Source organism: Mercenaria mercenaria, chromosome 1 (genome assembly GCF_021730395.1).
Source record: "Mercenaria mercenaria strain notata chromosome 1, MADL_Memer_1, whole genome shotgun sequence".
NCBI lineage: Eukaryota > Metazoa > Mollusca > Bivalvia > Venerida > Veneridae > Mercenaria > Mercenaria mercenaria.
In genome coordinates, this window is record NC_069361.1 from 51,882,662 (window position 1) to 52,171,019 (window position 288,358).

General features: G+C 34.2%; 14 protein-coding genes and 1 long non-coding RNA gene across 22 annotated transcripts in view; all 15 read right to left on the reverse strand.

The window, feature by feature from the left end:
- Nucleotides 1–8,330: 8,330 nt before the first annotated feature.
- LOC123545589 (D(2) dopamine receptor B-like) lies at nucleotides 8,331–11,603 on the reverse strand. The gene has a single exon (XM_045331916.2). The coding sequence runs from the start codon at nucleotides 11,043–11,045 to the stop codon at nucleotides 9,486–9,488; it is 1,560 nt and encodes a 519-aa protein (XP_045187851.2). The 5' UTR covers nucleotides 11,046–11,603; the 3' UTR covers nucleotides 8,331–9,485.
- Nucleotides 11,604–46,154: 34,551 nt separating this feature from the next.
- On the reverse strand, nucleotides 46,155–60,446 carry LOC123537956 (uncharacterized). 2 transcript variants are annotated; one of them, XM_053547537.1, is made up of 4 exons: nucleotides 60,035–60,446; nucleotides 59,525–59,633; nucleotides 48,523–48,668; nucleotides 46,155–47,820 (listed from the first exon to the last, which is right to left on the reverse strand). In XM_053547537.1, exons 1-4 carry the CDS (start codon nucleotides 60,081–60,083, stop codon nucleotides 47,342–47,344), a joined length of 783 nt encoding a protein of 260 aa, XP_053403512.1. In that variant the 5' UTR covers nucleotides 60,084–60,446; the 3' UTR covers nucleotides 46,155–47,341. The 2 variants fall into 2 exon arrangements, with proteins under 2 accessions (XP_053403512.1, XP_045177857.2); XM_045321922.2 differs by lacking the exons at nucleotides 59,525–59,633; nucleotides 60,035–60,446 and adding exons at nucleotides 50,401–50,509; nucleotides 50,889–51,160.
- A 3,188-nt stretch (nucleotides 60,447–63,634) lies between these two features.
- LOC123537929 (uncharacterized) lies at nucleotides 63,635–81,823 on the reverse strand. Of its 3 annotated transcripts, none has more exons than XM_053547517.1 (6): nucleotides 81,760–81,823; nucleotides 77,499–77,622; nucleotides 75,831–75,988; nucleotides 67,830–67,938; nucleotides 67,355–67,500; nucleotides 63,635–64,752 (listed from the first exon to the last, which is right to left on the reverse strand). In XM_053547517.1, exons 1-6 carry the CDS (start codon nucleotides 81,806–81,808, stop codon nucleotides 64,316–64,318), a joined length of 1,023 nt encoding a protein of 340 aa, XP_053403492.1. In that variant the 5' UTR covers nucleotides 81,809–81,823; the 3' UTR covers nucleotides 63,635–64,315. The 3 variants fall into 3 exon arrangements, with proteins under 3 accessions (XP_053403492.1, XP_053403496.1, XP_053403502.1); XM_053547521.1 differs by lacking the exon at nucleotides 81,760–81,823 and adding an exon at nucleotides 80,006–80,197; XM_053547527.1 differs by lacking the exons at nucleotides 77,499–77,622; nucleotides 81,760–81,823 and adding an exon at nucleotides 76,593–76,687.
- A 3,223-nt stretch (nucleotides 81,824–85,046) lies between these two features.
- LOC128558425 (uncharacterized) lies at nucleotides 85,047–93,703 on the reverse strand. The gene is made up of 4 exons (XM_053547550.1): nucleotides 93,544–93,703; nucleotides 88,491–88,614; nucleotides 86,490–86,641; nucleotides 85,047–86,038 (listed from the first exon to the last, which is right to left on the reverse strand). Exons 1-4 carry the CDS (start codon nucleotides 93,590–93,592, stop codon nucleotides 85,863–85,865), a joined length of 501 nt encoding a protein of 166 aa, XP_053403525.1. The 5' UTR covers nucleotides 93,593–93,703; the 3' UTR covers nucleotides 85,047–85,862.
- A 7,682-nt stretch (nucleotides 93,704–101,385) lies between these two features.
- Nucleotides 101,386–107,971, reverse strand: LOC123537913 (uncharacterized). Its single transcript, XM_045321829.2, has 4 exons — nucleotides 107,814–107,971; nucleotides 104,668–104,797; nucleotides 102,840–102,991; nucleotides 101,386–102,386 (listed from the first exon to the last, which is right to left on the reverse strand). The coding sequence occupies exons 1-4, from the start codon at nucleotides 107,860–107,862 to the stop codon at nucleotides 102,211–102,213; spliced, it is 507 nt and encodes a 168-aa protein (XP_045177764.2). The 5' UTR covers nucleotides 107,863–107,971; the 3' UTR covers nucleotides 101,386–102,210.
- A 3,337-nt stretch (nucleotides 107,972–111,308) lies between these two features.
- On the reverse strand, nucleotides 111,309–117,897 carry LOC123537922 (uncharacterized). The gene is made up of 4 exons (XM_053547557.1): nucleotides 117,743–117,897; nucleotides 114,372–114,504; nucleotides 113,374–113,525; nucleotides 111,309–112,233 (listed from the first exon to the last, which is right to left on the reverse strand). Exons 1-4 carry the CDS (start codon nucleotides 117,789–117,791, stop codon nucleotides 112,058–112,060), a joined length of 510 nt encoding a protein of 169 aa, XP_053403532.1. The 5' UTR covers nucleotides 117,792–117,897; the 3' UTR covers nucleotides 111,309–112,057.
- A 14,768-nt stretch (nucleotides 117,898–132,665) lies between these two features.
- Nucleotides 132,666–158,237, reverse strand: LOC123545587 (uncharacterized). The gene is made up of 4 exons (XM_053547559.1): nucleotides 158,097–158,237; nucleotides 138,492–138,639; nucleotides 134,930–135,089; nucleotides 132,666–133,618 (listed from the first exon to the last, which is right to left on the reverse strand). Exons 1-4 carry the CDS (start codon nucleotides 158,143–158,145, stop codon nucleotides 133,460–133,462), a joined length of 516 nt encoding a protein of 171 aa, XP_053403534.1. The 5' UTR covers nucleotides 158,146–158,237; the 3' UTR covers nucleotides 132,666–133,459.
- Nucleotides 152,343–154,478, reverse strand: LOC123539627 (uncharacterized). The gene is made up of 4 exons (XR_008371598.1): nucleotides 154,356–154,478; nucleotides 153,722–153,802; nucleotides 153,435–153,517; nucleotides 152,343–152,408 (listed from the first exon to the last, which is right to left on the reverse strand). It is a non-coding gene; the product is annotated as an uncharacterized LOC123539627 (long non-coding RNA).
- Nucleotides 158,238–161,318: 3,081 nt separating the features above from the next.
- Nucleotides 161,319–167,412, reverse strand: LOC123537882 (uncharacterized). Its single transcript, XM_045321786.2, has 4 exons — nucleotides 167,253–167,412; nucleotides 164,292–164,427; nucleotides 162,802–162,950; nucleotides 161,319–161,811 (listed from the first exon to the last, which is right to left on the reverse strand). The coding sequence occupies exons 1-4, from the start codon at nucleotides 167,299–167,301 to the stop codon at nucleotides 161,654–161,656; spliced, it is 492 nt and encodes a 163-aa protein (XP_045177721.1). The 5' UTR covers nucleotides 167,302–167,412; the 3' UTR covers nucleotides 161,319–161,653.
- Nucleotides 167,413–177,912: 10,500 nt separating this feature from the next.
- Nucleotides 177,913–188,889, reverse strand: LOC128545860 (uncharacterized). Its single transcript, XM_045321772.2, has 4 exons — nucleotides 187,809–188,889; nucleotides 184,641–184,764; nucleotides 182,976–183,124; nucleotides 177,913–179,719 (listed from the first exon to the last, which is right to left on the reverse strand). The coding sequence occupies exons 1-4, from the start codon at nucleotides 187,855–187,857 to the stop codon at nucleotides 179,658–179,660; spliced, it is 384 nt and encodes a 127-aa protein (XP_045177707.2). The 5' UTR covers nucleotides 187,858–188,889; the 3' UTR covers nucleotides 177,913–179,657.
- Nucleotides 188,890–191,679: 2,790 nt separating this feature from the next.
- Nucleotides 191,680–199,010, reverse strand: LOC123537903 (uncharacterized). Its single transcript, XM_045321818.2, has 4 exons — nucleotides 198,775–199,010; nucleotides 197,475–197,595; nucleotides 193,782–193,933; nucleotides 191,680–192,396 (listed from the first exon to the last, which is right to left on the reverse strand). Exons 1-4 carry the CDS (start codon nucleotides 198,818–198,820, stop codon nucleotides 192,230–192,232), a joined length of 486 nt encoding a protein of 161 aa, XP_045177753.2. The 5' UTR covers nucleotides 198,821–199,010; the 3' UTR covers nucleotides 191,680–192,229.
- A 9,612-nt stretch (nucleotides 199,011–208,622) lies between these two features.
- Nucleotides 208,623–216,039, reverse strand: LOC123537862 (uncharacterized). Of its 2 annotated transcripts, none has more exons than XM_045321747.2 (4): nucleotides 215,881–216,039; nucleotides 213,746–213,899; nucleotides 210,744–210,895; nucleotides 208,623–209,686 (listed from the first exon to the last, which is right to left on the reverse strand). In XM_045321747.2, exons 1-4 carry the CDS (start codon nucleotides 215,927–215,929, stop codon nucleotides 209,532–209,534), a joined length of 510 nt encoding a protein of 169 aa, XP_045177682.2. In that variant the 5' UTR covers nucleotides 215,930–216,039; the 3' UTR covers nucleotides 208,623–209,531. The 2 variants fall into 2 exon arrangements, with proteins under 2 accessions (XP_045177682.2, XP_045177689.2); XM_045321754.2 differs by having other exon boundaries at nucleotides 213,746–213,896; nucleotides 215,881–216,012.
- An 8,495-nt stretch (nucleotides 216,040–224,534) lies between these two features.
- On the reverse strand, nucleotides 224,535–229,404 carry LOC128545859 (uncharacterized). Its single transcript, XM_045321810.2, has 4 exons — nucleotides 229,248–229,404; nucleotides 227,696–227,825; nucleotides 226,427–226,578; nucleotides 224,535–225,594 (listed from the first exon to the last, which is right to left on the reverse strand). The coding sequence occupies exons 1-4, from the start codon at nucleotides 229,294–229,296 to the stop codon at nucleotides 225,437–225,439; spliced, it is 489 nt and encodes a 162-aa protein (XP_045177745.2). The 5' UTR covers nucleotides 229,297–229,404; the 3' UTR covers nucleotides 224,535–225,436.
- A 7,845-nt stretch (nucleotides 229,405–237,249) lies between these two features.
- The window catches only part of LOC123537855 (protein shisa-4-like), a 55,961-nt gene continuing 4,852 nt past the window's right edge, over nucleotides 237,250–288,358 (reverse strand). The window contains exons 1-4 of one of the 3 annotated variants that reach the window (XM_045321734.2): nucleotides 243,698–243,884; nucleotides 242,232–242,346; nucleotides 239,270–239,418; nucleotides 237,250–237,989 (exon numbers count right to left, since the gene is read on the reverse strand). In XM_045321734.2, the coding sequence (XP_045177669.2) occupies nucleotides 237,823–237,989; nucleotides 239,270–239,418; nucleotides 242,232–242,346; nucleotides 243,698–243,746 (480 nt within the window). In that variant the 5' untranslated portion in view covers nucleotides 243,747–243,884 and the 3' untranslated portion in view covers nucleotides 237,250–237,822. Of the gene's footprint in view, nucleotides 237,990–239,269; nucleotides 239,419–242,231; nucleotides 242,347–243,697; nucleotides 243,885–281,877; nucleotides 283,605–284,581; nucleotides 284,731–287,430; nucleotides 287,561–288,358 lie in introns of those variants that run through there. The other 2 variants (XM_053547629.1, XM_053547614.1) reach the window with 2 other exon arrangements.
- On the reverse strand, nucleotides 246,970–262,895 carry LOC123537830 (uncharacterized). Of its 2 annotated transcripts, XR_008371602.1 has the most exons (6): nucleotides 262,751–262,895; nucleotides 259,330–259,444; nucleotides 255,487–255,632; nucleotides 254,774–254,953; nucleotides 249,511–249,656; nucleotides 246,970–247,131 (listed from the first exon to the last, which is right to left on the reverse strand). XR_008371602.1 is itself a non-coding variant. In XM_045321712.2 (4 exons), the coding sequence occupies exons 1-4, from the start codon at nucleotides 262,797–262,799 to the stop codon at nucleotides 254,793–254,795; spliced, it is 471 nt and encodes a 156-aa protein (XP_045177647.2). In that variant the 5' UTR covers nucleotides 262,800–262,895; the 3' UTR covers nucleotides 254,283–254,792. The 2 variants fall into 2 exon arrangements, 1 of the variants encoding a protein (XP_045177647.2); XM_045321712.2 differs by lacking the exons at nucleotides 246,970–247,131; nucleotides 249,511–249,656 and having other exon boundaries at nucleotides 254,283–254,953.

Genomic DNA, 288,358 nt, shown 5'->3' on the forward strand with positions numbered 1-288,358 from the left:
CAGTGTTTTGATATTTTCTGGTCCTTTGGGATCATGGACTACACTCAATTATACTGTAATAGAATTCCGCTTAGGCCGGTGCTAGGGGGCGTGAGGGGTGTTGCATATTACATTACCTCTCATGAACAGACTCAGTCAAATCTGCTATCATTATTGCGCTTGGTTGCGTTCTGTGCTTCCAGAGGATCTTCTAACGGATTTTATTTGCTATAAATAGGTATAAGAAAATAAAAGAAATCCTCTCTTAAATCTACATATATGTTTTATCTAAGGTGGACATGTAAGAATCCATGTACCACAGATGATCCAACATTTTATACCAAACTTACATAAATAGAGATATTCGAAATTGGTACTCAAAACGTGAACGAGAAGTTTGAATTCATACGTATGATTCTGTATTAACCTATGCAAACAGCAAATCTAAATTCCTTGAAAATTGATCATTTTCGTTTTAATCTAAACATGAAATTTGAAATTCCCTAGATAGTGTCTACCATCAACGCGGTAAACTGTTTCCCGACATTAAGATATGTACATTAGAAAAAAATCTCTTTTGATTTGGAAATGATGGTAACCTATGGGAAATTACCACCATTCTCAAAGTAAGGGCACAGTTGATTTTCATGTCGTTACAGAATTAACTGTAAACATTTAGTTGTACACTAAGTACAGTGCTGTAATTACCAAATAAGTCCGGGGGGGGGGGGGGGGGGGGGGGTCAGTTTTCCTGTTGTCTTTCTCTTTTTTTTTATTCCGGAGAAAATAAATTTTACGGGTTCTGTCTGCTATGTTTTGTGCAAGATGAAAAGTTTGATTAGAATTGCTTTACATTATACGAAAAGGGATGCGTGAGGCGAGCTAGTAACTTCCATTCAGTCAAAGCAAGAGGCGAGTAATTGAGATCAAGTGCTGAAGTTGAATACAAGGCAGATGTCTCAAATGTATCACGTTACTTTTAAAAAGCGGAGAGCTTATTTTTCAATTTATAACTTTGCTTTCTAGAACTGTTTAAATTTAAAATATTTTGATTTTGTTGTCGCATCTAATGTATATGTAATGAACACCTCATTCCTGATAGTAAGTATAAGACGAGAAGTATGTTTCCCTTTAAATGCTTGTTACCACGCAAAAGAACAATTGATACCATTTTGCACTTGTTCCACGGGGCACAAAGCGGGTGCTTTACTTACAGGCTGTCAATGCAATCTAAAACATGAATATCTGTACCTTTATTTAGAGGTTTTGCTTTCAGATATTGTGACAGGAAAGGCCGGCGACAGTAACCGTCAAAACAAATCAACACCCTTTACAATATTTACAAATTTATTTACATAAGATGATTATTTACAATGAATAGATGATATGAAGAAAAAAAAACTGATTATAAGAAGAAAAAAAAGTTCAGTATCACCAGATACAAAGTTCGTATAGTTCCATTCTAATGTGACGTGGTACAGTTCTTTAATTTAATTGCGAACTTTAAGTAGCACAAACAATATCAAAACGTATCTTGAAATAGAGTCCCTTTAAACCGTGAATACGTTGATTCCGTATTGGCTCCCTATGGTGGTAGGTGATTGCATCCCTGAGCTGACTTCAGAGGATAACAAAAATCATCGTCTTTGCGGTTTACGGCACAACCATGGGACAAAAGCTCTGCGCTGGGAAAATCACATCCAGGCCAGTGAAGACAAGTTAACCTCTGGCATTGTACTTCCGGGTTATGGCATCACCAGGTAAAATCGTCTGGCGGAAGAAGCTAAAATATATAACATATGGTAAGCACCATAGCAAAACAAATAAGTCAGGGCATAAAACTGCTCCTTTGGGTACACCATACCTCTGTAGGCTCCCATAAATAATACGTGCTACTTATACGAATATATGTGCTACTAAGTTCAGACGTCACGTGATTAAAATACGTCACTTATTACTTCCATTATTACAAAGATTACTTACTTAAAAGACTAAAGTTAAAGTATGAAAAAGATATGAAACTTTTATGATGAAACATTATAGATACGGAAATGATAAACTGCAGCTATTATTTACAACTATAAATTAACAAAATTCAATATAAATCAAACGTTATATCATAGTTGGCATCCATATAATATCTAATGCCATACACTACAACGGACATTAATTAGATGTGCTATAGACTGGCACACAATTACAAATTACAATAATATATTACATACATGGCACTAGACTTGCCATATAGATTTATACATAACAATACAATGTAGTAATGGCGTTCCATAATTAACAAAATGTTTGACATAAGTTTTTGAAACAGTGCTTTACAATTATCACGATACAAATTTCAGTATAAATCTAACATCTTATATAAACGAAACGTTTAGACTCCTCTTTCTAAATAATTTACAAAAGTCTGAAAAATTTAATAAATTATCCTAACATACCGAAACTAGCTAAAATCATATGCGGAAAAGTAAATGTTACAGAATTCTGTAGTATGCACAAAAATTTACTAAATAAAAATCGTAATGCAAAAATCATACAAAAATCTAACAAATAAATTTCTTACCTCGATCGAGCATACATTTCTAGCAAGAAAATAATTCAGACATAGATTCGTCTATAATGTCGGAAGGTGGTGTGCGCAAGGCATATCTAGTACAGTCTATTTAAAGGGTAATGTCCCGCCAAATACTAAATTTCATGGGATTCACGGCTAAGCCGTGGACTCCGACTATTTCTATTTTCACGGGATTCACGATATAGCCGGGAAATCTGACTACTTTGGCTCGGATTTAAATTGACAATTTGAGGCCCATTATAGTGGTTTTGGGGATAAAAACATAAATTACTGAAGTTTATAAAATATCAACTTTCTTATTACTGAACAGAATTTAATGAAATTTACATGGAAATTTATGTTATGAAATACAGAAAAATATGAGAGGTATTTAATGCGTGAAATCTGACATTTACCTCAATAACTCAAAAATTTACAAAAAGATGATGCAATACCTGCATTTACACTACAGATAAAATAAGGCCCGTATGTCAATTTGTGACAGATATCCCCATATAATCATTATACATCACAAATATGTATGGCCTGAGGTGGTTCTACACTTTTGAGAAAACGTATGTATTTGCATAGCGTCATTTATCCGGAGAACGTAAAATAAAGCCTGGGCCCGGTACACGGAAATGAAAGTCGTCCAACCCGTGAAGTAATAAAGTAAAGTAACATCGTTACTTTATTTCCAAAAAACGTTTGACACGTTGAATTATTCAAATGAACATAAACTGTTCGGATCTCTTTTAATCATGATCCAATATCTTACAAATACGGACCTGTACACTTTTTTCGACGCATTATAGACTATTTTTTCTTTAATGACAGAAATTACATTAAAAAGTACTTCGTAGCAAAAATCTGTTCGCGAAAATGTATTCAAAATTATTATAATAAGCTTTTTTCGATAGATACAAATTATAAAAATTTGGCTAAAGTCCTAATTTTTCAAATAAGTCCAGCCGAAAACAACAACAACATGCACACGACCTATACATTTTATTTCATACTATACGAACTTTTATTTTATGACAGTTATATTAAAATATGCATTGTAGAAAAAAATCTATTCGCGAAAATGTATTCAAAATTGTGATTTTTTTCGATAGATACCAGTTATAAAAACTTGGCTGAAGTCCTAATTTTCAAATCAGTCTAGTAGCAACCCTACCCCCCCCCCCCCCCCCCCTCCCCAACACACACACACAACCACCACCTCCACCAAAACAACACAACCCTTTCTCTTTGCCAAATTGTCAAAGTACATTCTGATTATTTGAAAAAAATCAGGGATTCATCAAATGCAACATTGTGGAAACAATTTTGATCTAAACGTGCAGAACCACGTTAAAATAAATGTTCATGTATTGATCTCCACTCATTGCATTACAGTGTCGAAGTGTAGGTATTTCATATAAAATAACCAATTTTGTATAAAATCTTTCAAGTTTGAGTGACTTTAAAAGCAATATCTATCCTCTTTAAGCCCTTCATGTGCACAGCTGTTATGACAGTTTATTTTCTTTTCTACATTAAATTGTTTTTTCATTATCAGCAACATCAAAACGATCACCTTCGTTTATTGATCGTATAATAGTGAACATTATGCAAAACTATTTTATGTAACTTTTAAAGATAACGCTGTATCAAATATTAAAAACAATTATTATCTCATGTCGACCAAACCTAAATGGCCACATTTTCTGTTGTTATTAAGTAAACCCAAAACAACGACGTTGACCAATGTGGTATACTTACACATAAAATCTAGCAACTGAACTGAAAACAATAAAAAAATTGGGCGTAGTGCTAGTTGTTGTTAGTCTGGTATGATAATAAAATAATATTCGATTGTGCATACATACATGTTAAAAATACGCACATGATATTAAGTTATTTATATCACCTAATAAGCAACAGTTTAAAATTTATAACTGCGTAACAAATTTGGAGCCCTCAGATCTTGTTTTATCAATACATGCAGACTACAATGCATTCATTCAATATTTCCAAAGCTGTTTCTCAGAATGGATAGGATAGTTCAGTTATCATTTCATTACATTACAGATATTTCATACATTCTTCATTACATTTTCATGTCCTTTTTTGAACTTGTACTCAGTAGACAACAACGGAGCATTTGATCACATTTACGTGAAGTTAAAAGTTACTCAAATATAGAAATAGGCGCTTGCATATGTCTGTATTTAAAATATGCGTGTCATGCATCCATTTTCGCATTTTAAAACACAACAGAGTTCCAGTGAATCAAAGTGGTATTAAATAGGAAATGCCATTTCACATCCTATTGCGTATTGATTTGATCCACCTATTATTGATCATGTCACGAAACCTTCCATTCAATGAACTCATTTTGTAAATATTGTGTCTGTCAGCAAGTGCAAAATGGTTTTGTTTAATATTGCAGACAAAGCATGGGGCCTTGTAAGGTGATATAGTAATTAACTTGTCTGGCTGTTGTAAAACTGTTTTTAATTTTACTTCTTTTTGGAAGTTATCGTTATTCTTAAATGCTCATGTCAAAACAAAAAGTGTCTTAAGAGTTATCTTATTTCAGTGTATCATTATAATCACGCTGATAATGACTCTTTCTAAAATCTGATTTTAAATTAATCACCTTGCATATCAAGACAAATACCGTTTGTTCAGCGTTTGTAATTATATCAAAAAGGATTAATAAACATTTGCTAGTTAGATTATTGCATTGCATTTAATCATCTCTAATCCGTGCCAATTACGAGAACCGTTTTGATTTCAGTAGAAAAAAAAAACACACAAGGCTTAGATTATTTCAACGCTGTATAGCCTTACATTCCATACCTTGTACAACTTGACTTAAAAAATGTCTCGATTTCACTACAATTACTTTTTGTATACCAAAGACATTTTAATGAAATTGATACCATTCAACATATTTTTACGAAAGACTTTTTCCATTTAGTCTCTTTACAATTTGTTACCTGATAAAAGTTGTGACCAGTTAACACAACGTCCTTGGAGAAAAAAAAAACACAATTATTAAATGTTTTTAATCGTAACGCGATACTTTCCGTTTGTCTTCTGGCATTAATCAATGAAAACTACATTCCTTTCGATCATACAATACAGAACCAAGTTTGAGTGAATTATTAGCAGCCAGCAGAGACTGCAATAAACATAACATGAAATGCTATCTTGATAGATCTGTTGTTGTATCATTATCAATTTACATCTGGGCAAAATATTTTTTTGACATTTTCTGCAATTTGTTATTAGAATTGATCAATTTAGGACCAGAAGCCTATGGTGGGCAACAAGTTTGAAATCGTCAGCATCAATAATAATTTTGATTTTTAACTCACGATGTAACGCACGAAAGCGGTGTATTTTGCTTTAAAATTAAGAGCTTCCGTGTAGAGCGGATTCATAAATTCCATACTAGTGTAATACTTAAGCTTCGTTTAAACTTAAGGTATCATTTTTTATACAAATTGTATCAAGTTGCATATAGTCCTGTACAAAGCCTTAAAGCAGTTTTGAACATCTAATTATAGCCATAACTACATTCATATTTAACCCTAAGTCTGCTGCCGGCAAATGATTCTGCCTTTGCGGCCAGTGCAGACCAAGATCAGCCTGCACATCCGTGCAGTCTGATCATGGTCTGCACTGTTCGCTATTCAGTCAGTAAATTTGCAGTGAACACCCCTTAAAATAATAAATAGTATTGCCCAAATTGAATGATGGGCCAGTCCATTTTAGAAAATTAGCAGGGTAAAGGTTAAGGGAATAATCATATTCGGCTTATTTGAGTTTATTATTGTCGAAAGGAAATAACTAAGTGTATCAATTTCCTAACAAGTCCTTGCAAATCAGATAAAGCATATTTTGAATATGTGCCCCTTCATTATGTACACAACTTGTAGCATATATGAAGGAAAATATGTCTTCAAAAGAAAAAACAACAACTTTTAATGTCACAATGTACCATTAACATTCAAACTGTTATAACTAGACCACTCAGCATTTTAGGGAAACACAACAAAAGCTGATATTCCATCTGTAATGGCTTGAATATATATTTACAAAAAAGATCAGAAGACGTAAAAAATCAAAAGTATTCATCCCCCGGGTAATATACAGGAAAAAATGCTAAATAAATTGAGACTTAGATAACGCATTATGATAATATCATTATTATCCTCATTTGAATTACAATTAAATTATTATGTATGTGTTCGTACAGGTGATCAAACAGTCCATCCTTCATTTATACATTTAAAAGAAAGACAGCCGTATTGACACAAAACTTGACTGATGCCCCTTGGTCTGACAAACGCTTTTCGTTTTATAAATTAAAGGTATTTAGGATTTAGATTTCGTAAGATATAACTCAGTTTGCAGTTATAACTCGTAATAAATTTAAGCATAGCATTATCAGGATGCATGTTTCGCATAAGATAAATTTTGTTCAGAGTAGACAGTTTGCTATTTCGCAATTTCCGAATGTTTTACTCACTTTATAATATTTGATGTGCTTGTTATTAACACGTTGAATGGTGACTAAGCTAAAACTATTCTGCAATAAATAATGAATCTTTATTGCTCAAAAAACGTTCAGCAGACATGCAAACATGCACTTACATCGACAAAACGTATGATAAATAAACGTATGAAAGTGACATAGTGTTAAGTCTATGACTGCATTTAATTTTGGTTGCTAGGCAACTCTTGTAGTTTAAGTTACAAAGCCATTATTATTTCTAACGATTTCCAGAATAATTCTCTTAAAGTTTACCACAAATTTAATAACAGTAGTTGTCTTGTTGAAGCAATTACTTAACACTGTAAGTAATCAAGCCGGGAACAGAGATAATTTCTACATTGCAACTGTCAAACAGCATTTTTTTTTCACACTATACAATATGGTAATCTAACAAAACTAAATGTCAGGAAATAACGTTAAAATTCTAGTAACTAAAACACAGTACTGAAAAGAGTTCCTAATTGTAATGAATTAGACACACACACAGAGTGTAAGACAAGAAATCACAATGCTAATGAATAATACAACCTTAATTTCACTCTAAGAAAATACATGAGTTGAAAATACAGGATCAAAATTATATTGATATTTTAGAAATGGTTTATATATATATTTTTTGTCACAGCCTGCAGCCTATCAATTTCAGCGGAGATAAGGGTTTAGTTATCACTTGAGCGTTTTTCTCAACTATGATAAAATATAATACACTGAACTTATCTTGCTGATTATTTACAAGTCCATCCTCAGGAGGTATAAATTATTTAAAATCCGTGTTCGTTTCAAAGACAGAGTTTTTTACCAACATGACTTTATACCATAAGTAATATATCTAATAGCTGTTACAAGAACCATTGTACTCCAATAGCCACTGATACTGAGTAAATGTAGCAAACTGCAGCATTTTGTCCATATATTAAACAAATATTAAATGAAATCCTTCCTTTTAATTTATTTACAAATACAAGTAAGTGTAATATTTTTGGCAGGTAAGGATTATAATTGCACATGCAGTAGATCTAGAAGCTTAGACGGAGACTTGCCACACTCAGCATGTAGCAGTATTAGATGTGGGCAGTAGGCAGGAGTGACATCCTTAGTAGTTACGTTTGGTCGATAGAGTGGATACATTATTCAATTTGAAGTCTAAAACGAAGATAAATATAATCCACATATAAATGAAATTGACTCAAACATACAATATCAAAATTTGAGATGATCGCTTTCGTTAACTCTGTGTATTGCAGGTCATTTGACTGTACATATATTCATAAATTCAGCAGACGTTCAAACGACGGCCTATTCTTTCTTATTTCAAAATAAACAAATTCATATGTTAAATGCTACTGACCTAAAATGTATCGGAGAGAAGGAAAGATAAATAAACAGACGTTATCAAGACAAGACGTTTAATTTTCATCAAATTAATACAAATACTGTAAGCTAAATGATACAATACGTATAAAAATGAGCAGTTTACTTAAGAAACGATAGAAAAAAAATCAAAATCCAGCATCTGTCATTATATGAGCTGGCTGTCTATCGATACAAAAACACAGATGTTTGGTCCATAATTTATCACTGAGAGTAATATCCGAAAAAATAAAAATCAGATATTCACGTAACATCCGACCTGGAACTCCGCAGATCAATTTAATCGAACACGATTTCCAAAGATAGAAAATATCGATGTCTATCAAAAACTAGCATACGTTTCATGCAAGGGGGCTCCGAGCCGAGGCTGGGTGTTTTTTAATCACTCGCCCATTGTAACTGAGGGTTCAAAACCTCACTTCGGATGTCGAAATATTGCATAAGGTTCTTCCTGGGTGCCTGCCCTTGCCTGAATTTCTGAATGTTCGAGGAGCACCTTGGGTCCTCTAGCACCACAAAAATCTAGAGCTGCCTCATTGGCCTATAATTATATAGGATTTTGTACAAACGCCTATATACGTTCCGCAAGCTACTGCTAACCAAATATGTGGCTGACGAACGATATCAGCCAATAATTCTTCGAAATATCTCTCGGTAATCGATTTATAGGCACCTCGATCCAAAGGTCCACGCTTGCTCTCCCTAAAGAGCTAAGCGGGCGGGCTATATAGAAGTAAAACTGGTATCAGATTTTTGTAAAAAGAAACAAAACATTTCATATAAAATGTTGAATTTGTAAACAAAACAAAGAATAACTTCGACCAGTATAAACCAAAGGTTACTTCGCGAAGTGACTGTTAAATATGTTCAGAGCATATTACATTTCAACAACAAATTGTAAACGAGTGCATGAGATGCATAAAAATAGTAAAAAATAATAAAATATTCATTAAACAGCCAATATTTGGCTTTCCGCTTAATCGTGTTTTAAGCCAACTTTCGTAAAATCTTTACTTAATGTTTTCGCTTAAAATATCTTGAACGATTTTGAACACTGTGTTGTCTCCTTAGAAAAATTCTTGAAAATGTTTCCTTACAGTATTCTCTAAATTGAACATTACAAAATGAGTATATGAATGGATTCACAGCACTTGACAATAAGTATGACCTTAAAAATAAATGATAGGCTGCCAGTTCGGATTTCGACATCCCAGGCTCAAACTTTCTGTCTGATTGTCTGACAATAACAAGAATATAGAAAGGCAAGAAACTTACTACATAAGCAATTGTTATAAAAAACAACATTAAAGTAGATCGGCCAACTCTAATTGTTAAACAGTTTACACCTTTCGCTCGTCCGGACGCATTTAGTGTCGATGAGCCTCGCACTAGTAAATATCTCACTCGTTTTTTCTTTTTCTTTTCTTTAACCGTTTGTTTTGCACACTGAGTTGGAAGTGTTTTTGCCGCCGGTATCGGTATCTCGTCAACCTTTAAATCGTTAATAGAGTGTGCACTAGTCTCTCTTGTAACATCGGACAAATTCATATCAGAGCCATGGTACCCACCTTGTTGATACGGTACATTTAGAAGGCCACAACTAGTTCCATCGTCCTTACATGGCGACGGTAAACCTAGCTGATATGGTTTCAATTCATCCTCATTATTTTCGTTTTGAATCAGGGATTCCTCTTTGACAACTATCACAACATTTACATCGTTTACACATGGCTCTCTCTCGCAATCGTTTGCAGCATTGTTTGAAGATTTAGGCTTTTCGCCGTTGGATTTTTCTGATTTTACAGTAACTGACTTATCATCTACTACTTTTTCCACGTGTGTGCAGTTTTTAAGCTTAAACTTCCTATGTTTATATATTTGTAACCCTACGAGGTAATACAAAATGATCAATATCAAAAATGTTATTATAGTGTTGGTTATCATGAAACTGAAGTATGCCAGAGGATATGGTGACGTGTCATACCTGTTCTCAAGCAAACAGGCTGATCCTGTAACATTCCCATGATGAACTGTTCTCGTTCCGTACAGAATTAAAGATGGCCACGTTGTTGCCATGGAAAACAATATGGCAGCGATAGAAATATACCTTGACTGATCTTCGCTGAATGCTCGCTGATAAGGTCTGCATATACGTTTGAATCTGTCGGCAGCGATACCAACAAGAATTAAAGCTGAAGAGCAATTCATCACATACGTTGAATATCGAGAAAGTTTACATAACACAGGTTGATCAAGCTTGATAGGATTTCTCATGATGTAAATTTCCATCGGCAACGTTGTAGCACAGTTCATTGTATCAAGAGCCGCTAGAAACAAAATAAACATCCTGGAGGTACTTCTCCGCCATTTGCAGAAATAGATGTACAAGACAATAATATTGCCAGGAAGACCAAGAATCATCATGAAGGACGTGTACAAGATCGTTGGCAGGTTCGTGATAAATATTTCGTTGTTATACATTTCAAGTGTGTTAGTCTGTGTTTCGCAATCATTTTGTGTACAGTTACCAGGACTTACGCTTGTTACGTTGGTCTTGATATAACTAGCATTCATGGCTTAAAATCTCCTTATCACACCTTAAACAGAGTTGTTATTTCCTGGCGCTGATGCTCGCAAACGAACATAAATCACATTGAAAAACAGGTTCTCGATTTCAAATGTCTAAAAGCAGCATGCTACAGTAAATGTTTCCGGAGTTGGAAAAGAACAGAATTCGCATGAACTCTCATACGTAAAACAATATCTTCCCCAACATTAACATTCGATAATAGCATTGTAAAACAACATCTGGTGGGCACGGAAAACTGACACCTTTCATGCGTTATAAGTAATCCTTCGGGGAATTGAACTATCTGAATGTCATTACATTATCCTCAGTAAAATCTTTCTATTACTCCCATTTGTACAACACATCTTCCCTAAGTATATTCTCGTCAGTACCAATATGAAAACACGATCAAACGGGATTTGTCCATAAAAGTCTACACTTTCTAGGAGAAATTAAGTTTGACAAATAGATAAAACGAACTACATTATGCAAAGTAAATATTTCAATGTTGAAAATTTAAGTGTGATATACATTTTCCTGGTTCTTGATATCAAATTGCCTTTTTGGCGTGCAGTATTTAGACAGAATTACAAATGTATTTTTTTTATATCATGTCTCACATTTTTTTCTTACTAATAAAGGAGAAAAATCCAGTAGGTAAAGTGTGTACTAATAAATCTTTCTCACTGTCTGATTAGGGTAAACTAGCAGAACGGTAATATACAGTGTCTCTGCAGGTCTTCAAACATTAAGAGTATCCTGAAAAACTGCTATATTCGACATGTATCTTCTAAACAAATATCAACAGAACCACTTTGTCAAATTTGTGTACCTTTTCTAGATTTCGTAAAACGTTTTACAAATGGAAAACGCATTCATGTTCGTTTGCTTCGCTAAAAAACAAAACGTGTGTGATTTCAGGATAACTCAAATAAATCAACATTCCATACGCAATTCTTGAAATTTGAAACGCACATATACATTTGTCTATCTCGAGTACTTTACTCATGAAAATATTTAGTGGTCACATTGTTCCAGTTTACAGCATAGTAACATAATTATAATTATGCTGATACCTAAGGTCCCTTCGTATTCCATTACAGGCAATATTTGCCTGTTTATCGCCTTCCGTCAGTGTACACAAATACATTATACGTTTATTAAAGCGTTTGCAAACATATTGATATCAATGCTTCTTACGACTGATGCTGCGAACTGAGCTGCATGAATGTTTGATAAGGACACATAAGTTATATAGACAATCAAAACGGCTACATTCTGTGCAGTTACATTATAGTATTCACTTTCAGTCAATATACCATAATTGCAATATGTGTTCTGGTGTGAACCAATATTTTAAACGAACTCCATGAAGTATTTTTGTCCACAAATTGTATAAAATACATGATATATATTACAACATTTTATTACAATTAACACTATGCAATCAGTTTCCAGTAAATTTCGTTTCAAGCTGTAGGAAAGAAGTGATTGAATTTAAAATTCTCCTTCCTTTGATTAAACGAATCACATTGCTGCAGGTATTTTTAAATAATTTGTTACAAAAATTTTGTATTTCATCTGAAAAAAGTACATGTATGAATTACTTTAATAATACTATGTTAATCGAATATTAAAACAGCTATCTCGCGTGTATATATCGCACATGATTTAAACACGTTTCCAATATTCAATCAATTGCTCCATTTCATATTATATATTTCCCATTCCAGATATATTATCCACAATTCTTTAATGTTTATGCTTTCATTCGGTACAGACCTCATTTAGAAAACTATCTGAATGCTTCGCTTAAAAGCTAGCCTCGTGACTATATTATCCCTTGCAGCCGCTCGTTACTTAGCGACACGATCTGTTTTTCAGATATAGAGATATTACACGCGCTTTGTGCTGTACAATCAAATTATAGATTTACTTATATGAACAAAACGTACAATGTTTGTTAGAACAATGACATTTTTATCCTTCTGTGCCTTTTTTTCGTCAATTTGCCGTAACATCCAACTAATTCATTCATTCAATCATTCATTTACTTAACCTTGATCAATGATGGAGTTAGACATATATAATTACACGAATAATTTATGAATTTAGGGCTACCCTAGTTCTGCAGAAAGTAATTGCATGACGGCATTTATCTGGAGAACGTAGAATAAAGCCTGGACTCGGTATACGGAAATGAAAATCATTTTATGAATTAATGGCAACCCGTAAGTAAATGTATTAAGACATATCTTTCTAAAATAAATCAATTGATGTTTTAAAATCAGTTTGAAATGTGCGGATCTGTTTAATTATGTGTAAATCTTTCAAAAACAAGAACACCGTCTGGAACATACTATTTCGCCGTACTATAAAGTGTATGTTTATTTATAATCATGAGAACTTTCATTAAAAATGTACATAGTAGAAAAAATTATATTCCCGAAATGTCATCAAAACTTTGTTTTTTCCATAGACTCCTATAATTAAGAAATTGGTCAAAGCAATCTAGCTAGGTTTGAAGCACATTCATGCGCACAACCCCGTCTTTATTTTGTACCAAATTTTCTAAGCATATTTTGAATATTTTAAAAAGAAAAAAAAGGATTTAATCGGATTCTACATTGTAGCATGCAGAATCACCTTAATTAATATTCATTATCTTTTTCTTTATAATTACAAACAGATTTATCTGGCAATGACACACTGAAAAAATATCAAATACATATTTCACTAATATATGTAAAACAAAATTGAAACCATTGAAAAGACAAAGAATTAAAAAAATCTTTTCCTGTTACATGTATTACTAAGATCATTCGCGAACACCGGATCATAATTATGTCGCTCCTGAAAATACAGTGTGTTCACTTGGTGGTAACTATTTCAGTCTAGCATTGTAACAAACAAATATATTCTATGTAAAGATAGTATATAAAAAAGTATACAGAAGTAATTTAAACGCACTTCGATTGATATTTAGTCAGGTATTGAATTTAACATTTAACTTTAATTTTTTTACCACTTTGTAGTGTTTAGCGTCACAGCGACAATGTCTAGCTCTATCGCGACTCTTCTAGTTTTCAATGGTAGCGGAAGACCCTATGTGTTGTTCAGACCTTATTTCATCACGGATGAGCACCTGGGTAGAATCGCCGAACTTCCATACCTTCCATAAGCCAGCTAGATGGCTTAATCACATGACGAATTATATATCCAAGCGAGGCTTTTAATTTGAAGTCAGATACTTTAACCACTCGTCCACGGATGCCCCGATTTTAACATGTAAGGAATCACGTTGCCATTTCATATTTCAGCCTCGACTTTATATTTTGAATTAGACCTTTAAGTCTTAAACTCAGACTTTAGAATGCATTTTAAAAAATATTCATTTTTGATACAGAACATTTTTTTCATTAAAGAATTATGACATATTCGTTATAAACAAAAAACAAAACACGACCAAAGCATATTTTTAAAGATATAAACAGCATTTTCTTGCGTACCGGATACGTGTTTCTGGTGCTTGAAACACAAGAGAAACGCACTTTACATCATTTCTAATAATAACTCATCTACACAAGGTCACTATTTACAGATATTTTATTAGTCAATCTTTTTGATCCAATATAAATATTTTTGTTTTCAAGATCGTACGACAACAAACAAAAAGAAAAGGTTTGCTACATTTCCTAAGACTTTGAAATCTTAGTTACTGACAGATTATATATAAATGATTATGGAAACACGTAAGAATTAATTGGTTTTACTTATTTCCATTCAAACTTAAAAAAGCGTTTGTTACGGGGCCCCGGAGGCAAACTGTCGTAATTATAAAGACCATTTAATACTCCTATTTGTTGTATTGGTCAAGAACTCAAGAAAACTTTAATTACCGCCGTGGCCCGGATTTGATTCCCGACTCGTGCACCTTTTTCTTGATTTGGCATTTTTATTACCGTTAAGAAATAAAACTCATGTTATAATATTCATACTATAAATCAACTTCAGATTTAAAGAAAATCTGGAGGTCAATGCCTTCAATAGCAGGAATGATTAGTATTTGTTTGTAGATGACTCTTCCCATGTAAATTACGTATAATGCACTACGTATTTATTTTCAGTTCATGCAGTATTCTTTTTTATTTTTACGTAAACCTGATAAAGATCAAACACATGATGGTTCCTCTTTGTCCAATGTACAATATTTTTGTATACATAAAACGTTATTTTTCGAAAACCATATAACGTTACGCCGCAGATGATAACACAAATCCATACGGAACTCTGCGTGACTGCTTGCCTTTGTAACGTCATGATGTTTTTCCTGTTTACGGACGTAAATATTCCGCTTTTTGCTTTAACGTGCTACTGTAAGGGAATAGTGCTACATTTAATCAATCGTTTATGATCCATTATGTTCCATCCATGCACATTCATCATCAGGAGTTTCAAAAAGGCATTTGTTTGGTGGATTCTAACCTCGTTGTTTGAGATAAAAAAAAAAGTTAAAATCGAAATATAGCACTTTTATCGTGGACATTTTTTCTCTTTTTCCCCGAATAGAAAACTTGATTTACCTAAAGTTAATTTGGTCAAAGTTCCATCTTTGATATTACTATAGCATATTTTTGTCTGTTGCCATAAACAACGTATCAAAGAGGGTTTACAGTGACACATTAACCGTCATCTGTGGAATTTCGCGCCGACACGATTATGGGATTGCAAAATTAAAGATATAACTATGATTCCAAGTGGTCTGACATATGTCGATTTATAACAAGACAAACTTGGTAGTTTCTTTCTACTACACAGATTTTCTATTCTAAAGCTGCAAACTTTAAGGCGGCCTCCGTGGCCAAGTGGTTAAGCCCTCGGAATTGTTAACCCCTCACCGATGTGGGTTGAAGCCTTATTCGTTGCGTAGAATTCTTCATGTGAGGAAGCCATCCAACTGGCTAACTGAAGGTCGGTGGCTGTACATAGGTGTTCGTCCGTATGGTATACATGCGTCGGTGTGACGTGAAACCAAACAAAAACAGAAAAAGCTACAAAAATGCCCAGTATCAGCAATTGAGTCATTAGGTTACAGACGAGTGTAAAATTATGAGAAACCAACATAAAAGGGAAATGATCCTATTGAAAAGTATCAAAAAAAATTCCTATGTGACATTACGCACGAAAAGAAGATTTATAACATACTAATTAAGAACTACGGGGGCACAGAGGTGATATAAATGTTTTTTATATTAATACGTGCGCACGTAATTACTAATATTAGTCCAAAAAACAGCCCACGTACTAGTAAAAATATTTTTCTCACGTACATGTATAAACTGATATGTGCGCACGTAGTAACTAATACGTCCAGTAATTACGTGCGCACGTGTTAATTATTTTTTGCAAATTATGTCATATACATTATCATCTCCAATTTATAAAAAAATATCGTGATTTCTCCAATTATATGTATGTGAAATAAATAAAAACTGCAATTACTGCAATTTGCATTTTTACTTGTTATATACAAAGGAAGACACAACTACAACCTCAGTCTCAGGGTCAGATAGACATGTCTTACATGCAAAAGTGCTCAACGATTTTGACATAAAGCACAACATATTATCTATAAGTTTTTTATAACTTTGTTACTCTGGGTTTCCCATCATTTATTTTCTTTCTTTAAACAGCTAGCTGAACTTCCCTAAGCCAGAACTTAAGTATAATGCGAAAAGCTTCCGTGGTCAAGTGGCCGCTGCAATCGAATCACTTACGCTACACCGATGGGTTCTAACCTCGTTCGGGACGTTGAAATCTTCATGTAAGGAAGCCATGCAGCTGGCTTACGGAAGGTCGGTGGTTCTACCCAGGAGCCCGCCCTTGATGAAATAAAGCACAGAAGGGCACCTTGGTTCTTCCTCTACATTCCAAAGCTGAACATTCGCCACACGACCTATGATTCTGTCGTTGTAACTTTAACGCTCCCCACCCCACAAAAACAAAAAAAAAAAGAAGTACAATGATGAGAAATGCGCTTTTCGCGCAGTGATGCGCAATGCAAAATATCGTCTTTAATTGTCTGAATGACCGATTACGAAAAGAGTCAGGTAAAAAAAAAACATATAACTCAATGTACACTGATATTTAAATAACATTATAGAAAAATTACAGGTTTGTGCACTGTTAAAAATATTGGCTGAGGGGTTGTTTCTTCGGACACAAAATGCGAATTTATAAACAAAATTGTGATTGCTATACCTTCGAATGAGAACTAAGCTTTTGATATACATTGAATATTTCCTGTCGATAGAAGTTCTTTAACCATATATGAATTTACAATTTTAACAAAGCAAATTACCATGTAAAAACATAGAAATGAACACGCGTTACTTATCTATGATACCACTCATTCTTTCTGATTGCTAAACAACCCTTCGCATTTTAATCGCAAAAGCTTATGTTGAAAAATTATCCTAAACTATACATCAGTTTTATTAACAGTAACTAAAGACAATATGGAATTTTAGTCTTGGTAATGTTTAACCGATAACATGTCAAAAGTAAACGTTTCGATACAAATTTAGGTAAAAAAAAGTGTAAAGTGCAGCTATGCTTTTACACATAACATTAGTGTTAATCTGACAGACACAATATTGCAGATATTTTAAGTTACGATATATGTATCCAACAGGAGATCAACATCTTACTGGCATTTTTTTTGTTTGTTTCTTCTTAACTGAACTGTTTTAATTAAATTCAGAAAAAATGATGTTTTATTCTTCAATTGTGTTTTTGTATCCGGAATATTAACAGTTTAGTGTTTGAGTCTCAGAAAAAAAATTCAATTAATGCTTGAAAGACAATAAACTATGTATGAGACGTCTTCCACATTCGAATTCATTGAAAGCATTCAAAACACTGTGTACGAGTAAACATGTCATCTCATTATGCATGTTTTATATTTCGTTAATTCTTATAAACGGCTGTGACTAAATACAGAGCTGGTGCACCTGTGATATATCACAGACTCCGGTATATACCGGATTAACTAAATTTGAACGAAAATATCTTAAATGTATATATTTTGTAACCATGGTGATACTAACCCTAACCTTTAGTCAGTTTATTATGCATTTTATACATTGCGAACATGCAAAAAAATGAGTAATTTTGCCGTGTGCTCCAATGGATAATAATTCCGTTCATTCGCATAACGGCTGCACCAACTCTGCAATGAGACACATTCTTTATAAACTGTGTTCATGAATTCGCCGGTTTCATTTGCATTATTCCTTCCAAAGGATGTTCCTTTTGCTTTTAAACGGTTTTACACCGCCATACTTTATGTGCCGTGTGACGATTGTAAAATGCCTTTTCTAAGTGATACTCGTTTGTTTTCTTGTCTTTCGGATCGCAGATCAAGTTATTATAAATGAATCTGTATTAAAGAAAATCCATTTTTAAGCTGGTGTTAGGGAAATTGATGAGAGGTTGCACATTCCATTGCGTTTCATAAACAGCATATCGTATCTGCATTCATTATGTTCCCAATAGATCTTCCCGCAGAATGATAATTTTTATAAAACTTGATAATGTTTCAATCCTGAATGTGCTGCTCCTACTTTGAAATGAAAAAAATGAAGTCATATAAAAACTTGAAATTTCGAAGATAGCTTTAACTGCCGATATGATAAACTGTTTTCCTCAGGATCAAAATAAAATGAGACATGATATTTAAACATTTATTTCTGTTTTCATAAAAATGACAAGATATGAGAAAAACCTCATTTTAAAAGAGAATATAACAGGATTGGTTTGCATATGTTTTATTAGAAGTTCGCCGATGCCTTTCTTATAGCGAAACTACAAAATACCAACACCTCGTTTTCTTTGAATAAAGAACATTCATTTAGTGAATGCCCTTACGCAAGTGTTTAATAAAAAGGGAAAAAAGGGAAATGTTTCTAAATCTCTCAACGTCTTTGCCGAACAGCAAAACATGTTACATGTTACATATGATCAAACCCTTTGTCCTAAGTTCATATACTATATTTGATTGAAAGTGATCTAAAAGTACTATGTCTAGCGAATGAGGTACTTTTCTATATATTTTCAGGTAATATACAAATATGTTTTCAAATCATGCTGCGGAATATATTTCGAAAATGACTGTTCGACTGCATTCCTCTTCAAAATTTGTAACAAAAATATCTGCCAACACCTCTGACAAACATGACAAATAATGTGTTGTTTTAGTAACATTTAAGTATTAGACAGAGCAGATTTTCCAAAAGACATTGAATGCACAAACCTGACAGGAATGCACAGCGTGTTGCACCTAATTCCCTTCAACCAAAGTACTCTGTAAACTGAACATGGAGTTACCACTATGATATGTTCTGTACTTGATCTATTTATTGCATTCGTTACACAATTTTTATAACTCTTCGTTATCTTATGTCCTGTTTCAATTCAGGTTTAGCTATAATTGTGTTTATGCAAAGGAATCGCCCTTATAGAGGCATATATACGATAATTTAAGTCACACCAGTTTTGCATTACATCTTAAAGATATTATGCAGTGTTTCATACATTTACGCATCTACGCTGATCGGCACTTTCATTTGAATGAAAGATCTGTTCCATTGGCGTAAGGGCGATCTCAAAGTTGACAAGGCGAGCTAATTGGGGGACCGGCCAGCTAAACCTACCATTTTGGACTACAACAAAAATGTTCTTTCACTTATTGACAATGGACATCAAGTCCATACCAGTACAGCTCCATGCTCTCTTAAATTTTTATAGGGTGTTATTTAAACGAGTTGTTGATAAGCTTCAAGGGGGGTGTAGTGTACATTCAGTAAGAGTCAGCTATCGCCAGTATCTCAATGATATCATCTTTATACTCATATACAATACTTATAAAAAAGATAAATCTACAAATGTGCAAACACTGTTCTTGGAGTAGTACATAAAGTTTAATCATTGTATTTTATTTACATAGTTATTTTACACAAAAAAGTATTGTTTATTGGTTTATATGTATTTTTTCAATAACAGTTAGTCAGTATAGTTTTAACAGATTGCCAGAATTTCCATATGCAACGATGCAATTATGATATTACAATAGCATACGACACTGCAATAGTTAGAAAAAAATTACATTATTAAAACCATTATTTTCCAGTAAGAAATCAAAGTAATTTTCCCACTTATAAATTAATATACTGTTTGCATAAATAAATAGGTTTCAGTTTGATATTAGCAAAGTAACATTTAGTTTATTTTACTTCCATAAAGTTCAGTCTGATAACTGACAGCCGCTATGTAAATATTTTCAAACGCTTTAGGTCTATTAACGAAATGAGTTTATGCAATCAATGAATAAAAGTATCAGACAAATGTATAGAGAATGTAAAAGTTATAGGTCCCTCCCCACTGCGCTACCTCCCATAAAATATCAGATATCTGACTGTTTACATTTCTGTTTTAGCATAAAGACCAGAAGAGTACAGCGTCATTTCTTGTGACATAATTAAATCTTAATGATGCTACTGTATTCACATAAAATGGCCTTAAAAGACGTAAAATTACATTGAATTCTTTTCGTGTAATTTACAATTTGATTATTTTGTCAGTTTTTCTCCTAAAATGCAAATAAAATTGGATCCTAAACCCGACATCTGGCGATTTCACATTTAAATGTTATTGCCAATGTAATCTAAACTTCCCTTAAGATGAAGTGAAATTTTAATGAGATATGAAAAATTGCACAATTGTTTTTTTTATGACAAATGAGATTTAAATGAGATTAAATCCTTTTTCACACTACAAGTTAGTTTCTACTCAACACGATATAATCTCACAATTTCTTTAAAAAGACACACAAAATTGCGAAGACTGGAATGCATGTATTTGCAAGAAAGCAATGTGTTTAACTTGGTTATGTAGTCTTTCCGGAAGTATTGAAAACAAATCTGTTGAATATGAAGCATATTTGATGTTTTTCAGAAGAGAATATCTAATAGTATATTAAATTTTAATAGAACTATTTTTTAAGCAAAGTGTACTCATATTAATAAATTAAATGTTGTACTACGTCTTTTGATTTTCTCCTTAATGAGCGCAACGGAATCTCAAATTTTAACCATGACAAATGTTTTAGTTCTTAGTGTAATCTTTTAATGCACTGAAACAAATTGCCCACTCTACTAGCATTAGGCGTGCAATAATTTTGCTTTCTGATTTGTTTGCTGAATAAATCTCCCAGATATTTCTTAAACGCAAATGCTGGTAGTTTTGTGAGTTGATAAAACAGTGTTGAGTGTTCAAGAGAATTCTGTAAATAAATTAGCTTCATCATAGCTTTGTCATAGAAACCAATTGCAGTAACATAAGGATAACGTTCGTGCAGTTATAGTGGCTATATCTAAATTTAGCTTAATTGAAACATACTACTTTTGTGCACATGGTGTAATATCAATTAGTATGACTCCATGTTAAGGTGTATCTGGTCAATGAAAAAAGATTTAATTCAACAGTACTTTGCAAATCTATCTCCCAAAGATTAAAAACACTATCAATCAAGCGATCGAAAAAAAGGACGACATAACAGTAAGGAAGAATAACTATAAATAAGGTAATAACAGTTTACAGTAAATGAAGCATTATCACGCCTGGTAAACTACAGAGCTACCCCTTTAAGAGGTATACGGTAATCTGCTCTGTCGCAACTTCCGAGGTAGTGCACGTCGCAATAAAAGAACATCAACAAAGGTGAGTGTCATCATATTTTTTGAATTTTTACAAGCAATGTATCGAATATCAAAATTCGGGGAATGGTAGGCGATGTAGATATAATTTCACTTTACAGAGAGCTTTAAGTTTGCTAATTCATTCTTAATTTGTGGTCGTGATGATTTTTACCAACAAGCTGATTTAGCAGTAAATATGGCCATTCCGTCATGAAAGCACTTTCATTGTCAAATATTTACATTTTACCTCATATTAAGAAGCATACCGAGTAGGCATGAGCATGATGAGATAGCTGTAAAATATACAATGCTTTTGGAAATAAAATATGTACAGAAAATGGACCGGGAGTAAAAGTATTCACTTTTTATTGTGAGTTTGACCTGTCGTGAAGGAGATAGTCATGTCGCTAAGGAAATAGCTCTGTGTTGCATGAAAAGAGCTCTGTGTTCATAATTTAAACGTTTTAATATTTACTTTGGGTTGTCCTCACTTGAAATAATATAAAGTTACTGTTCCATTTCATATACATATGTATGAATTTTCAGTGTATTGTTTTTTATAAAGGTTTTTCTTGAGGTAATAATTGTAAATTTTTAATAGTTGTACATGTATATTCTGTTAACCTTTTTGCTCAGGTGATCGCTCGATGTCCGCCGTCAGTCGTCTGTCTGTCTCTCTGTCAATACTTAGATTGTGTATGCAATTGAGGCTGTATTTTTCAATTGATCTTCCTGAAATTTAGTCAAAATGGTTGTCTTGTTTAAATCTAGGTCAAGCACGAAAATTTATTATCTGGGGTCAAAAACTAGGTCACTATGTCAAATTAAAGAAATACCTTATCTATGCAATAGGAACTGCATTTTACACTCTGTCTTTAAGAAATTTGATGAGAATTTTATCTGGATAAAATCTAGGATAAATCTGAATATGGATAACTGGAAAAAAAACTAGGTCACCTGGTTAAATCAAAGGAAAACTTTGAATATGTGATAGAGGCTGAGGTTTTTCAATTGATTTTCATGAAATTTGGTCAGAACGATTGCCTTGATGAAATCTAGGTCAACGTTTGATATGGGTTATCTTAGATCAAAACTAGGCCGCTGGGAAAAATGAAAGAAAAAAATTGCTATGTCCCGATTTACAAATACATGTCATGCATTTATTTGATTAACACTGAAATTAGTATTTTAACGAATCAGTTGTTTATGATTACATTCATTTACAGGATAAATTGTAAAATATTTAGATTTATGTTCATTAATGAATGCAGTCCTTTTCTAACCAGGAAATTATGTTTTAACTGATTTGTTTTCACGTAAAATTAAAAGCACTTCATTGATTCAAAAGTGCTCTACAACTATCGTTAATGTCATGCCATCTCAATCTATATGTTATATGATGATATAACCTTTATAAATGGTAAATATATATATAATGTATCAAGTGTTCAATAGTAACATGATAGAAAAAATCCCAAACGAGGAATCGACGGCTTGCCCAGGTCACGTTGTTTTTTTTATCATACTGAATATGTCATATAATTAAGTAACGCAGACATAATAATACATTTTTCATGAACTGTGTTGACTGGAGACTATATATCTCCATTAAAGAGTCATAATGATATTTTAACAGCAGCATAGGGATTTCAAAATTGCGAGGTAAGTATTCTTCTGTTTGAAAAAAGAAACATCACTGAATAAATGATAACATCGCATATCAGCTCAGTGACATTATCACTGTGGGGAATCACATGATCAAAATAATCTCTAATCCAAAGTTATGTTTTAAAGAACATGAATAAATTTCCTACCATGATAAGATATGAACTTTAATCATAGCCTAACATATGACAACAAAAATTGTTAAATTATTATGTAGTTGGCAATAATGATACATATCCTGCAATTACAAACACTAAGGAAATTAAGAAGTCTCGTTTTCTTGAAGTGTTCCAGATAATCAGAATGTGATTGTGATTGAAATCTTTGTAGTTTTAGGATACACCTATGTTGTCATATGATAGGCTATATTTGAGATTTACAGTAAAAGTTGCTTCAATATTAGTCAATATTATTCATAAATTAATTTTGGTTTAGAGATTATTTTGATCATGTGATTCCCCACAGTGATTATTTACATGTACAAATATCGAAATGATGTCGGCAACTTGATTTGGGCCGCTTCAAAACAAAATATATCATGAAATCCTTAATATCCACACGAAAATATATTTACAATTTTTTATGTTTTAAAAGATACCTTATTAAAGAAAGGGTTGTTAAAAACAACAATAGTTAAATGTTCAGATATTGTTGATTAAGGTACTGTTGGTTCCATCTTGAACAGCAAAATATTATAGGTCTTACTTATCTGATTAATGGTTATCGCCTAAGACTTTTAAAAGAAAGCAATTTCAATTCATAGTTAATCGATCTAAAACACACGTAAGGATTTTGTTAAAACGTAAAATATTTTAATTTGATAAGCTTAAAATTAGAAATACCTTAATATTTTTCGCAAACAAGATTAAGTTGTTTCCCTTAGGACAAACTGGCATGTGAACTGGATCAGAAAAAAATGCAGACAAATCCCCTGATTTTATTAAAATGACAAGATATATAATTAAACCTCCATAGTCTGGATAAGCGTATTCTTTGTTCAAAATAAACGACAAATGCTACACGAAGGGTATTCTTTGTTCAAAATAAACGACAAATGCTACACGAAGGGTATTCTTTGTTAAAAAATAACGACAAATGCTACACGAAGGGTATTCTTTGTTCAAAATAAACGACAAATGCTACACGAAGGGTATTCTTTGTTCAAAAATAACGACAAATGCTACACGAAGGGTATTCTTTGTTCAAAATAAACGACGAAGGGTATTCTTTGTTCAAAAATAACGACAAATGCTACACGAAGGTTATTCTTTGTTCAAAAATAACGAAAAATGGTACATAAACGGAAAATGGATTACGCCATTATGTTAGGCAAAATCTATAAAAACAACCTCGTTTTTTTTCTAGTATGTCAGTGCTAGTCTTAATGATATATTTTTTAATTTCTCAAGGCTGCAGATGAAAGATGAAAAGCGTATTTCCGTTTAGGAACCATACATTTGTCGTCTGACTGAGGACTTACGTCATAAATATTTAGCTCTAAAATGGTAACAAAAAATAAAATGTAACACATTCATCCTTTAATGGCACAGATTTTGCAATGTTGAAAAAAGAATAATATTGTAACAGTTATTTTTTTTTTTTGCTTTTGCAGGATTGTTGAATTTTGTAATGGTTCAGTGCTGCTTATTGTAGGCCAATAGCAATAAATTGCACGTTCTGAGTGGGTCTATCATTCAGTGCAAGTCAATCTTTGTGTTTACATATTTTGAACTTTTGTGCATATATGTTAAGAAAGTAATATTTTCAATTAACATACCACAATTATAATAATAATTAAGGCACAAGTTATTACTGCAAAGGAGCTATCGAGTGAACACTGTTTCCATTTATATTCCCATCGTATTTATAAAGTTACGTCGATATGCATTTTGAGTCGTGCGTTCTCCGACTGATCAGGAAATACTTCCCTTTCAAATGTGCATGAACAATCAAAATTGCGAATATTCAGTATGACATGATTTCATTTTGTTGTGCTTTAAACTATTAGCATATAAATAAAGTAACATACATTTCTTAAAGTCATACTTCCTTCAAACCGATAAACAACTTTATGATGTGTCCTGAAAACTGAGGAAGTTTTGTGAATATATTGCTTTGCAACATGAAATGACATTAATAATCATGATAATAAGAACAAAGATTTTTTTTTAAAGAACATATTAAAGAGTTTCAATCAGGGGCGTATATATCTATCTGAAGAGCTAACAAACAGCAATTTGCGCAAACATTTTGACCATATTTGATTTGTATATTTAGTCTTGCAAAGGAGAACACAATCAGTCAAATCATTTCTGTTATTTTCCTAGTACATGTAGATGTAAATTCAATCTTATCGTGAATTCAACACTTGGCGATGTACCTCTAATTGCATTATTCCACTCCCGTCTTAGAAAATGGGCATACGTGGGGATCTTTCCATGTTTTACAGGTATCAATAAAGACAAAAATAATAATATTTAATCAAAGCTAAACAATTTCTGAAAACAAAGACATACATTTAATAGAATTAAACACTTTCCAAAAAATAGTGTCTTAAACGTTCGTGAAACGGTTGCGTAGTAGCCTAATATAAATTAAATAAATGTATGTGATTCCAAACGATTCAAATGTATGTTTTTTCTTGAATGATTTCAGTGGCGGTTACTCAATTCTGATTTCGTCAAATTCTTGTTGCATTGTACATGTTTCAAATGAACGTAATAATACACTAGTTGATATTTTGTCATTCCATTACAATTACTGACAGTACGTACATTTTAGATATTTCGAACACGTTTTTGAATACATATAAAAATCCCATTTATCTTGAAATTATATTTTTATGACTTCACTCCATTTTTGAAAAAGTTACACAAAATATGAAACTCTAAAATATAATAAAACAAGACACTTGCATGATAATGAAATTTAGAATAAAAAGAAAACAACAAAATTATACCTTTAAAGTGTTTTTGTCTGACTTTGACAATATTTGATTGGACAGTCGGTATCTTCAGATCAGCTGATACAATTTCCTCCATTTATGTATATTTCTTTAACTTTTTTAAAAATGGGTCGGTGTCGTAAAATGGATAAATATGATACCATTGCATGATTTCGTTGAAACTTTGATACGCTATTTGTTCCGATATATTGGTGTTGATTTAGAAGTTTTGTTGAGTGTAAAGGTTATGTATCTAACAGTAAGATAATCAAAAGTACCTGTTATAAGAACTAGCTTTGGTATATCCAATCTATAATATTACCTTGATTACATTTATTTTGTAATTAGTCTTTGGCAAATTGTAACACTGCGGGTACCGGTATGGCGGATATCATGAATAATTTCAAATAGGCTGTCATATTTCAATAGGTATAGCATTATAATATACTTTCAATCTCTATGTCAAATAAACCAGTGTTCCTTACCAAGCCACAAACAACTATTTCTGATTAGTAAATGCTTGCACTTTTAATGTTTTACAACATTCCAATTTAGTCATGACTCTACACACATGAAAATTATAACTTTCAAATGCACATACAATTGTATAAGTTTCAAATAATTTGTTTTATTCACCAAATTCGAAAGCTATTAAATGCGACTTTCTTTAGAAAGATTACATATGTATTTTATGCTACTCCAAGCTTCAGTAATTCCTCTAAGGCATAGTGTCACTTATTTGAACAAAATGTACTTATTACTTATGAGTTCCGTGGTGTAGAAATTATCCTTGATGCTTATTTACAATAAAAAGAAACATCTAAACTTATCAGAGGCGTTACACAGTTGTGCCACACGCACACAAATACAGTTACACTTATACATGTAGATTAATAATATCTGTCATGTGTTTACGAATCGGATAGAAATATCCGTCCCGAGGGCACTGCGCATTGGGCTGTAATGAGGCTAGCCGAAATACCGCCCATGCGCAGGTGGCCTAGGGACGGATATTTCTGTCCGATTCGTAAACACATGACTGATATTTTTTCTTGCATATCGTATACATGTTAGCATTTTATTCTAGCAGATTATTTTTCTTGCAAAATAACAGGTAGAAATACTTTCTTTGTAGCACTCTTTCTTAAAGTTGAGCGCGGGAAATTAACGTCCGTAAGCAGAAGTGACGTCATGATGATTTGCGTTACGCACAATAACAAAGTTCAACTTTAGTTTTATCGTTTGTAGCGTAACTTTGTGTTCTTATGGTAAACTAACGTATTTTGAATCGAGAAATATACTATAAGGAACGGAGAGAAACTATCAAGGTACCTGCTGTTTTCGTGTTTTTACATAAACAATATAGTATCAGTGCACGAACCACTAGTTACCATTAACAGCACGAGAGTCATCTGGCATGGCGGGGTGGGGGGGGGGTGCCAGATGGGTTTTGCCGGCATGGGTAAAATCACAGGAAACGCCAGTCCGGTGTGCAAGGAAAGCTTCATCAAATTATATTTAATAACTTTTTTTTCAGACTGAAATATTCAATATTGTTGATGTTATTGTCAAACATGTTTAACAGTCCTTTGATATCTCAGTTTATATTTAGATCATTTCTTTAAGCATTCATCAGATATTAACATTGCATAAAATGTGAGTAAAGTATCACATTCATATTTTTCTTATAATAGTTCATGTGATCAGCAAAACTAGTTATTAAGCTAATGTCTTGCCACTTTTAGGCCTTATTAGGGAAATTCTCTTAGTGATTATAGCAGTTATTTACAATTCAACGTATTAATGGGACAAAAGGTCTTTTAACCAAAACTGAATACAAGAAGAAAATATTGTACATGTAGATTGAAAGTGCCTTGGCTCCCTTGACCTCATATAATGCCAGGAAATAGTACGCCACCGCACCTAGAAGCTTTTAGTATTGTTTGAAATTCCTGGTCTATCAACTTAGAACAATATATTTTGACGATGAATTTGGAGAATGCTATGAAGAAATAAAGAAAAACTTAGTAATGTTAAACCGCAGCAAGTTATTTTTTTTTTGAATTTCGAGTTAGATTGGACATTTAATATTTAAATTATATTACACCCAAACTTCTGTTGAAAATAATAATTATATACTGTATGATGTAAGCAAACACAATGGAATACGTTGGTGTGTATTAACAAAGCAAGTTCTTGATGTGTCATAGAGTAGTCGCGCCTATCGCAGCAGTAGCATTACAAGCGGCCGACGCTTATCCACTAGGCCATCTCCCCCTTGCGTGTAAGCACAAATGACAGAATACCAGCCTCTGAATGCAACCTCGATATTTCGGCGGTTTGTTCTCAGAAGGAAGTAATCGCAGACTGAAAGTTTTAGTCATCTGCTCATAAATACACTCAGGAATCAAACAGCGTAGTATGACAAAACTATATTTTGCACAGATGTACGCAAAAGCGACATTTTTATAATGTTATGTTTATTGAACACATCAGTCTAGTATATTCATGAGATGCCGTACAATTATTATAATGGACAAGCCTCCCATGGCGACTATCAACTGGTAAATATAACGTTGGTGGTAGACCTGGTACTTGTTTGGATATAGTCTTTATTGATTCTTTGCAAATTACAATCGGATAGTAAATTGAATCATTCATAGATGTTATTCTCCAAGGACATAGTGCTAACTGATCTCTCCCTTTTATAAAAAAAGTTGTATAGAGGTAAATTGGGATCAAATGTTTAGTACAGACATGTTACTTGGTATTAATTACTTATAAAGTGTGAATTGCTATGTTTTGCCGGAATGTAGATGTTAGGTATAATGTTAATGTATAATACATGAACAAAACGTAGCACCAAACATTATTTTTGGTATTTTATCTAATAGATATTAAATAAGTGCCTAAAGATAACAAAAGAAATATGACATCTTTGATCACAGAAAACAGATAGGTCCTTTTGTCAATTGTACAAACACATTACACATCAATATCTGTCATTTGTGTGTGGTATTTACTTTGGACAACACCTTTTGCAAAAATGTGTTTACTGCAAACATGCGTGCCCGATAGAAATCATCTTTCGAATTAATGTTGAAAAAGTTAAAAGTCCGTTCTCAAATTAAATGACTATAAGATAAGATAAGATCAATCACATTTCTTATTGTGACAGATTCATTTATAAAGACTATAACATTCAGTTAACATATTTCCATTGCAGCCAGACCAGTAAAGCAGGGCCTCCATTGCCTATTCTTCAGGTCGCTGACTTCAAATCACTTGCCCTTAACCGATGTAGGTTCGAGCCTCGTTCAGAGTGATAGAGATAGGAATAGACAGAAAAATCTTCTGAGTTGAATGTGGGTTTTAATTTGGCCCCAACCATTCGGCCACGCAGGCCCTGAGTCATTGGTCTGGTTGCAATGGAAATATGTTAACTGTGTCAACCATTTCGTTCAATATTGTATTCGAAGAAAAACGTGCTTTTGATAAAGCTGCCAAATGTTTGAGTATCTTTACTCACTGGAAATTCAAGAGGTTTTATTGAATAATCATGGATCAGGATTTTGAATCACAAAATGACATTAACATTTTTTTCTAATACCATTTTAAACAGATTTTCTGTGGTGATGATCAAAACGGATGCACAACCCGCATGTTTACAAGTCACTGATGAAATATCAACACAAACACATGGATACGCATTTATCTATTTTGTACAATATTCTGATGGTAAATTGTATCACAAATGTGATTAGATATTGCATCATTTCCCCTTAGGATGATTTGACATTTGAATAAACGTTTAAATTTTCAAAACCATACGATGACAAAATACTAAAAATATGTAATCTAACAAAGATAAATGTTTTACTACACTACTATAATATTAATTGCAGTCAAATAATTGTGAAAGGGAAATCATAAAATATTACGTTCTTTTACGTGTATAAATTTGTCACTGTATCCGGAAGTGTCAATGTGCATTTTAATGAATTCCGTATATAAACATGTACCGTTCACATGCTTCTTCCATAACAACCGCAGCGCTGTTATTTCATATTGTTCTTTTTGTTCAGAATATTTTTTTTTCTAAAATCACGTTAGTGAAAATGTAGATAATCTATTCCATTTAAGAGCCATACTACAGTTAAAAAAATATAACCCATTTACTCAATGCTCTTTTTTAGCTTCCATGAGTAAATAGTAAGCATAGAATTTCGTGATATTATTTAGGCAGGTTCGTAAAATCCTGTCTTTATAGCTGGATATTGTTGCCTAAAAGCCAAAAAGCTATGAGTTGTAAGCTTGAAATGTGAGTATGTCATTAAGTGCAAGAGAATGTTTGTGTTTACTTATTTCGAATGATATGCAACAAGTATTTTTCAATTAACATACTGCACTTATAAGAATCAACGCAATAGCTATACGCGGAAGGAACTACTTGAATACAAAACAATTACAATTTACGCCGTTGTGTATAAGTCGGTTGTCTAAATGTACTGCCGATTGAGCCGTCAATCATTCCACCGTTCACCGAGTACTTCCTTTTCAACTCTCAAAATGCAATAAAACAAACAATCATTTGTTATACTTGCAACTTTTTAGTTTGAAATGATTGAATTGTGCCGTTATTTGTTCTGTGAGTATACTGGATAGAATCTGTTGTAGATATGCCTATGTTTTGTTTGTGTGTGTACGTTCATACGTTCGTATGTGCATATACGACGCAGCGATGTGCACTATGCCCAACTTCATAATCATTATACTGTCTCACTGAAATATCACGTCGTAGACACGTGACACTGTATCCTACCCAGTCGCAATATACTGACACCGGACCAACCAGTCCTATAACTATCCTCATAATGCTGACGCTGTAAGAACCAACTTTCACGTCTTTGATGCAAACCATGACCTCCCGCACTCGAAATGGGCGCTCTACCACTAAGCTACCGAGGCGGTGATATTGTGTCAGAGAGATGTAAAATGTAATATATGTTTATCTACCTGTTGCAGTAAAAACCGTTTCAACGTTAAATTAAGTTCTGTGACAATGTAGTTAAGCACGTATTTAAACAAAGTACGCAAAGAAATAAATCTGAGAGATGATCATTATCAAGCAAAATAATAGCAGACGACTGAGATTGAATCTGCCCGTGATAGATAACAAAATGTGCAACATTCATAAAATCCCACGCGAAAACGTTTTGATCAAGTTAACACACTTAACACATGTTTAATAGAAAAGAAAAACACTTTTCTCAGTAAAGTACTAGACTTCAAAATAAATTTGCGCACGTTTTTACTCATATTTCTATGAGTTATATTATATAAAATCTATGATCAATATAATTGACTGCTATCTTTTAATTTGTAAATCAATCATGACAGACATTGCCTGTTATATTTCCTGCGGTCAGATTATAAACTCATTAATATGACATTAAATATCTTAAAAAAGATTGCTTTGCCATAAGAAATAAACACATAACAGTATCGTACTTCTAATATCATTATAACAAAAACATGCCATTGTTATCTAATGATGCATAAAATGGTTCCATAAGAGACGTTTATACCCGAAGAGTTAACATTCTACAAGTTGAATATATAAATTTTGACCTTACTTTTTTTTTTTTAAATCTTGCAAAAAGACATGATGTTTTTACTTTTCTTTGATGTTGATTTCATCTGTTAATTTAACGTCTTGTACAATTAGCTTTCGATCAATGCAATATTAGCATCATTTGAAACAGAAGTAGTTTTGCCGACTTTTTTTGTGTGTGTGTGTTTTTTTTTTTTTTTTTTCGTTTTTTTTTTCGCCTGTTGATCTAGTAGTAACACGTTGACTGTAAATCAAGACGTCCGGGATTCGAATCCCTGACAAGGCACTGGCGATTTCTGAGTGTCTCTAACCAAGAGGCAAGTGCGGCAATTGAAAATAATGACACAAGAAGATTTTCGTAGTGTATAGACGTATATTGATTAAAAATAATACTAAAGTGGCATTTATTCCGTGCTCCACCAAACACGAATACCGTTTCTGTAGCTCATTTTCGGTTTTAATTTGGTATAGAGAGAATCGGTCTTCGCATAAAATTAAACATCCTGTTACCAGTGATTACACTGTTAAAAGATAAATTATTATCTTAATATTATAAATGAAATGGACCAGTATTTCAACTGATAAAAACAGATTGATTTAAAGTGACAAAGTATCAATACGAGTATAGATAACGTTGTCGGAGATTTAGACATTCGCCTGATGGTTTGAAATGACTTGGAACATTAAAACGGCAGCCAGTCTAGTATCATGTTGGCGACTCTCCCATGCCGTAGTTTAATCTTGTCGAATTTGAGCGTTTTTAACAACAGATTTTTTAGACGCACTTTTGACAAAAATAAAAGAACAGATCAATGGTTAATACAATAGATTTTAAAATTAAAAAGTAATAACAATTCATTAACCGCCAACAGCAGAGCGAATACAACTATAGGGCTCGAACCATGATCCCGACGCGGATGTCATAACCACCATTAGGCTCATTGTTTATGTATAGAAACAGAAACAAATATTTCATTGAAGTTGTATAATCATTATTGGTGTCGTTCGAATAGCCGATATAAAATCATAGCATAATGATAATTATAGTTATTAGTTTTGTATCGGGAAATATGCGCGAAGTCTGCAGCGGAAATATTGCACGACTTTACGAGAAAGAAAGAACGATCATTGCATATTTTCCGATGCAAAGAAAATGACCTTTTTATTACATTTACCAGGTCAACATGGGAATTGAAACAGGCCATAGATGTACTAGATTCCTTTCCGTTGACATACTGGTATTAACGGACAACATTTTGTCTGCAAAAGTGAATCCTGAGTCATGTGAAATATCGACGTAAACCTTTTTATTGCGACATGGGGTAACATAAGTTAAATAATGGTCGCTCATTCCTAGCGGGCCAATAATGACTTTCTACTACATTGTGACGAGTATTCAATTGTAAAACAGAAGTATGACGTCCTCACAGAAATTCATAAATTTAGTACTTTGTACTCTTCTAGAAAGAAGCAAGAATTTAAACATGTTAAAAGGCTAAAAATCTGAGGGAACATATAATATTACGGAAATCTTCTTGCTTCTAAGCCATACTTTAATGCATAAATGTCTTTTCAATGGATAATGTGCACAATTCTTTTTTATGTATAAGCTGATGCTTTATATATTTGTAAAAAACTTACAAATATATAAAGCATATTTGTAGAAGATTTTGCAAATGTTCAAAGTCTTAAAGTAAAGCCGATTTGCCAAAATATGTATTTAAAAATGATCCCTACTTCTATTCAATGAATACACTGTCGGACATAACAAAATCTAATATCACTCTATATCAGGATTTTTTTTACAATAAAAGGAATCGATATGATTATACCGGAATACGACAAGCTGTCTGGAGACTTTTACATAATTTAATATTCGTCCATTGTGTATTGTTATTAAGAGATAATTTGAATAGATACCTAAGCGAGATAATGCAACAAACTAATTATGCTTATTATCGTCAATTAGCTTTATTGTTCCCCGAACAGACAAGTTGATCTAACTTGAGATTATTTGCTTAAAGCTTCCTGGTAATGAAAGTATGGATTTTTTGGAATCGCTTTGACAGTGAGGTTTACCGTCGTTTAAAGCGCACAGTGACAAATGATCAATAATTACGTGACCTTGAGAAAAAAAACGCTGAAAAAACACGAAACGAACGACAATTCCATTTTTATTCTACTAAATGTTACATGTTAATGTAAGTATAAGTATTGAAAACTCAGAAATAATGATAAGATTTGCGTTGATGTATTTTTATGTTGTTGCTTTTTTGACGACCTCCAGTTGGTTTTCAGTTAACATTTGTTACCATTTTATAATATGGAACTAACAATAAGTAAAACAAATAAGCAAACTCCCCAAAGTTTTTCTGAAAACGATTTACTTGTTTTGTATACATTTATACAAAAAAAACATACAGCTGGAGATGCGTCAATTTTATTAAGTTATAACGTGACATCAATATCTATAGAATATATAGAACAGTCTGATAATGTTTGTCCATTTCTAAACACTCATATAAATATTCATAAATCTTCTTACTATGCCTTTGTGTTTGAATGTGATACTAACAGACAGTTGAGAAAAAGCTATATCTAGCATCAGTTTATACGAGTCGTGCTATAGTATGTTCCAGTTTATAAACTTGATGAAAAGTAGCAATAAGGTATTGTTAACATTATATTGACTGTTAAATTGTATTATTAACTTAAAGATATTTCATCTAAGTGATAGGCACATAAAAATTAATATTCCTGTATAAATGATGTTGTACCAATATGTTTATGTATATGTAGTATTATTGTAATTGCCAGTCATATTCTCTGCTTGCCATTTGTTAACATGTAGTGGAAACAGATGATAAGCTTTAATGCTTAAATCTTGAAAAAAAATTTTGCTCTATTCTGTCCAATTCAGTTCTGTTCTTTTCTGTTCTATGACTGACTATATTCTACTGAAGCAGCTTCATATTTCATTTAAACCACATTTTTTTGCTTTTAAATTAAAACACCAATAACAAATGTGATGTCTACGATTTATAAAGCTTTAAAAAATCTGAAAACTTTACCAGCTCCATATAATAATAAAGAACGCTTGCATTAGTTATTTTCTATTTTTAATTGAGAAAACTTTTGTAAAACTGTCAAAACTTTAGTAAATTCTTGGATAATCAACAAGATGTTTACCTTCGGAACGTGCATTAGCCAATTCCTGGACTTCTTATTGTTATAACACATAATTATAGTTACTTTGATTTGATTTTAACCCCTAGGAATATACCGAGATGCGACATAGATACAAAGGAAAATTAAAACTGCCTTCGGTTAGAGTGAATTGAGAAGAGGATATAAAATTATCATTGAAATTAAAGACACGATTCCTTTTCTTATTTTTTTAATATATATATTAATATATATTTTACCGCACTAACCATTCATACACCTTTGAATTTTTGGTTAATTGAAGTTTAAAGTAAAACTGACTCATGTCGCAAATCAAACTGTCGAAAGTGTAATTTTCATCATAAAAAATAATGTAAAATTTAGGTACTTGTCTGTTTCGGTTTGAACGTTCGACTGAAAAATGTGAAACATAGTAATTGAAACGATTTAAAGAAATGTTTCTCTGACATAAGATTCAGTGAAGGGGCGTAAACAGTCTAATGGTTAAGGTCGCGGACATTGAATCACTTGACAAACACACACACGCAATGTGTGTTCGAAACTTAAAGTGGCTCTGGGGATGTGTTCCTGATGCTCTGTGCTTCCGAGAAATCTACCCATACCTTTTATATTTTAGATATTTTTCTTTTCAGGAAGTCATCGAGCTGGTCAACGGAAGGAATGTACGAAGTAGTGGGTCTTCTACCACCCATCAAAATCTTGAAAGTCGCAATAACACCTATAAATGTGTCGGTTTTGCGTGAAGCCTTACACCATCAAACATAAACTAAATACATGAAGTCATTTATTTAGAAAACTAGCTTTTACTTGGAAATATGGCAAATAAGCTTTCAACTCTGGGACTATATTGCGATAATAAAATATTACATTCACATTACGTCTCATATGACGCGATGCTTTCATTGTTTTTTATTTGTGGTATGGAAAATAATAAAACGCCCAATTTGCGGCCATGTCCTATTTTGATACTTTTGATCCAGATTTATAGCATTTTGTTAATGTTATCTTTAAATTTGTAAGTTTTAGATGCAGAAATATCTTTTATTTTATTACTTATTTTTAGCAATGAATACTTGCTTTTTAAACATTACTACAACTGCTCAATGTTTTGACATTCGCAGTCACAATACCTCAATCAAAACTGTCGAGCTGATAAGGTGTCGGCCGCTTAATACAGGGGTCGTTGGTTCGAGCCCTGCTGGGGTCACGACCATGATTTTTCATATGACACCAGTAATGGTTTTTCCAGGAAGCGGATTCGAGCGTGATTCCAGCTTGAAGTTTTCATCACATTCTAGTATATTAAAAAAACTAAAACTAAAGACGGATTTGCTTTGCAATGAAAAGTTAGATCTGGTTATATATTGTCTGCATAATTAAATAAAACTGATTCAATAAGCTTGACGGGAAAATTAAATTCAAAAATAGAGTAATATAAAATCAAAATGGGGGATTTAAAGAAAATACGGCCAGATTTGAGAAAGGCGCACAAACATTGCATGCGATAACATATTAAAGCTTAGTATGCATATTACCGTCAATGCGTTTTAATGTTCCAAGTGAAGATAGTTAATTGATTTTGAAGATAATTTGCTCGCTCGCAGCGTCTTAGTAAAACGTATTTATGTGTTGATATGTCGATATTTGTTACCACTAAAATCGGTGCATATCGACAACTGTTACACAAAGAGAATTGCTAGCATATCGACTACTCTGAATGGAAGACAGTTAAGTTTGTTCATTTTAAACCAAACGAATAAAAGCAAATCCTTTGAAAAGTTTAACATAGAATGCAACCAAGCACTATAATAACAAACTCGGTAAAAGAAAGTGCAACACCCCTCACGCCCACTAGCACCGGCTTAAGCGCAATTCCATTACAGAGGTATTAAATAGACACAAAGATTAGAAAGGACCAGAAAAACACAGTAACAACACTGAAGCACACGCTAAAAAGTCCTTTTTGACATCCGTGATTCAAAAAAGATCTCAATGTAAGCGCCGCAAAGTCTCATTTTAACCGGGTTTACCTATATACTAACTGCGATCATAATTCTAGTGGCCCTAAATATAATCCTGAATCTCCGAATTCGCTTGCAATACGTGTACGAACAGTTTTACTGAAAAAAAGTAATTTCAAAATTTATCTATTAATCGACAAATATTTTTATAAACAGTCACCTTCACCCGAGAACCCGTCCTAGCTTCTCTCCCCTAGAAAGATTCAAAATTGTATATCATTCTAACTCGAGAATCACTGAGAGGAATTTTTTTCTTTTTGTTTTGATTTAAGTTATAATGACCTTGACCCCAGTGACCCCACATACATAAAAGCTTACAATACACCAACATTTGTGACAAAAGTCACTCTGAACTACTAATGTTTTTCACTGTAAACAGCGACCTAAATTTTCATCCCGGATGTCCTAAATACAATTCTAAACTAGATCTCCATATAAGATTTCGGTAAGAATTTTATAGATAAGGTGTAAATTTGTTCCAAGTAATAGTGACCTTCACCATTGTAGTCTTGAATATATTATCAACATATATTTCTCGTTTGCTACCTGCATATATTATATAATGATGTTAAACCTTTTTTCATTTAATGTACAGCTACACTCACTTGGCCTAAGCAGTTCCAATAAAACCATGGCTTGGGATATATACATGAGAGTGTATTAACGTAATGTTATTCACCGAAAACTCCCCGTTGAAGACAGTCTACACGACCGCCTCTTCAAAAAATCTAATGCGAGACCTCAAGAGAACCTAAAAGATAACAAAAAATGATCTCTTTCTACAGATTCCCTGCTTGTTAATGAATGCCTTTGAAAGAAAATCTTTTATTTACTCCTTGACAAATCAATTCTTAGTTTCTCTAAGAAACCATCTTAAAAGTCTTTTTTTTTTTTTAATTGCACGCGTTCATTCAAACCAAGCAGTGCAATTCGATCATGGATCCTTCATCAGAATTTTATAAGTTCATTATTTCATTGATTTGCGTGTGCCTTTCAGCTACAATGTCTTAAGTTTGGAAACATTGTACGGATTAAGAGTACAATTAATTGACTTTAATGCACACTGCTGCTCTTGCTACGGACTACACTTTTAAATGGTAGTGGTTGTCTAGACTTTGTGAGATCGCGTTCAATATATCAATAATAACGCCCCCACCCCCCACGGCGGCAACTGAATGATTGTTCAATTGCGTACAATAGCTTCGTGGTGATATAGGCCGCATATGAATAGAATGCTGATTGGGTTCGGCCAACTATTATCCATATACAATCAAATTCTAATTGGAGTCATTCAAAGATGTTTTCTCTCCACAGAGTTTTGTACGGATGTCTTTTTTCGCTGCAAATTGTACAAAACATTCGATTAAAAGTCTTGTAAATATTTGATTTTGGTTTTAAGTAACTCATAAAAATGTTAAAGACATGTTGGAATCGAGATAATCGAGAAAAAGGTGATGGGATTTCTTAAAAAATGTAATACTATTTGAAATCAGCCTTATTAACGTTTTTGTGAGACAAAAGAAGAGAAGGGAAGCCCGTTAACAGATTCACGATTACATGTAAATGTGTGTAAAGGAGAAAGATAATACCTCAGTATGCAAGTTATCTGACATATCTAGTGACTGCGTTACCATAACAACCACTACGTAAATATCGTTTAATATTGTACTAAAACAGCAGGTTCTAATATTTCAATGACAGAAACTGCATTAATACTAGACTTTATCGTAAATAATTGAAATTCTCTTTACGTTTAGACAGTCCTTTCAGACATATTTCTACATTATTGCGTGTCTTTTCCCAATTGTTTAGTGTTTAACAGTTTGATTCGAATTTAGTTATGCAATAACAAATTCAGTCTAGAAAAGAAAATGACATATACATTGTTACTAGACATTTTTCCAGCAGATACACGAAGACTGCGATGTCAGTCAGCTATGTTTTCGAATGTTTGACAGTAAATTATTAACATATGTTGCCAGTTAGGTGTTTTATGATACGCAACCTAAGAAGTTATAGCACAAAATGCGTAATACAGTCATGCTTTAGATAGTAGTCTTATGGACAATAAACTTAATATGTACATAAAAAGATAAGTGCAGATAAGCTTGCCTTATCAGTAACTTGTATAAAGGAGTCATTTGTATGAAGCAGACAGACAGCGAGCTTCCGGGATTAATCAGCCACCTGCTTTGAGCAAACTGAAATGTTGGCGCTCCCCTAGCTCGGTACTTAGGTAAGATTTGACTGTATACTCAATACGAGTAAAAGTGGCGTTCATTCTGTCACAGTTTTGCAGTGCAAATTCTCTTAAGCGGAGACTGCTGGAGACTATTATCTTTTCTTGTGCTGGAGTTGCTGCACAGCAGAGATTGTTATCTTAGTATATGACCAAATGAGAAAGACGACGTCTGCCTTTGCATAGGTATATCTTTTTAGTAGGTGTCGGTTACACTGATTATAATGTAAAAATATGTATCGCAAGATCTATACATCAACTCTAACTACATTTTTGGCTGGTTATTGCAAAATCGAAGTAGGGAAGATAGAATTCAGTCTGTACTTAAGAAATGATATGGAACAACTATCGCGGTCATTAGTCAGCTGTAAACGTTTGAAGTTTTATAGCTGTTTATGTAATTATTAATCACTATCCTGACATATCGAATTTAGACAGCATTGAGTCTGTCTGGCAAACTGCTGGAACTTAACGTAGTCTTAACAATTTATGTGCCATATTAAGTAACACACGTGAATGTTTAGTGCAGCAGCCGTATTCATAAAGTATATAAAATATCTGAAGTATAAGAAAATACTTATTTACTCAAGTATTAATAAGATAAGAAACAGAATCTTTTTTATTTTTAAGTAAATGTGTTATTCATAAAAGAACTTAACGAATTATAAGCAGTTTGTAAAAACTTACGTACAAAATTTTTTTAAGAGAATGTATTTTCTTTGGTATCATTGTCGTGTATATTAACAGTGTCGTAAAATGGCTCTTCCAAGTCTTAATAAAGTAACGGATGTCGTGGCAAATCTTTGCTGTACATCGATCATTTGCATTCAAGCAGAATTTTTATGTTTAAAAGAGGCAACATTTTGAGAATATGCAAGCCTGGGTTATGAAATCTGCTCTGCGAAATTGTCACTTTCGATGGGTTTGAAGGGTGCATGAATATTACCAAATAAAAGCTAGCCATGTAACTTGATGCCAAAGACTTCTGTTGCGTGAAGAATTCGGCACTGTAGTTTCTGAGAAACCTGCTTACATGTACGTGCAACCCGTATTTGTCTTATAGTGCGACCTTTGTAGTTTCCAATTTATTCTATGCTAACCAAACTGTCTAAGTTACAAAGGAGCAAAATTTTGATAAAAAGTAAAGTCAAGTTATATAACTTGTCCTATTAGGTCAGATTATAATGCCAAAGACACATGTGCATTTTTTAAAGCATTCAGCTCTGAGAAACCTGCTCATATGCAAATCTTTTGTGTCGTTTGAATACTCATGAAGTTATGAGACAAAAGATGTGTGGGAAAATGGTTCTATAATTACTCATGTTATTAAAAGTTAATTTAGAACAGATCATAGAGGAATTAATTAAAAAGACATTGTCCTTAATACGTACGTTTTAGTGCATATGTAGAAACGCTCAAGATTGACCTATTTTTATGTTGTCTGTAAGTTCCAATCACGTCTTTCATTAGTTTTCCCTATGTTTTAAACCTATTGTTGTTGATAAATGTAGCAATTTCTTAGGATACATTCTCAGCGGAGTATAGAATATTACTGATAATCCGGGCCAAATAGACGACTCGATGTCAAATGATGTTATTTGTTTCAAGATATTGACTAAGAGTAATTTAATGTATTTTCGTTGAAGGCGGCCATGATTTACAAAACAAATAACGATAACATCAATGCATGTTAATGCGAATTAACGCAGATTAAGTGACTGGTGTGAATAAGTGAAGGGTAAAAATAGTTCTCGCCGAGTGAAAGTTATACACGGGGTACTAACCTTGCATTATGTGTGGACCTGTGATACAAATGTGCAAGGATGTCAATGTTATGGATGAAGGACAAAATATGGTGATTTCTACCATGTAATGTATTCTGAGTAAAGATATTTGACTCTGTTAACAACTTCATATGGAATACAATGTAATTAACCTCTTTAGGTTATTTAAACGTAGTGGAATCAGTAACTGGTTTCTGAAGATCTCTTGTAATTAAATATCTTTATTAAGCTGACAAATGGGAAGATGTAAATTCGTAGTATTATTTTTAAGTATATTTATTCAAGGTAAGTAGGTATGTAGGTTGTCATGCAGAATTCCTTGGTAAGTGGATATATAAAGGCAGTTTTGGGAGTGTTTAAGTGACGCTTTTGATACTTGAGAGTAAGCGCGCGCACAAGGTCTTAACAAAACAATTTACCTTCCAGTTTTAAAGATGAGAGGTATTCTTTTAAGAAAACGTAGATGTCATTTAACCTTAACCTGTGACCTTTAACGCATAACCTTAAGCGTAAATATTCATAAACAAAATGCCAGTACCGTAAAATCTTACCATAAGGAAAAATACTGATCCTAACCAGATGCATGAAGTAATCCGGATATAGTTTTTTGCTTGAGTATTATTGAAAATAAGCTTATAATTAAAAGTATTTAATGAGCATTTTTCACTTAAATAATTCACATTTTGTTAATAACTTTATATATGTGGAAAATCATCAAATGAATTTCACGTGACTATATATATAAAAGAACTGTGTTTTATAGTTACAATTCACAGTTTCAAAAACGCCACAAAACAACTGTATTTGTTGTATTTCCATACTTGCAATGTACATGATTTGCATGACAACAATTGAGAAATGACAGTGATATATATTAGATCAAGAACATATATTTCATATCTCTATATTTTATTGAATGAATGTAGCAGTATGCACAGTAATTGATGTATTGAGCTTTGCCCATACTTTGTTTTTACAGGGTAAGATAGATATTTATCTTTGTTCTTAAAATTATACTGAAAAGATATTGACTGAATAAGTTAGCACATAAAATTGTGAAAATGCATTAATTCAAGGAGAGTCTAAATTGTCCACCTCTTGTAATACAGCTGTATTATACCAGTAGTATCAGAATTAACATGCGGGAGGAAATGGTAGGTAACTAGGCTGTGTGAATCTTTAAATGTCGTGTATACGAGTCATTTGTTAAACTTAACGTTTATAGTGGTAGTAAACACTTTTACTGTGATAAGCTATGCGTATGTTGGCCGTGCACTGCTAAACCTGAGACCTAGTACTGCTCGTACACACAAACATGTTACTTTGATATTTACAAATTTTCAGTTATGAATCTGAGACTGATATGTCAAATACCTGTCTACATTTCATCAAACAATAATAACTAGAGCGAGAGCTTTTCCCAATACGGCAATTGAATGCAATTAACTCTTGACAAAGGTTTGATCATATTTTAGACCGCATATGAATATAATACTAATTGCTTCCGCCAAATATAAGTGGTACATCATCATACTTTAATTACAGCCATTCAAACATGTTTTTTGTCGTTGAATGTTGTACTGATGTCAACTTATATGACAGAAAACAGGAATGCTCAAAATAATTTAAGGGTATTGTAAATTCTGATTGTGGCTTTAATATCTATAATAAATGCCATAGATGTGTTGGAATGGAGACAATAAAATGTCAACGGAAAAGAAAGAGCAAATAAACAGTACTGGAAAGTACTGGATACCAGTATATTACCGGTGTTGTTTGCAACAAACACGACAATAGAAATAGGATGAAAAAGGAAGACTGGCAACAACTACATGTCATCTTACAGCATCTTATACAACAAGAGCAATAATTTGTCAGGCAGTCTAGGACTCCTAAATCGATACTTCCAGACATAACCTAGTTGTAAAATAACAATAAATGGTCATTATTTATCTGCAGGCAGATTTGCAAGCTGATAATGGTTTCGTAAATAATTAAATATTTTAAGGAGTCTTAATTCAATTTCGCCTTTGTCCTTTATCAGCTAAAGAATAATGACACAACTGTTAAGGTCAAAGTCATGTTTTGTCTTTTATAACTGTTGTCTGTTCCCAAGTGGGAATAAAGATGTTTGTACCTTTCGTGCAAACATCTTTTTGGCATTAACACACTTTGGTCGAAGAAGTTGACGTCAAGCGAAAACATTACGCAGTTTGGTTGTAGATTAGTGTCACATTTGTCTATAAGTTTGTGTTTCTTTTGCCGTAAAATTTAATTTTGCTTTCATATGCAAATCGCTCTTCACTTCCAGACATTTTTATGCCTGCCTAGGTTGAAACCATTTCTATAAATGTCAAAATATAGATTTGTGTTTATTGTTATCAAGATGGCTACAACGATTGCCTGAAAAAACTTATTTTCTTCAAGAAGCGAACCAATGCATTCAGCTGTGTAATGTTTTCTTAATTAGAATGATGCCAGTTAAGGTGAGTTGTAGGGTGTATTATTTTAAAGTCACTTAGATGTAACGTAACGTAATGTAAAACTCACTGAAATATATTAAATTCAGTTTCACATTTGTCTTTTATCAGCCAAAGAATATTCACGCAAACTTAAAGGCCAAATTCATATTTGTCTTTCATAAATGTAGTCTTCGTCCCTGTATGTATAAAGATGCTTTAAGATACAATGCTTGCATCTTTCCGGCAAACATTTTCAGACATTAACATATTTCTGTCAGGGAAGTTGAAAATAAACTTTTGTAAGTACGATTGTAAATTCAGGTCATATGTGCGATAAGTTTGTCTTTCTATTGGCGTAAAATGTTGATGTTATAATGCAAAATGCTCTACCCTTTCAGACATCTGTACCCCTGCTAGGTTGAAAACCAATAGTTTACTAATGTCAAAATATACAAATTCTCTAGAGCGGCCCTCTCTTAAGCAAAAACCTCTCTATAACAACATCATCAAAATTTCCCTTAGCTGGAATATACTATCAAATTTACCTCTCCAGAACAACAACCTCTACATAACAGTCAATATTTGTATCTCACAAAGGGTGTTGCTCTACAGAGGTTGAACTGTTGGCTTGTAATTATGTAATAGAAAGAGCATTGAAACTCGAGGGTAAACGATTTGTACGAGGGGGCGTAGCCCCCGAGTATAAATTGTTTACCCGAGAGTTTTAATGTTCTTTCTGTTTTGTATCATAGCCATCCATATATGGAAGTTGTAGGCGTTTCACATTGCCATATACAGCAGTTCAGTGAGTACAAATGTGTAAAACCCAGGTAAAATAAACCAATGCTAGAGCAGAAAATCAATAAAATACACTTCGCTGTCTACTGTTTCAGACAAGCTGACATACTTTCTTATCCAACAGTGCGGTAACTAGCGTGCGGGTATTAAATACCTGCACACTTTTAGTTACCACACCCTGTACTCAGTGTATACGAATTACCTGCACCAAATTTGTTAAGAAAAATCACCGAGCTATGATACAATGTTATAAAGACGACTATGAAGTTTGTCTGAAAAAAAGGTCCTTCATTACTCATTGGTAATTATTTTCCAATAGTGGCGCGATAATACAGTTGTGTTATATTTTTCTGGGAATGCTGCAAGTTAAAGTCAGTGCTAGACTATATTAATTATTCGCTCGTTTGTAATATAATGTAAAAGAATTTAACAGTTAGTTATGTCATACTAACAATATTCAAATACTGATATAATACATCTGTCTATTTTAAGAATATTTTACGTTTAAAAGACAGACGTCACATGCATATTTGATTAAAAACCTCGTCTGCTGAACTTGTATATGTCCAAAAAATGAGTGCAATTAAATATCGCAAATATACTTCTCATTACTCCTGTTTGCCTTTGAATGATAAATTCATTGATTAAAGAGTTTTATTCTGCTTAATTTAAAAAAATTGAGCAATAACTTTTGACGTCGATCAAGAATTTATTTCTTTTAGGATAATGTTTTCTGGCAAATTAAAATCGCACTGTCAGTGTAATTCTGCAATCCATTAGGGGATTTTGGCATAAATGTTCACCATAATGAGATGACGTGTCATGCGCAAGACCCAAGGTCAAGGTCACACTTAGAGGTAAAAGGTTATCAGGGTCTGCTTCGTGTCAGGACCATAATTCTGCCATACTTGAAGGGATTTTTAAAACAACTTGGCATAAATGTTAATCATAATGTGACAATTTGTCACGCGCAAGACCCATGCTCCTAGTTCCAAGGTCAAGGCCACACTTAGAGGTCAAAGGTTAACAGGGTCTGTTTCGTGGCCGATTCATAACTCTGCCATATATCAAGGGATTTTGAAATTACATGATATTGGCATAAATGTTTCACATAATGAGACGATGTCATACGCAGAAAAAAATCGAGATCCCTAGCTCAAAGGTCAAAGTCATTCTTAGAGGTTAAAGGTTAACATGGTCTGATTCATGTCCAGTCCAAAACTCTACCATCGGTGAAGGGGTTTTAAAATTACTTGGCATAAATGTTTTCTATAATGAGATGACGTGTCATGCGCAGGACCCAGATCCCTAGATCCAAGGTCAAGGTAACACTTAGAAGTCAAAGGTTACCATGGTCTGTTTGTCTGGTAAATTACTCTTCCATTTATCAAGGGATTTGAAAATAATTTGACACAAATGATAACCATATTGAAAAGGCGTGTCGCGCTTATGACCCGAGTCTCTTTGGTCAAGGTCAAGGTCAAATAGTGATTCATACCTAAACTATTCTGACATGTTTTGTGCAAACAACTGTAGCATTCTTGGGCACGCTTCGGGGGCATTTCTCACTAATAGTGAAAGCTCTTGTTTCTCTTATATTTTTCAAATATATATATATATATTATTTCCAATGAATTACGTTACTTCAATATTAAATTTACTTATATCAAACGAAATAAATATCAAAACCAAAATATATCGATACGAAATGACGAATGACACGTCATATATTCATCTCAATGCAATGCAATAAACTGTCATAAAATATCATTGGACAATAAACATTATCAAACGATTTAACACTCTTACGTAGATGCATAAACTTCCAAATATTTTGTATCTTATATCACACACTGACACAGTGTTAAATTTGATTTGTGGAATAATAATCCAGTTCATTCCATACTTTTCTGGCTTCGTATGTAAAAGTTCTAACAGAGTAAATAAATACAGTATGGCACTATTACTCTTTAACTGTTTGATCTAGTTCATTCAATACTTTCCTGGCTACGTATGTAAATGTACTAACAGAGTTATAAATTAATACAGTATGGCACTAGTACCCTTTGACTGTTTGATCCAGTTCATTCAATACTTTTCTGGCTACGTATGTAAAAGTTCTAACAGAGTGATAAATTAATACAGTATGGCATTTAGTCTAGTACTCTTTAACTGTTTGATCCAGTTCATTTAATACTTTCCTGGCTACGTATGTAAAAGTTCTAACAGAGTGATAAATTACAGTATGATACTAGTACTCTTCAACTGTTTGAGACAGCTCATTTTATACTTTCCTGACTACGTATGTAGAAGTTCTAACAGAGTGATAAATTAATACAGTATGGCACTAGTACTCTTCAACTGCTTGATCCAGTTCATTTAATATTTTCCTTGCTACGTATGTAAAAGTTTTAACAGAGTGATTAATTACAGTATGGCACTAGTACTCTTCAACTGTTTGAGACAGTTCATTCAATACATTTCTGGCTACGTATGTACAAATTCTAACAGAATGATCAATTAATACAGTATGACACTAGTACTCTTTAACTGTTTGATCCAGTTCATTAAATACTTTCCTGGCTACGTATGTAAAAGTTCTAACAGAGTGATACATTAATACAGTATGGCACTAGTACTCTTTAACTGTTTGATCCATTTCATTTAATATTTTCCTTGCTACGTATGTAAAAGTTTTAACAGAGTGATAAATTACAGTATGGCACTAGTACTCTTCAACTGTTTGAGACAGTTCATTCAATAATTTTCTGGCTACGCATGTAAAATTTCTAACAGAGTGATTAATTAATACAGTAAGGTACTCTAAGACTTTAACTGTTTGATTTATACAAACTTTCATACGAAGGAGGTGGTTCGGCATATTTTTGTGCAGCAACTTGTGTTGAAGTTTGTCTTAGGGCAGAATAAGTGTTCAGATTTGTTTCACCAGTTGCACTTCTTGATTGCAAATTATTTCTACTATTACCAGAGCCAGTCTGCGTGTGAAAAGAAGTATTGGTTCTTATATTCGCAATACGCGAATGTCTATTACTCTCATTCGATGTATTTGAGTAAACAAGTGTAGTCCACACATGCGGTTGACGACCCGTGCGACTTTCAAACTGCCTATTTAAACTATTTCCACTGCTTAGTTGCCGTTCTGGATCTAACGAAGAATGAGCACCTAAAGTTCTGTTTAAACGATTTCCATTGTTCAGTTGCTGCGATGGATCTAAAGAAGAATATACACCTAGATATCTGTTTAAACTATCTCCAAGTTGTCGTGATAAATCTAACGACGCATTTGCACCTGGAAGAACAGAAGACGTAAGTCAAATTGATAGGTTTGAGTTCTCAAACATCGGTTTTCAGTTTTTTAAAACCTTATTTGTTTAGAATAATACCACCTATACTACGTTATTTTTGTTCACATGTTAGTAGCTATGAACACAAAGGTAATGAAGACCCTGTGGGTAATTGAATATGAACAGACAGAATAAATCAAGAAGAAAAAGGAAATGCCACATTAAAAGGTACAGCCATCCTTGCAGAGAATGTGTACAAATGAACATAGACTGTATGCACATAACTACATTTAAAATAAATAATGAAAGTTGTGATAGTAACACGTGCGTTAAATCATACAATAAGCAGTCTGTATTTATAAAGAGAATACAATTTAAATGAGTGATTCTTGTAATACACACTGAAAAAAATGATAGTGAAAAACAAGGACGAATATCCTGCAGATAATGCCACTTTCCAGAAACGCAGCCTACCTTTAGTAAATAAGGGAGACTAATAGGTTAACGCACTGACTCTTTAGTACACAAGTAATGCGCCTTTCTATACATATCATTTTTCAGATAAATGTGTTAGTAAACGGAGTATTTACACAAGACCATTAATATGAAGAAATATTAGTTCAAGACGTTCTAAAACACCTCACGTATTTCCATAGAGGCATCTTTACTTAGAAAAGTTGTTGGGAAAGAGGACAAAATTATATAACCTTGTCTTTGACCTCCGTTAGTTGAAATTATTTGGCCTTCGGAAACTTCCTTCTTGCGAAAACAGCAAACTATTCCAACTACACAAGACAGTACAAGCATTCCAGAACCCACACCTACAAGTGTCCAAAATACTGAGCCCATTGATCTGAAATTTAAATGATTTAATCCACAAAGTATTTAAAGATATATACCAAGACAAATCTTTACTTAAATAAATTATCTTTAGATATTTATGGTAAGTGTAGGAAGTCCTCATCACAGTTGATTTGACTAAATATAAAATATAGCTTGTATGTGGAACTACATTCACAGTTAAATTACATCTAGTTATCATCGTTTATTTAAACAACTGCCAGTCTTCAGTGGCAGTTCACATTTACACGTACGTCTAGGTTGTAATTGTTGATATACAAAAATATTGTTTAAACATTGTTAAAGTTCATATTTATTTTAAATATAAAATCTGTGACTAATTATGGTATATAATTTTCTGAGACAGAAATCAAAGTCTATAGAGAAATTGTCATGTTAAATAATGAATTCCGTTTAGCTATTGAAATAGGGAGAGCGCAGATGGATTGCGGTGTCGTGATGTCGGTCTTTGGGCGAGGCATATGTTCTCAGTGACGATTTGATAAAAAAAAATCATTGTGTCTGAACTCATTTGTCTACCACCTCTGATTCATGTGGGGAAGATGGCAGTTACTTGCGTAGAACAAATTTATACTAGAAAAGAAAACAGGAACACTGGTTACGCTGTATTAACTGAAATACTGTTGAAAAACGGCGTTAAACACAAATCAAACAATAAAAAAGTAAATGAACATTACTGATTTAATAATTTTAATACATTATGTAATTCAAGAATTCGGAGTAAATAACAACTAAATCCCTTATATTCCAAATCTCGTTTTACTGCCTCGGTAGCCTACTGGTAGGGTGTCCACTTCAAGTGCGACAGGTCGTATGTTCGATCCCTGACCGCGTCATAGCAAAGACGTAGAAATGGCACTGGTAGCTTCCTCGCTTGGCATTCAGCATTAAGAGGATAGTGCTAGGACTGGTCAGCTGGTCTTAGTATAATGTGACTGTGTTGTATATCATGTCAGGGGACTACGGCGTGATATTCCAGTGAGGCAGCACTATAATGTTGGACATTGTGCTCCCTGCTACAAAATGACACGGTGACCGTCGTTTATAAATATGACTGAAAATTGTTGAAAAAGACTTTAAAAGTCACAAACACACACCTCATTTCACTGCATGACTAAAGCTACATATAGCACTTAGCGTATTTCGCGCTTCTTGAGAAACAAATACAATCTAGAACACGGAACTATTTTTTCTTATTGTTTTAGGTACTGAACTAACAAACTGCGGACCATGCAACGTAGGAAGAAATGATATATATCCGAAGGCCCAGTAATTTCCTATCTCGAAGAGTGTTTTTATCATACCGTTCAGTCACATTACTATCGGTATATAAATTTCAAGTGAAGGGTTGGAACTACAGTGGTCGAACTTCAAAGGATGATTGCCTTCTGTCAGTAGATTATTTGGGGTCAGTATGTCAAAGCTCAATTACGTTTTGACACTGTCAGTGTCATTCTGACTTAGAGACTGAAAATGGTTTCCGATCGACAATTTGGTGGTTTGGTTATAAGTCTCCATATAATTACTGTGGTCAAAAGGTAATCAAAATGAAACAAAGACTTCTTTAAAAAAAACAAATACTAGTAATTGTGTTTTGACGTATATATTTTAGAATCAGCCAGATCTCGTGTGGGATTTCTAGCCATAAGCGATTAAGGATAAGCTTGCATAACAAATACGCCATAGGTTAAGCTTATTGTTATTGTGTTATTACATATACATACTCAGCCCATGTACAGCACTGAACGGGGTACTTGTCGAAGCAGCACCCATGTTCACACCAAGGATGGAGTTCCTTTTCTTCAGAATCGGAACAGTCCCATGCTAATGCCACTAAAAGAAGTAAGTAAGTGAGTACATTTTATAACATTGTGCTATGTACAATAAAAATACACATAAGATTACTTTTAACAACACCGGCCATATTCAGCCTGTTAGTCTCTTTAATTTTGAGAAGTTTTAAACACAATTAACTCCAGACTTTCTCCAGACTTTCTTCAAATATGTTTCAGATTTGATTTGAAAGTTTGACAACAGAAAATTCGTACCGTTTTGTTGTAACTGTAAATTAGCAATAATATAGATACGATATAAACATTATAATGTATTAGATTTAGTCAGCTGTTTAAGCAGTAAGCGTGACTATAATTGTACAGTAACTAGGTCAAGTATAGCTTGTATTAATAGTATATGACGAAATATAAAATCTTACCTGAAAATAACGCTAGAATATCAGTTCCTATCAATATTTTTCTTCCCATTTGACCTGATGTCTTTTATCCAAACTGAGTGAAAATTAAACTTAAGCATTTATATCGACTTATCCGGGGTTATTCTTAAGCATACGTGAGTAAAGATATAAACAAGTAAAACGGTATGTGACATTCGCAAGTTGTAAATTACCAAATAACAAATATTGTTGAAAGTGATAACAATCTTGACTATTGAACTATTTACAAGCAAAGTTTACCTCATAGTAAAACAAATATCCCGAAATGACAGTAATAAAAGGATGAAATTAAAAATATTATTTCATGTTTCATTATATTGGGATAAATCAGATATGCTTTTATTTTTATTTAAATGAACTAAAATGAATCTACTATGTCCTTTAGTTTGTGATAGAGACATTCCAACAGAGAATGAAGTTATGTACTTAAAGGAGGTGATATCAAGGTTTTAAGAATAAATATTATCTGATATTTTTTACATGTCATGGTAGATTTATCTTATCTCCAGTTGACCATATAGTTATTACTTATTTTTGGAGATATTAACCCAACTGCTGTATACATTTGATATATTTATGGTATCTTCGTATAGATTTTATCAATCAAGTGAAAACGGTTAATCTTTCTAAATGGGCCTATTCATTTCACTTTTGTGGCGTACACCGATTCGCCGCTGGCATCCGGCTTCTCGGCACTGCCCCGGGCTACTCGGCGTACGCAGACGTGCGGCGGTCTCACGCGATAGGCTTAGTGGCAAATAATATATTTTTGCTATGTAAATTCGGATAAACAATAATTTGGAAATTTTAGGTTAATACCAGAAAAGGTAGAAACATACCTCAAGAAATATTTTGCTTACTTATTTGATACAGGACACAATAGAAAATCATAACAAATTTGATATTTATTTAAGCTTTGTAGCCGGCATATACGTCAGAGCGTGTGTTGTCTAAAAAAACGGCGAGATTTTTTTCCTGCCGCGCAGGTGACTCGCGTATTCCAGATTTAGTGAAACGAATGGCCCAATATCACGTCTATCTCGCACCAGGTATAGCATATTTAGTCAATATTATAGGCATAAATAAAGTGTAAATAGTTCGTGACGTGTGCGAGATGAGCGTTAAATTTATCTTACATGAGTATTTTATCTCATAGCTCATAGATGTGAAAAAATGCTTGAAAACGATCACTATGTTAAGGATAGTATTAAAACGGTGTCTCCTATTTGGCATCAAACTGATCGTTTCGTGGAGAGTCGGTTTTATTCAAACGTTGCTAGCTTAAATAATGTTACATGCATATATTCATATTAGCTTGACTGTTATGTTTAGTTTAGTTCAGTTTATACTAATTTATTTTAGCTCGATTGTGATGAAAGCTTTAAGCTTATTTGAACCACTCTCGAGTCCGCTTCCTGGAATAACCAGAACTGGTGTCATATAAGAAGTCATGGTCCTGACCCCAGTGGGGCTCGAACCCACAACCATCAGGTTGAGCGGCCGACACCTTAACCACTAGACCACCGCTCCCCTGTTTGGACACCATACGTTTCAAAGACGCACAACAACATGGTCACGGCTTTGTTTTATCATTTGTAGCGTAACGTTGAATTTTCGTTAAAGTAACAATTTTTATCGGGAAATATAGTAAACGGGACAAAGAAGAACTATCATAGTATTTGATTTTTATCGCATTTTACAACAACAATATATAATCAGTCTTGGTCATTAACAGCACGAGAGTCATTATGACATAGGAGTACCTGGTGGGTTTTACTGGCATAGGTAAATTCACTGGAAACTGCCAGTTGATTTCTCGTTGATGGCAAAGCCATTATTTTAGATGGAGACAAAACAACGCTTTTCATGGAATGGCACTCATTGAATGCACCGCCGTATGAATACATCTGCGGGTGTCTCTAAATTATAACCTGGTACTTATAACATGCATTAATGTTGCAGTCTGCTCAACCCGGGGCTAGAGGGCGTGAACGGTAGCTTGCATTTCCACTACCTTCCATGAACAGGTTGAAGCAAACCGAGTCTGCAAAACTTTAGTTTATGTCGTGTTGGGCGGTCTGTGGTTTTCCACATATTCTATTTTTTTTCACATCGAGTCTGTTATCTTGATTGCTTTCTATTCTTCCAAACGATCGTCTTAAACATTTATCTTATATATATATAATAACCTTAAATATACAAAAATAGTATAAAATAAATAGAAAAATAACATGATACAAAATAAAATACGTTTGTTTGTTCCAGATGATGCTATTGTAGATTGCGTGAAATGATGTATAATTACTGCTGCGCGAAGGGAGCGTTACTATCAAGAGACAAGAAAGAATCCGATGCAAATTCATATATCAACAAATGCTTCTCAGATTCTGGATTAACCAGCTGCAGCTGCATGGCTTCGAGCGACGGAACGCATTCATTTTGTTACTTTAAATAAGGAATACAGAGCTCTGGACTGATTATAGAACTTTCGTGGTATATCTAGAATGTTTCTTGTTAACCCTTATCCTGCCGGACACGACTGTAACTGCCTTTGGGCCTAGTGCAGATCATGATCAGCCTGCACATCCATGCAGTCAGATCATGATCTGCACTGTCCGCCTTTCAGTCAGTATCTTTCTGGTATTCACCTCCTTTACCAGTAAATGGTTCTGTCCAAATTGAAAGATAGAAATGTTCATTATAAAAATTTAGCATTGTAAGGTTTAATTTATACTATAAAATGTAAAACCGTGACAAAATATATCTTCTGTTATAGAAAGAAGGTCAGTACTTCGGCCAAAAATGTGCTTCCGTGGTATGGTTAGTAAAACTATCCTTGCACTTATTCCAAATTTTGCGCGTTATGGTGTAGAGAAGATGCTTCTAATGTATCTATAGTCTGCATGGAATGTGATACTTTTTATGTTTGTATATAACTACTGCAAATTTGCGTCTTTTTGGGGGTAGCAGACAGTAACTATCTGAAATTTCACTAAAAACTCTTCAACCACCTATTTTCGTTCTATTTTGTCGTTTATAGAAAGTATTTGTAGTTAGTGATCTGTTGAATATGACGTTTTAAATGCAAAATAATCACGAAAGTTAAAAGTAAAATGTTTTGAATATTTTTGGATTGATGGACCTATTTCCTTTCATTTTCTGGAATGTCAGAAAATGTACAAAATGCTTCCTTTTGGCACTTGTTCATAACGGAATGGATCATATGTCACGATCCAAGTAAAATGTAATTAAAACATTTATACTGCAGAAAATTCGCAAACTTTAGCCCTGTGAGTATATAGGGGTTGGCATGAATGGAACGTCTATACGTGTGTTTTTGTAGAAATGTGAAAATTCCTGATGATAGAATAATACAATCTAACACATTTTGAAGTATTCCTCAGGTATTTGAGTTAAACAAACTTTCATACGAAGGCGGCGGTTCGGCATATTTTTGTGCATCAATTTGACGTGTAGAAGATTGTCGTTGAGCTGAATCAGAGTTTAAACTTGTTTCAACAGTTGCACTTCTTGTATGCAAATTATTTCGACTGTTTCCAGAGCTTGTCTGCATATGAAAAGAAGTACTGTTTCTTATATTCGCAACGCGCGGATCTCTATTACTGTGATTCGATGTATTTGTTCGAATATTTGTAGTCCGGGTATACCCCTGACGGTTCTGATGACTTTCAAAATTTCTATTTATATGATTTCCACTGTTAATTTGCCGTGATGAATCTATCGAAGAAGGCACACATGACATTGTGTTTAAACGATTTCCATTGTTGAGATGCCGTGATGGATCTAACGACGAATTCGCACCTGGAAGAACAAATATACATCAGTAATATTAGGCACTTCTAGTCTATTTCAATGAAGAGTTTTACATCGGATAAAGGACGTATTTACCTCTGTAAGGGGACATCTCTATATAGTTTTGTTTTTGGTTGGGCTTAACGTCGCATCAACATACTGTTAGGTCATATGGTGACTTTTCAGCTTATATTGTGGAGGAAGACTCCAGGTGTGCCTTTGTGCAATATTTCATCACGGGCGGGCACCTGGGTAAAACCACCGACCTTCTGAAAGTCCAGATGAGGCTCGAACCCCACCCTCAAAATATTCCAGTGATGTTATATTGTGTAAGAGTAACATTATTGCCACAACTTTATTCTTTTACTACACTACATATGAGACTTACAAATGTTCCATCAATATCAAAATCTTTGTACCATTTATCTCCTACCTCAATTAAAATTATCATTTCGTTCCGTAAGACGATGTTTGACGGTACGGCGTTGGGCGAAGCCATATTCGGCGGAGCGCCATAATGACGTTTGGGGGGATGACTTTTGTCGGGTTGACGTTCGGCGGGCAACATTTGTAGGGGCGACATTACGCGAGGCGACGTTTGGTGGGTGCGGTGCGAGATATCGGCGTTCAGACGGGCGAACATTTTTGGGGCAAAATTCATTTTTAAATCTGTATATTTCTATGTTTGTAAATCAAAACTTCTGGTAAGTTAGTTAACATTTCGAGGAAGTAAGGCACATTTTTTTTATTTTGTAAGTGCAAATTTCGGGTAAGTAGTTGAGAAACATCCGGCATACGACATCCAAGTCAGCATCGGGATAGGCTAGAAATGCCTGATGGTATGTCTAAGTTCTTAAACATCGGTTTTCATTTTCTTATTAATAAATATCTTATTCCAAACGTTTTCTATTTCTTGGTTTGTCGGTGACCATGAAAATGTGGTATTAGAAGCCCTATGGCTATTTGAATTTGAGCAAATGAAAAGAAAACACGAGAAAAGTCAAACAAAATGCCATACTGTGAAATCATTTAATTTCGTGGGCACGAAATTTCGTGGTTTTGGTCAGAACGGCAATTTCGTGGGGATATGAATTCGTGGATTTCAACTTTTGAACATAAGATGAATGGGGATTTTACTTGTTCGTTGGGATTAAATTTCGTGGATTGACTCAACCACGAAATCCACGAAAATTAGTCCCCCACGAATATTAATGATTTCACAGTATTTAAACAGCACAGCCATCCTTACTGCGTTCCAAATGAGACCATGTATACAATTATGCACATAAGGTTTACACATATCACAAATAAATAATGAAAATGATAACAAAAATATGTGCGAAAAATCATATATTAAGCAGATTATACCTAACAAGAGGGTCATGATGACCCTGGATCGCTCACCTAAGTAATATGAGCTACATGTTTCAAATGTCAAACTAATGCTAAAATATTAAGAAAGTAGTTTCGTAGATAACATTCATGGTCACTGAAAGTCAGTTTTAAGATCGGTATGCAAAACTGTACATGTCATCCAAATTTCAATGCTGTATCTTGAAAAACAATAAAGTAGGTCAGTAGGTCACATTCATGGTCACTGAAATTCAGTCTTAAGATCAGTCTGCAAAACTGTACATGCCATCCAAATTTCAAGGCTGTATCTTAAAAAAAACAAGAAAGTAGGTCAGTAGGTCACATTCCTCCTGACCCAGATTCGTACTTGACCTAAAGATCATCAAGGTTAACATTCTGGCCAAGTTTCATGCCAAGACAGTCATAAATATGCCTCTAGATTGTTAAGAAACTTTTTCTTTGATTTGACTTAGTGACCTAGTTTTTGACCCCACCTGTCCAAGATTTAAACTTGAACTACAGATAATCACGGTGAACATTCTGATAAAGTTTCATTAAGATATGGTCATAAATGTGGCCTTTATAGTGTCAAATAGCTTTTCATTTGATTTGACCTGGTGACTTAGTTTTTGATCCCACATAACCCAGATTCGAACTTATCCTAAAGATCATCAAGATTAACATTCTGACCAAGTTTCGTGAAGATACATCATAACTGTGGCCTCTAGAGTGTTAACAAATTTTTCCTTTGATTTGACCTGGTGACATAGTTTTCAACTCAACCTGATCCAGAATTAAACTGGATTTAAAATCATCAAGATTTACCTTCTGACTAAATTTCATAGAAAATTGTCATAAATGTGGCCTCTACAGTGTAAACAAGCTTTTCCTTTGATTTGACCCTATGACCTAGTTTTTGACTCTACCTAACCCAGATTTAAACGTAACCGAAAGATTATCAAGACTGACATTCTGACCAAGTTTCATTAAGATAAGGTCATAAATTTGGCCTCTAGAGTATTAACTAGCTTTTCCTTTGATTTGACCTGGTGACCTAGTTATTGACCCCACATGACCCAGAATCAAATTTTACCTTAAGATCATAAAGATTAACAAAGTTTGTGACAAAGTTTCATGAAAATACAGTCTTTACGGCGGCCTCTAGTGTGTTAACAAACTTTTCGTTTGATTTGACCTGGTGATCTAGTTTTTGACTCCACCTAATCCAAATTTGAACTTGACCTAAAGATTATTAAGATTAAAATTCTGACCAAGTTTCATAGAGAAATTATCATAGATGTGGCCTCTAGTGTGTTAACAAGCTTTTTCTGTGATTTGACCTGGTAACCTGGTGACTCCAGATGACCCAATATCAAATTCGTCCAAGATTTTATTGAGAGTAACATTTTGACCAAATTTTATTAAGATTAGCCAAATATTGTGACCTATAGTGTGTTAACAGTCAAAGTGTTCACGACGCACAACGGCGGACGACGGACACAGGGCGATCACAAAAGCTCACCTTGAGCACCTCGTGCTCAGGTATGCTAAAAGAGGATACAATTTAAATCAGTAACTTTTTAATACAAATTGAAAGAAAAAGATTTAACGCAGTCTCCCCAAACCTTATGTAAATATTTTCTGTTGGTTTTCTGTTGGGTTTAACTTCCCACCTGCACCGTTATAAGTCATACGGCGAGTTTCCAGCTCTGATGGTAGAGGAAGACCCCAGGTGCCCCTCGGAGCATATTATAAGGAGCGAGTACCTGGGTAGAACCACCGACCTTCCGTAAGAAAGCCGGATGGCTTACCCACATGAAGAATTCAACGCCTTGAGTGAGGCTTGAACCCACATCGGTGAGGAGCAAAAGATTTGAAGTCAGCAACCACTAATCCACGGAGGCCCCCTGATGTAAATATATCAAATTAGTAAATAAGAGAGAAATTAGAGGCTGATTGTTAGGCTAGCATGCGCCTTGCTACGCTTAGCATTTTTATTTAAATGTGTACGTTACTGAGGCAACTGGAGATTTAACACAGGACGCTTAATATTAAAACGTATTAGTGCAAACATTCTAAAAAAACTCTCGTTTTTCTAAAGATGAAGGTTTACTTGAAAATGTTGGTGGGAAAGAAGACAAAATGATATTACCTTGTCTTTGACCTCCATTAGTTGATATTATTTGGCCTTCAAAACCTCTCTTTCTGCGAATGCGGCATATCATGCCAACTACCAAAGACAGAACAAGTATTCCTGAACCAAATCCTGCAAATGTCCAAAACACCGAGCCCATAGATCTGAAATATAAATGATGTTTATGCACCAAGTCTTTAAAGATATATCCCAACCTAAATCTTTCACTTAAAATAATTACCTTAACGGTGTGTAGACATTCCTCATCAAATGCAGTTCATTTGACAAAATATACAAGGTATCTTTGTATATGGAGCTAAATTCAAAGTTAAATGACATCTAGTTACCGTCGTTTGTTTAAACAACTGTCAGTTTTTAATGGCAGTTCACATTTACACGTATGTGTACGTTTACACGTAGTATTATTCTTTGCTCATATTTATTTCCAAATATAAAATCTGATGTAAGAGACTAATTATGGTACATATTTTTTTTCTGAAACAGATAGCAAAGTCTATAAAGAAAGTATCTTGTTTAATTAATGATTAGTAATGCTTTAAAGGTACATGTATATTAGACCAAAAGTTCATATTTGAAAACACGAAAATTATTACGCAAAAGTTAAACTTTATGTAAACATAAAATCAACATGTTTATATGTATTAACAGTACCATGCATTAGGTTTAAAACAGTACACACTAAATAGATTTACATGTATAGCGAAACACAGTAAGAGTATAAGACTTAGTACTAAGTATGCAGTACCTCTCACAAACTAGGCGTTTTTTAACAATGGACTGTTACTGCGAGACATATCATAAATGTAGTTTTATATTTAGAACTAATTTTAAAAACATTTCATGAGAACTTTGTACATTTGAAGCAAATATGTAAAGATAAAATATCTTGTGAAAAATGGCCATTGGATATGTTTAATAATTTCAGAGTACAGAATAAATAACAAGTAAATCCCTCCTATTAACTGCATGACTAAAGCTTTGACTTCATATTACGCGCTTCACGAGCATTTTAGCATAATAAATAAATACAGACTACTTTTTTATTTTGCTCGGTACTGAATTAAACAAACGGCGAACCATGCAATTTATGGGAAAAAACGAATGAAGACGGTCCCATGATTTATTGAAATACAGTTTCTATCTCGAAGATTATTTGGTCATATCATGCATACCGTTCGGTCAATATATCTATCGGTAAAATAACTGCAAGTTAAGGATTGAAACTACAGTGGTCGAACTATAAAGGTTTTTTTAACATCATATTCGCTGTGTTATTTATACATTAAAAAGTACATACTCAGCCCATGTACAACACTCAACGGGGTGCTTGTCGATGCAGCACCCATGTTCACACCAAGGATGGAGTTTCTTTTCTTCATCATCAGAACAATTCCATGCTAATGTCACTAGAAAAAGTAAGTAAATGAGTAAGTAAGTGAGTGATTTTTATAACAGTGACATTGTATTCTGTACAATAAAAATACATCTTTTCACAACACAAGTCACATTTAGCCTATAAGTCACTTAACTTTTGAGAATTGTCAAACAAAATAAAATCAATGCTCCAGACTTTTCGTCAAAAATGTTTTAAGTTTGATTTGACACTTCGGTAACAGGCTAAAATTCGTACCGTTTTGTAGTAACTTTAAATCAGCAATACTATGAATACAAGGTAAATAAACCATCCAAAATAGTTAGCTATTTCAGTAGTAAGAGTGACTAATCGTACAATAACTAGTTCAAGTATAGCGCATAGCTTGTATCTTTCATACATTTGTACATATGTTGAGGAAATATTAAATCTTACCTGAAAATAACGCTAGTATATCAGTTCCTAGCAAAACTTTTCTTTCCATTTGACCTGAACTAAAACTTTCTTTTTCAAAATTGACTGAAATTCAAATTTAGATATTTACATCGCTGCTTTATCCGGTTTTTTTTTCTTAACCATGCGTGCGTAACGATATAAACAAGATGTGACACTTGCAAGTTGTAAATTACCAAATAACAAATATTTTGACCATTGAACTATTTGACAAGCAAAGTTCCATATAGTAACATGAGTATCCCGAAATGACAGTGGTAAAAGAATGAAATTTCAAGTTTTATTTTCTATCGAGATAAATCTGTAATTCATGTATTTTAATAAGCTAAAAAAATCAACTCCGTCCTTTGGTTTACGACCGAGATCGAGATTTTGTCCATAAAGGAGGTTATACATGTATCTAGGTTTTATGAGTAAAAATTATCCGATATTCTTTACATGTTATAATTTATGTTGTATGGTAGATTTATTTTATCACCATTTTACCATTTACTTTAACTCATTACTTACTATCGGAGATATTAATCCAAATGCTGTAGACATGTGATATATCTATGATAACAAGGGTCTTCGTATAGGTTTTATCAATCAAGTGAAAACGGCTGATCTTTTTAATGGGCCATTTGTTTCATTTTTGTGCTGTACGCCGATTCGCCGCTGGCAACCGGCTATGTGTTACTTTGGCGTCCTGGCACTGTCCTGGGCTACTCCGCCTATAGATACGTGCACCGGTTTTTTTAGATAGGCTAATTGTTTTGCGATATAAACTGGAATAAATATTGTTTTGGAAATTTCAGGATAATACAACAAAAGGTAGAAACATATGTATGATTCCTCATTAAATATTTTTCTTACTTCTTTAAAACAGAAAATCATAACAAAATTAATTGTTTTAATATCTTAAGCTCAAACGGCCGGAACGTCTTTCCTTTGTCCCAATATCACGGCTATCTGCCACAGTGACTAGGTATGACATAGTTAGTTAACATTATAGGCATAAATAAAGTGTAAAAAGATATAAAGAAAAAGTAAAATAGAAATGTTATTGACTTGGGCGAGATAAGCGATAACTTTATCTCACACGAGTATTTCATTCGAAATACACTACCACATAGCTCATAGGTGTGAAAGAAATATACAAGTCGAAAGATTTCCTGCGGCCAGAAGTTATACCAGGCTAAAAAGTTACTTATGAGTGAATATCGTACTTGTTCTTTTATCATACCATTACGCTTTACATAGGAAAAATAACTCCATTCTACATGTTGTACAAGTAGACCTATGAAATATATATTTCTTAATTCTGAAAGTTATTGTTCTGAGCAAAAATAACTATATTTCCCTTTCATGTATGGCATAACTTTTAGCTCAACAGGCCACATTCCTTGACTATTGAAATACTTTACTAGAACTATTACAAATGTGATTCATGCCTTCACTTGGACTTAATTGACATATAGAGCAAAAAAAAAAAAAACCCCCAAAAAATCCCCCCAAAAAACAAACAAACTCAAGACCATAATCCATGAAATTAAACAAAGAGGAATCTTAAAAATCCCTTATGCACAACTAGGTATCAATATTGATCACCAATGAAAGTTTTAATAAGTTATATGAAATAATAAATAAGGAATTCAGGTCACAAGACATTCTCTGTGTATATCATACAGAGTGTCAGCTTTATTGCAATAACGGCGTTCCATAAATGCGATAAGCCAATCGCAGATCGGTAAAATATCACGTGAAATCGCCCAGTCTCCATGTGTTTTACTACTTGTTGCATTCCAATATACCTGCGGCCTCCAGGCCGCAGGTAACAATGCTTGAAAACGATCACTATGTTAGTATTAAAACAGTTTCTCCTACCTGTTATCAAACTGACAGATCTACGTTTTGTTTGAGATTTTGAGTATGTAGTGTCTGTTTCATTCCAACGTTGTTAGCTAAAATTATGTACGGTGCATATATTCATATCAGACTGACTTATGTTTGGACACCATACGTTTGAAAAACGCACAACAACATAGTTACTGCTTGGTATTATCATTTGTAGCGTAATGTTATATTTTTCCGTAAATTAAAACTAACAGTTTTTATCCAGAAATATTGTAGACGTGATAAAGAGGAACTATCTTGGTATTTGACATTTATCGTATTTTACAAAAAAAAAAACAAACAATATATAATCAGTGCATAAATTGTTTTTATTAATAGCACGAGAGTCATATGTCATGGGAACACCCGATTGTTGACTCTAATTTAGTGCTGTCCATTGTTTTCTCGTTTAGGGCAAAGCCATTATTTTAGATGAGGACAATACGCCGCTTGTCATGGAATTGCACTCTGTATACCATTGAAGGTTCCATGTGCACCGCCGTATGAATACATCTGCGGGTGTCTTTAAATTATAAGCTGGTACTTATAAAATTAGACTAGCTCCTAGACTATGATATATCTTTTTTTACATTTTTATAATTAAATGTAGTGAACTGAGCCAGTCTATATCCTATGTCCAATATGATAATTTCAACATCATTCCTCTGTGAAAATCTCTAAAAAATCTGGCTTTTGTCTCTAAAAAAATTAAATTTGTCAAAAAAAAGAAAAATGTAGAAATATATTACTATCAGTCCAGTGGCTAGTCTATTATAAAATGTATAAATGTTGAGGAATGCTCAACCCGAGGCTAGAGGGCGTAAACGGTAGCTCGCATTTCCACAACATGGACAAGCTCAATCAAACCGAGCCAGCAAAATTTTAGTTTTATATCCATTTTTCTATTCTATTCTATCAAACCGAGTTTGTTATCTATTTGCTGATTTTTCTAATTGCATTCTATTCTTCCGAACAATTATCTTAAACATTTATCTTAACTTGAAATATATGAATATAGTAATATACAGTAGCTAGAAAAATAACATGAAACAAAATTTGTTTGTTCCAGATGATGCTATTGTAGATGACTAGATTACTACTATGCGAGAAAATCAAGAGACAAGAAGGAATCCGGTTCTGGATTAACCAGCTGCAGCTGCATGACTTCGAGCGACAGATAAAACACATTGATATTGTTACTATAAATAAGGCATATCGTGCTATTTTAATACGTAGTAACAAATGTGAAACCGTGATAAAATAGTGTAAACAGTAAACGCAATCTTCTGGTATAGGAAGAAGGACAGTACTTCGCTCAAAATGTGATTCCGTGGTATAATTAGTAAATAGATCCTTGTATTACTAATTATTCCACATTTTGCACATTTTCGTGTAGAAAGAATGCTTATAATGTATAAAACGTCTGCATGGAAGTGATGTTTTTCATGTTTGTACCAAAGAAGTCATATCTAAGTTTTGTAGATAGAAACTAAAAAGTAGAGGTTTATTGTGTGGACAACAGCAAATATGCGTCATTCTGGGCTAGCAGACATTAATATTTCACTAAGAACTCTTCAGGCCCTATTTTTTCTATTTTGTCGTTAATAGTAAGTATATGTTGTCAATGATCTATTGGATATGATATCATTTGACGTTTTCAATGCAAAATAATCACGAAAGTGGAAAATAAAATGTTTTTGACAAATGTTTTCTTTTTTTCGGACCGATCGGCCTATTTTATTCCTGGAATGTCAGAAAATATACAAAACGCTTCCATTTTGCATTTATTCATGACGGAATGAATCATATTTCACGATCCAAGTAAATGTAATTCAAAATATTTATACTGCAGAAAATCAGCTAAGTATAGCCCTGTAATCATGTATGGTTTGACATGAATAGAATGTCTGTATCTTTGTAGAAATTTGAAAGTTCTCGATGATAGATTAATTTAATATATTAGTTTATGGAACGCCGGGACTGTCTGATGTGATCAACTGTAGTTTTATTATGTTAACATACAATATTAACTTGTTAAACGCTGTGTTTTCGTGTTAGTTTGCTGTACTGTCTTGTCCACTGACCATATTATCTTGTCAAACGGACAATCAAGTCATGACATTATGTTTACATACAGTATTAACTTGTTTAAAACTGTGATATTTTGTCTGTTTGCTATACTGTCTTGTCTGGTTGTGTTTTGTCTATTGGCTATACTGTTTTATCTGTCGCTCGAAGTCATGCAAATGGACAAAACACAACTAGACAAGACAGTATAGCATACTAACAAGAAACACAGCTTTAAACAAGTAAATATTATATGTTAACATATTAATAAAAATGCAGTTGATCACATCAGACAGTCCTGGCGTTTCATACTAGTTATCATCACTTATTTAATTTAAACAAACTTTCATACGAAGGTGGTGGGTCGGCATATTTTTGTGCATCGGTTTGTGTAGAAGATTGTTGTTGAGCAGAATTAGTGTTTAAATTTGTTTCAACAGTTGCACTTCTTGTATGCAAATTATTTCGGTTGTTTCCAAAGTCTGTCTGCATATGAAAAGAAGTATCGTTTCTTATATTCACAACGCGCGGATGTCTATTACTATTATTTGGTGTATTTGTTCCAATTGCTGTAGTCCAGATATGCCCCTGACGGCCCTGATGACTTTCAGAAGTTCTGTTTATACGATTTCCGCTGTTATGTTGCCGTGGCACAAACAAAAAACTGTTTGAACGATGCTGTCGTGAAGGATCTAACGAAGAATGCGTACCAAAATTTCTGTTTAGTTGCCCTGACAGATTTAACGAAGAATTCGCACCTGAAAGAACAAAAATACATCAGTCATCTTAGGCATTTCTTGTCTATCCCAATGAAGAGTTGTACACAGGATAAAGGACGTATTTACCTCTGTAAAGGAAATCTCAAATTGTTTTTGTTTTTGGTTAAGTTTAACGTCGCACCGACACAATGTTAGATCATATATATGGCGACTTTTCAGCTTTGATGGTGGAGGAAAACTCTAAGTGACCCTCTGAACATTATTTCAACTGTTCAGTGCCCCAGGTGAGGCTAAAACCCGAATTAGTGAGGGACAAGTGATTCAAAATCACTGAGCTAAACCACTCGGCCACGAAGGTCCCCCTCAAAATATTCAAGTAATGTTACATGGTGTACGAGTAACATTAATGCCGCAACTAAATTCATTTATCTTACGCCAATCCGGTGGTTAATATCCTATTCTGGATATGTCACATCTTTGCTTTTAAACTTTTTAGATTGAATTTGTACACGTATTTGAAATTCCCTGAGCATCTGTAATGTTATATATATATACAGCATGCCATTTTTAAATTCAGACTAAAGTAACCTGATTTCCGACAAATCTAAAAGCAAACAAAAATCAAACATATATTTTATGGAGTATGTTACTCAAAATTTCGAGTTACGTACCTAACCAATTCTATCTTTAAGAGTTTGAGAAACCCTACTCGAAATTTCGTCTTACTAGCGCGACATTTCGAATTAAGTATCTTGAAAATTTGATTTATTAATATTAAATTATTTTTTAACTTAGCAAGTATTTAATATTCGGAAGCCATATAATGGCTGATCAACCGACAGTCCGTGTTATCATTTTTGGAAGTCACATAACCAGCCGACCGATTGACCGATATGAATCATGTTCAGTATTCATCGACCGTTTATATTTTCCGTAATCGTTACACCGTTTTAAAATATTCAAATGTAAATCTTCACATCTGAGGATAGTGGAGTGCTGTTCCACATATCACTGTATTCATTTATTCTCGACTATCATTATTTTTGTATGGTGACTTATTTCTGCCATTTCGTTATCTCGTTCTATTGCAGCGAGATAGCGCCAACGTCGTTATAGCGCGCATCAAACGTCACCCTGCCGAACGTCGTTATTGCGCCCCGCCAAATATCGCCTCGCCGTACGTGGCCCTGACGAACATCGACCCGCCGAACGTCGCACGTACAAACGTCGCTCCGTCGAATGTCACGCCGCCAATTGTGCCTCGCAGAATGTCGCCCTGCCTAATATCGCTCCACCAAACGTCGCCCAGCCGAATGCCGGCCCGCCAAACGTAACTCAGCCAAACGTACTTTTGCCGCCCCACCGAATGTCTCCCAGCTGAACGTTGCCCTATAAACTGTCACCCGTCTGAGTTTTAAGGTATGTCTTTTGCATGGCATTAACCGTATCATTACGAAAGTACAAACAGATTTCTCTACAAACGTTAAAATTACCGCTCGGATAACTTCTGCCTTGACCCTGGCCAAACCCCCTTACCTTACCCTAGTGTGGTTTTGACCTTTCAGATAGGGATCTGGTGTTTGTTTACAAGGCAATCCATTTCTCTAAGACAAGCATAAGGTGTTTTCCTATGTTCGACATTTTTATAATCTGAATAAAGATGAGACAATCGGGTGAACAGTCGGACGAACGCACGCACGCAACAACGTTACCACGCACGCATGCAATCACGCATTCACGCACATACGTACGCATGCTTATTGTCCTCCATCTACATTCCAAGAGAAAAAAAAATAGTGTAATTTAACGTCGTGGGTGGGGTGTGTAGGAAGGGGTAATGGGCATAATAGTGAACAGTATTTTCTGGTAACACTACATAGAGGGACTTACAAATATTCCATCAATATCAAAATCTTTATACCATTTATCTCCTTCTTAATTAAAACTACTATTTCATTCCGGAAGACGATGTTTGACAGTACGAAGTTGGGCGGAGCGACATTTGACGGAGCGCCGTAACGACGTTTGGCGGTTTCACGTTCGGCGGGATGACTTTTAATAACAAAAAGATGTGACTGTGTAAAATCATATATTAATAAGTTTATATTTAAAAAGAGGATACAATTTAAATAGGTGACTTTTAAATACAAATTAAAATTTAAAAAAAAACATTTGTGAAAAAAACGAGGATGAATATGCAACAGGTAATGCGTCACTTCAAAAACGCAGCTTCCCAAAACCTTACGAAGATATAACAAATTAGTAAATAAGAGAGAAATGTTAGAGTCTAACCATGAACAGAATGATTGATTAGCTAGCATGCGCTTTGCTACGCTTAGCATTTTTAGATAAAATGTGTAAGTTATCCAGGCAACCGGAGTATTTAATATAAACCCTTACCCTAATGGACTGGTCTGGGTGTTCATTGAAACTTTACAGACTGAATAGCGAACAGTGTACACATCCGTACATCCGTACAGGCTGATCATGGTCTGCACTGGTCGCAAAGACAATACCACTTGCCGCCAGCAGGCTAAAGGTTAAGATGTATCAGTGCAAACGTTCTAGAACAACTCTTGTTTTTCTATAGTTGAAAGTTTACTTGAAAATGTTGGTGGGAAAGAAGACAAAATGATTTTACCTTGCCTTTGACCTCCATTAGTTGAAATTATTTGACCTTCATAACCTCCCTTCTTGCGAAAGCAGCAAACTATACCAACTACACAAGACAGTACAAAAAATCCAGAACCCAATCCTACAAGTGTCCAAATCACCGTGCCCACAGATCTGAAATTTAATTGATGTTAATATTTAAAAGATTTAACCCATACCCTCCGTTCACTTAAATAATCTTAAGATATTGGAGGTATATGTAGAAAAATCCTCACAAAATTCAGTTGATTTGACTAATTATATAAGGTAGCTATGTATGTAGAGCTACATTCACAGTTAAATGATGTGTAGTTACCGTCGTTTGTTTAAAACAATTAATAATATTTTTATCATGTTTATGGTGGTACACATTTACAATTATCCTGATTTTGCTTTTAATAAATAAAATATGTAAACTACAATCCCCTTCACAACTTTGTTTATACATTTTAAAACGTACATACTCAACATATGTACAACACCGAACGGGGTTCTTGTCGAAGCAGCAACCATGTTCACACCAAGGATGGAGTTTCCTTTCTTCATAATCGGAACAATCCCAAGCTAAAGTCACTAGAACAAGTAAGTAAGTAAGAAAGAAAATGTTATGAGAGTGACATTGTGTTATATATAATAATAAAAAATAACAGTTACTTTTCACAATACCCTGTCAAATTGGGTTTATAAGTCACTTTAAATTTGATAAGTTTTGATCAAAGCAACCTCAATGCTCAAGGCTTTCTTCAACTATTTTTCAGTTTTGACTTGATATTATGAGGACCATTCTCGCATACCAGAGGTCTACCATGGTTCCCCGGGTGATTTTGACGAACCTCTGATGGATGGTAATGTATGGTAACAGGCTAAAATCCATACGGTTTTGACTTTAGATTAGCAATAATATTGGTACGATATCAACATAACTATATTGAAACTGCTTACATAAAAATTTAGCACCCACTTGTACAGTAATTGGGTCAAGTATATATTCATCTATCGTATATCTTTTTATATGTGTAAATCTGGCTTAACAAAAATATACAAATCTTACCTGAAAATATTGCTAGTATAGCAGTTCCTAACAGTATGTTTCTTCCCATTTGATCTGATGTAAAATCAATGTTTTAAAGTTTATTTAAATTTAAACTTTAACATTTATATTGCTGCCTTAACCGGGTTTTCCTAAAGCATGCGTGCGTGACGATGTAAACATGACATACGCAAGTTAACAAATATTATTGTTGAAAGCGACAAATAAAAATTGTCTGTTGAACTATTTCACAATCAGTACCATGCGCATCCCGAAATTAAAATAAAAAAGAAAAAGAATGAAAATGAAAGTATAATGTTTCATTTTTTATTTAGATAAATGAGTTACATTTTTTGTAATCTAATGAGATAATGAATCTACTGCTTAGTATTTAGATCCTTTAGTTTGAGATTGAGAAATGTCAACCAAGATTGAGAGTTTGTCCACAAACCAAATTATGTCTAGGGTTTTAGCATATTCCTTATTTTCCATAATTTAAGTTGCGTGGTGGATTTATCTCATCACCATTCGACCGTATAGTTTAACCCGTTACTTATTATCATATACCCATCTGCTGTAGAGATGTGATATATCTATGATAACAAGGATCTTCACAGATTTTATTACGATTGATACTTTTTAATATCACGGCTATCTGGCACTAGGTGTGACATATTTAGTTGCTTGTAAACGTTCACTACGTTAGGGATAATGTTTGTTCAAACTATTTGTCATCAAACTGCTAAGATATCGTTTGAGATTTTGAGTTTGTAGTCTGTTTTTTTTCGAACGTGGGTAGCTAAACTTACATATAAAAATTCATATTAGGTTTACTGTTATGATTTGGACACCATATTTTTCAAAGGCGCACAACTACATAGTTTCGGCTTAGTTTCATTATTTGTTGCGTTACGTTATGTGTTATGGAAAACTAACATTTTTAATTGAGAAATGTACTAAAAGGAAGAAAGAGGAACTATCATGGTATTTGATTTCGTATTTTACATAAACAATGCATAAACTGTTACTTGTCATTAACAGCAAGTTGGGTTGGGTTTTACTGGCATTAGTAAAATTACCGGAAATATGGTCAAGTGTGCAAGAAAGTATTCTGTATAAAGAATTCCACTAAATCTGGATGCTACTGGGGGTGGGGAGGAAGGGAGTGTAATGGCAGTTGCGCTTTCCGTGACCTCTCATAAACTTACTCTAAAATAAAAGCTGTAAAAAGACCCTGTAACCGAGTATGTTATCATTTTGCTTGTTTGTCTCTTCCAAACGATTTTCTTAAATAATCATCTGACATAAAATATACGAATATAGTATAAAATAACTAGAAAAAAAAATAATACGAAACAAAATAAAACACGTTCGTTTGGTCCAGATAATGCTATTCTAGATGCGTGAAATGATGTTTGCCAGAAGGAACCATTACTCCCAAGAGATTATAGTATTATTTCGATACAAATCATAATCTATCAACAAAATAGAATTAATATGCTTCTTAGATTCTGGATTAAACGGCTGCAGCGGCATGGCTTCGAGCCATAACATGTTTTGTGAACAAAAGTATAGGGAATAGAACTGAATTACAGGATATTCAAAACTCCGTACCGACTAAAGCGCTTACGTGATATTTTTTGCATGTTTCTTTTCACATAAGACTTTAATTCGAGCTTTTCTGTAATGGGAATAAGGTCAGTAATTCGGTCAAAAATTTGCTTCCATGGTGTGGTTGAAAGAAGTACGTAGTAATTAGTTCCTTGTAATTATTCAAATTTTGGCGCATTTTCGTATAGAATGTGTGCTTATAATGCATTCTGCATACATGTGATGCCGTTATGTTTTATTTCCAACTACAGCAGATTTTGTAGAAGGGGTTTATTTTGTGATTAAAAGCAAATATGCGTCTTTCTGGGGTAGCAGACAACTATTAACTGGAATTTCACCAAGAACTATTCAACCTCCTATTTTCTTTCTATTTGTTTTTTCGGTAGATTTATAAAAGAACTGCATGAAAAGTAAGTGTAGGAAAAAGTGTTTTCGATGAAGGTACGTATATCAGATCTGTAATGGTTGTTTTATATACAAAACAAAGAATAATGTAAGTTAGTGATCTTTAACTTGTAATAACGGAAATAAAAAGTTTTTGAAACACATCACAATTAGTAATAGTAGTCACTGATTTGTTGGATATGATATCAAATGACGTTTTCAATGCAAAATAATCAAGAAAAATTTGAAAAAAAAATGACCATGTTTCGGCTGTGTGTGTCTACTTTTCCGGCGGCTTCTGGGTAAAAAAAAAACAACAACAACAATTTCTGTCCCTTAAATGTCAAAAATTGTACAAAATGCTTCCAATTGGCTCTAATTCAGTATGAAACAAGGCAGTCTGAAAGACAGCTAAATCCCCCGCCACTGCTATAGATAGTGAAAGGGTAAACCTTTGATTTTAGCTGTGACCTTGACCTTGAACTGACATGGCTGACTCATGAATTCTGCACAACATCTTGATGAGGTGATCATTTGACCAAAGTTTCATGAAAATCCTTCAAGGGGTTTAGGAGATACAGAGCTGAAACCTTTGACCTTCAGTTGTGACCTTGACCTTGAGTTGACATGGCTGACTCATGAGTTCTTGATGAGGTGATCATTTGACCCAAGTTTGATGAAAATCCTTCAAGGGGTTAAGGAGATACAGAGTGGACACCAAATGGAAGGCTCAAACCTTCTACCCTTAGTTGTGACCTTGACCTTGAGCTGGCATGGTTGACTCATAATTTCTGCACATCGTTCTGATGAGGTAATCATTTGACCCAAGTTTTATAAAATTCCTTCAAGGGGTTTAGGAGATATAGAGCGGACACGAAATGGAAGGCTCAAACCTTTGACCTTCAGTTGTGACCTTGACCTTGAGCCGAAATGGCTGACTCATAAGTTCTGCACATCGCCTTGATGAGGTTATCGTTTGACCCAAGTTTGATAAAAATCCTTCAAGGGGTTTAGGAGATATAGAGCAGACACAAAATGGAAGGCTCAAACTTTTGACCCTAAGTTGTGACCTTGACCTTGAGCCGGCATGACTGACTCATGGGTTCTGCACATTGTCTTGATGAGGTGATCATTTGACCCAAGTTTTATAAAATTCCTTCAAGGGGTTTAAGAGATATAGAGCGGACACAAAATGGAAGGCTCAAACCTTTGACCTTGAGTTATGACCTTGACCTTGAGCCGGCATGGCTGACTCATGGGTTCTGCACATCGTCTTGATGAGTTGATTATTTGACCCAAGTTTTATAAAATTCCTTCAAGGGGTTTAGGAGATATAGAGCGGACACAAAATGGCAGACTCAAACCTTTGACCTTGAGTTGTGACCTTGACCTTGAACCGACAAGGCTGACTGATGGGTTCTGCACATCGTCTTGATGAGGTGATCATTTGACCCAAGTTTCATGAAAATCCTTCAAGGGGTTTAGGAGATATGGACCGGACACGATTTTGTTACGGACGGAAGGACGGACAGAAAGACGGACGGAAGGGCGGACGGACGGAAGGACGGACGCAGACCATTCCTATAATCCCTCCGCCACGGCGGGGGATTAATGAATCATATCTCACAATGCAAGTAAAATGTAATGAAAAATATTCATACTGCAGAAAATTACCACAGTATTTAGCCTTGCTTGTATATAGGTAGAGTGTGCTTTTCATTAAATGTCTATATATCTTTGTAGAAACTTGAAAGTTCTCGATGAAAACTAACAATGTATGTGGCATTTCAACTTTCTTGAAAAAAAAGAGCTGAAAAAATGCGAAATGAAATAGCCACAAAAAAGACGAACATATATTATTGGTAGCCCAAAATTGAGACGCTACTCGCTATAGTAAAAGATGTCGGGTTTATTTCAAAACTTTTATCAACTCTGTAGCATTTTGGAGAGGTACGGAAATCAAGTAAATAGGAACGCTATCTACGTGGTCAAATGTTTGTGTTTTCAGATTGCATCATAATGAAGTATACAAGGCAAAACAATTTTTTAAAAAAAGGCCGCAAATCCTTTTGCGAATTTCGCGGCCTCCATAAGCCAAAATCCTGGATCCGCCCCTGGTGTTCACGTATGTCACGTACATTATTCATTTACTAGTAGTTAATTTTCTTTATGTATGCGGTGAATAATATCAGCAATAATGTATGGGTATCACTTCATTTTGCTGATGATTTTGTTTGCATATGTAAAGCTGTATCCCCTCTTGTTGCACGAGTCAGTGGTGGATGATGGGATGTTTGTGTTTAAGATCTTACGGAGAACTGATTGCCAAAACGTGTTAAACGGTTGTGATGTAGACTTGTAAAGCAAGTATTCTGACATGGCCCGATTCATAGCACTATTAAACAAAAAAAGACTAAAACTGTCTGTTAATATGCAACACACACTTTGTACGTCACAAACCTCCCAAAACAGACAAATATTAGGTGGATATCTTAAAAGATGTAGATAATAACCCTATTTACGTGTTAAAATCGTAATAATATATTTCATTTATTGATTTGCTCTTGAATTAAATCACTTCCGTATTATTATTATCACTTGGGCTGCACCCTCGTGATATAATTCCTGAACTCCGAACAATGACGTTCAACGTCAAATCACTAAATTAAATATAATATTTCTTGAATTAAAAATATATTGAATACTTCCTGACACTCGTTTATTTTAACATATATAAGTACACATGTATATGTTTAAGAAACACGATAATGGACTGTATAAAAATGTTTTTAATCTTGATAATGGATGACAAACACAATACACGAACATGTATTAAGGTTTGCAAACAGCATAAAAATATAAATATAAACAAAGCATAATGTACAAAAAATGTACATTATAAAATGCAATGCAACATTTCATTATGTACACATTACAGTAGAGGCAACTGTCCTCTCAGGCTTAAAATAGATTTCATCACGTGTGAAGTAATTATATTATTCAAAACTTAATATCTCAAACCACTTCTTGACATACATGTGTAATAATATAAAAAGATCAAGTACATGAATGAACTTTAATTAATTTTTATGCGACGATTGTAATGTTCGAATTTAGCTTGAGGCTGCGGACATAAAATCTTTAAGCCATTCATACTATTCTATTTTAAGTAACATGTGGTTACATTTCCGTCATTTTAATTAAACATTAAAACGATTTGGTAAATCAATTTAAGGAATATTTTCATCTCGTTTTAAATGGAACGTATTTAAATTTTAATGTTGAATAACATGTGACCAGAAATCTGGCATATTGTCCCGACACAGGCAGCCTAAAGGAAATGCAACAGACGTGCCATTGTAAAAACACACGTTTATGGACAGGCTGGCATTTAGCTGCTATCATTTTAGTTTTCAAGTCTTTTGAATGGTAGAGAGATGTGTTAACAAAAAGAGTACATATGCTCATTCCATTGAAACGTTTAGGTGTAAAGGCTCTGTTAAGCATAACTAAACCAAAGGAAATGTCTACATCTGCATTGTAACAAGAAGAGAACATATGCTCATTCCACTGAAACGTTTAGGTGTAAAGGCTCTGTTAAGCATAACTAAAACAAAGGAAATGTCTACATCTGCATTGTAACAAGAAGAGTATATATGCTCATTCCATTGAAACGTCTAGGTGTAACGGCTCTGTTAAGCATAATTAAAACAAAGGAAATGTCTACATCTGCACTGTAACAAGAAGAGTATATATGCTCATTCCATTGAAACGTTTAGGTGTAAAGGCTCTGTTAAGCATAACTAAAACAAAGGAAATGTACATCTGCATTGTCACAAAAGAGTATATATGCTCATTCCATTGAAACGACTAGGTGTAACGGCTCTGTAAAGCATAACTAAAACAAAGGAAATGTCTACATTTGCACTGTAACAAGAAGAGTATATATGCTCATTCCATTGAAACGTCTCGGTGTAACGGCTCTGTTAAGCATAACTAAAAAAGAGGAAGTTTCTACATCTACAGCGTTGCATCATACTGTCAGGCTGGACAATTCTATGGTGGTGTACGCTTATCGACATGATATTCATTTAGTTTAGCATTACACGTTTATGAAGACTAGCGTTAACGCATGCATGTTTTTCTCCTGTTATAACATTTGCAGAATCCCTCGGGGACTTTGGTAGCCACGCCCTAACTCCGATTCCTGTGCTAGTGATGTACAATGTAATTTTGTATACTCCTCTTTCTAAATGGTTGTCTAGATTTGTATGATAAACAGCGTTCATGTCTTTTAAATGGACTGTTGATATGAAGTTCCATATTGTAAATTTTCGCTCCCTGAAGCCAGATAGTATTTTAGCAGATTTCGTTGGAAGCGTGCGTGCCATATAATAATGGTAATATAACGTCACTATTATTATTTACATGTACACTATATAATTCCATTTTGATGCGCTTTGATATCTGGAAATAGAAAGAAAAGAATTGTCATTAGTCATTTTAAATGATATATTTCAGTAAGTTCTAATAGTTATAACTCGCGTCATTATTCGTACTGGAAGGGTCCTGGAGCGTGAAGACACATACATTTATAAATTCTCGCAGATGACAAATTTGCTTCATGGATGTTAATCAAATGTTATCAATATCTGATCACTTACACATTTTGTATTCACAAAGCATTTAAAGCAGATAAGATTTTCATAAGTGATGTTATCAAACTTTCCATATCCCGGTTGCCTAACTAAGATAGAGTTACTTTAGCCGGTGAATAGAATGTTCTAAATATCAAGCTCTCTTGCATTATATATGTGTTAATATTCGGAATCCATAAAAAAATATATAAACATTACTTTGCTGAAATTCATTAGAAATGCATTTTTTAGAAAAAAAATTATTACCTCCCTATGCCCATCTGACAGACTTGAAGTACAATATAACTGAATTCAGACGCTAGATAAAGTTTGTTGAAATATCCCGATATCTGTTTTAGATAATTTCATGATAAAGCGAGGTCGATAATTACAAGCTTTAAAACGAATCAATAGGGCATATGTTTATCATTAGTACCAAACATTATGTAATGGGACTTTTTGTTCATTAAACGGGTCTCTAACAGACCATATGAAAAGTTAAAAATGCCATAAATTGTTGCTATAAGTGTGACTGACCCCCTTTAACAAGTGGCTGTTGAAAACATGTAGGATTCTGTTATGCGAGAAAGCCGTAACCAAGTACCAGTTCGTGCTAAATATAATTCAGGAAGCGGCACTTGTGGTCCCCTCCGCTGTCAAAAAAAGCTGAAATATCGACATATAGGACCTAACGGGTCTGTGCATTTATCCCCATCCCAACACCTCTCCCTCCTCCCCCACACCCCGACCCCCACGGCACTAAAACAAAAAAAAGGCATAAGGAAACGAAAATGAACACGTACCTGTGACAATTTCAGTGCCTACCGGTATGGTAGTTATCTCGTGACTCCTGGTCTTGCGATAATATGACCTGCAACAACATGCCGTGATGACTATTGCAAGTAACAGGAAAAATCCTCCCAATGCACCTAGGACACCCTCGACGATGGCAAATTCAGACCTGAAAAAAAGTAAGAATGAAATACAGCTAGAACAAATAGAAAACAGTACATGTGTATTATTTGAAGTGATGGGTTCCCTTCATCAATCTTGCTACCAGATTAAGAACTTCAAGATGATTTTAGCAAATTTGAAAGTTCTCAGAAAATAAACAAATAAATCATTTTCCTTACACACAAGACGTACGGACACAGTTCAGTCCATATAAAGAGAGTACAGTGTGTCTGATTTTTTGCTTAATGATACATAACACATTTTCTCCACATTATTTTTATATGTAAATAGTTTTGATGAGATTTAAAGTTTCTCGTGTTTAAAAAAAAATTGTACAAAATACAACAAAGGAATTTGTTCACTGTTGTGAGTCTTCCATTCTTTTCATACAGGTATAACCTGAAAAAAGGACATAGGCCCTATGAGAAATCTACCAATGTATTATTACATCCACAGTTTTCGAGCTGATTTTTGAAATACATTTTTATTACATCCACAGTTTTCGAGCTGATTTTTTGACATACATTATTATTACATCCACAATTTTCGAGCTGATTTTTTGACATACATTATTATCATATCCACAATTTTCGAGCTGATTTTTGACATACATTATTATTACATCCACAGTTTTCGAGCTGATTTTTTGACATACATTGCAGTTTTCCAAATGCCAGAATTTATTCAACATGTATTTAATCTCCGAACAAGCGCAGAATATCCTGACTTCCGCATCTCAAACTTAACATTTAACTTACTTTAAGGAATAATTGTACGAAAGATATGATAGCACGGAAATATAACATTTGTATTAACTGTCAGTCTTGCTGTATCAACGCCCAGGCCATTTCCATTTAATTCCGATTTAATATCAGGCTCGAATTTGCATTTCACCTGTCTCATGTAGAATGACGTCTTATGATATGTACGATATATGGATAAAGGCATATGGATAAAGGCACAAAGTTATTATAAAGCCCGCCCGCTTAGCTCAGTAGGAAGAGCGTTGGTCTACGGATCGCGGGGTCGCGAGCTCGATCGGGGCGTATGTTCTTCGTGACGATTTGATAAAAGACATTGTGTCTGAAATCATTCGTCCTCCACCTCTGATAAATCATGTGTGGAAGTTGGCAGCTACTTGCGGAGAACATGTTTGTACTGATACAGAATCCAGGAATACTGATAAGGTTAACTGCCCGCCGTTACTGTTGAAAAACGGCGTTAAACCCAAAACAAACAAAACAAAGTAAATGATATTAATAAATCACTTTAGTTTTGTACATAATTGAAGTATTCTCAAATATTATTCATTTTAATGGAATGTTGCATACACTTTATAGATTGTATTGCTCAAGTCTTTAGATATTCAACAGACAAGGAGCTTTCATACCAGAACGACTTTTCATAAACTTTCAAATGTCGGCATGAAAATGCAGTCAATCACGTATACTTATATAAAATGCTCAACAAATGTGAACTGTTAACAGTTCTAAAAGCAATATAGACGATAAACTTACTTAACGCTACAGCAATGGGTGTCGTTACGGGATCCGCAGCACCCCGTGTCACACCATATCTTCTCAGGAAGCGGTTCTAGGGAGTCCGGGTCGTATACTTCACACCAGTGCCGCGCGTACACCTCTGTGGAAACAACAAATTCAGTGGATTAGTGACAAAATCTTTTCTTCAATCAAGATTGTTTCTGTTGGGCCTAGAATCACACCGATACACCTTACTTTCCTAGCTTTTGATGGTGGAGGAAGGCCCCCAGGTGCCCCTCTTGGCATTATTTCAGGCACGGGGGAGAGGGGGGGTGGGGGTCACCTGGGTAGAACCACTGACTTTCCGTAAGCCAGCTAGATGGCTTCCAAATATGAAGGATTAGAAAGCAGTGACTTCAACCTATCGGCCCCGCAAGTCAAAGAGGAAGACTTGTTAAATGGTCATTTGTGACAGGAAAAATCATACTCTGACTTTCTTTCGGATATGTTACTTTGCCAGCATGAAAATTCAAGGGAGATAACCAAGCATTCGCTGCTTTTCTTCATAGAAATGTAAATAGATTTAAAACATGATCTAGATCCATGATAATGTGTAATATTTCACGGACAAAAATAAAACATTTATCAAACTGAAAATAGTATATTTCAATATCTAAAAGCGGTCTTTGCAATATCTATCATATGATAAATCCATAAACTGGAAATATTATCATTATAATTGAGCCGTGCCATGAGAAAACCAACATAGCATCCGCACAGTCTGGTCAGGATCCATGTTCTTCGCTTTCAAACCTTATTGCAATCGAAGAAACCATAATTTAGCGAACAGCATGGATCCTGACCAGACTGCGCGGATGCGCAGGCTGGTCTGGATCCATGCTGGTCGCAAAGCCACTATGTTGGTTTTCTCATGGCACGGCTCATATTACGTTGGTAGTAATAAGATAAAATTCGCATTGAGTTTTAAAGCAATTTTCTTTGTGCAAAATCATGAAAAGTAAGCATGCATGTCAGAGTTGTAAATATTTAAGTTGTAAGACATGTCGAACATTAGAAAAAAAGATGTTTATACGGAAACCAGGTTTGAAATTTCAATCAACCTCCTTAAAAGTATGGCAGTATTTGTATTTACAATATGAGATCGGAATGAGTGTTAACAGATGAGAGATAAGTATACATTCATATACTTGCATGACCATGATAATCATTTCCAAGTTAACATAAATCTAAAATATCTATCCTGATATTCCAATGTCGTCTTGTTACTTTTGCGCAATCCTCAGAAGACATCATGATTTAAAGGATACCCTAAATTTCAAATTTGTATTTGTTTTAAAAATGCTTGATTACAACAGGTTTTTTTTTTTGCTCTGTGCTTCCGGAAAAGTCTACCCTTACCTGATTGTATACCTAATTTATTTTAAAACGATGCGTCCGACAGTCCGACAACTTGATCGTAAAAGTCCGGCATTTTCCGATAGGTACGGAAATCCATTGACTTAAAACCGCCGAAGAATGCCAAAGTAACATTCGGAAAATACATAATCATACGGAAATGGCCGGTTGTCAATAAGGACCTATATATACTACAGTTCGTTTACTAGGTCATCCGTGTTTATATGTTTTCAAATCAAATTTTCTCTATTTACAGAATGACCTTTCTACTTTTTGAATATGTTTTGTTTTAGCTTAAGCTCACGTCTTTCTTATACAAGACACACTAAAAGATTGAACCCTGAGTTTAGGTTACAAAACGCAATATTTAATGTTTACAAACATCATGTTTACGAAAACGGACTGTACCTAGTTATTCAGTGATCATGGCAAATACAAACAGTCGGCGCCAGTGCAGCAGTACTCGTTCCGACACATTTTCGTTATCATAAAGTTCTTATACAAAACTATATAAAGAAAAGCTTGAACTTGTCATTTGCAACATTTATAACCATTAAAATTATGAATTTATTACACAAAGGTTAAACATCGCTACTGAAGGTCACCGTGTTGGTAGCGTCCGCTAAAATGCTGTTTTAACGTTTAAAACTGCGGAGCGTGAAAGGCTCATGCAATTACGAGAAACAATATTCTAAATCGTGGCACCATAGACGCTTAATAAAAATAAAACAAAACGAAATCCTACAACTATCAACAGTCCAACAATAAATAGCAACACCTCTATTAAACAGAGATACACAGGTGATAAACCTAAAACTTTCTAGTGGACGGACGGGTATTTCATAACGCATGCACACGGTCATCTAACTGATACGTGACTCATAATAAAATCTTGATATTTTGAGGTCTGTCTTGTACCGAAAATGATACCACAAGAATATTCGTACCTACTAGGATTCGGTCATGATTTTTCATACTATTCACGTACATATTCCCAAAGAATAGCAAGAAAGTAAAAGCGACTAAGTACAAATGATTTACATGTTATTGAAAATAACAATTAAATCTATTTGTATTCAACCCTTTGACATTGGAGTACGAAAGAAAAGTCATGCATCGTTTCTTACCTGTTATATATGGTAATATGATCAGCACACAACAAATTAAATCCATTCTCAGACGTACATTTGTAAATATTTATTCCCGTTTATTTACAACAAAAATACACCATAAAACTATGCATTATAGCTTGCTAATTAACAGAAACAATAAATATGTAGTTCACGGTCACTCTAACGTAACGTTCTCGTTTCGTTAACGTTAAGACAGACAACACCGTCGCCTACGTCATATCATTTACATTACGCTGTCAGATAAATAGACAGTCGCACATTTACACATAAACATTTTTGTTGAGTATTGTATGTTTTAAGCAATCTCTACATTTTTCGCATTAATTTCATTTTCGCCGAAATTAAGTCCTACGGCGGAAAAAATACGTTGATTTATATGGCTATTATTGTCAGTTAATGTACCAATTAAGCGTCTTGTAAATTAGTTTAATATTTGAAGAATGTTTCTTAGGTGATGCAGTTTGTCAGGTACGGAAAGTTTAAAGATAAAAGAAGATAAATGTATTACATTTTTCTTTAGTTGACCCTTTGCCTGCTGGCGGCAGTAATTCTGCCTTTGCGACCAGTGCAGACCAAGATCAGCCTGCACATCCCTGCAGTCTGATCATGGTCTGCACTGTTCGCTATTCAGTCAGTAAATTTTCAGTAAACACCCCTTCGAATAATAAATGGTATTGCCCAAATTGAATGATGGACCAGTCCATTATAGAAATTTAGCAGGCTAAGGGTTAAGTATGAATATTATTCCTAATATGTTGACAAATGTCTGAAAGATACAATTACGAGTTAAGGTCGTGGACGGCTATTAATGTGCGATTTCCTATTCTGTGGTGTCTTACTTTGGTATTCTTCGGCTCAAAATGTAGCTCATATGTGCACTGGTTTCCGTAACAACCGGACAATGCCGAAATCACAAACGAGGTAAAACACAATTGAACAGAAATTACCGATCTCTATTTCGGGTTCACTACCTTAAATTCTGTAACATGGACGATGAAAATACTAAATGAAAAAAATATATATTACATTATCAAGATATATTTCATTTACAGCTGCAAGCAATTTTACTGTTAAAAGCATAGTATTACATGTACCATTTATTTAATAAACTAAATGAGACATGATACATTTAGTGTGACGAGAAATCAAGCTTATCGTATGTGCGGACAATGTACAGTCTTTTATCCCGACGTAAGGTAAAATTGTTGATATCAATATATTTCAAAATATGTATATTGAAATGTTTTTATTTGAGCACATGTTTAAACACATTCAATGTGATAATGTTCAAAATATGCACATATCATTTTCAAGTGCGACTTTGTGGGAAAATTGATGAATGTGTATTTTTTAGTTAATTTTAATATATTAAAGGGACAAATACACGCATTTTAGACGGAAAAAAATTCTCACAAAAATTCATAAAAAGTTAATACATTGAAAGTGACTATTGGTAAAAACTTACTGACATAAAAATTTTGCAAAACAACAAATATAAAATTATTGTGCAGAAGGTAGTAAACTTTTGTAACACTTTTGAAACAGTGCAGAAAATTTACATTCTTCTTGCATTTTTACCAAGATCTCATTTTTACTTTCACCCACTTTACCATTGTCATATATACACTCTATGCCAAACGTTTTGGAAATGAATATGTTAAAATATTCACCCAAATTGTGGACGATTAGCTTTAAATAAAACTGCAAAAAAGAAGATTTGAAATTGAAGTAAAGGTTAAATATTTTACCTGTATAACTCACTGACACGAAAATAAAAAATAATATTTTATCCACCATATTTAGTAAACGTACAGTTTTCAACTTTCTGTTTGCAAAATATCTGAATAAATGTAGTGATACCCGCAGCTGATTTGAAATAAAGTTATTTGGATCTTGTCGTGCCATGCACGAGTTTACGTGAACATCTCAAACATATTATATTTAGATGTTATATTTAGATGTTAATCAGAATTGCTTATTTGATAAAGTATGAAAATATGAAAGTGCATCTATTTAAACGTTATAAGAAGTATGTGCTATAAAAACGATTTTAAAACCGAACAAGAATTACGTTATTTTTAAACAAATCAGAAGTCGGTTTTTTGTTTCAGCATCACATGCCCTGTCATTATAAACCATATGCCTTTGACACTCCGTAATCTTTAAAATTCCCACTAGGTTCTCAGAATCTTTCAGTCTTTCATATGTTGAACGTTAGCATTATATTCCGGCCGAAGACTAACTTTTACAAAAAGCAAACATCGTTATTCTTTTATGTCCCTTAATACCCTGGCCTTGAAAGTAAAGCTTATACATGGTTAGTACCAGGAAAGTACTTGAAATCGATGTTCATAAGTCCCGTACAACCCAAATTTACACTGCATGTTCGGGACAAAGAACATGTTTATATTTCCTCTTTTTAGACGCGTTTTTGCTCCGATTTCGTCTTATATTGTGTATAGTTCTTAACAAATACGGGCAGTAGTCTAGTGGTCATTATAAGTAAGAACATCGACCGTTACCCAAAATCTGAAATGTTTTAGAGCCATAGTCGGCATTGGCTTGAATATCTGAGACGATGAAATTAAATAATATCTTTGGTAAAATGCATCAGAGCCCATCATTTCGTATATGTATTTGAAAAATGTCCAAGGGGAGACCCGGACCCAACCTAACACATGCAGAGGGCCACTTCCGTACATGTCCCCTTTTGGCGCTTCGCCGATGACGCCTTCATTTTCAACTGATGTCCCCCACCACAATCAAATATTATTTTTTTTGAATCCTGGCCTGCGAATCAAGGAATATTGCATCTAGAAAGGAAGAAGCCGCTCATTTAGCTCAATAGGGAGAGCGCCGATCTACGGATCGTGGGGTCGTGAGTTCGATCTTCGGGCGGGTCATATGTTCTCCGTGACGATTTGATAAAAGACATTGTGTCAAAAATCATTCGTCCTCCGCCTCTGATTCATGTGGGGAAGTTGGCAGTTACTTACAGAGAACAGGTTTGTACTGGTACAGAACACTGGTTAGGTTAACAGCCCGCCATTACGTAACAGAAATACTGTTGAAACGGCGTTAAACCCAAAACAAACAAAACAAACAAAATATAGGAAGGAAGGTTACCGAATGCAAAAAGTAGTGAAATATTCTGTATGAATTTAACTTAGGCAGTATAACGTATGCTTGGTGAGGATTGGTATTTGATTGGTATTCAGAAAAAAAAACTTCCTTTGGCAGCATTTTAAATTATGCTTAATTATCAGTACTGGTTGGCGAAATAAACTCGCCACATTGATAACCTCACACCGTTTCGTTTTTAAATCGATTAAACATTCAATCCCTTGAAATTAAAGTTCAAGTGCCATCGGTCCAAAACATTTAACTACTGAAAATCTTGTCAAAATCGGCAAGTATTTAATATATCTACAATTACTAGGATTTTTTTTTACAAAAATAGCTGTCAAAATGACCGGGAGATTTCGCTTCCACTGCGCATGCACAAACTGCTGTCTTGTGAGGGCACCAGCGGGTATCTATGATATATGTGCTTCCAACTCGCCAACAAGACATCCAACGACAGTTACCTGACCGAGATGTAGTATGCCACTAAAGCTACACTGACCTTACGAGAAAATATAGTAAATTAAAGGGTTCAAATATGCATGAAACCACTGTTAACAACTTACCTTTACATGTTATCTTTATTTGAATAAAACAGACAATGGTGGTTCTGTCATTACTTATAGGTCTAACAATTGGGGACGGACTGATTTAAAAGCTATCGATAGCTGTAATTATCGATTTATATACTATTGTCTATGGGTTTTTTTATTATTAAATTCTTGTAAATATAGCTATTTATCTTTGATTAACTATTTGTTGTAAAACGCAAGGGACGTAATTGTTTAGTAATTTATTAATTAAATATAACCGGAGTCAATTAACTTGTCTGAATACAAAACATTCAGCAGTATACAAATGCGTATAACAGTACGAAAAAACTGAATAAGTTATTAAGGGTCACTAGTGCCAGAGGTCCAAGGGTCACTAGTGCCAGAGATCGAGGATGTAGGGAATGACGAACTATGCTATACTCTATCACTGTAACACTGTTGTAGAAGACACACGTATAAATTAAATAAATAGATATCAATGAACACGATTGTATCGCAAAACCTCATGAAAACTTTGCCTTCTAAACTAATTTAACTTTATTACTGTATTACGCAAGTAAATATAAAAGGGTTATTATAACAGTAGCTCGGTCTGGGATGCTGTATTCGACTCGAGTGGATTTTGCCATATCGGATCTCACGAGTGCGCTGAGTGTGATCTTTATGACAAATTTTAAGTCAATACCTTGAACGATTATTACGTTATGCCTTGGACACAAAATATGACATGCTGTGACCTTGACCTGTGACCTACTTATTAACAGTACTGCACAACATGTATTTGACATGTAGATTGTTGGTAAAGAAGTTGTTTGTTTATACTCTTTTGTTCGGTGATATACTGCTAAATCTTAAAGAAGGGGCCTCCGCGGCCGAGTGATTAAGGTCGCTGATCGCAAATCACTTGCCCCTCATCGATGTGGGTTCGAGCCTCACTCGGGGCGTTGAATTCTTCATGTGAGGAAGCCATCCAGCTGGCTTACGGAAGGTCGGTGGTTCTACCCAGGTACCAGCTCGTGATGAAAAAATGCACGAAGGGGCACCTGGGGTCTTCCTCTCCCATCAAAAGCTGGAAAGTCGCCATATGACCTATAATTGTGTCGGTGCGACGTTAAACCCAATCAAAAAAAATCTTAAAGAAGTCACAGGATCCGCATGTTGAGACTAGCAGATTGACGAACGGACGGGAAAAAATCAGAACTAAATATGAGATGGACCTGCATATTTCACAAATTATCATCTATCTATCAATCGGGTTTTGTAAAAGAAACTTTGCTTTATCGCAGAATCTACCTTTTGCAAAATAAATGTGTGACAGATATGTATATACTTTTCGCGTAATTATAACTAACAATGTGTTAATGTAACGACACAGCAATTTATTTTCAACAAATATTTACAATGAATGAAAAAATATACAATACTTATAAGTTTAGATCTATAGCTCTTTCCACAGTGTAAATAAAGTTTTCTTAGTAGTAACAATATTCATTTAAAAAATATTTCGTCATTTCGAATATTGCAAAATACGATTTTTATCCTTACAATATAACTAATAAAAGGTTTTAAAATGATTGTACTTCTTTAAATGTTGTTGTATGACACTGTCTTGCATAATACATTTCATTGATAATTATAAACGAAAAATTAACAACAATTAAATATAGCAAGAAATAAACGTAAACAAGAACTTTGTAAAATGGAAACGTTTATATGTATGTTTATTCGCGAATGTGAATATATATTTCAGATACATTATATAGTAAGGAAAACACATACTACACTCAAGTTTTCATCATCCATGGTTTCTCAAGTAACAACTGCGAAATAAAAAAATGATTTGTAACACAAAGCTTAGCAAAACAAGTTTAGTGAAGGGACAACAAAACTAGGACAAGATGCTACAGGAATGGTAACGTATCATCCAATATCTTTAAGATAAGGGAAAGATACGAACCAAGAGGCAAAGCTGTGTTTAAAACAACGCGTCTTTCTTTATTTATCCCGGCGGGATTATTATCTAAAGCTAGGTCTAAGCACCATTGTAACAATAACAAAAGTATATCTTCTGAAAGAACGAAAGTCTATCAATTTAAAAAGAATGAATGTCTAAATAAACGAAACTCTATCTGTCTTAAACAATGTTTCATTAACTCCTCGCCTATCACGGTAAATCAGTGGGTGTTCGACTGTTCTTTGTTCGGATAGACCTGATCATAGGGCGGCGGCTGCCATTGTTGTACTGTAGCAGGAGCCATGTTTGAAGTAGTAACAACTGGATAGTTAACTGCCCCATTATATCCCACTTGCCCATAAGCCATATTCGTTACCGGCATACCTTGCATTTGAACTAAAATTAGTAAAAATAATGTGTTAATACTTCATACAAATGATTAAAATTATCTTACATTTTTAATATATATATTATATATACCGGGTAGGATATTGCCAGTATAATTCATTTCTCTTTTTGTCGTCCTATAGTTTCAGATACTTTCGACATTCACGCAAACTGAGAAGCAGGAATAAGAAAGACTGAATAATAGATTATGGTGGATTGTTGTTGTTATGGAAAAGCAAGGAGGAATGTATTTTCATAAAAAAAGCTTTTGTACTAACTGGAAACAAATTATGTTTAAAAGTTATTTCCATGTAGATTACAAATTATTAAAAAGGAGATGAAAAACCTAAAACACTTGAGTAGCTTGCCAGTGAATTATACAAAACTATTTGCCTTCGTAACTCGAGCAAATAGTTTGATAACTAACCCGCAAATTGTTCAGTTACTGTTTACGGTATACCTGTAGTTGTCTGTGCTCCAGCAGGTTGACACACCTGTCCAGCACGCCCTCTAGACTTTCGGCAGCAACAGAATACTGCTACCAACACTGAAACAATTATTGCCACAAGAGCTATCGACCCTAGCACGATGCCAATTATCATGCCAACTTCCCTGAAATAGAAATTATAATTATATCAAAACTCAGTATCATCAAACTGTAGTATCATATCGGGCGAAAATAACTTCAATCATTTGATAAAGAAAGTAACGATTGTATTAAGACAGATCTGCATTTGCACGTTCTGATTAAAAATCTAGAATGTAGAACACTGATATTTTACCCCTCAAAAAAATATCAGAATTTGCTTTGAAAAATCGGCTAATAAAAAAGACAGGGTCGTGTGCTTGAGTTTTTGCAAGACTTTATTGAAAGTTTGGACCTCAAACAAGTTTTCATTGTGAGAATCTGTAGGAAAATCACAGTTTTGTTAACTTTTTCACGAATAGAAATGTTTCTTCAATGTAGATTGTAATAAATCTTCTCTTAGTCGTGAATAAGCATGATTTATATTGTGGTGAAATAAAATGTACAGGTCCGTTTGCTTGTTTCTGGCATGATATAGAAGATCTACACTTTTCAAACTGATTTCAAGACATTATCTTTATATCGTGATATTTAACTTGTCAAACTTTAATATATATGAGCCGTGCCATGAGAAAACCAACATAGTGTGTTTGCGACCAGCATGGATCCAGACCAGCCTGCGCATCCACGCAGTCTGGTCAGGATCCATGCTGTTCGCTTTAAAAGTCTATTGCAATTAGAGAAACTGTTAGCGAACAGCATGGATCCTGACCAGACTGCGCCGATGCGCAGGCTGGTCTGGATCCATGCTGGTCGCATACCCACTATGTTGGTTTTCTCATGGCACGGCTCATAGAAAGATAGCAACGTTGCCGTTTAAAAATCTGTACTGACGGGTTGCCATTAATTCAATAGAATTTCCGTATACCGAATCCAGGCTTCATTCTACATTATCTACAATACCAAACATTATCAAACGTATCCGGATATAACGTTTCGCCAGATGTGTTCGCAAGAATGCAGCTGTAATGATCTGGTGTTCGTTAGCAAAAGATAATCACCTATTTCATTAATACCTATATAAATTCTGTCAAAAATGTGGCATGTATTTCACACATTAATATGAACAGGCAGGAAAAAATCCGTATTCTACCTTTTGTATTGTATGTTGTCAGATTACTTTCATTTAACATGCAAGACCTGACACAGTTTTATAAATAACACACATAAATAAACATTGAAGATTTCATTCTGTAACAAAACAAAAAAAAAGGTGAAGGTATGTAATAAAAGGCTCATTATAACAATAGCCAGATCTGGGTTATTGTATTCGGCTCTCCCGGATTATGCAAGACCGGACCACACTCTGAGCTTCCGCGCCTGGTGAAATCCGTTCTGGCAAAATCCACTCGAGTCGAATACAGCATCCCAGATCGAGCTTCTGTTATAATAATCCTATTATATATTATGCACTAGACACAAGTTAACGATGCACGACAGTTTAAAGGGCTACTTTTGCATTGATATTTTAACTTTCTGAATACTTTCTATAACTTGTTCCGCGTTAACAAGTATGGTGGTTTGTACACACTATTATTGTTTGTGTCAACATATGTTTTGAAAATAATAGCAATATTTTTCTTTGACAAAATAACAATATTTTGATACACAGAACGAAATGGGGCGTTGCATATATAACCTCTTGTATCATTATAAAGCCCTTTATGTAGGTAGCGCGCCTTCTGGCAAATAACAAATGTTTCGAAATTTTTTAAAAGAATATACACTAACATTTCTTTTTGACGTTTGAATGAAAAGAAGTCCCTTCGTCTAATAACACCAACCATTAATCTTTTTAATAACACATACCTATGGACTGTTCTTTGACTAACATAAAATGTGTGCTTGTGTGAATCAGATTCTATATTTACTTACCCACTGATACAACAGTACTGGTCCCAGCTGTCGCCACAACAACCTTGCTCACACCAGATTCTGTTCGAATCGTCATCCCACCAATCACTGTCATATTCAATGCACCACTCCCCGGCAACTATACCTGCGGTACAGAAAATAAGCGTATATCAACCACACGTATTTCACGAAACTTTCAAAATTTTTGTTTGTTTGTTTGTTTGTTTTGGGTTTAACACCGTTTTTCAACAGTCTTTCAGTTATGTTACGGCGTGCAATTAACCTAACTAGTGTTCCTTGTTTCTGTACCAGTACAAACCTGTTCTCCGCAAGTAATTGCCGACTTCCCCACATGCATGAATCAGAGTTGGAGAACGAATGATTTCAGACATAACGTCTTTTATCAATCGTCAATATAGTACGTCGCGCCCGAGATCGAGATCGTGACCCCGCGATCTGCGCTCTCCCTATCTAACTTTTCATAAGGTGTCTTTGGACTATAAGTCGGGGGTCACGAGCAAATCCCCGCTACTCCAACTAAAATTACTAATATTCATTCAGATGAGAGTACCATGAAGATATGTTTAGACGTGTTTTACAAAAGAAAGGAGAAAGAGCCATGACAGTTTCAGGAACAATTGGATTTTCACTGTTCTCCCGCTCCCACACCAACTGAAACATCCCTTCGTAAAAGCCCTGTGTATTTGAGTTTCACAGGTTACGTCTTTGTTTGATTTGCTTTATAATCGTTTGTTCTTCCTATTGCACCACCTCAATAGCTCTATGGTAGTGTGCCCACTGCGAATGCGGAAAGTCGGGGTTCGATCCCTGGCCGCGTCCTATCGAAGACGTGAAAAAATGGTACTGGTAGCTTCCTTGCTAGGCACTAATTATCAGTATTAAAACAAAGACAAATATCAAACAGGGAATGCCATGCACCAAAAACGCAGCCTCCACAAAACGAAACCCACAGCACGCAGATGCGTGCACCACACACACACACAGCCAACACATTAGGACAAAACGAACAAACAAAGGAACACACACACACACACAAAGCCAACACATCAGGACAAAACGAACAAATAAAGGAACACAGTGGGGCACCGCCTTGGAACGGTCAGTGGCAAAAACACCACTGGGGAGCTTAAACCGGTTTAAGTTGCACCAGGAGGTTAAACAAGCCTAGGTTTGTTACTGCATACCAAGTTAGTGTATTGCACAAGAGATTTGTTACTCATGTAGTACATGTATATGATTTATATGTGACGTTAAATAAATCTTAAACTTAATTTAACACGTTATGATGAATAATACAGACTAACTTGTGATTCTATTATTACTTATAAGTCGAACTAACATTTGGGGATCGATAAAGTTAAAAGCTTCGGTTATTGATTAGTTTACAAATGTTCGCTACCGAATAGATAAATTAAATGATTTTTTTTTCATTTGTGTACGTAAAATATATTTATCTTTGATAAACTATCTGTTGTGAAACGCAAGTGACGGGAACTTTTAGTTATTTAATAAATTATAAGCAGAGTCATTCAACTTGTTTGAGTACAAAGCATACAGCTGTATACAAATGATATACCAGTACGAAAAGAAAAACATATTAAGTTAAGAAGTGTCACCAGTGTAAGAGATCGAGACAGGAGAGAATGACGAACTATGATATAGGGTATCACTGTAAGACACAGGTAGAAATTAAATAAATAGATACAACGAAAACGATTGTATTATAGTTGGTTTTCGTAAACATCATGTTTGTAAACATGAAAGATTGCGTTTTGTAACCTTTACTCAGGGTTCCATATTTTAGTGTGTCTTGTATAAGGAAAACGTGAGCTCAAGCTAAACCAAAACATAATCAAAAAGTAGAAAGGTCATTTTGCAAGTAGAGAAATTTTAGTTTGAAAACGTTTATACACGTATGACCTAGTAATCGAACTGTACATATCGTTAGCGACAATACATGGACAGTTTAAACTCACTTAACTTAATTCATGTATTACGCAAATACATGATGTAATATTTATAACATTTAGTTGTTCATTTCTGCTGTTATATCACCTGTTATGGTTCACGACTGAACACCAGGGGCCGTATTCATAAAGCATCTTAGGTATAAGTATAAGAAATTGATTATTTACTTAAGTATTACTTAGGCAAGAAATTTATTTTACTTAAGTATATTTGTTATTCATATAACAACTTAATAAGTAATTCTTAGCTTTTATTGTGGACGAAAACACTAAAAAAAACAACATTAATTTCAGACAGATACAACATGCACAATTATGTTTAAAGGGCTTTTATCTGAAAAACAACACTTTAATCGTACTCACGACGCTATTTTGTTTTCTGACATAAGTCATTTCTTACGTATCTTAAGTTTAAGCTGTTTTATGAATAGGACTTAAGTTTTTTACTTAGACTTAAGCTGAAATCACCACAGACTTAAGTAAAATCTTCAAATTAAGTCAAAACTTATACTTAAGATGCTTTATGAATACGGCCCCTGATGTAATATATTCACGAGTGACACAGCCGCCAGTGAAAATGTAAGATGTGGTGCTCTTGAGTGAAAAATATTTGATCTTACAGGTAAAAAATTCTTTTCATTTCATACTTTGACAAAATTTTACCACTTTTATAGTTTCATACAATTGAAAATATATTTTATCATTTTACAGTGTAAAAATACAGTTATATTTCTCTCTAATATTTCGATAATTCACTGAAAAACATGTTATAAAAATATATCTTAACACAAATGGTAGCACCAGGAGTGCCCAGAACTATTATTAGATGTTAGTAGATACGTGTAATGACCGTTTCGTGAATATAAAAAATATCTAATGTTAAGCGAAATTCAAAATACATGTACTGTAACAATGTATTAGAATGGGACGTGTTTAAGTAATTTTGTATGAGGTCAGGACGACAAAGAGGGATAAAGCTCAATAGTTAAGAAGCAGAATGGTTTCCGCTTGAATATGTTGCGTAGCGACACACTCCTAACTGTGTTGCGTTAGGGTTTAAGCCCACTTTTAACAAACATACCCGAACAATTCTTTGAACAAAACATGTTTTGTGTTTAAGTCAAGAAACAGTCCTTTGAAAATGAAGTGTTTCAAAAATTACTTGATCAAGATAAGCACTGAATATGATGCGCTGTGTTCTCAAAAACTGACAAAAGACTTTCCTCTGCCGAAAAGTGTTCGAATAAACTGCACACATTCTAAATGAACACATGTGCTAAGATCCGCGCGCATTTGCGCTCTATGCGCACCTATCGTTTTCATTCGAGTAGGTATATAACTATATAATAACGGGTAGAAATTTATCTAAATCATACTAACAAGCCCGGAAATGTATCATTTCGTCCACTGGTTCTGCGCAAGAGTTGTCACTTAAACAACGTTGCAATTGAGCTTAGTCCAGTGTGTTCATTATGATTTGTAAGTTTTCTTACTTCATTTATTTTATATATGACATACTGTAGACTACGTGCATGCTTCAACAATTGTTGAATTATTAAAAAGCTATGGCGGTAAAGTATATATAGATTGTAAATTATTCTGACTACACCTCTTGTGTTAATTCATTCTAGAAACGGGATATCATTTATTTAGTACATAAACGCAACTTTCAGTTTTAAGTACATGAGTACTAACTCTCGATGTCAAATAATGGGAACAGGTATCTACCTACAACACGTTGAATACAACTGCTATTTATAACTTTAAATGTGCGGAAAGTACCCATGCATATCAAATATTTTGTTGACTGTTTTCTGACATAGTTTAAGCTACAGTTCGATTACTAGGTCATGCGTGTTTACACGTTTTGAAACCAAAATTTCTCAACTTACTAAATGACCTTTATACTTCTTGATTATGTTTTGGTTTAGCTTGAGCTAACGTTTTTCTTATAGAAGACACACTAGAATATGGAACCCTGAGATTAAGTTACAAAACGTAATATTTAACGTTTACAAACAGGATGTTTACGAAAACGAACTGTAAACTGATAGTTTAAACTAAAAACTGTTTTGTTTAAGGTTCCTTTTACTTGACATGCACATACACATATTACTAGCGTGCACGACCAAATATTAATATAAAGTAACATTCCCATATAGATATTGTAAAATCGATTATTCTATTGCTCTCATAAGACGAATATAAACAGAATTTCATTACATGTTTACATTTAATATTTAAAGCCCTCATGTTAAGTAATAGTTAAATACTGAAAGATATTGCGGACCGATATCAGTGCATTATCGAAAATATCGTGGCGCTGTGAGTAATCAATGGTTTTCCTACGAAGATATTAAGAGATCTTTGTTGATTATCTCAACATCATTTAATACGAATTACGAAATAGCCATATTCAGAAATTTATCAACATATTTTTTTACAAATCTGTCTTCAGTTATATCTTTAAGACGAATCAGTCTGCATAATTGTTAATACAGTAAAAAGATATTTTGAGCTAGTTTGATTTAACGCACGGTTATAAGTTACTTTGGATACGAAAACTGAAAAACATTTTTTAAAAAGACTTTAAAATTTATGTAATGTTAAAAATATCAGTTAACATAATAACATGATCGTAAAAATAATAATGAATAAAAAAAAATCGTTTTGAGATTTGAAGATAGATGCCTGTCTGCCTTGAAAAAGATGAAATATGGTCGGTAGAAACTGTTTCAAACTACTCTTTTAATCAAACATCAAAGTATGTACTGCTTTGTTGAGTGAAATCCCCACAATCAAAACAAAAACACGTTTAATAGTAAGTGGTGCTTCAGATGATTTACATTCAAGTTGACCTTTCTTCAGAAGATCAGTCAAACGGGTATAAAATGGCCGCATAAGGCGTGTCACATGAAATAATATGAATTTTAAATCCTGTTACAGTACTACCATGATATCAAACGAATCTTTTTAAATACTATAACAATACTACATATGAAACAAATAATTCTTCAGTTACATTACATATATGTTTAAATAAAATGCTAGTATTATTCAAGTAAAGAAAATGTTTAATGTTTTACCTTTTAAAGTAAGAGACAATATAACGAGGAACAATATTTTGTCGTCCATTTTCTTTTTCTATATACCACAAGTTAAGACTACCCGTATATTATTATATCTATTTTTAGAGCTTCCGCTCTATAAATTCTAAGGAAAGAATTAATTCTCTCACGTTGAACGTACACACGCATTGAATGTACACTTAAACGTTAGCCTAACCTTTAGTCAGTATTACGTACACCCAATGCGTGCGAATTAATGTTTGCGTAAATGATACCCGTAAAGAATGTATTGTATTTTTGTCATGTGACAATGACGAGAGCTTATGTAAGTATTTCAAAATCTCATCTTTTTTCAATAGAACTGCAATGTTTCTGTATTTTGCAATGCAAAACTTGTATCTCTTCTAAAGTTTAAATAGAATGCTCTACTTTTAGCAATAAACAGACATAAGGGACAATATCATTCACTAGATATATCTTTATTTTAAAAAGGATTGTCTTTCCTTAGCCGTAAAGACGGTATTGTGGCAAGGTGTCGTTTAATCGTAATAATAATATGTTTCATTCATTTTTGATATCACCAAAATAAAGTTGTTATCCCTCTTTGAAATGTTTGTTCTATGTTGCTACCTATAACTGGAAAGAGTTTTGTTTAATATTCATTATTCGTAAGAACAAAATACAATAGTTTCGCGCTCTGCACTCGAGGTGTCAAACATCTCTTAAAGACCTGCTCCAGTCCTACCTTTTAACCTTAAATTGTCACTGAAAAAACACATGAAAATCCTGACTATGAACAGTGACGCCTGTCAAAATAGAGACTATTTAATATAAAATTCTATACAGAATACTTGTGGTTTTGCGTGCTTAGATGTGGCGCGTGGCCGTTAACTGTTACCTGTTGTAATCATGGGTTACATACACACAATAGAATTTGAATAGCCGCGGAGTAGGTCCTTAAAATCAGTATCATTTAGGATACTTATTGCTAAGTTTGTCGAAGTAAACAACCGTAGTTTAGACCTTTTTGGGAATCAAATAAATTATCAAATGTTTTTTCAGTGAAATATCGAAATATTGGGCTGACATATATTGAAAAAGGAAAGTTTGTTTGTTTCACATGTAAGATCAAAATATCTCACTCATGAACACCATATCATGGCTATGTCACTCGTGAAAATAATGCATCAGGTGTTCACTCGTGAATGATATTTTTAATCTTTACATAGAAACGAACAAATATCGCTAACGTCAAAAACTTTATCTAGTAACAACAGATTGCAATATTTGGCAATGAAGATATCCATTCACTTTTAAGTAGCTTTAGGCTAGTTAAAATGTATAAAAACAGTTTTAAAACAATAACTATTTACAATTTTGTTTTCAAAGAGAAAACTTTTAATTAGTCTACACAAAGTTTATACTTTTAACTTTTCTGGACGTAAAACATTATAATGAACTATACTTGCAGTAATTTTTTGACAAAATGCAGTCATTTGTACTTCGATAAAAGTTTTGATAAATTCAGTTTTGGATTGATACACAGGGTTGGCGTTCCTGGCCTCATTTTCATCTCTGAAGGGCTACTAGTATGTCCACGTCACAAACCGGACGGTTATAACACAAACGGCGTATGACGTCACGTAAAATACGTTGACAGAAATTAAAATAACGCGTTGTAACAGTAAGCGGCTAATCTTTAACTAGTTCTAGGATAGGGATAAATGTTTTAACCACACCAACATTTTTACAATGCCGACCTAGACGAAAATACACAGGATACAGAATGGTTTTCTCGTCATATGATGATAAAATATATATTTACTTAATCAGTGTCTAATTTATTAAGTGAGCATCTTATAAAATGTTTTAAGTATTTTGTTCAAGATAATGCAACACAATTAGACTTAGACATTTACAGCGATAAATGCTTCTGAAGAACAACTTCGTATTAATTTCGAACTACTGTTCATACATCTGTTTTTGCGTCCGTCCATTACATCTGCCCACCATCACATACACAAACAGTCGCACACCGTCCTATTTACAGCCCATCCGCCTAAAAAGAAATGTTTGTCTTAATTTTTTTTACAGTTCATGAAACTGCCCCTCTACTCCTACCCGACCAAATAAACCCCAAAAACTGTCGGTAGTTTGTTTTATTACCAAAACTGTGAACAAATATGTTATGAAAATAAAATACGTGTACTTCAAGTTTCACGGCCAATATTATACCTCTCCCATCATCCATCGGCATTCACCAACACGCAAAAAGGTTTGTTCAGCTTCTTGATATTGTCCTCCAATCTCTGCTACATAACCTCCGACACCACCCTTTGTTATACATGTTTAGTTTAATGTCTTTCTTTTAGACTTTGTTGTCTCTGTGCAAAGTTTGACATAATCTATACAAAAATCGGACCTGTTTTACAGCTGTAAAAAGTATGTAAAAACCTGTTTAATTTTAAAATTACAACTTTAAAGGACCTGTAAATAAGATATGACCAGAAATGCAGTTTACATTTACACATGTAAAAGGTAAAGGGCTCAAAAATAAAACTGCAAAATATCTCAGTTGAAGTTACATCTGTAAACTGGTCTCAAAATTACAGCTGTAACTTTTTTGGCGCCTCAGGGAAACATTTAGTGCTGTAATCCATCTTGAATGCATTTTGGCGGAATATAACTGAAGTTCACAGAGACATCACATCATCTTAAATATTTGAATACAAAGTAGTATTGAGTAAGTGCAAATGTTTAATTATCTAATATACTTATAAGGACATGTATAGGTACATACATTAACTGTTTACACTATATTTGATGCCAATAAGTATAAGAAATAATTACGAGATTGTCATAATTATGTTTTCATGACAAAGAAGGTTTTATAATCAAGATCAGATACATGTAGTAAGTTTCTATTTTGCATCCTACAGTTGAATTGTGCAATCTCTATACTGTAAACATATTACACATTTTTCTTTACTTACTAAACCATTTATTTTGCCATTGTTTTAGTAACTGCTACAGTTTATAGAGGCTTTCAATTCGTAAACATTTTGTACCACTGCTTAAGTCCCTTAAAATAATGCCTTCTTTCAACATCTATAATATTTCTACAGCTGTACGTTTTTTTTTATTTTTACAGCTGTAGGTTTATCTTTACAGCTGTATCTCGTTTGCATAAAAACAATAATTCGAACTGTTTACTGTTACAGGTGTAAATTGAAATCTACAGCTGTAAAATCAATTTTGTAAAATCTACATGTGTATATTTGAAATAATCTTGATTTTCATTTTGAACAAAAATACAGGTCTTCTACAGCTGTAATATTTCGTACAGGATACTATGTATCATAGATCCGTTAGGAAACGATTTCTGCATGAACATGCCTAAAATAATTTTAGTATTCAGGTGCGTAGCAACTCTTGGGTGCAAGTAAGAATAACTTTTTTTGGAAAGAGGTCAAAGAAAAATGAAAAACGTCTTTAGGTTTAAAAATATCTTTTAAAATCTGTATAAACTGCAAGAATTTAGGGCCACTTGTTTTCTTCAAAACGAGAGATAAAAACCTGTTAGATTTAAGGTGGTCAAATTTGAACGCTTGGCAATGCAGGACTTTGGAAACGAATAATATTCGGGTGTGTTTGAAAAATGTCTGCACATGCACTGGATCAAATCATTGATTCGCATGTAGAAACAAATGATAGACGCTGTTTTGATATCTTGAATAGGGCTTTAGCGTCGTCTCTGTCGTCAGATTAAATCAATGGAACGCTTGTCTGTACAGAGCTCTGGAACGAAAAAAAAATCCGGGGTTTATTTTTTAAAAATAGCGTCTTTCCTGTCGCTGGATAAAATCAATTGAACGCTTGTCGGTGCAGAGCTCTGGAAAAGGAGGTGCTATTTAAAAAGAATGTCTTCTCTGTCGCTTGTCAGTAGAAGGCGTTGGGAATGAATTAAATCATGGGGTTTTTTTTTCTTTTTCTTTTTTAGCGTCTTCCCTGCCCCTGGATCAAAATAATGGGACGCTTGTAAATACATGGCGTTAAGAACTAATAAAATTTGAAGGTTACTTCAAAAAGTTGCTGGTTCAAATCTCTTGAACGCTTGTCTGTACTGGGTTACAAAATTACGCCCCTTTTTCGACTTAAAGTTTTGGATAAGGTTTTGTATGTAAACTGGTATCTCAGTACCAATTAATGAGAATGGATTAAAACCTCACACACTTGTTCACTGTGATGATCTGACATGCATTGCACAGGTTCCATAACTCTACTTTTCATTTTTACAAAATCATGGCTTTTTTTTTCTAAGAAATTTTTGGTTAAGGTTTTGTATGTAAAAGCTGGTGTTTCAGTACCCGCTAATGGGAATGAATTGAAATTTCACACAATTGTCTATTGTCATGAGCTGATATGCAGGTTTCTTAACCTGTGTTGCAATTTTACAAAATTATGCCGCTTTTTGGACTTTAATATTCATTCAATTGACTAGACTGTTGAATAATCGAGCGTTGCTGTCCTCCGACAGCTCTTGTTTAAAGTGAGATTACTATTGAAAAATAATAATGGCAGTTGAAATTTAAGAAAATCTAGTCCCACATTTTATCAAATGTTACCATGGAAACAAAAATGTTGACATTCTGATGAAATATTGTAATGTTCATATTTTGTCATTTTTAAGCAATGAGTAGGTTTTTAAACGTGAGTCATAAAAGGAAAGAGTTGTTTTAAATCATGTAAAACATGTAACTGGATAAAGAGGCCACGCATTCGGAAAAATCAGTGCCTTTAAAAACTCGCAATTTAAAAGAACCGTCCTATATCTTCGTTTCGATGCATTTTCAATAGTATACAAGACTAGTGCTAAAATTTCATGTATCAAGGTTTGACGTAGTTCTCATGTATTGTTGATCGCGGCCGGCCGCGATCATATTGAATAGGTGAAGTATATGCGCGCTGGGGAAAATATTTCATGACGGACCTGTGAATTCTTTACATATGGGTGAAACAGGTCTCATAAGCGTAAATACGACTAGCTTCTACTGATTATAAAACATACCGTACGATTTGTTGTGAATTAACTGTAACAGTTGTTGTACTTTTAGTAGCTCAACAGCCACCCTTGTTTAAGAGCAACATTAAAAAAAAAACACGTTTTTTTTTTCATCCTCAATTAATAAGTAAGTAGACTCGCCCAGTTTAATCAATAACCCACAACTGACCGACCCCTCTGGTACAGTATCTAGACGCATAATCTAACTCTATACATAGAGCGCCTACTTCACCCGATTTACATTCGGAACATTTTCACGCGTTTCGGGCTTTATCGTATGTTTAACATGGGATTTTTTAACCGTCTAAAGATGTTGGAAATGTTTGTCTCATTGTTTTTTTGGGTTTTTTTAATAAAAATGTTACTGCTTTCATTGTCTATCACTTTTTTCCACCCTTGCCTGAAAAAACAGTAATGAGTTTGTACACTGTTCAGACAATTGTGCTCTGTTGAAATTTAACCAAACACAAGTTTACCTGCATAAACAGAAAGCTTGATATGTCACCATGCGCGGATCCAGAGGGTTGGCGGGAGGGGGGGGGTGGGGGACCGGGGGTCCGGACCCCCTTTGGAAAATCTTTAAAAAAGGAAAGAAGACAAGAAGAAAAGAAAATGTTTTTCGAAAAAGGCAACATTAGGACTGCATGTAAAGTATATGCGGCTGCTGCTACATACGACCCCGACATAATTCATATTATTTATCTAAAAGAAACTAAGAATTTTACCTTCAAGAAAGCTTGATTTTATCATTTTCCCAAATTTAACAGGTTAGTCCATAAAACTGTCCCAGAATGCAAAAAAATGAAGTGCTAAATTTCAAAATTTCCAGGGTGGGTGGGGCAGGGGATCGGACCCCCTCTGAGAAAATTGGCTGTGTCCGTGCATGGTCACTATACCTGTCCAGTACTGGACATTATGGAAAACGCTTCTTTCCTGCACAAATGACAATTTCGCAACTTCTGTCCGGTTTGTACAAATTTCTGGCCGCGATTAACCGTTTGACTTGTTAATTCTTTACGTTTGGCATTCTTTCAAAAAGCAGTGAAATATCCATTATGAGTTTAACCTAGGCATAACGTATGCTTGGTGAGTATTGGTATTTGAAACTGAACTTCAGAAAACAAACTTCATTTGGCAGCATTTTAAATTATGCTTATCAGTACTGGTTGGCGAAATAAACTCCTCGCCGTTTCGTTTTTGAATCGATTAAACATACAATCCTTTGAAATTAAAGTTCATGGACCATCGGTCCAAAACATTTATCTACTGAAAATCTTGTCAAAATCGGCAAGTATTTAATATATCTACAATTACTAGGAATTTATTACAAAAATAGCTGAAAAAAATGACTAAGATATACATGTATGTGCTTCCAACTCGTCAACAAGACATCCAACGACAGTTACTTGACCGAGATGTAGTATGCCACTAAGCTACACTGACCTTACGAGAAAATATAGTAAATTAAGGGGTTAAAATATGCATGAAACTACTGTTAACAATTTATCTTTACATGTTATCTTTATCTGAATAAAACAGACAATGGTGGTTCTGTCATTACTTATAGGTCTAACAATTGGGGACGGATTAATTTAAAAGCTATCGATAGCTGTAATTATCGATTTATTAACTATTGTCTATGTCTTCTATTAAATGTTTGTATTTCATATTTTACCTTTACATATCCACGGAAACATAGCTATTTATCTTTGATTAACTATTTGTTGTAAAACGCACATGTTATCTTTATCTGAATAAAACAGACAATGGTGGTTCTGTCATTACTTATAGGTCTAACAATTGGGGACGGATTAATCTAAAAGCTATCGATAGCTGTAACTATCGATTTATTAACTATTGTCTATGTTTTCTATTAAATTTTTGTATTTCATATTTTACCTTTACATATCCACGGAAGTATAGCTATTTATCTTTGATTAACTATTTGTTGTAAAACGCAAGGGACGTAATCTTTTAATAACCAGAGTCAATTAACTTGTCTGAATACAAAGCATTCAGCAGTATACAAATGCGTATAACAGTACGAATAAAACTGAATAAGTTATTAAGGGTCACTAGAGCCAGAGGTCTAAGGGTCACTAGTGCCAGAGATCGAGGAAGTAGGGAATGACGAACTATGCTATATATCACTGTAACACTATTGTAGAAGACACACGTATAAATTAAATAAATAGATATCAACGAACACGATTGTATTACAAAACTTCATGAAAACTTTGCCTTCTAAACTAATTTAACTTTATTCCTGTATTACGCAAGTAAATATAATAGGGTTATTATAACAGTAACTCGATCTGGGATCCTGTATTCGGCTCGAGTGGATTTTGCCATATCGGATCTCACGAGTGCGCTGAGTGTGACCTTTATGACAAATTTTAAGTCAATACCTTGAATGATTATTACGTTATGCCTTGGACGTAAAATATGACATGCTGTGACCTTGACCTGTGACCTTCTTATTAACAGTACTGCACAACATGTATTTGACACGCAGATTGATGGTAAAGAAGTTGTTTGTTTATACTTTGCGGTGTGGTATACTGCTAAATCTTAAAGAAGTCACAGGATCCGCATGTTGAGACTAGCAGACTGACGAACGGACGGGAAAAAAAATCAAAACTAAGTATGAGATGGACCTGCATATTTTACAAATTATCATCTATCTATCAATCGGGTTTCGTAAAAGAAACTTTGCTTTATCGCAGAATCCACCTTTTGCGAAATAAATGTGTGACAGATATGTATATACTTTTCGTGTAATTATAACTAACAATGTGTTAATGTAACGATACAGCAATTTATTTTCAACAAAAAATTACAAGGAATGAATTAATATATAATACTTATAAGTTTAGATCTATAGCTCTTTCCACAGTGTAAATAAAGTTTTCTTAGTACATGTAGTAACATTATTAATTTAAAAAATATTTCGTCATTTCGAATATTGCAAAATACGATTTTTATCCTTACAACATAACTAATAAAAGGTTTTAAAATGATTGTACTTCTTTAAATGTTGTTCTATCACACTGTCTTGCATAATACATTTCATTGATAATTATAAACGAAAAATTAACAACAATTAAATATAGTAAGAAATAAACGTAAACAAGAACTTTGTAAAATGGAAACGTTTATAATTATGTATGTTTATTCGTGAATATGTCAATATATATTTTAGATACATTATATAGTAAGGAAAACACATACTACACTCAAGTTTTCATCATCCATGGTTTCTCAAGTAATAACTGCGAAATAAAACAATGATTTGTAACACAAAGCTTAACAAAACAAGTTTAGTGAAAGGACAGCAAAACTAGGACAAGATGCTAAAGGAATGGTGACGTATCTTTCAATATCTTTAAGATAAGGGAAAGATACGAACCAAGAGGCAAAGCTGTGTTTAAAACAATACGTCTTTCTTTATTTATCCCGGCGGGATTATTATCTAAAGCTATGTCTAAGCACCACTGTAACAATAACAAACGTATATCTTCTGAAAGAACGAAAGTCTTTCAATTTAAAAAAGAATGAATGTCTAAATAAACGAAACTCTGTCTTAAACAATGTTTCATTAACTTCTCGCCTATCACGGTAAATCAGTAGGTGTTTGACTGTTCTTTGTTCGGATAGACCTGATCATAGGGTGGCGGCTGCCATTGTTGTACTGTAGCAGGAGCCATGTTTGAAGTAGTAACAACTGGATAGTTGACTGCACCATTATATCCCACTTGTCCATAAGCCATATTCGTCGCTGGCATACCTTGCATTTGAACTAAAATTAGTAAATACATTGAATTAAAAAATCATACAAATGGCTAAAAGTATCTTACTTTTTACAAGAAAAAAAAAATTATATACCGGGTAGGATATTGCCAGTATAATTCATTTCTCTTTTTGTCGTCCTATAGTTTCAGATACTTTCGACATTCACACAAACTGAGAAGAGCATGAATAAGAATGACTGAATAATAGATTATGGTGGATTGTTTTTGTTATGAAAAAACAGGGAGGAACGTATTTTCATATAAAAAGCTTTTGTACTAACTGGAAACAAATTCTGTTTAAAAGTTTCCAGGCAGAATACAAATTATTAAAAAGGAGATGAAAAACCCAAAAAGCTTGAGTAGTTGCCAGTCAATTATACATTATAAATGTATTATTCGTATCTCGAGCAAATACTTTGATTACTGACCCGCAAGTTATTCAATAAGTGTTTACTGGATACCTGTGGTTGTCTGTGCTCCAGCAGGCTGACACACCTGTCCAGCACGCCCTCTAGACTTCCGGCAGCAACAGAATACTGCTACCAACACTGAAACAATTATTGCTACAAGAGCTATCGACCCTATCACGATGCCAATTATCATGCCAGCTTCACTGAAATAGAACTAATATACTAAAATTCAGTATCATCAAACTACTTTATCATAACCGAAAGAAAATTACTTCAGCCATTTTATATGTCGTAATTACGATTCATTGTGTAAACATCAGATATTTTCAGGAGGAGCGTAGTTACGAATAAAGTGTAAAGATCTGGATGTTCAGAGTGTTTCGTTCGCTTACACATAGCCTGCACGTTTAAATCCATTCTTTGGCAAGGGAGTTGACTCTTTGGAGTTGAATCCTTTGTCGTAATAGGCACTTTCTATTCCAAAATGGCTTGCACGTCATCATAAATGATGACTTCTTTGAAGTGGGGAAGCGTTATGGTTGCTAACGCGCCAGGTAGTCGACTCTTTGGCTCAGTGGTTAGAGCATTGGACGAGCGACCTGTGTTTGAATCCCGCCACAGGCAGGCAATATGGATTTTTCGTCATGAAATGCTGCTCTTTCACTTGTTACGGCTAATTTGGATGATAACCTATTAAAATGTGCTTGTCACAAGGTATTAATGTACGACAATTTTAGGCGCTGTGTTTTCGCCTTGATATTTGTACTTTATTGATATCTGTCATAACTAGTTCTGCTCCAAGTCTGGTGAAGGTGTGTTAGTTTTTATACACTACTGTTTTGCGGCGTTCCATACATAAGCTCTATTATCATTACAGAGCCGTTTCCTCAGGAAGCACTCCTTCTGAATTATGTCAAATGTTTCGAAATCTAGGAAATTAATGTGTCAATATATTGACAGTATAATTTATGTAATTTAATCATATTATTTTATTGATTATCTTCATTGTTTACTGTATTGTTACACGTCTCCTTATATAAATTGCCGGTCTAAAGGTCAAACTATTTGACCGGTTTTTATTCAATACATTTTTACTAGGCTTACATTTCCTCAAATTTATTACTGACGTCATGTACATGACAACTGACCGGCAAGCCATTCAGTAAGTGTATGATATGGTGTACAAATGTCTGAAAAATTTAATTGTATGGGTGTTACATCATGGCAACTTCAGGAACAATTTTCCTAATCTAAAATTAATCATATTGACGGTTTTTTGTAGAAAAAAAGGAAATGAAGACTAAGTGAAAACGTATCAATGAAAAGCGAACAAATACTAAAAAAACGAAAAAAAAACCCTCACTGAAACAACAACAAAAACTACTACTGATGAAAGCATAAGCAGGTACTTCAGGAGGTCTATGTAGAATATGTTTCAGGAAAACACACAAATGATCATTGAGACTAAAAGTGATCTGTCCAACATGTAGAAAAATCGCAAACCTCTTTACTTACGCCTTAAAACATAACGCATATATCTTACTCATAAAGTATATTCTGTAATAAGACTGGTCCGTAATACTTAATACTTACTAAAATCTTTAGAGTAAAATTTTCATTTTGTTGTTGTTGCATGGTATTTTATGTTTGAATGGGTTTTGTTGTTGTTAGTCTTTGTTGTTTTGTCTATTTTTCTTGTTTTTTTTTTGTTGTTTTTTTTTGTTTTTGTTTCTGTTTTTTTCTTCTGAAACAAGTCCTTTTATATAACGACACGCATTAATCTCTTAATCTTTTTAATAACACATACATGTACCTTTGGGCCGTTCTATCAACAAAACATTATGATGACTATGTTAAGCAGCCCTCTACACTTACTTACCCACTGATACAACAGTGCTGGTCCCAGCTGTCGCCACAACAACCATTCTCACACCAGATTCTGTTGTAAGGGTCACTGTCAAACCAGTCATCACTATCATATTCCGTGCAGTACTGCCCGGCCGATATGCCTGTGGTACAGAGAATAAGCGTTATAAACTCTATAAATATATATAATTATCTTTACTAAAAATACAGACAATAGTGATTCTATAACTACTTATAAGTCTAACAACTATTCGGGGATCGATTAATTTAAAAGCTGCGATTATTGATTAATTTACAAATGTTGGTTACCGACTTGAAAATGTCTTCTTTTCATTTTATGTTCGTAAAATATATTAATCTTTGATTAACTGTCTGTTGTAAAACGCAAGGGACGTAAACATATAGTTATTTGATAAATTATAACTAGTGTCCTTTTAACTTGTCTAAATACAAAGCATTCAAAATACAAATACATATAGCAGTACAAAAATAAAACGCAAAAGTGTAAGAGATCGAGACAGTAAAGAATGACGAACTATGCTAGAAGCTATCAGTGTAACACTTTTGTAAAGACAAGTATAAATTTAAGAAATAGATATCATCGAAAACGATCTATATTACATATCGTTAACGACACTTCCTGAAATGTTTGCCAACTTAAATCTTGTATTACGCAAATATATGGTGTAATATCTATGGTTGTTTATTTCTGCTGTTATTTAAGAAATAATTTATAGCAAAAGAGTGCTTTAACACTATTTATACACGGTGGGTGGTTATACGTCGGGCGTAATGATTTCACGAGGGCGCAGCCCTCGTGAAAATATTTGAACGACGTATCACCACCCACCGTGCATAAATAGTGTTAAAATACGTTTATGCTATAAATTATTTCGATTCTAATATGAACTTAATCTAAAACAGTAGATAAAATATAGAAGCGCTCTTTCTTGGTAACAACAAAAACTTTGACGTCACCGCACGTTAATGTGACGTCATTTTAGCGCAGGAGTGTTTTAACAGAGGCAAGCATATTAGAATAGTGCATAATCTGTTAAGGTTCACGACTAAATACCAAATGCAATATTTAGTATCTTTTTATTTCTTATTTTGACTAAATTAAGCAATCTTATAGTTTCTTACCAGTGAAATTAAATTTGATATTTTGTACAATAAATCAATTATAAGCCTTGAAAACTGTTAAGCTTACTAAGAAAAAAGAAATATAAATAAAAAACGTTTGGTCCTAGTGCGACTAGGTCTTCTCGAAAAATTAGTCAAAGTACGTTTATGGTAGGAACTGAATACTCTTCAAAAGGAGGTTCACTATATTAGGTCTACTATCTTAACATAAATAATAATCCTAAGAGTATCCAGAACTATAATTAGGGTGATAATTAATGGTCGTTTCCTGAATATCAAGACATTTATCTAATGTAAAACGAAATAAAATTACGAATACAATAACATTAGAATGGAACTTGTATAGGGTCAGGACATCTTTTTCATGAGGATAAAAAATGCTCGATCGTTAAGAAGTAGAACGGTTTCCAATTTAGGCGTTGCATAACGACACAATTTCATAAATGCGATGGGATTGGTTTTCGGCCCATTTTTTTGCAGAAATATACGAACACGAATACTTTTATGAAAATATGCATGCTTTGTCTTTAAATTAAGAAGTAGCCCTTTGAATAGGAAGTGTTTAAATAGTTACTTGATTTAGATAAGCATTGTATATAATGCGATTTTCTCAATCACTGACAAAAATCTCCTTCCTCTGTCTGATTGTACAGTAGTGTTCATATGTCATTTCGTCCACTGCGTAAGAGTCACCACTCAAACAATGTTTGAACCATCTGATCTGATTAAGATTGTGCCAGTGTGTTAAATGTGCTTTGTAAGTTTTCTTACTTTGTTTATTTCATATATGACATACTTTAGACTACGTACATACTTCAACAATTGATGAATTATTAAAAGGCTATGGCGGTGAAGTATGTTATATATCATAAATTGTTCTGACTATTCCTGTTGTGTAAATTCATTTTAGAAACGGGATATTATTACATAAACATAACAGTTTTAATTACATGAAGACGAACACTCAGTGTCAAATAATACCTAAAACATGTTATTTATAACTTTAAATGCGCAAAAAGTACCCATGTTTATCAAATAATTTGTTGACTGTATCCGTCATAATTTAAGCTACTGATATCTTAAATTAAAACCTGTTTAACGTCCCTTTTATTTGGCATGCACGTACATAATATACTAGCGTGCACGACCAAATATAAATATCAAATAACATTCCCCTATAAATATTCTAAAATCGATTATTCTATAGCTATAAACATGATAAACGAATTTACATTTAATGTTTAAGTAATAGTTAAATACGGAAACTTATAACGGACCGATACGAGTATCATGGCGAGAGATCTTTGCTTATTATAACAATATTTTTGAATACGAATTACGAAAATCACCCTATTCAGAGTGTTTTCATGCACAATTATCGACACATAATTTTACAAAACTTTCATCAGTTATATCTTTAAGAAGAATAATATGATAATTTTTAGTGAATTGGATTGACACAAACGGTCATATATCCCCGAAAAGAAGTTATTTTGGATGCGAAAACTGAAAAACATTTCAAAAAAATATTTTTCATGTAATGTTAAAAAATATCAGTTAACATAAAAACATAATAAAAATAATAAAACATTTCTGTTTGAGATTTTAAGACAGATGCCTGTCTACTTTGAAAAAGATAAAATATGTTTGGTAGAAACCGTTTCAAACAACTCTTTTAATTAAAGATTGAACACCAAAGTATCTACTGCTTTTTTGTGTGAAGTCCCCACAATCAGTACTAAAACATGTTTAATAGTAAATGGTGCTTGAGATAATTTACATTCAAGTTGACCTTTCTTTAGAAGATTAGTGAAACGGGTATAAAATGGCCGCATAAAGCGTATCACATAAAATGATAAAAATTTTAAACCATGTAACAGCACTTCCGTATTAAACGAATATCTTTAAACACTCCAACAATACTACATATTAAACGAATAATGCTTCAGTTAAATACATGTATGTCTAGATAAAGTAATAGTTTTATTCAAGTAAAGAAAATGTTAAACATTTTACCTTTTAAAGTAATAGACAATATAAAGAGAAACAATATTTTGCCGTCCATTTTCTTTGCTATGTACCACAAGTTAAGACTACCCGTATATTATTATAATCTATTTTTAGAGATTCCGCTCTATAAATTATAAGGCAGGAATTAATTCTCCCATATTGAACGTACACACGCATTGAATGTACACCTAAACCTAAGCCTAAGCCTAACTTTAGTCAGTATAATGTACACCTAATGCGTGCGTACATCCCATGGGTGCGAATTAATTTTTGCGTAAATGATACCCGTAAAGAATGTATTGTACATGTATTGTATTTTTGTCATGTGACAATGACGAGAGCTTATGTAAGTATTTCAAAACCCCGTCTCCTCTCAATACACCTACAATGTATCGGTATTTTACAATGTAAAACTTGTATCTCTTGTAAAGACAAGGTAAAAGTGTCTGCACTGAAGTTTAGATAGATAAACAAACATAGGGGACCATATCATTCACTAGATATCTCTTTATTCTATATAGGGTTGTCTCTTCTTACCCGTAAAGACGGTACTGATTGTGGTTCATCGTAATAATAATGTTTATTTATTTATGATATCATCAAAATAAAGTTGTTATCCCTCTTTGAAATGTTTGTTAGATGTTGCTACCTATAACTGGGAAGAATTTTGTATAATATTCATTATTCGAACTTTAATTTTTGCCTTCTTTTAACACCTATAATATTTCTACAGCTGTAACTTTTTCATTTTTAAAGCTGTAGGTTTTTTTTACAGCTGTATCTCGTTTGCATAATAATTCGAACTGTTTACCAGTCGTTTTACAGGTGTAAATTGAAATCTACAGCAGCAGACTGCTGTAAAATCAATGCTGTTATGTAAAATCTACATAATCGAAATAATGTTGGTATTCAGGTGCGTTACAACTCTTGGGTGCGCGTTAGAAAAACTGCTTTTTTTGAGGGCCCGTGAGGGGGGGGGGGGGGGAGGAAAGGGGGGCGTTGGAAAGGGGTTTCATTTCGAAAAGTGAAAATATAAACTATTTAAATAATTTTATTGATCTGTTACTTTTATTTACTGAAATAAATGTTTTTCTAAAAAAATTGATTTGTAAGTTGTTTTACTATTAGATTATTTAAGGTGGCAAATTTGACGATCGTCGTACAAATAACATCAGGGGTTTTTGAAAATGTCGACAAGCACTGGATCAAATCAATAAACGCTTGCTGAGCAGGAGTTTAGAAAGAATAATAGACACTTGTTAATATCTAAAAAATCGTATTCTCTGTCGTTGGATCATATCAATGGAACGCTTGTCGGTACAGGGTTCTGGAACGGAAAAAAATCCGTATGTAATTTAAAATAAGGCGTCTTTTCTGTCGCTTGATAAAATCAATTGAACGCTTGTCGGTGCAGGGCTCTGGAAAGGAAAAATCCGGGGTGTTATTTAAAAAGCGTCTTCTCGTCGCAAAATCCAATGTGACCTTGTCAGCACAAGGCTTTGGGACGGATTAAATCCGGGTGTTATTTAAAAGCGTTTTTCTCTGCCCCTGGATCAAAACAATGGAACGCTTGTCAGTACATGGCGTTGGGGACGAATAAAATCCGAGTGTTATTTTTCAAAAGCGTCTTGTCGGCCTCAAATTGGATCAAATCGCTTGAACGCTTGTCTGTACTGGGTTTAGGCATACAGACACTAAAAATGGCGCGAAAAAAAATGGTAGTCGCATAATGGCGGATACAAATAGTCCTCGTTTTTTCTTCTGTAGAGCTATTTTCCTTATTTTCTTTGCAATTTTTTTTTGCTAAAATCACTGACAGAACTATGCTTGACATGTAGGTAGCATTTTCATAATGAAATAACAACATTACAAAATTTTTCATGGAAACGTAGATATACCCCCACCAGTATAATTTGGGGTCTCATTTTTTAGCTGATTTTGCAGTTGTGTGTTTGATGAAATATTTTCTTGCATCAAACATGACCCCACTTTTCTTTTGATTTTTAGTTAGTACGACAATATTCTTCAAGAAATGTAGGTTACAGAAATTTAAAATGGGTTTCCCGTGTGTGTGCGGTCATTGGAATTAGGTCAATTTTATACAGAATAAAGAACAACAACTATTTAGTGTGTTATAACCTTTAGGAAATGAATAACAGCCTGGGGCCTTTTCACAAAACTTCGTACGGTAGGTTTTCCTCATACAGGCTTTTTACGCATTTCATAGTATAACAAAAGCTCTTAGTTGCGAACTTAATTAAATATTTGAGAAGTTGAATTAGTTGTCGCACAGACTTCGTATACGTGGTAAAACATCAGTAGAATGCAGAACATTATTTGAAATATTTTCATTTTCCCATAAACACTTTAAATTAAAGAATTAAAATACTCCTATCATATATATCTGCAGATAGACTATTAGTAACTTCCCTTGAGAATCCCCCTAATGCACAAATCACATGTAGCTATGTCCAAAATTTAGCTGACAACAGTTTAATTAGATGTTTTATATGAAATACTTCCTTTACCCGTTCATGACGCGGAATTTTTTTTTCAAAGTAGGAATCGATTAATATTGAAAAAATAATAATATGGCAGTTGAAATTTAAGAAAATCTAGAACATTTAGTCCAACATTTAATTAAATGTTACCGTGGAAACAAAATTGTTGTCATTCTGATAAAATATTGAAATGTTCATATTTTGTTCATTTTTAGGCAATAAGAAGGTTTATGAACATGATCGAAAATCATCCACTTTCACTGATGGGACTACGCAAGACCATGTCTTGTGGCGAGCCTTTTCTACGAATCCTTGCAACTTCAGGTCGCAGCCGGTTATAATTTGTTGTAAGTTGTCTTATCTCTCTGTCTGGCCGGATGTTTAAAAATATTTAAACAACGTCTAATCATAGAATGAAAGAGTTGTTTTACATGAAAATTGAAGAGCATATAAAACATGTAACTGGATAAAGATGCCACACTTTAGGACAATTTAGTGCTTTTAAAAACTTTATTATATATCTTCGTTTTGATGCTTTTGCAATAATATCCAAGTGCCGAAATTCCACGTAACTAGGTAAACGTAGTTTTCGTAATTTGTTTTTCTTTACAATTGGCATTCTTTATGAAGGGTTGGTGAGGAAATTTTAGCAGATAATTTTAAGCATCTAGTCGCGCAAGACCAAACTGTGAAACATGTATTTGACAGGTAGATGTTTGGTAAAACGTTGTTTGTTTACCAATATGTCTGTGGTTCGGTGATAAACTGCTAAAGCTTAAAGAAGTCATAGGATGGGCATGTTGACACTAGCAGATGGAAGAACGGACGGGAAAAATTTATAAACTAAATATGAAATGGACCTGCATGTTCTACAAATTATCATCTATCTATCAATCGGGTTTCGTAAAAGAAACTGCTTTATTGCAGAATCCACGTTTTGTGAAAAGAATGTGTGACAGTATATATTTTCAGTGTAATTATAACTAACGATGTGCCAGTGTAATGATTGCAATTTATTTGCAACGAAAATGTACAATGAATGAAAATATAAACTACACATGCATGTTCAGATCTTGCTCCTTCCACAATATGGATATAGTTTCCATAGCAGTAATACTAACACTTTTAATAGATATCGTCGTTTCGAATATTGCAAAATACGATTTTCATCCTGTAAAATATAAGTAATAAATGGTTTTAAAAATAAACGTACTTCTTAAAAAGTTATTGTAAGATACTGTGTTGCATAACACATATTATGCATAATTATAAACAAAAAACTAACAACAATTAAATGTACATCCACACGTTTATAATTGAAAGTATGATACTTAAGATGCATTAATATATAAAAAGGTAGGCACATATGACACTCAGGTTTTCATCATACATGGTTTCTCAAGTAAAAACTGCGAAATAAAAAAATGATTTTTAACACAAACCTTAGCAAAGCACAACAAGAAACAAGAGAAGGACAAGATGCTGAAGGAGTTGTAGCTATCAATATCTTTCAGTTAGTATCTTGTGATAAGGGAAAGATACGAATCGAGAGGCGAAGCTGTGTTTAAAACAACACGTCTTTCGTTATTTACCATTGCGGGGATCATTCTCTTACGTAACTGTAACAGTGTAACTGGATCAAAAGAATATCTTTTGAAAGAACGAAAGTCTATCAATTTAAAAGAACGAAATGTAAAAAGTAACGAAACTTCATTTGCATGAAACAATGTTTCATTAACTCTTCGCCTCTCAATGGGTTAATGACTGTTCTTTGTTCGGATAGACCTGATCATAGGATGGCGGCTGCCATTGCTGTACTGTAGAAGGTGCCATGTTTGAAGTAGTAACAACTGGATAGTTGACTGCACCATTATATCCCACTTGCCCATAAGCCATATTCGTCGCTGACATACCTTGCATTTGAACTGAAAATGTAAATTTAATGAGTTTTTAATAATCATACAAATGGTTAGAGTCATTTTCTTATTTTTCTTTATAAAAAAGATTGAAACATAATATGCAGGGTAGGATTTTCTCAATAAGTTTTCTCTTTACGCAAGTTGCAAAGGATAAACAAGGATAACTGAATATAATGGACCCTAAAGTTCTATTGTATCCATATACCCTGATTTCTACAAACTAGGAACATTAACCTATTGTATGATTGATTATACAATTTCTCATGTATTAAAGTTATATAAGAAAGATATAGGGGTACATAAACAGAGCGCAACTGATAAATGTAAAGCCACTGATAATATTCTTGCTTTGCCAGAAGGAAACACATTTAATGTCTATGCGTTGAAGATCCCACTTACTTTCCATTAATTAGTGTTTCTTGGCATTCACTGGGATTTGATGTCAATTTGCAGGTGAAAAAAGTTAGAAATTAGTAATTGCATTGTTTTGTTTGTGAGGCTATTACAAAGTACCAATGAGCGAACAACCACTTTCATGTACAAGTTAAACATGTCTAAGCCAGCTGCTTTATAAAGTAACCACTGGCTTTAAGCAGTTAGTCAGCTGACTTCCCTAAGTGACCTTCTGTTCTAATTTCAGCTAGTCTTACACAGACACTTGCCTTATAGCACTATTAAGCTGCAAGCTTGTGTTGCAGCTCAGGCTGGTTTCTTGACACAGGTTTGACTGTAAACACACTTCATATCACTAAGGGTTAAGTTCAAGAATACGATTTTAACAAAGACAATATCTTTTTTGATGTAAAGTATTGTTTTGCTTGCAATTTTGATAATACAGTTCGCCTTTAAAATGTACTCATTTGACATTATATCATAGAAATTATCTATTATAGATTATTGTGCACTGTTGTTATGGACAAGCAGGGTGGAAATGTCTTTTCATAAAAGGTTTTAGTACTAATTAGAAAAAGAAATGTTTCAAGAATTATTTCCATGCAAAATACATATTACTTAAAATGAGAAAACAACCCAAAAAGCTTTAATATCCTGCAAGTCTATGTACAAAACCATTTACCTTCGTACCTCGAGCAAATAGTTTGATTACTGATCCGCGAATTGTTCAGTAAGTGTTTACTGTATACCTACCTGTGGTTGTCTGTGCTCCATTAGGCTGACACACCTGTCCAGCACGCCCTCTAGACTTCCGGCAGCAACAGAATACTGCTACCAACACTGAAACAATTATTGCTACAAGGGCTATCGACCCTATCACGATGCCAATTATCATGGCAGCTTCACTGAAACAGGAATAATGTGTTATAACTCAGTATCATCAAACTTCAGTATCATAACAGGAAGAGAAAAAAACTTTTATGAAGACAGTAATTGTGAAAAGGCATTCCTGCACGTTCTGTTAAAACTCTGCTATTTTTCAAAAAATAAAAGACAGAATCTACTAAGAAAACTCAGATGGCTGTGTGCTTGATTTTTGTTTTTGTCAGGCTTAAATGAAAAGACCTAACACAAGTTTTCGTATTGAGAATCTGTCGAAGGAATACAATTTTGTCATTTTTCGCCATTCGAAAGTTTTCTACGATATAGATTTTATAGATAATCACAGTCGTGAATGTACATATGATCTATAACATTGTGAAATAAAAGGTATTGACTCGTGCGTGAAAACAAAGCTGTATTGATCTTCTGTTAGTTTGTAAAAGATAAGCTCAGTTTTCAGGGTTACTTTCGCATTGATGTTTTTGCTTTTTATGTACATGTACTTATCATAACTTATTCCGCGTTGAAAAGTGTGGTGGTTTGTACTTCTACTATTACTTGTGCAATAAGTTTTTAAAAAAGTGAGGTATTTTTCACAAAAAAAAGAGAAAGAAATATCAAATGATATTACATGTGAATTAAACATTTCCTTTTCATTTCAAGTTTTGACATTCTATAGTATCTTACCAGGAAAAAATGTATTTCAAAATAGATTTCATATTTTTCTGCTGGGGATAAAGTGAGGAGGGAAAGGGGAAAACGTCCATTCATCTTATGATAACCAACATTTTTTAAATAAAATACATTTAGACGGCTCTAACGACAATAGTTTTTTTTTTTTGTGAGAAGCAACTCCTATATTTACTTACCCACTGATACAACAGTGCTGGTCCCAGCCATCGCCACAACAACCTTCCTCACACCAGATTGTGTTGGCATCATGGTCCCACCAATCACTGCTGTCAGTGTTGTAGTCAGTGCACCACTCCCCAGCAAATATACCTATGGTACAGAAAATAAACGTAATAAATTGTCAACAACACATAGTTTACGAAACTTTCTATATTATGGTCGGACAACGAAATCGGTGGTCACGAGCATATCCCCACCACTACAATTAAAGCTACTTACTTTCATTCAGATAGAGTTGATGTGTTTTATAAAAGTTCATTCAGATAGACGTGTTTTATAAAAGGAAGTTGGAAGTGCCAAGGATTCTTCAGGAATTGGAACGTTTTCCGTTTCTTGTTACAAGAGTCTCTAACATTCTTTGGGAAGTTGCTGGTCAATTATTGTAAAAGGCTATCCTACGAGACAAGGCGTCCCCAGATCTGAGATCTTTTGACTCTACCAACTGAAACATTGCTACATATAAGTCCCTAGAATATGCGTATCAAACGTTTCGCCTCTTACCGGTTTGTTTTATCGTTGGCCGGCCACCACTTCAAGAGATAAAAACAGAATTAGAATTAGAGTTTTATTTAAGATTGATTTTTTATTATTTAACGTCGCATCGACACAGGATAGGTCATATGGCGACTTTCCAGCTTTAATGGTGGAGGAAGACCCCAGGTGCCCCTCTGTGCATTATTTCATCACGAGCGGGCACCTGAGTAGAACCACCGGCCTTCCGTAAGCCAGCTGGATGGCTTCCTCACGTGAAGAATTCAACGCCCCGAGTGGGGCTCGAACCAACATTGATGAGGGGCAAGTGATTTGAAGTCAGCGACTTTAACCACTCGGCCACGGATACCCCGTATTAAGGTTTAGAATAATATCTTCAAAACATTTTTGATAAACAGACAATATCTTTACCAACAATCTACCTGCCCATTTATTGTTCTGTCGTACTGTCCCGTACGACTGATACTTAAAATATTCTCAAAATGTTGTTCCCTTTTAAAAAATTAAATACCATTTGTTAAGAAATAAAACTAACAATTGCTGAAATCTTATGTGAAATTTCAGCACACGGACATTATGCAAATGTATCAGACAAAGACATATAACAGTTCTGTTAAAATGGTGAGTTTTTGAAGGCACCTGACTGTCGAAAGTGTAACCTTTTTATGCAGCCCTTTTCTGGAATTCATTGTATATCAGTAAACTGACAGCTGTTTTGTAGAATGGTATACATCTATCTATGTATCTTCGTTCGCTGCTTTACTCCCCTTTCAGAGGATGCGCAGTCGGTGCAAGTGAAAGATCTTTACAGAAGTATATTGACAGTGAGATGTCAAAGTGAGAAAGTGAGACTGAAAACACTTAAAAAGTGTTAGATACTAGTATACAGACAAGAGTAGTAAAATCAGGTTATAAACGCACTTTGCTACAACTAGCTGTATGTATGTTGGTATTCTGCTTGAAAATTTCAGGCGTAGGCAGAAGAACAATTTCAGGTGAGAGTCTTAGACCAGAGCACTTGGAAAAAAAGGAAACTTTCTAATTATAGGAAACTGTAGGCCAGGGGATGTGTAGATATTACATTTTAAGAAACGAATTGTTCTGTTTGCTGTTGTGCAGATTTTATTAATATGAGTGTTTAAGGAGATGTATTTATCTAAAGTTTACACCAAGGTATATTGCATTTGTTACGGTTTCAAGGATTTGGCCATGAAATGTATAATCATGTTGCATCGTGTGTTTGTTTCGTGAGATGTTACGAACCTTTCTTTCCATGACTTGGTGTGGTTCGATTTCTTATTCTCAAAAAAGGAAGGCTAAGTCTTAAATGTGCTTTGTACGTTTTCTCACTTCATTTGTTTTATATATAATGACATGCTTTGGACTACGTACATGCTTCAACAATTGTTGAATAATTGAATTATTGAAAGGCTGTGGCGGTAAAGTATATATAGATCATAAATTATTCTGACTATACCTGTTGTGTTAACTCGACATTCTAGAAACGGGATCTTATTACATTCATGAACACAACAATTTTAGGTACACGGTAACGGACACTCAATGTCAAAAATGCTTAGGTATCTATGGTTTGATGTTGACGTTTCAAAGTTCAATTTACATACTCGGAATCAGCATACTTTACATTGTACGTATACCTTGCCTTATTTAGGTAGGAGCCAGTATAAAACTGAATCATGAAAAGTACAAAAACATCGCTGTCCTCGAAATCGAACTATACCTAAAACAGGTTGAATACAATTGTTATTTACAACTTTAAAGGCGCAAATATACCCATACGTATCAAATAATTTGTTGACTGTATCTGTCATAATTTATGCTACTGATATTCTAAATTTAGCAAATGTTCTGTTTAATGTTCTATTTATTCAATTAATGTCTGATATTTATTGCCAAATATTTATATCAAGATAACATTCCCATAAACGATTATTGTATGGATATTGTATGTATTAACGTAATTTCATTAATATTTACATTTAATAAAATTTAAATACAGAAGATAGTAAATAGCGTTGTATGCAATCAAAGGTTTTCCTGTGAAGATATTAACCGAGATCTTTGACGATTATATCAATTTTCTTACAATTGTATCTGTCGCTTTATCTATTTCTAATAAATACGAATTACGAAATCGTCCTATTCAGAATGTGTTCACGCAGTTTATTCAATAATATCTTTAAGAAGAATATGTATGTCTGTCAGTTTCGCATGATAATTAAATAATATTTTGAGTGAGTAGGATTTAACGGCGAAGTTCATATATCCTAGAGAAGAAGTTATTTCAGAAAGCAAAACTGAAAATCATTCTTAAAACATTTATGTAAAACATGTACGTAGTGTCAAAAATACCAGTTAACACTATACCATCGGAGTAGATGTGAATAAGAATTATTCATGATTACATTTTATGACAGATGCCTGTCTGCTGTAAAAATATCAAATATTGTTGATCAAACCCCGTTTTAAACAACTGTTTTATTCAAGACTGAATGTCAAAGTATGCAGAGCTCCGTGGAGTGAAGTCTCCGCAATCAAAACTAATATTATGTTTAATAATAAGTGGTGCTTGATACATTCATTTAATGACGAACTGTTAATGTTCAAAATAGACCTAGATAAAATGTATGTTCTGGTTCTGTTCCGATCTTTCTTTAGCAGAGGAGTAAAACAGGTATTAAATAGTCGCATAGAGTTTCATACTATAAGCACTGTAACAATACTACATATTCAACGAATAGTTCTTCAATTAAATACATAAACGTTTAAATAAAATACCTGTCTTATACAAGGAAGAAAACGTTTAAAGTTTTACCTGTAAAACTAATACACAAGATAATGCCAAACAATAATCTTCCCTCCATTTTGTTCGCTAAGTACCACACTAAAAGACTACCCGTATATTATTACATCTATTTTTAGAAAATTATACCCGTAAAGAATGGATTGTATAAAGGCCATGTATGACAATGACGAGAGCTTATGTAAGTATTTCAAAATACCGTCTGCTTTCAGTATAAAATGTGTATGTATTGTGAAGTATGCACTGAAGTTTAAATAAAAAGAGTGTATTGTCCGTAAGTATTGACCTGGCATTCGTGAAAAATTCCGTGTATTTCCGTAAATAATATAGCGATAATTATTGCATATATAATTCTTTATTGACATAGCGATAATGTCGCATGCACAGGTAGCTGTTTAGACAAAACGTTTAGCTGTCAATCTCAGGGTTGTGGGTTCGAGTCCTATATCTGACTTTATTTTTAGTTTTTCCATTTTTATATGTAAACTTACAACATATCATGTTATCTGATCAAACGTATCGTGATTTTATGGTTCATTTATTGAAAGTTATCATATTTAACGATAGTAGAAAAATTGGGGGAAAAAAAGTTTTAAAATTATTTTAGATACAAAGACAAATTACTTGTCACCAGCATTTCTAGAAAATAAAAACTACATGAGAAACAATAAAAATTCATAAAATATGATACATAAAATAGTATAACAATAAAACAGTTATCGATAACATTACATTAAAAATTATCTAAGCTGATTTCAAATCCGCGGTAACGTCATCATTCCACTACGCCACCATGTCATCGGTTAACTGTATATGTTACTTTAAATTAGTAATACAGTACAACTTCTACAGAGCGGCCCTCTCTTGAGCAAAAACCTCTCTATATCAACATCATCAAAATTTCCCTAAGCTGAAATATTCCATCAAATTTACCTCTCTAGAACAATAACCTGTACATAACAGTTAATATTTGTATCTCCTAAAGGGTGTTGCTCTACAGAGGTTGCGCTGTATAGATATTTTCAGGATACAAATATTGCACAAATTAACGAAAACGTGCCGGGTCAATACTTACGGACAACGTTGGAAGAACTGAATATAAACAAACACAGGGAACAATACCATTCTCTAGATATCTCTTTTTTCCAGATAGGGTTGTCTCCCCTTGCCCCTTAAGTAGACTTAAACTTATGAACGGACATAGACAAGTACTGTAACTATAAAACGGACATAGATGAATACTGAAACTAAAAGAAATTAAAGTTGTGAACGGAACGAGCCATATACAACATATAAGGCGTGCCATGAGAAAACCAACATAGTGGGTTTGCGACCAGCATGGATCCAGACCAGCTTGTGGCGTTCTGTGAACCGTGTCTGAATTTGCCTTGTTCCTCTAAGCAGAGGGTTTGGGTACATTTACAAAGTTCATATGAGCCGCGCCATGAGAAAACCAACATAGTGGCTTTGCGATCAGCATCCGCGCAGTCTGGTCAGGATCCATGCTGTTCGCCTTCGAAACCTATAGCAATTACAAAAATCGTTAGCGAACAGCATGGATCCTGACCAGACTGCTGATCGCAAAGCCACTATGTTGGTTTTCTCATGGCGCGGCTCATATGAACTTTGTAAATGTACCCAAACCCTCTGCTTAGAGGAACAAGGCAAATTCAGACACGGTTCACAGAACGCCACAGAACCCGTGAGGTCCTACTGTCCAGTGTTCACGTAGCCGGTGTTGCTATCAGCACTATCTGGCATACGTGGCTCGAGCTCAGGTTGTTGCAGTGGCCGGTGCACCTCTAGCAGGTAGCCCGTGGAAGTTCGAGGAATATCACGTGAGGGAGCATTGTCGTTACTCTCGTTATGGCACATATAACCCCGTTCTCCCCTACATTCATACGGGCGGTGATAAATTTTTGACACATTTAGTACAGATCATATTACAGGATTTGGATATTCAGGTGCGTAGCAGCTTTTGGATGCTCGTTAGAATAATACTTGCGACAAAGAGAAATTCAAAAGAAAAATTAATAATGTACTTTTATAAAACATTTCTAAAACCTGTGAACTTAAATTAGAAGGGTTATTTCTATGATAATTACAATGTGGGTTGTGAAATATTTTCAAGACAATATACAAATAACAGAGGCCAGTGAGCATCCGGGGTGTTATCAAACAATGCCTTTGTTATCACTGGATCAAATCAATGGAATGCTTGTTGGTACCAGGCTTCGAAAACAAAATTTTATAAAAACCGGAATAAACGTCTTCTTAGTCATTGGATCAAATCAATAGAACGCTTGTATTTAGCGTGTTCTAAGTCGCTGGATCAAATCATTAGAACGCTTGTAAAGCGTCTTCTTAGTCGCTGGATCAAATCATTAGAACGCTTGTAAGGCGTCTTCTTAGTCGCTGGATCAAATCAGTAGAACGCTTGTATTACGCGTCTTCTAAGTCGCTGGATTAAATCATTAGAACGCTTGTAAAGCGTCTTCTTAGTCGCTGGATTAAATCATTAGAATGTTTGTCTGAACGGGGCGTTGGAAACGAATAAGTTCAATGGAAAAAACAAATCATTTCCCATTGGCCCACATTGTAGTTTTCTGTGTTATGGGCCTTTCCTAACATTTTTGAAAACCTTTGATATCTTCTTCTCTGGATTGAAGAACTATCCAAGGCCTATCATAAAACTGCAACAATCTCGATATCGACATTATGGATAAAATCCCGTTTTCCGGTATAAACCACTAATAAACGCCCGTTCCCGTTTTCACGGTGAGGTGGGTATCGGCCATTACGCTACATGGCGGTAGTGTTTAGATTATCCTTTTTTAAAGTTTTAAACAAAGAAAATGAATAAAAAAAAGTATTGCAGATTATCATTAAACATTGTTGTAATTAAGATATAGCAAAAATATCTTCAAAGTTTACTTTATTTTTGAAATTTTATCTTTTATTCTACACTGCCGCTTCCGTGGCTCGATACCGAAGGTGTGAACTTATTTGTATTTTTCAAGATAAACAGATTATTTTTGCAAAAAAAATTGTACACGGTCTTTATATCGGTTAATCTCGCCGACCCCGCTGACCCTATGTACGGAAATACCGGAAAATGGGATTTATCAATAATGTCGATATGGTCAATACATGTTGACCATCACTTTTAGGCACTTTTATCTCTTTGAACTCTGATACCCTAGTCCGGCAGTGATGTATTTTTTTTTTTTTTTTTGGTTTCTTTTTTCACAAACATGCTCCACCGGTAAAACATGCATAACTATCACCCAAAATGCATCATTCCAACTAATTTTAGCCAGAAATCATGAATTAGAATTTCAAGTGACGAATTATTTCGGATACGTGCCTTCTACCAAGTCGTCAAACCCTAGCCGGGAATCGAACTCACGATTTATAGACCTGCGCTCAGCGGATGAAGTAAAAGACAGAAAGAAAACAGCGGTTGTGACTGAAACTCGCTGTAATTCAACAGCGGTTGAATGTTAAACATGTTTAGTTCTATGTTGCAACTATCTGTTTGTGTGATTCAAGAATCGTAACTTTGTACGGAGGACCGGCGGCTCAAACTTGCAACCTCTGCTTTCGTATTTACGAAATATAAGGATTTGTACGAGTACGTGCATATTGTGTAAGGGTTCACTTTTCATTTTGATAACCGTCTGTGGCGTCAAGTTCTGAAGTTAACAATTTCAAAACAATTTACCAGTACACTCATCGGAAGTTTATAAGGATACGCTAACGCGTATATGTAACTTTGGGATAGTATCTCTTATATCATGGTCACGGAAATTATAGAAGTTATGCTTTATTTCAAATAGCGGCTGCGGTATAAACTTTCAAAATAATGAAAAGTTAACCGAATCCGCCGTCAGTAAAGGTGAACATTTGCATGGAGCGAATAATTATCCGGACAAGCCAATGGAAACTAATCCCATTGTCATACTTTACTAGGATGGATAAGTAAGAAACGAAATAGTAAAAATGGATTACCTTGTGATGAGCGTGCGTGCATGCATGCGTGCTTAGGGAGTGTTAGGGATAAAAACAAGAAAAACAAGATTCAAACAACATTTACTTTCATGGCGGCGGTCATACATCTGAAATCACAAACTTTTAAATATTTGAACTTGTTATATAAATTAAATATTGAACTATGATATTTTACAATAATGATGTTTCAAGTGTGAAAACTCTGAACTACACATACAGTTGCATATGCATAAATTCTTCATTTTAGCTGCGTATTACAACGGAAAACTTGTCCATTGGTACTTTGAATAAGAGAAAGATGAAAAAATAATCATTAATATATAGAAAATATATTCAAAGAGATTTTCAAAAATAACCTGATCAGTATTTTACGCAAACTTGTCGCACTAGTGCATGTAAAACGTTCGGCATACTGAAATCGCCAGTTTAACAGTTAAAAAAACTTCTTTCTCACGTACCATGATTCGTTTCACGTCTGTGGTGAGCCTCTGATGAATGCGAGTGTAAAATAGAGATATATCATAAAAACACGAAAAGTAAACTATGTTGTGATTTGCGGGTAGGGATAGCGTTATGTAATGTTCGGTGACCCCATAATTTTATTCCACCAATAGACAGAAAATAAAATTTTCATCATCATGTTAGTATTTTCTCAAATTCTATCGTTTGGGTTTTATATGAGACAAGATTAAGGCAAACTTTATATTCAAAACTCAATGTCATATTTGTCGCTTTGACTTCACTTTAATGTAAATATCGACTTTAACGTTAAAATGATCTCCACAGATTACTCGTACTATGGTGGCATACATAATGTTTTTCTGCCAACCACATCCACTTATTTATCTCGAAATGTTTCGTAAAAATGTCACTTATTCAGTTATTATATGACAAGTGGCAAAACTGAGTGTTATCCACATAAGTATCTTAACAGGACAAACCTGCTGTTGGTGGCCTTTACTGCCATCCACATATTCACTTACGTTAACTAGGTATCTCGATTTTTTGTCACTTAGTTATGATTAGCAATATCCCGTAATTACGGAATGAATGAAAATACATAAAGGGACATACACGCATTCATTCCGTATACCGTACAGGGGACGAAAAGTCTAACTGTTAATCTCCAAGTTGGGTATGAATATTAACTGGATATCAAGACAACTTTCACAATAACCACTTATTTATGTGAATATGTGTGTGGCAGAAGTGGGCACTAATTGACAGGCAGTTTTGTCCTGTTAACATAATTATCTGATTAACACGCAATTTTGCCACTTGCCAGATAATAACTGGATATGTGTCATTTTTAGAGAAAACTGTTTACATAAATAAGTGGATATGTGGTTGGCAGAAATATGCCACCATAGTATACACCAGTTTAAAGACATTTTAAAATAAAAATATGACGAGTAACAAGCTAATCGATATTTGTTTAATGAATAAAGCGATTTACGAAAACAGTCCAACGTGTAATCATGGTTGTTCAAAAATGGACGTCAGTGGTCGTGTTTGAAGAGAAAAAAGTTTCAGACATATCAAAAAAGTGAAATACGCATTATATGAGGAATATGCTGAATTTTAATGTTTAACAAAATGTTGAAACGGGACCCAATAACTTCAAATTAGGCGCAATCCACCTCAAGGGCCACTAGAGCTAAAAGAACGTCTTCTCATGAACCACTTGTTTGAAATTCATCCAACTTTTTAACATCATTATAAGGCCCTTTCATAGTTTTGTTCTAATATGGGCGCTTGCCAACTTTTTAAGGGGCCAATGGAGCTAACAATTGAAACACCTTTAAACGACTTCTTCCCGTAAGCCGCTTGGTTTATCTTATCAAACTTATTCTTAAATGTCACTATAAGGTCCTCTGCCAAGTTTTCATTTTTCAATTTTGTGGTGCTTTGTCCCTTTAATGGGACACTCGAGCTAAAATATCTTTAAATTTCTTCTTCTCATGAACTGCATGATGGGTCCTTATCAAGTTTTGTTTGTAGCATCATGGTAAGTCCACTCCCAAATTTGCCCAAAAGCGTGCGCTAGGTCCCTTATAAGAGCAGCTAGAGCTTATAAGAGGAATACCTTTAAATGACATTTTTCATGAACTTTTTATGGAGCTTCATCAAACTTTGTACCATTTGTACACATTTTGTTGTATATGTCCTCTTGCAATGTTGCTCAAATGGTGACGCTTAGCCCTTTAGGTGCCACCTGATCTAAATTAGAAATATCTTTCAACAACTTATTCTCACGAAAGACCTTATGCATCTTCACTGTCTCCAGAGCATAACTCAAAAACCATTGAATTGGTCTTGCGGAAACGTTAGCTATTCAGATGTAGTGCAATGTTCATGAAAACTTTATCTACTTTCCTTTTTTTTTTTTTTTTTTTTGAAAAGTCATAATTATAGTGAATTACATGAAAGTTTTGAATGGAATTTAAACAAACTTTTCCGGCATGGTAAAGCACAGTTAAGAAACTGCCATTTGTATTTATCAACCGTAACCGTTGTATACATATTGAATAAAGTAATTATTGAAAACACTCTTTTCCTCTTGAACTAATAGACCTGGATCCAGAAATATTTGAATGGGCGGGGCTGGGCCGATAAGGAATCTAATATATTTGCCATACGGAATCTATGCAAATAATCTACTATTACTTTTAATGGAGTCAGTAAATGGCATATGTGCATAGAAAACAACGATATTTACCAGAATTCATGAAGAGGGATTTTTTCTTTGCATGCGACGGTCTTAGAAGATTCACCGAAGGACAGCTCTAGTCATAAAACGATATTCAAACTATCGCTTAAAACTGGTCAAACTCCAGTGGATGGAAGAGTGCAGTCCCTTCGATCCAGTATACTAGGAAGGCCAAAACTCCGAGGCTAGCACCTATAGGACTGTGAAATGATGTAACATATTCTAGCTTTCAACAACAGCACGTCCTAATTTGACAGAAATGGTCTCTTCAGTTTCATAACCAATATTGTTTCAGTTCAGAGCTTATCTGTGAAACAAAACTTATCACTTTTACACATGAGGTCTTCGAGAATCTAGAGAATGGCCAGCAAACTGACAATTATGGTAATGCACTTTGCAAGCGCTTCCAAAAAGGTTGGCCACCATAAAATAATACATAAACTCCACTGGGAGTCCATCCATTAGCATCAGACAGCACAAAGTCATTACTAAAAGACAGATCCCAAAGTGTCGTTGTTTACGGCTGTCCCACATGCACTCTACCTGTTGTCGCTGCAGTTCCGCAGGGTTAAGCAAAAGGCCCCTGTCTCTTCCTGATTTACCTTAACAGTTTACCGACTTCATTACAAGTAACAGTAGATTATTTGCACAAAACACCATTGTGTGTTTTAATATGCGGAAATCCTAACTTGTTACACAAATTCTGCAAAATGATCTCCGTTCCCTAGAAGCATAGGAAAAGGACTGGTCAGTGAAGGTTAACCCAGATAAATATTGGGTACCAGAGGCTATTTGAAAGTAAACAAAACAGGTATTTACAATTACACGATTACGACATGACAATATAAAGCAAATGTCTCAGTGGGCACCTACATTTTACGTGTTAAATTAAATCCTTGATTGTATCATAATGATGCACGAACGGGGTTCTCCTGGGCCTTGTTTTCGGCAGAAATATAATAGAAAGGTATCATACTGTAGCTTGGCACATGTACTTTTCACGGATACTAAGATGTTTGAAATGACGCATTGAATCGGTGAGCAGCAGTACGCTAAATATAGTACAAAAATGTATATTTCTTATACGTAATCATAAGCATAAATGCGTAGAAAAGAACGGTTTTTACCCGAATTCGGGACATGGAATTTTTCTTTGCAGTCAACACTGGGATGGTCCTAGAAGACCAACTACTTACTAACATAACGATAAAACAATATTAAGCCCCAACCACGGTGCTCTCCTTTCAGATATCACTTTTTATTGGTTAACTTTAATCTTCTGTACAACGAAGTGCGTAATCCCAGTTTAAGAAACATAGTATGAAATTGCATGGGTAAGTTATTGAAGGGGTGACTCCTAATAAAATCTCTGCGATACTACACAAGGAGATTCACCGAAGGACAGCTCTAGTCATAAAAAGATATTCAAACTATCGCCTAAACCTGGTCATACCCCAGTGGATGGAAGAATGCAGTCGCTTCGATCCAGTATACTAGGAAGGCCAATATTCCGAGGCTAGCATCTGTGAAATGATGTAACATATTCTAGATTTCAACAGCACGTTCTAATTTGACAGAAATTGTCTCTTCAGTCTCATAACCAATATTGTTCCAGTTCAGAGTTTATCTGTGAAACAAAACTTTTCACTTTTACACATGAGGTCTTCGAGAATCTAGAGAATGGCCAGCATACTGACAATTATGGTAATGCACCTTGCCAGCGCTTCCAAAAAGGTTGGCCAGCATAAAATAATACATAAACTCCACTGGGAGTCCATCCATTAGCATCAGATCCAGAAATCCCAAAGTGTCATTGTTTACGGCTGTCCCACATGCACTCTACCTGTTGTCGCTGCAGTTCCTCGGGTTAAGCTATAAGCCCCTGTCTCTTTCTGATATACCTAAACAATTTACCGACTCCATTAAAAGTAACAGTAGATTATTTGCACATAACACCATTGTGTGTTATAATATGCGGAAATCCTAACTTGTTACACAAATTCTGCAAAATGATCTCCGTTCCCTAGAAGCATAGGAAAAGGATTGGTCAGTGAAGGTTAACCCAGATAAATATGGGGTACTAGAGGCTAATTGAAAGTAAACAAATCAAGTATACCGGGTACACCAATTACCGGGAATCTTATTTGTTATCAGGCTCGCGATATATACCAAGGTAATGAATAACATAGAATAATGTTTTATCATAACATTGCAACACTTCTATTTAAATTAAGTGCAAACATTTCAAAATGTATTCTAAAACTTGACAACTACCGAGTCAACAAAAAGTCCATGTGGGCCGCCATCTTTGTTTAGTCAATATACATTTGTACCTATTACCGTGAAACTGAATATTAGCCAATCAGAAGACAGAAAAATCTAGTGCAGGGCAGAATTCAATACTACTGTACAAAACTTCTGACCTTTAACGTCAAAATAAGGTAAATTATTACATTTCATTTTTTCAACTTTTATAATTACAGTTTTCTTTTGCACTTCTGTCCAATATTTGAAGCTATTTTCTTGCATTTAAGGTTTCATGTCACATAATGGACAAATGAATGTGACACCACGCCTCAAAACTCTAACTGGTGTACAATATTTTAGGTGTACCCATCCTGAGCAAGAGTCACATCTGCCCTACTTGATTATTTCAGTAGTGTAAGCACATGTGAAGGCATCTGGTGAGCTCTTTTTGCATACAACACAATTGTCTGTTTCATCATCCTCAACATAACTGTCACTGTCTGAGTCGATGTCCACTGGTATGCTACTTGTGGTTTTCAGGTTCAGGCCAGATGTTCCAGGCAGTGGAGATTTGTTTTTCAACAGGTTTAGAGGACTTTACAGTTTCTTTGAACTGGATTTGTTTTCATTTTCAGGTTTAATTTGAAGACTGCTTTCAGACGGCCTTTTCAGTTTTGAAGACTTGGTTGGTGACATGAGGTTACCGTGGACGGCTGGTGGAACTTTCCTTTTCTTTTGGGCTTGCAGTACCTTTGTTATTTTTCTTTGATCTAGGAAACTTAGTTCTTTTTCATTTTCAGTACCAGTTGTGTTTTCTTCAGTTGTGTCTACTTCATTGACCGCTTCCTGATAGATTACAGAAGGGGCAGTTTGTGATGGAGTTAATTGGTCCCTATTTATGGGATACATTCCTGACTTTTTGAAGGCTGCAATAAGATTGGCCGGAGTGACAGCATTGTTATATGCCTTGCCAGATAGTTCAGCGATATTCAGCTAATTGATCTGCATACCAGGTGTTCTCCTCATGTATGCCTGGCACTCGCTGTGGTATGCACTTTTCATAGGCCCAAAACAGCCCACGTTCAGAGGCTGAGTAATGTGCGATGTATGTGGAGTAATAACTAAGAACACTACATTTCTTGATTCCCCCCATTCTTTCAAGGTCATATTTACATGGGACTTATGTCCATCGAACAGGAGTAACACTGGTTCATTACTGTTGGGTACATATTTGCTGAATTGCATTTTTAAATAGTCCAGAAAGATCAAAGAATTTGACCATCCAGAGTCAGGCATTGTTCCTGCAGATCCAGGGCAAGCACCATCAAGGAAGTCAGATTTCCATCTTTTGCCTGGGAGTTATAGTAAGGGGGCACCCTGTTGCCAACAGCACTCCCAGCAGCAATTATGGTAACTCTTTGTCACCTGCTACTGGTAACAGCTTGCGATACAGAACCTTTTCCACAAAGGACATTAGTAGACCTATGCTCCATGAGAAGACCAGACTCGTCAACTTTCCATATATTTTCAGGTTTGTCCATCAGGCCATGATTTTTTAATAACTGAGTCAAGCTCCTTGAAATATGCATCCAGGACAGCTTCTGAGATAGCCCGGGCACGAACTAAAGACAGCTTCTGGGGTTTTGCCAAGGTCAGATCTGCATGTCTGGTAATGAATATGACTCTTAATATGCGGAAATCCTACTTTGTTACACAAATTCTGCAAAATGATCTCCGTTCCCTAGAAGCATAGGAAAAGGACTGGTCAGTGAAGGTTAACCTAGATAAACATGGTGTACTAGAAACTTTTTGAAAGTAAACAAAACAAGTATTTACAATTACACAATTACGACATGACACTATGAAGCCAATATCTCGGAGTTCTCCTGGGCCTTGTTATCGGCAGAAATATAATAGAAAGGCATCATACTCTAGCTTAGTACATGTACTTTGCACGGATACTAAGACTTGTGAAATGACACATTGAATCGGAGAGCAGCAGTTCTCTAAATATAGTGCTAAAACGGACATTTCTTATACGTAATTATATGCATATGTGCCTAGAAAATAATGGTATTTACCCGAATTCGGGACATGGAATTTTTCTTTGAAGTCAACACTGGGATGTTCCTAGAGGACCAACTACTTAGTTACATAACGATATAACAATATTAAGCCCCAACCAAGGGTCCCCTCCCTTCAGATATCATTTTTCGTTGGTTGACTTTCATCTTACGTACAACGAAGTGCATAATCCCAATTCAAAGAAAGTAGTATGAAATAGCATGTTTAAGTCATGGAAGGGGTGAAATCCTAATAAAGCTTCTGCGAGACTACTCAAGGAGATTCACCAAAGGAAAGCTCTAGTCATAACAAGTTATACAAGTTAACAAACTCTCTAGAGCAACACCCTTTGGGAGATACAAATATTCACTGTTATGCAAAGGCTCTTGTTCTGGAAAGGTAAATTTTATAGTATATTTCCACTTAGGGAATTTTAATGACGTTGTTGTAGAGAGGTATTTGCTAAAGAGAGAGCCGCCCTGGAGAGGTTGTACTGTATATTTATATTATCGCTTACAACTGGTCAAGCCCCAGCAGATGGAAGAACGCAGTCGCCTTTATCCAGTATTCAAGGAAGGCCAAAGGTCCGAGGCTAGAAACTATAGGCCTATATCCTAACGTGTACTGCCTGTGTAATGATGGAACATATTCTAGCTTTCAACATCACGTACTGCTTTAATAGAAATGATCTCTTCAGTCCCAAACCAATACTGTTTGGCTTCAGAGCTTATCTGTGAAACAAAACTTATCCTTTTACCAAAGAGGACTTCAAGAATCTAGAGAATGGCCAGCAAACAGACAATTATGGTAATGCACTTTGCTAGCGCTTTCAAACATGTTGGCCACCATAAAATAGTACATATACTCCACTTGGAGTTCATCCATTAGCACCAGAGAGCACATAGTCATTACTCAAAGACAGATCCCAAAGTGTCGTTGTTTACGGTTTTCCCACATGCACTCTACCTGTTGTCGCAGCAGTTCCTCAGGTTAAGCAATAGGCCCCCGTCTTTTCTTGATTTACCTTAACAATGTACCACTTCATTACAAGTAACAGTAGATTATTTGCACATAACGCCATTGTGTGTTTTAATATGCGTAAGTCCTCACTTGTTACAAAACGTCTGCAAAATGATCTCCGTTCCCTAGAAGCATAGGAAAAAGACTGGTCAGTGAAGGTTAACCCAGATAAATATGGGGTACTAGAAACTATTTGAAAGTAAACAAAACAAGTATTTACAATTACACAATTACAATACGAAGTTATCGGCAGAAATATAATAGAAAGGTATCATATTGTAGCTTGGGAAATGCATTTTGCATGCATACTAAGACTTTTGAAATGACATATTGAATCGAAAACCAGCAGTACGCTAAATATAGTGCCAAAACGGACATTTCTTATACGTAATTATTTCCATATATGCATATAAAATAATGGGTTTTAACCGGACATGGAATTTTTCTTTGCAGTCAACACTGGGATGGTCACAGACGACCAACTACTTACCACGCTTACTTACATTACGATATAACAGTATTAAGCCCCAACCACGGGTCCTCTCCTTTCAGATATCATTTTTCTTTAGTTAACTGTCATCTTATGTACAACGAAGTGCGTTATCCTAATTCAAAGAACATGGTATAAAATAGCATGGTTAAGTCATTGAAGGGGTGAAATCCTAATAAAGCCTCTGCGAGACTACCCAAGAAGATTTACCTAAAACAGCTCTAGTGATAACAAGATATATTCAAATTATCGCTTAAAACTGGTCAAGGCCCAGTAGATGGAAGAATGCAGTCGCTTCGATCCAGTATACAAGGAAGGCCGAAAGTCCGAGGCTTGAAACTATAGGCCTATATCCTTAACATGCATTGCCTATGAAATGTTAGAACATATTCTACCTTTCAACATCACGTCCTGCTTTGAAAGAAATGATCTCTTCAGTCCCAAAGCAATATTGTTTGGTTTCAGAGCTTATCTGTGAAACAAAACTGATCCTTTTACATAAGGGGACTTCGAAAATGTAGAGAATGGCCAGCAAACTGACAATTGTGGTAATGCACTTTGCAGTGCTTTAAAAAAGGTTGGCCAGCATAAAATAATACATAAACTCCATATTTAAAATGGCATATCATGTTATTCTTGATACAACAATTATATAATAAATAGATCGTATGTAACAGATATGACCTGTCACTATTTACGACTGCGAAAAGGCGTAAAAGAATTCGTTTAAATATTGTCAGCAGTATAAGACAACCAGTACTTTCAGTTTTTTAAAGCTTCAGTGAGGTTACAATATGAATCAGATTAGTACCGGTAAGAAATCTGTGAAAGAAAATATATTGTTCTTTTCAGTTTTCTCAAAAAGTAATGTTTTTCATTGACGACCTTTCTGGGACATCGACCTATGTGTGCATATTTTGTTGTAACATTTATACATTGAACCTACAAGTATGTGATAGAGCGAAGAAACTCCGTCTGAATCATGCATTCAATATAATTCAAGACAAAATTCAGTAAGAACAATTTTGTAGTACCTTAGTTCCTAAATTTTCATCCTTTGGGTCAAAGACATTCTTATGTCAGGCAATTTCAGACTGTAATGCTCTGCCAAGCAGCCTAAAAGGTATAAAAAGTAAATCAAATTTTAAATCTACTTTAAAAGCACATCTTTTTAAAGAAAGTGCATCACTAGAGGAAAGCGAAACCATACGATATTAATATGTAGCTTTTCAATTCAGTTGTTGTTTCAGAAATAATAATTCCCAAACGTGGTTTATTGTAGAATAACCCGAGTTCTAAGTTCTTATGCGTAGAATATATCACGAAGGTCGTAGGCCTGAGTGATATATTGTTTCTCATAAGAACGAAAATGCAAGGTGCATCTGTTCAACACTGCACAAATTACTAAGCAAAGAGCATTTAATACCTGGGGTTGTATAAGAAATGGTGCAATTAGACATTGGAAAAAAAAACACTTTTAATACTGGTCAGGTTGAGCTCTACTTATGCGGACGTAATGGGCATAGGCAATTGTGCTACGCATGAAAAGGTGACAATGACAGTGAGAAACAAGATCGTTAACCGTGACAACTTTGGGGCAATATTTACTTCTTTGGCCGGAGTTTCATTTTAAGGCAGAACTGATATTTGAATAGTCACTTTAAGTTCTATATGAAAATACTTTAAGAATGTTTTGGCCATGTTTTAAACAACAAAAACAGGCTTAAAAGCTTTCAATAATAGATCATGTAGATATCGCTATAATATTATATGTTCCAATCAGGCATCTAGGCACTCAACTAAATGGACGTTGGACTATCTTTGGTCTTACAACTAGGAAACAAATCGCTTAACACCCGCGTATTTAATACTTAAATCATTAACCTATTGTTTATCTGGAATCTTGCCAAGACGGCAAGCGTTCCATAGATTAACAAAATCATTTAAACTTGATCTTAAAGTTCAGGAATACCTGACAATAAGTTTATTTTATACGAAAGCCGTTCATACCCTGAAGGCATTTTTGAATAAAATCACTATTAAAATTGTATTGCAATTGGAAATTTAAGAAATCCTAGACACTCTAGTCCGCCATTTAAAAATGTTACTATGAAAACAAAATTGTTGTCATTTTGATCAAAAATTGAAATGTCAATTTTTTATTATTAAACCAATTTTGATCTTTTTGGCTGTCTTTAAACATTAAAGAAATCATAATAGTCAAAGTTAATAAAAACATCGCTGCCTTTCTTTTTAAAGGCAAATGGAAGAAACTGGGAAAACTTATAAATACATGTACCACTTTTCTGTATTGATCTAATTGTTGCAAAAATATCCATACTGTGCAGGATATCAAAACTAGCATTTGTTAAAACAGAAAACAGATCACTGAGCATGGTGAATATATATTATCGCACATATCCATTTTCGTCTTTTAAGACAATTACTTCCGTTCTAGGATGTACTATTTATTATCACTTCTGAGTTTCGAGAAAAAAGCAGAATAAAACATAGATTTTAAAATTTCAAGCTACAATAATAAACCAGTTGAATAACATCCACAACATGAATATTTCTATTTCGTGTACAATGTTGTTAAAGTCAAATAGTTCTCGTAGTAAATGAGCTTAATGCAATGAAATACCTTGATAAATATGCCAAAAAGGTTTACTACAAATAAAGACATTAATTTTGTTTTAAATTATCTATATACAGAATAATAACAAACGAATTGTCTCTTAAATTTTAAAGTTAATTATTATAGCTTTGTCGAATGTTTTCTTTATGTACTCTAAGTGGTGAATGTAATTAAGTTAGATTTGTCAATATTAAAAAATGTTGCTATATTTGATGCAAAATACAATTATATCATCACTTTGGTTTTTTTTACCAAAAGTACCTACTAATATGTCTGACACACAATTACAAGTACATATATAACATAATTTGACAGAAGAAAGACTTGAAAAAGTAGTTATAGTATTTTTCAGAGTATGAGCAACCGTAGTATTTTAGTACATAATAATTCATAAAACAAAATAGATATTTCAATTATGCCTGTTTGGTATCATTTGGTACACATATTTTTAAGCGCAATGCACAATCTGCAAAGTTTAAAGTTCACAAAACGGAAGGTAATACAGCAAATAACATTAACATTATTGTTGCGCCGTATGAATCAACGGATCTAGATATTGTTTGTGGTTGTGTATTGCGGCGGAGGTTCTTGCCATTTCTGCGCTATACCAGGAGCCATATTTGCTGTCTGTATTTGCAGTGGATATGCACCATTGATGAATCCAGATTGTCCAAAGCTTGTCGGTGGTATTGTCTGCATGCCATGAACTGAAACATGATATCAACTTTTCAAAATATTTGTCAGGATCTGTAATTTCGTGTTCAGCCATAGTGATTGCCGCTCTTTTTAAAGGCTCATTATGCTGTTTATTCTGTTGTTTTAAATTCCCTTCCTGATAAGATAAGGGAGGCTGATACGCTGGCTGCTTTCAAAAGCCGGTTAAAACCCTATTTTCGGGAGGGGGTGGGGGGGTGTAGGGCGAGGTTGCAACCTTTCCCCAAACTGACCAATACATTTTTTTTCTTTAAATGTTACAGCGTAGAACAGTGTTGTTTTCCTTCTTTTGAATATGTGTATATGTCATGTTGTGTTTTATTTATATGTTTTACATTCATATCTTTTTTTTTGTTAAAGTAAATAAAATATATTTTTTGTTTGTGTTGAATTTGTCAGGTTGTATTTTTGCAATGTATTCTAAAAGCTCTTTTGAACGTGTATATGTGCATGAAAAGAATGCTATGTAAATTCGGCATAATAATAATAACGATAATAATAATGACTTAAAGGCTGCATTTTTCACTCTTTTGCTGTTTTTTGTAAGAATTATAATTACTTTAAGAATGTTATTATATAAGTATTACGGTTAAAAGCGTATTTTAACTTGAACTCGTCACCAAACCATAATAAACATTACAAAAAGAATACAAAATAAACTTAAGAACTTATAGTCCATTTTAATCGACCTGTCGGGACGTGGTTTCGCGACGGTTCACTGCGTTATAGTGCATGATATGTAGTATATTCGGCAACCTGATTTCTTATTCACTGGCCGTCTACCTTACATTGTAACCACTGTAGCTCTACCTACTTTGCTCGTTTTTTTTGTGATTTCCAATATTTGCATAAGCCAAAGATTAACTCCGCCCCGCCAAGTCAAATAAAATGCACTACAGTCCACATTTACCCGCTTGTTTCAAAATTTGAATTTATGTAATATTCATTTAGATGAAGAATTATATATGAAGTATTAATTGTCTTGGATTTAACGCCGTTTATCAACATCATTACTGTTATATAACACCGGGCAATTACCTTAACTAGTGGTCCTGGATTTTATATCAAAATAAGTCGCAGGTTACTGCCAGCTTCCCCCAATGAATCAGGGGTGGAGAAAGAATGACTTCAGACACAATTTATCTTGTTGCATCATAATGGAGAACATACGCCCCGTACGGGGTTCGAACTCACGACCCGCGATCCTTGGATATTTCCCTATTGGGCTAAGCGGACGGGCTACATATTACGTTGAATTGTTTATTGTTCAAAGTATACCAGAATATAAAAGATACTCTTACCTGTTGTTGTTGTTGTTACACTTGCTGGTTGAAACACCTGCCCTTGCTGTCCACGAGACTTCTTACAACAACAACAACAACAACAAATAACAACAAACACTGTAACAACAGTAACGACTAGAAGAATTGATCCAATAGTTATGCCAATAATAAGTCCAACGTTACTGCAAAATAGAAATAAAATATAATAAGTTACCAGCTGTGGGTTCAAAAGTTCTTTAAAAAACATGTCCCAAATTTCAGGGATAAAAGAGTTGAACAGTCTTACATTTTCAGTAAAGGGAAAAAAGAAGAAACTTGTCCGTTAGATGAACGAAAGAAAAAAAATCGATATGCCACACAAAAATTTACAGAATAATAGATTATTTGAAAATTTCTCTATCTTAAACATGGTCCTCGTGGAAAGTTGAGACATTGTGATGTTTAAGGCAAGGCAAAGACAATTCATTGATTTATATCTCTTTAATCCGCTAATGCAGGTTGGAGGGAGGTAAAATTTAATTACATAAATATTTATTGCAATTTCAAGCTTTTTTAAACATTGATGATACTCAATGCTGTTTCCAGAAACGTTTAAATATGTCTGGTTTTGTTGTAGTGAATAGTTTCAAGCACCATTGCAATGTTAAAATTCAACTTTGACGTATGGTATTAACATCAATAGTTTCTTATGTTTCGTCGGTGCAGAGTCTTCAGTTTTATCATGATGGGTCCGGGTGAAGACATGCTGAAACGTATGTATATATATATATATATATATATATATATTTCAAGTTTAATCAAGCAATTAAACAGACACGATCGCACCTTGAAATGGCCCTTTTCTCTCAGACCGTTAGTATTTAGAAACAAAATTTATTTTTGCTTTTAAAGTTTTGTTTAAAATTCTAAATATGGTGTGTGTATTTTTATTTTTACTTCTTAAAGAACAAAATGAAATATGTGCAGTGTTCTAAGGTTCTCTATGGGTAAAAATGAAGTTTTTGAATTTGAAAACCCCGTTTTATATTATTGTTATGATAACTATATCATAAGAAAATGTATTTTAAAAATAAAAATACCGTGAAAATTGCAAAATCATGTTTTATTTCAAAATAAACACAAAACTGCTACAAAAGACATAAACGTTTTCTTTACATTTCACTTTGAAGAGGGCTGTTAAAAAATCACGCAGACTTTTGCTGTCAAATATCGCATAAAGGGTAAAAAGCAATATTAAATACATCGTTGTAATTCGCAATCTTTCTATAACTTGGTCATACTTTTTGTAACATTTTTGCTGGTAAGCAAAGCGCGTTGAACGTTTTAATGACCATAGCTACACATACAAATTCACACACTGCGTATTTATTTGTCGTGATTTTAATTCGATAGCTAATGTTCGCACTAATACTAACACTTGTTTGCCGGAAAATACGCCAGTGCAGCAACACGTCATGGTGACATGCACCTGGAGTATGGCGTCATTCCGACGTTCGAGGCGGAAGAAAACAACGTTTGAACTAAGTGAGTATAAATGTGTATAATGCATGTAATGTCGTCATCGACTCGCATAGTTAATAAGACAGTTGCTAGTTATGGAGCAATTTTAGCGAACAGTAACTACAATTCATAAACAAACAAAGCAGACGCCACAACAATGCTCAGTCATCTGTGTCTTTATCTTCAAGTTGTACAAACGATTCTCAAATGGTCCAGAATTGCTTAAAGACAGCGAAGATGGAGGGAAAATCTGCAAATGGACGTTAACGCCGATGAATGACGCCGTAGATAAAGATCAAGTACTCAAGTTGAGTACTCTGTCTGCGATACGTAGCATAAGTGTTTATACATTTTAGTATTCTAACCAAACAGCTTGTAATGACTTAAGTATTGCTCATGAAAAGTTGTAAAAGAATTTTACATAATGAATTAATGCAAATTTAATGAAAGCATCGCAATTAAGGCACGACGTTTATAACGTCGTTGAAATATGATCGTCGTGCGCCGTGACTGCAATTTAAAATGCATCTCATCCTTGGAACTTGGAAGACAAGACCAGCGATACAACGGTCAAAGAGATTCAACCGTTAAAAAAAACTTTTTATCACGACTTAGTTGCGAGATCTTTAACTGTTATCTTTTCTCGTTTTTGACGATTAAATATCTAAAGACTTGTTTTCAAAAGAAAATAGTGTTATTACAAGAAAACCATATCATAACAATAAGGTTATTACGGCCAAACTTTCTCGTGATAAAACCGAAACGTGAAAACATTTAGGGACTTTGTCTTCATTTTTACTTTGTAGTTACTGTCGAAATATGATATTGCATATTTCTGCGGGTGTAAGTTCGGGAAAGATATCAATAGCTGTCTGTTAGGCGTAACAGCTTTAATCAATTTCTTAAGGACACTAGACGAGAAAGATACGTCTACAGCATCAGAAATAAAGGAAAATATTATGTTTTCTAATTATACATTACGTAGCGTATTTTAAGCTACTTTCGGAAACTATTTGTGTGACATTTTTCTCAGGTGGTGTAAGGGTATACAACAACGAAACATTTTACTTCTTTCTGAAATGGAAGTTCGAGATGTCCTTTATCAATCAATTCATTGATATGTATGTGTAAACCTTTAACCCACCAAAGTTTCGTTGTTTTATTTCTATTTATATATAATATTAAGTATAGGTTAATGAATGGGAGAGTGGTGCCTTTGAGTGATAATGGTCCTGGCAAGGTGATAATAGCTCGAGGGCTATTATCTTCTTTCAGGGCCATTATCACTCAAAGGCTACGCTCTCCCATGTATTTACCTATTTATTACATGTTTACCTATAATATAGAAAGAAATGTTTTGTGTGTCATGTTTATCACTCAAAGGCTACGCTCTCCCATGTATTTACCTATTTATTACATGTTTACCTATAAATCTAGAAAGAAATGTTTAGTGTGTCATTTTTATAGGTACTAGCATGTAGGCTCTACATGTATAATAATTCAGCTTTTCAGTTTCTATATTATATGTATAAGAGGTTATAAACCGTATAAAATCAAATGCCTTAATAGTATAGTTGTATTTTCATGCTTATTGCATAGTTTAAAGATATAAGTTATTTCACGAAGAATACACGACGTTACTCTTAAGATGATATTATTATTAAACTAAAACTGAAATATTCGCTGATTTACCTCCATGAAACACCATGACGTCATTTCTGTTTATGGACGTTAGTTTCCCGCGCTAACGTCAGGGCCATTATCGATAATGGCCACGGCGCCAATTATGATAATGTGATAATGTATGAGGCAATACGATAACAGAAGCATTTTCAGCACACGATTGTTACTATTTATTGGTACTCATGTACTAAACAGCTATAATAATACCTCACAAAAAATATGTTGTTGGTTTTTATTTCAACCAAATTAGACTGTATATGAAATATAAATAGTATTGTTTCAAATTTTTGTGGCCGTCAAAGGTTTAAATCTGAAAGTTCGTTTAAGCCGTAGCTGCCACAACTTTTAATATTTTTCTGTCAGAAGGTCATTTTGATAAGGATTGTTACTGGCATCAATACCTGTTAATGTCACAACAAACTCTGTTTTGCATATCACCGCAACAGCTGCTGTCACAATACTTATACTTCGTAACCTTGCTGTACGTCCATTCATAGTCGTAAGTGTATTCAGAGTCGTAATACGAACATCTGATCCCATTCACCGCTTCTGAAAAGACATCAGTGTGGACTACACATAAAATGTAAAATATAACATAATACTTATATCTTTTTAGTCTTATAATCACTTTATATTGTCAAAATATTCTTTCACATTAACAAATCAACAAGTGACAGATCTTAACTTAGTAGCATAGTAATATCTGAAAAAAAGCTATAAGGAAAGTATCAGATTTACCTGTACGAATTTATGATACTACATAATATGGTGCATTGGACCTTTTTACTGACATGTCAATATTTAAACCTACATTTATATTAGTAAATTAAATATGCTAAATATTTTGTAGCGCATATATATATGAAGATTTTTTTCTGTAAGTCAGCCATAAGCAAGCTTTTGATAATAATTTTCTAATAAACTTGTCATTTTCATATATTCTGTCTGCATTTCCTTAGGATGTAAATCTGGGAGAAAAAAATACTGATTATCTGAATATTCAAAAAATGAATAACTTTCGCTAATACCCCGAAAGCCAAGGCAAGTTTAACGGCTTTATCTTATATAAATAAAGTAGAAATTAATTTGTAAGTATTACACTAGGTTTTTATTTATAACTAATGCTTTCACGAAAGTTAAATATTGTAGAAACTCTTCTGTTCACATGTTTGACGTCGTAGGAATGAATTAAAGCCACAACATCAGTTTGGTATTACACAGAAGATGTTTGTTTGTTTCTAGTATATCCTCACCAATTAGGCAGAAAATTTAATATTTGCATGGATTTACTTGAGCTAGGTAGGAAATATTCTTCTAGGAGCTGCATAGCATAACGAAATTTGACGCGAAAACGAGACAGACAAAACTGTCAACGCCAACGAAAACAAATAGGCCCTGTTTTCATAACTTCATCTGCAAACTTATTCAGTTATCCTCTTTTCAGTATAGTTTTATAATCATAAAATAACAAATATCTTACACTGTAGAAACAAAATGTGGTCTGAACACCCCTTAATACATAAAGTACTGTACATACTATTACATTACCTTTTAAAATTATTTAGACATTAAAACACATTATCTTGGCCTTATATATTTTACTGTCAATCTTTAATGAGATACTTGTTATTTCTCATTTCTTCATGCAAAGCATGTATAATTACCATCATGGAAATACAAAAGAATACAGTTAATTTGTGACGCGTCTTTAAAGACCTGCTCCAGTCCCACCGTTTAACCTTAAATTGTCACTGAAAAAGCATGAAACAATGACGCCTGTCAAAATAGAGTTTATGTATAGGATATCGACCGAGTACGAGGACTTTCTCTGTAGTAAAGACCTTTATCTTTATCATCACCGACATACAAATGTATCGTTTATTCGTAGAAGTTAATGCGTCATAATTGTTCTCGTACTTTAGTTTATATAGGAAGGTATATTACCCCATCAAATATTACCTGAAAGGTTTATGCAGAATAATAATCGCCAGCCTAACAGAACAATATGTATTACAAGTTAGTTGAATATTCGGTATCAACGAATGTAACTATATAGTGATTTTTGAAACATAGTTTCGTATTATTGCACTCGGATCTCTGAAATGCTATAATTGTACGACGCACAATTTTGAATGCGTGACAATTTAATGCACCGCGGTGAAAAATGTCTTATTTGATATTATACATGTATATTCTGAACTATTTTAAACCCTACAAATGCATTTTTATACGGTACTGAATACATTCAGTTTTCCCGGTCACGTTATCAGGATATAAAAGATGGCTACATTGTACATTATTAAACCAATATATACTGTGAGTTTTCATGAGTTTAAATCTTTGTCCAAGTTCCCCAAAGCCGAGTATCTACACATACCATATGTATGCATGTGTTCGAATAGGTACTCGACTAAAAAGGTTTTGTCAATAATGATAAAGGCTAGTATTGACTACTAAGCTGGTTGTATCAAATGACCACATAGAATTGTTCAAATGGTGTCAAAAATATAATTTCGTTGACAATTCTATGCATGAACTGGCCATAAAACATTTTTGAATATGATCTGAATTTGACCTTGGACGCGTCCTATGCCTAATGTTCACAAAACAATTTTCGGTCTCCGCTTGGATTTAGATCGACATTTTGACAGCCAGTTTTAATAGTACTTAAAGATTAAATTCCTGTTGAAACTGATAATCCATACTGAGTAGTCACTTTAAGATAGTAAATTTAAAACAATTTTTAACCTGCAATTCTGATATCAGATTATGAAAATATGAAGAAGCTATTTCCTTTGTTTATTTTCAAACATGCTGATACAGAACTAAGTCAGAATGTTTTAGCTAAAATATGGTAATGGATTGGGTCTCGTTTCGACGGGGTTGAAAGATACATGTATGAGAACTTTCTGTATATTTAGACAAAGTGTTGAACGAAATCATTCAAGATATTTCAGTAAAATTTCTTTTTTATCGAACATTAGATACAATTATCAAAAGTAATGAAAAACAATTGCCTTTTTCGTACAGAAGTCTACGAGAACACGGTATTTAATACTGTGCAACCAAAATTAAACGGACTTTCATTTCATTCAGAAAGATTTTTTGTTTTCACAATAATATTTTGTACCGCATTTTTTCTTATTTTGTTGCTAGGAAAAACTAGTCTAGGAACTGTATTGACGGACACATATTAAAACCAGGAATCGCCGTTATCTTCAAATCCATGTTTCAAGTTATATTTTGAATGCATGAACATATTAAGGTAAGGTATTATAGTACAGTGGGTTCGAAACTTCACATGACTGTCATGTCGTTCGATTCACGCGGAGGTTAAGTAACGCCAGAAATGTCTCAAAATATAAAAACAAAATCTTAAAGCATACGGATAATTGAAGATCCTGCTTAACGCAAGTAAAATTCGATAGAGTATTTAGATGACATCTGAATATTGCGATTACGTGTTTTAAATGTAGACTGTTCACTATCCAGGTATTTTCAAACGTAGGTATTGCATAATAGCAGATAATTATATCACAATACACTAATTTGTAGTGAAGGCAAAAGTTACTACATATATAGGTAAAAGAATCATATATACTCTAAGTATGTTTTCTTTTCTGCGAATCTTTAAATACTTTGAGAAAACCCCTACTGTAAGTACGCAGTCCGCTGTCCACAGTCCGCGTCAAAGTAAGTTGTAAACCTCTATTCAAATGTCATGAGGTACTGAAAATGTATGCTAATAGTTTGTTCACGGTCTGTTAGAATGAACAGCGTTTTTATTTTCGTAAAGCGCTTAATTGTCTACATGTCCGAGCAAGAAGGTTTTAGAAAGTTTGTCCGGTACTGATTCGAAAATGGTCTCCCTACTTTGAAAGAAGTGATGTTTTGAAGAACCTGACTCTAAGTTTTATAATGTATCCTCTTAGTATAAAAGATCGTCCTGAGTATAACTAGGAAACTATATAAATGGTTGACTTGATACTTCACACATTTAAAGCAATAAATTTAAATAGATTTTTTTAAACATAGAAATATTCATATATATTTAGAAATTGTATGGATCAATACTTGCGCAGTATAAGAAATGCTCGTAATTATAAAGAGTACAAACTGCAACAATCCTTTGCCTTTATGATTAAAATATGTCTTGCTTAGTATTCAGTTTTTCTGAAAATATTGTTATGAGTGGAATATATTGGAAAATGGTGAATTATAAAACTTTTTTTGTCTGCCTCGGTGATATTCTTTATTTTCACTAATTATTTTGATTTCACATACATATTTATTCCTCTCATTTTTGCGGCTTTATGTGGAAATTATATTTTCTTTTCTTATTTTAATCATGCATACGTGTAAGAAGAAATGTTAATAAAATCATGTACTTTTTCTTGAAAATCCGATTTTTTACCACTGACTATTTTATTAGGTAATCATGATCAGTCATAATACAATCACCATAAAAACATGTTATTGAAACATATTTATGCGTTAAGGTTCATTCTATTGGAAAAAGGGTGGGTCTAAATAATTTAGATTTGCGGGTTTGTTACTGAACAAAAGTTATAAAAAGTATATACCAATGAATTCGTCTTGGAACGAAGTTTACGATCAGATAGTCAAACTACGACTACGACTCTTTCATAAGTCGTACGATAAAGAATTTGATAACAAAATTGGTCATGTTTTTTCAAAATCAAGGGCTGCTTCAAAATACGTGCGGAGTCCGTTTTAAATGTATTTACAGACAGACAAGACATGTATCTAGTTCCTGCCACCCTTTAAATTACCCTAATTGTTTTCAAAAGGCTGACGATTTACGTTTAAAAATACACTTTAGAATGCTTCAAACGATTGTTTTCATCGTCCTTTGTTGACATGACGGACTACTTTTTAGTTGCTATAAATATGAAAATTGCACGGAGAAATCGTGTTCGATTCCCGCCAAATATAATAAAGGATAGTTCTTCACGTTATTTACCTTAAGGGATAGTTCTTTATGGATAATAATTCTCGACAAGTGTGAAAGATCCAATAACACTATTCAAATAGTACAGTCAAATAATATTTCAAGAATAATTAACAGGTTTTTTTTTTTGTTTTTTTTTTTTTGTCAAAATATTCTACAACCTCAAATCAAATCTAAATCATCTGCTTCATTGAACTATTTTACTTTTTTCAAACGGTCTTTTTTTAATTTAATAAAAGCGTTATCGTTCCAAGCTTTGTAAAATTTCTTACTTTCAAGACCATTACGTCTTTTGAATAATACGACTACCAGACAAGTCATTTAAACCTTCAGTCTGTACGCAGAAATACATATCGCAGCCATTTAAACTATTCAAACCTGATGGAGCTCTATTATATCAAATAAAAGTAATTATGTCAATAAAGGTCTTCATTTAGGGGTTTTAGCACGCCTGCATCTTAAGCCTGACAACATATTGACTTTATGATCTCCGCTGACTTCGTTGATAAGCTAAAATGTTGTAAAACTTTGCTAGATCCCTCGTCCGAGTTATATGAAGGAGTGCCTGTCTGAACATTTTGTGTACAGTTTAGTGCACCTTACGATTTCCAGGAGTCTGTTGGATAGCTTCTTCACAGGAAATATATTCTACATTGCAAATAGCGTTTCCGACACTTGAGGTTAGGAGAATCAATTCGGACACTAGACAGTGACCTAAAAGGCCTTAGTCATGCCTAAGGGCAGGTCCGGATCCAGAAATATCTTTATTTGGTGGGGTTAGGCTCTAGTTTAGAACGAATGTGCAACCAGCGAGACGCATAGTTCCGATCGGGAGTAGGTTTCAGGGTGTTCTCACCCGGCAAAAGTTTGAAAATAGATATGTAATGGTGGCCTCTGGTCTAAATTTTGAGAAAATATTATTGCCAAAATAGCTGGGTGCAACTTTGATGAATATAGGACACTCCGCTGTTAAAACATATGCATTCCTTTGGACGATTTTTTAAGGCCTTCGGGTTTATCTCAGAAGTTTTTGAAAAACATATCACTGACAGAATAAGTTTGGGGAACCAATATCATTAATAATTATTGTTTAGCTGTTCCTCTACATAAACAAGTACTGCCGAGAAGCCACGAAATCGCAACATTTACAAACTACCGACAACTGAAACTGAAAGCACATTTTGCCTGACTGCCTAGCTGTGTTCCTCGTTGTGAACTTGTAATACTTTGGATCTGTTTGTTTTGAGTTTAATGACGTTTTCAGTATTTCAGTCATGTAACGGCAAGCAGTTAACCTAACCAGTGTTCCTTGATTCTGTACCAGTACAAACCTGTTCTCCGCAAGTGACTGTCAACCTCCCCACATGAATTATCAGAGGTGGAGGACGAATGATTTCAGACTCAATGTCTTTAATCGAACCGTCACAAAGAACATACGCCTCGCGATCCGTAGACCAAAGCTCTCCCTATTGAGTTAAGCGGACGGCCTTGCATTTCTTTACAAGACTGATGATAGACACTCGGATGTAGGATTTCTTTTTACACAATGTCTTGGAAACAAGATTACCTTTTTTATAATTAGGTAGAACATATTCACAAACGAAATGTTTTAGTACACAGCATCTTCTGTTAATGCCTGTGCTATTAATGATAAAAAGAATGAAAGGGACAACAAGTTAAGTAATTTATGACAACATTTTTATTTTGCAGCATAACAAATTCATGCATGTCCACATAACTAAAAGTATATATTATCAATACACAATTATGCATAGAAAGTTGTGCTACAAAAGGAACTGAACTCCAAAACAGTGTTACTTCCCCTTATCTGTACAGTTTGACAATATTCCTTCATGGAGGTTGCAAAAGGAACTAGAATGGTGTTGATAGAAAATATTTCATTCAATAATGTAGTATATACCGACGGCTCAATAATGTTATTCAGCTAAAACAACTGAACACAAAACAAATGCACATGTTTACATAATGTCCATGATGCTTAACAAGTTTCAATTGAAATGAACAGAAATGTAGGAAACTACAATGTAGTTGTCATTAGTCGTCAAAGAAGGGCCATAACTCCAGACAAAATAATCGATCATAAAAGTCAGGACAACATGTACATATCCAGTTCATGCCGTTGATGTATACCAAGTTTCAATTCAGTTGGATGGAAACTGTAGGACTTAGGTTTACAATGTGATGGAATTATTTCGAGGTCCAAAAGGGCAACAACTCCAGAAAAAATAATTAGGCATAGAAGTCCCGATGCATTCATGTTGATGATGTAAACAGATTTTATATGAATTTGATGGCAACTGTATGAGTTAAGTTCTTTGACACCGGAGACATAAAAAAAGTTTATTATATATCTTGGAATAAGTATGCTTTAAAAGATTTCATAACGTAGTAAGCTGATTTCATTTTAACCTTGTTTAAAACGAGCTTCTATATATAACACTAACCTAGAGCTAGAAGTCTGAGTCATGAATTTTACATACATGTCATCTTGTTATGATGAATATTTGCCCAAGTTATGTGAGCTTCAACACATTCATACCAAGAGGGCCCTGAAGGCCCTGTATCACTAACCTGAAGAAAGTAGGTTAGTAGGTAACATTCATGGTAACCGAAGTCGGTTTTAAGATCGGTGTGCAAAACTGAACATGTCATCCAAATTTCAAGGCTGTATCTTAAAAAAAAGTAGGTCAGTAGGTCACATTCCACATGACCCAGATTCAAACTTGACCTAAAGTTCATCAAGATTAACATTCTGACCAAGTTTCATGAAGATACAGTGGTCTCTAGGGTGTTAACAAGCTTTTCCTTTGATTTGACCTGGTGACCCAGTTTTTGACCCCACCTGACCCAGATTTGACTTTGACCTAAAGGTCATCAAGATTAACATTCTGACCAAGTTTCATTATAGTCTGATCATAAATGTGGCTTCTTGACTGTTAACTAGGTTTTCCTTTTATTTGACCTGGTGACCTTGCTTTTGACCCCACCTGGCCCAGATTGACCTAAAGATCGTCACGGTTAACAGTCTGACTAAGGTATAGTAATAAATGTGGCCTCTAGAGTGTAACAAGCTTATCCTTGATTTGACCTGGTGACCTAGTTTATGACAACTTGACCTAAATTTAAACATGACCTAAAGATAATCAAGGTTAACATTCTGACCAAGTTTCATGAAGATACAGTCATAGATGTGGCTTCCAGAGTGTTAACAAGCTTTTCCTTTGATTTGACCTGGTGACCTAGTTTTTGACCCCACCTGACCCAGATTTAACCTTGGCCTAAAGATCGTCAAGGTTAACATTCTGACCAAGGTATAGTCGTAAATGTGGCCTCTTAGAATGTAACAAGCTTACCCTTGATTTGACCTGGTAACCTAGTTTCTGACTCCTTTTGACCTAAATTTAAACTTGACTTCAACATAATCAAGGTTAACATTCTGACCAACTTTCATGAAGGTAAGTCATAAATGTGGCCTTTAGAGCATTAACAAGCTTTTCCTTTGATTTGACCCGGCGACCTAGTTTTTGACCTCATCTAACCCAGATTCATAATTAACCTAAAGATCATCAAGATTTACATTCTGACAAAGTTGCATGAAGATATAGTCATAAATGTGGCCTCTAGATTGCTAACAAGCTTTTCCTTTGATTTGACCTGGTGACCTAGTTTTTGACCCCAGATGACCAAATATCAAATTCGTTTCATTAAGATTGGGCCAAAATTGTGACCTCGAGAGTGGTAACAGTCAAATTGTTGACGACGGACGGACGACGGACACAGGGGGATCACAAAAGCTCACCTTTGAGCACTTTGTGCTCAGGTCAGCAAAAAAGTTACAGACAGAAAAAGTTTAGTTATTGACTACTTAATTGTGACCTTGACTATCATTTTAATCTAGCATGTGTCACATCGAAATATAACATTTAATAACCCTGCCAAGTAATTTGACAAGAGGGCCATGATGGCCCTATATATTGCTCACCAGAGCCAACTGACCTAGTTTTTGACCCCACATGACCAAGAGATGAACTTGACCTAAAGATCATCAAGACAAACATTCTGATTAAATTTCATAAGGATTTGGTTACAACTGTCGCCTCTAGAGTGTTCACAAGCTTTTCCCTTGATTTGACCGGGTGACCTAGTTTTTGACCACACATGACCCAGATTCGAACTTAGCCTAGAAATCATCGAGCCAAACTTTTTGACTAAGTTTCATAAATATTTGGACACAACTGTGGCCTCTAGATTGTTCACAAGCTTTTCCTTTGATTTGACCAGGTGACCTAGTTTTTTATCTAACATGACCCAGTTTCACACTTGTCTTATAGATCATCAAGATTAACATTCCAACCAAGTTTCATAAAGATTGGGTCAAAAATGTGGTCTCTTGATTGTACACAAGCTTTTTCTTTGATCTGACCTACTCACTTAGGTTTTGACTCCACATAACCCAGTTTCACATTTGACCTAGAGATCATCAAGACTAACATGCTGACTAAGTTTCATAAAAATTGGGTCAAAAATGTGGTCTCTAGAGTGTTCACAAGCTTTCCCTTTGATCTGACCTACTGACCTAGTTTTTGACCCCACAATACCCAGTTTCGAAACTGACCTTAAGATCACCAAGACTAACATTCTGACCAAGTTTCATAAAGATTGGACCTAGAGATCATCAAGACTAACATTCATTGGGTTACAAATGTGGCCTCTAGTAGAGGGATCACAAGGCAAATGTTGACGGACGCCGGACAATGACCAGTCACAATAGCTCACCTTGAGCAATTTGTGCTCTGGTGAGCTAAAAATCCACCCAATAATGGAAAAAATACTGACAATGCGAAAAACATTATTTGAATCTCACTTTCCACACCACAAAAAAAAAAAGCAATAGCACATTTACATTGAAAAATCATGAAACGTTTTCTATAAAACAAGTATGAAAGACTTATACTTTTTCAAAGACTACATTATTAAGTTACATTGTTTATGTAGAACTAGGCTCAGTGAATTGAAAAAAATATTGTGCCAGTATAGGATTTATCAAAATGCCCGTTTGTAATCTTCAATATGTATAATGTCATTAACGGTTTTGAGGCTTCAAAGCATTTTGTAAATTAATATAAAGCCGGTTCTTCATGCATGACAGATATTTCTTTTTCCCTAATTCTTGATATTTCTTCTCTGATTCTCCCAATTTGTGTCTGGAAATATGATTACATGTTTTGTATTATTCATGTAACCATGTTACAATTTTTATGTACAATAAACAAAATGTTGTTGCAGTACTGTCTAGACACATATTTTCCAGAGGAGTACACCATTCTTAACTTCCATTAGCAATTGTGAGATTTCAATGTATTTTGCAAATTAATCTAAGGCAGGTTCTTCATGCATGATGCTTATTTTCCTATCTCCCTAACACTTGACACTTATATTTCTCTGATTCTTGAAATCTGATTGTACATTCTGTATTATCCATCAAATACAGTCTTAGGAATTATGCCAAGATATCCAAAATCTTCTGTTCCTCTGCTCTCAGCATGCTATCTATTTTCAGGCAATTAATGTAATTGATAATGTCATGGCCCCTACACTGGTCAGTAATTTATAGCACATATCAATTACAGACCTGTTGCAGATTTTCTCCTTAGATAAGGACAACCATGTATCACATGTCCAGGATTTTTTTCAAAATACATATTCCACATGTATAATGTAATATCTTGACTTGATTTGTTTACTCGGACTGTTTTCATTGTTGTTTGTGAGGAAAGAATGTTCCACATCATACAGAGATGATAAGTTTCTGCAAGTTTATCTCATTAAATTTTAATAATTCCATAATTTTCATTTTCCCCATGATTGCTTTCTCTTCAAACCATATGCAATGGTATATTTCAACAAGTGTCAAATTTTATGTTAGAACTTTAAAGCGGCATGCCTCCAGATTGTTCGACAAAAAAAAATATTTTTAAGATATCTTGAAATAAATGCTGCATTTCTGAAGAAGGCTTTAAAACTTAATTACTGACAAACTTTATGTTATGGAAACACATGAGAATTTGCTGTTTTTACTACTTTTTACGATGAAAATCAAAAAGCGTTTGTCACGCTATTACTCCTGGTAAACTGTCTCGATTATAAATATCTATATTTTGCAGTCATTAGTCACTACTTTAGCTATAGCGTTACTGGTTACGAAGACGGGAAAATGTTTTTATTGTCGCAGCAGTCCACGGTCATCTTTTTTTCTTGATTTTGAATTTTTCAAATATTTTAGAAAATAAATTTCATATTCTAATGTTCAAGGTATGACCAAACATCATGATGATCAATTTGAAAGAAAGATTATTTTTAGCCAAATCTGGAGACCAGTGCCTTTAACAGTATGTCATTCAGTCACACACTTATTTTTATGATTAAATAATTACATTCGAGATACAGTTGAAAAATGTAAGAATAAAAGATGTAGAATATCTACGGTGTGGGGAATTCCTTAATTATGAAACCAGTACAGTTAGTTTCCGGCTCGGCCTATCACCTCCAGTGCGGCAGAAATGTATTGAATCGTTATATCAAGCAAATGGCAAATCGAGCTCTTGACTTCTAATGTTCAAGTTGCAATTTCGAACTTTTTTAAGAATCATTTCAAGCATGCAATATTTTTAGTGAGTGCTTAAGCAATATGCGGTACTCTTGGATTATAAGTCAAAGTTAAAACTGAGATATTACATCTATTGTTTGGATGATAAGTCGATCTCTCAAGATGATAAGTCGAACATTCAAGATAATGTGACGTATTCTCTCTGATATTATTTAAGAAATAATTAACAGCAAAAGAGTGTTATAACACTATCTATGCATGATGGGCGGTTATGCGTCGGGTGTAATTACTTCACGAGAGCTGTACGACGTATACGTATTCAATTCAATTCAATTCAATAGTTTATTTACGTCTTATCGTATGTATGTCACAATAAAACATAATAAAATCTTATTAAAATACATATGCCATTCTTAACAGAACTACAAGAGACGGGTAAGCATAGCTTACTTTAATTAATATTTCTGTTATTTATACTATACATGTCATTTTATTTCTAAAACATTTTTAAAAACAACAGCTGTCAGTTGACAGCACGCTCGACTATTCTCAGTGCTTGGTAGTACAATATAAGCTATTAGTAAACTTTTAACAATCCAATAAACATATTCTAAGACGAAAAGGGGCCATAATTCCGTCAAAATGCTTGATAGAGTTGTCTGCTCCTGTTTACAGACTGAGGTCATGATTGTAAACAACTATGCAAAATATGAAAGCAATATCCCAATGGACTTGGAAAATATTTGGGGTGGTACGCAAACTTTAACATTCCAATAAGCATATTCTAAGTCGAAAAGGGGTCATAATTCAGTCAAAATGCTTGATAGAGTTGTCTGCTCCTATTTACAGACTGGGGTCATGATGGTAAACAAGTACACAAAATATGAAAGCAATATCTCAAAGGACTTTGAAAATATTTGGGGTGGTACGCAAACATAAACATTACAATAAGCATATTCTAAGTTGAAAAGGCCTAGGGGTCATAATTCAGTCAAAATGCTTGATAGAGTTGTCTGCTCCTGTTTACAGAATGGGGTAAACAAGTATGCAAAATATGAAAGCAATATCTCAATGAACTTTGAAAATATTTGGGGTGGTTCGCAAACTTTAACCTTTGTGTGACGCTCATACTAACGCCGACACCGGGGCGAGTAGGATAGCTCCCATATTCTTCGACTAGTCGAGCTAAAAATAAAATACAATAAAAAAGATGTTGTGAACCGATCTATTTCTTGACAACTGGAAAGAGGTAATTATAAACCGAGATCCGAGAGGCGTTACCTTGGCTTTGCTTTTATAAGACAAAGGTCAACCGCCTCTTGTAGATTTCATTTATTTCCTCCTGTGATCGGACAAGCTAAAACAACTAAAATAGTACTTCTAAAATGATTTAAAAGAAATTCATCCTGTCAAATCAAATTTGATATAAGATGTCAAATTCACAACATCCTTTTACTACCATGTACATATAAAATATGATAGTCCTACTATAAAATATACATATTATCTACAGTAGACTAAACTTCTTCCATGTTTTAAAATGTTAAAGCAGGCTTTGGCTGTAAACTTAGCAATACAATGGTTTGCAAATAAAGTATTTAATTTCTCGTCATCAGATAAATTTTCAAAATTACTAACAATAGTTCTGATAGATGTATACAACTCTTCCCTAGATTGCATGTAGAGTGGACAGTGTAAAAAGACATGTTTTTCATCTTCAACAAGATCAGTACAGTTAAAACAGGTTCTTTTTTGTATAGGTATGTTTTCATACCTCCCAGTTTCTAGTCGAATTGGTGCTACACCACACCTAAATAAAGCCATTGCTCTACGATAATGGAATGGTAGACGCTGTTTTACATAATTTTCAGTCTCAAAGACGGACTTAAAGTTTCTAAAGTTCTCTACGTATTACCGCCCAAATGTATAAATAGTGTTAAATTACTCTTTTGCAATAGATTGTTTCGATTCTAATATGCCCTTAATCTAAAACAGTAGATAAGATATATAAATTTATGTTTTAGAAATTTGTTTAATAAAATTCACTTACTCAAAACAGTCAGATTAGTAATCGTTTCGTAATGCTTTTGTTAATCTTTAATTTGTCAGTTTGTAACAACACTTTTTATTCTGTGAAGATCCTGTTATTATTTTCACCCATTTCTCTTTTTACAGTATCACAAGTATACATGTACTGTCTTAAATTCAATTTCAATTTTGACTGTAACTGAAAACATCTCTTAGAGAATAGATGTTTTGGGTCGTTTAAGCATTTGTTACATTAAATACTGATAAATATAGTTTATAACAAAACCAGTGATCAGAGACTCTGCAATTGAAATTTAACCTGTGTAAATTTGATTCTGTGTTTTATTGAAAAAAAAAATTCTGAAGTTTCTCTGAATAAATATACATGCTTAAAAAATTAATTGTGACTGATTATTTCACTGAAGACTAAATTTTCTACATACTACAATGAAATCTCACATGCACCAGCATAAAACATCTGGAGCAGTTTATCAAGTAGTATTATCTTTCACCAGCAGTGGTCAGCAATTAGTTATGGCTAATTCATGCTGAGAATATAACAGTACTTAGGAGATAGCAGAGAGCACAAAATTGTGCTCTATTCTGGCAAAATTCCTAAGACTGAATAGTTCAGTTGCTTTTTTGTTGTTGACCAATGCTTCAAACACTTGTGGTCCTTTAGATGAGCATCTGAAATGAAAAAAAAAAGTTATTTTTACACTTAGTATAAATCCTACATGTTTCATTTGTTCATAACAACTATAAATTTTAGAATACAAAATCTAAAATGTTATCTCTTAGAATTATAACAATATAAGTCTGACAGATATTATTAAGAAAATGTCATGACTTTATTAAGAAGTGGTAAAACAGTACCCTGTACAAGTAATGAAGACTAAAACCTATGAATTTTATTGATATATATTTGTCTATAATTATGTCTTCATACGCGTTCATTTTCAACTAACACTATGCACATGATCACTTCAAGCTGATAATATAACTATTTCTTTTGAATTGTTTGAAACTATGAGTAGGCCTACACAATGTACAAGTGTATTTGTGATATTTTAAAGTAAAGGACATAATTCAAGAGAAAGTAACCTGAAATTGAAGTCTGGCAATATGTGCATGCCTACTTCATGTTGATAATTTCATTTCAACTTACATTTACATTGTGACACAGTATGAAAACTGTAGGAGGAGAGGAGTACATTAAATACAAAAATAAATGTTATATTTTAAGGGAGGGGGGGGGGGGGGGGGGGCATAACATCCCTGAAATAGATAAAGGCCCTGACATTTATGGTAAATATGTATAACAAGTTACAAGGGTATTGGAAAAGTGGGGGAGGAGCTGAGTATATACTGTAGTATGTATTTAATTCAAAGTCCAAAAAGGGCCATAAGTTTAGAAATGGGTCACCAGATGTAAAGTTCACTATAGTATGTGTATGTCTGCTGCCTGGCCATGAAGTATACCATGATCTATTTGAATCTGACTGAATTTGCAGAAGGAGCTTTAATACACAAGGTATCAAGGTAGCTGTGATATAATAATTTAAAAATAAACAAATGGCATATTAACTGAAGGAACAAATAATCAAATTTGATAGCCCTGTCCACTTCATGCTGATGTTGTGTACCATGTTTCAAATGAACTGATAATTAGTATATACATGAAAGAATTTAATAAAAGCAGCAACTATCCTGTACCTTTTTTATGTCTACTGTTCATGGTCTAGCAAAAGCTCCACAAGGCTGCATTGAGGGTATTTATTCACCATATCATACTTCAACTGCAATAAAAGACCAAAATGCACATTTATATATACATAAATTTTACTTTCACAATTAAATGTGCTTTCTCTTTAAAATTCAATTGCTGACACTTTATATAAAAACAATTTTGAGAAATACATAAATCTAAAATCAATTATTATAGTTAGTTTAATAAATGCTTTAGTAAATGTCACATTTATTTTCAAAACACTCGCACCTACCTGTATAAAAATGCAGTCTTCTTCTTGGTAATTATAGCATATATTTTCCCATTGTTTACTTGGATCAATTTACATCTTCATCTGAAATAAGTACAGTATAACAAAACTATGAGTATAAGGAAATTAATATTATATGGAATCTTGACAAGTGTGAATTTATGTATTTTGAAACTAATGGTGTAGCTTCACTTCTTTAATTAGGCATACATCACAGTTGATGTACAAATTTTAATGTAGTTGTACAATTTATACATGCCATACGAAAAATAATTATCAGAAATTAACATTACATGGAATCTTGACAAGTGTGAATTCATGTATTTTGAAACTACTCATGTAGATCTAGCTTCACTTCTTTAATTAGACCTACAGCACAGTTGATGTAGTTGAAAAATTCATGCATGCATGTCATGAAAAATAATTATTATTCTACTTATTAATCTGGTGTAATCTATGTAATTGTCAGTCAACTTGTATCAATTTGTTAATATTTAAGTCATGACCATGCTTCATTCAGAACCTTGACCTTTTCAGCTTGGCAGAGGTATCCTTTCGTTTGCTTACTTACAGACATCGTTTCTTTTTCATACAAGAATATTGTAGACTCTACTGTATATAGAAAATTGACATTCACCTTTCTGTACTGTTGGTGTCCATCATACATTCCTGTTGAATAGGAAATGTGTGAGCTGAACACAGGTTCCACGACAGTTTAAAAAATAAGATCTATACTATTTCCATGGTGCAGGTATTCATCTGAAACAAACACAAGACGAATGAAATTCACGGTTTTAACGTCATAGCTAACCGTATGATTCAGCCTCACGTCCAATCATACACGTATTAATTTATGCAAAGGGTTTCTGGCCATCTTCTTACTAACTTTAAATACTAAGTTTCAAATTATGTCAATTTGAATGCAACAAGTGCATAAACATTTCATGTGCTATGACAATGACCCATTCTGATCGATTTACTATCTACGAGTATAGCTAAAACAATGGGCCAATGCGTTAATTCTGCATCTAATGATTTATCTAAACTGGTGACAGTAGGCTGCATGCAAATATATATATACCCATATGATACCGGTATGCTATGTTCTCCACCCATTTAAATGACTGGGAAAATCGTTTCCAGGTCTTGAAATACAGACGACTGATTATCAACCTTGTTTTGTACTCGTTGCAAATTAATTAATTTGTAAACTTACCTTATCGTCGTTCCTGCAAGAGCAACTCGACCTGTCAAAATATGTAAACACATGGGAGGCCTTTTGACAGCACAGTCATGTAAACACCCGAAGGAAATAGTCCAAATTTATTCCAGTTACTTCCATATGCGATACTATCGTGAACTATATTCATATGCATAATGTATCGCATGTACATTTAAGCATAAATTGAATGTTTGTGAATCATGTCCTTAAACTGTTTTTACGTTAAGCGCCGAAAATTATGTAATCCATAAGGCCATGTGCTCAGCCTGATCACATTTCTACGCACAAACACATTTTTGTGTGAAAAAATATGCTGAAATTTACATTTTATTCTGTCAATTACTTTGTGACCGCAACCGTTTCTAAAAATAAAATTGACACATCTGACATTTATGTGTATTGCCCTTGTAACGATATTATGGATTTTTATCATAAATACACATGTTTATTTCAAATCAATAGTGAAATGATGATGTGTGTATGAAAAAAAGAGAAACTAAAAATTATCTGAAATGATCGGCTCTAACAGGCCTTTTCATCAAATTTATTTAAAAAATGATTGCTCGCAGGAAGTAGATCTTTCATTTAGGTAGGTTTTGGTCACAATTTTAAACAGAATACTGCTTGCGTGTAGTAGCTGTCGATTTTGAAAAAACATGACCTCCTAAAAAATACTTTTTCTGTCTTCTGTCTGGATTTTCAGGTAAAAGTTGGCATTTATTGTTCAAGATATATACTTCAAAAGAGAGCTTAATCAATTTCAAAAGGCATTTCATTCATCAAATTGTGTTATTCTTCAGTAAAACCTCGCAAAATGGTAGTAAAGAAAAGCACTAAAATGTCAATATTTTGGCTATAGAATGTACCTTAAATAGATGCTTTTTCATCATTTTTTCACTTTTCACGTGCCCAGGTCTGGGTCAGAACAGCTAGAACTTTGCACGAGAATTCTTTTGTTCAAACAGGTCTTTCAGAAAAATATATACATCTGTCTAACAAAAGAAGAGGTATGTAATGTATATATAATTCTATATAAAATACCTGTGGTTTTGCGTGGTAAAATGTGGCGCGTGGTCGTTAACTGTTACCCATGGGTTGCATACACACAATATAATTTGAATACCTGTGGCTTTAAGGTAATACTAGCCGATCCACAAATAATCAAGTTATATATTACATTGCTATAAAACATATTGATAGCTGGTAAGCTCATATGATTTTGGTATCATTTGAAAGTGTATAGTCTACTGAAAAGGAACATATAAATTACATTACAGAAATATTTTACAGAAATTTTACTTTAACTTTTTACTTTATAGTTTTCGATGATACTTCAACAGAAATCCAGTTATAATAATTATATTAACTGAGGTGGTCCGGTGGTCTAGTGGTAACACGCTTGACTGTCAATCCAGAGGTCCGGGGTTCGTATTCCAGTCCAGGCACTGGAAATTTCTAAGATGCTCTTGAGTGTCTCCCACCTAACTAGAGGCCTGTACTGGTTCTTCCTAGGAAAGACGGCTTCGCGTGTTTCGGTGCTATACACCGGGCACGTTAAAGAACAAGACTGTTTATTCGAAAAAAACTAGGCTACGTTAGCCGGACACGTCTGTATCTGAAAAATTCTCTCTGTCTGTTCCGGGGGCTTTATCACTCTGTCCCTCTGGTCAGATCGCTCTGTGTCTGTACTAGTAGAGGATGAGTTCGCGCTCTGTGTGGCTGCAGTGCTGTAAAGCGCCTTTGTACGTGTTTATCATGAAAAGGGCGCTGTACAAATCTGGTATAATAATTATAATAATCACAGTGTAATACTTATCATTAAGCAGTCAAAACATTGCTGTAGTGTTTCGTGCATATTATATATCCTCATTTTATTTGCTAATTCTTGGTCAGCAGACATGGCTTTTTCAAATGATACTAATAAAACACACATGGGGCCACCTGGCATCTAAATTTTACGTGTTTGCGGATCGGATACTTTAAATTTTAGGATAGCCATGCGGTCATCAGTATTTCAAACGGCAACAAAGGGAAATAATTATGGATTTTTTCCAGGGGAGATAATTTTTGTTCTGAGGAAAAAGAAGTTTGGCACTGTGACTGAGATAGGGAAATATCTCACCTATAATTTTCGTGTTTTTTTATTTTTTTTGTTTGTTTTATTTTTACAAGTAAGCATAGAATACCTAGTGTAAAAAAGCTTTGACGTTGGCGCTGTTTTATATATGGGAGACGTTTATCGAATTGGCTTGATCTGTTATAAGTAAAAACCGCTCGTGATGAAATACTGCACGGAAGGGCACCTGGCGTCTTCCTCCACCATTAAAAGCTGGAAAGTCGCCATATGATCTATCATGTCTCGATGCGACGTGAAATCCAACAAAAAAGATACAAGAAAAACTTTTAAGTGACAATAAGAATATAACATTTGTACCCAGCAGAACCTCGCGTTTTAATATTTTCTTCAACCTTGTGATAAAATTTTAGTTCAGTGTGCTTGACACTCATATAATATTCTCTATTTATCTTAGATAAAAAGTTTTATCAGTCTATCAACGTTTACCACGTTTTACTACATCTTTCATTGTTTACTTAGAGATACACTAATGTTAGTATGGTTAGACACCTATTCATGCATGTATCATGAGATATGGGCTAGCTTGTATCTCGTGTTAATATAGGAGGTCGCGATACTACTATCTCAACCTGAAACTTTTTCTCTTAGACTAGTAAAATCAAACTACAGCAGTATACAGTAAACACAGTGTTACGAGTGCATTTTAGTTATATCAAATTTTCTTGTTTTCATTTGAAATAAAGCCTCGAACTCATTTTTTTAAATTGTTAAACATACACATAAATATCTATAGCTATAGAGCCGTAGACGATATATCGTTGACGATTTTATATGATACTTCCTAACCGTGTCTTGGCTTCTGCAAGGAATAAAATCTTTCTTTTCAAAACAATATTTTAAATCTATTTTTTAAATTAACTACATTATTTAAGATGCCCGCTACGAGGAGAGTTTAACTTAATACTTACTTAATATGTCTTTTTACAAGATGATTTTTTTTTATTTGGCAATGATTTAAACAGTCAATTTGCCTGTCCAATTATGTGTACACTTTAATTAAATATAAACATGATAAATACCTGTGAAACACAAGATCGTAAGAACTCCAAACAAAAGTTTGTAAGCCATTTTTATGTACACTACACGTTTAGACTATAACATAAAATGAAGTCTTATCATTGATACTTGCTAAAAGTTATTTTGTGTTATCGCATTTGTCCGTTCCAAGTTAAATACACATAATGTCAAGATTCTTCTTTCTTCCTGTTTCATGTTCAGCACTGATAAACGAATGGTAATAAACAGTGTATCCAAAAGCTTGCTTCTTGACCTATATCAAGAATAGGAAGCATTTTGTCGTCCGCAGAGATGCAGCATCATTTCTTCTTGCAATGATACGGTCAACACATACACCATCTTTCATCATGCACTTAGTATTTTTTCGGTTACAGTAAAGATATTTTTGAAACATGTGCTAATTCTGTCTGCACGTTTGGGTTGTTAAACATTTCGACAAAAGCGACGGTGGTAGGAACGAAATATTTTATTTGTTAAATTTGGACCTTACAATGATGCTACAGACCAAGTTAAGCAGTTCATGAGAAGAGGTTGTTAACGGTATTTTATTTTTAGCTCGGATAGCCTTTAAAAGGGACAAAGCGCCACCATTTGAACAGTAAGGAGAGTTCTTCCAATGAATGCTAAAGACCAGATTTGATGAAGATCAATCGAACGGTTGATAAGAGGAAGTCGTTTAAATGTACCTCTATTTTTAGTCCTAGTGACCCCAACAATTCTGAAAAGTCGTTTGGAACTGAGAAAGGTTTGCGCTAGGTGGGTACCTCATTTGCTCACTGAGGAGCAAAAGAAACATTGCCTTATATGTGTCAGGGAACCTGTGAAAACATACAAAGACTTACTAGATGGGCTATTTCTAACTAGCTAACAGGTGAATAAACCTGGGTGCACATGTTTTTTCCACATGAAAGTGCTGATAATAAGCAATGGAAGCAAAAACATTTTGTATTGCCAAGAGAACCATAACTTCGAAAAGGATGTTGTACGCAATTGTTTTCAATTTTGTGGACCAGTCGTTCAAGTGCCTAGTCTATCTGGTCATACAGTCAGGTACTGGACGACACTACAAGAACTCTGTACTGAAGAAAGTGAAAAAGTTTTACAATAAGAAACGTCCAAGCAAAGGATGGTCAGGAATCCATTCACATCACATACAAGTGCGAGGTTGTTAAGTCTTTTTTTTTTTTTTGTTTCTGAAAAGGTGGACGTTGTAAATCATCTGCCTTTTACACCTGACCTAAGTCTCTGTGGCGTTTTTATTTCTAAGACTTAAGCAAATGCTTTCTGGAAAGAAATATAAGTTCAGAAGTTCTCTTGGAAGCATTAATAATCAGTGGACCAAGCAGATACTAAAAGAAGACGATTTATCTGCTTTTTTGTGATTGGATAAAAAGGTTACAAAACTGTGTTTAGGTAAATGGGGAATACTATAAAGGTTTGAAATAAAGATAATTTTGATAAAACGTATCACGTAAGAAATCCAAACCCAACGACAAAACTTTTCCAGGACCCTCGTACTAAAACGTTAATAATAAATATAACAGCTGTATATTAGGATAATATGTTTTCTATATTAAATAAAATTTCCTATATGCATGTTGCATGTTACGGTTCTTTGAAATAAGAGCCCAAACCAAGCGGATTCTTCTCGTCTGGTAACTTCAGTTTAAAATTATATTATTGCTTACATATTTATATACACATGCATTTATAGTACAAAGAAAACAACATTTAAAAATGGCTTTTTACAAGTTCTTTGACACTCCCCAGTCTTTGATGACAGGTAATGAAATGCGTTATACCACTTGCGCCCCGTAGCTTGGCTTGAGCGGAACATTTTACGCCGATCATATGAAATATAAAGTGTAACTGCAGTGACAGTAGATTATGGACCGTACAAGTGTTTTTCGCGTACATTTTGCAAACATAGTGGTTATTACATGTGCACCGGATACGACTTAAAAAGTGAACAAAGGACTTTGTCTAATTCATGAAATGAATGAATGACAGTTAATCTTAGTCATAATACTGATTGACAGTAAATGCTAATGACTTCGTGTGGTGTAAAAATGTATTGTTTGTAACAGTAATTTCCTACCGATTGAAATCCTCTCGAAGCTCCTAAAGTTAATGCTTACATTAAATTTTGGACAACTCTCGCACTCTCTGCCGTTCTCCTGCTGCTAAAAGGGCAAATATAAAATATTCGGTGCAAGTTAAAGGAATTGGGTCAGTTAAGGGGAGCGGTGGTCTAGTGGATAAGGTGTCAGCCGCTAAATCTAGGGGTCGTGGGTTCGAGTCCAACTGGGATCACGACCATGACTTATCATATGACAGCAGTACTGACTTTTCCAGGAAGTGGACCCGAGAGTCGTTACAATAAGCGTGAAGCTTTCATCACAGTCGAGCTAAAACAAATTAGTATCAACTAAACTAAACTAACTAATTCGGGTAGTTTTGGCCGATTAAAATGTTGACAAAATTACGTTATATTTTGGTGTAACACAAAACTTGCCGTTAGGTAACAAGGTCAATACGCCGATGTTCTGGAGTACACCAAACATGTTATTGTCACAAATTGTCCCAGTTTACGTAATGTAGTCTGGTAGAGAATAGGGGTGCACCTAAATAGCCTAGCTATAGCTACTGCTGTTATAGGGAAGTGGTAGAGTGTCTGCCTTAAGTGTGAGTGGTCCTTGGTTCCAGTTCCGGTCAGGGCTTAAATATTTGCATTCTGTTACATGTATTTGCAGGTTGTCAGATTGTGTTTTTTTGCGACCAGTATCATGGATCATTATTTAGCAACCCTCTGCCGAATGTTAAAATGAAATAACCCAAAATACGAACTACCCAATATATTATTTCCCTTTGATGTTTCTGCTCTAAATGTTCAAGAAGTGTTACATTAAGAATATACCAAGCGAATTTTATTGTTTAAACATTTCTATAAGGAATCTAATACATTTAAATCAAATTGTTCTCGTAGTTAAAGAGATTAACGCAATGAAATACCTGGATAAATACGCAGGAAAGGTTGACTACAAATAAAGACATTTTTGACCTATATACAGAGTAATAACAAACAAATTGTTTCATAACGATTATTATAGCTCCGTCCAATATTTTCTCAGGCAGGTACACTCAGTGGTTAATGTAATTTAGCCAGCATTGTCAAAATTACAAAATGTTTCTATGTTGCAACATGCGTTCAAGCAAGATACAAATACATGTATATCATCACTTTATTTGGTAATATCAGAAGTACCTACTAGTATGTCTGACACACAATAACAAGTACATGCATAGCATAATATATGGCAGAAAAAAAGACTCTATATTTGTACAAAAGAGTATAAGCAACCGTAGTATTTCACTACACAATGACTCGTAAAACAATATATATATTTCAATTCTGCGTTTCCGGTATGATTTGATACGCATATGTTTAAGCGCAGTGGACACAATCTACAAAGTATAAAATTCCTAAAACGAAAGGTAATAAATCACATAACATTAATGTAACCACGGCATTACTGTTGCGCCATATGAATTAATGGTTCTAGATATTGTTTATAGTGGTGTATTCCGATGGAGGCTCTTGCCATTTCTGCGCTGTTCCAGGATCCATATTTGCTGTCTGTATTTGCTGTGGGTATGCACCATTGTTGTATCCAGTTTGTCCAAAGGTTGTCATTGGTATTGTCTGCAGACCATGAACTGAAACATAGACCTTTCAAAATATTTGTCAAGATTAGTTATTTCGTGTTCAGCCATTGACGCTCTTTTTAACGGCTCACAATGCTGTTGTTTTAAATTTCCATTCTGTTATTATTAAGGAAGCTGACATGCTGGCCGCTTCCAAAAGTCTGCTAAAAAGAACGTCTTTGTTCAACATTTCTCAAACTGACCAATATTTTTTCTTTTCTTTTTTTTCCTATGGTCTCTTGAATTCTTTTAAATATGTTTATATGTTTGTTATATCTATATGTTTTACATTTATGTTTTATTTTGTTTATGAAAAATATATATATTTGGTTGTGTTGAATTTGTCAGATTGTATTTTGGCAACGTATTCTGTAAAGCTCTTCTGAACGTATATATGGGCATGAAAGGAGTGTTACATAAATTTGGAATAATAATAATAATAATTCTAATTTAGCTGTATATTTTCTTTCACTTACTGTGTTTGGTAAGAATCCTATTTACTTTCAGAATATAAATTATTACGGTTATAAGCGCATTTGAACTTCAACTATGTGCTGTGTAAATGGATGAAAATGATATGCTATGCTTGAGTTCGTCATCATACGATAATACAAAGTAAACTTTAGAACTTAGTCCATATTTCTCCACCCTTTTCAACATTTAGATTAATATATTCATTTGCACATAATAAGGAATTACATAATTAATATCATTAATTTTTTTGGTTTTTTCAACAAGATTTCGGTTATGTAGCGACGGGCAGTTAACCTAACCAGTGTTCCCGGATTCTATATCAGAGCAAGTCGCAAGTAACTACCAACTTCCCCACATGAATCAGAGGTGGAGGAAGAATGATTTCAGACACAGTTTATTTCATTAAATCGTATTTGAGAAAACCTCACGATCCCGCGATCCAAATATCTTGACTCTCCCTATTGGGTAAATATTATTAAGTTAAATCGTTTGCTCATAGAATACAAAGATATAAGTGATATAGCCTACCTGTTGTTGTTACGCCTGCTGGTTGAAACACCTGTACTGGCTGTCCACGAGACCTCTTATAACAACAAAAAATAACAACAAACACAGTAACAACAGCAGCGACTAGAACAATTGATCCAATACTTGTGCCAATAATAAGTCCAACGTTACTGCAAAATAGAAATAATAAAGTATCACAACTCATAAAAGTTGGTTCCAGAGTTCTTTAAAAGCACGTCCAAAATAACAGGGATAAAAGTATTGCACAGTTTTACGTTTCAAAAGAAGACGCTTTTTCATTACAAATCAATACGCAACGCAAATGTTTACATAATAGAAAATGACTTAGAATATGGTCCTCGTGATGTACAACTGCGGAGTTATTTTAAAAATCTAACATTTGCGATACTCAATGCTGTTTTCAAAAACGTTTAAATTAGATATCTTATATTTTATATCTTATGATTTGCGAATCAATATTTACCTATTTTAGTCTTTCTTGAGTCTGCAGTTTTATACAGGTATTTTAAACACAGTGATGAATCTATTTTAAGACATACTCATAAATGTGACTATTAAGTTTTACATTTTTTATTTATTTTTATTTTTTTGTTCTTCTTTTTTTCAAATTTGATCAAACAATGAAACAGGCGTGCTGAGAAAAGGCAGTTTTCCATAATGTTTGCTTTAAAAGTATTAAGTGATAAAAATAGAATTTAATAAAATTTTATTTCTGCTTTTGATATTCCGATTTATTCAGCGGTTGAATAAAGAAACCTTTCCACTTGATTTTAAAATTCTGTCCCATGTTTTTTTCCTTTCTTTTTTCTTCTTTATTAATAACATACAATACGTATCATTGTAAAGCTCTCCATGGGTAAATGAATGAAGTTTTGAGCTTTGAAGACTTTATTATAGTTAAATCATAACCAAATGTTTTTTTGAAATCTCGTAAAAATTGCAAACTTATGTTTTACAAAACGAAAAGAACAAGAAAAGAAACAAATGTTTTATTTTTTCAGTTTTAAAAGAAACAAATATTTTACTTGAACGTACATTTAACTTTTATGGCTGAAATATGTATCAGAATATCCAACATCAAACGTAACAAAAATTTCAATTTGAAATGCATCTTGGTCTTGGACATTGACGACAATTTCAGAAATACAACGGTCAAAGAGATTTATTTTTTAAATCAGTTCGTTGTCACTTAGTTGCGAGATCTTTTACAATTACCCGTACCACGGGTATTACTGCAATATTTTTCTCGTTTTGACAATTTATTATCTCGTTTTTAGAGAATATATTTCGATATAACAATAAATAATCTCAACTACGTTTTGGTAATCTATACACTTTGATCTTTCTATCTATCTATCTATCTATCTATCTATCTATCCACCCACCAGCCCATCCACGCAAAATCCATCCACCCGCCCATCCATCCACGCACCCATCCATCCATCCATCCAGAAGGTCATTTTGTTAAGGTTTGTAAATGCCATCAGTACCTGTAAACGTCACAGCAATATCTATTGTTCATATCACCGCAACAGCCTCTGTCACAATACTTATACTTTGTAACCTTGCTGTATGTCCAGTCATAATCATAGTCGTAATACGAACACTTTATCCCATTCACCGCTTCTGAAAAAAAATCAGCGTGGACTGCACACAAATGTAGAATATATAACATAATACATTTATATTTTTTAGTCTTATAATCACTTTATATTGTCAAAATAATCTCCCAGAAAAACAAATCAATAAGTGGCCGATCTTAACTTAATTATCATATTAGTGTCTTAATAATACATAGATAGTATCAGATTTTGGGAAATACTGATTATCTGAATATTAAAAAATGAGTAAATTTCGCGCACTCAAACAAGGCACAAGATACAGCCAAGGCACGTTTAACAGATTTTTCTATATAAGTTAAAGCATTTTCAACGGAAATTAACGTAAACGTTGTAAGTATTGAACTTCTGAAAATTATTAGATTTTAATTTACAACTAACGCTTTCAAATAATTCATTGCATTAACACGTAAATGAAAACTTGTGAAAAGTCTTCTGATCACAGGTTTGACATCGTAGGAGTGAAATAAAGCCATAACACAAACTTTGTATTACATAGAGGATATTTTTTGTTTTCAGTGTACCGTCACCGACAAGGGAGACAATTCAATATTTTCATGGATTTATTAGTCTAAAAGAGGGCTAGGAAATATATTTCATGGAGCTGCATAGTGTAACGAAAAATGACACAAAAACGGGATAGACACAACTGACAACGCCGACAAAGACAAACCTGTTTCTGGCTGGAAACGACTTCGGCGAAAATGCTGGCATAATACATAAGGATGAGTTGTTGTCCTGTGACAATTAACTAAGACAACAACCAACTAAATGTGCTGTCACCATGATAAGGTTCACAACGACAGTACACAACAGAAAAGTATAAAAAAAAAACAAGCAACGAAGGTAACATTTCTAGAGCATGATTACTTTTGCTTTGAAGGTAAAGCTTAGCTGTGTTCTATACAGGATTGTCTAGCTGTACATGACTCGCGTAGGATGGCCGTAGGGTGGTCAGTATTTACAAATGCAACAAAGGAATGTTATCATGGAATTTTTTGCAGGGAAGATTTTTTTTCTGAAAACAATTGCGGCAATGTGAGCGACATAGGGAAATATCTCATTAATTATTTTCAGTATTTCATAAGTTAGCATAAAATAAATTATGGTAATAAAGCTTTGAAACTGACGCCGTTTTATATGTGGTCAAATTTACTTGGTCTGTTATAGGTATAACATAGGAAATGTTGATGTTCTGACAGGAAAAGTATACAGTCATGTGCTTGAAAGAATATTACATTTGTGCCTTTCCTCATTAAATTTATTAAACCCGTTGAATAAAACTGGTAAAATGCTCAGCAGAGCCTCGCATTTTATTGTTTTATTCAATTGTTTGATACATTCAGTATGAAAAGACACTCATATAATATCTCTATTTATCTTAGATGAAAAGAATTATCTATCAGTGTTTACCATGTTTACAGCTTTGATTGTTTACTTAGAGATACAAAAATGTGACACACCGATTCATGCATGTATCATGAAATATGGGATAGCTTGTATCTCGTGTTAATATAGGATGTAATTACAATACTTTCTCGATCTGTAATTTATTTTTCGAGTAAAATCAAACTACAATAGACTACCGTATTTAAAACAAAGTTTTGCAAAATCATTTCAATTATATCAACTATGCTGGTTTTCATTTAAAGTAAAGCCTCGAACTCAAGCAGACAAATAAATATTAAACTTTAGAGCCGTAGATGACATTCCGTTGGCGTATTATATCACATTTCCTAACCATGTCTTGGCTCTTGCCAGGAATAGTATCTTTCTTTTCAAAACAATATTTCAAATCTACTTTAACTAATATCCGCGAGAGAGAGTTTAACTTAGTACATACTTATGTCAATATCAATAGTTTTACTTTACATTGATTTAATTAGTTTCTTTGCCTTTCAAATAACATGACTTTATACTTAAACTAGAGTTATCACTGAAGGTGATGAGTGTACCCCTGCATGCACTGACAATGTACATTGCAATTTTACGCATACAAGATTGTATAATTGTGTGGACTGTATGTATATAATGTATATAGTATAGTAACAAAAATCAAAGTCCCATAACTCTGCAAAGTATTTTTCTGAAAGAACATAATATGCAATTTGCACAAGTAAGGTTGATACTGATCACTTGTGTGAAGTTTCATTAAATTGTGTTCAATGGTTCAGGAGATTAGGCGCTCACAAGATTCCATATGCAGACTCTAAGTATATAGTATTGTAACAAAAACAAAGTCTCATAACTCTGCAGAATATGTATCTACAAGAAAATAACATACACCATGCACAACTAGGGTTGATCACTTGTGTGAAGTTTCATTAAATTGTGTGCAAGGGTTCAGGAGATTAGGCGCGCACAAGACTGCATATGCAGACCGTATGTATATAGTATAGTAACAAAAAACAAAGTCCCAAAACTGGCCAGATTTTTTTTCTGAAAAAAAAAAACCAACATGCACCATGCACAACTAGGGTTACTACTGATCACTTGTGTGAAGTTTTATTAAATTGTGTGCATAGGGTCAGGAGATTTAGCGCGCACAAAATTGCATATAATTGCAGATTCTATGTATAGAGTAAAGTAACAAAAAACAAAGTCCCGAAACTCAGCAATTTTGTTTCTGAAAGAACCTAACATGCACCATGCACAACTACTGTTGTTACTGATCACTTGTATGAAATTTCATTAAATTGTGTCGAGGGGATGTGGAGAGATGGTGCGCACAAGATTTTGTCTACAGACTGACGGACAGACAGACAACCTGAAACCAGTATACCCCCTTACAACTTCGTTGTTCGGGGGATACAATAAATGAAATACAAATACCTGTGCAACAAAAGACAGTAAGAATTCCAAACAAAAGTTTGTACGCCATTTTGTTTTATGAATACTGCCCGTTTAAGATATCACACAAGATGAAGTTTTATCATACATGTATTTATCTTCGCATTATCGCTTTTAGCCTTTCCAACTTAATTACACGTAATGTTAATTATCTTCTTTCTTCCTGTTTCATTTTAATTACTGATAATGGTGATAAACAGTATTTCCAAAAACTTGCTTGTTGACCTAAATCGAAAATATTTTGTCCAAATGTTAAACATTTGATTATAAGACAGCAATATGCCTGCTTTATTCATGTCGTCTGCAGGAATTCAACGGTTTTTCTTCTTGAAATGATACGGCCAAACATAATGGAAATATATTTTGTTTTAATTTCTGAAATATTTTTGTTTATTAACATAATTGTTGCGTAATTAGCCTGACTCCCTGGCTGCATGATTATTTTTATTTATCACATGTTTGACGTCGCGGAAGCCATTACATATAAATGATAATACACTAGTGTAATAAAGCTTTGACGTCGACGTCGTTTAAAGTATATTCTAATATGCTTTTCTCTTCCAAAACACTCTTACGCTAGAATGACGTCACGTTAACGTGCAGTGGCGTCAATGCTTTTGTTGCGACCAGGAAAGAGCGCTACTGTATTTTTATCTACTGTTTTAGATCAAGAGCATATTAGATCGAAATAATTTATAGCAAAACCGTGTTTTAACACTATTTATCATGTTTATACACTCGAGCGGAAATATGTCGTACAAATAATTTCACTCGGGTTGCGCCCTCGTTATATTATTGAGCCCGACGTTTAACCGCCCATCGTGCATAAATAGTGTTAAAACACTCTTTTGCTATAAATTATTTCTTAAGGAGACGTTGGTCAAATTGACTTGTTTATATTAGTAAAAGAAAGTAGTTTTTATGTTTCGACAGGAAAAGCTAACATATGATAAAAAACATATTACATTTGTGACTTTCCACATTGAAGTTATTAAACTGATAAATGCTCGGCAGATTCTCGCATTTTATTATTTCATTAAACTCGTTTAATAAATACAATATGAAAAGACACTCATATAATATCCTCTATATAAATACTGCAAACATTTTATAAGAAAAATTTAAGCCTCTAAAATAGCCTATTTTATCTGATGGCTGAACCATACATGTTCGGAGACACTTCCCTCTCAATGAATACAACTTATATATATATGACAATAAGAACAAATATAGGGACGGGAGCCAGGTTATGGTGTAATGAGCATTAATTCCAATCGGCCACGATGGCCCTGGGTCGCTCACATGAGTTTTTGAGCTTGAACAGGCTAGAGAGCTAGCAACTTTGGAAAAGGAACATAATATGCTCCAGGTGTCGAAAGTTTAAGTATATGTTGATTAGTATTTAAATTAGTGTGTCAGATGACAATTAGTTCAAACATAATATGCTTCCTAGACTTTTAAAACTGGGTGAAAGAAATGCACACAGTAAAGACTTACACTAAGCTCGTTTTGCACAAGGGAAACAGTCTGTTTTTATAGTGAAATTGTTGAGTGATTCTAATCCTGTCCATGTTATATCAGTACAATGGAAAAGTAATCTATCGATGTTAAAAGCTATGGAGGATGAAACAGTCATGCATCTAACGGTCCTGAAATTGATTTGCTTAACTTTCTCATATTTCTAGGTATTTTCCAATACTTTGACGCAAATCTATGAAAAGAAGAGATTGTTTTCTTTCCAACAGTAGCCAGTTTAACATATTTTACCTTGTGAAATTGTGTGGGTTGTGACTTTTTTTTTTAAAAAAAGTATGTTTGTTGACAAATTTGACCATAGAGAGAAGCTATGTCAAGGCTTAGCGCATTTTATGACGGCATATGGGAGGGACGGATGCCGGATATCAGAATTTAGTTAGAAGCTGTCAATCATCAAACTGGATTAAACCAGTTCTCACAAGCCTTTTCCGCGTGGGCGCTCAGTAAACACAGAAAGGATTTCGATTTTTATGGAATGACCATAAATCACAACAGTATTTCATGTCTTGCTTTCTCCCATAAGTGTCATAAAGAGAAGCTATGTCCAGGCATAGCGCATTTTATGACGGCATATGGGAGGGATGGATACCGGATGTCAGAATTTAGTTAGAAGCTGTCAATCATCAAACTGGATTAAACCAGTTCTGACCAGTCCTTTTTCGCGTGGGCGCTCTGTAAACAAAGAACATTTCGATTTTCCCACCTCCATCCCCTACACCACACTTTGAACATGTCACTATTCCCATTTAATATATTGTTTTAAGGTAGCTACAACCGAATTGAAAGTTCCTACCCTCTTTATTTACTGTTCTATGATTTTCATACATCTTTGTATACTTCTAGTCAAGTGGTAACACACTTCGTACCATTTATCAGGAAATCACATGTTCTTTATTTCGTTAATCTCGAACATTTACATCTGATAATGGTTTATATATTTATACTTTCATACATATAAATCGTACGTTACTTTTTCGACAAATAAACAAGGGCATTTACATGACCATTATATGACCAGGAATTTAGTGATTTCTTTATTGAAAAAGTTAAAGGCATTCGGAACGAAATAACATCACAAATTTAATCAAATTCAAACACAGCCGATATAGAAACGGAAACGCAATCGAACACTGATATTAGTCGCTTAACGAGTTTCAGTCCAGCATCATAAGAAGAAGTCAAAAAGCTTATTAACAGTTCACCGAATAAATCATGCGAGCTCGACCCAATTCCTACTTGGCTTTTAAAATCATGCACAGACGAACTTTCACCAATGTAACAAAAGTAGTGAACTTACTTATCATTGGAAACTTAAACCGTACCAAAATCTTTCAAAAGCTCTCGTATACGACCTCTCTTGAAGACACAAAATCCTGATGAAAATATCTTGAAGAACTACAGACCAGTGTCAAATTTACCATATGTTTCCAAAATTGTAGAAAAAGTGGTCAATTCTCGTATTGAAGAACATTTAACACAAACTAATCTGCACGAAGATCAACAGTCAGAATACAGTAAATTCCATTCAACCGAGACGGCCTTAGTGAAAGTACAAAATGATATCCTCGAATCCCTGGACCAAGGCGAGGTCTCAGTATTAGTGCTACTTGATTTGTCAGCAGTTTTTGATACAATAGACCACGCAGCATTGTTACACCGTCTTGAACATCACTTCGGAATTGCTGATAAACCTCTCTCTTGGATGAAATCATATCTCACTGATCGTTATCAAACGGTGTGTGTATAGACTGGAAACTATCAAAACCAGTCCACATGCGTTTCAGTGTTCCCAAGGGTTCAGTACTACGATCCAAATTTTACACCATGTACATGAAGCCTGTTGGACTTAAACATCACTTTTATGCTGAGGATTCGCAATTATACCGATCGTTCAGACCAACAAATAAGCAATCTCAAACAGACACAATATATCGTGTTGAAGCGTGTCTTCAGGAAATTGTGTCATGGATGCACAGCAACATGATCAAGCTAAATACAGATAAGACGGAAGTGATAGTTTTCGCATCAAACAAAACTGCTCATCTTGTTGAAACCGTCACAATTACTGTTGGCGACTCTGAAATAAAACCATCGCCCTGTGTAAGGAACCTTGTGGCAATGCTTGACGCGAGATTAGACATGGAACAGCACATAAACTCGGTATCCAGATCGTGTTATGATCAGATCAGACAAATTGGTCACATAAGAAAATATCTAACAACTGACTCAACAAAATCTCTAGTAAACTCCCTGGTAACATCACGGATGGACTATTGTAACGTGCTGCTGCATGAAATACCAAAAAATTCTGCTTGCTCGATTTTACTAGTGAAATACAAGCCGTATTGTGATAGAATTTATAAAGGTATGCAATAAATGGTTTTTATATTTTGGTTAGAAATTTCTGCTGATTTACATCACGCATTCGCATATAATTTAGCGGATAAATATCGAGATAAATTTGTCTAATGTTCAGCAAAAATAAAAAAAAAAAATATAAGGAAAATGTGCAGTACATTAGAATGGCTGGATAAATATAATTGTATAGAATGTGCATCGGCTATTTTGGTTAGGTCAAGCTTTTTTTTATAAAGAATATGATAACAAATTTTTTTTCCGCTTGAACGCGCTGCGTAGCGACTCATCGGTGTTCGTCTATATTATTCAGAAACAAACACTAAAAGATCTTTGAAAGTACGTATGTTTTGTTAATAGTTCTTTGAATATGTATTATTACATATTTGATCCCGATAAGCTCTGTATTTTATGCGCTATTGGCAAGGTTACAACACACTAAATAGCTGTTATTCTTTATTCTATTTAAATTTGACATTTTCCAATAGCCACAGTTAAACATTGTAACAGTATTTCATATTAAACGGATAGCTCTTCAATTAAATGCATGTTTAAACAAAATGACTGTCTTATACAAGGAAAGAACATGCTTAACGTTGTACGTGTAAAACTAATACGCAATATATTGACAAATAATATTTTGTCCTCCATTTTGTTTACTAGGTTAGTATACTATGAACCGCATTATAAAACTACCCTTATATTATTATACCTATTTTTAGAGAATTATACCAGTACATAATGTGCTGTATTTGGTCATGTTACAATGACGAAAACTTAATATGTAAGTATTTAAAAATTACGTCTGCTCTCAATATATAATGTATATATATATATTGTAAAGTCTGCACTGAAGTTTAAATATGAGGGTTTACTGTGCGCATTATGTTTTATAATAAGCAAAACAAGGAAGAACTGAATATTGACAAACACAGGGGACACTACTATTCACTGGATATATCTTTATTCTAGATAGGGTTGTCTCCCACTACCTCTTAAGTCTGTATTAATTGCCATTTAATTATCAAAATAGTGTTTATTCATTTATGATGCAATCAAAATAAAGTTATTACCCCTCTTTAAAATGTGTGTTCGATGTTGCTAACTATAACTGGGAAAACATTTGGCGAATGTATAATATTAATTATACATACTTATATTTTCCCAAATATTTTCCCATTTTGACATATTGTTTTGCCAAGACGTATAGAAAAAATCTATTTGATAAATTATTGCGGTTAAAGATTTATTCTGAAGTCGAACAATGTCAAGAATATGTTTAAAGTGTCCACTTCATTTGCAGAAAAGTAAGACCGCCTATGGTGGAGACAAATATGTATAGACACCATACAAATACTATATTGTTGTGCCTGACAAGTAACAATTTTTAAAAAAAAAATGTAGAAAGTTATCAAAGAAACATTCTGCCAAATAACTTTGTTTGAAATTGCTTGTTGGATTTAAAAATAGTTACAATCAATATTGTTCTTTGTGTGTTATCTATTGCATGTTGAGCGCATCGGCATTCTTTAATTCTCGAGCATACGAAATCTTATTTCGAGCGCATTACATATTATCTTGGATTCACCACGCATTATGTCGAGCGTTCGAGATAATTATATGTAAGAAAACATGTGTACATAAACATACAACCGTGGTCACGCATGAAAAAGAAGAAATAATTGTCTCATAAAATATCATTTTAATAATATATTGATTTACGACTGTATTTTACATACAAATACAGATGTTTCTTTAAAAATGATACGCACATTTGTGGAAACACGCTTTTTTTGCCATATTTATGATGATTTTCTGAGATAGAAAACCTTTTGTGGCTTTCCCTTGAAAATATCTTAAAGAAAACGTAATATAAGGACCCAAGTGTACGACGTTTTTCTTTGAATTTCGAATGTAGCAACAGACGTTAAAATGATTTTTTAGTTACAAGTATTATGAATTCGGGAGGATTGTGTCTTTTTTATATTCATTGAAGTTTTATAAAATTTCTTCAGTTTGATTTTTCATTAATATGAACAGTATATACCTCTATATATCTACAGTGGCCAAAATGTATAAAGTATCTGTCCCGCAAGCCGAATGTTCGAGACCTTCTGAGGGCAGGTTTGATTAGGCAACAGCTAATAAAAAAGAAACGACTGATAAAGTAAGTAAGCTATGAAATACTGTGTCAATAACAAACATTAGATGTGTTTCTATTGAAAGCGATTGCACATTTTATTTCATAATAATATAAAGTTAAATGTTGTAAGTAAACAAGGAAATACTGGATAGAATTTGAAACTTGTAACCATGGCAGACACTAAATGGGTTTCCATTGAAAGCGTCTCTACATTTTCTTTCATATACAAAGTTAAATTTTATATACATGACTGTGCAAAAACAAAAATCCGCATATCTGTTAGAATGCACATCCGCAAAAGAATTTCTGCTACGTAAGGACTCAAAAAATCTTATAACATTTACCTATACATTCTGAAAAAAAAGTTATGTTTCGAGCGAATGTTCAAATTAAGATTTTATAAATAGATTCTTTTTATCTACAATTATACAATCCAAGTTGATACTTCATTAAATTAAATATGAAATACATTTCTATCAGTACAGAGAAAGAAAGGCATGATCACTCTTTGTAAGAAATGATTCGTACGAAATAATCTTACCAACATTCGCACTGACTTCGTACGCTAGTTTTGTGAACGAGACCTACGAACTCCTAAAAATTTTCCGTACATTTTTCGTACGAAAAATCTTGCGAACTTCGTACTCAAAAAGTTTTGTAAAACTGGCCTCTGGATATTTCTTAAAAAAAATGTCTTTCCAGTCGCTGGATCAAATCATTGGAACGCTTAGTTGTATGGGTTTTTTGAAACGATTAACACACGATGCGTTATGCAAAAAAAATGGTCATCTCAGTCCCTCAATCAAATCATTGCAACGCTTGTCTGTACGGGCTTTGGAAAGGAATAACAGCTCGGATGTTATATTAAAAAGGGTCATCTCTTCTGAGTAACTGGAACAAATTGGAACGTTTGCACAACATATTGTTTTAAATAAATATCAATGCTACGCTAATTCTATACCAATAATACACTAATCAGTATAGAACAACAATGTTTGAACAGACTCTATCAAACCGAGTATGCAAATAGTATTATTTTTCTAGGTTGCATTCTGTGCTTCCAAAGGATTTTTTACAAATTTCATTAAAACTATGTTTTTCTATACTATGCAATATCGGAAGACACTATCATGCATTTTGCTACGAAAAAAAAAAGCATTTGGTGTATTTAAATAATACAAAAAATAGCAGCATACACAGTTTTTGTGTCAACTAGCTATTTTCCTACGACATGAACTACATGTAAGCTAGCATCTATATGTTAAGTTGAAATTCGATTTCAGGCCTAAAACAAAGCGTTAAAATTCAGCCGTTATACTTTTTGCATCTAATTTGATTGACAGTTCAAGTTCAAGGTCTTTCATGTCTGTAACTAAGGATACACAGTTTATTTCATTGAATACACACAATGACGAATTTACCAGTTTTTTATTTAAAACTCAATATTATCCTTTGTGATTTCGTTTTCTTTGAAAAAAAAAAAGGATTTCCGCTATCGTCCTTTCTAATAAATAAAATGCTATACCTGTGAAACACAAGAATCAAAATCATCAAAGCGTTTTGTTAGCCAGTCGTTGCATGATGATCAAGTATAGCTAGTCGCAGAAAAGCATTCGTTTCGTCCAGACAAGAAGCCTGATAAAACTCTATAACGGCAATATTTTCAATTTAACACTGCCTATTTAAGTTTATTTCAAGTGGCTAAGTATGTTATAGAAATACTATTATCTTTGTATCTCGCTCATACGTGGAATGAATGTCAACCAAGAAAAACACATACAGCCGCACATGCATCACCCCACATGAAAATAGGGAACACAGAGCTTAAAAACTAAAACATTAAGCATTAATAAAGACAATAATAAACCTGATTTCTTTGTTTTTCGTTTGCATAAATGCAATATCCTTTCTTAATCAATACCTAATATCTCGTACTAGCTGTTAAGTTTATCCTAACTTAAAAACATCCACATTTTTCAGTACCTGCAGGTCAGACCACGGATTTCAGATCTAAAATGTCAGCCATGTTATGAGTTTCTCATGGAACTATGTTTCTTTTTTCTAAAATAAGAATGTATAGTTACAGGAAAATGCTACTTCATATGTTCAACACTGCACAATTAACATATAAAGAGCAGGTTCCTGGGGGTTGTATAAGAAATTGAACGATTTTAATTTGAAAACAACTTCATTTCTGATGAGGCTGTGTACTACAATATATGGAAAGTATGGGTATAGGCCGTTGTGGTACGTTAACTATTGAGAAACAGAAGGTCGTTAGGCGTGATTCTGTTGCTGCAATGTTTATTTTCTTGGCTGGAATTCCATTTTAAGGCACCACTGAGATAGAATTGTCAAAGAAAGAACTAGAATTAAAAGTATATTTTATACAGAAAAATGTTTTAAGCAATTCTAGACAAGTTGTGAACAAAAATATGCTTATTATAAAATAGAAATCGCTATCATGGTATTAGGTATTCCATCCAACGAATCTAGTCATACATCTAAACGTGCATTCTTACAACTAGGGAAGTCAGCCACTTACCTACCGAGTAATGGAAATGCAAACCATTATGCATTAGCTTAATGTATATTTAGAATCTTGGCAAGATGACAGAATCATTCCTTAATTTCATAAAATCACTTAAACTTTATCTTATAGGGTAAAAAATTCCTTACAATAAGATGTTCTATATGAAAGTCTTCCTCAAGCCGTTCAAACGCTGAAGGAATTTTTAAAATAGGATTACTATAATAGAAGAAATAGTCATTTGGCAGTTGAAATTTAAGAAAATCTAGAAAATTTAGTCCAACATTTTATCAATTGTTACCATGGAAACAAAATGGTTGCCATTTTGATCAAATATTGAAATGTTCATTTGTTTTTCATTTTAAGCCGATTTTGATTGTTTTACTGTCTTTAAAGATCAAAGAAATCCTAACAGTCAAAGTTAATAAAAACGATGTAATCTTTCTCTTTAAGGATGTACGATCGAATTTTTTCTAACGTTAAGAATTTTTTCATACTCTGTGAGCTTGAAGAACATTAGTTTTTAAAGACAAACAAGAAAAGAAAAAACATAGGTCACCGAACTCGTTTTAATTTTATAGGGCATTTTGTACACCCACTGTTTAAGCATTTCTGAAATTTTGTAAAATTGAAAAAATGGTTGTACTTTATAAAACATAAAATATCCCATTTAATGTTATAGGGATTTCATGTCTTACAGGTTAATATGAATACAAGGTGATGTCAGTATTATATAAGCATAAATGTCACAAACAAATCTCTTTCATTTTTACATGTTGACATAATTACCCCACCCACTTTATTTTCAATGGAAAAAATGTATTTAGATCTACAAAAAAATTTCTGACGATAAGATTTTAAAAATATTTTGCAGCTTTAATGACGCACACAAATGCTTTAAAATGGAAAGAAAAAAGTAGGGGTCACCGTGCATCTAAGAGATTTATTAAGAAAAAACTGTCAAAAACTGGTGAATTTTGATATATTGTGTTCTTTTTTATTTAATTTATATTTTCCAGATAAAATAAAGAGATATCTTGAAAATTTTTATTTCAATTATAGCTTATCATTATATGTATCAGTCAGGAAAATATCAAAACGAAACCTGATCTAATTTCATAGATATTAGAAATTACCTACCCCTACCCCGTTGTAAAACTTACGTCAATTTTAGACAAAGGCCAGCCAAAAATAAGGGTGACATTTTTTTTTTTCGCAAAAAGCAGAATCTATTTGCTTAAATGGTACTTTATTGGCCATATTTTAATGATTTAGCATTAATTTTCGGCAAAACTTTTGTTGGAAGGCAATATTTGAAGAAACATTTTTTCAAAATGGCGGGTATCCTGAAAAAAAAAAAAACGCTCGTACTTCCTTAAGGCCAGAAACTGGAAGAAACTGGACCAAAAACTAATTGTTGCAAAAATATCTTTTTCTGTGTTAAAACCGAACACAGATCAATGAACGTAGTGAACATATATTTATTTATATTTATCTTTTTAACAAAGCAGCACATATCACTTACAATAACTTTCGTTCTAGGATGTACTATTTATTGAGAGTTCTGAGCTTCGGGAAGAAAGCAGAATAAAACATATTTTTTTTAATCTTAAACTATATTACAAACCAAATAAAAAACAGGTACTGTACAACAGGAATGATTTTATTTCGTGTACATTGTAGTTAAGGTTCTCGTATTAGATACTTAATAGTGTACTTCCTTTTGAAGAGTATTCAATTCCTACAATAATTAAATTTTTCAAGTGGCATAGGTTCAAGCCCCACTGGAACCACATTTCTTTTCCTTATATTCCTTTTTTTAGTAAGTTTTACTTTTTTCAAAACTTATTTTTGATTTATTTGTACAAAATTGGATATTTTTGATTTGATAAGTGATTAATTCTGTTCAAAGTGAATTAAAATTGAAGAGAAAAAATCTAAACAGTCCTCAGGACTCTAACTTAATTTTTCAATGTTGAAGTTACATATAACATTCTGTCTTATTAAAGCCTTTTACTCGAGGCACCCTAGAAAAAAATACGCTAGAAAAAAATGATACTTTATTTTGTGTTTTATAATTGTTTACCAATAGTTTGACGTTTCTTTCATCAACATTTATGGTTTAATGAATTCCCTGCAAACAATTTTGACAATGAGTGTCTCTACTTGAGCTTGAGGAAATATCATAAATTATACAAAATTTACAAAAAGGGCACGGTAAAAGTTGCAACACAGTGCAAAACAAGGTCAACTTTAAGAATATACCAAGCGAATGCCATTTTTTAGACATTTCTATTAGGTACCCAAATACTTCTCGCAGTAAAAGAGCTTAATAGGATGAAATACATGGATAAATATGCAAGAAAGGTTTACTACAAATAAAGACATTCATTTTATCTATACAAAAATTCTAACTCCACACCTACAATTTTGGAGATATCTCGCTAACCTTTGGACATATTTCAACAAAAGTTGGACACTACATAGATCAAATGTTTAATAAAGGTAATTCATGAAACAATTGCGTAAAATGGCAAATTCTATGAAGCCTGAACAATTTGAACAGTACAATCCTCAAAATGAAAAGTCACACAATCCGAGATCTTAGTATCTCGTGTGACCTCTGACAGCATTAATAACGGCTGTACACCTGGAACGCATGAATCGAATGAACAGTCGGATACGCACCTGTGGAATAGCATTCCATGTTCTTACAACAGCATTTTGTAGTTCATGGAGATTGCGAGGAACAGGTCTCAGACTCCTGACTCTTCGCCCAAGTTCATCCCACCGGTGTTCAATGGGGTTCAAGTCAGCAGACTTTGAACACCACGGTAGCATACGAATGTTATTTTCGTTCGAACTAGTTTTCGAATATTATTTCATATAAAACATGTTGTTTAAGCGTGTACCTCTCGGTTTGATATGCCACTCTGGAACATACCTACGGCGCACCCTTTCTCATCTAACGTCATCCGGCATATACTTGTAAAAACTGGAAACTTTTATGTTTTTCAATGTGGACTAATCACACAGATTTCATATATACATATTTTGGACCGTGTAGAGAGACCGGTAGATATATAAACATGAAAAGCACGTAATGCACGTGCACGGTGGAAATCAGTGAAGATGGGGCTATTTGTTTGAAATAATATCGGTTATCTGTAGGACGATATGTACGACAAATAGATATATTACCGGCTATAGCAAGAAAAAAAACCATATTTCAAAAGTGTGGAGTTAGAACTTTAGCTGAGTGTATATACAGAATAATAACAAACAAACTGTTTCTTAAAAAATTATTATAGCTCTGTCGAATGTTTTCTTTAGGAACTCTCAGTGGTGAATATAATTAAGCTTGATTTGTCAAAATTACAAAATGCTGCTATGTTTCAAGTAAGATACAAATATATCATCACTGTTTTTCACCAAAAGTACCTAATAATATGTCTGACGCACAATTGCACAATTACAATTACAAGTACATGTATAACATATTTTTGAAGAATAAAACATGAAAAAAAAGTATAATTATTCTATTTCTCTACAAAAGAGTATGAGCAACCGTAGTACACAATGGCTCATGAAAGAAAAATTATATTTCAATTCTGCGTGTCCGGTATGATTTGATACGCATATTTTTAGCTCAGTTTACAAACTACAAAGTAAAAATTCCTAAGACGGAAGGTAATAAACGTATCCGCGGCACTATTGTTGCGCCGTATGAATTAATGGTTCTAGATATTGTTTGTGGTAGTGGTTACCGACGGAGGCTCTTGCCATGTCTGCGCTGTTCCAGGAACCATATTTGCTGTCTGTATTAGCTGTGGGTATGCACCATTGATGAATCCAAAGTCGGTGGTATTGTCTGCATACCATGAACTGAAACATAGACCTTTCAAAATATTTGTCAGGATCAGTAATTTCGTGTTCAGCCGTTGGCGGTCTTTTAAAGGCTCATATTTCTGTTGTTTTAAATTTCCTTCACTTAACGATTAGGGAAGCTGATGCGCTGGCTGCTTACAAGAGCCTGCTAAAAATACCTTCTTTTTCAACATTTCTCAAACTGACCAATACATTTTTTCTTTTCATGGTACAGCGTAGACCTGTATTTTCTTTGGGTCACTTGAATTCTTTTAAATATGTATATATGTTTGTTTTATTTTGTTTTATCTATATGTTTTACATTCATATTTTTTGTTAATGTAAAATAATATATTTTTGTTTGTGTTGAATTTGTCAGTTTGTAGTTTTGGCAACGTATTCTGTAAAGTTTTTTTGAACGTGTACATGTGCATGAAAAGAGTGGTACATAAATTTGGCATAATAACAATAATAATGATAACAATAATTTAAAGGACTTCGGACACTTTCTATATGAATTTGCCGACTCCAAGAGTGAAAAATAAACCACTAAGAAATAAGTATTTAATTACATATACCATCAAAATACACATTTGAGATTATTTCTTAAAGTCAAATTTTTCAATATTTTTTCATAAAATGGTAATTTTTGCTCTAAATAGAATTACGTACCCTGTTATATACATATAAAAGCTATTTTGCTTCAAAGAACATTGTTCCCCCCCGTGCATCAAAACCATATTTGACCAGCATATGTAGATATTAATTATACACATTTTCTGTGACTATTGTGTTGATGCAAGGGGTGGAACAGTACTTTTAAACAAAAAATATAACTACAGGGTGTTCCCAAATGTAAAGTAACCAATACTTTTTATATTCATTTTTAATAATTTGATAGTCACATATTTTTACATCTGTTTGTAACTAAAATACTATACAAATGTTTGAATGGGCACATATAGGCATGTTATACATGTAGAGTAGTGAGAGAAGCAAATACTGTTAATTCATTATTATTCATTGGGTTAAATTTTCATCCGCATATCCTGTTTGTTTGTTGTAGTAGATTGGCAAATGTGTGCTGTAAAATACTAGCAACACACCAGGTAATCTTCTGCATTCCCTCCTCGCGACGCGCATACCAGGATGTAATTTGTTTTCCATTTTGTTTTTATTATTATTTTTTTTTTTTTTTTTTTTTGTATTTTTTATATTTTTTTCATTTCTTTATTTCTTCATCTTTTTCTGTGCATTTATATTTATTTCTTTTAGACACATACTACATGTGACACGCATTCATCACTTCATGTTCTTCCTTCAGTAAAAACTGAATTGAAGATTTTCTTTGCGGCGGACTAGGCCTAAACACAACAAAAAAGGGGCAATATGTGCACAGCATTTTATCTGATCCTGACTATAGTCTATCCAACAGAAATAAAGCTTGGCATTGATATGCCTGTGATGCATAGGTCAAGAACAGTAGTTTCTTGGCAGGTCATATCAGTGACGGTTTCACATTCAGTGTGATGCCACGAAAGTGATGTGTCAAGTCACTTTCCATGCAGATGGCATATACAAATACGGCTAGACGCGAACACGAACTAAACGGTCCAGCCGAGTTTCAGGTGGAACTTTTAAGCAGCGACCTGCTTCAACTTTTCGAATATGTTTTGCCCACAACTTCAGCCCTGAATAGACAACATTATCTATAGATGGGTTGTTGTCAGACTTATCCGGATTTAACTTTTTCCGATCCAGCTTCCTTAGGCAAGCCTCAGATAGAACTGTCATTTCGGATACATTTTTATTACATGTTTAAGCTAAATGAGCCGTGCTATGAGAAAACCAACATAGTGGCTTTGCGACCAGCATGGATCCAGACCAGCCTGAGCATCTGCGTAGTCTGGTCAGGATCCATGCTGTTTGCTTTCAAAGTCTATTGGAATAAGACAAACTGTTAGCGAACAGCATTGATCCTGACTAGACTGCGCAGATATGCAGGCTGATCAGGATCGATCAATGCTGGTGGCAATTGCACTATGTTGGTTTTCTCATGGCGCGGCTCAAATATTATGTGTGCCACTGGTACTTATCCTAAAAAAATCCCACCCTACGGCCTTGATAAGATTACTGACTTTTCTTATTATTAATGTTATACATCACACAAATAGCTGCCATCACTTATAACAGAGCTATACAGACATGTACATGTACTTAAATAACTACCTGAACCACTGTAATAAAACTGACCGGTCACTTATACATGTATACCTATTCACACAATGTAATGCGTCAATAACTTTACATTATGAACAGTGTATAGATAAATCAAGTACAGGTTGTTTGGAAAAATATCGTTCCCTTTTTTATTTATTTATAGGATTTTAATCTTAAAATGTTATTTTTTCCTTAAATAAACAGATTTTGTCACTTTTTTCGACTGGAATTAAAATATTTAAAACTTCCGTAAAGTGATGACATTATATTTTCACGGAAATTTAAACATTTTATTTTTTCAAGAAAATATACCCTGGCCCAGATAAAATAAGAAAAACATCTTGATAGGAACAGATACAAATCAGTTTCTGCTGTAATAAATTAACTAATACATTGGTTTATCACTGACTCGAGACGCTTTGGGTATTGTTTAAATACTTAAGGAGAAATTTGCATTTGAAATGTAGGCTAGAAGCATATGATAGTGTCCGAAGTCCTTTGGCTGTATTTCTTCTCTCACTTACTGTGTTTGGTACGAATTGTGATTACTTTCAGAATGTAAAGTATAATGGCTATAAGCGTATTTGAACTTTAACCATATGCTGAATAAATGGATAAAAATGATATGCTTGAATTCGTCATCATACGATAATATACATAACACAAAAATAATACAAAGTAACCTTTAGAACTAAGTCCACATTTCTTCACTTGTTAATATATTCATTTGCACATAATAAGGAATTACATAATTTTTATTAAAATCATTTGTTTTTCAACAAGATTACAGTCATGTAACGACGGGCAGTTAACCTAAATAGTGTTCCTGGATTCTATATCAGAACAAGTCGCAAGTAACTGCCAAAATCCTAAAATGAATCAGAGCTGGAGGAAGAATGATTTCAGATACAATTTATTTTATTAAATCGTATCTGAGAACATGATCGAACTCACGACCCCGCGATCCGAAGGTCTGCACTCTCCATATTGGCTACATATCATTAAGATAAACCGATTGCTCACAGAATACAAAGATATGAGGAATGCTGCTTACCTGTTGTTGTTACACTTGCTGGTTGAAACACCTGTCCTGGCTGTCCACGAGACTTCTTACAACAACAACAAATTACAACAAACACTGTAACAACAGTAACGACTAGCAGAATTGATCCAATACTTATGCCAATAATAAGTCCAACGTTACTGCAAAATAGAAATAAAAAACGTAGCAACTCACCAGAGTTGGTTCAAAAGTTCTTTAAAACACGTTCAAATTAACAGGGATAAAATAATGGCATAGTTATTACGTTTTGGGTAAAGGGACATAAGAAGAAACTTTCCCGTTACAAATAGATATGCAACGCAAAAGTTTACATATTAGATTGTTTGAAAATTTCCTCTGACTTAGAACATGGTCCTCACGAAACAGTCAAAACATTCGTGTTGTAAAATTGTGGAGTTATTTCCCTTTTTGAGGCAAAGACAATTCATTGATTTGTGACTCTGTACTTCACTAAAACAAGTCGGACGGAGATAAAACTAAATTGCATGAACATTTGTTGAAATTAAAAAGAATTATATAGTTGCTCATGTTTCGTCTTTACTGAGTTTGCAGTTTATACATGTCAAGTATTTTAAACACAAGGATGAGTCTATTTTTAAATTAAGACATGCTCATAAATGTGTTAAACTTTACATTTTTTCTTTTGGTGTCAAATTTGATCAATCAATGAAACAAGCGTGCTCAGAAAAAGTCTTTGTACCTTAATGTTTTTTCTCTATTAGATGGATGCAAAAGGAATTCAATTCAATTTTATTTCTGCTTTTGATATTCCTGTTGAAATCAACGGTTGAAGAGAGAAACCTCACCGCTTGATTTAAAAGTTCTGTCACATGTTTTTCTTTTCCATAAATAACATAATAATATGCATCATTGCAAAGCTCTCCATGTGTGAAGGAATGGAGTTTTCGAGCTTTGAAGACCTCATTATCAAATGTATGTTTTTGAAAATTGCAAACGTATGTTGAACAAACCCAAAAAGAAAAAGAAAGGAAACAAATTTTTTGCTTTTTCAGTTTTAAAAGAAACATATATTTTACTTGAACGTACATTTCACTTCTATGGCTAAAATCTGCAAAAACTGTGCGAATATCCAATATCAAACGTAACAAAAATAGAATTTAATATGCATCACGTGCAACGGTCAAAGACTTTCATCTGTTAAAAATTAGCTCGTTGTCACTTAGTTGCGAGATCTTTCACAATTGCCCTTAGCACGGGTATAGCTGCAATACGTTTTTTCGTTTTGACGAGTTAATATCTCGTTTTAAGAGGAGATATTTCGATGTAACAATAAATAATCTCGTTAACTATTATTTGGTAAACTATACTCTTTGATTTTCATTTTTCTGATAATATTGGGGCCAGTTTTGGTCAAAGTCAGATCTACCCCTAAAATCTATACGGCTACATTTCCAGAAAAGTATTTCCAAGAAGCTTGCGTATCACTTTTTTATGCTTTGTTTCGTTAACGGATTTCAAAATTTAAAAAATGACAAATGTTCAACAGAAAATGTCACATTCAAACAAGTCAGCTGTCAATATAGCACTATCTATCGATCGATTGATCGATCGATCGGTCAATCCATCCGTCCGTCCATCCATCCACCCATCCATCCAGAAGATCATTTTGATAAGGATTGTAACTGCAATTAGTACCTGTAACAACAATATCTATTGTTCATATCACCGCAACAGCCGCTGTCGCAATACTTATACTTTGTAACCTTGCTGTAAGCCCTGTCATAGTCGTAATACGAACACCTTATCCCATTCACCACTTCTGAAAAGAAATCAGCGTGGACTGCACACAAATGTAGTATATATAACATAATACATATATATGTTTAGTCTTATAATCACTTTATATTGTCAAAATATTCTCCCACAAGAAAAATGCAACAAGTGACCTATCTTAACTTAATAGCATAGTAATATCTTTAAAAAAATACAAACTTAAGACAGTATCAGATTGTCTTTACATGTATGAATTTATGATTTTATGGTGCATCGGACGTTTGTACTAACATGCCAATATTGTTCACATTCATATTAGTAATATGCTAAATTTTTTAGTGCACAAAACAATATGAAATGCTTATATCTGTAATCAGCCAAAAGGAAGCTTTTGATCGAATTTTCTAATAAACTTGTCATTGTCTACATTTCTTTAGAATGTAAATCTGGGAGAAAAAATATTGATTATCAGAATATTCAAAAATGAATAAATTTTCGCGCACCCCAACAAGGCACAAGATACAGCCAATGCACTTTGAACAGCTTTATCTAGTATATAAGTTTAAAGAAGTTTAAGCGGAAGTTAGCGTAAACGTTTTAGGTATTAAACTTTTGAAAATTTCTTTTAATTGATTTATTACTTTAACACGTAACTGAAACCTTGTGACAAATGGTTATGACTAAATACAGAGTTGGTGCGCCCGTGATATATTACAGACTCCGGTATATACCGGATTAACTAAATTTGAACAAAAATACCTTAAATGTATATATTTTGTAACCATGGTGATTCTAACCCTAACCTTTAGTCAATATATTATGCACATTATACACTAAATGCATGCGGACACGCAAAAAAATGAGTATTTTTGCCGTGCGTTCCATTTGATAATAATTCCGCGCATGCGCCGAACGGCTGCACCAACTCTGCAATGAGAAACATTCGTGACAAATAATCTGATCGCAGGTTTGACGTCGTAATAGTGAAATAAAGCCATAACATAAATTTGTTATTACATAGAGGATATTTGTTTGTTTCCAGTATATCGTCACCGATAAGGGAGACAATTCAATATTTTCATGGATAGCTAGGAAATATTACTCTAGGAGCTGCAAAGTGTAACACAAAATTACGGGAAAACGGGATAGACACAACTGCCAACGCCAATGAAGACAAAACTTTCCTGGCTGGAAAACGATTTCGGCGAAAATGCTGACATATCACGTAAAGCTGAGTTGTTGTCTTGACAATTAACTAAGACAACAACCAACAAATGTGCTGTCGCAAAGATAATGTTCAAAACGACAGTACACAGCTGAAAAGTATACAAAACAAGCAACGAAGGTATCATTCCTAGAGCATTACTACTTTTGCTTTGTAAGTATAGCTAAGCTGTTCTATACATGATTGACCAGCTGTACATGACTCGTGTAGGATAGGCATAGGGTGGTCAGTATTCACAGAGGCAACAAAGGGAGGTAATTGTGTATTTTTATTGCAGGGAAGATAACTTTTTCTGAAAGAGAGAGATAAGAAGATATCTCACTGATAATTTTCAATTTTTTTATGCGTTAGCTATAATCAACTAGTGTAATAAAGCTTTGTCATTGACGCCGTTTTATGTGTGGTCGAATTTAATTGGTCTGTAATATTTAAAAAAATACGGAATTTTGATGTGTCAACAGGAAATGCTTACATGTGATAAAACGAATATTACATTTGTGTCTTTCCACATAAAATTTATTAAACTCATTGAATAAAACTGGTAAAATGCTCAGCAGAGCCTCGCATTTTATTATTATATTCAATTGTTTGAAAAATTCAGTATGAAAGACACTCATATAATATCCTCTATTTAACTTAGATGAAAAGTGTTATCTATCACTGTTTACCATGTTTACAACTTTCACTGTTTACTTAGAGATACAACAATGTGAGACACCGATTAATGCATGTATCATGCAATATGGGATTGCCTCTATCTCGTTAGCTCGTTTGATTTTGTGGGGAAAAAGTATGAATTATTGTCATCACTTGATCGGCGTCGGCGTCGGCGTCGGCTGGTTAAGTTTTATGTTTAGGTCAGCTTTTCTCCTAAACTATCAAAGCTATTGCTTTAAAACTTGCAACTCTTGTTTACCATCCATAGTTGACTCTGTACAGCAAGAATCTTCATTTTTGCAAGAATTATTACCATTTTTGAACTTTAGTTACAAAATATCAGATTTCATGGTTAAGTTTTGCATTTAGATCAACTTTTCTCTTTAACGGTCATGGCTATTGCTTTAAAACTTGGAAGAGTTATTTGCCATTATAAGCTGACTCTGCACAGCAAGTACCGTAACTCTATATTGCAATTTGCAAGAATTCTTGCCCCTTTTGGACTTAAAAATCAGATTTTTGGGTTAAGTTTTGTGTTTAGGTCAGCTTTTCTCCTAAACTATCAAAGTTATTGCTTTAAATCTTGCAACACTTCACCATCAAAAGCTGACTCTATACAGCAAGAAACATAACTCCATCCTGCTTTTTGCAAGAATCATGGCCCCTTTTTGACTTTAAAAATATCATAAAAACGCACGGGTAAGACAATATTTCTATTATATAGGGACAAAAAGAATCAGATGAGCGTCTGCACCCGCAAGGCGGTGCATTTGTTTTAAAATAGAAAGTCACGACAATACTTTCTTAACCTGTAATTTGTTTTCGAGTAAAATCAAACTACAATAGCATACCGTATTTAAGACAAAATTTTACAAATACATTTCAATTTTATCAACTATGTTTGTTTTCAATTGAAATAAATCCTCGAACTTCTTTATAAATTGCCAAAGAGACAAATTAATAACAAACTATAGAGCTGTAGGCGATATTCCGTTGACGTGTTATATGACATTTCCTAACCGTGTTTTAGCTTCTGCCAGGAATAATATCTGTCTTTTTAAAACAATATCAAATCTACTTTAAATAAAATGCCAGCGACGACGAGAGTTTAACTAAGTTCATACTTTTGTCCTTTACAAGATTGACATTGATTTAACCAGTCACTTTGCCTGTCCAATTAAGTGTTTACTTCAATTAAATACAAATACCTGTGAAACATAAGACCGTAAGAACTCCAAAGAAAAGTTTGTACACCATTTTGTTTTATGTTCACTACCCGTTTCGAATATCACACAAAATGATGTTTTATCATTGATATCTTCCTGTTATCGCATTAATTATGTCTTTTCAAAATTCAATACACGTAATGTCCAGTATCTTCATGTTAAGCATTGACAAACGAATGGTGATAAAGCAGTGTTTCCAAAAACTTGCATGTTGACCTACATCGTAAGCATTAAACATTTTGTCCAAATGTTAAACATTTGATTAAGACAACAATAAGTCTGCTTTCTTCATGTCGTCTGCATAAATGCAACACTATTTCGCCATAAAAGGATACGACCAACACATAATACACCTTCTTTCATCATGCACATAGTATTATTTCGGTTGAAGAAAAGACATTCTTGAAACAGGTGCTAGCTAATTCTGTGTGCTCGTTTGGTTGTAAAACTTTTCGACGAAAGCGGCGGTGGTAGGAACCAAATGCTTTTAAATTCAGCAACAGTGCGAATGGGTATATCATCAACGGCTGTTATAATCATCTTACTCTACCCATCGACAATTAAAGCCTCCGCATACATGTATAGTTCTATAGTTTCAATTATTAACATTATAATATTGACAAACAGTTTTTATTGGTACAGACATTAGGCATCAGGTGTATTCAAAAAGCAACTGTTGATGACAATGTCAGCGCACAATGGGCAATCACAATTTAGCTCTTCTTCAGTTCTCTGTGCTCACGTGCATGCACTTAAACAGCTAGGAGCAAATGTTTGAGGGATTGCATCACAAGTAGCTTCTCCCATCTCCAATCAAGCGTACTGGTCACACCTTCTTATTCTGTCATATTTTCATATGAAATGAGAAAATAAATGGATATTGTATTGTATTGTGTTATACTGAGAAGGGTTTACAGGTACCAGTTTAAAAGATCAAGTGACCATGTGGGTAGTTTTAACAAGTCAACATTATAATATTGACAAACATACTGAGTTTTTATTGGTACAGACATTAGGCATCAGGGGTATTCAAAAATCAATTGTTGATGACAATGTCAGCGCACAATGGGCAATCACAATTTAGCTCTACTTCAGTACTTTGTGCTCAGGTGCATGCACTTTAACAGCTAAGAGCAAATGTTTGAGGGATTGCATCACAAGTAGCTTCCCTCCTCCCCAATCAAGCGTACCACAATCTTTGATTCATTGAAATGAAGAAGCGATTGATCTGCCCATGCCCCAAATGAATTTAAATCAGACTGTAAATCTTCACAATTATGTGTACTGTTCACTTCTCTAAAAACCTTAGTTTCTACTCAAGGATTGGAAAATTTGAAAATCTAAACTAGTCTGAACACATTTTATAATGTAAATTCCTTACCCCACCCATTTTCTTATACAAATGCTGATTATTTGGACAAGAAAAACAAAGAACAGAAAAAGTGGCATGCATCAATACGTATTTACCCTTACCAAAATATTGTAGATTGATGTAATCAAATAAATTAATACGTTTTCATCCGACTTTCATTGAAATAAATCCGATTTTTGTAGGAACACAATTTGGCAAACATTTGAAAAATAATGGCGTAACTGCATCAAGGGGAAATAACTTTAATGCAACTAAATATAACATCATGATATATTATAGACGATGTGTGCGTAGTATGTATTTATTGTGATTAAAGTCCATTTTAGAACAATATGAGACTGGAATTATAAGCATTCAATAGGAGGGCAAGCCAAAAACCAAAAAGAGAATATATACGAATCACAATTTACAGAATGTCGGATTAAATGGGCATTACATTGCTTTTAAGGGCCATTAAGTTTACTCTTAAAATGAAATCGTACACAACCTGAACATTTAATGGGCATTAAATAAAATTTAAGGGCCATGAATAATCCTGTTAAATTCAAAATATACAGAATTTCACTATTTTTTCAAAGCCATTAACTATTTTAGCTACCAAACTAAATTTTTAATGGCATGATTCATGGTCAAAAATGGGTGTTTTAATGGTATTTTAACATGTAACCCATTAATATTGTGAAACCTGTTAAATAAAGTGATGCAAGAATTAATGGGGTTAATTAACGGTTTTTCCTATTTTAATGGATATTTTACAGGGTTTTAAACCATGTTTAATGGTATGTGCATTCAGTAGTGAATGTTCACTAGATTTATCACAATTTAACAAAAAAGATCCATAAAATCATACAGTCTGGAATGTTGCTGTGTAGTGGGAAAACGCAGATCTCAGGGTTTTTATTTTGATCCCGAGGAGAGGCATGTTTTCCTCTATGTGACGTTGTGTCTGAAGTTACACAACTGAAATACTGTTGAAAAACGCACTACCATTCCCCCGTCACAATAAAAAAATATACTGGCAGGATACTAAAATATCACGTATGTGTAGTTTGTAGTTTAAGGAGTGTTCCGCCTTTGTCCGTCCGTCTGTAAGTCGATTTACTGGTTTCCGATTAATAACTAGAGAATGCTTGGTTTCGCAATATAGGTCAGTAGATATAACCTATTTTTATTTATTTATTTTTTTTTTGGTGGGGGGAGGATTTAGTATGTAAAGATCACAATGACTATTACATTGCAAACGGATTCCTTCCTATAACTAAATAACGTCTCGGTTTACAGACGATGAATGCCTGTGGTCGTCAGAAGATGGCCTCTATTGATTTTGGTGTCAAAGTCGAAGGTCACAGTGACGTCGAGACTTAAAATGTATCCAGCTTAATAACTAAATAACGCTTTGTCTTTAAATTGTGAAAATTCATACTGGGTCCAGTAGGGCAAAAGCTTTGTAGCAGTTTACTTATGATTTGAACAATTATGACACCCCGAATTCTTTGAGAGCGCAATGTTTACTAGATTTATCATAATTTTACAGAAAAGGTCGATTCAATGTAGACAGCATTGTCAAGAAGTATAAAACCATATCCATAGTCTAGGGAAATGACTACACTTTTTACAGGCAAGTGGTCAATGGTAGTTAATTTTAGCTGATTCTATACACTCAATCTGTAAATCTATACATCAAAAATATGTCAATTTATCAGTCTTTTGCGGACAATCTGTCCACTTTAATAGATTTTTTCCTACGCAGTGGTCTTATTTGGAAATGTCCTATTAAGATAGTCGGCGTCAGATAAAAAATGATAGGAAAATATCCTCCTCGCTCAATCGAAAAATCTCAAAAGAAAAACTGGAAAAAAAGTTGAAATAAAAATGCACTCGCTCGCTCCACTTTGTTTTTCTTTCTTTTTTTTTTGGACATTTTCCGAATTCTTCAAATTGGAAAAGCCTTTGTAAACATTTATCATAAACAACATAACATGAGTGTACAGAAAACTGAAGAATCCTTAGAAAAGAGTCATTAGGAACGTTTCCGTTAAAAATGAGTCTGAACAATGAGAAATATAAAACCTTAACATGATATACTTTTACTTACATTTTTTGCAAAATTGCTATACTTACAACTGATATGATTTGATACTATGTACATGTCTTCACATATTAAATGAAATTTGATTCGATGAACGTTTTCAATCTAACCTTTTCTCGGCGATATATGACCTTTTTGTGTCAATTCGCCGTACAATCCAACTCGTTCATTTAAAAATTTTGGTTTGGGGATAATATATATGCAACCTTTTAAACTTCCTGTAAGAGAAACGGTAGATTAAAAAGTGTTTCAGGTATATCAGATTCTGAAGTAAACGACTGAACTGTTGTTGGATGTAAAGTTCATCAAAACTTTGTTAGTGTGTTGTATAGAAATTATCTTCAGGAGATAAGTAAACTATCAATAAAGAATAACGACAGAAGGGTCAAAAATAGTTTGGAGTAAAACATTTATTTAAAAGCTAAAATTAATAGTAAAAAAATAAGATAACACATGAAAATGCATGAGAAACGAAAATTATTAATTGATTATTATATATCCTCCTATTGCAGCGTGATCAATTTAAAAAGGAATAGAAATCTACACAAACAAAATAAACTAAATTAAATGATATCATCAGCCGTCATCACAACCTCACTTATAATCAAGTTTTGTTAAGTTCGCAGAAAAATAATTGAACCAATACAAATAAAAAGCTGTGCTTTTAGCTCGACTATTGGAAGAAAGTTGGGGACCTCCATAGCCAAGTAAATAGGTAGTGCCTATTTGAAGTTTGCATTTTTAGTTCCACTGCCCAAATACAAGACGACGAATATACGTATGTCAAGTATGAAGATAAATTTTGAAAATTCTGATGACCACTGTTATGTACAATAGTTTAATCTTTGACGCATGCACGACTGACTTTTAGCCGAATTTGATATCGTCTATAAATGAAGTCAATGAAATTATTATTATGACCATTTTTCCCACATATGAGATTTAACTTGTGACGACAGTATTGTATGAAGGTGGGGGTTGTTGCCATTTCTGGGAATTAACTGCTGAACCAGGCATGTTTGTTGTTTGTATTTGTTGCGGAAACGCAGCATTTGTATATCCAGCTTGTCCATAACCTACAGCGGTAGTCTGCACACCATACACCGGTACTGAAATAGATACATTTTTTTTCGATTGAAACGTATTTGCATACATTTTTAAGGAAGTGAAAAATTATCAACACGTACACTCTTTAAAGCTACTAGTATATAGGAACTGGGGGCAGGGAGGTTGTCCGGCGATGGGGATGGAATACTAAGGCACATTAAAGTTGAACTCATTTATATATATTTTGTTTTTGGTAGGGGGGATGCGCTGAAGGGGTAGGTGGTTAATGAAAGGGTATGGCGTTCTTTTACTTAGAACGTTGCAGTCTTTAATTCATTTCATTGCCACCCACCAATATTCACATATTAAAGTCATTCATTGAATAGCTTTAGAGTTGTGTTAAGGAAAAATCGATGGACAGAATTGACATTTGAACTAAATGTGGACATTGACTTTTGATCTACTGGCCTAGTTTGACTCATATAAACTGCACCATCTACCTGATGCCAAATATTAAGTCAATACCTTGAACAGTTATATAGTTGCACTCCGAACACGAAATATGACAGACAAACAGACGAACAGATGAACATGATAAGTCCGTTCTTGTCGAGCCCGTAAGGGAGCGAAGACATAGTTGTCCAAATGGCTGTTCGGTGTATGTGCGGGCGTGCATGCGTCAATGCGTCCGTCCGGATTTCTTTGTATGGACCATTCGTTTGTCACTGATTGTGGGATTTTAAAATAACTTGGCACAATCGTTTACCACCATGAGACGGCGTGTCGCGTGCAACACCCGTGTCAATATCTTAAAGGTCAAGCTCACACTTTGAGTTTTAAGGTCAAATATGGCTATAATTGACCTTGTCCAGACAATAACTTCGTCATTGAATGTAGGATTATAAAATAACTTAGAACAATTGTTTACATCCATGAGATGGTGTGTTGCGTGCAACACCGGCGTCAATATCTTAAAGGTCACACTTGGAGTTTAAAGTTCAAATATGGCTATAATTGACCTTGTCCGGACAATAACTTCGTCATTCAATGTGGGATTATAAAATAACCTGGCACGACTGTTTTATTTGGCACAATTGTTTGTCTCAGTGAGACAGAGTTTCGTGTGCAACTCCCAGTCTTTTCGACAGCTGGTGGGCTCGACATGTTGCCCTTGGGCATCTAATTTTCAAAACGGACGTATACAATTGGGCGATAATTAGGAAATTACTGAAGACAGAGCTAAAATATTATATCATTGCTGCCGGATGACCCTAGTAAAATATCCCTTCAAGACTTGAAATAAAAAACCCAGACATATGGCAAGTTACATGTAATATCTTATCTTCCGCTTGCTTTGGAAAGGATACAGTACTAAAAGTAGCTGTAATTTGACTGGACTCCTCTTTCGTTTAAAACATCAAAAGAGATAAGGAAAAATTAAAGTAACCTGTTGTTGTAACACCTGCTGGTTGACACACTTGTCCGGTCTGTCCTCTGGTTTTTCGACAGCAACAGAATACAGCAACCAACACTGACACTATCACTGCTACAAGTCCAATTACACCAAGCACAATTCCTACGATGACTCCACCTGTATTTCTGTAAAACCAACAAAAACAGATATACATTCTGCCAATATCTTGATTATTACTAAGATTTTATTTAACCAAGACAAAATGAGGATGTTTTAGTTGCTTTTAATTAGGTTGATATTTGCAGTCATATTACTTGATCAAGGACGATGTTTTGGTTGCTTTTATTTAGGTGGAAGTCAAGTATGATATTACTTAAGGACGATGTTTTGGTTGTATTTATTCAGGTATGACGGCAAATTGTTTGTTATGGCTAAGAAAGTGTTTAATCAAGAATTCTAACACGACCAGTAAATATCTTATATACACATAGGAGAAAATCAATCAACAGTAATTTTGCGATAACCCATGCGCGTGCAAAGTAGTAACGTCATCCTCTATGTATAGAATGGTCTAGGTGCGTAGCACGAAGTGTAGTTCATGTCTTAAAAAGTAGTAACCACATTTTCCAACACTGTTGATACTAGCATGTCGTCTTAGAATCGGAATAATAATTTCCCAAGTGTGATTTATCGTAGAATAACGCGAGTGTTTCGTTCTTATGCGAAACAATATATCATTCAGGCATACGGCCTTCGTGATATATTCTTACGCATAAGAACTCAAAACACGCGTTATTCTACGATAAACCACGCTTGGGAACTTATTATTTCTTAAACAATGACAATGTTTTAAGTTGTTTTACTTAGGAATGAGGTACATTAGCATGCGTGTGGTCATATGTACTTTTAACGTGTTTTCATACCAGAAATATATATATATTCATACACCTGTCCATTTTTATATTTCGTTCTTATTATTTGTTTCTTTGGTGGAATATCGATGTATATAACGTTTGCATTTAAAAGTATCTTGAACGATCTGCTATTAATGGCATATATTGGGGCAGCAGGCGTTCTAACGTCTTGTGGTACCGTGTTTTTATAGGCAGTGTCTGATAAGATACTTGCCCGCCCGCTCATTAGCCAAGGAAGAACTCAGATCGCTCGGTTTTATTTCCATCTCGGTGCGAGGCGTGTTTTCCTCTGTGGCGACTGTGTCCGAAGTTACACAATTGAAATACTGTTATCACAAGCGCTACCATTCCCCCGTCATAAAAAAAAAACAAACAAAAACCGGTAGGATGCAAATATATCACATGATTGTGTGACGTATGATAACACATTTGACAACAGAGTGTTATGATTTCATGAGTTTTCCGGCTTTGTGATCAATAAAATAGTAACAAGAAAAGAAATCGGTATCTGTATATCTATATCCCCCTGAATATTGCTTTGCCCAGTGTTGGTCGGTCCGTCCGTATTTAAGTCGACTATTTTGTTTCCAGTCAAAAGGTATCACAATATTCAAACGTCATAGGGTGATCGCCTACGGTCAGTAGATATCCCCTATTTTTTTTATCACAATGACCTTTACATTGAACACGGATTCCCTTTTATAACTAAAGAACGTCTCGGCCTACAGTCGATGGTCAACTAAAAGTGTTCATTGACAAGCAAGTAGTTTTACTCAGGTGAGCGATCTAGGGCCGTTATGACCTTCTTGTTGAGTTTGTCAAAGAATAAAGTAACATTATACAAAAATCAAATACCATCTTGCGTCCGGCAGGCCATCATAGGGGTTATATAAGTTTGACATACAGCTCTTGTTTACGAACGAACATTTTTTTATAAAACAGTATGAGCTCATTTAAGTTAACCACATAATAATAGCATGATATTTGACAATTGTATTTTCTTACCGTCAAAATACACTGAACTTGATAACTACAATGTAGTTTTTTTTTTAAACTTCCCGTTTTAAAAAGACTTTTAAACTTAGTTATTAATAAATTATATCCTTATGTAAACACATTATTTGTAGTGTATTCAACATTGCACCGAAAGCCGGAGGTAAACTGCCTGAATTATAAAGATTTATGTAAACAGTCGTCAAGTACGACTTCATCTTTTGTATATTAGTCACAATGGTAGGGAAGTTTTAGTGCATAGACAACCCCACAGATACTTGGGGCTTGGACCAGGTACGACCCTGCCTCGGTCTGAAATAAGGCCAAATGCAACAAGGACTATCGTAGCTCGTCCAAACCCACTATGTGTGGGCAACACGGGTTCGATTCCCGACTCAGACATATTTTTTCATTCATAAAGCATTTTTTAAAATAGTTCAGTAACTGAAACTGATGTCCATAATATGATCATCTCAGTTTTAAAGAAAGATCCATTTTAATCATCAATCTGGATTCCAGTCCCTTTAAACATTATTTTGTGTCTTTCATCAGTTAAAGCATACAATAATGTGTTGCACAAGTAGCTCCTCTACCTTTCAATTATTAATCTTAATCTTACTATGCATTTACTGTATCTAATATACTTAGGCCTAAAAGAATTCTTTGTTTCCGGTAACATGCTAAAAAAATAGGGTAGGTAGGTCGGAATTTTTTATTATTATTTTTTTTTTATTAAGGGAGACTTTTCGAAAATTACTTTTGTGTGAAAACGAATACAAATAAGGTGGTTATGCTTTTAGAGCATCAGTAAGTTGATTTCTAACATCACTGGCCATGTTTAAAGCATAAAAAGTGCAGTTTTTCAACTGTTTGTTCAAAAAATATATTCTCCAAGGCCACAAAAACATTTAGGGTCGGGTCAAAAATTTAGGGTAGGTCGGGATACCGAAACAAACAATTTTTTACGCCTTATCAAGCTTTTAAATTAGTACATGAATGAGTCGCACTTCTATTAAATTAAAATTTCGCTATGCATTTAAAATTACTTACTGTACTTAAGTACTTGAAAATCACTATATGACATACCGGTATTAAATGAAATTTGACATGGGAATGTGTAAACAGATAATCATACAGCGTGAACATTACATGAGCCGTGCCATGAGAAAACCAACACAGCGCCTTTGCGACCAGCATGGATCCAGACCAGCCTGCGCATCCGCGCAGTCTGGTCAGGATTAATGCTGTTCGCTTTTAAAGCCTATTGGAATTGGAGAAACTGTTAGCAAACAGCATGGATCCTGACCAGACTGCGCGGATGCGCAGGCTGGTCTGGATCCATGCTGGTCGCAAACCCACTATGTTGATTTCTCATGGCACGGCTCACAGCATCAGGATAAAATTTAAATGCAGACGTTCAGATTAAATAGCAGATGTACGATTGAAAATCGGAGATAGATAATAATTTAACTTTAAAGACCTTCTATAATAATAACATTCAAAATTTAACGTCTAACGCACCATAATATCATCTTTTTTCATAGACAAACCTGAACGTTTGCCTTTAAGGACGATTTTTTTTATTTAAAATCCTTTACATAGCTGTGATGGCTATTTTCATGATAAACCTCCAGCGAAAGACCCAAGATGTATCTTGAACTCTATAGACACCTACTAGGGAGGTCAAAAAAAACTTTATGTACTAAATCATTAAAGAAATAAATCCTTATCCGGGCAACAAAATCACGACTTTTCAATTAATTAATGATATCTACTTAGCTATCAAGCCGAACGACCAATTGCAATGGCACCTGTTTACCTGTCACTGTGACAGCAGTATCTGTTATATCTATCTCCACAACAAGCTGTTGAGCAGTACACTGATCTGTCAAAGATTGACCCATGCGTTTTCTTTATACAATATTGCCCAGCATGTACAACTGAAATTTAAATCTTTTTACGGAAGTTACAGCCATATAAAATCTAGTCTATTTACACAAAAGTTATACAGATACGCTATATTCATTAACTTCCGTACAGCGAGATTATCGACTTAACAGATCTACATAATTATCCTTTAAATAGTAAAAAACAAAAACACACCTTGGATGTATTATAGATCAAGAGTTACAGACAGTACCGTACTTTTATGTTGAAATACATGCAAATGTTTATTCATTTCTCATTACTTAACGTCGCTTTGACAGTCACAACAGTTAAGAAAATAAACCAATTTTTCAGGAATATGTCTATTGAAATCCTTAAATTCCTTTCCGGCTTGAATTTGAACTTTACTGTGTTGCTGTAACTTCGTGTATATTGACGCAGAATATGTTATTAATGTCACAGCATCTAAACCTAGTTTTGACATTGAATTCCAAAACGAAGTACAAAATCTTTCATACGAGCTTGGCAACTTTCCTTTTTTCCTTTGCTGTTATTATAATACATATTTGAGGCTTTATTTAACAGTCTGCCGAGAACATTTGACTGGTTCGTAAAATTAGTTGTTTTGTTCTTCATTTTTATTCGATTCGTCCTGTTCATATCAATATGTTTTACTTTTTAAAAATTGTTGAGTATATGAAATACACAGCAATGCATGCATACCTCTCGGGTTACGGTTCGAGAAGCTGTGTTTTCGGAACACTGCTCTTTCGACTGGATATTCTACACTTGTCTTTTTTACAGTCTTGGGTTTAATAGTATAGCTTAGTTTGACCTTAAAGGTCCAATACTAAGGAAAGTGAACATTTTAATTTCTTTTAAAAAGCACAGAAACTATTTCATTTTATTGGAAAATGAAAGTTGGTATATAGAAATTCGAAATAAATCGCAGTATATGTACAATTATTTTTCTATGAAGTATGAAGAAAGTTAAAAAGACCTGGGGGGTCATTCTGTCGATTCATTGAAATTTCAACATAATACACATACATTTCTTTGAGTTCCAAAGACCTTCTGTAAATTTTGACCTGCCAGTCTTCATTATTTAGTGTCTTGCAGAAGTCTATGCACTGGCTATGAAAAAAATTGCCAACTCACTTTCCCTTAGTAATGGACCTTTAAGGGCCACAATAAAGATTAATATGTATAAGGAAAACGAAGTAAATATTTACCTGTGACACAAACGAACAAAACCACAAGGGAAAACATTTTATCCATCACTTTGTATTGCTATATCTTAGCTTACAAACTGTTGTAAATCTTGTTTGAATAAATATTAATTTATTGTTCTTCCGGTTAGGTAAAGGAGTAGATGATGCGTGTCAAGATGGTAAATACCACAGTTAACCATTTGAATCACATCTACACATCCTTAAACGTTGTTTACGTAGTTTCTTAAATAAGTGACTTAGACTCAACATGCAGTCATATGATTCAGAATATAAAATGAGCCGCGTCATGAGAAAACCAACATAGTGGTTTTGCGACCAGCATGGATCCAAACTAGCCTGCGCATCCGCGCAGTCTGGTCAGGATCCATGCTGTTCGCTAACAGTTTCTCTAATTGCAATGGGTTTTGAAAGCGAACAGTATGGATCCTGACCAGACTGCGCGGATGCGCAGGCTGGTCTAGATCCATGCTGGTCGCAAAGCCACTATGTTGGTTTTCTCATGGCGCGGCTCAAATAGTGTTTCGTAAATTATATATTTAATTTCTGCGAAATAAGGCGTACCTGGGCATACGCCAATACGCCTGTGCGTACAATTCGAATTCCGGGCACCGTAAATGCTAAATACGCCATCAAATGTAAAGCCTACGGAGGTTAAGTGGCTATTGAAAGTCCTTCATTTGAACAAATATCATCTTAATGAAATTATCAAATTCGTTTTTGAAATATTAAACTGATTTGTGTTTTTTAATAATCGTGAATATAGAAAATCATAAAAGGTAAGTGTAGATTTCATGGAAGTATAGAGCTCAGCAAACACAGCCAGAGGCACAGATCGCCAAATAGGTCTGCCACAAATAGAAACACGCTAGCACGCACCAGTACACAAACTGACAACGAGCTAAAAAAATACTAACAGCACTGCCCAGGAAGGACCAGTGTCAACACATTCGAACGATACATCTATTTATATATTTCTTCCTTCTAAATCATATACTGCTTACACGCAAACAATTTTACAAATGAAAACTGGTCCTACTGACAGTGTTTTTATCTGTATATCATATTTGCAGTTTGCAGTTCTCATGATCATCAATTTTCATCTATGGAATTTTGTAACCAATAGCGCAAAAGTGAACAAACCTACGGACATAACAACTGGTGTCGATAATATCATATTAATTGCATATATCGTATATCTTTAATTGAACTTGTGAAGGTTTTCACAATCCTGTCATATGATCTTAATTACACATGGGTATATTGTGTATCCCTTGGTTAAAGATTTTTCTATAGAAGAAATTTTGCGTAGATATGTCTTCAATAACCAAAATGCCCAAATGGCAAACTTAAGTAGAAACATTCGAATAATGAATGTAAAGCAAGTGTATTAATGCCATGGAAAATATACAGGTAAACCCTGAAATGTTTAGCACGTTTAGTATAAGATGATCAATTAAACTTGCAACATTTTACAAGTTCGTGTTTGTGTCTCAAAAGAACTAACCAGCTTTTAATTGTGTTTTATGTTAGGAGGAAACAACGGGTGCCTTCTTCGGACATAACTTAAGCCATGAACTGGTACCTGGATAGAGCCATGAATTGTTCCCGAAGCCAGTTTGATTGCTTACCGCTATAAAAAAAATAGACACCTTGTGCGGGGTTTCGAAAGATACGAGCGGATACAAGCTACAGTCCGTATCTCAAAGGTATACTAGATCCGAATTTTACATTCTGAAAATATGAACTATTACCATATATCATAACATAGAATTAACAGTACTGTGCAATAGGTTTAACATAAGACAAAATACATGTAAAGCTAAACACAGTATAAATATTTATCACTGGTACGAAAAGTCTAATCAATGATTTATATTTAATGTACATGTATACTAATTGGATGTAGCAATTTACGAAGTTTGAACTTGCGTTTGCCAATATTAGATGTTGTTTACATTAACTAGAAAAAAGTTACGTTTCGCGTGAGAAAACTTGAAATATTTGCAATGTGTATGTAAATGTATTAAATTTTGTCAAAATACCGTCAAATTGCGGATGCAGAAGTCATGCGTGAAATTAAATATTGACGAAGATTTCAAAAACGATAACAACAAAAAAACTAGTGTGTCCTTTAATATGTGATTATTGCCTATGCAATATTCAGATTGTAGAGGATATTAAATAAACCAAAATTAATGAATAAATAAATAGATAAATAATGATAAAAACAGTTTTGCACACGGTTCGAATATGTGATGTGTTCACATGTGTAGCAGTTGGGATTAGGTAGAGTTTAGATGCAGTTACCCTAACAGAAACATTGTTCCTTTGGCGATACACATTATGCATGCGCGGGTCTTGGCAGTTGCACAATAAATTATATCATAGAACGCAAATATTTTGAAACATGGCCATATATCTACTGTTACTGTTGATTTAAAGTTGTTGTGTCCTTGAGTGTATTGTATAGAGCAATTCACAGAACTATGCTTTTTCAACCTTCCAAGTCTGGCATAATTTTTTTGTTATTTATCGCTGTATCGAAGTAATTCAAGAAAAATCTGCGAAATAGATATAAAACATTTTACGATCTTAGATAAGATTATTAATGAATACTAATATGGCCAAGTATCGTGCCAGAGAGATCGAGCTATTGAAGCACACACTTTCCAGAGTAAAGTTCATAGGACTCTATACGAAAAATGGTTATATTCCTCAAAATATCCGGGGCTGCTCCAGTTGCAATTTTTGACACTGTCACAATCCCTGCCATTAAAAGCATGAGCGGTGTGATAAACTGTTAATTTAAATGATTATCTTTGTAATATGTACTAAATATAAATGTGACAAGCAAAATACATTAAAGCTGGAATATAGCAAGAGAACGCATCTCTTGCCGAGAAATGTTCAACATTTTCAAGGGGAGGCCAAAAAAACCCAAATCGCCGAGAGATGGAGATCCTGTCCCTCACCTACCCCACACTCGCAACATCTCTGCTTGGTTGGTAGCTATTTTGCTCATATCTGGCGTACAGTTCAAATCATCCAGGTACGCCTGTGATTAATTAAGGTTTCACAAAATTTGCATTTTATAATAAATATCCTTGATAAAAATATAGAGATAAAGCCGGAACAAAACAATAAAATAATTTTGTTAAAGGTATTTCAGAATGACCACAGATATAGAAAATAGTTCGCCATGTCCTGTTTAAACGCTTTACATCAGGCTGTCTGCTTCTTAAAGATTCCCATCGTCACACAATATTTACTGTCAATCATTCTTGAAAAACTTGAAAGAAAAGACATTTTATGATAGATCTCGAGAGCTTATTATAAAAGATTTCAGTAGATGATAGTTCGTGGATTTTATTTTGTGTGTGTGTGTGTGTTTTCTATTTTGTATGTTTTATGGTAAAAATAATATATATGTATAATTATAATTTTTAACGGTTTCGTGGTAGTTTTCCTTTAGATTAGACAACAATGTAATAAACAAAGTAAATTTGTGAACTGTCATAAACTTTTAAAATTATCGAAGATTCGTTGCCATTCTTTCACGAAAATCCCTCGTATCAGTTTTATTACATGTTGTATTACCCCCCTTGACACAGTAAAACATTTCCCCCTTGATTTGGTAAAAAAATGAAAATACTTTTAATCTATAACAGCAAAGCCACTTGTTTTCTTCGGAACAAGATATAAAACAGGACTCACTGAAACGTTGGGCGATACAGGACTTTGGAAAAGAATAACAGACGGTGTATTATTGAAAAATGTCTGCTCAGTCGCTGAACGCTTGTCGATACAGGGCTCCGGAAACTAATAAAATCCGGGTGTTATTTGAAAAAGCGTCTTTTTTGTCGATTGATCAACTCAATAGAACGTTTGTCGGTACAGGGCTCCGGAAACTAATAAAATCCGGGGTGTTATTTGAATAAGCGTCTTTTTTGTCATTTGATCGAATCAATTTAATAAAACATGTAAAAAGATCCTTTGGAAGCATAGAATGCACCCAAGCAGATTAATAGCAGACTTGGTTTGATTGAGTCTGTTCGTGAGAAGTAATGAAATGTGCAACACCTCTCACGCCCCCCAGCACCGGACTAAGCGGGACTCTATTACACATATTGAATGGACTCCATGATCCCAAAGGAACAGAAAATATAATAACACTGAATCTAAGTACGGAAAGACCTTTTACAGCCGCCACACGGCGCTTAAAGATTGCGGTTGTGATAGTTAATAAAATATGTAAAAAGATCCTTTAGAAGCATAGAATGTAACCAAGCAGAATAATAGCAGACTCGGTTTGATTGAGTCTGTTCATGAGAGGTAATGAAATTTGCAACGCCCCCCCCCCCCCCCCCACCCCACCCTCTAGCACAAGCTTAAGCGGAACTTATTACACATATAAAAGCTACATGTACTGAATGGACTCCATGATCCCAAAGGACCAGAAAATATAATAACACTGAATCCAAAACTTGCATCTTCGCTGGATCAAGTCATCCAAACGCTTGTCTGTAGGATGGGACATATTTCACAAAACTTCGTACGATAGGTTTTCATCGTATGAACTTCTTACGCATTTTGTACGATTACAAAAGTTCTTACATTTGAGACCATCGTATGAAGTTGCGAAGTAAATACTTGCAAAGTTGATATAGCTGTCGCACATACTTCGTATATGCAGCATATGTTTTATTGTACTATTTCATCATTCCAAAACACTTTAAACTAAAAAATGAAAATACCCCTATCACATTTATCCGTAGATACACTATAATATTACTAATAAAGTCATACGAAAACCCCACTAATGGAGCTGTGTCCAAAATTCGGTTAGCAACAGTCGGAGGTGTGTATAGAGGTAAGTTTAGGACACACACTTATTTATTCAAAATTAAATTTTCCCGAGCTCTCGAAATAAGAAGTACATTCAAAATAAAATGTCGTATGCTCGAGATAAGATGTCGTGCGATCGAGATAAGATATCGAAATTGAAAAGTGTGAACAGTCTTAGCTAAATGTTCACATGACATATTGTTTTGCCAAGACATATAGAAAACAAACTATTTGATAAGGTATTGCGGTTAATGATTTATTCTGAAGTCGAACAAGCTATTTAGACATTGTCAAGAAGATGTTCAAAGTGCCTGTCCACTTCATATATGTAGAAAAAATAAGACCGCCTGTGGTGGAGAAGACGACTTAAAAAGTTGTAGAAAGTCATCAAAGAAACATTCTGCCAAATAACTTTGAAACAGCTTGTTCGATTTTAGAATAATTACAATCAAAACTGTTCTTCGTATGTTGTTTATTGCATGTCTGAAATGACCGACATCTTATCTCAAGCATATGAAATCTTATTTCGAGCACATTACATCTTATCTTGAACTTACGACGCATTATGCCGGGCTTTCGAGATAATTTTATGTAAATAAATAAGTGTGTTTCCCAAATACACCATCGTAGTCACGCATGAAAAAAGAAGGAATAAATGTCTCATAAAATATCATTATATTAATTTATGACTGCATTTTTAATTTCACTTACAAATAAAGATTTTGTTTTAAAAAATGTTACGCCCTTTTGTGGAAGCACGCTCGTTTTATGCCTTATTAATGATGATTGTCTGAGCTAGAAAACCTTTTGTTTCATTGAAGTTGATAAAACTTCTTCAGTTTGATTATGCATTAATATGAACAATATTTACCTCTATTTATCTAATGGCCAAAATGGATAAAACGCCTGTCCCGCAATCCGAAGGTTCGAGGCCTTTTAGGGCAGGTCCTGTTACTGAAGAGAGACCGTTTGATTAGCCAACGGCTAATAAGAAACGAATGATAAAGTAAGAATACAAGGAAATACTGTGTCCATAACAAACATTAGATGCGTTCCTATTGAACGCGATTTTACATTTCATTTCATATTTATATAAAGTTAAATGTTGCAAGTAAACAAGGAAATACTGGATGGAATTTGAAACGTGTATCCATAACAGGCACTAATTGTGTTTCCATTGAAAGAGACTGGACATTTTCTTTCATATACACACTTTAAGTTAAATTTTGTATACATGACAAAAACCTCACATATATGTTAGTATGCGCATCCGCAAATCTTATCACATATACCTACACATGTAAACGCAGTTGTTTTTTTTTTCTGAAAAAAAACAACTTTGTTTCGAGGGAATGTCCAATTTAAGATTTCAAAAATAGAATTTTAGAGGTGTTAAAAAGAATTTCTACAATGATATCATCCAAGTTGATATTTCATCAATATGAAATGCATTTCTATCATTTAATTTACAGAAAAAAGGCCTGATCACTCTCTGTAAAAAAAGTTCGTACGAAACAATTTTACCAACATTCTCATTGACTTTGTACGAAAGTTTTGTGAAACAGATCTACGAAGTTCAACGCTTTTCGTACGAAAAATACTTGCGAACTTCGTACGCAAATAAGTTTTGTGTAACAGGACCCTAGATGTTACTCTAAAAAGGTCGTTTCAGTCGCTGGATCAAGGCATTGGAACGCTTGGCTGTCTGGGGTTTTTGAAACGATTAACAGACGGTGCGTTATTCAAAAAATGCTCATCTCAGTCTCTCGATCAAATCATTGCACGGGGCTTTGGAAGAGAATAATAGCTCGGGTGTTATTTTAAAAAGAATCATCTCTTCTGAGTCTCTGGGTCAAATTGGAACGCTTCTTGTATGGGCACAACAGAAAATATATCTTTATTAAATAAATACCAATTCTACGCTAATTCTATACCAATAATATACTTATCAGTATACACATGGTATAGAACAAAAATGTTTGAAACTATGTTTTTCTATACTATGCAATTTTGGAAGACACATACCATGCATTTTGTTGCGAAAATAAACATTTGCTGTATCTAAATAAAAATAACAGCATACAGTTTTGAGAAAAGCTATTTTCTTATGCCAAAAACTTTGCAAGCATCTAATCTGTTTATTTGAAATTCGATTTCAGGCCTTAAACAAAGCGTTAAAAACCAACGGTTATACTTTTTGCAGTTAATTTGGTTGACATTTTAAGGAGTATCATGTCTATACTAAGGATACACGGTCTATTTCATGAAATACACACAATTACGAAACCAGTCCTTTACTTAGACCCAGCATTATCCTTTGTGATTTCGTGTTCTTAAAAAATGGATTCCGCTATCTTCCTTTCTAACATTAGAAACACAAGAATAAAAGAAATCCATAATATCGTTAAAGCGTTTTTTTAGCCAGTTCGTTGTATACTGATCAAGAATAGCTAGCTGGTCGTTTGGTTCAGACAAAAAGCCTGACAAAACTCTATAATGGCAGTTGTTTTCAATTTTACCCTGCCTAAAGAACAAATTTATATCGAGTAGCGAAGTACCGGTAGAAAGTTTGTTGTAAAAATAGTGTTATATTTGCATCTCGCTTATTCGTTGAATAAAAGTCAACCAAGAAAAACACAAACAGTCGCACATACATCGCTCCACATGGAAATAGGAAACACAGGCCTATATCCATACAGAGCTTATAAACTATAAAAAAAATTAAGCACTGATAAAGACATTAATAAACCTGATTTCTTTGTTTTTCGCATACTAGTAAATGCAATATCGTTTTTTCGTCAATACTTATCTCGTATTACCTACTTAAAATCATCCACATTTATCAACACCTGCAGGCTGGTATACTTGGCCTCTTTGTCTCGTTATTATAATATCATCTCACACAGAACAGCAAGTTGGAGTAGTTTGACAAATTGTCCAACAACCTTAGTTAAATACTTCAGACCATATATACTGCTGCTAGTGAGGAAGTTTTTTTAATTTGGAACAAATTTGACTGGTAGTAACAGAGGTGAAGTGAAAATGCTTTATCTTTTAATTGAAAATCTGAACATGAACGACGAAACCGCCTTGGTAGCCTAGTGGTAGAGCGCCTGCATACACAAAATACACTCAGAAACAAAATAATTTAAAGATATGCTATTGTGTAGAAGTCACACCCTACCCCTGTTTTTGGTCATGCAAAGGATTTCAGGTCTCAGATGTCAGCCATATTAGGAGTTTCTGATGGAACTATGTTTTATTTCTAAAGCAAGGATGTAATGTTACAGGAAAATGCATGTTCCTCCGTTCAACACCGCACAATTATCAGATAAAGGGCAGGTTTCTGGGGGTTGTATAAGAAATTGTGCGATTGGATTTGGAACACACTTCATTATTTCTGATGAGGCTGTGTAGTACAATATGTGGAAAGTATGGGTATAGGCCGTTGTACTACGTAAACTATTGAGAAACAGAAGGTGTTAAGCGTGATTTTGTTGCTGCAAAATGTTTATTTTCTTGGCTGGAATTTCATTTTAAGGCATCACTGAGATATGATATCTCACTTTTCTCTGATTTTTCTTTCACAAGCACATAGATTGTAAAACAAAACTAATTAAAAAGTACATTTTATATTCTATAAAGAAATATTTTATGCATTTTTGGACAAGTTGTGGACAAAAATATGCTAACAGGTTTTCTGTAATAGATATCGCTATGGTACAATAGTACTAAATTGGTAATGAAAAAAAATCAAGCAACACTTCCGGGCTAGTCGGATGATGGCGGAAAGAAAGAATCCTCCATTTTTCCCAGTTAAAGTGGCATTTTCATGTTTAGTGTAAGCCAGGTCCTTTTTTTATTTCATTGTGGACCTATACCTGACATTTTGGTAGCATTTTCAAGGAGATGTGTTGCATTTAAAGAAATGTAAACAAACCTAATTACACATGTGTTCATACCCACATTTTAGCTGTCAGTTTGGAAGATATTCCATAGTTTTGACCTGTTAGACAAAAAATATCTCTTACAAGATACATGACCCCTACTTTTCTTGGTGTTCTTTTGTGGTTTACAGGTCATTTAAGGACATAAGGCTAGTAATCGTTTTTAAATGGGCCTGGCTATGTGTTACAGCTCTCAGAAGTTTGCTAATTGTATGTAGAACATAATACATGTATACCCTAAGGTATTTGGTGTTCCATCCAGTAAATCTAGCCATAAATCTAAACGGACATTGGACTATCTTCGATCTGACAACTAGGGAAGTCAGTCGCTTAACTGCCGAGTAATTGAAATGCAAACCATTATATATTAGTTTAAAGTATATTTAGAATCTTGGCAAGATAACAGAATCGCTCCTTAATTTCGTAAAATCACTTAAAATTGATTTTAAAAGGTAAAGAATTTCTTACAATAAGACGTTCTATATGAAGACTTCCTCAAGCCGTACATAACGCTGAATGAATTTCTAAAATAGGATTACTATTGAAAAATGCTCATTATGGCAGTTGAATTTTAAGAAAATCTAGAAAATTTAGTGCAATATTTTATCAAATGTTACTATTGAAACAAAATGGTTACCATCTTGATCAAATATTGAAATGTTCATTTTTTTCATTTTTTTCATTTTTAAGCCCATTTTGATTTTTTTTCAGTCTTTAAAGATCAAAGAAATCCTAACAGACAAAGTTAATAAAAACAACGTTGCCTTTCTCTTTAAGGACAGAAACTGGAAGAAACTGAACCAAAAACTTATAATACGAATTTTTCGCATTAATCATATTGTTGCAAAAATATCTTTTTCTGTATAGATTATCAAATCAAACATTTGTTAAATCAGATCGAACATCAATGAACACAGTGGACATACATCAAAGCAGCCCATATCACTTACAATAACTTCCTTTTTAGGATGTACTATTTATTGAGTTTCGGGAAGAAAGCAGAATAAAACATTTTTTTTAAATCTTAAGCTATAATACAAACCAATGAATAACAGGTACAACATGAATGATTTTATTTCATATACATTGTTGTTAAAGTCAAATAGTTCTCGTAGTAAAAGAGCTTAATGCGATGAAATACCTGGATAAATATGCAAGAAAAGTTTACTACAAATAAAGACATTTATTTTATCTATATACAGAATAATAGCAAACAAATTGTTTCTTAAAGTTCCATAAGGCTTTAACTTTTTCAACACTACTTTCATTACTGCACATGAATTTATTCCGTTAGAACCATAAAGGGAGGTAATAAGAAACAATGAGTTTAATAAAACTTCCTATTATGTTAAACAATATTCGAACCTATAACAAATATTAGAGAAACCAATTATTGAAAACAGGATTAACAAGAAATCAGTATTAACTTCTGTTCATAACAACATAGACAAAGGCATTATGAGCCTCTAATGATTATTATAGCTCTGTCGAATATCTTTTCTAGGTACTCTCAGTGGTGAATGTAATTAAGCTAGATTTGTTAAAATTACAAAATGCTGCTATATTTCAAGCAAGATACATATATATCATCACTTTAATTTACAAAATGCTGCTATATTTCAAGCAAGATACAAATATATCATCACTTTGTTTTTTACCAAAAGTACCTACTAGTATGTCTGACACACAATTACAAGTACAAATAAAACATAATTTATGACAGATTAAGACTTAAAAAAGGTAATTCTATTTTTCTACAAATCAGAGTATGAGCAACCGTAGTATTTCAGTACACAATGACTCCTAAAACAAAATTGATATTTCAATTCTGCGTGTCCTGTATGATTTGGTACGCATATTGTTAAGCGCAATGTACAGTCTACAAAGTATAACATTCACAAAACGGAAGGTAACGAAGCAAATAACATTATCGTAAGCAGGGCATTACTGTATGCATCAATTGTTCTAGATATTGTTTGTTGTGTATTCCGGCGGAGGCTCTTGCCATTTCTGCGCTGTTCCAGGAACCATATTTGCTGTCTGTATTTGCAGTGGGTATGCACCATTGATGTATCCAGTTTGTCCATAGCTTGTCGATGGTACTGACTGCATGCCATGAACTGAAACATGATATCGACCTTTCAAAATATTTGTCAGGATCAGTAATTTCGTGTTCAGCCATTTCCGCTCTTCTTAAAGGCTCATAATTCGGTTGTTATAAATCCCTTCCCTTTAAGATTATGAAACTGACATGCTGGCTGCTTCCAAAAGCCTGCTAGAAACCCACTTATTTCTTCAACATTTCGCAAACTGACCAATACATTTTTTCTTTTCATGGTACAGCTTAGACCAGTATTTTTCCTAGGGTCACTTGAATTCTTTTGAATATATATATTGTTTTATTTTGTTTTATCTATATGTTTTACATTCATGTTTATTGTTATGTAATAATATATATGTTTTGTTTTTGTTGAATTTGTCAGATTGTATTTTGACAACGTATTCTGTAAAGCTCTTTTGATCGTGTACATGTGCATGAAAAGACTGCTACATATATTTGGCATAATAAATTATAAAAATAATGTTTTGAATTTGGCTACATTTTTCTCTCACTGTTTTAGTAAGAATTATAATAACTTTCAGAATGTAAAGTATTTAATAAATGTATTACGGTTATAAGCGTACTTGCACTTCAACTTTTGCTGTAATGGATGAAAATGATATGCTTGAATTCGTCATCATATGATAATTTACATAAAACCATAAAATACAAAGTAAACTTAAGTCCACATTTATCCGCTTGCTTCAACATTTGGATTAATATATCCATTTGCACATCATTACGAATGACATATTAAGTATTATTTGCTTTGGGTTCAACAGCATTACAGATATATAACGACGAACAGTTAACCTAACCAGTGTTCCTGGATGCAAAACAAGTCACAAGTAACTTCCAACTTCCCCACCTGAATCAGAGGTGGAGGAGGAATGCTTTCAGACACAAGTTATTTTATTAAATCTTAACGGAGAACATACGCCCCACCCGGGGATCGAACTCACGACCCCGCGATCCGAAGATCTGCGCTCTCCCTATTGAGCTAAGCCGGTGGGTTACATATCAGTTTGAATTGTTTATTGTTAACATAAGACAAGACTATAAGGAATACTGCTTACCAGTTGTTGTTGTTACACTTGCTGGTTGAACCACCTGTCCTGTCTGCCCCCGAGACTTGTTACAACAACAACAAATAACAACAAACACTGTAACAACAGTAACGACTAGAAGAATTGATCCAATACTTATGCCAACAATAAGTCCAACGTTACTGCAAAATAGAAATAAAGTATAACAACTGACCAGAGTCTGTCGGTTCAAAAGTTCTTTAAAAACACTTCACAAATAACAGGGATAAAAGAGTTGCACAGTCTTACATTTTAAGTAAAGGGACAAAAGAAGGAAGCTGTCCGTTAGGTGAACGAAAGGACAAATCTATACGCCACGCAACAGTTTACATAATATATTGTTTGAAAATTTTCTCTGACTTAAACATGGTGCTCGCGAGAAGTCGAGACATTGTGATGTTATACAACTGACGAGTTGTTTTCCTCTTTAAGGCAGATACAATTCATTGAATTGTATCTCTGTAATTCACTAATACAGGTCGGAAGGAGCTAAAATTTAATTGCATAAACATTTATTGCTGTTAAAAGCTTTTTTAACACTGACGATACTCAATGCTGTTTTTAAAACGTTTAAAATATATTTGATTTTGTTATAGTTGAATAGTTTCAAGCGCCATTACAAGGTTAACATGTAACTTTGACTTACGAGGCGCATTTAAAAAATAATGCAGCAACTGATTATCGTGCCGCCTTGCTTTGCACGGGATTCACATAAAAAGCGTACCGGTATAACGAGAAATCCATTCTCTACACACAGATGCTAAATTTACATGTGTACATGCTGTATTATCGCTAATACTTTATCAAAAGCAACAGATAGTCATTGACATTATAGTAAAAATGGTAGGCAAGAAAAGTGTAAAGGCAGCTGAAATTCGAGGTTATATAAAGACTCGGTGTAAGCTTGGCGTATCTGCGAAGGAGATTTTTAAGGACTTATGCGATGTTTATGGGCAGAATGAAGTGTCGTTTGTCACAGTCACGAGATGGGTTAAGAAGTTTAAAAGCGGCTTTGACTCCAATAATGATGCACCAAAACCTGGACGTCCTTGTAATGCCACTTCTAACAATATGTTCGAAAAAGTATGCGATGTAGTTAAGTCTGACGCAAGACTAACTGTTTAACAGATGGTATCTCAGCCGCAAATGTATTCCGCATACTAAAACGTAATTGAAAATAAAAATTTGAATACAGCTAGATGGATCCCTCATTTATTGTCGGATAAGCAAAAACGTGTCCGACTTAAAACAGCCAGAAATCTGCTTAAAATGTTTTCAATTTGAAAATACCATAGAAAGCAGTTTTCTGACATTATTAGCTGGTAGACATGTTAGGTCCCGACAGGCCCTGGGAACCGCTGTTTATCAGTGTATGATGGGTATGAGTATGAAAATGTCTTTAAAAATTGGATTAAACGTTTGCAACTTTGTGTACGTAGCAAGGATGATTGATTTGACGGTATGACGCGTAATTAAATTAAAATTTATCAAACGCGCGCTTTTTATTACCCCAGTTGCATTACTTTTGAAATGCCCCTCGTATGATTTGTACATCAATAGTTGCTCATGTTTCGTCGGTGCTGAGTCTTCAGTTTTGTCATGATGGGTCCAGGTGAAGACATGCTAATACGTATGTATATATGTTTCAAATTTAATCAAGCAATTAAACAGACACGATCATACCTTGAAATTGCCTGTTTCTCTCAGAGTGTTAGTATTTAGTAACAAAAATTTATCTCAAATTTATTTTATTTTATTTAAAAGTTTTGTTTAAATGTTGAAGAGGGGAACCTTATTGTTTGATCTTAAAATTCTGTTACATGCTGTTTGTATTTTTATTTTTACTTCTTTAAGCACAAAATGAAACATATGCAGTGTTCCAATTCCTTTTTGAAGCTCTCTATGGGTAAAACAATGAAGTTTTTGAAATTGAAGACACCTTTTTATATTATTATTATTATAACTATATCATAAGAAAATGTACTTTAGAAAGGAAATCTCGTGAAAATTGCAAAATAATGTTTTTTTCAAAACCCAAAACAACAACTGTTACAAAAGAAACAAACGTTTTACTTTACATTTCACTTTTATGGCTGAAATCTGTATGAGAACATCCAGCATCAAAAGTAACGAAAATTTGCAATTATAATTTGCATCTCGTGCTTGGAACTTGAAAGTCAAGCCCAGAGACACAACGGTCAAAGAGATTTAATCGTTAAAAGTGAACTTCTTATCACGACTAAGTTGCGAGATCTTTTATCATTATCTTTTCTCGTTTTGATGATTAAATATCTCGTTTTTAACAGAAAATAGCGTTATTACATAATAATGAGATAATTACGGCCAAACGTGAAGTAAAAATTTAGGGAATTTGTCTTCTTTTTTACTTTGTAGTAGAAAGGTGATATTGTACATTTTTGCGGGTTTAAGTTTGGGTGGGATATCAATAACTGTCTGTTAGGGTAACAGCTTTAACCAATTTCACACGGACACTAGACGAGAAAGATACGTCTACAGCATTGAAAATAAAAGAAACTTATGTTTTTAATTGTATATAAAGTAGCCTATTTTAAGCTACTTTCGGCCGAAACTATTTCTGTGTCATTGTTCTCAGGTGATGTAGGGGTATACAAAAAAGAAACATTTTACTACTTTCTGAAATTAAAGTTCGAGATGTCCTTTATCAATTAATGTTTATTCATCGATACGTACATGTATGTCTAAATCTTTAACCCACTAAAGTTTCTATTTGTATGTCCATTTATATTTGATATTAAACAGCTATAATAATACCTTACAAAAGATTTTAATTTCAACTCAGACTGTATATATATGAAATACAAATAGTACTGCTTCAATATTTTGTGGCCGTCAAAGGTTTAAATCTGAAAGTTCGTATTAGCCTTTCTAGACTTAACCAGCTGACACAACTTTTAAATCAAACTATTCTATCAGAAGGTCATTTTGATAAGGATTGTAACTGTCATCAATACCTGTTAATTTCACTAATTTCACTAATTTTACAACAATATCTATTGTCCATATCACCACAACAGCTGCTGGCACAATACTTATACTTTGTAACCTTGCTGTAAGTCCAGCCATATTTATAGTCGTAATACGAACACCTTATCCCATTCACCGCTTCTGAAAAGAAATCAGCGTGGACTGCAAACAAATATAAAATATATCGCATGAAACTTTTATTTTTTTAGTCTTACAATCACTTTATATTGTCAAAATATTATCCCACAAGGACAAATCAACAAGTGGACGATCTTAATTTAGTAGCATAGTAATATCTTAAAACGTACAAAGATAGTATCAGATTTTCTTTACATATATGAATTTATGATATTACGTAATATGGTGCGTACGTTTGTACTGACATGTCAATATTATTCACATTCATATTAGTAATATGCTAAATATGTTTAGCGCTAAAAAACAATATGAAATGCTTCTTTCTGTAAATCAGCCAAAAGGAAGATTTTGATGGAATTTTCTAATAAACTTGTCATTGTCTACAAGTCGTAAGAATGTAAATCTGGGAGAAAAAAAAATAATGATTATCTGCATATTAAAAAAATGAATAAATTTCGCGCACCCCAACAAGGCACAAGATACAGCCAGTGCACGTTTAACAGCTTTATCTATATAAGTTTAAAGCATTTTAATCGGAAATTAACGTAAAAGTTGCAAGTATTAAACTTTTGAAAATTATTAGATTTTAATTTACAACTTAGTCTTACGCTTTCAATTAATTTATTTCTTTAACACGTAAATGAAACCTTGTGAAAAATCTTCTGATCACACGTTCCACGTCGTAGGAGTGAAATAAAGCCATAACAAATATTTGGTATTATAATTATAGAGGATATTTGTTAGTTTCCAGTGTATCGTCACTGATAAGGGAGACAATTCAATATTTTCATGGTTTTATTAGTCTAAGAGATAGCTAGGAAATATTCTTCAAGGAGCTGCATAGTGTAACGAAAATTGACTCGAAAACGGGATAGACACAACTGAAAACGCCAACGAAGACAAACCAAACCTGTTCCTGGCTGGAAAACGACTTCGGCGAAAATGCTGGCATATTACTTAAGGCTGATCGAGTTGTTGTCTTGTGACAATTAACTAAGTAACCAACTAAATGTGCTGTCGCCAAGATAAGGTTCAAAACGACAGTACGCAGCTGAAAAGTATAAAAAAAGCAAGCAACGAAGGTAACATTTCTAGAGCGTGACAACTTTTGCTTTGAAAGTATATCTAAGCTGTTCTATACAGGATTGTCTAGCTGTACATGACTCCTGTATGATAGCCGTAGGGTGGTCAGTATTTACAAAGCAACAAAGGGAGGTAATTATGGAATTTTTTGTGGGGAAGATAACTTTTTTCTGGAAAAAATGCGGCACTTTGAGTGAGATAGGGAAATAATCTTTGATAATTTTCAGTATTTCAGAAGTTAACATAAAATAAACTAGTGTAATAAAGCTTTGACATTGACGCCGTTTCATGTGTGGTCGAATTTACTTTATCTTCTAATGTCTTAGATGAAAAGTGTTCTCTATCATTGTTTACCATGTTTGCAGTTTTCATTGTTTACTTAGAGATACAACAATGTAAGACACCGATTCATGCATGTATCATGCAATATGGGATTGCCTCTATCTCGTTTTAAAATAGGAAGTCACGACAATAATTTTTCAGCCTTTAATTTTTTTTCGAGTAAAATCAAACTACAATAGCATACCATTTTTAAGACAAAGTTTTAGAAATACATTTCAATTATATCAACTATGCTGGTTTTCATTTGAAATAAAGCCTCGAACTTCTTTAAAAATTGCCAAAGAGACAAATTAATAACAAACCATAGAGCTGTAATACAATATTCCGTTGACGATTTATATGACATTTCCTAACCGTGTCTTGGCTTCTGCCAGGAATAATATCTTTCTTTTCAAAACAATATTTCAAATCTACTTTAACTAAATGCCCGCGACGACGAGAGTTTAACTTAGTACATACTTATGTCAATATCAATTGTTTTTACTTTACATTGATTTAAACAGTTTCTTTGCCTTTCAAATAACGTGACTTTATACTTAAATAAATGAAATACAAATACCTGTGAAACATAAGACCGTAAGAATTCCAAGCAAAAGGTTGTACGCCATTTTGTATTATGTACACTACCTGTTTAAAATATCACACAAAATGAAGTTTTATCATATTTATCTTCGCGTTATCGCATTTAGCCTTTCCAAATTCAATACACGGGATTTTAAGTATCTTTTTTCTTCCTGTTTCGTGTTAATCACTGATAAATGAATGGCGATAAACAGTGTTTCCCAAAACTTGCTTGTTGACCTATATCGAAAGCATTTTGTCCAAATGATAAATGTTTGATTATAAGACAACAATAGGCCTGCTCTGCAGAAATTCAACGTTATTTCTTCTTGAAGTGATACGGTCAAACATATTGGAAATAATTTTTTTTTTTAATTTTGAAATGTGTTTGTTTATTAAGACAATTATGGCGCCATTAGCCTGACTCCCTGGCTGCATGCTTATTTTTTATATAAATATTGCAAACATTTTATAAGAAAAGTTTAAGTCTCTAAAATAGCCTATTTTATCTGATGGCTGAACCATACATGTTCTGAGTCAGGGGCAATAAAAATGTCAATGTAGAAACAACTTGCTGTAGTTACTTCACTCTTAATGAATAAAACTTATATATATGTAAATAAGAACAAACATAGGGACGGGGGCCAGTCTTTGGTGTCATGAGCATTAATTAAAATGGGCCATGATGGCCATGAGTCGCTCACCTGAGTTTCAGAGCTTGAACAGGCTAGAGGAACAATTTATGCTCCAGGTGTCGAAAGTTTAAGTATATGTTGATTACTTAAATAAGTGTGATAGATGACAATTAGTTCAAACATAATATGCTAGGCCTTTAAAACTGGGTGAATGAAATGCACACAGTAGAGACTTACACTAAGCTCTTTTTACATGTACACAAGGGAAGCAATCTGTTTATATAATGAAACTGTTGAGTGAACACCGTTTATCAATTCTAATCCTGTCCATGTTATATCAGTACAATGGAAAAGTAACCTATCGATGTTAAATGCTATGCAGGATAACACAGTCATGCATCTAACAGTCCTGAAACTGACTTCCTTAATTTTCTCATATTTCGAAATATTTTCCCATACTTTGACGCATATATATGAGTAGTAGAGATTGTTCTCTTTCCAGCAGTAGCCTTTTCAACATATTTTACCTTGTGAAATTCTATGGGTTTTGACTTTTTCAAAAACATCGTCTGTTTGTTGACAAATTTCACCACAGAAAATGTCACACTTTTCCCAGTGCATTCACTGATTTGATCTTTAAATAGTTTTCTATTCAGATTGCTAATCCGTGTAGTAATTATGCATGTTTATTTTCTTGCCTAGAGGTAAAATGTGCATGGTTTGCATGAGGTACTCGGTCAATAGTCACCTAAGCCTATCTTAAAGTCTTAGCGGAGTTGTCTCCATTTCGTTCCAAATATTTTACCCGGGATCATTTTTGTAAGGTCTCTCAGCAATCTGCATCCAACGGTTCATTAGAAGTTGTTAACAGGTATAATGATTTCTATAATTATTTAGCTCAAGTTGCCGCTAAAAGGAATTTTAAGAAGTTTGAAAGAGGGCCTTACAACGATGCATTAGACGTTTTGAAGATCTAAAAAATTTGAACCAGAACTTACACAGATGCTACAGACCAAGTAAAAAGTTTATCAGAAAAGGTTTCTTTTCAGATATTTTATATTTTTAGCTCTGGTGGCCTTTATAAGGGACCAAGCGACACCATTTGAAGAAATTTCGGTGAGTTACTTTTAGTGATGCTAAAGACCAAATTTGATGAAGGTCCATCGAGCGGTTGATGAGAAGATGTCGTTTACAGGACTTATATTTTGGGGCATAGTGGCTCCTAAGAGAGGCAGAGCTCCCATATTTTACAGATTTTGAAGAGGACGTGATAACGTTGCTACATATCAAGTTAGATGTAGTTCTTTCAAACGATTCTTTAGAAGTTGTTAAAAGGTTTTCATAGTTATTGTTCTCTGACTTCTGTTCATTTTGAAGCTTTGCGATTTTGATAATATGTCAATATTGGTGATAGCAATAACTTAGTTATATAATTAGGTAATATTCCTTCATCTTTTTCTATACTTCCATTTTAACCCTGTCTTACCCGTTAGCGCATAGTCCTTTTGAATTAAAGTACATTTTGTATAAAATATAAATTTCATTATAGCTATTTTGTAACATATATTATAAAATATTTCTGTATTTAGTTTTTACTTTTATCAAGAGTATTGAGTATTCTAGAATCTGTTGCAATAAATACAAATTATTTGAATGTTTTGTTTTCCTTCGTTAGAAATAAGCGTATTACAGAACAGAACAGAACAGAACAGATATTTTATTTGACTTGTACCACAGGCACATCATCATAAAACAAATTTACAAATAAAATACATATACAATGTAGATTATAATTATAATAATATTCCTCTAAACTTCTGAGAGGATGGGCTGTTATATATGTGTAACAAATGTTCTCAAAGACAGAGCGTGTTTAACATATTTTGATAAAATTTCTTTCTTGTCAGTTCTTTATAATTCAATTTTAAACATGCTTGGTCTAATATAGTTATATTTTTAATATACAATTTTCTCAAATCAGAGTAACATGGGCAAATCAAAATAAAATGATATTCGTCCTCAATGTCATGCTTATCACAATATATACAATAACGCTGATTTCTCTCGCTTCTCATTGTACCATACCGGCCTGTTTGAATTCTCAGAAAGTGGTTTTGGTTAAATAACTTCTTAGATTACTAGGTAAGATGTCCAAGTATTTTTCATACTCAAAACGCATTTAATATTAATTTATTGTATAATTCTAAAACAGAACTATTTTGCTTGCCAACATACCAGCCTTGGACACAGCAATCAATCACACGTTGTTTAAAATATAAAACAAATTTCTTATCACATACAGTATCGGGTGATTCCCAAACATACGTAAAACCATAATCCGATAATAGTTTTTTCACCTTTGACAACCAGTTAATCTTACCAACTAGTCATCATATGCAATTCTATATGCATGCTGCAATATTATGTTATCAGTTTTTACTAATTTAAACACATATTTAATAATCTTTACATATCTCATAACATAAAGGGGATATCATGCAAGTTCCCAAGCATTTGTACATGTAGTTGTCTTAACCTTTAATAGGGAATCGATTCTACCGATTTTCGTCGCTACGGTAACATGCGATATATATCGAATGAGATATACTATCGAATTAAAAAAATTTATGTGGTCTTCCGGCACGTGCACAGAGCGTCTGACTTCGGATTTTTTTGGAAGAATACGCTTTTTCCTTGTGCGTAATAAGCGTCCACATAACTTGTCCGAACCGCATCGTCTTGTACATCAGTACAACTATGGGCAGTATTGTTTTTTATTCCAAAATCTACCTGTAAATTGATACAAACGAATATTTCTGGGCAAGCTGATGGACTGTAACGATTCCCGATTGAGGCATTGCCTTATTTCATATTATCTTTTTACAGAATTTTAAACTCAATAATTTTAAATATTACAAAGCTTCGGAACTTTGTTTTCAGTTCCGTATCAAGTCCAAATATTGTCAATTATTGAGAACTAAGCATACAGAGGCAAACACATTCAGGGTCAAAGTAAAGTAAGGCATAAAATGTGTAATTTTTAAGCTTTAATATACTTCAGAAGGTATATAGCAAACTATAATATTCATGTTTTAACTTGTTAACAACAGTTTCAACGATTTATCTTGTGTAAGGGATTGTTTAAATTTTCAAAATCCAAATGATATTTTAGCAACTAGACAGTTAACGAAAACAAAACAACGGCAATTGCTGAATGTACATTACTACTGTTTATATTTCTGCACTTCCCCAGCACACATTTAAGCCCCTTTCATCAGAGCGGGTTAATCTGGCGTGATACACTTTTTAGACGGTATCAATATGTAGTCCCTGAAACGTTGAAATAGATAAATGCATTAATTACAAAAGTAAATAATACATGTAGCATGTGATTACAAATGATTTTGCGCTTTCAACTAATACTAATAGGATGCGTCGTCTTTGGTACGGAGATATAGTGCAAATATTCGTGTCCTTGGTAATCACAGAAAATAGCTTGTCAGTTAGGCCATTCCAGTCAGCCAATTTTCAAGCTTTTTAACATTTTAACAAGTTTTGATTGATGCATTTAATTTTGTCTTTATTTTCTTCTTCAATATACTGTGAAATCATTTAATTTCGTGGGCATGAAATTTCGTGGTTTTGGTCAAAACGGCAATTTCATGGGGATATGAATTCGTGGATTTCAACTTTTGAACATAAAATGAATGGGAAATTTACTTGTTCGTTGGGATTAAATTTCGTGGATTGACTCAACCACGAAATCCACGAAAATTAGTCCCCCACGAATATTAATGATTTCACAGTAGTACCTAAATATCAAATATAAGGGAATGAAGAGAATATATTATATATTATACATTTGCGTGTTTATAATAACAAAACATGTGCTTTGTTTCAATAATTCTAAAAATGTTCTAATAAGTTTACGGACCATCTTGCTCTAGTTCTGGTGCAGTCGGTTATTCCTCGATAGCGTGATCACATTTATGCCTCGGACACAAAACCGTACGATGTCCGTTACGAGTCCACCAATTTTAGAATCCTTACGGTCTTTGTAAAATCGTAGCGTCTGGTCGCAGTACCTATGGGTCCCGCACGATCTTTAGAGGATGTAATCGTAGGATATCCGTACGGACATCGCAGACAAGTCGTACGGAGCCCGTTGGCTTGTACGGCGCTCGTACGTTGTCCCTGCGACAAAAATAAACCAGCAAGTGCATCAGTCTGAGACGATGTGTCTCCATTCTGTACCACGCCTCGACAATACTTGGAGAACTTAAAATATATTCACGTTTTTATACCACCTTGAATCACCAAGGAAGTCGTACGGAGCCCGTACGGCGATCGTAACGCCCTGCGAGCCAAGGCGGACATCGCACGTTCTCCGCACGGTGTCCTTAATATCGTACGGACATCGTACGTTGAGAATGCGAGTCCCCTGCGATAGTAGTGCGAGCATCGGCAAGCCTCGCAGTTTTCCAAATCCACACGGACATTGTGCGATACCCGTACGATCTCTTCCAGGGCCCGTGACGTTCCCGTACAGGGCTCTTGCGAGCTGCTATCGACTTTGAAAATCTCTAAGAGCTCATAGAGAACTCGGGAGCTCGGTGAAACATTTTCATTTTCTGACGAGACCCTTGCTAAAAACTGTGAGAAAAACCTCAAGAAGCATAGAACGCCACCAAGCAAAATGATAGTATACCCTATTTGATTGCGTTATTTTAACTCTTCTTACGCCCCCGCAGCACGTTGTTTGAAATGCAAGAAAATCGGCAAATTACGTAAATAAAGTCTTTCAACCCTTGATCACCATGTTCGTCTTAGTGAATAGGGTATTATTATCCTGCGTCGAAAGCGGAGGGATATTGGTTTGATGTTGTCCGTCCAGCTGTTCGCCCGTCCGTCCGAAATATTGAAAATGCCTATTATTAAAAAAGTATTTAAGCTAGAATCATCAAACCTTAAATGATTATTAATTAGCATATGCCCTTTGCTCAAACTTAGTTATATCCTCTTGACCCAGTAAAAGTAGAGTTTTCACCTTGACGTGCTTGAAAAAAAATGAAAATTCTTATAATTCAAAAACAATTTCAGATAGAATCACCAAAATCAAATATTTATTAATTAGCACGTAGCCTTTGCTCACACATAGTATTGTCCACTTTGACCGCGTTTAGGCAGAGTTTACCCTTAGTTTCCTCTTGATTTGTTTGACCAAAAAAAATGAAAATGCTTAAAACTCAAAAAGTATTTCAGCTAGAATCACCAAACTTCACACAATGATTAACTAGCATATCTTTGCTCACATATTGTATTATCCCCATTGACTCAGTAAAAACATAGTTTCCCCCCTTGATTTGGTACAAAGAATGAACATACTTTTAATCTATAGCATCAAAGCCAACTTGTTTTCTTCGAAACAAGACATAATACATGAAAAGGGAGGAATCGTTAGATTTAAGTTGGATTCACTGAAACGTTTGGCGATACAGGACTTTGGAAAAGAATAACAGACGGTGTGTTATTGAAAAATGTCTGCTCAGTCGCTGAACGCTTGTCGGTACAGGGCTCCGGAAACTAATAAAATCCGGGATGTTATTTGAAAAATCGTTTTTTTTGTCGATTGATCAAATCAATGGAACGCTTGTCGGTACAGAGCTTTGGCAACAAATAAAATCCGGGGTTGTATTTAATGAAATCTGTAAAACGATCCTATGGAAGCATAGAATGCAACCAAGCAAATAATAGCAGACTGTGTTTGATTTAGTTTGTTCATGAGAGGTAATGAAATGTGCAACACCTCTCACGCCCCCTAGCACCGGACTTAGCGGAACTCTATTACACATATATTGAATGGAATCCATAATCCAAAAGGAACAGAAAATATATTTACACTGAATCCAAGTACGGGGACACTTTTTACAGCCGTTACACGGCACTTAAAGATTGCTGTTATGATAGTATAATTAAATCGGTAAAAAGAGCCTTTGGAAGCATAGAATGCAACCAACCAAGCAGAATAATACAGACTCGGTTTGATTGAGTCTGTTCATGAGAGGTAATGAAATATACAACACCTTTCACGTCCCCTAGCACCGGCATAAGCGGAACTCTATCACATATCTATTGAATAGACTCTATGATCCCAAAGGACCAGAAAATATAATAACACTGAATCCAAAACTTGCGTCTTCTCAGTCGCTGGATCAAATCACCCAAACGCGTGTCTGTATGACATATTGGATATATTTCATAAAAATGAACAGCCTCAATCAAACCGAGCCTGCAACATTTTCGTTTTTGTTGTGTTCAGCGACCTGTTGAGTTTCCACTTTTTCTATTTTCTTATGCATTTTGTACGGTTACAAAAGTTCTTACATTTGAGACCATTGTACAAGGTTGCGATTATAAGTAAATATTTGCGAAGTTAATATAGCTGTCGCACAGACTTCGTATATCGAGTGAACCATCAGTAAAATGCAGCATATGTTTTGTTGTATTATTTCATCATTCCAAAACACCTTAAACTAAAAAAAAATGAAAATATCTCTATCCATTTATCCGTAGATAGACTATAATATTACTAATAACTTCATGCGACGAGAACCCCACTAATGCAGCTGTGTCCAAAATTCGGTTAAAAACAGTTGGAGGTGTGTATAGAGGTACGTTTAGGACGCACACTTATTTTTATTCAAAATTAAATAATCCCGAGAGCTCGAAATAAGAAGTACATTCAAAATAAAATGTCGTATGGTCGAGATAAGATGTCGTGCGATCGAGATAAGATGTCGAAGTCAAAAGTGTGAACAGTCTTAGCTAAATATTCACATGCAATATAGAAAAAATATACGATAAGGTATTGCGGTTAATGATTTATTCTGAAGTCGAACAAGCTATTTAGACATTGTAAAGAAGATGTTCAAAGTGGCAACATCATATATGAAGAAATAAGACCCCATATGGGGGAGACAAATATGTATAGACGATTTTAAAAAATTGTAGAAAGTCACCAAACAAACATTCTGCCAAATGAGCATAGAAGGAAAAATTGTCTCACAAGATATCATGATATTGATTTATGACTGCATTTTACATAAAAATTAAGATGTTTCTTAAAACAAATGGTACGCCCATTTGTGGAACCACGCTCATTTTATGCCATATTAATGATGATTTTCTGAGCTAGAAACCTTTTGTGGCTTTCCCTTTAAGCTTCCTTAATGCAACCGTTATATAAAGACCCAAGTTTACAACGTTTTCCTAAAATTTTCGAATGTTGTAACTGACGTTAAATGCTTTAGTTACGAGTATTAAGAATTCGTGGGGTCTGTGTCTTATTTTTATATTCCAACTTCTTCAGTTTGATTCTGCATTAATATGAACAAAATATACCTCTATATATCTACAGTGGCCAAAATAGATAAGCGTCTCTCCCGCAAGCCGAAGGTTCGACTCCTAAGGGCAGGTCGTGTAACTGAAGAGAGACCGTTTGGTTAGCCGACAGCTAATAAGAAACGAATGATAAAGAGGTAAACAATGAAATACGGAAGAAATACGGAATGAAATTTGAAACGTGGGTCCATAACAAATATTAAAATAAAACGTTTCTATTGAAAGGAGGTGTACATTTTATGGGAATACTGGTTGGAATTTAAATTTCTATTGAAAGCGACTGTATATTTCCTTTTATATAGAAAGTTAAATTTTATATATACGACCGTGCAATAAAATCCGCATATCTGTTAGTATGCGGATCCGCAGAAGAATTTCTGCTACGCATGGACTCAGTCCATGTGACTTTTTTTCTCTTCCCTGAAGTCAAGAAGCGGCTGTCTGGGCGACGTTACGCATCACGCAGCGCGCTGGGAAGTGCGCTATATCAGTGCCTTTTGGGTATCACTAAGGGGGACTACTCTGACGCTTTCCGGAGGTGGATCGATCGACTTCAGAAGTGTATTCGTGTTCGTGGAAACTATTTTGAGGGATTAAAATAGAATTGAATTTCATATCTTTTGTTGTTTTTATTCTATTGCTACAGTCTCAAAACTTTTTGAACACCCCTCGTATTATCTTTTTAACAAAGCAGCACATATGACTTACAATAACTTCCGTTCTAGGATGTACTATTTATTGACAGTAGAAAGCAGAATAAAACATTTTTCTTAATCTTAAGCTATTAAATACAAACCAAATTAATAACAACTACAACATAAATCATTTTATTTCATGTAGTACATTGACAGATCTCGTAGTAAAACAAAAGCCTGTTGCAATAAATTAATTGGATAAATATGCAAAACAAATTAACTACAAATACAGACTTTATCTATATAGTATGATTTAATACAGAATAATAGCAAACTAATTGTTTTATAACGATTATTATAGATCTGGTATAATAATAATAATAGATCTAATATAATAATTATAATAATTATAGTTGAGTCGAATATTTTTTCTAGGTACTCCCATGGTGAAAGTGTTACAAAACATGTAATGAAGCTAAAACTGTCAGAAATAAAAAAAAAATGATGCTATATTTCAAGCAAGATAATAATGTATCCTTTCGGTTTTTTACTCCAAGTACCTACTACTAGATAAGTATGTCGGACACACAATTACAAGTATAATATACTTTGTGATAAAGCAAGTTTGAAAAAAGATGTTCTATTTCCTCTACAAAACAAAGTACGAACTGTCGTTGTATTTCACTACACAATCAATAGTAAAACTGTATTGTAATTTCAATCTAGAAAGTCTTTCTTATGTGTCCTGTACCAGTATGTGTATGCATAATTATTTTGAAATGTAATGGTCTACAATGTTTGGAATTCGCATGAGGGAAGGTAATAAAGCAAATAACATGAAAGTAGGCACAATATTACTGTTGCGCCATATGCATCGATAGCTCTAGATATTGTTTGTGGCGGTGTATTCCGGCGGAGGCTCTTGCCATTTCTGCGCTGTACCAGGAACCATATTTGCTGTCTGTATTTGTTGTGGGTATGCACCATTGATGTATCCAGTTTGTCCAAAGCCAGTTGACGGAACTGTTTGCATACCGTGAACTGAAACGTAAAATCAACCTTTCATTGTATTTGCCTGAATCAGTATCAGATGGTTATTTTGTGTTCAGACTAAGCCGTTCTTTTTAAACACTATAATAAATCCGCCATTTAAACTGATACTGCATTTTCCCTTACCTATGATTTTTGGTAATAATCATTTCAGATATTTTTAATTACTTTGAGAATGTTGACATCTTCTGTGTGTGTTTACCTCCCTTTAAAACCACCAAAGACGTAAAAAATGGTACTAGCAGCTTCCTCGCTTGGCGCTCAGCATTAAGGGGATAGTGCTAGGACTGGTCAGCCCGGTATCAGTATAATGTGACTGGGTGGGGTATCATGCCACGTGTCTACGGCATGATATTCCAGTGAGGCAGCACTATAAAGTTGGGCATTGTGCTCACTGCTACAAGTAGACACCGTCGTTTATATGACTGAAAAATTGTTGAAAAAGACGTTAAACCCGAACACACAAACACCCTTTAAAACCCTTAAAACCTAACTGTGGCAGTTCATGCATCATAGTACGAGTAGTAGTGTTTGAAATATGCAATTTTGTATCATCATGGTTTTGCAAGAACTGCTTTATCTCCATTTAAAGATACAATTATAAGCAAACTTAAATCTTAGATATTTGATTTCATTTATCATTACATAATGATTTATATAAAACAGAAGAATATAAAGCAAATTTTAGAACTGAGTCCACATTTTTCCGCATGCTTCAGCATTTTGATATTATATAATTATTTAGCATATGACGAGAATAACATATCAAGTTAATTGATAACTATTGTCTATATTATACAAAAAAAAACATGTATATGCATACTTGTTGTTGTTGTTACACTTGCTGGTTGAAACACCTGTCCTGGCTGTCCCCGAGACCTCTTACAGCAACAACAAATAACAACAAACACTGTAACAACAGTAGCGACTAGAAGAATTGATCCAATACTTATGCCAATAATAAGTCCAACGTTACTGCAAAGTAGACATAAAGTATCACAACTTATCAGCGTGTGTCGATTCAAAAGCTTCAAATATAACAGGGCTCAAGGTGTTGGACAATTAAAGGAGAAAAACATAAAAGTGTTAATGATTTGGAAGAACTGACATTTCGATGGACAGAACGATTTTGCATAAACTTTTTAAAGTTTTTGAGAATTTTCCCTAACTGAAAATAGTCCTCGGGAAAAAGTAAAAACATTCGTGAGGAGTTATTGTCCTCTTTAAGTCATTTTATTGTTTGTTGTATATCTGTAACCATTTAAAACAAATCGTATGGGGTTAACATTAAATTGCATGTACATTTACTGCGGTTAATGGCTTTTTTAACATTGACGATACTCCATTCTGTTATCAGAAACGATCTGATTAAATGCTATATTTGAATGGTTTCAAGCCATTACATGACTGAGATTTAACGTGGACTTACGACATGTACGACATCAATAGTAGCTCATGTTTCATCGTTGCTGAGTCTGCAGTTTTATCATTATGGGTCTAGTAGGTGAAGTCATGTTAATATTATATTCTTTAATGATTTGTTTCAAACCTCACGTATCATTCTTTAAAGATTTGTTAATTGATAAAACCGTCAAAAACTTTGAAAAAAAAAAGTTTAAAAAATGACAAAAGTCCAACAAGAAAAGCAACATTGAAACAATGCAGCCGCCCATACAGAGCTCGACAAAATAACCTTATACATGTATATATATATTATATATTTAGAGAGAAGTCATACGAACTAACCATCACAACAACATTTGCATGTATACTCAAATCTCTGTTATCATGTCTCATTATAAAGTATTATCTAGTGCTGGACAAAATGACCTTATATAATATTATATATATAATTAGACAGAAGTCATACGAACAAATCTCAGTTATCATGTCTCTTTATAAAGTACCGGTAATATATAAGTAGAGAGAATATATACGAACTAATCACCACCACAATATACCAGACCAATTACGGCAAAGCGCCTAGCAGTACAAACGAGCGTGTACATTCTACAGCAAGTCCACTAACCCAATAAGATAAGTATATATCGTAGAAGGTCATTTTGATTAGGATTTTATCTATCATCAATACCTAAAATCGCAGCAATATCTGTTGTACATATCACCGCAACAGCTGCTGTCACAATATATATATTTCGTAGTCTGGTCAGACCAGTAACTGCCAGACTCGTAATACGAACACTTTATCCCATTCGCCGCTTCTGAAAAATAAATCAGCGCTGACTGCAAAAAAAAGTATAATATAAAATATAATTATTATTCTTTTCCATTAATATCAGCGACTTGAATAAGTACGGCAGAAATATATGTTTATGCATCTTTGTATTCAATGCAGTAATTGCCATGCTGAACTGTTGGGCATATGTGTTCGAATTATGATGCTACGTCTCAGTGCATAGAACAAAAATTAATGCAAATTGTAAAGCCATAGTACCACTTTTTACTGAATTATCAAAATATTCTCACATATGATTATGATATGCATCGCCTTGTGGTCGATCTTAACTTCTTTCTTGGAAAAATAAACATTGTGAAAATACCTTAAGCAGAGAACCACACTGAAAGATATGCCGATTGGTGAAGTTTATAAAAGTGTGATGCTACGTAATTTGCCCTATAGATGGAGCATTGGACGTTTGTACTGGCATGTCAATCTCATTTACTTTTATAAAATTATTAAGTAATATGCGCACAGAACAGTATGAAAGCCTTTTTTCTGTTAATAAACCAAAAACAAGATTTTGATGAAATTTTCTAATGCCATATCTTTCACTTTTGTCTGCATTTCTTTAGAATGTATAATACCGATTATCTGAGTATTCAAAATAAAAAAAATTGGTGCACCTAATATAGCAAAATATAATCAAGACACGCATAACAACTGTATTTGAATGTATAGTCACACCCATCTTCTCATTTTTTAGTGTCATATATACATTCTTTGCCAAAACTGGTTTAAATGAACATGTTGAGAGATTTCACCCACACTGTGGGCGAGTAGTTTTTATCGTTTTGAAAATAATTAGATTTCGCTTTCATTTCAGGTAAATAAAACCAGGGGATAAGTATTCATTTATTAGATTATAGCTATCATCGTTTTATCATTGTTTACTTGGAGATACAAAAATGTAAGACACCGATTCATGCATTTATAATGCAATACGGGATTGCCACTATCTCCTTGTAAAATAGGAAGTTACGACAATAATTTCTCAACCTGTCATTTGTTTTTCAAGTAAAGTCAAAACTACAATAGCATGGTACAAAATTTTAAAATTACATTTCAGATACATCAACTACGCTGGTTTTCATTTGAAATAAAGCCTCGAACTTCTCTTTAAATTGTCAAACTGATAAAATACTGGACTATAGAGCCGTAGACGATACTCCGTTGACGATTTATATGACATTTCCAAACCGTGTCTTGGCTTCTGCCAGGAATAATATCTTTTTTTTTCAAAACAATATTTTGAATCTACTTTAACTAAATGCCCGCGACGACGAGAGTTTAACTTAATACATGTTTTTGTCCTTTACAAGCCATGATCATTTTTTTACGTTGATTTTTAAACAGTCTCTTTGCCTTACAAGTGACGTGTATACTTTGATTAAATACAAAATACCTGTGAAACATAAGATCGTAAGAATTCCAAACAAAAGTTTGTACGCCATTTTCTTTTATGTACACTACTCGTTTAAAATATCACTAAATGAAGCTCTATCTTTGTGTATTTTCGCGTTATCGCATTTGTCTTTTCCAAATTAAAACACGTAACGTTATCTATCTTTTATCTTCCTGTTTTATGTTAACCACTGATAAACGAATGTTGGTAAAATATGTTTTTCTAAAAACTTGCTCATTGACCTATATCAAAAGCATTTTGTCCAAATGTTAAATATTTTGATTAAGGCAACAATAAACCTGCTTTCTTCATGTCATCTTAATAAATGCAACATTGTTTCTTCATAAAATGATACGGCCCTTTTTCATCATGCCCAATGTATTATTTTGGTTACAGTAAAGACATCCATACATTTCAATTTTTGAAACATGTGCTAATTATATCTGCACCTTTGGGTTGTCAACTGTTCGACAAAGGCGAATGTCACGGTGATAGGAACAAAATACTTCATTTACTTATTGCAACTTATCAAATTTTATAAGAAAAATGTATGTATTATTTGTTAGGAGTTCTGTTGATCTTTTTGTAGTAGGTGCTCTTATACAGTAGCGGTGTCTATGGTAATTCATTAGATGTTTTTACAATTTACAAAGCTTAATACTGAGCACCCAATGTATAATGGAAAGGAAGGATTCCTTTTTAATTTCTGAAATATGTTTGTTCATTAAAAACAATTGTGGCGTTATGAGCATTAATACAAATAAAAAAGATAAGTCTGCAGACGTTTGAAAAGGTTTATCTTTCCACCCAAATTGAAGATATTGAATGATGTTTAATCATCTTTGTACTTTTGTTGCCGAATCCCTCAAATGTAAATCCTTTCGAACAACATTTGTTTTGCAATTTATTCTGGTAACAGTCTCTGATAATAATCAGATCATAACTTTCGTCAAATCCAAAGGTTCGTTTTGCTCCTGTTATAATCGTACAGTAGACGGAAACTTTTTGATACTCATATACAAAAACATGAATTGAAAATAGTCATTTACATTTTATTACATCATTTACAAAAGTACTTCCCATTCTTACATGATCATTCTTCAACAAATGTATAAAACAATAAATTGTGTACTTTTTTATTTAACATCCATATTTACGAGATTTAACACATTTCGCTGTATAGAAGTAAACTATGTTTACATCACTTTCTGGTGAAATATAGACTGCTTGGCAAGAAATAATACTATTGTCGTACCTGCGAAACTTTACTGAGAAGCTTTGGTAAGTTTAAACGGATGTAAAGCTTCTTACTCGTCAATTCTATACATACATTGAGCCAGTAGACATTTTTATATGAGTTAAACATGTAGTACTTATAAGGTATTTGAAACAAGTAATAGTTTTCAGTAAACTAACACAGTCAACATTAAAGTTTGATGTACATTAGCAGTTGTTTGACATCATGAATTCATACTTATAAAAGTATGACACCACATATCTCTGCATATACATATTGACGCATTTCAATAACGTGTTGTTTCAATTGATATTTTGGTACTGGAAGTTGCTGCGAGTTACTGCGTTCGTCATACGATTTATTACAAATGCAAACAGGGTTCAACAGAAAATCTAAGTGTTGGAAATTTAACTGTTCAAGAGCTAAGAAACGCCGAGAATGTATGGTTATATACATGTCAAAATAAGCCATTACAGCGACATCATCAAAAATATAAACGAAAAGGGAAAAAAGGCTTCCATACTGCGGCAGATAAGATTGTTTTTGGATAAAACGGTATAATTCGCTGCGTTGGGAGAACACACAACGTTCAGCTCCATGATACTTTCTACCTGCTACACATGCGATAGACTACTTTTCCTTGACGCCCACTACCTACAATCCCTTGCCGGCGTGAATCAAACTGTGACATACCTGCGTCAGAAGTACTGGATTACAGCCATACGCCAATGTGTTTCTGCATTCATGTGTAATTTGCCGTAAATATCTGGGAATCCTTATCGCACACCCGTATCTCCGTCACTTCCGGCTGTACGTGTGAAAGATGTACCTCCATTTACAGTTACCGGCGCTGACTTTACTGGAACCTTGGCAGTCAAAGAGAGAATTGGCGAAACGAGAAAAGTGTACATCTGTCTTTTTACATGTGCTAGCACCCGAGCTGTACACTTAGAAATTGTACCCGACCTTTCAGAGGAATCGTTTATGTTAGCATTCAGACGTGTTTTACCAGACGACTAGTACCAAACCTTATTATATCAGACAATGCCATTACCTTCCACGCCGCCGCTATCCACATTAGACGTCCATTTTCATCAGTATGTTTGCAAACTACCCTTAGTGAGAGAGGAACCGAATGGCAGAGTTCCTTGGTATGGCGGATGGTGGGAGGGAAAGATAAGGGGTTACCAAGACAACAATGACGAAAGTTCTTAGGCGAGCTTGCGTAGACACGATAACACTACAATCTGTGATCACGGAGGTAGAAGGAATAATCAATAATCGTCCATTGACGTACGTATCCTCGTCGACGACCCAGTACCACTTAACCCACCATATCTACTTCATGGCCGGCGTCTTACTTCATTGCCATTCAACGACACCAACATTGAAGTGAAAAAATCACGCGCCGAGCTAAACGACACACGCAGATTATTGAAAACTACAGTTACCGATGGAAATACGAAAACTTGACGGCCCTGAGGGAGTATCACCGGATTAGCGGACCTAACTTACAGACGGTACGTGTTGCAGATCTTGTCCAAGTTCGCCATGATTTTAAAACACATCTAATGTGGAACCTAGCTATAGTTAACGAACTTATTACCGGAACCGATGGACTGAAGAGAGCGGCACGGGTTAGGATTGGTGATGGAATTTCTTCACTTCCTATTGTAAGACTGTACCCACTGGAGATAATTCAAACCGAGTGACAATACAGGTGAAATGACTGTTTACTAGTGTGTTTGTAGTACGTGTACCTTTTCACTTACTCATCGGGCTGTTATGATTATTCTCGTGCATATTATATTTTTGAATTTATTTACTTTTGAATTAGCATTTGGCGGCCCGAAGAATGTCGTGAATTTACCGCGACGTCGAATCACGTCGTCTGGCGTCTAGTGTTTTCTGCAAATATATATGTGACATTGACGTCACATCCTGTTTATACGTCATTGAAAAGTCGAACCTGGAACAACGTTGTTGTATACTCATTATACGAATTACCCCTACGACAGGGTTTTTAAATTTAACTAAAATTGTTACGAAACTACAGTGACTTTCATACCTACAGTGACTGTGGTTAGTCACCGAAATCGTGAACCTGCTATCTTTTGTAAAATGCTTGAAAGTTTATAATGAATATGGTCATGTGCTTTAGAATATCGTGTCCTTAGTTTAAATTTCATTTTCAAATTCATTAGAAAACCGAGGTTATCAGTGTTTGACTTAGAACTTTTTGTACAACTAGAAATACTTCTACTGGCATGTGCCCACAGAGCACTATAACAAAAAAAATAGTTTGAAATTTATGTCGGAGTAACAAAGCTTTAACATGATATCAAAATCATACGTGGTTTGTTAAAAACATACAAAGCACAATTACTTGGAAGATCTTCAAAGTACTTGATAATCAGTTATCATCAACCTCGACGTACAGTGTATACAACCCTGGTCATTAGGTCCCAGGTGAAGATCAATATAACATTTGGTTGTCAAAGGTGAAGAGTTCACTTTGTGTCGCTCCGATTATCAAACTCTCAGCTTGTTCATAAAATATCTGATTGTGACCTCATACTATGTCTGTGTAGAATACCAACAAAGTCACAGGTCCAAGTTTAAGGTCACGTTTGGGAGCAACATTTCAAATTTTCAACTCTTATCGCCTCAAATATCTAACCACTAGAAGATATCTAAAACTAGATCATTTTGATAAAATATGGTTCTTTATTGTACTTGGAAAATTTGAGTTTCTTGGTAAATTTTTTTTGTCACATTTTCTCAAAAACTATAACAGCTACAACTTTGAAACTTTGCACACTTTTATCATCATTAGGGACTAGGTAGTTCAAAAACCATGACTCTAACCTGCATTTTATCAGAATTACGGCCATTTTGTACTTAGAAAATCTGAACTGTAACTCTTTTCTTACATATTGTCCAGCACTTGACGGCACCCATAGACAGGGCTCTTGTGTTGCAAAGAAAACACCCTGCCTCATTGAATCCTTTTTTGTTTTTCACTTAGATTTACTTTACATGTATCACACTTTTTTGTAATCTCTTGGATGTGTTGCTACATAATGCACATGATATTTCTTGACTTTTCTGTTGTTCAGTTTCTATCATTGTCGATCCTATTAGAAAAATTGCATTCAACAAGTGCAGAACCGATCTTTGCTCTTCAAAAATAATTTTAAACAACTGTATAAATATTCATAATTTGTGTCATAAACTGAACCATAATACTGGCCTGTTTTATTATTAACATGATTAACATCTTCTACTTTTTATAAGTTTTTACTATATCGAAACCAGCTATTTGGGTGTATATCCTTGTCAAACGGACATGTTCTGAATGCAAATCTACTGCACAAAATGATGTTTCAACTGATGCATTAACTTTGTTACCAGCTTAAACTGACCATGTTTCTTTTACTATTTGTTCATTGTCAAAGGCTACTATACAGTCAGACAGGAGAATTTGCAATTGCTAAGTTCCCTGTGATGTCAGTCACTTCATTCATGTAGGATAGTAACAAGATTGATAACAAGAGCTGTCCATAAGACAGCACGCTCAGCTTTTCTCATTGCTTGACTTTGTAGTAGGGCTTTGCCAGTACAAATTTTAACAAAAAACAATCGTTAAAAAGGGGCATAATTTAGTCAAAATTCAAATCAGGGTTATGGGGATTGTTTTTCCTTGTGAAGACTTTGATAGTAAATAATTATTTTAAGTTTCAAGTCAAAATCTTTGATAGTAACAGAAATATTTGACTTTATCAAAAACTTGAACCAAACAATTCTAAATAAAAAGGGGTAACTCTGTCAAAATGTAAATCAGTGTTACGGGGATTGTTTTATCCTGGTGTAGACTTTGATAGTAAATAATTGTTTTAATTTTCAAATCAAAAGCTTTGATAGTAACAGAGAAATTTGATTTCATCATTAAATTAAACAAAAAGATCAAAGCTAAAAGGGGGCATAACTCTGTCAAAAGTCAAATTAGAGTTATGTGGATTGGTGTAGAATTTGATAATAAATAACAATTTTAAGATTGAAACAATAGATTTGATAGTAACAGAGATATTTGACTTTATAAAAAAACTTTAATCAATGGTGACACCATCGCCAGTTTTACTTTGTCTAAAACTAAAAAACTGAAACCTATATTGACAGACAATTTACCTTGTGCTGCTTGATATTGTAAAATATTTATCATAAAGAAAACTGGAGACTGTGAGACTTTGCAGCACATGCTCTTACTGTATTTGGGGTTTTCACTGTGTCAGATGTGATACCTTCAAGAAAAGATGTAACTACTTTGTTTCTTTCACTTTTATATTTATCAAAATCCAAGTTAATCAAAGATTTTATGTCTCTATTAATAGCTGATACAGCATTACAATCGCTTAATATGTCTTCTTTTTCTGCACGCCCAAGTACAAAGGCAACAGATAATCTCCCAGACTGTGTTGAACCGAACAAGAAAAGTAAACAAAAATATGAAAATTATATATTCCAAAACAATATATACTTTGAAACCAAACAATGAGCTTATAGGGACTTGTCACTGCTATCTTTCTATGTCATTATAAGTAAACCCATTTTATACTTCTTGTTGTGTTTTGTAATACTGTTATATTAACATGTATAATAAGTTACCTAAAGAACTGACTTTAATTTAATGATATTTTTGGTTCTATTGTATGACAGTATCTGTCAAATTGTTTCCCTGTCAGTTGTCTTATAGCTACTCGTTCGAATTTCGAAAGTTTGTTAAAAAAATTTGTTTTGACAAATACATTTGGTATCACCTTGACAACTAATTGTTTTTGTAATATATTCATGCGAAGAATAAAAACAATCTGGAAAAGCGTTAAGTATCCCCCATGAACAAAATCAGCGCTTTACATTAATTGATAAACATCTAGCATCAAACATCATTCTGTTTTTAGTATTTCTAAATACCACTTTGTATCATACTAGATACTGTGAACTTCTAACTGAAAGAAAGATTTGGTATCAATTAAGGTAAAAGCTGTACCTATACACTTGTGTTCAATAGTATCGGTCTGTGTTGCTTGATGTACTTTCATTGCATTCTGTACAAAAGTTTTCAATGTAGGAGTGCAATATGACACTAATTTTGTAATTTTCATATTTCTATAGTTTATCAAGTTTTATTTGAGTGTTACTTCTGGCCCCGTGTTCACAAAACAATTTCAGTCTCAGCTGAGTTTGATAATGAAACTTTATTTGTCATTTATATCTAAATAGCATGTTTAAAACGAAATTTTAAGTTAATAACTTTATTCAAGTGACTATTCAGTATTGATAGTCAGTCTCAGTTGGAATTTAACCTTGAAGTTTTAGTAAAATTGATATCAAAATTTCAAACTCAAACTCAGCTGAGACCAAAAAATGGTTTGTGAACACGGGGCCTGGTTCTTATGACTTTGGCTTGATATTCCATTTAGTATGATAAAATATGTACCACTCGTTTTCACAAATAAGAAGAATTTCCAGATCAAGAAGTTAGGTTGCCAAATTAGGAAACCCTGTTTTTTGTTTTTTTGGGGTTTTTTTTGTTTTTTGTTTTGTTTTGTTTTTTGCAGTTCATTAAGAAAAAGGGCAATGGGAAATTACAAAAATACTAAGACATTAAAAACATCTGAATGGTAGAAATCTAGATATGTCTTTTAAGTTCAATATGACATACTAGTATTCAATTTGGAGATCTCATGTATAGTCTTATGCACAGGGCATTTTTAATAAACCTACACACAATATAGTGGTTTTACTTCCCGAACTGGAAACATGTTACTATAATAAGTAACAAGCTTCCTGTTCGGGAAGTAGGGAAAAACCCATAAATAATTTCCCGAACGGGAAGTTTCCCCTACTGCGTATGGAGTTCAATGATCTTATCTTCTAAACTGCATAGATGATTTTCGTAAACGACAGAAAATTACCTTTTTTTTTTAATTCCGCATTCATCAATTTTGAGCATAACAGGTGTAGAATAAAACTGGTGTATCCAGTCATTAGGAACGTAAATCGAAACAGTGAGGAATATATTATAAACTCTTAACATGACTACTTTTGCTTAAGGTTATTGCGAAATTATTATATTTACAATTGATATAGTTTGATTTTAAATACATGTCTGTCCGTAAATTATATTCAACGTTTTATTTCGATGTACGTTAAAAACTTTTTAATTATATATATGACCTCCTCGATTCGCCGTATAATCCAATTCATTCATTTAAAGAAGTAGGTTTGTGGGTAAAACATTTTAAACTTCCTGTAAGAGAAACGATAAACTAAAGGAGGAGTTTCAGTTATATCGAAAGTAAATGACTGAATTTCTTGTTAGATGTAAACTTCATTAGAAATTGTTTTTAGGGGCCTCCACGGCCGGGTGGCGCTAAGGTCGCTGACTTTTAACAACTTGCCCCTCACTGATGTAGGCTCGAGCCTCACACGGAACGCTGAATTCTTCGTGTGAGGAAGCCATCATGCTGGCTTGCGGAAGGGCCGTGGTTCAACCCAGGTACCCACCAAAAGCACAGAAGGGCCCCTGGGGGTCTTCCTCAGCCATCAAAGCTGGAAAGTTGCCATATGACCTATGAACCCAACCTTGTATTTGTGTATGTGCATATAGAAATTATAAGTAAATAAGTAAAGATATATGTAAACTATAAAATCAATGGCACGGTTTTTAAAATTAATTAAGAATAACGACAGAAAGGGGGAAAATTGTGTGGAGTAAAACATTTATTTAGAGGCAAATTTAATAAATAGCAAACAAAATAACGTAACACTTGAAAGTGTGTGAGAAACAAAAATATTAGTTGATTGATTAGAATATAGCCAATGAACGCCTCCTCACCACATCCTATTGCAACGCGATCAGTTTAAAATGAATAAACACTATAAACTAAATAAAATGCAATTATCAGCCGTCATCACCTTGTCTATAATCAATACAGGCTTTATGAATTTAAGCAGAAAAATAATTAAACCAAAACCTACAAAAAGCTGTATTTTAGCTCAACTATTTGAAGAATATTTGGGGCTTCCGTTGCCATATGGTTATCGAAAATAATTATGTAGTGCCTACTTGAAGATTTTATTTTAGTTCCACAGCGTAATGTTGGATGACGAGTAGAAGCAGTATGAATGTAAATGAAGAAAAGTCTCATATCCGATGTTAAGTAGAATAATTCAATATTTGTATATATACTTCTTAAGACTGACTTTTATGATATCGTCTTTAAATGATTGTCAATAAAATTATCATTATTATGACCATTTTTCCATGTATTAGAGTTAGCTTGTGACGGCAGTATTGTATGGAGGTGGGGGCTGTTGCCATTTCTGGGAATTATCTGCTGGACCAGGCATGTTTGTTGTCTGCACTTGTTGCGGAAATGCGACATTTGTATATCCAACTTGTCCATACCCTACAGCGGTTGTCTGCACGCCATACACCGGTACTGAAATATATACATTGTTTGACTGAATTTGTTTGCATACTTTTTGAAGATATGAGAAATAACTACACGTACGAAGCAGTATAGTCTCCCTCAAAAGCTGGTGATACTCTGAATGAACATATCTTATAATTATGTATTTTAGTAATACAATAGCTGAACCGCCCCGGTAGCCTAGTGGTAGAGCGTCCGCTTCGAGTGCGGGAGGTCGTGTGTTCGTTCCCCGACTGCGTCATATCAAAGACGTAAAAAATGGTACTAGCAGCTTCCTCGCTTGGTGCTCGGGGATAGTGCTAGGACTGGTCAGCCCAGTGTCAGTTTAATGTGACTGGGTCGGGTATCATGCAACGTCTCTACGGCATGATATTCCAGTGAGGCAGCACTATAAAGTTGGGCATTGTGCTCACTGCTACAAGCAGACACCGTCGTTTATATGACTGAAAAATTGTTGAAAAAGGCGTTAAACCCGAACATACACACACATACAATAGCTGAAAAGGGAGAGCAGCACAGATTTACGGATCGCGGGATTGTGGGTTCGATCCCTGGGCAAGGCGTATTTCTACGTGACGATTTGATAAAAGACGTGTCCGAAATCATTTGGCCGGGAAGTTGGCAGTTACCTGCGGAGAACAGGTTTGTACTGGTTTAAAATCAAGAAACACTGGTTAAGTTAACTGACAGCCGTTACATAACTGAAATACTGTTGAAAAAGTGGCGTAAAACCCGAAACAAACAAACAATAGTTCGAAAACAACTCAGTCCTCCGACACTTATCTTAATCTTACGACAAACAAGAGTTCTGCAAAGCAAAGAAATAAACGCCCTATGATTTAAGTCAGATGGGGAAGAATTAGGTGCATGTGAAGGAGGGGTAATTTTAATGCGTCGGTGGGTGGGAGTTTTGGGTTTTTGTAGTGATGACGCAATGCTTAGGCACAAGAAACTTAAAGTGAGTCTTTTTCTTTTTTTTTTTTTTTTGGGGGGGGGGGGGGGGGGGGTACCATATTACATAATCACATCACATAATACATCCATTCTATTTAAACGGGCATATAAAATTTGGATATAAATTGAAAATTACTAAAGCTGTATTTCATTGCCGACAGCCATTAGTGTCATAAGTTTCAAGAGTTGAAATGAGTGCAAATCAGACAAACGAACAGACAAGTAGTCAAAAAAGAAACAGACATACACATACAATTTTAATGCTAATATTAACAGTAAATTGGTTGTTCCTATCTCCTTAAGAACAGTTCAGCGTAGGAAAGAAATGGTGTTACCTGTAGTTGCTACGCCTACTGGTTGACACACCTGACCCGTCTGTCCTCTGGTTTTTCGACAGCAACAGAATACAGCCACCAACACTGACACTATCACTGCAACAAGACCAATTACACCCAGCACAATGCCTACGACGAGTCCTGTATTGCTGTAAAAACAACGTCATAGATACAATTTGGCCAAAAAGTTGATTATAGATAAGATAACGACATTTTAAATGCTTTTATACAGGTATGAATTACATTGGCTTGTATTTGTTCTCAGGTACGTTTAACAATAAAAAGTTTCATATTAGAATGAAAACACATTCACACACCTGTTCATTTCTTATATTTGCTCTTATTTGCACGGCTTTATTGATCAATTGGTGTATAACCTCTGCATTATAAATCTCATGGACGACATTTGAGGTCACTATAATATTCATGGGAAACGAAATCCGTAACCGTATATTATAGTGGCTTATTTGTGCCATCATTTTTACGGCGTGATAATCAAGTGTGGCAGCACTATCAAGTTGGGCATTGCGCTTACTGTTATTTGTGATGGCATTTTCAAAACTGCCTTAACCAAAATTGTACCAGTTTACAAAAACAGCAAGGTTAAACAAAAACAAGCCGTAACATTGGTTAGGAGATTCTAAGTTCAGTATAGGGAAAACCATTTTTTGCGTTGGATTGCCTTACGGATGGTAACTTTGTAGGGAGAAAAGCCCTGTTTTAAGATGGCTGCCTGCTGTTTTGTTTTTAAAATGAGAACATTTTAACAATCCAGGAACAAGAACGATATACAGTCCCTTTGTCTTACCAACGACGTAGACTGCAATAACTAAGTAAAATATAACTTTTATTTTTGACATTATCCGTCATTAAACTTTATTTTGCGTCTTTCATTTTTCATCAAACCTGTCAGAAGTAATCAGTTAGATTTTTAGGCTTGTAACTTCAATTATTATTATTATAACCAGTGATTCGTCATCTATATAAGCGTTTACTGTATATAGTATTATACTATAATAAGCATGCACTTGAATCACTCCTTTAATTAGGTGCATGTTTAAATTGCTTTAAGTTATCCCATTAAAACTTTATTGTTCTAACGTATCTGACAATCGCTACATGACAATATGTAAACACTTATAAATATACAGAGTAAACAGTAGGTTTAAGTATCAAAACCTCGAGCAAACAACAGATGCACTATTGAAAATCGGAGATAAATAATGATTTAAGGACCTCTGTAATATTAACATGGAAAGCTTTCTGCTGTACTCCAAATGTCAGTTTCATACTTGATTTATTAATTCTCCCGCCACAAGTGGTGGGGTCATAGGAATGGTATCCGTCCATCCTTCCGTCCGTCTGTCCGTAACACTTTCGTGTCTGCTCCATATTTCCTAAACCCCTTGAAGGATTTTCATGAAACTTGGGTCAAATGATTACCTCATCAAGACAATGTGCAGAACCCATAAGTCAGCCATGTCGACTCAAGGTCAAGGACACAACTCAAGGTCAAATGTTTGAGCCTTCCATTTTGTGTCCGCTCTATATCTCCTAAACCCCTTTCAAGGACGTTTATAAAACTTCGGTCAAATAACCACCTCATCAAGACCATGTGCAGAAGCCATGAGTCAGCCATGCCGGCTCAAGGTCAAGGCCCGACTTAGGGTGAAAGGTTTGAGCCTTCCATTTTGTGTCCGCTCTATATATCCTAAACCCCTTGAAGGAATTTTATAAAATTTGGGTCAAATGATCACCTCATCAAGACGATGTGCAGAACCCATGAGTCAACCATGCCGGCTCAAGGTCAAGGTCAAAACTGAGGGTGAAAGGTTTGAGCCTTCCATTTTGTGTCCACTCAATATCTCCTTAACCCCTTGAAGGATTTTCATCAAACTTGGGTCAAATGATCACCTCATCAAGGCAATGTGCAAAACGTATGAGTCAGCCATGCCGGCCCAAGGTCAAGGTCACAACTGAAGGTCAAAGGTTTGAGCCTTCCATTTTGTGTCTGCTCTGTATCTCCTAATTCCCTTGAAGGATTCATATGAATCTTGGGTCAAATGATCACCTCATCAAAACAATGTGCAGAACTTATAAGTCAGCCATGCCGGCTCAAGGTCAAGGTCACAACTTAGAGTCAAAGGTTTTAGCCTTTCATTTTGTGTCCACTTTGTATCTCCTTAACCCCTTGAAGGATTTTCATCAAACTTGGAACAAATGATCACCTCAACAAGAACTCATGAGCCAGCCATATCAACTAAAAGTCAAGATCACAACTCAAGGTCAAAGGTTTGATCTCTGTATCTCCTAAATCCCTTGAAGGATTTTCATGAAACTTGGATCAAATGATCACCTCATCAAGAAGTTGTGCAGAATTCATGAGTCAGCCATGTCAGTTAAATGTCTAGGTCACAGCTAAAGATCAAAGGTTTACCCTTTCACTATCCTTAGCAGTGGCGGGGGATTTAGCTGTCTTTCAGACTGCCTTGATGCATTAAAAGTCCCAGTCAAACAGTTAGTTTTAGCCTGCCTGCTTAGTTCAATAGGGACAGAGCGGATCAACGGATCGCGAGATTGTGAGTTGGATCCCAGGGCGTCTGTTCTCGGTGACAATTTGATATAAGACATTGTGTCTTAAATCATTCTTCCTCCAACTCTGATTAATGCGGGTAAGTTGGCAGTAACTTGCGAAGAACATATTTGTACTGATACAGAATCTAGGAGAACTAGTTAGGTTAACTGACCGCCATCACAAGACACTGTTGAAAAACGGTGTTAAACCCAAAACAAACAAACAAATACAAAAGTAAGTTTTAAATTTAGCGTCAGTTGCACATTATTGTAAGTACCAAATCATTTTTTTCATTGATTAAATCTGAATTTTTGCTATTATTAAAGAACGATGTTTGATTTAACAGTATTACAGCAAACTTAAAGCTCCGGGTGGAAAATTATATACCTGACACAGCAGTATCTGTTATATTTATCTCCACAACAAGACGTTGCGCAGTACATTGTGTCGTCAAAGATTGATCCATAATTGTTCTTTGTACAATATTCCCCGGCATGTACAACTAAAATATAAGAATAAGGAAGTGTCAATCATACAACATATAGAAAACCTGATCTATTTACACAAAAGTAATACTTCCGTATGGCGAGTTTATCTGATCTAACAGGTCTACTTACCCTGCATTAAACAGGCTGTTTTACTATATGAAACGTGTAGTTTTCGTGTGCCACAAGCGGTAATGTTTGTTTACAGAATACACATGCGCATACTTCATATTGCCGTCTGAACACTTAATGGAAACATAGAGCAAGATCGAAAGAACGTAATATATTAGACTTTATGTAATCGTTTGAAATTCAGTAATGATACTGATTGCTAAACAATGGTCCAAACTGTCGGATCCGATGCTGTTTCAGACTTATAAAACTTATAAGTCCTGACTGGGACTCGAAACCAGTATCGCCAGCCCGTTAAGCTCAATAGGAAGAGCGCAGATCTATTGCGCGGTCGTGAGTTCAATCCCCGGGCGGGGCGTATGTTGTCCGTGACGATGTCATAAAATATGTTTGGTTGAAATCTTTCGTCTTTAACCTTTGATTCATGTGGGGAAGTCGGCAGTTACTTGCGGAGAAATGGTTTTTACTCGTACAGAATCCAGGAGTGCTGGTTAGGTTAACAGTCCGTGGTTTCATAACTGAAATACTGTTGGAAAATGGATTTAAACCCAAAACAAACAAACGAACCCAGGATCTGTCACATGAGATATGAAGTAAATTGTTTACATTTACAGGCGCACGTTTAAATTTCAACTCATTACCTTTTACATTGTGTTACTTCTTGTCGCAGTCAATATTTTGCTGTCTGTTTAACGTTGCAACAGATGAAAATGACCTTATTAAACATTTATTGTAGGTATATGTATATATATCTGACTTAAAACTATCCTATATTGACCTTATAAGGCGGAATACAATACACAAACCAAACCCATCTTTGAAACATATATTATGCCTTACGATGGAAATTCTAAAATGAAATAAAAAATGTTTCATACTACATGACAACTTTCCTTTGCTTTAACACATTTCATTAGACTAAGTCTGTCGAGAATATTTGACTCGCTTATATGTGAAACAAGTTGTTGTTGTTTTCTTCATTTTTGTTCGTTTCGTCCCGTTCGTATTTATGTATTACTTTTTTTGTGTTTTATGTTTTGATATATTTACGATACAAAAAGTAAACGGTTATGCATACAGAGCTCTCAGGTTATGATTCAGGTAGATATGCCATCGGAACTTGGCTCCTCCGATTGGATATGCATCACTGATTCTTACTGTCTTGTGTTCAACCTATTTAGGTAATCGGACAGCCCAGTTTAAGCTACATAAAAGGAAACAAAAGTAAATAGTTACCTGTGACACAAATGAATAAAACCACAATGAAATACACTTTATCCGTCATTTCGTTGTATTACTATATCTTCACGTATAAGCTGTTGAAAATCTTATATTATGACTAACACTGATAACTGGACGTTTTATTGTTTTTCCGGTTCAATATAAGAGTAGTTTATGCGTATCAACTTATCAAGATGGTAAATACAATAATTTATCACTTTCATCTATACACATCCGTTAAAATTGTTTACGTAGTTTCTAAAATTAGTGACTGATCCCAACTGTGTAATGATTTACACCATGAACGAAACATTACGAAATCTAGAGGTATGTCGTAATACACATTTGTATAACTTCGAAATAAATTAAATAAGGATAGTATGTTGGCCAACTTCATAGACACCAGGGGCCGTATTTATAAAGCATCTTAAGTATAAGTTGAAGATTTTACTTAAGTCTGTGCTGATTTCACCTTAAGTCTAAGTAAAAAAACTTAAGTCCTATTCATAAAACATCTTAAACTTAAGATACGTAAGAAATGACTAAAGTCAAAAAACAAAATGGCGTCGTGAGTACAATTAAAGTGTTGTTTTTCAGATAAAAGCACTTTAAACATAATTTTGCATGTTGTATCTGTCTTAAATTAATGTTGTTTTTTAAATGTTTTCGTCTACAATAAAAGCCAAGAATTACTTGTTAAGTTGTTTTATGAATAACAAATACACTTAAGTAAAATAAATTTCTTACCTAAGTAATACTTAAGTAAATAGTCAATTTCTTATACTTATACTTAAGATGCTTTATGAATACGGCCCCTGAGGTCAGGGTCCCACCTTCTCCGCCTTTGTCAGCAATAAGGTGGTTATTGAACACGTTTTATCATGTTACTCTCGATTCTCTGAATACTGGATGGGAAAGCGCTAAATTAATAATTGGAAACAGTAGTCGACTCAGCTTTAAAATTAGAACTTACTTTATATGCAAATAAATTGATCTTTTTGATCATACAGTTTCAGGTGTGTATTGGAATAAAATTAAATTATGAGCAATTTATACGAACTTTGCGATCACCCCTTGTATAAGTGTTACATATCCTCGCCATTATATGACATTCAGTCTTGTTATTAATCATGTTTACGGTCATGCCGCAATGCGACTTGCACTTTCACAGTATTTAAAAATCGATTTTTACTAACTACATGTACCTCAGTAGAGTGGTGGTTAAGAGTACTATTGTGATGATTTTCTTTTCTACTTTCATTTTGTTTGTTTACTTTCCGGTTTGCATCGTACTTACGCACGAAAACTACCGACAGCCTGTTCGTCTATTAAAATACTTTTCTCTACTAATAAACAGATCTGTCTTGTCAAAAACATTGCGTAGCTGCTACATGGGGTATCGCCTTCAAACGCTTTCCAATCGCTGATATAAACGTTTTTCATTCAGGAATTACCCCCACCCACCGTAATTTGTTATGAGCTTCATCCGGGGAATCACAAAGATAAACAACCAATCAAAACAGTTGTTTCTAATTCTAAAGCCAATCAGAATCGTTCTTCCTAAAAACTGTAATTTATTCAGTCTGCAGAGGGCGCTTTCGTCATTACCGAGACGCCTTCATAATAGATGTTTGATACACATCAAACGTCAACAAACCAAGACAGCCTTAGTAATTAATTATTCATGAACTTTCCCCATAAAAAGCTGAATTCGCTGTTGCTCCAGATCCTTTTTTCTTAACACATCGGACTATCAACATCAAACTAAAAACATGAAATATATATAGTACATTTTAAGCACAAAAACAACTTATATGGTATGACTGAATAGCGAAATCTAATCAAATTAGCAAAACCTAGAAATAAAATGTAAACTAATTTTTATTACAAATATAAATCTACATGTGCATGTCAATTTTCAGGAAAAAATATTTATATTTAGGGTGGTTTTGAAGAGAGAAACGTATACGGGTCTAGATTTCGCCCGATTCAACATGCGCGGAAATCTCAAGTGACAGGTAAAATCAAGACATAAAATTTAAAGTGATTAATTTTCTTTTTTAAATCTTTTCAGGCTTTTATTTAGAATATATTTCTAAGTTTGCATGTCAATTTTCAAGAAAACATATTTATATATAAGGTGGTTTTGAAACGAAAAACGTATACGGGTGTTGATTTCGCCAGATTCTATATGCGCAGAAATTTCAAGTGACAGGCAAAATCAAGACATAAAATTAAAGTAATGATTTAAAAAAAAAATCCTTTTAGGGTTTTATTTAGAATATATTTCTTAGTGTGCATGTCAATTTTCAAGAAAAAATATTGATATATAGTTTGGTTTTCAAACGAAAAACGTATACGGGTGTTGATTTTGCCAGATTTTATATGCGAAGAAATCTCATGTGACAGGCAAAATCAAGACATAAAATCTGAAGTGATGAAAACTTTTTAAAATCCTTTTAAGCTTTTATTAAGAATATATTTCTACGTGTACATGTCAATTTTCAAGAAAAAATATTTATACTTAGTATTAATTAGAAACAAAAAATATATACGGGTGTTGATTTTGCCAGATGGTCAGTGACATACAAAATCAAGTCATAAAATTTAAAGTAATGAATTATTTTTAAAATCCTTTTAAGCTTTTATCAGAAATATAAATATACGTTTGCGTGTTAATTTTCAAGAAAATTATTTATATTTAGGGTGGTTTTGAAGCGAAAAACGTATACGGGTCTTGATTTCGCCCGATTCTACATGCGCGGAAATCTCAAGTGACAGTAAAATCAAGACGTAAATTTTAAAGTGACGGGTATTTGAAAATCCTTTTAAGCTTTTATCAAGAATATATTTCTACGTGTGCATGTCAATTCTCAGTAAAAAATATTAATATTTAGTATGATTAATAAACGAAAAACTTATAAGGATGTTGATTTCGCCAGATTTTATATGCGCTGAAATCTAAACTGAGAGGCAAAATCAAATCTTAAAATTTTTAGGAATGAAACAGTCGTGTAATTTAAATATTATTAAAAAATGTCACAGTTATAGTCGTGACCGATTTTAAAAGTCTATGAGTGTATAATCAGTACATTAATATTTAAACATCACTTGGATTTGATATTAAGATTTTATCATGATGAAAATAATCCCAGATGTATCTAGATAATGCGATTCTGTTTTATGCCAGTTCCAACAATTTTCACGGAACTGTAATCCGTTGATATACAGAGTCTATCATTTTCTACAAAAAATTGATTTCTGTAAGTTAAATATGTTCAACACAATATACACAACTAATCTTACCTCACAGAAGATACACCGGTCGTCACACTGGTCGGCACATAAAGTTGATTAGTTAACCAAATTAAATTTAATCCAATTTAATCGTCACTTTGTAGATAGATGTAAATGTCACTCATCATGTTTACTTCCTTCCAATGGGACTCCTTCAAGGAAATGATACCGTTCTATAAAATGGTACAATTTAAAGAATAAATGCTTTTACTAGTCATAAAAGATTTCAAAGTATATGGTTCACACCTATTGATTATAAGGTTAAACACGCGACAAGTTCTATAATATTGATGTTTAATCCTCAAGCTTAGTAGACTGTAAAATAGTGTCTGCTTTAATAACGACAAAAGGAATTATACCTGGTAAAATATTAACCCCTTTGTCGTCTGCTTCTTTATCAATCAATGAATGCAATCCATTCGCTTCAGCTGTCTAAGGTATTATAATTATTAAATATACAATTTAACACTGAAGTATCTTTTTTCTATTGATCCACCGCCACCGCCAGAGCAGCGAGGGCTTGCGCTCCCGGCGCTCCTAAATGCACTCCCGGCGCTTTTAAATGCGCTCCTGGTGCTCCTAAATGCGCTCCCGGCCACCACAGCAGCAGCAGCAGCCACCACCCTCATCCTCCTCATATTCCCTCCTCCTCCTTCTCCTCTGTTTGTGATTGCTGCTGCTGCTGTGGTGGCCGGGAGCGCATTTGGGAGCGCTGTAACGCCGCATAGCAGCATCGCCGCATAAACGTGTTTTAAGGTAATATTTTTAAGTTGAGCCAAAATTGAAAGTTGAAAATAAATTATTACTCCCCTTGGAGTGTTCACATCTACATTTTCTTGGTTACAAATGACTAGTGCATAAAACACAATCAATGAAAGAAAGACGTCCATGATGACCCTATATCAGTCATCTGACTCCTCTTGTTCAAGTGCCCAAAACTAATGTTGTGGTGAAATTCTTGGAAACAATATAATCTTCAAAAGTTTTCCTTTCGTTGCCCTGGTAACCAGAGATATACACTGATGACCTAGACGTGAATAAATTTCAAAATGGCACAATTACCAGTGGTTCTTGACAAGGAAATAATTCTTAGCTCATCTGAGCACAAAGAGCACATGTGGAGCTGTGAGGATTGTTGGATTTGTTTGTCCGTCGTTAACAATTGACTTTTCTAGAAACGTTTGAAATGACGTTGAACGTGTGCATTGTCAAGGGTACAAGCCCGTCAGTCTGACAAAAAGGCGAGAATATATGTTACGTCATACGACGATTCAATTTTCTGATTGTCCCAAATGACGGTGATGTGCTTTGTCGTAACATATATTCCCGCCTTTAGTTGGGCCAAACGTCATTTCAAACGTTTTTGCAGAAAGATCAATTGGTTTGGTTCACATTTAAACCGATCTTACTAAATCTTTGTCAGAATTTACGTCTCTAAAAGTCTAGTTCAAAGCTTGGTAATGTGGACACAAAAAACTAAGTCCGATCTTGACGAAACTTTATCAACCACTATTGTACTAGTATGTGTTTTAAAGACGATTTCGGGAGTTTCATGTTTTTTGACAAGGAAGGAAAATTACAAACTGTTCCATAGAATTTTCTTAAACTTGGCATGATTATAGAAAATTACCTCAGGAAGAAATTTATGAGAAAAAAATCGGGGGTCACCGTCCTACTTTTTGAGTTATCTGCCCTCGAATCTGAGATTTTTACTATTTTAGGTCATTTTCAAGGGCAGATAACTTAAAGTTGCGTCTAGTCATACCAATTGTCATTTGAAATAAATGGTTCTTACTTTATTCCGTGTCATTGTACCAACTTTACAGAACTTTCATCAGACAGATATCTTTCAATAGTCTCTTACGCGAACAAATAGATTTTTTTTTCAAATTATCTCCCTTTTTTCAAGGAAAAAGCAATATGCTTACTCATTGAAGTATAGCAATAATTCTATTTGAAAGAATTATTTAAAACTTTGCAGAATGTCTGAAATTGAGATAACAAACAAGAATATGAAATTGTATGAAGTATCAGTAAGCTTGATTTTGAGTTATCTGCCCTTGAAAACGACATAAAATAGCAAAACTCTCAGATTCAAGGGCAGATAACTCAAAAAGTAGGACGGTGACCCCCGACTTTTTTCTCATAAATTTCTTCCTGATGTGATTTTCTATAATCATACCAAGTTTAAAAAAAAATTTCTATGGAACAGTTTGCAATTTTCCTTCTTTGTCTATATGAAAAAAAAAACAACAAGAAACTCCCGAAATCGTCTTTGTTTTTTTTTATGCGGCAAAAGTGTGCCTTCTGGCCACATAAGAAAGTCCTGTTTATGTGTTAAAAATCACCGCATAAACGCAAAAACACGTTTATGCGGCGATGCTGTTATGCGGCGTTACAGAGCGCAAGCGCTCGCTGCTCTGCTGCTGTGACGGCGGCGGCAGCGGTGGATCAATAGAAAAAAGATACTTCAGTGCTAAATTGTATATTTAATAATTATAATATCATAGGATATGAGGAATGCTGCCTACCTGTTGTTGTTACACTTGCTGGTTGAAACACCTGTCCTGGCTGTCCACGAGATTTCTTACAACAACAACAAATTACAACAAACACTGTAACAACAGTAACGACTAGCAGAATTGATCCAATACTTATGCCAATAAGTCCAACGTTACTGCAAAATAGAAATAAAAAAAACATAACAACTCACCAGAGTTGGTTCAAAAGTTCTTGAAAACACGTTCAAATTAACAGGGATAAAATAATGGCACAGTTTTAACGTTTTATGTAAAGGGACAAAAGAAGAAACTTTCCCGTTACAAATCGTTGAGTTCTTTGAGTTAACCTGGTGACCTAGTTTTTGACCCTACATGACCCAGATAAAAATTCGTACGATATTCCATGCACACAAACATTCTGACCAAGTTTCATGCACATCAAATGAACAAGAGTGTTAACAAGCTTTTCCTTTGATTTGACCAGGTGACCTAGTTTTTGACCCCAATATGACTCAGTTTTAACATTAGCCTAGGAATCATCAAGATAAACATTCTGACAAAGTTTCATGAAGACAGGGTCATTACTGCGGCCTTAAGAGTGTTAACAAGTTTTTCCTTTGAGTTGACCGGTCGACCTAGTTTTTGACCTCATTTGACCGAGTTTCAAATTTGGCCTAGAAATCATCAGGATAAACATTCTGACCATGTTTCATGAAGATAGGGCATACAAGTGGCCTATAGGTTGTTAACAAACTTTTCCTTTGATTTCACCTGATGACCTAGTTTCTGACCCGACATGACTCAGTTTCGATCCAGGCCTAGAAATCATCAAGATAACCATTCTATAGTATGCAAGTTTGTATCAAATCAAAGCATAAATGAAACCTCTATATAGCTGAAAGGGCCAAACTAGAAAATTTTGACCATTTCAGGGGCAGTAACTCCAGAACCCATGATGGAATCTAGCCGTTTTTCGAAAAGAACTGAGATCTTATTGTGACTTAAGTTGTGTGTAAGTGTAGTTAAAATCAAATATATCACTTCTATCGTGTTCACAAGGTAAAAATTAACAAATTTTGGCTCTTTCAGGGGTCAGTCAGGGGCCATAACTCCGGAACCTATGACTGGATCTGACAAATTCATCATGGAATCCAACATTAATTGTTGTTGAAGATATTTGCAAGTTTATATCAAATCAAACCATAAATGAAGTCTCTATATGGCTGCAAAAGCCAAATAGCAAACTTAGGCCAATTAAGGGGCCATAACTCTGGAACCCATGATGGGATCTGGCAAATATTCGAAAGGAACATATATTATGCCAATACAAGTTTGATTCAAGTTGACTGCAAATGTGGTCCCTATCATGTTCACAAGCCAAAAATAGCAAATTTTGGCCCTATAAGGGGCTATAACTCTAACACCCATGACGGGATCTGGCCAGTCTTCGAAAAGAATCGAGATATTATGCCAATACAAGTTGTGTGCAAATTTGATTAAAGTTGATTGCAAAATGTGGTCTCTATCGTGTTATTATTATTATACCAGATTTATACAGCGCCCTTTTCATGATAAACACGTTCAAAGGTGCTTCACATATAGCAAACGCAGCCACACAGGGCGCGAAATTCATCCTCTACTAGTACAGACACAGAGCGATCTGACCAGAGGAACAGAGTGCGATAAAGCCCCCAGAACAGACAGAGAGAACAGAGAGAGATACAGGCCTGTCCGGCTAACTTAGCCTAGCTCTTTGCGAATAGACAGTCTGGTTCTTTAACGTGCCCAGTGTATAGCACCGATACACGCTAAGCCGTCTTTCCTGGGAAGAACCAGTACAGGCTTCTTAGTCAGGTGGGAGACACTCAAGAGCATCTCAGAAATTTCCAGTTCCTGGACCGGGTTTCGAACCCCGGACCTCTGGATTGGCAGCCAAGCGTGTTACAACTATATATATATACACCCATATATCAAATATATGGCCCTCCCTTGGTGTTTGCCTATGGTTCATCATATCAAAAAGATGAAAATATTAGACTTTGAAGCAGTTCATTTAAGACTTGAAAATTATGACACTGAAATATATTCTTCACATTCCTTGAGAGCGCATTGTATGCATGTACTAGATTTGTCATAATTTTACAGAAACGATCAACTCATGTGGGTAGCATTAATATTATCAAAAGGTACAAAACAATACAGTTTGGAAAAATGACTACACCTTTTGCAGTTTATTACAGTTTTGTAGTTAGAGTTAGCTGAGTTCGAATCACTTGCTCATCAGCTTTTGAATTAAATAAAAACACTTTCAAATGTAGGAATAACTATAACAGCTTAGACCTATTTTTAAAATGTAACCTAAAGATATCAACAACTAAAAAATACGTCTTGATGAAGAGTAAGTGCTCCTGAATATTCAAAGCAAGACTTTATCAAATTGAACATATCTTGACCGGTGAAATACGCTGTTAGATCGCTCAACTGAGTAATATGAACAGTTATTACATATTTCAAATGTCAAACGGATGCTAAAATACAATCATGTATTAAGAAAGTATGTAAATAGGTCACGTTCATGTTCACTGAAAGTCAGTTTTAAGATCTGTGTGCAAAACTGAATACGTCGTTAATATTTCGAGGCTGCATCTTAAAAACAAGAAAGTAGGTCAGCAGGTCAGGTTACAGTCAAGTGATCCCTAATTACTTGGGGTCATCAGGTAATTATAATAAAACAGTCTAGGAAATATGATCAGATATTATTTTAAGTATTTTTTCCTATATAAATCATAATAAAAACCAAGTGACCCTCGGGGCAGAGCCTCTTCACCACAGGGGCATAATTTGAACAGTCTTGTAAGAGAAACACTAGGCAATGCTACACACCTAATATCAAAAGCCTAGGCCTTGAACTTTCAGTGAAGAATATTTTAAAAAGTTTTTTTCCAATGTAAGTATGTAAAACTTTGGACCCCTCTTTTTACCCCAGAGGCATAATTTGAACTATCTTGATAGAAGACCATAAGGCAGTGCAACATACCAAATACCAAAAGCGTAGGCCTTGCAGTTTCAGACGAGAAGATTTTTCCCCTATATAAGTCTATGTGAAACATGAGACCGCCGGGGCGAAGCCTCTTTTCCACCCGAGGGGCATAATTTGAAAAATCTTGGACCACACGGCAATGCTACATACCAAACAACAAAGGCCTAGGTCTTGTGGTTTCAGACAAGAAGATTTTTAAATGTTTTGATCCTATATAAATCTATGTAAAACTTGAGACCCCCGAGGCGGGGCCTGTTTTCACCCTGGGGGCATAATTTGAAAATATTAAATATCCTGATCTGGGGTTTTGGACAAGAAGATTTTTTAAAGTTTTTCCTTACGGTTGCCATGGCAACCAGAGTTTTGTATGAAATTCATTCTTTGAACAATTTTTAAATAAGACCATTCAAGGAACATCCCTGTGAAGTTTCATCAGAATTTGCCAGGTGGTTTTGGAGGAGATGTTGTATAAAGGAAAGTGTGGACCGATGCCGGACGGTGAGCGATCACAATAGCTGACCCTGAGCCTTTGGCTCAGGTGAGCTAGAAATTAAAGATAAGAGTTTATTGCCCGGAAGCTTTCAACAAGAGGGCCATGATGGCCCTATATCGCTCTCCTGAGTTAAGTTGCTTGCTTGAACAAATTTCTTTGCTAAAGCTTCAAAAAACAAGAAGGTTGGTCAGTAGGTCATATTCAGGGTCACTGAAAGTCAGTTTTAAGATTGGTGTGCAAAACTGTACATGTCATCCAAATTTCAAGGCTGTATCATAAAAAACAAGGAAGTAGGTCAATAGGTCAAGGTCACAGTCGGGTGACCCTTATCACTTGGGGTCATCAGGTAAATATAATTAAACAGTCTAGGAAATATGATCCGATAATTTTTGAAGTATTTTTCCCTATATAACTTATATCAATTCACCCCAGGGGCATAATTCGAACAAACTTGTTAGAGATCAACTAGGCAATGGTACATAAAAATGTCAAAGCATAGGCCTTGCACTTTCAGACAAGAAGATTTTTCAAGTTTTTTCCTATATAAGTCTATGTAAAACTTGGGACCCACAGGACAGGGCCTCTTTCACCCCAGGGACATAATTTGAACAATTTTGGTAGTAGACCACTAGGCAATGCAACATACCAAATATCAAAAGCATAGGCCTTGCAATTTCAGGCAAGAAGAATTTTAAAGTTTTTTCCTGTATATGTCTATGTAAAACTAGGGAACCCCGTGGTAGGGCCTCTTTTCACCCCAGGGGAATAATTTGAACAGTCTTTTTACAGAACCACAAGGCAATGCTACATACCAAATATCAAAAGCCTAGGTGTTGTCGTTTCAGACAAGATGGTTTTTTGAAGTTTTTTTCTCATACAAGTCTATATAAACCATGTGCCCCCCCCCCCCCCCCGGGCAGGGCCATATTTCATCCTCGAAAAATCTTGGTAGAGGCCTACTATATGATGCTACATACCAAATATCAAGTTTCTTGCATTTCTATTGCTCAATAGACGTCACGTAGAGACAGGATATATTCCATATCCTGCAAGTACATTTCAGATATGAATTTTTATAAAAAACAAAATGGCTGCCGAATCGCTGGCGTCATTGAATCAAGTCAGATTATTAATTAGCTCCTGCTATAGGTATCGAAAAACGAGAGTAAATTTAACTTGCCGTTTTCATTCTAGTAGTAATTTATGAGAGACACGGCCGTTCAAATCTCGTTTTAAATTAAATCATGGTAAAACAAAGGAATTATTACATTTGATATTCAGCAGTTTATTGTTTTATCATTTATCTACATGCACGATAAAGGATTTAACAGGAAACGGGATGAAAGCCGAAGTTCTAACACACTTCTGACATCATCAAATCTAGTGATTTTTGAAAGGATGGAACAGAATTTCTTATCTAAACCAGTTTATAACATTTGTAAATGAGCTTTTGTGTTTTGTAATTTAGTCAAAATACAGGTCATTGTGCATTTTATTGCTGGTGTTAATCAACTATAAAAATATGATGACCAAACAAATGATTGCAGGATTCCAGACTGCACTGTAAGTAGCTTTGTTAATTTACAATAATGTTTCGATTATAGCATGATGGAAGTAAAGGGAAGTCGGCACGATAAAATTGTAACACAGCTTGTTGGTAACAGGATAGGGGACTAATAATATACTTCTGACGCAAATGTATGACTGACTGTTATGATATCGTCTTTAAATGCAGTCAATGACATTATCATTATAATGACCATTTTTAACGAATAAGATTTAGCTTGTGACGGCAGTATTGTATGGAGGTTGTTGCCATTTCTGGGAATTATCTGCTGGGCCAGGCATGTGTGTTGTCTGTATCTGTTGCGGAAACGCGACATTTGTATATCCAACTTGTCCATACCCTAAAGCGGTTGTCTGCACACCATACACCGGTACTGAAATATATACACTGTTCGATATTGAAACGTGTTCGCATACATTTTTAAAGATATGAGAAATTGTTACACGTACGAAGCCGTATAGTCTCCCTTAAAAGCTGGTGATACCCTAAATGAAGATATCTTATAATATGTATTTCTTAGTAATACAACAGTTCGAGAAGCCCGCCCGCTTAGCACGATAGGGAAATCGCAGATCTACGGATCGCGGGGTCATGGGTTTGAGGGAGGGGGTGCATTACATTACATTATCACAGCACATAATTCGTCTATTTTATCAAACGAGCATATAAAATTGGGATATGAATCGGAAATTACTAAAGATTCTTTTCATTGCCGACAGCCATTTATTGAAGTTTCTATAATGTCCCTTCAAATGTTGAAATAAGTGCAAATCAGACAAACGAACGGACAGATAAGCAGTCGAAAAAGAGACTGACAGACACTCGGTATTTCAGTACTAAAATTAACGGTAACTTGGTTGTTCCTGACCGCTTAAAAACAGTAGGGCGAAGGAAAAATGGTGTCACCTATAGTTGTTACGCCCGCTGGTTGACACAACCATCCCGTATGTCCTCTAGTTTTTCGACAGCAACAAAATACAGCCACTAACACTGACCCTATCAGTACTACAAGTCCAATAACACCAAGCACAATGAGTCCTGGTACAGCAACGCTGCAATGACAACCTCATAGATACAAATCGGCAAAAAATTGATTTGTTTGTTTTGTATTTAACGCCGTTTTTCAACAGCATTTCAGTCATGTAATGGCGGGCAGTTAGCCTAACCAGTGTTCCTGGATTCTTTACCAGTACAAACCTGTTCTCTGCAAGAAACTGCCAACATCCCCACATGAATATCAGAGGTGGAGGACGAATGATTTCAGACACAGTATCTTTTATCAAATAGTCACGGAGAACATACGCCCTGCTCGAGGATCTAACTCGCGACCCCGCGATCCGTAGACCAACGCTCTCCCTATTGAGCTAAGCGGGCGGGTCAAAAGATTGAATGTTTTATTCAGGTATGAATTACATTGGCGTGTATTTGATCACATGTACGTTTAACATAGCAAAAGTGTTCCATATTCCATATAAAAATATATTTATTTCATATATTACGGCTTTAATTAACTGGTGTATAACTTTGCATTTAAATCTCATGGACAACGTTTGAGGTCACTAAAATATTCATGGGATACGAAATCCGTACCGTATGTTGTAGTGGCTAATTTGTGCCATCATGTCGCAGGTTTACGGCGTGATATTCTAGCGTGGCAGCACTATCAAGGTGGGCATTGCGCTCAATGCGATTTTTAAATTTGTGTTTGCATTTTCAAAACTGCTGACTAAATCAAAGGTAGTACCAGTAGCAAAGGTAAAAAAATCAGGCAGTAGCATTGGTTAGGAGATCAGCATTGGGGGAAAAACTTTCTTTTTGCGCTGGACTGCCTTTGTTTACGGATGGTAGCTTTGTAGGGGGAAACGCCCTATTTTAGGATGGCTGTTTGCTGTTTTGTTTTTAAGTGCGGCATGAGGAAATTTAACAAACCACAAAACAGAACGTTACACAGCCCGCCAGCTTAGATCAGTAGGAAGAGCGTTTGTGTACGGATCGCGCATTCGTGAGGTAGATCCCTGTGCGGGGCATAATTATGTTCTCCGTGACGATTTGATAAACGACATTGTGTCTGAAATCATTCGACGTCCATCTCCGGTAATTCATGTTGGGAAGTTGACACTTACTTGCAAAGAAAATGTTTATACTGGTATAGAATCCTGGAACACTGATTAGGTTAACTGTCCGCCGTTACACTGAAAAACGGCGTAAAACTTAACACAAACAAACAAACAAACAGAACGATACACATTCATATTGTCTTACCGACGACGTAAACTACTGCAATTACTAATTAGAAATTGTTGAAACATTTTTTGTTACCTTGGAGTTAATTTTAAATACAATAGGTCAATGCTAGAGGCAATGAAATCCTTAGCAGAACAGGCATTAAAGGCGGTAAATAGCTTATATTCTATTATTTGACGTTAAAGCTAAACTCTTACTTTTTGACAGAATGGTTGAGCCGAGTTTATTATACTGTGCAGAAGTTTTTAGCATCTATAACACAGATGTTCTAGATAGAATTCAAGTGAAGTTCTGTAAAAAGATTCTTGGAGTTAAAGCATCTACCCCAATTATGGCCGTTTTAGGAGAACTTGGAAGATACCCTATATCTGTTTTATGTAAAGAGAGAGTATTAAATTATTGGACGAAAATAAGGAATGATACAGGATCGCTTATGTATAAGATTTTTCAACTTCAGTACGAAGAATTATATAATGAAAGATGTACTTTTTGGGCAATAAATATTAAATTTCTTATTGATGGTATCGGATACGGCTACTTGTGGCATAACTTTCAAGAGAACATCACTTTTGATATATTGAAATGCAGACTAAGAGATCAGTTTAAACAAGAGTGGAGTGGTATTGTTCATAGTATGACAAAACTAGATTACTATGTAAAATTTAAAACTGAATTTAGATATAAAAAGTATCTTGATTTTATTGATAATGATTATTTGAGAAAACTATTCACTTGTTTCAGATTATCAGCTCATTCTCTAGCTATAGAAACTGGGAGATACGTAGGAACCGATAGAATATATAGGGTGTGTCGAAATTGCAATTACAATGTTGTTGAGTCGGAATATCACTTCTTAATGACTTGTCAAAAATATTCTAATATCCGTACCAAATTTTTGCCACGCATTTCGTGGCCAAATGTCAATTTATTTAACTGTCTGATGAATTCAAATAAAAGGAAAACTATTTTGAATATTTGTAAATACCTTAAAGAAGCATATAGTATCAGAAATGCAGAGGTGTAATTATGTACTTAATAATTATGATAACTGTTTATGGGTAATATTACCTTTTTCTGTTCATGCTGCCGCTATATGTACATGCTATTATATACTTACTATCAACATTTTCATAACATGTCGTGTATGATTACATATCTATTGTATCAGTATTTTCTTTTTTCTGTTCATTAGCCAAAGGCAAGTTCTTGTCGAAGTTTGCTAATAAAATGTTGTTGTTGTTGTTGTTACTAACTAAAATTACTTTTGACATTATCCTTTATTTTGCGTTTTTCAACATTCTTAATCAAACCTGTTAGAGTAATTTAGCTTTTGAGGCTTGCAACTTCAATAGTTATTATTATAACCAGTGATTCTTCATCTATATACGCATTTAATCTATTTACTATAATTATCATGCACTTGAATTACTACTTTATTCACAGACGTTCATCCATTTGAAACTGTTTATTGTTTTAATGTATTTGACAATCGCTACATGACAATATGGCAATATTTAAACAGCGTATACATTAGGTTTTAAGTATTAAAACCCCGAGCAAACAACAGTTGCACTATTGAAAAATCGGAGATAAATAATAATCTAAGAACGTCTGTAATACTAATTAGTTTTAGCCTGCCCGCTTAGCTCAGTAGAGACAGTGCAGATCTACGTGTCGCGAGTTCGATCCTCGGGCGAGGCGTCTGTTCTCTGTGACGATTTTATATAAGAAATTGTGTCTTAATTCATCCGTCGTCCCACTCTGATTCATGTGTTGGCAGTAGCTTGCGGAGAACAGATTTGTACTGGTACAGAATCTAGGTTAATTGCCCACCATTACATAACACTGATGAAAACCGATGTTTATCCGGAAACAAACAAATAAATCCAAAAGTAAGTTAATTCTAGCATCAAGCGCATATAATTTCAAATACCAAATCATCTGTTTTATTTATTAAATCTGAGATTTTGCCTTCAAGGACGATTTTTTGTTCTATGTGTTTAAACTAAGGGGGGCTCCGTGGTCGAGTGGATAAGGTAGCTGACTTAGAATCACTTGCCCCTCATCAATGTGGGTTCAAGCCTCACCCGGACATTTCAATTCTTCACGTGTGGAAGCCATCCAGCTGGCTAACGGTAGGTCGGTGGTTCTACGCAGGTGCCCGCTGGTGATGAAATAAGGGGCACCTGGGGTCTTCTTCAACCATCAAAGCTTGAAAGTCGCCATTTGACCTAAATTGTGGCGTTGTGACATTAAATCCAACAAAAACAATACACAGCAAACTAAAGTTGCGGTAGTTATTTTCCTGGTTATCATCTAGTGAAACAATGAAAAACCCAATAAGTAATATTTTAGTCTATTGTCGCATGTTTGCTTTGTGCTCTACATATACACCAGCCGGTCACATAAACTTGTTAAATCATTTTGGAAAAGAAAATAACCTCCTCCGTTCAATGAGCTCGAATTAAACAGCGAACCGGACGAGCAATTTGGAAAAATATATACCTGCTACAGCAGTATTTCTTATATTTATCTCCACAACAAGACGTTGAGCAGTAAATTCTGTCGTCATATACTGGTCCATAATTGCTCTTTGTACAATATTCCCCGGCGTGTACAACTGAAATTTAGAATAAGGAAGTGTCGATCATACAAAACCTGATTTGTTTACACAGATGTGATGTTATATCCTATTTTACAGGTCTACATACCCTTGCATTAAGGCTAACGTGTAGGTTTCGTGTGCCCCAAGCAGCAATAGTCCACATTGCCGTCTATTAACATCTTATGAACACTAGAGAAATGATTAACTGCAAGACCAAAAATACATAATATATTAGATTTTATGTAATTGTTTGAAATTCAGTAATGATGCTGAAGACATAAACAAATGGTACTAGTAGCTTCCTCGCTTGGCGCTCAGCATTAAGAGGGTAGTTCTAGGACTGGTCAGCCCGGTGGCAGTATAATGTGACTGAGTGGGGTATCATTTCACGTGTCTACGGCGTGATATTCCAGTGAGGCAGCACTATAAAGTTGGGCATTGTGCTCACTGCTACAAGCAGACACCGTCGTTTATATGACTGAAAAATTGTTGAAAAAGACGTTAAACCCGAATAGACACACACACACACACACACACGACAGTAATGATACTGATGGCTAAACAATGGTCCAATTAAATTATTTACTGTTCGCATATTCAAAAGAAAAAGCAGTCGGATTCCATTCTTTTTCAGACTGATAACTGGGACTCGAACCCAGGATCGCCTGTCCGCGTAGAGCGCAGATCTATAGATCCCAGGGTCGTAGTTTATCAAGTGGGGCATATGGTGTCCTTGACGAATTGATAAAATTGTGTCTGAAATCAAATCATGCGTCCTCAAAGCCCGCCCGCTTAGCTCAGTAGGGAGAGCGTTGGTCTACGGATCGCGGGGTTGCTAGTTCGATCCCAGGACGGGGCGTATGTTCTCCGTGACGATTTGATAAAAGACACGGGAATGAAATCATTCGTCCTCCATCTCTGATACTAGTAATTCATGTGGCCAAGTTGGCAGTTACAGTTGCGGAGAACAGGTTTGTACTGATACAGAATCAAGGAACACTGGTGAGGCTAAATGCCCACTATTACATGACTGAAATACTGTTGAAAAACGGCGTTAAACCCAAAACAAACAAACACTCCTTCACCTCTGATTCATGAGGGAAAGTTGGCAATCACTTGCGGAGAACAGGTTTGTACTAGTAGATAATCCAGGAACACTGGTAAGGTTAACTTTCCGTTGATACATAACTGAAATACTGTTGGAAAACGGATTTATACCAAACACAACAAGGCCCTGCAATGGATAGTGAAAGGGTAAACCTTTGACCTTTAGCTGTGACCTTGACCTTGAACTGACATGGCTGACTTATAAATTCTGCACAACGTCTTGATGAGATGATCATTTGACCAAAGTTTCATAAAAACCCTTCAAGGGGTTAAGGAGATAGAGAGCTCAAACCTTTGACCTTGAGTTGTGACCTTGACCTTGAGTTGACATGGCTGACTCATGAGATCATTTGACCCAAGTTTGATGAAAATCCTTCAAAGGGTTTAGGAGATACAGGGTGGACACAAAATGGAAGGCTCAAACCTTTGACCCTAAGTAATGACTTTGACCTTGGGCCGGCATGGCTGACTTATCAGTTCTGCGCATCGTTTTGATGAGGTGATCATTTGACCCAAGTTTTATAAAATTCCTTCAAGGGGTTTAAGAAATACAGAGTGGAGACAAAATGGAAGGCACAGACCTTTGACCTCGAGTTATGAACTTGACTTTGAGCCAGCATGGCTGACTCATGCGTTTTGCATATCCCTTGATGAGGTGATCATTTGACCCAAGTTTCATATGAATCCTTTAAGGGAATTAGGAGATACAGAGCAGACACAAAATGGAAGGCTCAAACCTTTGACCTTCAGCTGTGACCTTGACCTTGAGCCGACATGGCCGACTCATAAGTGCTGCACATTGCCTTGATAAGGTGATCATTTGACCCAAGTTTGATGAAAATCCTTCAAGGGGTTTATGAAATATAGAGCGGACACAAAATGGAAGGCTGAAACCTTTGACCCTAAAAGTTGTGACCTTGACCTTGAGCCGGCATGGCTAACTCATGGGTTCTGCACATCATCTTGTTGAGGTGATCATTTGACCCAAGTTTTATAAAATTCCTTCAAGGGGTTTAGGAGATATAGAGCGGACACAAAATGGAAGGCTCAAACCTTTGACCTTTAGTTGTGACATTGACCTTGAGCGGACAAGGCTGATTCGTGGGTTCTGCACATCGTCTTGATGAGGTGATAATTTGACCCAAGTTTCATGAAAATCCTTCAAGGGGTTTAGGAGACATGGAGTGGACACGAAAGTGTTACGGACAGACGGACGGACAGAAGGAAGGACGGACGGAGACCATTCCTATACCCCCCCCCCCCCACCACCACCACCACCACTTGTGGCGGGGGATTAAAAAAGAACCCAGGATGTCTCACGTGAGATACTAAGTAAATTGTTTACATTTACTGTTGCACGTAAATAGACATTTCTAACGTAAACGTAAATCGGAAACGGAATACTGAATCCATAAATGTTATTTGCAAATAATGGTCTAAGGGAAATTACTAGTGCATTACTATTGGATGAAATTGTCTCCCATAGACCACAAATTAGCCTAAAATTTTACGGATTCAGTATTCCGTTTCGTAATTACGTTTACGTTAGAAAGGTCTAATATCAGCTCATTACCTTTTACATTGTGTTAGTTCTTATCACAGTCAATATTTTGCTGTCTGTTTAACGTTGCTTTTGACAAGCACAACAGATGAAAATGCATCTTATTTAAACATTTATTCTTGGTGTATGTATATAAACCTAGAAATCCTTAAACTCCTTGCTGGCTTGATCTTAAAACTAGTCTATACCGACCTTATAAGGCGGAATAATACGTTATTAGAATTACACAAACCAAACCTATCTTTGCTACATATATTACGTCGAACGATGGAAAGTTAAATCTTAAATTCCAAAATGAAATAGAAAATGTTGATACTACATGATAACTTTCCTTTGTTTTAGAACATTTTTTAGTCTGTTGACAGATAATATGTGACTCGTTCATCTGTGAAACGAATTTTTTTCTTCATTTTGTTCGTTTTTTCCTGTTCCTATTTATATGCTTTACGTTTTAAACATATTTATGATACATGAAGTACACATCCGTGCCTACACAGCTCTCGGGTTATGGTTCAGGTAGATATGCCATCGGAACTTGGCTCTTCCAATTGGATATTTATCACTGTTTCTTACTGTCTTGTGTTCAATCTATTTAGGTAACCATACAGCCCACAGTTTAAATTACATAAAAGAAAACAAAACTATATAGTTACCTGTGACACAAATGAATACAACTACAACGAAATACATTTTATCCGTCATTTTTGTATTATTGTATCTTAGCTTATAAGCTGTTGAAAATCTTGTTTTATGACTAAAACTGATAACATGACATTTTATTGTTCTTCCGGTTCAATGTAGGAGTACAGTCCATCATACAATTGACAAACAATAAACATTGACGGATCCAAACGGAAGGGGAAGAAATCATTTTATAGAAATATTTCAGTTGCAAAATACATTGCATTTCCGTAGCCCTGACCAAACTGTTCGGCGATATATGACCATTTTGTGTCGATTCGCCGTAAAACCCAACTCACTCACTCACTGACCAAACTGTAAACTGGGTCAGTCTGTTTTATAAGTACAACAACACGGTTGACCCATTTAAACGAGTTGTAGTTTAAGCATATCAAAAAATAATTACAACAATCTATCACTTGAGCATCATCTACACATCCTTTAAAGTTGTTCTCAAATTAGTGACTGAGATTCAACCGTGTCATGATTTAGACCATAATCGAAACTAGTATGTCGTAATACACATTTGTATAACTTCAGAATAAGTTATATAAGGAGAATTAGTTGGCCAACTTCACAGACACTTGCAATTGGGGTCAGGGTCCCACCTTCTCCGCCTTTGTCAGCAGTAAGTTAATATATGTCGTATTGGGGTCATAGAGCATGTTTTATCACGGTTTCAATGTCGCAGGGTAAAATAGCGGTATCTGTAAATCCTTTAATATTTTGATTGCTTTATTTCATTTTCCCCATTAATGTCCAGTCTGGTGTTCCATACCAAATCCTCCAATATATATATAAAATTAGACCACGATAATCCGTAAATAGCCAATCGTAAAGCAGACTTGTACCCGTCTATATTTCATATACAACAGTAGCGTTGTATATATATCGGGGGAAACTTGGGCAAAAAACGCGTGAATTTCGTGTCAATTTACCATCTAACAATACAGCCTAACGCCGGAGTTAAATGACCTTGCAATATTCTCACCAGTTATCAATGGGATAAAAAATAAGACTGACATGGAGGTAAATTCAGTTGACAACGTCTAAATATTAATATCGTAAAAATGACCCCATGTTATTAGATATCAATAAAATTGAATTACAATAAACTACATATTTGTAGTGTAGAACCAACTGGGTAAAAACGTAATTTACACATTCACTGAAACGTTTCCAACAATTGTAACTTTTTATGTTCACTTGTTATAAAAAAGACATGTCAGCACGATCCTCACATTTGCAATCAACTGGATCCAGTTGTTCGAAACTTTAACAGGCGATTGAGTTAACGGTCGATTAACTTTATCAGTAGATTTCAACAGTTTAGAAAACTTAGAAAATCAAATGTACTTGTTAAGGATTATAAACACTAAACCATCTTTACAGTAAAATTAAAACATCATACTAGTGTTTCCCACCCACCAAGACTAGTATCTTGAATAGAAATTTAACAGGCGGTTAGTTTAACAGCTTAATGCAGTGGTCGTGGGTTCGAGCATCATTGGGGTCACGACAATGACTTCTCATATTACCCCAGTACTAGTTTTCATAGGAAACGGATTCGAGAGTGGTTACAATAAGCTTAAACAGTTAAAGCTTTCATCACAATCGAGCTAAAACAAATTAGTATAAAATAAACTAAACTAAATTACAGCCCGTTAAAGTTTCGAACAACTTGGCCCAGTTAGGAAGTAAAACAACTACATCATTCTTACAAGAAGAGCACGATATAGTAAAAGGTATTCGTAGTCCTACGAGCATCTACGCACTAACTATATCCTGATAAACAAAGTAAACAAATAAAAAACTAACTAACTAAATAAATAAATAAATAAATAACCTGGTTATCTTCTTGAATCAACGTATCTGTCATCGTGTTTCGCCAACATGCAAACTCCTCACAAAAACTAATTGTTCAGCATGCAGTCCAATTTTGAGTATTTTTGAGAAATCCATATTTAACTGTTTAGCATTAATTTTGTGATTGCAAATAAATGACTCAAAGTGTTAATGGACGTTAAATCTTAGTAAATCCGGCATTTGAGTAAAACTGAATTTATACACCTGCATTCTTTCATGTGTCCCACTGACAATTAAGCGCTAACGGTACAAAGATGATATTACTCTTATAAAAACACGTTAATCCTTATTTCTATAGAACGCGTGGGAGAGTTTTCAATAATTGCAGTTTTTATGTCACGTGGTCTAAGTCGGATAGACAACTCGTGCCGTTGTCTACGGGATATATACAACTCGCTTTGCTCGTTGTATATATCCCGTAGACAACGGCACTCGTTGTCTATCCTATACTTATTCACGTTTTTCATCGTCTGCTAACTATTTGTCTCCAGTTCCCGGTAGTTATTTTACCGCGTTTTCTGCTTGCAATTCACGATTTTCTCATGTTTTCAGTGCACTATATAAGTGATTGCACGGCCCATCAGGGCCGGGCATAATGAGGTGGTTTTAGAATGTGCAATGGGTTCGGATTTGACAATTTTTTCCCTTCGAGTCATATTTCTGTTAAATTTTCGTTTGACACTCAGAAAGTGAATATTCTAACGTGTAATCGCAACAATAATGGAATTAATATTATCTAATTTTGTTCCTTCTGGTTTATATTTTGCAATATTTGCAGAATTTGCATTATATTGAATCGGATTTGATCAATTTCAGCCTTTCAAGTTATTCGCGCAGGGCCATTCGCGCATGCGCAGTGAAAATTATGTCATTCTTGCTGTACATAAAGTGTAGTCGGTGTAACGTCTTTTTTTATTAAAATATTTTGTAGTGGATTTTGTCAAGAACAAGGTAAGTTGTTACCAACAATATTGTTTTTGATAAAAATGCATTTTGAGTGCCAATTCACATGCGTTGATCTAAATTTTAGAATAAACCAAACTCTTAGCGAGTCACCCTAAGTGATGACCTACTTATACAAGTTAGTATCAATAGGAAACATAAACAGGCTGGGCACATCTCCCGATCGGGGTAATTTACCTCGTTCGGGGTATTTTACCCCGATCGAGGTAAAAAACGAACAAAAGAAAACATAAAATACTAAAATTTTGACCGGAAGCGTGTAAAAGCGATTTCTCTTCCATGTCTCGATGATTTCTAAGTGTAAAAACAAGGCAAATTAAACACATACATGTACATTTTTCTCTTGCATAAACTGCGCATTTTGGGTACAAAAATCACAATTTTTGAAAATACAGACAATACTGACCCCATACTATCACTTACACTTTAAATTTAGCCAAAACAATTTTCCCACTCAATCCAGTATATCAACAGCGGCCATTTTGAAGTGAATAAATTCTATCCGTGGTGCACATTACGGAATATTCTATTGTTTTATGTTAATTAGTACAGGGTGTGCGAAAAATTATCACAATATACAATTTAAGTTATTGAAAGAAAAAAAATGTTTATTAAAACTATGTGGTTGATATAATAAATCATCATTTTATTTACTTTACCTACTATAACGTTTGAAGTTATAACTGCGAACAAGTGAAGCGCGGATACAAGTGATTTATTTACCGGTATTAACAACCAGTAGCTTCATTGACAGTGACTTGCATTATCTATAATTGTATTATGTAATTAAATGCAAAATAAACGAAGAAAGTGTGGAATTCATGTTATTACTCTCTTCCCCACCCCAACCAACATATACACAATTTATACTATTGTGACAAGGTGGAGTACTTACATAGTATAGTGAGGGATACCTTTATATATAATATAGAAAAAAATCTTCATGATCCAGGATAAGATAGTAAGTTTCCCAAAGTACTAATGTTTTTAATTTTTTGTTGATTCTCATTTGATACATGGTATTTCCTCTATGCAGACATATTTGAATTTAATGTTATATGCATTTTCGGTGGAATTGTTAGGATGCTTGATATGCAGTACACACAAGATGAACATTCCAAAAAATACACATCACCGTGATATTTAATGTAACTTTGTGGCCATTTATTATGTATATGTTATTTTAAAAATACGCCATGTCATTGTTATTACTTGTATATAAATGTAGGCATTGTAGTTCAAAGGCTCTATATAGCTACAATAACTTTTTATGAAAATGAGTAAATGGTTCAAAACGTAATTCAGTATTGAAATAGGTTCTGCTATAAATATGATGTGTATGGTAATTTTGATATCAAATTTCAACAACGCATCAATCCAAATAGAAAGAAAACTTTAATTGAAATTTTATAGGGATTGATTGCTCCTTGAACGTTGTATTGAAATAAGCAGAACATTTCAATAAGTAAATAAGTATTTAGATAAATGGGGAAGTTAAAGTACACAGTGTCCATATAGTAACAAATTTTAAATAAGTGTGGTTGGGTCAATGGATGATAGCATTATACCCTATTATATATTGATAAAGCATATCAAGTCCTTCCGCAAATTACGCGCTTGTATACATATATGAATTAAATTAATATTCAATATCTAATACACTTAATATACCATGTTATATTACAGATAATCATGTCTAAGTGTTTCTGTACAGAACATGACTCGCTGACTGATGGAAAACAGTACAGACTAGTAAAAATTGCCCACAAGAAAATTAAAGTAGGAACTTTAAATTTTATGAATGAAAAAAATATCATTTCTGAGAAAGCAACAGCTGTATGCAACATATGCTTATATCATACTGAAAATGTTTTAATGCTGCAACCGCCACAGAAAAAAATACGAAAAGAACAAGTGCATGAGCTATTTCTTTCAGAATTAGAAAATGATAACATTTCAGAGGACATTTTGATTAACACAGTTAAATTGATTGGTGCGAAAATATCAGGTGCAGTTCAGAACGATGCTATGAAAATCAGTACAGAATATAAAAGTGATGTTTTCAAAGACGACTTCAAAGTGAAGAATTTGTATTTTAGGCAGAAATAAAATACTTACCAGTTTTTTAATGGCTGCTGCCAATATGAAGTCCATAGATGAAAATAATAAAAAAAACTTGTATATTGCAGGATCAGTAGATTCACTCTATAAAGCCCGCCATTTGTCAACGGTTTCACCAGTCCATTTTTACAAAAATTTAATTTCTTACTACATTACAGGTAGTAAGTTTGTTACAAAATTAAATAACATCCATGCCTCAGCTGGTAGCTACTCTTGCCTGACAGAGTGGCTTAAAAATTGTCGAAAAAGGCCATATGTCAAAATGAAACAGGCAATGTATGTATATTTTTTGACAACAACCAGGTTGTTGCTAGAAACTGGCGCGTTAACTATAATAATAAAACAAAGGCCAGTGTAGTGACAACAGTATTGAATATAACGTCATCTGCAGAACCACTAATTCAACAAAATGAAGATGTTTCTCCAAGTAAATGGCTGTATGATCATGATGACCCCAAAGATACAGTAGATAAAATACAGAAATGTTTGAATGAAAATGAACAGAATTATAAAAATATCAGAGACCAGTTTATCCAGCAGAGGATTTTTAAAGTTAAAGACGAAATGACCAAGGCAAATGGACTTGTAATGGATCATGTTGATACGAAAATATCCGGTAAATAAAAATTCGTAAAAAAATATTCAAGGTAGCACGCTATGAATGTACTGATTCAATATCTTAAGTAAAGTACATGCGTGATTTCCATTATATCACCGTGTACGTAACCGCGATTAACATTTATGTTATTAGGTTCTATATTGTTTATTGAATAACACGCGCATAAGAAAGCTTCTTTAAAAAATTAGAGGAGAAAAAAGTCTTATTAATCATCTGAATTAAAATTTTATTTTGGATTGAAAACCTGTTTCTTCTTCATATCATGATCAGTATTAAAAATCGAAAATTTTACTTGAATATGAATATTCACCGAAAAAAACTATTATCGTAAAAAATATATATTTTATTATTTTAAACTCAAAGATGACGTTGATCGAAATATGGAAGTGGATAGTTTGGACAACTATGACTGGGTCCCTAGTATCCATCCGACTGATCCACCGAAGTTAGGTATCGCAGAGCCTGTAATGTGCAACCCATGTTCCTATGCATCAGTGAAAAGGGTCCTTGAGGTATTATAAACTATAATGTTAAGATGCATGACTCGTGGTGGCGGTTTTAGTTTGATTTCAAAAGTCATCTTCGATAATTTGCTTGAAGTGAATAAACATACTGAAAGTTTGTTTTAAAGTATTTTCGAAAGCAATACAAGTTTCTCTATCTAACAAATAATGTATAGAAAAACTATGTTTTAACGTTATCAATACACGGAAAGAGGCTATAGTCCGTGGAATAATATCAACATTTTGTAGCCTAATTAAATTTTCATTATGATCTATTATCAATTTTGATAGAATGAATTTACCTTGTTCATAATATTGCAATACACTATATTGCTTTCAATATGCGTTTATTATCTAAAAGTACATGAAATATACGTATGGTTGCAATCTTTCTTGTTAGTAACAAAAATGACATCATCGTATGTTAATGTTACGTCATTTTACCGTAACTTAGTTTTAACATAAAAGTATTTACCCATTTATTATATTATGAACTATTATTAAATTTTAACATATTTTTTCAAGCAAATTCAAATACAAAGTGTCAATGGTAGACGGAAATGGGCAGTTGTCGGGTGCGATGGTTTACCATACAATTTATCGACCAGACTACTGACAGAAAATCATAACTTAAGAAATTTACTTATAATGCCAGGTGCCGGACATATTGAAATAAATGCCGTTAAGGCAATATTCAAACTTTTGTGGGAAGTTGCTTTTAAAGATTTGGCAAAGTTATTGGGGTACAGAACACCAAGGGCCCTTGTGTGCTGTTACAACTGCACTGACCACCATAAAGCGTGGCATATAATAAAGATATATTTGTTTGGAACAATGGACGAAATAATTAGGCAATATATTTGTGAGTGTTATGCTCAAACATCTGAGCCTTCTATTCAAGGATTTTATGGTTACATATCAAGATCTGGTCCTAATATCCGATTTTTATGTGACTCACTCTTCAATTATGTATTTGCTGTATATTTATATCGGTGTGGAGTAAGAAGAAACAATACAAATTTATCATGGCCGGAAGATCTATGTTCATGAAATTATTTTTTGTAACAAACATGACAAACTACCAAGAAATTATTTTTAAAGACCTAAAGGTTCGTGTATTGGCACCAGGTCCCGTAAAAGAATTTATTGAAAAGACTGAAAGTTTTTCTGTTAGTGGCAATAATAATAAAGGGGAAGGAGGAGATTTTATTTTAGAATCCATTAACGGGAAAACGAAAAGATGGCTACCTCCTGGCATCCCGACAGAAGCACACTGGCTTATGGTTTGCAGAAGCTTAGATACACTTGATAAGGTAACCCCATTAAAATGAATACTTTAAATATTATTTATTATGACCTAAAAGACTATGCATAAAGTAATCATTTATAAAATTAAATCTGTTTACTTTTGAATCACAAATTTTAAACAGTTTATAAAACCAAATATGATATCATTTTGATGAATTAAGTTTTCACTTGCTGAGGTTTTCTGTAGTGTTCTATTAAACACATTATATTAATGACAAGAAGTTCATATTTCACTGTAGGTGGATAATTTTAACAATTTTGGTAGACGAGCATTAGATTATGCTACGTACCAAATAGAAAAGCGCCATGAAATGTGGTTTTGAAAATTAAAATGTATATATTTTTTCATTTCGGTTGCCATAAGTTGTGTATGGAATTAATTTTTTGGAACGTTTTTTAAAGAAGACAATCCAGTGAACATCCTTATGAAGTTTCTTCAAAATTAACCTGGTTGGTTAGAGGAGATTTTTTAAAGGAAATTGTAGACGGACGGACGCTGGACACTGAGCGATCACAATAGCTCACCAAAGCACTTTTTGCTCTGATGAACTAAATATATATGGCATATAACTTAATATGGATACGTTTGAAATAAATTCTTTAGACAAAAATATTTCAATTTACTATTAAACCTTCAACTATATATGTTAAACTCTGAAATATTCAGATCAAAGACAGTTTGGTAAGCGAATTTGCTCTGAAAGAGTCAAAGGCAGACACGATATACCAGAGAGACATTCGTAAGGAAATATTAGAATGGCGTGTGTATTTGAGGAAATCTGAATATTTATCCACAAAAAATTACGGAAAAGTGTAGGTATTCCATTTGAATTGACCAAAATAATATTGTCAACAGTCACTTGCAAATATTATTTTAAGATAATGATTTCATTTTTAACATATTTTGTTATCATATTTGTTGAAAAAAAAAAACTTTAAAAAAAAGTGTACTTAATGCGTTTTCCTGGAAAATGATAGCATTACCACTTTACAGGTAAATGGAATAATTTGAAGAATGACATATTTTTTCTTTCAGTGAACATATTTCATTAAGCGGCCAAAAACTGGACAGAGACCTAGTTTACTTTGAATGCAAATGTACCCAAAATGTACAGATATACCTTCAGAATACCCGCGGGGGTAATATTCCAAAAAAGAATTTAGGACTTACACCAGTGTTTGTCACTGAGGAAAACCGACAAAAATACCACGATATAGGTAGAAAAACCAAAGAAGTCATTGTCTCTATAATCGAAAATATTATAAGCGAAATTCGAGAATTAGGGAATGTAACAGAAGCGCTAGTGCTCGAAGAACAGTGGATAAAGATTAAAGGTATAAATAGAATAGAAAATTATAAACAGAAAAAAACAATATTAAATGAATCTTTTAATATGTGTCGGACAATAATACTGAACATTCTTTACATCTGAATCTTTTTTATACACAAATCCAACACAAAGAGCATGAACCCAGTAATCACAATTAAAAACTTCACACTTGAGCCAGTTACACAGTTTTTTCTCCTTCCCTTTCTTACTTTTCCCTACATGTGACTTTTCACATATATTACACTCAGACAGTTTCATCTTTTTTCTTCTATTCCTGACTCCTTCCTCCTCTTCCGCATTTACTTCAACATCTGTTGGTTCAGGTGGTGCAGGATATTCAATTCCACTTGCTTTCTCTGCGTCGATGCTAAGATTGGACGTTTCCACCTCCTGTACAGTCGTGGCACCTAAAATAATATTTATTTGCATTTTATCAACATAAAAGTTATTAATATTTCCGATTTATTTTGTGTTTCCCCTTTAAAGTATGAAATATCAACGCCTATTAATATGTTTTAGGATAAAACCTTCATAGAGGAATAAAACTTTATGAGACAAGACAAAGTAGTTTTGTTTTAGTATGTGATATATTTTAATAGCATAATGTAATTAAAAATAAATACCATCGCTAAAAGAACATCCTGGAGAGCAGTAACTACCCGTAGCTCCACTTTCTGCTTCCCATCTGGCCCACCACTTTGTATGGGAAGTTTTATACATCTCATCCATCTGACATGTAAATTGTTATGATTTTATAAAACAATACGGATATAATAAAAAAATATTAATAAAGTTATCAATTATAATATTATTTATTTTTTACATTTAGCATCAACAAAGAACGATATGCTACAATTTTATAAAGAAGTGGTAAATGCACTGGAAGATGCTTCTTCAGAAAATGTTGCATGCGAAGAATGTCACACAGATTCAAGCGGTAAACTTACTTTCTTTATCACAGTTGGTGTCCTCTTTGATACAGTTTTCGACCTCGCACCTGGATCCTCCACATACGTCTGTCCCATTTGCCCCGTGTGGTGTTTTTTCGCTGTACACTCTTGCCCTTTGATATTTTTTCCAGGGTTGTTACCCTTTGTCTTTGCGTTTTTCTGAAAAATATGGGTTACGATTATCTAAACCGCTGAATTTAAAATACTTTTCTGAAGATAATCATATACTTGTTTAATGCAATGTTTAATGTTAAATATACAATTTACATTTCAGATTCCTCTGACGATGAACAGGTTGCCAAGTAGTTGTAAATATTTAAAAAAAAGTATACTTACATGCATAGTAAAGGCAGCACTGGATACTCCTTTTCACGACACGAAAATACCGTGCAATATTGTGACGTGTTACGTGGATGCACATCATAATGAAAAAGGTTTGCCAAGCAAACCACACAAAAACACTAATAAAAAAACACATGATGTTTCACTTTTTATGAGTACACCCTGTACTAATTATTAAAAACAATTGAAATAACAGGATATGTGCATCACGGAAAATATCCATTCGTTTCAAGATGGCGGCGATTGATTTGGTGCGTTGATCTGTTGAATAATAATTCTTGATCTGTAAGTGTAAGTGATAGTATGGGGTCAGTATTGTCTGTATTTTCAAAAATTGTGATTTTTGTACCCAAAATGCGCAGTTTATGCAAGAGAAAAATGTACATGTATGTGTTTAATTTGCCTTGTTTTTACACTTAGAAATCATCGAGACATGGAAGAGAAACCGCTTTTACACGCTTCCGGTCAAAATTTTAGTATTTTATGTTTTCTTTTGTTCGTTTTTTACCTCGATCGGGGTAAAATACCCCGAACGAGGTAAATTACCCCGATCGGGAGATGTGCCCAGCCTGATAAATAAATAGCATGCTTTAGAAGACTTTTTGCATAGTTACGCATTTTAATAGGTTTATAGAGGTGAGTTGCAGTCAAAGTATCATTTTTTAATGTGTATAAATGTGAAGTTTTTGAAGACGGAATAGTGTAAACAATAGACCACGTGATTTTTGGCGCGATTTTACTACACGTACATGCTACTTTTGGCAGGTGGCGCTGTGTAAGGTTTTTCCAATTATTAAATGAAGCTATTTATAAACATTTCCCAATGTCTGAAACAGTTACTGAAACATTAGGCATTTTAATTTATCAATTTGAGACCGCGTCAAATTTGACTCGGTGTCTTGGAGAGAATTTTCAAGAGGCGCGAGGCAGTATGAAGAGATAGGTAGTCGAAATAATCCGATGTATAAGCTTGTCTAAAGAGATAACAAGTCTAGGATTTTGTATGTTCTGTAAAATTATAGATAGAAAAATCTTTGAAATCATGGATGGTCTATGTACTGTACAGTATATATTTTAAAACGAAGAAATCCTAGAATAGACCATGTGACTTACGACGCGAATTTACTACACATGTACATATGTTACACTCGGCAGGTGGCGCTGTTCAAGGTTTTTCCAATTATTAAAGCGAACTGTCAAACGCACAAGGGGGCATTTCGTCTTATTATAAGGTCCAATGATAGTCCAGATAATGGGCGACTTGAGACCTCGTGAAAAATTATGACTCGCTGTCTTCTGGTACATACATGTACTTCCTGATGATAAATAACAACCACTACTTTTCTGCTAGTTTTGATTACAAGACGAATATTGTGTTTTGGACTCTTGTAAGTGTATGAATGTATTGACAAATCAATGCTTTTGACATAAAATTAAAGTGATAAAGATTTATATAGGCCCTAGATTATGACACTAACACTTTTTTCAGGTTTTTCTGCATGAGTGACAGAAGCTATAATTGCATATTTTGTGCGATATCCCTAGTTTTTAACAAATGCCCTGACCTCCCAGTTATGATCAGAAATTAATTGTTGAATGTTGGGAGTATTTCTGTAAATGTAGATATGGATTTATAGGGAGATTACGCACCCACTCGATGAAAAATGAAAATGTAATTTTAGTCCCATTCAAATACACTTAGGTGCTTTCACTTTGAAAAACAGTGTAGGCATACTTTCCAATCTGCAGACTTTCCCGTCTTAAAAATCATATAGTATTTAAGATACCCTGTATGACTACAATTTAGGTATACATGTACTGTAAGGCCAAAAAATGTTTCCAGTAACATGCTAAAGAAAAATAGGTAGGTAGCTGGTCAGTAATTTTAAAAAAAAAAAAAAATTCTGGAATTTATTATCAAGTGGGACCTTTCGGAAACTATTTTTGTGTACAAAAATACGAATAAGGGAGTTATTGCTTTAGAGCATCAGTAACAGGGATATAAAGTGGCTATTTTTATTTAGGGGCCCAGACTGTCAAAAATAAATGTTTAACATTAGGTATATTGGCATTTTCTCCAACAATTTAGGGTCCCAGCCCAAAATCTAGGAACCATGGGCTACTGGGCCCCTGCTAGGGGTGTAACAATATGCTAGTCTCATGATACAATATGTATCGTGATACAGATGCAACGATACGGTACATATCGCGAATTGAGTATTGTAAGTAAGCATTTATGTGACAAAATAAAAATTAATCAATGTCTCTACTCTTGGAATGATACATTTCTTTAGTTACTATCTTTAACACTGGTTGTATGTAAGATATGCAATATTTCTAGTTTTCACTTATCGTTTCTGTATTGTGAAACAGACCTATGATTCGATACGCGTATCGCCAAACTGATGTATCATGATAAAATGAATTCCGATGTATGTTACACCCTTAGCCCCTGCTGATTTTTCCTTGAGTAAGTTGATTTTTAACATCACTGACTATGTTTGAAACATAAAAAGTGCAGTTTTTCAATTTTTTGTTAAAACATTAAATTTTAAAAAAAACCTCCGAGGCAATGAAAAAGAATTAGGAATCGGAATTAAGGGTAGGTCGGGATTATAACCGGAAACAAACTTTTTTTCTAACCTAATTTGTATTTATTTATGACATTGCTTGTTTAAAATATTAAAAGAGGATTTTAATTAATATTTTTGAGAGAATTTCAGCAGGCTCAATAGAAAAAAAGGTGGTAAATCAGCTTATATACAGAGTTGACTTGGTAGAAAACTTGATTACTAATATCCCCATTACCATTTTTTTTCACATTTTCATGCTCCCTTTCAGCTTTAAAAACTACAAATCGAATATTTATCTTAAGTGATATTGCTAGCATATTGCAGTTCCACTGGTCAGATAGCTCAGTTGGCAGAGCAACCCAAAATTGAGGAAATTACATATGGTAATTTGTGTTTTGGGGAGGTTCCAGGTTCGAATCCTGGTCTGGCTGTGCAAACTGTCGCGTTGTGAAGTTAACTTTTTCCAGTTTTTTTTTTTATAGAAGATCTACAGGTAAAATATAAAAATGCATTTTATTTACTTATACTGCTGTAATACTGTATTTACCTTGAAATAAATTTATTCCCCACTATTTTGTTTACTCTTGGGGGCATATTTGTACTCTTTGGCTTTTTTAGCTCTTGTGATCACTCGATGTCCGGCGTCTGTCCTCTGTCAACATTTAGCTTGTGTATGCGATAGAGGCTTTATTTTTCAACTGATCTTCATGAAATTTTGTCAGAATGATTATCTTGATGAAATCTAGGCCAAGTTCGAAAATGGATTTTCTGGGGTCAAAAACTAGGACACTATGTCAAATCAAAGAAAAGCCTTGTGTATGCGATAGAGGCTGTATTTTTAAGTTGATCTTCATACAAATTATGTCAGAATGATTGCATTGTTGAAATCTAGGTCGAGTTTGAATATGGGTCATCTGGGGCCAAAATGTAGGTCATAGGTCAAATCAAAGAAAAACCTTGTGTATGCGATAGAGACAGTATTTTTCAATTGATCTTCAAGAAATTTGGTCAGAATTATTGCCTTGATAAAATCTAGGTCAAGTTTGAATATAGGTCAAACACTTTGTTGTTTTTGGGCCGTGCGACCATCTATTTGCTGCATCTTGCAGCAATTTTTTTACTTGTTGTTAAATGATATTCTTCACTCGAGGTTGAATATTTGACAGCATAACAAGTATTTTGCTTATTTGTTTATTCCCTCCCACCCACCCTAACAGACATTTCAAGTTTCTTAATAGTTATTGCTGATGGCTTGTAACTGTATTCGAATATCAAAGGCAGATTTGACTTTTTGACTGTGATTTAAACAAGAGTAATCATTTAGTTCTAGAGAGATTCCTCAGGCCAGACATTACGTCTCCTTTATGTTCTGATAGAAAATAGGGTTCACAGTTACGTACCTTATATTTCAAGGGTCTTTAGACATGAACAGTTCCTTGATAATTATTACTGTTGAGTATTCATGTATTACTAGAACTTTAAAGGCAGATATACATTTAACATTATATGAGAACATTTGAATTCTTCATGCCAGACTCGGTATCTACATTTAGAAAAGTAACATTCACAAGTACGCATTTAATTCTATATCTATATATTTTATGCTGTTTTTTTCCCATGCAATGTTTTTCTTTCGTTATCAAATGGAAATTGCCGTTATCCTCTTTTGAGCTAGTTTTCATTTTAATTTTGATTTTACCTTAAAAGAATGTTATGTTTTACACACTGAACATTTTTTTCTTATTTTGTGGTTATTCAACGAAGCTGAGAGAGACCAGAATTCCCATCTTATATGCTGTTTAACTATTCTAGATAAGATGAGTTCAAGTTATTATATTTGGTTCATTCGGGACCTAATAGAAAGCACATTTTTACAGTTTAGAATTTCAGGAACATCTGACTGTATGTTTGCCTTAAATTTTGATAGTATGTTTTCAGGCTGAGTGGTGTACAAAGATAAAGATAACCACATTTACCCCACTTCTACTGGTCGATCATCAACACATCGCACAACATCGTACCATCTGACATTTGCAAGACAAATATATTCGTATTTTTTGTACATTGGAATGCTGTCAAATACTAAGACCTGTATCCTATATTTGTGTTTGTTGTTTTTGTAGTTAGGAACATGAAATTAGTGAATAATTGATTTACTCACGACATAGAGTGAGTAAAAATATATACATGTATATATAGACCAAGGGAAATAATTAATTGCTTCCTTTACTAATCTTTCTAATATCTTTGTATGTGACTTATTTAAACCTATCACGATCTGATCATCAAAAAGACCAATGTTTTGAAATGTTCATGTTTTTTATTCTGTGCTAAATAAAGTCAAGTATCATTGGATATATTCCACATACATATATAGGAGCTAGCTAGGGGCGAAATTAGAACTTACTATCTATCCCTTGTATCAATCAACGTGTCTACAATAATTCTATCAAATATATATGTATATATAATTATATATGCTAGTCCTGACAACTAACAATCGAAATTCAATGAGAAATCTACAGCCGTCATAGATTGATCAATTTTCTTTCGTGCAAATAGATACCCGCTCTGTCTGCACAAAAGGCCGGTGTAACATTAAATTTTGACCCCATTGGTCATTTTTCAACGAATTAATGATCAATTTTCAATTGAAAATTGACCCTTCCAGTTATTTAATGACCCACCCACGCGTAAAAATTTGACCCTCGTTGAAAACTGATCAACTATCGGCAGGTCATATTTCAACATTGAAAACTGATTCCATTAATCTTACGCAATATGCCTATTACCATACAGATGAAAGATTAATATTTCTGTATTTTTTCAGAATTTTACGTAAAATTCAAAAGCTCTCATCGATTTTGAGCCGTTGGTTCGAGTAGACAGTACTGAACTGGATGTTTATTACACATAATTGTATCAATTGTGTATCTAACAAAAAAGAAAGTATTTGTTTTTGTATTTAACGAGAAAAATTGCCTGGTGTAAGATAAGACCCTATTTCAGTTTTTATACAAATTCGTAAAATAAAATCCTAATTATGAGATAAAAGTATTTCGAACCTGGCATTAGGATGCATAAAGACATATATTTACAACGTAAAAAATATATCTCTTTGTATTACACTTATATCACTATAATTCACAGATATAACCCTAAAAAATATCTTGTTATGATCTGAAAAGGTGATTCCTGTGTGGAAGTCTCGATGTGCCCACACCCACCCACCTGTCGAAAATCAAGTGTCACTGTCCAACATATAGATGATCTCGCCTACCTCGGCAAAGTTGTCAGTTTGAGGCCGGACTCGGCCTTGTGAAATTATTTTAAAGAAGCTATCCAGCAAACCTGCGATAGTTTCTGGTTCTTTCCAGTGTGTTTCTCTAACTACAAACAGACGATCTCCGACGTTTAACTGAAATTTAACTAACCGTTAAAAAATGACCCAATTACTGATCAAAATTTAACGACTGATCAGGTCTCAACGACTTTTTGATCAAAATTTAATGTTGTAATGTTGGCAGAGTCAATTCTCAACGTTGAAAAATGACCCATGGGGTCAATTTTCAACGGGGTCAAAATTTAATGTTACACCGGCAGAGGCGAGAACCATAATTGGTACTCTTCCGGATAATTACTAAACCTGCACCGTTCAGTATGAATCGGTAGTTAGGATAAAGTTGCAGTAACCAGACGTATACCATTGTTCTATGCAACCAGTAACCGGACGCAAAAAAATATTCTCTTATTATATCTCAGGACGAGCTATTTACCAAATAAGTAAACGTGCATCCATATACTCGACCCAATAACACAAACAAACACGATTGTGTCGTATGTATGTCGAGTGATTTAAGTCTTTATTGAGATATTTATTATCATAGTCTTTGGAGTAGGTGGTTTCGATTTACATGTAATATGTATAGGATAGACAACGACCGACTTCGACCAAGTGACATAGTAATTGTAATTACTCAAAACTGTCCCACGCGAATGGACATAATGGCGGAACACGATGACAGAAACTTCGATGCAAAATGATTGCAAGGTTCCGATCTAGCAGATCGAACGTAACCATGTTCGATAAGAAGAATTTACAGTTGTTTGAAATAATCTGGTATTTGAAGTATAGACTAGAGCTTACTGGAAATAAGATTACATAATCGAGTTCTAATTATCAATTTCTATTTGAAATCACTTTAAATACTTAAATCTTGCTTTTTCAACAATCTGTATAAAACGATACGATATTATAGTTAACAGGTTAATGCGTAGACTCTCGTAGGAATACAAACACATTCTACTATATCGTGCTTTTCTTGTAATATATGGTGCAATATTATATACCCTTCTCAAATGCACTCAAGACATTTGATTGGCGAAAGGGGAGCATGCGCGGGTCCGCAAAAAGAGATATTGACCCGCAAAAGTGATAAATGATTCTTGTGATATCACTTTTTTTATGTGTATGAAATATGGGCCAGTCAAATGAGTGCATTTGAGAAGCGCATATAATATAACAAATATAGACTTATGTTTCGGTCAATATATGTTTTTACCGCCCTGTAAAATGATATTGACCTTGGACTGCGTCCTCAGTCAGTATCATTTTTACAGCTCAACATAAGTTAATACCTGTGTAGTAACTGTTGTTCTATTTTGTTACGGGCTGTGGTTAAGGTTGCTGACTTCAAATCACTTGCCCCTCATAGATTTAAGTTCGACCCTCACTCGAGGCGTTGAATTCTTCACGTGAGGTAACCATCCAGCTGGCTTACGGGAGGCCGGTTGTTCAACCCAAGTGCCCGCTCGTCGTGAAATAATACACGAAGGGGCACCTGGGGGTCTTCCTCAATCATCAAAGTTGGAAAGTCGCCATATGACATATAATTGTGTCGGTGCGACGTTAAACCCAACAAAATAAAATAAATTATTACGTGTTTGCAAATGTAAGGATCGTGCTGATCAGGTGTTACACCGATAAGTAAGCTACGACAGAGAGTGCGTTATCTCCAAACGCCATGTCTATTTTTAAATAAGTGAGCCTAAAATGTTACAACTGCTGGAATTTTTCTACAACACACGTAGTCATAGATGGAATTTCTTGTTATTTATTGTTGGTTTTTATATGTATACGTTATTCCAGTTTTGTATTTCGGTCATGTAAACCCTTTTAATGATATCCAATAGCTTACGGTCAAGGTCACACTTGGCACAACTGTACACCATCATGAGACGGAGTGTCATGCGCAGGTCCCTTATTTAGAATTACTTCCCTTTGTTGTTACAATAAATAGTTGAAGATGGTTATATCTGGTTTTGCTTAATGACAGCTGAGGATGCTGGGAAACTTTGCGGAAGAATACATTGTTTACAATAGTGATGTCATTCGAAGTTAGCCGGTGGTCTTGCATTGTGGTAGACATATTGTTGTTGTTTTTTCTGTGTTTCTTATAGGATTTGGATTATTTTATACAAGGAACATGGTCTGGCAACAAGTGAAAGAAAGGAAAAGTAAAATAAAACACCGAAGACTTTGACAATTTAATATGACTCAAAGCAGAAATGTTTTTTATACCGTCATACCTTATACAACTCGCTTTTCTCACAACGGCACGAGTTGTCTATCATATACATATACCATGATTTTATGCATCCGGTAACCGAACGCAAACGATATTCACTTATTATATCTCAGGACTAGCTGTTTACCATATATGTAAACGTGCATCTGCATAGTACTCTACAAGTACGATTTTGCCGAGTGCATGTTTAGTGACTTAAGTCTTTATTGCGATGCTTATTATTGTAGTTTTTGGAGTTAGGTGATTTCGTTTAAGGAACGCGGCTTTCCCTGTTGAATATTCATCCTTGATCCACCTTCCCCCTACATCCGACCCTTTTATCTCCCCTTTACCTCTCCACCCAACATTTTTCCGTATTTTTCATATATTTGTGATTTACTTATCTTTGGATTTTGGAAGCAACAATACAATATTACATGTACAATACAATATTTTTCCGTTACAACTTCTTTTTGTTGTGGACCTATTTTGCGATGCATGGCTCTATGGCCGTGTTTCGGGTGCTCTGTGAATCCGGGAAATCTACCCTTATATTTGATCATTTTCGATTAACTAGTAATTATTTTCACACGAACGACGTTTTTTATGATAATATTTTCCTCTAAATAAAATTAATGTTACGGAGATGCAAAATTTTCAGCCTTGACACTCTTGTCATTGCAGTGTAAACGACAGCTTGCGATTACGGAACATCATCTATTACGTCACTATGGAAGTAACTATTTAATTTAAACTGCCTCGATCGAACATTGGGATATGGAACTTCGCGACAGATATAGCGACAAGCTATTTAACAAAAAGGTGTAAGTGCATATACTCTAATGCAACTACATAAACAGACATGATTTCGTCCGACGTGAGTCTACCGACATTAGAATAATATAAGACAAAATACTTACCTTAGGGATATATTTATATGAAATCTTAACATGAAATATTTTTACTTTCATTTATTGCAAAATTGCTATGATTTAATACATGTACATATATGTCTTCACATATTTAATGAAATTCAATACGATATACCTTTTCTCGACGATATATGACCTTTTTTGTGTCGAATAAAATGCAACTCGTTCATTTAAAAAAAAAATAGGTCTAGGGATAATACATAACTTTGCTACTTTTAAACTTCCTATAAGAGAAACGGCAGCTTTAAAGTATTTCACGTATATCAAAAGTAAATGTCCGAATTCTTCTTAGATGTAAACTTCATTAAAACTTGTTTGTGTTATATAGGAATTATCAGGAGATTGGAAAACTATTATAATTATAATAATCAAATCAATGGTACGATTTTAAAATACGAATAATGACAGAAATGAATAAAATAGTGTGAAGTATAACATTTATTTAAAAGCAAATAAATAAATAATAATTTAAAAGAAAATAACGTAACACATGAACGTTGTGAGAAACAAAAATATTAGAAAATTGATAAATATGTAGCAAAACAAAAGAGCCAAGATTACCCTAGGTCGCTCACCTGAGAAACACACCATAACAGTGTAAACATGTTTGACCTAATGATTTCATGGAATCAAATATTCTGGCCAATTTTCATTAGGATTGGACCATAAATGTGGTGTCTTGAGTTTAAACAAGTATTTTCTTTGATATGACCTAGTGATCTAGTTTTTGATTCCAGATGATCTTTATTCAAATTTCAACTAGATTTTATCAAGGCAATTATTCTGACCAAATTTCATGAAGATCAATTGAAAAATATAGCCTTTACTGCATACACAAGGTTTTTCTTTGATTTGACCTAGTGACCTACTTTTTGACCCCAGATGATCCATAGGATTAGACCATAAATGTAGTATCTTCAGTTAAAACAAGTATTTTCTTTGATATGACCTAGTGACCTAGTTTTTGAAGCCAAATGATCTATTTTCAAATTTCAACTAGATTTTATCAAGGCAATCATTCTGAATTAATTTCACGAATATCAGATGAAAATTACAGCCTCTATCGCATACACAATCTAAATGTTGACAAACGACAGACAAACAGACAGACGCCGGACATCGAGCGATCACAATAACTCACCTGATCATTGCTCGGGTGAGCTAAAAACGACATTGCAACGTGATCAGTTTAAAATAAATAAACAACTGTAAACTAAATAAATGTAATCAGCTGTCATTACCTCACTTATAATCAATAAAGGCTTTATAAAGTTCTGCAGAAAAATAATTGAACCAAAACTAATAAAAAGCTGTATTTTTAGCTTAACTATTCGAAGAGTATTTTGGGCCTCCGTGACCATATTAAATATGTAGTGTCTACTTGAAGCTTGTATTTTTAGTTCAACTGTCTATTGTAGGACGACGAGTAGATGTAGTATGAATGTAAATGATGAAAAGTCTGATATTCACAGCTGAGTAGAATAATACAATATTTGTATATATACTTCTGACACTAATGTATGACTGACTTTTATGATATCGGCTTTAAACGAATTCAATGACATCTTTTTCCACGTATTAGATTTAGCTTGTGACGGCAGTAGTGTATGGAAGTGGAGGCTGTTGCCATTTCTGGGAATTATCTGCTGGACCAGGCATGTTTGTTGTCTGTATTTGTTGCGAAAATGCGACATTTGTATAACCAACTTGTCCATACCCTACAGCGGTTGTCTGCACACCATACACCGGTACTGAAATATATACATTTTTTGACTGAAATGTGTTTGCATACTTTTTTGAAGATATGACAAATTATTACACGTACGAAGCAGTAAAGTCTCCCTTAAAAGCTGCTGATACACTAGATGAACATATCTTATAATTATGTTTTTCTTAGTAATGCAATAGTTCGAAAAGCTTAGCTCGATACGGAGAGCGCAGATTTACGGATCGCGGAGTCGTGGGTTCGATCTCTGGGCGAGGCGTATGTTCTCCTTGATGATTTGATAACAGACATGCCTGAAATCATTCGGCCTCCACCTCTGATTCATGTGGGGAAGTTGGCAGTAATATGCGGAGAACATGTTTTTACTGGTTCAAAATCCAGGAACACTGGTTAGGTTAACTGCCGCCGTTACATACCTGAAATACAGTTGAAAAATGGCGTAAAACCAAAAACAAACAAACAATAGTTCAAAAACAACGCAGTCCTCCGGCACGTACTTAATCTTACTACAAACAAGAGTTCCACAAAGCGAAGAAATATACGCCTTAAGGTTTAAGTCAAGTGAGAAGGCAGTAAGATTCAAAGAAAAAATGGCACATGTGTCGGAGGGGGCGATGTTATGTGGCCGATGATTGAATGCTTAGGCACCAGAAACTAAGAGTGAGTTTTTTGTTGTTGTTGTTCTTGTGGGGTTTTTTGGGTGGTGGGGTTGGATGGCGGGGAGGCATCACATAATACGTCCGTTTTATCAAAACGGGCATATAAAATTGGGATATAAATCGGAAATTACTGAAGCTTTCTTTCATTGCCGACAACCATTAGTTGAAGTTTCTATAATGTCCCTTCAAGAGTTGAAATGAGTGCAAATCAGACAAACGAACGGACAGATAAGCAGTCGAAAAAGAAACAGACAGACACTCGGTATTTTAATAGTTAAATTAACAGTAACTTGGTTGTTCCTATCCGCTTAAAACAGTAGGGCGTAGGGAAAAATGGTATTACCTGTAGTTGTTACGCCTACTGGTTGACACACCTGTCCCGTCTGTCCTCTGTTTTTTCGACAGCAACAGAATACAGCCACCAACACTGACACTATCACTGCAACAAGACTAATTACACCAAGCACAATACCTACGATGAGTCCTGTATTGCTGCAAAGACAACGTCATAGATACAAATCGGCCAAAAAGGTGATTATGGATAAGATAACGACATTTTAAATGCTTTTATTCAGGTATGAATTACATTGGCTTGTATTTGATCACAGGTACGTTTAACAAAAGTGTTTCATATTAGAATGAAAACATATTCATACACCTGTCCATTTCTTATATTCTCTCTTATTTGCACGGCTTTATTGATTAATTGATGTATAACCTCTGCATTATAAATCTCATGAACGGCCTTTGTGGTCACTATAATATTTCCGTATCGTATAATATGGTGGCTGATTTGTGCCTTCATGTCACGGGTTTACGGCGTGATATTCCAGTGTGGCAGCACTATCAAGTTGGACATTGCGCTCACTGCTATTTTTAAATGTGTGGTGGCATTTTCAAAACTGCTTACTAAACTAAAATTGTACCAGTTTACAATACAGCAAAGGTCAAATAATCAGGCAGTAACATTGGTTAGGAGATTCTATGTTCAGCACTGGGGAAAACATATGTTTTGCGTTGGATTGTCGTCGTTTATGGATGTTAGCTTTGTAGAGGGAAACGCCCTGTTTTAGGAGTGATGCATGGTTGTTGTTTTTTTTAAATGCGGCATGAGAACATTTTAACAAACCACAAAACAACGATATACAGTCATTTTGTCTTACCGACGACGTAGACTGCAATTTCTAACTAACATGTAACTCTTATTTTTGACATTATCCGTCATTAAACTTTATTTTGCGTCTTTCATTTTTTGTCAAACCTGTTAAAGGGACTGCCTCCAGATCGACAACAACAAAAAATATTTTTAGATATCTTGAAATAAATGCTATATTTCTTAAAAAGGCTTTAAAACTTAATTATTGATAAACTATATGTTACGGAAACACATGTGAATTTTACTACTTTTTACGATTGAAAATGGAGCCTCCGTGGCCGAGTGATTGAGGTCGCTGACTTCAAATCACTTGCCCCTCACCGATGTGGGTTCGAGCCTCACTTGGGGCGTTAAATTCTTCATGTGAGGAAGCCATCCTGCTGGCTTACGGAAGGTCGGTGGTTCTACCCAGGTGCCCGCTCGTGATGAAATAATGCACGGAGGGGCACCTGGGGTCTTCCTCCACCATCAAAACTGGAAAGTCGCCATATGACCTATAATTGTGTCGGTGCGACGTTAATCCCAACAAAAAAACGATTGAAAATCGAAAAGCGTTTGTAACGCTTTACTCCAGGTAAAATGTCTCGTTTATAAATATCTATATTTTGAAGTGATAATCCACTAATTCAGCTATGGCGCTATTTGTTACGACGACGGGAAATTGTCTTTATTGCCGCGGCGGTCCGCGGTTCGATTCCCGACGCGGTCACTTTTTTTTCTTGATTTGGAATTTTTAAAGTATTTTAGAAACAAAAACTCATATTCTAATGTTCATAATACGACCAAACTTCAATTTGGAAGAAAGATTATCTTTAGCCAAATCTGGAGGCCAGTGCCTTTAAAAGTAATCAGTTAGCTTTTGAGGCTTGTAACTTCAATAATTATTATCATAACCAGTGATTCATCATCTATATACGCATTTACTGTATATAGTATTATACTATAATTATCATGCACTTTATTACTACTTTAATTAGAGGCATGTTTAAATCGCTATAAGTTTATCCATTTAAAACTGTTTATTGTTCTAATGTATTTGACAATCGCTACATGACAATATGGCAATATGTAGACAGTTATAAATCATTCGGTTTAAGTATCAAAACCTCGAGCTGACAACAGTTGCACTATTGAAAATCGGAGATAAATAATGATTTAAGGACCTCTGTAATATTAACATGGAAAGCTTTCTGCTATACTCCAAATGTCAGTTTCATACTTGTTTTATTGCAAAAAAAAAATCCCAGTCCAAAAGTAAGTTTTAGCCTGCCTGCTTAGCTCAATAGAGACAGTGCTGATCTACGGATCGCGAGGTCATGAGTTGGATCACCCAGGCGAGGCGTCTGTTCTCCGTGATGATTTGATACAAGACATTGTGTATCATTCCTCCGCCATCTCTGATACATGTGGGGAAGTTGACAGTAACTTGTGGAGAACAGATTTGCGTAAACCCAAAACAAACAAATAAATCCAAAAGTAAGTTTTAAATTTAGCGTCAGGCGCACATTATTTCAAGTACCAAATCATTTGTTTCATTGATTAAATCCGAGCTTTTGCCATAAAGGACGATTTTTGATTTAACAGTTTTACAGCAAACTTAAAGCTATGGTGGTTATTTTCCTGGTTATCATCTAGTGAAAAAAAACGAATAACCCAACAAGTAGTCTGTGTTCAGACCGTATGTTTTGTTCAAAGGAGATAACTCCTGAGGCTATTCAAATTTTGTATAATTGTGTCCCTTGTTCTCTCAAAACATAGATAATCAGAGCCAGGACAGATGAAGTCAGAATTTTTTTTTTCTAAAAAATAAGAAAGATTATATAGTCGGTAGCCAGACTACACAACAAGTAATTCAAATGTTTTAGTCTATTATCGCATGTTAGTCTTGTGCTCTACATATACACCTCTTAGTATACAGCAGGCGGTCACATAAACTTACATGATAAATCATTTTGGAGAAAAAAATCCCTCGTCCGGTCAATGAGCTCGATTTAAAACAGCGAACCGGACGAGCAATTTTATGGAAAACTATATACCTGACACAGCAGTATCTGTTATATTTATCTCCACAACAAGACGTTGAGCAGTAAATTCTGTCGTCCAAATTTAATATTGATCCAAATACATGTAGATTGTTCTTTGTACAGTATTCCCCGGCATGTACAACTGAAATTTAAGAATAAGGAAGTGTCAGAACATGTACAAAACCTGTTCTATTTACACAAAAGTGTATGGTGAGTTTATCTGATCTAACAGGTCTACATACCCTTGCATTAAACAGGTTGTTTTATGATCTGCTAAACAATGGTCCAATTAAAATATTTTCTGTTCGCTAAATCAAAAAAGAAGTCGGATTCCATCCTGTTTCAGACTGATAACACTTAATTCCTGATTGGAACTCGAACCCAGGATCGCTCGCCTGCTTAGCACAATAGAAAGAGCGCAGATCTATGGATCGCGGAGTCGTGAGTTCAATCCCCAGGCGGCGCGTATGTTGTCTGTGACAATGTCATAAATGACATTGTGCCTGAAATCATTCGTCCTCCACCTCTGATTCATGTGGGGAAGTTGGCAGTTACTTGCGGAGAACAGGTTTTTACTGGACCAGGTACAAAATCCAGGAGCACTGGTTAGGTTAACTGTCCGCCGTTACATAACGGAAATACTGTTGATAAACGGCTTTAAACCCAAAACAAACAAACGAACCCAGGATATTAAGTCATGTTTACATTTACTGGTGCACGTTTAAATTTCAGCCCATTACCATTTACATTGTGTTACTTCTTTTCACTGGCAATATTTTGCTGTCTGTTCAACGTTGCTTTTGACGGGCACAACAGATAACTGACTGTTACAAATCCTTAAACTTTCGTCTTGTTCGTATTTATATGTTTTACTTTACTTTTTTAATATCATATATTTATGATATATAAAGTATACAGCCATGCATACATAGCTCTCGGG

What these genes read in the sequence shown, in the direction of transcription:
- LOC123545589 (XM_045331916.2), bottom strand. Translation starts at nt 11,045, where the DNA reads ATGAATGCTAGTTATATCAAGACCAACGTAACAAGCGTAAGTCCTGGT.
- LOC123537956 (XM_053547537.1), bottom strand. Translation starts at nt 60,083, where the DNA reads ATGGAAAGAAAAGTTTTGCTAGGAACTGATATACTAGCGTTATTTTCA. An exon ending in TATACTAGCGTTATTTTCAG is followed by an intron (nt 59,634 to 60,034) that starts GTAAGATTTAAT and finishes TACTTTTTCTAG; the next exon opens with TGACATTAGCATGGAATTGT. An exon ending in GAGTGTTGTACATGGGCTGA is followed by an intron (nt 48,669 to 59,524) that starts GTATGTACTTTT and finishes TTTAAATTTCAG; the next exon opens with ATCAATGGGCTCAGTATTTT.
- LOC123537929 (XM_053547517.1), bottom strand. Translation starts at nt 81,808, where the DNA reads ATGGTGGATAAAATATTATTTTTTATTTTCGTGTCAGTGAGTTATACA. An exon ending in CGTGTCAGTGAGTTATACAG is followed by an intron (nt 77,623 to 81,759) that starts GTAAAATATTTA and finishes TTGTTTCCACAG; the next exon opens with AGGTGTACGCGCGGCACTGG. An exon ending in AGGCACTGAAATTGTCACAG is followed by an intron (nt 67,939 to 75,830) that starts GTACGTGTTCAT and finishes TACTTGTTCTAG; the next exon opens with TGACTTTAGCTTGGGATTGT.
- LOC128558425 (XM_053547550.1), bottom strand. Translation starts at nt 93,592, where the DNA reads ATGGACGACAAAATATTGTTCCTCGTTATATTGTCTCTTACTTTAAAA. An exon ending in ATTGTCTCTTACTTTAAAAG is followed by an intron (nt 88,615 to 93,543) that starts GTAAAACATTAA and finishes TCTGTACCGCAG; the next exon opens with GTATAGTTGCCGGGGAGTGG. An exon ending in TGGAGCACAGACAACTACAG is followed by an intron (nt 86,039 to 86,489) that starts GTATACCGTAAA and finishes TACTAATTTTAG; the next exon opens with TTCAAATGCAAGGTATGCCG.
- LOC123537913 (XM_045321829.2), bottom strand. Translation starts at nt 107,862, where the DNA reads ATGGACGGCAAAATATTGTTTCTCTTTATATTGTCTATTACTTTAAAA. An exon ending in ATTGTCTATTACTTTAAAAG is followed by an intron (nt 104,798 to 107,813) that starts GTAAAATGTTTA and finishes TCTGTACCACAG; the next exon opens with GCATATCGGCCGGGCAGTAC. An exon ending in CAGCACTGTTGTATCAGTGG is followed by an intron (nt 102,992 to 104,667) that starts GTAAGTAAGTGT and finishes GTTCTATTTCAG; the next exon opens with TGAAGCTGGCATGATAATTG.
- LOC123537922 (XM_053547557.1), bottom strand. Translation starts at nt 117,791, where the DNA reads ATGGAGGGAAGATTATTGTTTGGCATTATCTTGTGTATTAGTTTTACA. An exon ending in CTTGTGTATTAGTTTTACAG is followed by an intron (nt 114,505 to 117,742) that starts GTAAAACTTTAA and finishes TCTGTACCATAG; the next exon opens with GTATATTTGCTGGGGAGTGG. An exon ending in TGGAGCACAGACAACCACAG is followed by an intron (nt 112,234 to 113,373) that starts GTAGGTATACAG and finishes TTACATTTTCAG; the next exon opens with TTCAAATGCAAGGTATGTCA.
- LOC123545587 (XM_053547559.1), bottom strand. Translation starts at nt 158,145, where the DNA reads ATGGCTTACAAACTTTTGTTTGGAGTTCTTACGATCTTGTGTTTCACA. An exon ending in TACGATCTTGTGTTTCACAG is followed by an intron (nt 138,640 to 158,096) that starts GTATTTATCATG and finishes ATGTCTTTTCAG; the next exon opens with AAGCGGTGAATGGGATCAGA. An exon ending in CAAGTGTAACAACAACAACA is followed by an intron (nt 133,619 to 134,929) that starts ACAGGTAAGAGT and finishes TATCATGTTTCA; the next exon opens with GTTCATGGCATGCAGACAAT.
- LOC123537882 (XM_045321786.2), bottom strand. Translation starts at nt 167,301, where the DNA reads ATGGCGTACAAACTTTTGTTTGGAATTCTTACTGTCTTTTGTTGCACA. An exon ending in TATTGCTGTGACGTTTACAG is followed by an intron (nt 162,951 to 164,291) that starts GTACTGATGGCA and finishes TCTATTTTGCAG; the next exon opens with TAACGTTGGACTTATTATTG. An exon ending in AGCAGGCGTAACAACAACAG is followed by an intron (nt 161,812 to 162,801) that starts GTAGGCTATATC and finishes TCTATGTTTCAG; the next exon opens with TTCATGGTCTGCAGACAATA.
- LOC128545860 (XM_045321772.2), bottom strand. Translation starts at nt 187,857, where the DNA reads ATGGTGTACAAACTTTTCTTTGGAGTTCTTACGGTCTTATGTTTCACA. An exon ending in TACGGTCTTATGTTTCACAG is followed by an intron (nt 184,765 to 187,808) that starts GTATTTGTATTT and finishes ATTTCTTTTCAG; the next exon opens with AAGTGGTGAATGGGATAAGG. An exon ending in AGCAAGTGTAACAACAACAG is followed by an intron (nt 179,720 to 182,975) that starts GTAAGCAGCATT and finishes TCTATGTTTCAG; the next exon opens with TTCATGGTATGCAGACAATA.
- LOC123537903 (XM_045321818.2), bottom strand. Translation starts at nt 198,820, where the DNA reads ATGGATAAAATGTTTTCCCTTGTGGTTTTGTTCGTTTGTGTCACAG. An exon ending in TTTGTTCGTTTGTGTCACAG is followed by an intron (nt 197,596 to 198,774) that starts GTAAATATTTAC and finishes TTTAAATTTCAG; the next exon opens with TTGTACATGCTGGGCAATAT. An exon ending in AGCAGGTGTTACAACAACAG is followed by an intron (nt 192,397 to 193,781) that starts GTTACTTTAATT and finishes TATCTATTTCAG; the next exon opens with TACCGGTGTATGGTGTGCAG.
- LOC123537862 (XM_045321747.2), bottom strand. Translation starts at nt 215,929, where the DNA reads ATGGCGTACAACCTTTTGCTTGGAATTCTTACGGTCTTATGTTTCACA. An exon ending in GAAATTAGTGAAATTAACAG is followed by an intron (nt 210,896 to 213,745) that starts GTATTGATGACA and finishes TCTATTTTGCAG; the next exon opens with TAACGTTGGACTTATTGTTG. An exon ending in AAGTGTAACAACAACAACTG is followed by an intron (nt 209,687 to 210,743) that starts GTAAGCAGTATT and finishes ATCATGTTTCAG; the next exon opens with TTCATGGCATGCAGTCAGTA.
- LOC128545859 (XM_045321810.2), bottom strand. Translation starts at nt 229,296, where the DNA reads ATGGCGTACAAACTTTTGTTTGGAATTCTTACGATCTTATGTTTCACA. An exon ending in TACGATCTTATGTTTCACAG is followed by an intron (nt 227,826 to 229,247) that starts GTATTTTGTATT and finishes TTTATTTTTCAG; the next exon opens with AAGCGGCGAATGGGATAAAG. An exon ending in AGATATTGCTGCGATTTTAG is followed by an intron (nt 226,579 to 227,695) that starts GTATTGATGATA and finishes TCTACTTTGCAG; the next exon opens with TAACGTTGGACTTATTATTG.
- LOC123537830 (XM_045321712.2), bottom strand. Translation starts at nt 262,799, where the DNA reads ATGACGGATAAAATGTATTTCGTTGTAGTTGTATTCATTTGTGTCACA. An exon ending in AAGAAATACTGCTGTAGCAG is followed by an intron (nt 255,633 to 259,329) that starts GTATATATTTTT and finishes TTGTCATTGCAG; the next exon opens with CGTTGCTGTACCAGGACTCA. An exon ending in AGCGGGCGTAACAACTATAG is followed by an intron (nt 254,954 to 255,486) that starts GTGACACCATTT and finishes TATATATTTCAG; the next exon opens with TACCGGTGTATGGTGTGCAG.